The sequence below is a fragment of the Haemaphysalis longicornis genome, unplaced genomic scaffold, assembly GCF_048455015.1.
Source record: "Haemaphysalis longicornis isolate Haplotype H1 unplaced genomic scaffold, Haemaphysalis longicornis Haplotype H1 scaffold_2, whole genome shotgun sequence".
NCBI classification, from domain to species: Eukaryota; Metazoa; Arthropoda; class Arachnida; order Ixodida; family Ixodidae; genus Haemaphysalis; species Haemaphysalis longicornis.
The window spans coordinates 151,644,340-151,846,225 of record NW_027526295.1 but is presented as its reverse complement, the minus strand read 5'-3'; the positions used below and the strand labels follow the sequence as shown (position 1 = coordinate 151,846,225).

Sequence of the window (201,886 nt, the reverse complement as noted above, 5' to 3'; positions counted from 1 at the left end):
AACTTCGCTAACTATTATTATTCAAAATTCTTCTGTAAAATAAAGATTGCTTTTTAAATTAAAACACAATAATTACGTAAAATTTACTTGTGTTTTTGCGGCTTTTCTTTTTAAGACTTACGGCAGCAGCCGCAAGCACTTGAGTACTGCTTCAACGTCCTGCCGACAGACGACAGGCTAGTCAACTTGCCCCGTGCTTGCCCTGGCGCAGGGGGGCAACCGAAGACCGGCTTTCGATACATGGGGCCTATGGGGAGTTTCGCAACTGTCTATATCCAGTAACTCTGTCTTAGGTGACACCAGAGTTTCATAATAAAGTATAAAAGTGTAGTGTTGTGTCAAGTATCTTTGCCAAATGAAGTTGAAGGCGCTATTTAAGTGTACGTACGGGCTGCGTTTCTGGAACTTTGTCATAAAGCGTGGCATTACATGAATGTTTCACATTGGGTATCCTCGATTTAGCAGTCCTGGACGGTCCGCGGGCAGTCCGAGTAGTTTTCATAGGAATACATGGGAAAATCGAGCGCCGGATTCGCGGACAGTCCGCGGACGATCAGGGACTGATAATCGAGGAGGCCATAATTTCGCCACCCTCAACAACAACAACAACAAAAGAAAAACAAGCGAGCGAGCGCAGAAAAAAAGCTGACTGCTGAAGGCAAAATAAGCAGTACTTTTGTTACCGTTCCCCATTTGCGTTTCTGCGCTAGTTTCGGTTTTCGAATTTCGGTTTCGTTTTTCTGACATGATTTGTGACTGAACTGGCAAAGTTCACCATCAACCTTTATCTAAGAATTTTATGTGAACAGTTTTGGCCATGCGGCTCATTTTTGGGAACAACATTGTGTACTGCCATTACTGCTACAATCTGTTATCGGGAGTTTTTTTTAGGAGGCGTTGATCGGGCAAGCTGCTAATGCGCAACTGACGTTTGTAGCGGCTGATAGGCTGACACGGCAGCGAACGTTTGTGTGCATCAAAAATGGCAGACGAAGATGATATTGACAAGGATGGAGAAGCTAACGGGCAAAAGCCAGACAAAATGTTTGTTCTTAAGAAGTGGAACGCTGTGGCCATGTGGAGTTGGGACGTAGAGTGTGATACCTGCGCCATATGTCGTGTTCAAGTGATGGGTAAGCACGCCTACGAGGCGACGCGTTGCTTAAAAGTTGCTCTCCGTGTATCCCGCTTTGTGCACCGTCACTCAGGCGATGCATTACTTTTACCCCGTGTTGCAATACGATGTTTTCTAGACAGTTCGCCTTTATTTCTTTGCTGCAACCCGGTTTTTCTTTGCCACTGCTTGTTTCTCAGCTGTTTTCTTTCATTTTCTAGATGCCTGTTTGCGGTGTCAACACGAAAACAAACAGGACGATTGCGTGGGTAAGCTGAGTTTTGCGCCTGCCCCATTTCAGAATGAATCAACTTGCAGAGTGAGGCGTAGTGTTCCTGCGTTAAAGTAAGTCGGGTCTTACGGCGTCGAAGAAGGTTGTCTGCAGAAAAAGTTGGTAGTTAATTTTAAAGCGCAGCAGGAGACACTTGTGCAATGGGAATATTCTCCGAAAATAGAGTATTTGTACCTTTCCAGCACATGTGCAACCTGCACCCACCCATCCCTTTTTTTTCTTCTCTCCTTCCACCTGCGGCTAAAGGCTGCTCATCGTTCGTTGGCATAAAGCTAGCAAAACTAATATACCCGAAGCGTAGCAATTTTGCACTGGTTATTCAGCACGTTCCAGAACCACCATCACTAGCCCAAATGTGAATTCTGCCGAAGCTTGATAAGTAAGAGGAGCTGGCTGCTACTTTTGTGTTATGGTTGTGAAGATGGACTCTCAATGCAGGGGCGTAGGCGCATGCCACATTATCAGCTGATCTGAAACAGAAAATCCTTGGTAACTTTTCCCTGCTGTCAGAGTCAACAATGTGCAAACCAACGGGAGGTTGTTGACTTGTTTTTGGAGCTGGGTACCACAGTGCTTTCAGTTCACTGACTTCAAAAATGGTAGCCGCGTAGGTAGGGTTGCAGCCAAAAGGGAATAGACCTGGCTATGGTGGAAACTAAAAATATTTCTCATGACCTTAAGTCTGCTTACATGCTTTGAAAGCAGAATCCTGGTGATATGTATCAAATACTTCGTTACTGCTACATTGTGTTTGCATCTCTTTCGCTGCGTCGTCTTTTGCCGCGAATTACTCTGGCAGGCAAACTGGCCACCATTCACTTAGCAACTTTCCTTCAGTCAGAGCTCTCCTTCGTGTGCACCTGTTCTATTCCCGTGCCATCACATTATGATTCACTTATTGCCGTATTCTCAGCCCCTCCTCCTCTCCATTTTCTCCCTCCACTCGGCTGAGGGGTTATGCATGGGGAAATCGATTTCAAGGATCTCCTTCACTGGAAGCTTGAGTGGAGGAAGGATTCAAAATACCAGCATTAGAGTGTGCAGTGGTAACACACCCAGCTCCTGCTCTGGAGACTTGGGATCATACCCTACATGAATGCAGGTGGGCTTTAAAGGGACACTGAAGTGATTAGTAAACATTGGAAGAGTCAGCAAAGTCAATATAGGTACAAAGGAAATAAAATCAACTGAAGCTTTTACAGTACAGCATAAAATTACGGAGCAGGAAGCACTTTTTTGCGCTTGGTGAACAAGCACAGCGGTCAGCAGCACGACCACACATCTGCGAACCGCTTTTCCGTTTAAGAAATTCAATTGCTAGACGTGAGATATTGTAGAAATTTGGGGGACGCTTACTGCACGAGCACTGTACAACAAATAGTCACCTAAGCTGCTTGAAATGCTAAAACTAAATGAGAATGTAAACTGGTTATACATTATATACCTTATATTTCCAACACTGGCAGCGCTGGCCCGTGGCCGAGTGGTCTGGAGCGCTAGGTATGTTGTTTCGCAAGTGACAAGCTTGAATCCCCGAGGGTACATTCTTTTTTCTTCTTCTTCTTTTTTTTTTTTTTGTAAGTTGACTTTTTTGTTTCCACTCGATGTTTTCTATACCGAGTTCACCATTTTTGGGTTGTTCACTGCGCTACAAACTAGTTCACAGAACGCGCGCAGGCTTCACTGACACGCTAGCGAGTTCTCGTTGGCATGCTGTTGCCATAAGCACAGACTGCTTGCGGGCAGTGGGCACAGGCCGGAATCAAGACCCTTGGCCTAGTGCAAACACGCTTTTTACGATACAGGCATGAGTGAGGCAAGCTCCAAATATATGGGGGAAAAGCGCATGGCGTTTGAGCGTCTGCAGTGATGTGGAGGGCGTTTATTCACTGCGTAGGCCTCGGCTAGTGATTGCTACGATTCCAAGCCGTCCTGGGAGGCTTATCTTAGGCATTTTACAGCTGACAATATGGCAGAAGCGCGGTACGATTACTGAGATATCGAGAATGCCCATCCAACGATGCCGTCGTATGTCATGCATGTTGTTTTACAGAACCGAAACCGAAACGTGTTTGAATGCTAATCGTGGGCGTCGTCCAATCAAGGTGCATCTCCTCCCGTCGTCACAGCCTTTAGTTGGTGCGGCCGCCGCAGACCGCGCATGGTGGTTTTTCTTCTTTCGCGCTTTATAAAATAATTACTGATTTGTCAACCGGATAAACGATGAAAAGTGTGTTAATTTGAGCCAGTCTACGCAGTGCAAGCAAAAACAGGAGCTTGACAAATTCGCTTGTCAAGTGGAGATGTTGTAGGCCCTTAACAGTGGAAATGTTGCAGGCCGAGCCTTTTCGTCGATCTGCTGTAGGTCGTGCATCACGCAGGGGCGTGGATCGTATATATAGAGGCGAAACAGCTTTTTGCAGCAAGCACAGGCAAGTGACCAGATAATGTCGTAATGAAAATGAACGTGGACTACAAAGCTTCGTAGCTGCAATGGCAAAGGAGGGGGTGTGACATCTTATAGACTAAATGCTAGTGACCACAATTAATTCCGAGGCTTAGCAGTGAAATGCAGATTGCGGCGGCCGTGCAGTTCGTTCACCCTCGACAGATGCTGCTTGGCTAACCTAAGCCAAGCGCCTGTGATGTTATCTGGCATCCGTAGGATGCGCTGTTTCCCCTCCTGTCTTGTTCGTACTCGATGCGCGGGCGAGTACAAACCTCCGTGAGCAGGTTCCCAGACCCACGGCGGCCTCACAGAAACTGCTTCCCAGAATCACCGATAAGGGGCGCAGTGTTCTCACAGGGGCGGGTTCCTTTCCTTCTCACCAGGGGAGGGAGAAGTTAGGGAGCCTCCCGGCGCTGATGTTTAGCTGCTGATTCCTTTTTGTGAACTCTACAATTCTCGCAGCGATGACGCTGCTGTTATCGGGCCAGCGCCTGTTGACACTTTAGCCGACAGAAGAGTACCACAGCTTCGCTGTTTCAGCAGATTTCACGCTGAGTAGAACTGGGTGTAGTTTCTTTTTTTTTTTTAATTTTCTCTTTACAGTGGTGGCCATTGTAATTCCGGTCGCATTGACGTTAACAATCACTTTTTTTGCATTTGATGAAACTTGATGCTGATGCGTAGACAGAGGCACAATTGAAGGCTGTTGTGAGATAAATGGGTTGGTGCTCTGTTAGCAGCTCCTTTTAGATTATGGGGTTTCAGCACTTGTGCTTCTGCAGGCTTTCTGACGAGCATGAGCTGCACTGATGCAGGCTCCTTTCTTTCTCTCTTCCAGTGGTGTGGGGCGAGTGCAACCACTCCTTCCACAACTGCTGCATGTCCCTGTGGGTGAAGAAAAACAACCGGTGCCCACTGTGCCAGCAGGACTGGATCGTTCAGCGCATCGGCAAATGATCTCGTGCTTTCACCCGGTGCTTGTGTGTGTTTTGTGTGTGCACGAGTGTGGCGTCCGCTTCGAGTTGGAAGTTCTTCCACTACGGCCGGCCTTCCCCGTTGCTACAAGGGCACGGAGAACAGAGGCGGTGTGAAGAAACTTTTTGCGAGACTTCGTTGAAGATCTTTTGTGTGCGTTTTTCAGTGCTGGAAAAATAGAGATGTTTTGACTGTGAAAGGTGCAGTTCATTGTGTCAGTGCTTTACGGCGAGAGCTGTGTGCTTGCTTGTGGCCAAAAATATTAAGACATCAAACTGTGCGCCAATTTTATTACAATGGTGTATTACTTCAAAAACACACCCGCAGTGTCAGGCAGGAAAGCATTTAACTACTAGAAGAAGAAACTGATTCGAACACAATTGCATATTTTTCAGTCACTGCTTGATGAGGCCGAAATTAGTGAATGTATGTTCATTTTTAAAAAAATAAAAGGCAGTCTAAAAAAAATAATTGCTGTTTGCTGCTTTACCATGCACTGCTGCGCTTAAAAATGAGGCTTTCCAGCTACTGGAGGTATGTGAATGTTTATTCTTAATACTTCTGTGGGTGGTTGAACCCCTGCAGACATTTTTTTGTTTATTTGAGTTTGTTTGTCGAAATGGTGCATATTTTTAAAACAGGCAAGAAAATGTTGGGCAAATAGCCGAAGGTAGTGGAGGCCCATATATGAATGTGTTGGCAGCAAAAATATGAATACAATCTATACGCAAGTTTGTATTTTAAGCAAAACAATTAGCAAACAAGGGAACTGTCTAACATTTATGAATCAAAAAGAGCACTTGTGGCATCAAACTACTATTAGCAACATGGTTTCACGCCGTTTAAATGAGCTTTCCGTGCACGTACAGCCAAAGCAACAAGCTTGCGCTGTTTCATGGCACAATGTCTAAAGCTAGCAACGCCGTGTTTAATCCGGGGGCTGCATCCTGCTTTGGAAATGACCAGGAGGTGCTATCTGATGGGGCGCTTGGTAGAGTACGTCCGCACACCATCCCGCATTGCAGCCCTTGCGTGCTTCATGAGGAGGGAGTTGACATCGCCCTTCAGGCCAACACAGAGGTCCCTGAAATCGGGAGAAAAAAACAAATGAAAGGCATTATTCATTGTTTTCAGCTGTTAAAGGGACAGTAAAGGAGAAGAAGAGGTTAGCCTACTTCAGTAGATTGTTGTGTGTAGTTTACAAATAATGAATAAAACGTATACAAAAAGGTGTCGCCATATCCTACCATTTTCCAACTTGTGGTATGACGATATCACATCACGTGAAAGCGAATTCGCATAGCTCGTTGCAAGAAAGCGTCGACATTTAAGTATTCCAGTCATTCAACAATGTACCTGGAAGTCATGGTAAACACTTTCTATGCCTGCCGCTGGAACTGTGTTACCCTTTTTTTTTTTTTTTTGATGCTCAGAGACACTCGACAAAAAATGCTAAGAGGGAAACGAGAGTAGTAGCACCACTTTTGATGAAGGAAAGAAAGTGCTTTTCATTGCTAAACAAATGGCAAGACTCGTACTAGGTCCTGCCTTCACATTTAACTTGTCTATACCATGTCTTTATTAATAACACTACGAGTATGATACAACACAGACGAGGAAAGATGAGGCTACTTGCTCTGATGAGGGCAAGCCCAAGAGAGAGCTACAAGTGAAGATGATGCAACACACAACTTACTCAATGTAGGGCCGGATCTCGTCAAGTGTCCATCGCTCTTTGGTCCTGAATAAGGTCTCAAACCTATGCAACGAAACAAGGATGCATTCACTGTTATACACCCATGTGGCTTGAAGACCACCTAATATGTGATAACATTTCCCATTGACCCCTTACCAAAAAAATTTCAATCCTAAATGATGAACGAGGAAACATTTTGCTGAAAGATATTAATGTCCAAATACTATGCACTGCCATGTAAGGGCAGGTCAAGTTAAAATAAGCAAACAGTGGTGCCATCCTTGTGGGCAATAATCTGCACAGTGTTTGAAGTGCTGAGCACTTTAGGGGCCTGGCTTGTCGTCGTCGCTCGTACGGGGTCACCGTATCTAGCCACCGCAGTCACGTGGCCCGAGTGGAAAAGGCCCTGCAGCGAGCAATGAGGGCGGTCGAGGAGATCCTCGAGGGCATCAGCCTGAGATGCTCACCGAGCAAGTCCGAACTGCTGCTGTACAGACCCAAGGAAGGCCCGTGCGCCGAGAAAAGAAGAGGACGAGAAGAAATCACGGTCTACGCCAAAGACGGCTCGACGATCCTTAGGGTGTCAGACATCCGCTTCCCAGACATGCTCATCAACGAACGCGGAAGCATGGTGGCACAGGTCGTCGGCAAGGCGGCCAACCTCATCAGCCCGATGAAGAGAGTGTCCAACAGAAAGAGGGGGCTACTCAAGGAGAACCTCGCGAGACTCTTACACTCCTTCGTAATGAGCCACATCACGTACGTGACCGCATTCCACAGGTGGAACAGTGGTGAGAAGAATAAGCTGGAGGTGATCATCCAAAAGGCATACAAGGTGGCCATTGGGGTACCCGAGTTTACAGGCACAGGGAGACTGCTCAGCCTAGACATCCACAACACCCTAGAAGAAGCCATTAAAGCTTAGAGAATGGTGCAGTTGGAGCAACAACCAAGGCAGGAAGGAGAATCCTGGAAGTGCTGGGGCCCCAATGCTACGGGCAGTAGGGAGTCAAGACGCCGATACTGGATGACACCAGGGGCAAGATCCCGGTGGACGTGATCCCGCAGAGCGTGCACCCAGAGTACAACGACAGCAGACGAAAAGCAAGGGCCAAGGCGCTGGCAGAACTACACCCCGGAGATGCGGGAGCCTGCTACGCAGATGCAGCCGAGTACGAGAACGGAGGCGGTTTCGCTGTGGCTGTAGTTGACGCTGAAGGCAACACCAAGGCAGCAGCCAGTGCGAAGAGCTACAAATCCGAAGCTGGGGAAGTGGCCATAGCACTGGCCATAGCACAAGACCCAGGGTGCAGCGCTGTGCTCAGCGACTCAAGGCAAGTGGTCAGAAACTTCACACGAAGAAGGGTCTCCCATGCTGCGGAGAAGATCCTGAGAAAAGCGGCAAGAATCTAGGAAAAGGAGAGAGAGAGAAAGAGAGAAAACTTGTATTGCCGCAAGGGCTAATTCGGGAGAGGGTGTTAATCAAGTGGTTCCCGGCACACACAGAAAAGGTGTCGGACGTCAGTGCAAACTACAACGAAACTGCACACGCCCGGGCGTGCGAACTAACAGGCTGTGCGGGGCCGAGTAGCGAATGCCCCTGGCACAGCACGCCAAACAGAACGACCAGCTACAACGGAATCACCGAGGCCTATAGAAGACTCGCATGAATTGCGCTCCCACCGCCCTCCAACAGGCTTAGCAGACAGCCGGCAGCTCCAGACGAGAACGGTCATGAGCCTGTCCCTAATGCACAAAATGTACTCCGGGACGCACCCAGACGACAAGTGCAGTGTGTGTCGTAAAGTCACACAACTCTCAAGAACATCTTCTGGGACTGTCTCAACTTCCCGGAAGAATCCACGATAGGAAGACTGCCGCCCGCCTCAGAGGAGGCGAAGCAGTCCGAGCACCTCCAACTCCAAACCGTCCAGCAGGTCATGAAGGCACTGAACAGGCAGGAGCCCGAGCGACCTAATGACAGGAAGCGGGGCTCTGTCTGGCCTGGGCCTCGCGGCAATGGTGAGGGCGACTCCAGCCAAGTCTGAAGTCTTGGTGTAAGTAAGCCTTAATAAAAGTTAACGCAGGCCCAATAAAAGTTTTTCCAATCCAATCCAGAAATGTGGCTTCGAAAAGATCACCACTTCACCTGCTTGGGACCGAACCTGGGACCCTTGCATAACGAAGCTGATGTCAATCCCACTGCGCCACACAGGCACACATTACTCATATCCAAAGTGTTGAGGGTGATCTTTGCTTTGCACTGCGCCTTTGCTATGCCGTTGCTAGGCCGCAAATAAGTACACAATATAAAATAAGACAAAAATTGTTAACTATTGCATTAATTACCCCAAATTAATTTAAAAATCAATACTGTGTCTCTTTATAGGCCTTTTCAGAGGCTGCGGTGCACTCTCTTGACTACTTTTGGTATCAACGCCAGGCTGATACTGAAACCAGTCAAGAGAGGGCACCACAGTTCCTTTGGCAAATCACTGCTCTGCACTTGACAGCCTCCATGTTGAGTGGAACTGCTTTTGTTTTTCACTTGCAGTTTTTCATTTGTTTTACCCATTCTTTTAGCTACACAATTTACAGTGCACAAGACTGTACTCATTTAATCTGACATTTTGCTTGCTTTTCTTAATGGCTATGCTGGAAAAGGTGTCGATCAACTTAAAAATGTAAGGGAAAGCTTTGGCACCTGAAGAAATTGGGGAGTTGTCAGGGCTATTCCGAAAAAGCTCATCAAGTAGGGGAAAATTACTAGAGATGCAAGAATTTAGGAAATTTTCGAACACCAGACGAATACTGTTTACAATTCGATTTGTTGCATACTTTTACCATGTGATGTATTTGAGTGCCCGCCGCAGTGGCTGAGTGGCTAAGGCCTTGTGTTGCCGAGTGCAAAGATGCTGGTTCAATTTCGGACGTTTCTTTGATGGTGATGAAAACTAAACACCTGTGTGTTGAAATTTCGGTGCATGTTAAAGAATTGCTGGTTGTCTGAATTAGAAAAAAAAGAAAGAAAACAGGTTACTAATTATATTTTGACCAAGAACAGTTTGGTGAAGGCCTTGCTGTGCTGTCACCATGCGTTTTCCTGCTGAGAGTACAAGTGCAGAAAGGCTGTTGGAAAGTACCTAGCACTTGATTTGAGGTTCTAAAACCAGTGGCAGTCCAAAACCTGCAGGTGATTTCAATTTGCCACACCAAGCGAGGTGCAATGCTCAAGGAATCCACCACACACTGACATTGCAACCGCATGTTCACTGCTGTCTTAGCACACACACACTCTCTGTGCTATAAGAGTACTGTCTCGTATAGGTGTTGTGAAAACTAAAGGTGGGGGCCTGCAGTGCCCACTACTCTCTTCATCACCTTTCATTTGCTTCATCGGACAGGTCCCACTTGTCAAACAGGTAGATGCAGTGAGGCGTGGACGTCCTGTCTGTCAGGGCCATCCCCTGCACACATAAGGATTGCAAAGCACAGCGAGGAAGCCTCACTTTAATGAGCTTTAAGTGGCAATAAAAGCGGGTGGGCACAAAATGGAATGAGCGTTTAAAGGAGCACTGACACGAAAATTTTATTTTACACTTTTATTGCTTTTATTGATGCTTAATGGCCTGGCGAACCTGAAACAGCACTCCAAATACTTTAGCGCGCGATAGTTAATTACATTGAACGGCCTGAAAATCGTTTGTTTCAAATTCCCGCGCTTTCATCCCGAACGGCGCATATGACAGATGACGGCGCCTGACCTCACCGCTTTGTGCGGACGTCACCGGCGCCCGCTTGAGAGGGTGTTGCGCCTGCTCGCCGCTCGTGGGGCCGCGCGCATGAAGTGACGTCACGAGCTTTTGACGAGTGCTGCCGCGTCACTTCTTTTGGCTCTCCCTGGATGATGTCACGCTGATGTCCATTTGCTGAGTGCCGCTCCGCGCGTTGCTCCGTCGGCGCGATAAATGAGATCCAATTAAACTATGTTCTTCGCATCTCAGGCCGCTCATATTTCACCCAGGGTATTCTGTTGAGTGAAGGAAGCAAACTGTGCAATAATATCAACGCCGAAAATTGGTGTCAGTGCTCCTTTAAACCGTATTTACAGTCACATTGCATTTATCACTGTCCACAACTTCCACACAGGTGCTCAGTGCTGTGAAAAACAATAGATTTTGCTGAAGGTTGTTGAAACTCCTATTGGAAATATGAATCCCATTCCAAATCTACGATTTTGGTGTAAATACAGCATTAGGTTCAGCTGATGTAGACTCTGTGAATCCTTAAATTTGATGAAGCATTTCAATTTAAAAGTGATGTTGAGATGGCAAAGGGGACAGTGATACTGTCACCAATATGTATAGTACGTTTGTTAGGTTCACATGAAGCTTGTTTGCACTAAATGCAGTGGTGTCCTTGCAAGAAGTGCAACAAAAGTGTGCCCATCCAAACAGAGTGCTTCGATAATTACTCTAGGTAGAATCGGTCTGCACAACCTTTATCTCACATAAATATAAACTGCAAACTGTAACACTGGGGTGACAGCCTTGTTAGAGCTAGTACGTTAAGTTGTGATAAAACATTTTTTATTTCTTTCTGCACAGCAAACTTGTCATCTACAATTGCGACCTAGTCAGGACAGAAGTACCAAGGTTCTCTCAAAGCAAAAGTAGGGGGTAAACAAACAAAGTATCTAGCACAAATATTCAATACAAGTGCGAATGCAATTGCTTCAAGACATTCTGCTGCTGGTTTCACCACCGCTGCTTGCTGTAGTTGGTCCCGGCAGTGTTTCATAATTGAAGAAAATGCTGGTGCCATTATATTTCCTTTGTGCACGTTTACTTTTTTAAACGACGGAGAACAATGGCACAAAACATTGGATTACCCAATCTCTAAATAGTGGGGTCAATCATTACGTACAGTAGAATCTCGATGATACGAATCTCGCGGGACCGCGAAAAATATTCGTATCATCCGAAATTCGTATGAACCAACACACACCAAAAAATTGAGCGCTGAAAAAAGTCTTCGTTTATTTATTTTCTTACTTTAGCATAAACAAATCCGTGATTTTTTCTGCTTTTTTTTAAACCCCCACGTCACAAAGCAGTCCTTTCTGGAGCGCGTAACGCTTCGCCTAGCTTCGCGCTTGTCTCCTCACTCCCGGTGTCCAAGCTCGCTACACGCCGCAACAGTCAAGCGTGAACCGCATGGGGCGTTTTTGCACGCGATTCGCACGCCTCGGCTTTGCGCGCGCTGTATTTTCACGGCCGCATTGACGATTTCGCGCCCGCGGTATCTCCTACCTCGGTCAGAAAAAGACGCTGACGACTTGCGGAACACTCGAGACAGCCCGCCCGCTCCGCCCGAAATGTTTAGGCTTAGCACTCCGGCAGATATTTTATGGGCACTTTCACTAGCGGCGCGGATGGTGTTTTAAAGTACCGTTTTCGCCAACGTTATCAGCTCCTTTACTGCACAAGAAACTTCGTGTCTGCCTTGAGCGGCATTTTAAAGAGCGGCTAGAAGCAGCTCGCTCAAGCGGCCGTGCCACTTCGCGGCCGAAGCCGCCGCCATGATGCCGCCGCCGGCCGTGGCGCGCGCAGCGTGCGAGAGGTTTCGCGGCGCGCATGGGGCGTGCGGGGCGCGTTTTCGCGAGCAGAAAACAACAGCCCGGCCGTTTCTGGAGAAAGAAGAGTCACAAATGGGGAGAGAGAGCCGTCACTTGCTTGTTCGGCAGTCGGAAGCCTCGCCGGCTCGTTCGTATCATCCGCCGGGCCGCGCAGGTCCGTTCGTAACAGCCGAAATTTTTCCCATTGCAAACAATGCAATTTTGCCGGGGCTTTTCAGAAATTCGTATCATCCCGAAATTCGTATCACCCAGAATCGTATCATCGAGATTCTACTGTATATTAAAACAGATTGTTGGGCAAGTTGTGCATACTTGTTTAAAAAACTAACTAGAGCTCGATAAACCCGCCAGAAGAAGCACGACAGGACAACAGTTTGTCCCGTCCTGCTTCTGCGTCGTGTTTATCATGCTCTAGTATTTTTATTATGGACATGCATGCATTACCTCTAGCTGCTTGAGATCCGCTTGCACCCCCAAGGGAACACTGTTTTGCCAGACTTCCAGGAACTCGGCCAGGTTGAACTGCAGGGGAGGGCAGCACTGTAGAGTGCACTGTAGCCACTGCCATTTTGTCAAAGTGTGTCCTGTACCTCATTTATTGCTCTTGCATGTTTCACGAATGACGCTTGACCAACTGGCACGCAGCTGTGTTTGATGTCACATTGCACAAAAGCCATTAATCGAAGCAGGTGCTAACGCACACTAAAACTCTCATCACAAGTGCCTCCTAGTATTTCGAAATGGGGCTCAGAACGACCACATATGAGGGACGTTGAAGGTTTCAGACGTTGAAAACGAAATTTGAAAAGGAAGATGAAGATGGTTTGACCACTTGCGAGCAGAAACGGCTGCATTAAGAAAGCATAAAAGTTGAAATCAAAACATTGCCAAGCGGGAAAAAACATGACGGAACAGTTTGAGAAGGGCCTCAGGGTCAAAGGCCTCAAGATGGAACAGGTCACTTGTACAAATTGACAACATTCATTCCAAACAGCAACTGCAGTAAAAAGAAATGAAATAAAAAATTAAGCTGCATGACAAAAAATGTTCTCCTGAAACCAGGTGCCTTGCCTTACAATAGGACAAAGCTGGCTGCACAATGTCAGATACTTTGCAGGGTGCACGGGACGGAGAGTTTGTTAGCTTGTTTTGAATGCGTGCGCAAAACTGTGTAACAGCTACAGGCGAGAAAGGTGTTCATTCACAAACCTTTTCAACACTCCGGAGAAGCACTTCAGCCGTTGTCTTGGCAATGGCGTCCCCGTTCAGGCTGTAGAACTCGTCGTCTGCAGTTGCGTAACAAAGGAAATGCAGACACCAAAATAGCGCCCACAAGGCAGAGACACAAGATTGAGCTTCTCCAGAGTTGGGGAAAGTGAATCGTGGGGTTCATGCACAGAAGACGCATTGATTCCAGAAGTGCAACGTATGTATCGTGCCTTCCGTTCACGGTGGCAATGGAATGCGTACCCAGCTGCAACTTCTGTCTCGTGTTGCAATATTAAATCTATCATAGTTTTTAAAATCGTGATTTTGCAAGAATGTAACTGCCAGAACAAACAAAAAAAAATAATAAAATTCATCTGGACAAAGGGCTGAGAACAAAACTGCATGCTTGGATTTCTGCCTATTGTATTGCTGCTGGCAGGGGACATCCCCAACTATAAGTGGTGGTTCTAACTACATTAAGTGCCCACTTCACATTTGTTTCTGCATTATTGCTCTATGAAAGAAAATTTCAGGATATCTCTTTGTTGCTCCAACCGCGAGATGCATGGTGTCAAGCAAAAAAAAAGTGCAGTCACCCTATCTAGCTTGGCATATCAAGACTACTCTGGTAGACATCTGTGAGACTGTTAGCATCCAGTTAAAGTTCTCATGTACATTTAACCAACTGGTAAGAGAACTTTTTACATCTGAGTTTACGTGCTGTTAACCTTCATTTGTGCCATCGAAAAAACTTCACCAAGCAACTCTGCTACAGTTTGAAATTAGAATTTGAGTTGTGCAAATATCAAAGCCGGGACTGTGAATCAAATCGAATATTTTGGAATATGAACAGTACTACTGAGTGACTGCAAACCGAATATTTTTCAGTACGAACGTCTTTGTTTTAATGCTTAAAAAGCCTCTAAAACATAGCTGCAAAAAAGAGATAACTTAGGCAGACAGGATTCAACACATCCAAGTGTTCATGTAGTACAAGCCCTTGATGAGGAATGATACTGGAAATTGAAAAATAACTAAGACAAGATGGCGAAGCAACGGAACAAAAATGTGGCATACATTGCTATCAAGAAATGCAGGTTCCTTGACATGCCCTGAATACAGGAAGTATGTTTGACTGGGTGCAGTACTTGCAGGCATTCAAAAGAGGCATGCATAGCATACTATGCTATGGTGATGATGGCCTTAATGCAAGCCAACAAGTAATATCTTTTTATTCCTTACTCATCCAACTATGGTGACAGGAAACTTTTTTCTGGCTCATAAATTTTACACAAGTAGCCTTCCACTTCAGCTAACGCACTCCGGAATCAGCATACACCAGTTACGTGTGAGGCTTAGGTGTGTTTGTAACGCACTTGTAATGCCAACGCCAAATAAAGTTTGATTTCATTTGTTAAGGTTTTTGGCGTCGTGCAAAAAAGTCAACCCTAAGGGCAGGCCATGCAGTGAAGCTTCAAAGTTTGCATGTTGTGCGGCAGAGCCAACTTTTATTGCTTTTTATTCATATGTATTTCGAATATCCAGAAACTTAGAATACACTCGTAATGGTAAAAATGCGCTGCGAATCAAACCGAATAGTAAGCACTCTTCGCGAAGTGTTCGAAGTTTCGAATATTCGCACACCTAATTTAAAATGAATCCCTATGTCCTACCATTGTTGGGGATGGTGCACCTTCGGAAGACTTCCGCAACAATTTCCCTGCAAGAAAAAAGGTTGATGCACAATAAGAATGGAATGGCCTTTCTACGCACAACAAAAATTTTAACTCAAGGTGCTAGCCCCAATCATTTGATGCAAACCTGTTTGACGTAATTTTTGGCAGCAACTATAGTTACAACACATTACTGAAGACTAGCTACCTTTCTTGGTGAGCTGTACCTACAATGCAGTTATTGTATTACACAATAGCCGTGAAGGGTTACACTGTTAGTCAACTTAATTTATATGCAGTGGGCAGTCATAAAAACTGGAAGGAAAGCTTGGAAAGTGATTTCTTCAGAGGACGTGAATGAAACTTGGCGAAATTCGTGCCGAACGCACGATGCACTCTAAATTAAATAGGTCCCTGTAGGGCCAATTCTACCCAATGTAAAGCCCTAGCTTCAACAATCGTCCCTGTCATCAATGGAGTGCCAGCCGTGTGTCAGCCATCTCATACGGATCTGCACAAAGAACAATTAACGTAAATTAATCAACCCAAGACTGCTCTTTAGTACATCTTGCAATTTGTTCACCAAGAGAGAAAAGCTCTCAGACTGAAATTGTCATGTCGGCTAATCTTGAGGCAAAAGTTTTCTGACTAAATTTTAGTACTTTCACGCAACCCCGTAAGAAAAGCTACATAGAGATAGTGCCATATGTAGTGAACCTTGTGTTTGCTTCTAACAGCACCAACCAATCCCACAGGCCAGGAGGTGACGCTCCTCAGAGTAATCATTCAGTAAAGTGCAGAAAATGACTCAAGGTTTTGAACGCCACTTCGGTAACTATTTGTTCTTATCAAATGCAACTTGCATTAAACTTGGCATATTTGTTTTTCTTCCACAGCAATCCTTTAATTGAAGCAAAGTTGCATGCTGTCTTCATGATCCCTTTACTAGAAAATTGTGCACACTATTCCATATTTTTCGTAGTGTCAGCTAATACAAAAAACTCACAACACTTAGAGGCTAGTTTGAAATCGCAGTTGCCACAAAAAGACTGCCACGTTTACCCCATCACAATCTCATTTAACAGGTTTTAGAGACGCTTTTGCACGCGCAAAAAAGGGTGCACCAACCTAGCAGCCATTGTAACTGAAAGACTGCAGCATTTGATTCACTACACTTGCCTCGGTTCCAACTCGGAGACCCTGTCGACCACTTCCCCGGCAGGTATCTTGCCCAGAGGCAGAGACTCGGACTCAATCAAGTTGACGATGAAGTTTTGGACACGGTACAGGTATTCAATGTCCAGCAGCCTGTAGAAACCTGGATTTGGACATTCAGGCAATTAGACAAAAGCTATGCCACAAGATATGGATTCTGCTTAGAACCGTGAGAGAAACAGAGCAAGAACAATCGTACACACCAAAGTGGAGATGGTGAAATTGACAACTGGTTTCACTCTAAACAGGTGAGAACATATATATACACTACAAATAGCATGTAGAAAATGAAGCAGGGTGAGCAGCGTGCTACCGTAATGTGACCTCCAACTAGACAAATGTCTCGTGTTGCCGACTTTAGTAATTTCATTACAATTTAAACAACACTGAACTTTCCTGTGGTCCTTCGTTCACTGTGTTTTATGAATTGAGAGGTGCCAAGGCCCCATGGCTAACTTGCCCAGAGTTGCTCACTAATCGTCTCTGTCAAGTTCATTTATTAAGCCAAAAACTCTTCCGTTACAATACTTATCGTTTGACATGAACACTCACACCACGCACGATTTACCTCTACCCTGACAGCAAAACATCACTTTCACACAGGATATGAGTGGGAAAAAACAACTAATAATATGCTGCACAATGCAAAAAAAAAAAAAAAAAAGAAAAAAAAAACAGAAGGATGCCACACAGGCTTCTATTTGCATTTTACATGATGCCAGTGTTTACAAAACATCTGAACAGCAACTTTTAATGCATTATAAGTACCAATCTAATAACCCGTGATAAAACTTTTCCCCCAGCATCCATGACAATTAAACACAGGGTTCGTACAGGATTCAAATACAAGAATTCAAGGATATTCAAGGACTTTCACGGCCCTGTCAAGGTATTTCTAAGGGTGCAGGGGAGAACATGTACCAAACTGTTCTACTACTGTTCTGCCCACACGCAAAACATTTGCTTCTTTACATTACAAAAAAAAAAAAGGCCTTGAGGAAAATCTCTGTGGAACAACTCCACCCTTTGGAAGTGGTCAAATTTAGTGCCACCCGCAATAATAATCCAAGAGCTTTACAAAAAACAAGCCATTTTGAACCTCCTCGAGCTCTGCAAATTTTCTAAATACACAGCCTCGGATAGGGACGAACATAACTTAATACCTCCTGCCATTGTCATCCCCTAAATGTCTGTTCATCAACAAAAGGAGGGGGGTGGGGGAGGTCTCTGACTTCCCGCCATCATACATGTAAAAATATTCCACCAAAGCTTAGGAGCCAGATGCTCAGTGTTCTCACATTCACATTCAGTCTTGCTTATCTGTGCTCCTTTTTATGTCATTCTGGGGTGTCAGCACTGTTCATTTTCGAAACGTAGTGGGGCACAAGAGATATGCAAAATGAATAGCAGGACGAGGCAATGCAGAAAGCATCGAACATGGGAAGGGGACCTATTTTAATTCCTCCTCGTCCGATGCGGGGATTTCATTCTGTACGAGCCCTTGCATAAAGCAGCTTGCCTGTACTGTCAAGCTGGCTTGAAATTGTAAAAGCATGTTTTTGATGGGGAGTGTGCAGGGCCACAATGATAAGCCATAAAAATCAGGTCACATATCCGGGCCTCTTCGTTATTGCCCAAAGAATTCAAGGGTTTTCGAGGAGAAGGAAAAAATTCAAGGCTTTCAAGGCCCTTGAAAACTGAATTCTCAATTTCAAGGGTTTTCAAGGTTTTCAAGGACCTGTACGAACCCTGAACAGTGCAGTGTACATGCAGACATATTACAAATCCTCCTGCACTATTTTTGAACACCAAGACATATTGGGGAATTAAACATGACACCTACAGCAAGGTGCAAACTGTGTGCGTCACGTTTGATTCTCCTGTTGCATCTTAGCGCTTAAAACATACAGGACAAGGAGATACCTTAGCAAGGCATACAAGCACTCCTTACCATCAATTTCAACCACAGGAAGCTCCTCGATGACCTGCCTCAGTTCAGCTTCGCTTGCCTGCACCCTCTCCATGATGCTTCCTAAAGTGTACTGGGAAAACATTTGCGCGAGAAGTTTTAGCAGGACCAACGGCTGGACCAGTATTAGCTGCGCATAAAGGAGAGTACGGCACCTTCGGAGCGTCTTCGCTGTCACCGTTGTAATGGTCATGCTCTGGGCCCCTGTAGGGGTTTTGACGAAGTAGCTCCAGCAGTTTTCTTAGCCTAGGGGGGCACCGACGGAGTTCCAGATAGCTGTGGAAGGTCTGGCGAACCTGCACAGTGCAGATATGAACTTAAACATAGCATGGAGATGACGAGAATTGGGTAAGAAAGCAGAAGGAAGCAGAGTCAATGGTCGTGCTTTCAAATGTGGAGGTTTTTTTTTAACCAAAAAGAGTCTCAACAAAAGGGTTCTGTACATAAGTGATCAAAAACACATTACATGCAGGAAATTACATTACATTAGGAACAGTTGTCACTCATTTAAGTAAATCCAAGACTTACACTATTCCTTTTTTTTTTTTAGTTTGGGCCATACCTCCTGACCAATATTTTACACTTTGGGGAAAGAAAGAACAGTGCAAATAAAAACAATGAAATATAGGCAGTATTCGTTGAATAGTTTAGCTGTCAATTTCTTCGCTTGGCAACACTGGAAACGGCCACAGACATGGCCGATGCACCATGGACATGGTGCGGCTTGGGCCACTGTGCCCGCACGCCCAAAAACACCGGCGTGCGTCGTCTGCTCCGTTTCAACCCGATTCATAACGGTGGTGTCAACATAGATGTTTTTAATCGTGCTCACATGGACTCGAGGCAATACTTCGTGTTCGTTGAGGTAGAGTTTGTTAACGTGCAACACAGTCATGTGCTTAGCACGGACAAGTACCGCCATCCCGCGGAGCCCGACGTAACGAGTGACGGCACACTCTCACAGCTGCCTGCATGCACACCTCGCCAGTGAATACAAGCAATAGAATTCACCGTTACATTTGCGCTGTAGAATTCTGTAAAGGGTGCTTTACTGCAAGCATATTCTTAATAGGGGAAAGCCAACTTCACGGGGGCAGACGTGGCAGGACTGAATGAAAAACAAAAGCAAGCTCTATAAGAGCGGTTCAAGACAAAACATGGCTGGTGTTGTTCATAAACAAAATGCTCACCGCATTTCAACGCAATACAAAAGCATGTCTCAAGGGCAAAACATCGACACTGATGCACAGGAGCTCAGATGCAAATGAACATGGGATGCAACTCCAGCAACAGAGTAATTGAAAATGTGTAAAGGACAGGTGAGCGAATTATAAAATTCCAGCTCAAATTGAATTTCAGTCGAGCATTGCAAATAGCAGCAAAAAAATTAGTGCATAAAATCAAAGTATTGCTCAACTACTACACACCCACACTGCTAAAGGAAACAAATATAATTTCCTTCACTGAACGGTTGTTTGCACAGGTAAGTTGACTTAGATATAGCACATTAGGCTCATCAGCCTGTGGCCACAATTAAAAATAGCTTTTGCCATTAAAAGAAACTTTGTATATTACAGGTTTCGAATTATTCATAAAATTGAACATTAGAAATTCGACCTTCGAATTGAATTATACGCACAGTCATTCTGTTGAGATTCAGAACTCACATTTAGACATGCCTAGTATCTTTAGAACAAAACCCTCGTCTGTGAGAAGTTTAATAAAGTCAGCTTAAGGAACCAACTAATAACAACCAACACATTAGTATTAGTTGTCGCCTACAACTCTGAAGCACCTAACATGCCAATTTCACTATAAATCTCCTTGTGTTCTTTTTGAATCTTTTTGAAGAGTAACCTCCCGGTTATTCATTTAGGGAAATACCTGTGCCCATGACCTTGTAAAAGCACTCCTTCAAGTGAAAAGTCCATAAACAAATCATGAAGTTTCTCTGTGGTTGCACAGTTTCACTTAATGTCAGTACGTCATGAACAGGCAGTGAGTGCCTTTCTTGTAAAAACCTACTATAGAATTGCACTACAGGAACGGTAAAAAAAATCTGCAATGCAGTGATTTTAAAATGGCTACTAAACTTATTGGCTAATCATATTTAGGGAGACCAGACAGTTTTTCCCATAAATGTCTCATTTTTAGTGGGTAAATAAAATGAATGGTACGTTTGCTTGCTACAGAAGTAATTTCACACGATATGCTCATTATAAACACTTAATTCCTCAAAAAAAAAAAAAAAAAGAAACTAGAATCTGTTTCTGACCTCACTTAATTTAGTTTTAAATTAATGTAGTCTGACTGCGCACCAGAGCACTGAACTATTTATGTGCCCCAGGAATTGACCGCTCCATGCAGTGATATTTTAGATGGAATTTATGTGGTTTACCTCAAAGTCTTACTTTTTGCTTTCTGCGCCTCCTTTTTCCGTCTTTTGAGACGTCCCCCTGAGGAGTCTGGTCGCCTAATGTGTCACATTTAAAAGTTTCCAACACTATGATTAGAAATGTTTTCATTGTTGCACTTTTTTCCAGAGCATTCCTACCAGTTGACCGACGCATCATTTTCACAATGTGTTAGGGAAAAAAGTTGTTACTATGAGGGTGCATGATAAGATACATCATCCCAGATGCCACAACTAGTTTCCATTTTTCAGCGATTCGAAGATTCAGCTTTTGCCATGTAACAAGGCCATATATCTCACTTGAATACTTGCTCACGTAAAATGTTGCTACAAATTTGCCCTTCATCTTACACAAAGCTTCAAGAAGACAAATACAACTTTGTTCAGTATGGCAGAACAAGCCTTCGTTAACTCACTCAGTTCTACTTTAGCCACGAAAGATGTTTTTTTTACCACAAAAATGCAGTAGATATATAGAAAAACTCTCATATCTCGAACCAGAGTGACGCAACGTGAGCAGGAGTGATGTAATTAATATAGGTCAACACTAAAAATCTGCAGAAATCCAGAGAATTGTCTACTAATACGTAGCGTTCTCATGCCATTTGTCTAGAGTGCGAGTTCTTTACGGCCTAAGTTACTGTTCGACCAATCATCTCCATTTACACTATTACAACTAATAAAGGTAAAACTTGCATGAAATTTGCATTTTTGTGAATTGCAGAGCATTATACAGTTCGCCATTTCCGCTATTTTTTTATATTTTTCTTATTTTCTGTTTTTTTTTTTAATTCTGTTCAACCAATTTTCTCTATTTACACTAGTACTATAACAAATAAAGGTGAAACTTCGTTGAAATGTGCATTTTTGTGGAAATGCAGGGCATCATACGGTTCACCGTTCTCGCTATTTTTTTTATATTTTTCTTATTTTTGGTTTTTAAAATTTCTGTTAGACAAATCATCTCCAATTACGCTATTATAATGGTGGAACTTCTGCGAAATCTGCGTTATTGTGAAAATGCAGACTGTGACAGGGTCCTGGCTGTGGGGGTACTCGGCAAAGGATGCCATGCATTACAACATAGTTTGCAGTGTGTTAACTGCCCATTAGCATTCAAGTGATGAGATCAAGCAGGGCTAGAGGCCCCACTACAATCATGTGCCCAGTTATGGGTCTTGGCGTTGGTTTAAAATAGTAGCCGCAAATTGCATAAATAAGTTTCTGTGATTGGCTGGGGAACCACCACTGGTTCATCTGTCGTCCTCAATATCTCTGTTATTTGTTCAAAATTTGCAATAAAATTGATATCGTCATTGTCGCGACAAAGCAGTCTTCGTCAATAAAACAAAGTTGTATTTTGTCTTCATGGCCCTTTTGAGGTATTCCCGCAGTGTCTTGGGTACTCAAAAAGTGGTCTGAGGACATGCCTCACTCGGGCGAATTTCCTGGCGGTCAGCTCCCGCCTCCGAAGAGAGGAGAAGGCCCGGCACAAGGAGCAGCGAGTTGGAGATGTCGGCCTCGCGGACTTCAAACGTGCGGTCGCTTGTGCAGATCACGGCTGGGGCATCTTCATCTCCACGAAAGACGAGCCTGGCCCAGGAGGGTGGGTGAACATTACCTCAGGACGTACATTGGTTAGAAAAGACATTTATGTGATAGAAGACTGACGCACGATTTGAATGCCAGGCATGGCATCGCAAGCAGGAGTGATGATGCCAAAGATACAGTTACTACTTCAGGTGACATCAGCGCCATGCAGTGCTCTGACCTAGTGACAGGCTCAGGGGGTCATGTGGCATTTATTGGTCTCATCAGGGCACAAAGCGATGCGTTTCGGCAGCTGATTTTATTCTCCAGACAACTTTACTTTAGCGGTCCGACTAAAGTCAATTAATGAGTTGACTACACATGAGCACCTAGTAATTTCTTTTTGTCTTCTGAGTGCCACTCAAAGCGTGGATTGTGGAGTTATTAAGTGCCATTGATTTGTGTTTGTTTCCCCCTGGTTTTCTCTTTTTACATTAAAAGAGAGCAGTACTGCAGTAATAGGTGTTTTATGACTGTGCAGGATTCCTCACACCTCAACAGAGAAAACTCACTAAGGCTATATTAGAAGCCAGCGTGTCTTCGAATAATTTAGGCTGTTGGTGGGGAGTTCATCGGAGCCAGGTCTTAGCCAGGTCATTTCCTCTCCAGGATGACCCCTCCAAGGCATCCTGGTTGGGCTAACTGGTCTCTGGGGTTCTCCCTGGGCCAGAGAAATCTCCGAAGATTTTCTCTCCGCAAGAAAACCCACACGCTGGTCAGCGGCATACGTGTAAGTAAAGTAACAAATGATTTGCATCTTGAAAATGACACTGTCAATTTTGGCGTTTTTACTGCCATGCAATAAAACTCTGACAGGATAGATTTTGGTACACCTAGACAGACCTAGCACCAAGTATAACTTTTCTAGAACGAGCCACTACTAGAGTAGCAGCCAGTTCCAGGAACATTTAAGGTCGTTCAACAATAATTTGCGGCCTAAAGGTTTTGTGAGTTATATTTTATCCAAGCTCTGCCTAGGCTAGGCATGCAGTCAAATCAAAGTAGAATCTGAGCGTCGCCGCTACGAATGCCACCTTACAATCTATTCAGCTGGGGAACCAATTGAAACCAGGTTTATGAACACTCATCATCCCATCTGAATAGAACACGACCCACAGCCAGAAAAAGAGATGCACAATAATCTTTTAGGCTTGACACATCAAGGTCCATATATGTGAAATGCCTAAAGCACCTAGTTGAACATGCAAGTGCTTGCACAGACCCAAAAGAGATGGCAATTTTTAGTGTCACTTTCTTTCTGCGCGGGGTATGTACGCTGAGAAGCGGTCTGGCAACCCACCCAGGTTTTGCAACAAGACTGCCTCGCAGTGAGGGACTACCTCTAATTTCCGTTGGCGCGTATCTAGCCTAGCGCTGAAACCAACCCTCAGCAGCCATGGAAGGTGTGGATGGCCTGACGATGGTGAGGTGCAAGAAGTGCGGCTGCCGGAAGGTTTCACATGTGGAGTGTGCACAATGATGAAACAGTCCGGAAAAGTATTTCAAGAAAACCGGCTTCAGGAAAGGGTATCCGAATTGGAGGAGCAGGTACGGCGAGCGGACGCTGAGCAGACCCTGGTAGCCCAGCTTGTTTGCAGGGTGGAGTTGTTAGAGAACAAGCTTGCGGCAAGGGTGACCAATGAGGCGGAGTCACGGAAGCAGCAGAAGCAGGAGACTGAACCTGGTGTGGGAAGCCAAGAGGAGACCAGCAGTCGCATGGTCATTCCTGTGCTGAGTCAGGGGGGACCTCCGCAGGAGCTGATTGAACGGGCAAAAGAGGAGACTCCAATGGAGGCAGATGGAGTGGACGGAACAGGGACACCGCAGAGGAAATCGCGGAAGTGCAAGAGATTTCTTTCCCAGAATGGGAGGCTCAGGATGAGCGGACGAACAAGGGTTCGAAACCCCTGACCAACGAGAAAGTCCAGAAATTGAGAAGAGAGTCAGAGCTGGGAGGACGGACAGTTCCCCCTTCCAAAGGCTGCCGAGTGCAGCAAATGAGACCTCCGGAAAAGATTACGAGAGAAGTCATAAAGGCGGGGGATGGAAATGTGGGCTGTTTTGCCAAGGCACTCATCCAAAGGCTTGGGGATAACAATAGTGCGGAGTATTTGTACCGGAGGGGTGCCACGGTGGACCACATACATCAGTTCATCGGGGTGTACGAGAAGCAAGCCAGAAAGGTGCCCCGCACTTTTGTGGTACACGTTTGCCTGGAGGAAGTTTTGAAGGGAGAGGCAGAAAGGTTGGGAGCGAAACTTGGGGAGGCGTGGGCAGGCAAGGGTTTTGACCTTATCGTCTGCTCGATCCCCGAGATTACTGGTCGAGGAAGGACCTTACTGGCGGATCTGGTGCTAGCGAACGAGCGTCTACAGATACTTTGTGCGACAGTGGGAGCACGTTTCCTTGACCTGGCAAAAGTACTAGGTCCACAGATCTCGCAGCAGATGATGGGCAGTACTCTGGGGACGGGGTGCACCACGTGGCAGGGGCAATAGCCGAAGCCGTAGCCTCTTTTTTAGGATGAGACACCAAAAAGGGATTCCACGAGGGTCAAGGAAGGAAGCAGACAGAGTGCAACCCAGCCTGGAGGCTTTCTGGGAAGCGGTGGAACTGCTTGTGAGGAGCCATTGCCAAGGACGCTTCCAAAGGAAGAACGGAAGGGGCGGGGCTCAAGAGGCCGCAGTCACAAGAAGAGCAGGAAGCACAGGGGCTGTGTAAAGGTGGCCTTCTTGAACATGCAGGGGGGCTGCACCCATCGCAAGTGGGAGGAAATTTTACAAACGATGGACAGAGAGAGACTCACCATGTATGCTGTAGTGGAGACCCACCTCCTGGTCATCACGCCTTTGTTGAGAGGGATGCAACAGGGAGGATGGCGAAAGGAAAGGGGGAGGTGTCGGAGTTCTTTTCCCGCCCAACCAAGGATGGACAAGAGTGAGAGGGTGCTGTAAGGAACATCTGTGGATGACTGGTCCTCTGGTGGGGTGACAGACAGCGGTGGGGATGGTGTACATGTGGACCGGAAGAGTGGCGCAGGAGAGGAACAGAGAGTTGTGGGAGTGCCTTCGGGAGGACATACGTCAGCTACGGAGGGATTACCAAATACTCCTTATCAGAGATTTCAATGCTCGTGTAAAAGGGTTGCACAGGAGCACGGAGGTGCACATGGACGCGAATGGTCGTGAACTGCTGGGGGTAGTGGATACCTTTGGCTTGGTGGTGTGCAACTGGCACAACAAGTGTGACGGCTGCACCACTTGGTCTTCAGGTGGTCGGAGCTCTGCATTGATTACGCAGCTCCTGCATTAATTATGCGGCCATGTCTCCGATGTTGTACGAGCACCTCACGCGAATGCGTATAGATGAGGACGGACGGCACAGTGTGGCGAGTGACCATAAGAGATTGGTGCTAGAATTCGGCGGGCACATCTCACGTCAACGCCTGGTGGGCACACAGAAGAAATTCTTGACAGAACCTGAGATTGACCGGATCAAGGAGCAGCTGGAGGCAAGGCCGGCAATGGAGTATGATGAACTAGTTGAACGGGTGCACAACGAGGTGGAGAAGGGAAAAGGGAAGGTTGGTGGACGTCGGAAGCACTGCCTTAAGAGATGGTGGGATGTGGAGGTCCGGCAAGTGATAGCTGAAAGGAAGGAAGCGTGCCGAGCCCATCGAAGGGCGGTCACGGCGCGCGCCCCAGACGAAGTGCGGAGCCAGCTGTGGGTGACATAGAGAGGCAAGAAGAACACCGCAGCAACAGTGATTCAAAAAAAGATTCGGGAGGTGGACAAACGTTTCCTGGCCAATATGAAGAAAAGTGGCCGTGACGCATCGAGGAAGTTTTGGAGATATGTGCGCAACAGTCACAGACATGCCTCACCCCAGCGACCGTTGTGCGACCTGTTTTCTCAACAGCCTCTCTCCAGCGAGGAGTGCATGAATCATATTGAGGAACGGGTCATGGAGGCATTTAGGCATGATACAGCTGTGGAGGTCTCACGGAGAGCACCTGTGTACCAGGAACAAGAGGTGCAAGATACAGAGGAGTGGCTGGGCTCAGTGGGACCGGCGGAGTTAGACCATATCATTGCACAGATAAAGGCTGGCACGGCGAGCGGTTGGGATGGGTTTCCGGCATCAGTTCTGAAGAATTTGGGCCCTGACCAACGGCGAGAGCTACGTGGTATCCTCAGCAGAGTGCTGGAGACGGGAAGGTTACCCAAGGACTGGTGCTGGGGACGGATGTTGTTCCTATACAAAGGAGCTGGAAAAAGGAGCAACTTCGCCTCATGCCGCCCAATCACGGTGACGCCGGTGCTCTACAGAATGTACGCACAGGTCCTTCGCCAAAGGATCCAGGCGTCGGTGGAGAGAGAAGGCCTGCCTGGAGAACTCCAAAATCGCTTCCGTCGGAGACGCTGCATAGAGGACAATCTCTTCATCCTCACCCAGTGCGTGGAGCTGGCCAGGGCTGAGGGACGGCAGTTGTGGGCAGCCTTCCTAGACCTAGAGAAGGCCTATGACATGGTCCAGCACGCTATGCTCTGGGACGTGCTGCTCACCAAGGGTCCCCCGTGGAGGTTGTTAGACCGCTGCAGGTTTTGTACACCGACACCGAGGTGGTGGTGGAGTGGCAAGGCTCCTACTCTAGACCAGTGCCCATTGGGACAGGACTGAGACAGGGGTGCCCACTGTCCCCCTTGCTCTTCATGCTCTTGTTGGGTGATCTGGAGATGGACTTAGAGGGGAGTGAAAGTGGTTTCGACGTATCGTACATGGAGGATGGACGGACAGTCAACCAGCGCCTCCCAGGCCTGATGTACGCAGACGACATCGTGGTGACAGCGGGCTCTCGGGAGGAGTTGCAAGAGCTCCTGGATCGGTGCACAGGACAGGGCAAATGTTTGGGACTGGGGTTTAGTGCCCATAAATGTGCGGTACTTTGATTGGGGGTAGGACGGAGGAGAGGGAGGGATGGAGCATGTGATGCTACAGGACAAGGCACTACCGTATGCATCCTCATACAAGTACCTTGGAGTTGTTTTCTCGACGGAGGCAGACTATCTGTCAAGATACGAACGGCTGCTACGAGACAAAGCGCGGAGAGGACAGAATGTGTTGAAGGCCAGGGTTCTGTGATCCTTCAACCGTATGGAGGTGATCTGAAGGTTGTGGAAGGCGGCAATGGTTCCGGGCCTGACATACGCCGGCGCGGTTCTGTGCTCCTCTGCGGTCACGAGAAAGAGAGAGTCGGTCACGCCGCCAGAGGGAGGTGGGAAGGCTGGCCCTGGGATCGCACCGCACTACACTGAACGAGGCGGTGCAGGGCGACATGGGGTGGTCATCTTTCGCGGCCCGGGAGGCGACAGCAAATCTCTCATTCGAAATGCGAGCTTGGACCTTGGGGGAGACAAACTGGGTCCACTGAGTGCGTCAATGTCTTCTTTTCACGGCACAGTCCACGCGCTGGACGAAACGAGTGCGCACATTGTCGATAAAGTATGGAGCGCCACTACCAGCCCTGTGTAACCTAAAGGACACAACCATGACAAGGGCCAAGGTACGCGAGCACGTGTCACAGGTGGAAACCCAGCAGTGGGCCGGCAGGGCCGCAGCCAAGCCAGTGCTACATTTCTATGTCGCCCACAAGACAGATACGTTGTGAAGGCTTCTATGACATTGCAAGTGGGAGTGGTCTTCTGTTTGAAGCGCGATCTGGGACGCTGCGAACAAGGCGGTGGAAGGTGTCATGTGGGACGGCGGAGAGCGCCATCTGTGAACTCTGCATTGAAGAAGAGGAGTCGGTAGAACACGTCAAGCTGGAGCACGCAGCTGGAGCCCCAACAGCCCAGTGAGGTGTCACTGGAGCAGGCATTGGGGTCCGGACAGACTGAGCCGTCAGTGCCGGGACGCGGTGGCCACTAGTAATGGACGTGATCGAGAAGCAGTGACGGCCATCATCGACCGGAATAAGTGTAGACTGGAGGTGTGGAGGAGCCGAACAATAGTGTGGGTGGGAAACACTAGGGGTGGGGGGATAGGTGCAGAAGTGTAACCAACCTGCTATATGACACTTACCGGTTTTCTCGGGGAGTGTAAACCCGTTTCAAAGGGGTATAGCTACAGATCCAATCCAATTAGCCAGGTGGGCTTAAACACCGAATGCGTCTGGTAGAGATCAGGGACGCAATGCACCACATAAATTTACTCTCAGCAAATAACGCCAGTGAGGTTGCCGCAATATTCGTTTGCCATGTTTATAACAGTGAAGAGCAAGTTATTGCAGCGGGAAGAAGTACAAACCTGTCACCCTCGCGTATCGTCTTCAGCAGCTCTTTGTCGACCTCAAGCAGCCTGAGTGTCGTCTGGTCTTCTTCTGCAAACCACAGCGACTGGGCAACAGGTTGCAAGTCGCTCCGGTCCAACTTCGCCCGCTCCAAGAACGTTTGCACCTCTTCCTCAGTCCTTGAAGGGAAAATAGATCGTTAATATTTTTTTAAAGTGGTACAAACAACTTTGTAGGCCCAAACGTAAAGACTCCCAACGCCTCCAGTGCACGATCCCAGTGTAGCCCCACATCTTAGCAGACGACTAACTGCACTTTTTACGAAAGAATTGGCTGCAGGGCCTTGTACTCTAAAGTACCTATACATATAGTCAGCTTCTTAATAGCTAAATAAGTAATTAAACGTCACGTTACCTAATCATGGCGAGTGACGCTGGTTTAACATGTAAATATTGCAGTAAAAAGCGCGACAAGTGCAACCAGAGCGACGAATAAAAAGCGCGCGAAATAATTATCATTGCTGCCAGATTTATAACGTGTTCTGCCAACCTTAAACAAAAACTCACAAAAAGTATTCGCGCATTTTAAACCAGAGAGCGTTATACAATTTTTTTATACTGTTAATATTTTTAAGGTGCCTATTAGTTTAGAAATTCCTGCAAAATACAGAAACGAAACTACAGTATTTTGTTTGTGTTTTGCTTCCTTTTGCGGCGCTGTTGCGTTGGCCGGCTCGCGTGCCACGTTGTCCGAGCTGTCAAGAACGTATTTATAACAGGCGAGAAAAGTAAGGACATTTGCAATATTTTAGACTTTCAGTAGCACTTTTACATTGTTTCAAGTATGAACGAAGTGTGTCTGTTTTGAAGTTCTTGCTTGAGTTTGACTGAAACCGGAGGACTATTTTTGGTGTCGCGCAGGAACACAACTCGACAGCGTAGGGAAGATATAAAAGCTCGTTCGGGCACATGCGGCTGTCCTCCGCTGTTGAACGTACGTGAGACTTTGTGTTTCGGCGAGCCGCCCCGCAGCGCAAAATCACAAGCTTTCACTATGGTTCAAAGCCAGAGGATGCGCATGGCCAACGAGAAGGCCAGTAAAAACGTCGTACTACGCGGCAACGTCCCCAAGACTACGGTGAGTGAAACACGCTGTTCTATCCGTGTGCCGAAAGCGTATGAGACGCAAAAGGAATCCCCTCGAGCGATCAAACGTTTGTTGTGTACGCAGGTCGCATAATCACGTAATGAGCGCTGAAAAAACATTTACTTAACTCCTGCCGCATTCCAGCTTACTTTGGCACAGTTTTGTCGCTTTATTTTTACGAGTTCAGCGCTACAGTAAACGGCATGGTTTTCCGTCTGCGATCGGCTAGGCGTCAAACGCGATCGGCGCTGACGTTGCATGCCGATCTCGGCGATACTCGAAAGCTGCACGCGTGTATATTTTAGCTGGCCATCTGTGCGCCGAAACAGTCCCCAGCTGATGCGACCAGGAGGGGAAAAAAATGGCAAGGAAATTTAATCTACCTCATTTCCGCCGTGTATGTCACGGTGCCGGTGAAATTCAATCGCCTCCGACTAGCCCGCCTAGTTTCCGTGTAATCTTGAAGATAACGAGTCGTAGATACGTTCTGCGCTGGCGGTTTTTGCGCTGCACTTTCAGTTTTTCGAGGATGTGCTTGTTTGTTTCGGCCTTTACAGTGGCAGGAACTGGTATCCAGCTCGGTTTAGAGCTGTCAAACGGTTGTCCTTATTTCACAGCTGACGTGTGCGCATCGGCCTTGTTCTTATTATGCGTTTTATTTTCTGCGTGGCAGCAGCTGCCACGGAAACAGCAGGAGCGCTTTCATCGCCCCGTCTGCTTTTTCTCTTCAAAAAAAAATTTTTTTTTTTTCCCTACGAAGTTTAAAAACAAGCACCTGTTTTAAGCCGCCGCGATTGTTCTGGCGCATTTGCGCGCTGTACCCGTTCTCTTTCGTGACTCGCGCGTTGGCTTCATACGTCGTTTATTTTCCCTTCTTTTTTAAATTTCACTGTCCACAGAAACCCCAGGATGAAAAGTACCCGGTCGGACCCTGGCTTCTTGCTTTCTTCATCTTCGTTGTCTGTGGCTCCGGTGAGTGACGCTCGGCCCATATGGCGAACTTGTTGCTGACGTCGCTGCGCTGCTCTTGGCCGATCGTGGCCACGGGTGAAACCGAGTGCAGTCTCTGTAGCGTTTTGTTGCAGAATGACCACGTATCTGCGTGGTTTGTGGGACGACGCGCATTAGCCCTTGGCTGTGCTGTGGGTGAACAACTGTGTAACAGAATGTGTGCTTACGAAACCAAAGAGCTTTCAGTGATGCAACTCAGTCAGTCTGCACTGGGTGGGCTTTGATTATAACTTGTGCACTTCCTATCGTGTAGTGTAAACTTTGAACTCCCTTCTACAAAGCTATGTATTGGAAAGAGAGAGAGAGAGAGAGAAAAAAGGCAACTAAATTTATTTCTACTCAAAAACGAATTTCACGACATATCAGAAGACTACACAAAACCCATTCCAGCATTCAGTTCTTTACATTCAAACACTGAATTTTTGATGGTCATGTGATCTTTTATAGCTATGGCTGTCATAGTGGAGCACCTTTTTCAGCCTGTGTTCGTTGCCAATATACCACCGCGTGCACCACCGAGTACCGGTCTGGCAGGCTAAAAGCGTCACTTTGTTTGTCAGACCGTTACATGGGCTAGAAGTTTGGAGGGTACCAAACCCAGGCCCTTTTTGATAGGACGTAATTTTTTAATAGTTCGTCATTCATGCCTTTACCGCAGCTGGAAACAAGTCCCAAAAATATTCAATATTCGTTCATTTATGCCAACATTCATTAACTGAAGCTAACAAAAAGCTCATGCCCTTGACAACCAATGCGGTATTTCGACACAGACTATTTCTTTTCCCACTAATAAAAATGTTAGGAAGCTTTAATGATGCTAGGTCGCGGAGAACAGTTCACCACAACACCTTAGCATGTAGAGGAAAGCTCGCCTGTACATAGTAGGGATTTAGCAGTTGCGTTTCTTTAGACATCTACTGTGCTCCTACATGAAAATCAAGGGCAACGACAGCGACTGTTTTTTGAAAAGCAGGCAGTTTCTTTTGCTGTGGGCAAGTGGCAACACCGGTAACATCATTAGCATGGATGTGGAAGTCGGCAACCAGAAGCTAGGGATCTGGAATTGCCACTTCAAAGAAAATAGAAAGAAAGCAGCGTGCAGGGCAAAAAATACTAGAAATACCGGAAATGTACAGTGTATACGCACACCATAATACAAGTTATGCAGTTGCAACCTGGGTAGGAGTCATTACCTCCTCGCTCTTCTTTTAAAAGTGGCGTATAATTAGGGTCATTCATTTTCGCGTTTTATACTTTTTAAAAAGGGGGGGGGGGGGGTAAAACTCAGGTTTTTTCGGGTTCGGGTTAAATATTGATACAGTTGAACACGGATATATCAAATTATTGTCTATATCGAACAGTGAAAACATCCCCTTGAAAATCCCATGCAAAAGTATAGGGCTGTTGTGCGCGTGTATTGAACTCCTGATCACGGGCAAATTCGATATATCGAATTCCGTGCCGAAGGCTCCCCTGAAAGTTTGCGTCCTCTGATGGGGTGGAGTTGATGATAATGTCGACTCATCGCAGGCGCTGCCTGGCTTGGTGCGACAGAGGCGGCGTCCGCGGCATTATGTCGCTTCGATGGCCTTCAGCAGCTGTTTTCACGCTAGCACGAGGGGCAGCTCCATGATAGCTAGAACGCGGATAGTGGTTGGGGCGAAAGGACATAAAGAAGCAAAAGAAATTGACTGGAGGCACTCTTTTTCTGTGACTGAGCTGTTTGGTGGCTCGTGCAGGGGGACCGATGTGGCGTTGTATGTTTGTTTTGTACAAGGCATTTATTTCGGAGCAACAAAGGCGGGCATTCGTTGGGTGCAGGCTGCTGAAAAGATGTTGGTTGAAAAGGCGTTCGGAATTCCTCGCAGTAGTTTTGAGGGCGATGCACCTATCAACATTGACGTAAAGGCGAATGCAGCACAACCCGCCCCGGCTATTCCGGAGCGTGTCGGGTGCAAAGCGACTTCGTTGCACGCCTCCAGATGGGGAGGTGTTTGGTTCGGATACTGAAGATAACGGCACGCAGTGCCTGACAACGTTCCCAACCACCTACTGCAGCCGAGAGAGAGAGAAAAACTTTTATTGAGCGACTGGGGTTAGGGAAGCGTGGTGGCCGCCGGTTGGAGGTCGGCGGTGACGATGGCAGCTCGTTCCACCAAGGCGATCTGAACGCCCGGGTCGGAGCTACCCAGCGCACCCTCCCATTGCTCGTCACAGGTGATTAAAGGGAAGGGATTGGATGGACAGGCCCACATAGAGTGGGGAAGTGTGGTGCGCTGGCCACATGCGGGGCAATGAGGTGAGGGGTAGAGGGAAGGGTGGATGTGATGGAGCACCGCCCTGCAGGGAAAGGATTGAACCTGCAGGAGTCGCCAGGTGCGCGCTTGCTCATTGCTGGGCTGGGGATGCGCCGGGGGGTATTTTCGGCGGGCGAGGCGGTAATGTGTATGTCATGATACGCAATTAGGCGGTCTCTGGCGGATCGGGCCCCGTGGTAAGGAACTAGGCTGGCTCCCACTCGGATTGTGAATCCTCGAGCCGCGTCATGGGCCGCCTCGTTCCCCCCGAGTCCAGAGTGCGCCGGGGTCCATAGCAGTTCTACCGGGGAAGTTGGAGGATTTTGAGAGATAATTTTGAGTGCCAGTGGAGAAATGAGACCACGGGCGAAATTTTGAACGGCCGTCTTTGAATCGGAGATTACGATCGTGGGGGTCGGCCTTTGTGACAGGGCGAGTGCAATTGCCGCCTCCTCCGACGTGGCAGGGCAAGGGGTGCGAACTGTAAGGGAGCATAATGGGGGGTCGTCCGGCCGATTCACAATGGCCAGAGCATAAGCATCGCGGTGACGGTATTCTGCCGCGTCAACGTATAAAGTATCTGGTCTTACAGGTAGGCGTCGCTGAAGAGCCTGCGCTCGTTGCATTCTGCGTCCCGCATGATACACAGGGTGCATGTTGCGTGGTAAAGGAAGAACCGAGGTTACGTCAGCATCATTCGCCTCTGTTGTGGCACAGTATACAGCGTTGATTTTCTCATTTATGTGTGTTTGTAATCTTGAAGACAATTTCGCGAACTCTACGACACAGAAGAAAAAACAAGCGAAGCTCAAAGACATTTCAATGATAATTAAAGTGCGGTGGTCATCATTCTGCGGTACGAATTTTCCGTGCTTTGACGGTCAAAGCGGTAAATTACCGTTTACCACGACTTCAGAAAACTCTCAGTGATGTGCGGAGTTGTCAGATAATCTTCAGATAGGCCTATTTTATATATCGAATTATCGATATATCCAATTCTTCAACGATCCCCTTGGAGTTCGATATATCCGTGTTCGACTGTATGCACTATAAGATATAGTCAATTTATTTTAGAAAGTATTATGACCTTCTTAACTAAGTGGTGTTTTTTAGAAGCTGGTAACTAGTCCTCGAAATTTAGTATGGATCAGTCATGATGGCAATAAAAAGCATTCATAACTGTTAAGAAATGAAACATTTTATTGACAAAAAGCTGGTCATCTATTTTATACACATTCTTGTTTACGCACATTATCATCTGCATGCGGAACATGTCAGTCTCCATTCTAGAAGCTGTCCGATCGTGGAACGTACCTCAGCTGGGAGAAAGCCCTCTCGACATCACAGCTTCCCTTTGCTAGGCACAACGATGTCAGTGCAGCACTTGCCAGCCTGGAGTAGCGAGCGGTAGAGTCATGCCAATACTCAACCGAGTTTGAAAGCTGTGTTTGTGGGGCCTGCCTCCAGCAAGTACTGGTTGAGAATAGCTGGCCGTCAGTCCGCAATTGTGCAGATCGCGACTTGGAAAGGTCCATTCGGGTAAAAATCAGGGAAAATCGGGTTTTACCCGAAAACAAACATCCCTACATATAATATAATCCATCTGCTTTTTTTTCCCATTTGTGTGTGTAATCTTAGTTGTGAAGCAAGACTTTCATCTTCCCTCTTTTTGTAACATCAGTGTGCATAATAGCCTAGTTGATCTCGTTCTGATGTAAACAGGTTTTCTGGGCAGCAGCCAAATGGCTAAGTTGAGCATAAGGCAGTGGTTTGATTCCTAAATGGCAGTGGTGTGTACAAGACTTCATTAAGGTACAGATTATTAAGTAGCACTCTGCTCCAGTTTTGACACGTATTACGCAACCAGAGTTTAGCACCAAAAGTATGTTTACGACACGAAGCAACATACAAGCGTTTGCTGCTCTTGTGGAGTGGTTTGAAAAAAAGCACGCAGCATAACAACAAGCAGACGTAGACAATCCAGTCACTGTAGCTCGTGTTATGGCACAGCGGCGAAATTGTAGGCTGTGTGAAAATTTGCGTCATTTTACGCTCGGTGGATGCAGTAGAAATACTGCAAAGATTGATGAAAGGAGCATTCCATGGGCAGTTCCAAAGGCACCCTTCGCAGCAAACTATCAAAGGTTTCCACAACCTACCATGGCGATGCTAGGGAAATAATTTGGAGCCGTCTATCTGTTTTGTGTATAGAATTGGCTGTGAGTTTCGCTGAGGAGTTGTCAGAGCAAGGGGAGTCTTCCTCTGCTGCTCTCCTCCATTTGTAAACTCTCAGTGAGCCATCTGAAGATAATAGTTGCTTTGCTGATTGCCACGCATTCAGTGCACTTGTCCAGCTTCGCTTCGTGAGTGTTTTGGAAATGCCTCCCAGCTGTTTTTCTTTTTCAAGGGCTGCAGACCCTTGGGCTTGTTACTGAAGCGTTGCATCCTGGAATTAACAATTAATGGGCAACTGCCATATTTGCAATGACGGCTATATTGCACTGCTTTAAGTCTAGTTTGGATGTTTGATCTCTGCCACTGTATTGGAAAAGAAGTACATGAGCAGCAGGAGTAGTGGTGGTAGTATAAACTTTTAGTGGCCACAAATGGGTACGGAAGCAGGGGATGGTCTTCTGCGTTGGTCTTGAAGTGATCATCCTGGATGGCTGGCGTTCCTAGTCCGGGATGCCATGACCTGCTGCAGCCCGAACGGCCACGGCCTGGGTCACCAGGCCACTCTGGTTCACTAGGTCCGCGCTGGGCAGCACGAGTTCCCACTGTTCCGGTGATGGTTCCAGGGTCTCCGGGAGTTCCTTAAAATATGGGAATAGAGGTTCACCTCGTTTCTATTGAGTTGACTACTCTCCCATTGTGGCTTGGCTCTATTTGGGTTAACATGTGTCGTAAGATCCACAAGTGACCAGTTGGCATGACATTAAGAATACTTATTTTATTTATATTGATAATTGTGTACATGCACTATTCGTGGCTGGCTGTCATCGCACTTTTCAACCACTGAGGCATGAATCAAGTTTTTTTTTATTGGCTCGTAATGCATAAATATGGCTGGCAGTATTAGCTATAACTATTTTGTCAGCTCATTAACAGAAGTACAGAATTTAGCCAGGCCGTGGCACACAAGTGTTATTGCAGCAGCGGTAGCCCAACTCTGAACATGACGGCTCGGTGGACTACGATTGCGCATCTCACTGTTGCTTTATGATGTTGCCAGGCCAAACACACATACTTCGCTGCTAACTTTAACCTAGGCTGGGGGAAGACTGAACGTCCTGAGTCTGCACTCGTTTATTCCATGAATTTTTTTTGCTCTCGTTTAAGCATTCGGCAGCCCTAACAATCGGGAATCAATGTTTTGCTTTCGTGTATGGCATAGCGTTCCCTTGCTGTTTTGTTATATCACTGTTGGGGGTTGTTGTGCCAGCCAGGTTAATAAGCAGTGGGAATAGTTCATAAACAACTCGGTCCATTGCCATTGTTTACAAATTAAGTGATATCCACTAGTTTGTAACCACTCACTCAAGCGATCACGAGACCTGTAATAGAAACGGTAAGCTGGGACCACTATGAAGTAAATCTGGCATGAGGTAATGGATGCGACTTGGCCATGAAGTGGCAGTCTGTTTCACAGCAGCCATGGATACGGTGCAGACGTAATCTGAAATGTTTTTGCCAGTTCCTATGAGTGCAATTGGTTGCAAGCGTAGAGGGGGGAAACAATGTATACAGTCATAGACAAATTAAATGCAAACAAGAAAATATGATCCAGACCACGCTAACTTGAAAAATACCGCTTGTTCTGGTCAAATAGTGGGGCACTATTGGTATATTTAGAAAGCCACATTTCCCAACCTTTGTTTTTGTAACGTAGCCACGCGTCATTTTGACTTGCATGGAAAGAAATCGCGCTATTTCTGTGTTCTGGTTCATATTTTCGTGTTTGCGTTTCATTTGTCTATGACTGTACAGTAGCGGCATAGCGGCAACTTGCTGCTAGTGTTTTCAGTGGCTCTACAATGTTGCCTGCCACATAATATTGCGGCGCAACTGCTGGCTTGGTGCTTTGCTTGATTATATATTGGAGACAAGAAACAAGGCAACCATCCGACAGTGTGGCATGTTTGTGGTAAGGCAGTGGCTATAATCTGCAGTGCACTGGTTCGGAGCCACTGACAGAACTACGCATTGCTGCTTGTCGGAGCTGTCAAATTTTTTTCGTTAGTGCACTTGGAAGAGAACAGGTGTGGGAACACTTATCTCTTGGAACACATGTTAAGCAACAGTACGCATCAATGGAATAACATTAAGGGGGAGTGCCTTTATTAGGTATGCAATGTTGCTTGCTTTGTTTCTGGAAACCTGCATAAACATGTCTCGCACAAGCTGTGAATAACGGCTTTTTCAGATGACTTAACAATACATTACAAGCGGCACTTTTGTGCTCTCTCTCTCTCTCTTTCTCTCTGTCAACACGTTTGAGGAAGCGCGCTGTGTTGCATTAAGTCTGGACGAATGCTTGAATTAACAGGCACTGCATTTGTTTTTTCTAGTCTTCAGTCTGATTCTGGGCAGTGCCTTGCCGTCAACACAAGGATTTCTATTTCTCCATAATTGTTCGACATGTTTACAGTTACTAATATTTAATTGCAAGCTGCATCATTCTTGTGTTACTACATAACTTGGACCAGTGAAAAGTCTCTTCCAAGCAAGCCACTGGATGACTTAACGTTATTCTTTGCATTTGTCTTCTTTCTACAGCCATTTTCCAGATCATCCAGAGCATCAGGTTTGGCTGAGCAACTCGATTCCATTGACTGCGGACCATGAAGTACCTGCTTCTCGTCCCGGGGCGGCGGGGGGTGGGTGCTTGAAAAAACATCATCGGATGTAACTGATGGAAGGACAAAACTTGAAGCTGTAAAAATTTACCACTCAACCACAAATACCTTTGTTTTACATGGTGTTATTACAAGGTGTGCTGTACAAAACAAGCTGTGCGTGTCCTCTGGTGATGCTTTTTAAGAGATATTTTCTGAAATAAAGCCTTCTTTTTTTTTTAAACTGTATACAAGGAGCAACTCCGGAGTGATTATTTCTTGGTGTGGCACTCCTCTTTCTATTCACAGCAGCGAGTTCCCTTGCACAGCATGACTTGACACAGCGTTTTCGAAGACCATTTGGCACAACTGAGCTACCGGACATTGGGTGGTGCAGGAATTGTAGTAATAGCTGAGCACGGGCCAGCCGACCTGAGACGTGACAGAGGAAAGGAACCAACAATTCATACAATTGTAGTGCAGTACCAGTGGCATAACCCCAGGGAATGCCATCCGCCAGAGTGCACAAGCTAGCGTCATGTTCTGCCTGAATCATTGCTGTGCTTTAGCGAATTCTAAAAATTGGTAAACTACTTGTAAGGTGTCCATTGGGACTCTTGTCTACAAAGTGCCGTGGTCTTCCATAAAGGATTTTGATCGTGAACCCCATTCCACTTTTTGCTGACACAGGGACAACATGGCCTGACACTGTCTCGTATGGGAAATGGATTGTGGAACCACTTGTCACTCCTCGCCAAACATAGAGCGTGTCAGAGGATATATGACGTGCATACGGACATACTTGCTTTGCATCAGGCTTGTGCGACACTGATAAGTGTAGTGCACAATACATAAGCAGTTTAGCTCCGTGTTGTACTTCTGACCCTGCCTCGCATGTATTGTGTGCAATCTTTCTTGCACAAGATCTGTGCTAGCTTTCACCTCCGTGTGGTGTAATGTTGCGAATGTCACACAAGTTTTTCACATATGTGCTCCTGAGTCGCATTCAAATGTCTTTGGTTCAACTTGGATGTGACCATGGAGATTGCCATATAAAGTGAGAGCACTATTTTGGAAGGTGTGAGAACCCTTAACAAAAATCTTCACACTCCATGAATCAAAGCAGTGGTTATCTGGCTTTTGATTTTGCGACCACCACGTGAGTGAAGGTTGTGTGTGTGGAAGGTCCCCTGCAAAATAATTGGGAACCGTGCACGAATACATAATTCATACAGGAGAAAGTGCTCCCGTTTGGGTATGTACTAGACAGGCGTGTGCTATGTAAAACAATGCGGAGCGTGCTTTCACAGCGTGCGCGCTCGGCATATATCAAACAGCGAGAGTTCGATGAAACCGATCTTCTGTCCTGTGCCGGTTGCCGCCGCACCGCGCTCGCTATCGCTGCGTGACTTCAGTTTCGATTCCGGGGGGCAGGGGATCAGGTCCAAGAAACAGGTTCCCTCTGTGCGCCCCGGTTGGGTTGTGTCACCGTGGCGGAGATCGGAGCGATAAAGCCGACGGAAAGAAATAAAATCGGCGCCAGGAGAGCGGACAAACATTTCCAGCATATTTTGGTTTTTATTTTGGTCTGAGATGTAACGGGTGAAAGATACTCTTCCGGCAATATTAAAGTTGTAAGTGCTCAACGCAGTTTTTGTGTGTGTGTGTGTGTGTGTGTGTGTGTGTGTGTGGGGGGGGCTCACGCACAGCGTGTTCGCAAGCAAAAACCCTTGGAGCTTGATACTTTTTTTAGTCAGCGCTGGAGGGGTTTATTTTTGTTTCGATGGACTACAATCTTGAATTTTTATTTACACTGAATGATAAATCGCGGTCTTCCATCTTGCTGACTTCTTCATTGGCACTAAAAGTTATAAAAAACTGGCCCCGCAGCACCGGCGCGAACACATATGCGAGCAGACGATCCAGGAACTTTAGAGCAGACGACAGGCGGAAGCCGCTGGCGACTGGCGCGTCGCTCAGCGGTGGATCGCCGAGAGCGACAACTGGCAAATCGGGCCAGCAGCGTAGGTCGTCGGCAGCTGTGCAGCTGATCGCGAGTGCGATCTCGCTTTCCTTCGCGTGCCATCGAGTTCATAGCCAAACACCCCAAAGCATGACAATGGGAGAAGAATCTCCTGTCTCGTCGCTCGTGCTTCCGGTCCTCATCCGGCCTATATTGGACAAGGTGAGTCGTGACTCCGCGACGCACCGTTGCAAGCTGTCGACCACTTCACCGTCGCCCCGTCGCGACCAACGCTAAGCAAATTTTAAACATTCGTCTAGGTTGTGTTCGGAGTGGCTAAAGTTCTTTGCGAATAAAGCTATAAACACACACACACACACACTGGTTGCCTTATCTAGCCGGGCCGCGGGTATTGTAAATGCCTTAGCACTGGTACCTTCCTACGTTCGCGGTCGTTGTCAGCCGCCCGTTAAGTGGCCCACGAATAGTTTCCGAAGCTTTTGTCTCGTTGACGGTTTGACATGAATCGTTCATGCGTAACCTCCGTTCAGTGTAGTGGTTGCCTTATTTTGGAATGGCAGTGCGCTGGGCCGTTCCCGTCGGAACAGGGAAGTGATCGAAATCGCGCTGCGTTTTTCCTTCCCGCAGATGCAATCTTTCGCTTCCGTACACATCGCTATGTAGGGTGCAGTACTGTTAACTTCGCCCAAGCAGTACGCTGTGTTTTTTAATAATAATCGCTTTTTTCTCCCTTCCTCTTTTTTTTTTTTATTTTTTCACCGTTTAGCTGGAAAGAAAAGACCTAGGTGCGGCGCAGACGTTAAAAGGAGCCGTGTCAAAGGTAAGCGTGTAAATGGTTGTACGGCCTTGAAGCCGCGTACGCCTTGCCGTTGCAACCTCGTTGCATTTTCGCGTGCTGGTGACTTCGGTAGTAATATATACTGGCCGTGCTGCTCGGCTGGCGAAGCATGTTCAGGTTTCCAGTGTATATACCTACACTTCGCAGTTGCATCAAAGGCAGCCACACGAGTGCCGTATTTTAAGTTTCCTATCAGCTGGAACCAAAAGCAGTTTTGTTCGAATTCATCACCTACGCGCAGTAAACCGTTTTTGTAGTGAAAATGAAAATATTTTCAATTAACCGTGAAAGATAAAAGAACACATCTGCGTATGAGCCTGTTTGGCAATGAAACTTTAATGCGGTTTAGCATTAGCAAGTGCCTAAAGGTACAGCAGACGTGCACCATTCTCAGGCCAAAGGTATGTCAGACGTGTCCGGGACAGGGATTCTGTGAAGGTGCGCTTATTGTACTACCTAAATCCCAGAGCAAGGAATAGTAATTGAATAACAGGGACTCGGGCTAGTCAGTCAGTGGAATATGTTCGGTTGCTTGGGTAAAAAACAAGGCAGACTGCTCTCACAGGCAGTTGTGAAGAGGACAGCAAGTGCGGAGGGCCTCTGGACTGCTTGTAATTCGCCAGTGGGTGCTTCCGGTAAGCTGGTACTGGCTAAGTCTGACATATCTTTATACTCCCAGTCCCGAGTACGTCCAACGTCCTCGGTGATCCATGTGCGTCCAACATACCTTTAGCCTCTGGAATCCTGGCTCATTTGACATGCCTTCAGAAACAGTGATACAAACCCAGTCCCATGTATATCCCAGGTACCTTTGGACACCGAAGACTTTCATAGTTTAGTATTAATGGTTGATGTAGTGGACGACAGGGTTGGCACCCAATAAATACTACTGATAATTGATGTGTGGCTCTCAATTTTGTAGCCATTACCATAAAGGTAATACCGATTGGCAGAGACCATAAGGGTAATACAGATTGGCAGGGTTTTGCAACAAAATTAACGGGCCTTTCTGTCCCGGTGAGCACTGAGGCCATGCAGAAGGTATTATGGGTGTCTTGGTTAAAGATAGGACAACATTCTTAATGTGGAGAACAGTGGCATTTAATTTTTGAGCTGCGATCAAAAGCAATAGGGCTCCTGCGATCGAAACAATAGGGCTCCTGTGCTGGAGTTTCGGCGACATGCAGCGCCCCCTCGTGTTGACCCTCGCCACCCTCCACGTGTTTTCAATTACAAGCCAGAGCGAAAGTTGGTTGTACTTAATTTAATCACGTTGTGGTGCATTTATATGAGTGCGTACTGAATAAAATAGCCCTTACAGTGTTTGCGGAGGCTAAACAAAATACTATCCGCAATAGCCCTTAAAGTAGTTGCAGAGGCTAAACAAAATGCTATCCGCCACAACAGCCAATTTATCGGCTTTCCTTTGAGCGAGGTGTTGCAATTGTCGTGAGGTGGGTCAGTATCGCCAGGTCGGGTAAACTTTCTGACGATAAGTATCGTTCTTTTATTCTTGCGTACAGTCGACAGGAAAGTTCACAAGTAGCATAAATAAAGATAGTTGCTCTCCTATAGCCTGACGTAACTGCAAGAGGTTGCAGCAGGAGCAGGAGCACGCCAGCGGACGCGAGAAGTGCAGCCGATTCAGCTGACGCTGCTGGCCTGGCACCACCTTGAAAACGAGTGGAAATTTTGTTATATATTTTTTCGAACAAAGTGATTCTTGCTTAACATTTTACACCACAGATTTACGAACGGCAGTGTACAATTATACTAGCGAGTAGGTGAGGCAATAGCATCAAATAAACAAATAAACACAATTAAAGGATGTGAAACCAGCACCGAATCGCACGTCCACTGCCTGCCGGGATGTGTGCTTCAACACAGCCGCATACGTGGTTTGCGGCCCAAATATTTACATACAATCATCACTGACTGCGTTATCTTCTAGTGCAGGGGTCGGCAACCTACGGCCGTATTCGGCCTGCAGCCCTGTGGGCCGAATGTGGCCCACGGGGCTGTATTATACGGGCTAAAGAACGTCGTCAGAACTCCCACCCCTCCCCGTGTCACCAACAATCTGAAAGCCGATCCGCCAGGTTTGACTTCAAATGGGGCTAGACGGGAAGACAAGAACAGAGAATTGATCGCTTCCGGTTACATTGTCCCCCATCTTCACATTATAGCCAGATTATTGTCAACTGTTGTCAGAAATCATTGGCAATGCACTGAATTGTTTCTCTTTCAGGGTTCGCACAGGTCCTTGAAAACCCTTGAATTTAGAAATGTCAATTTCAAGGCCTGGAAAGTCCTGGAATTTTTAAATGGTCCTTGAAAACCCTTGATTTTTCTGGAGAGAATCAATGACCGTGTCTTTTCACAACAATTTAGTGTTTTTCAAGGATTTTAGGTGTCAACAAATGTAAAGAAACATTGTAACAATCAAGTTTCAGTGTATTGCAAGTTTGGTGGATTTTTATTATTACAAGGCAACATTGGGAGCAGGCACTTGTCAATCCAATCCATGTCACGATACAATCCAGTGAAAGCCAGCTTCTGTTCTCTATCCTGCATCTAGTCTGTGGACGCTTGCTCATTGCATGTTTGCTGTGCCTCATGTGCTCCATCTACGTTTGCTTTTACGTGCAAATGGTGGACATGTACATAGTTCATCCTGCCTTGAAGCAACACTTACTCGATTTAATTTCAGCTGATACTGTTGCTGACAAAGCAGGAAATGCAGGCAACATTAACTAAGTTTAGAAATCGAACAGCCTCAGAAAAACACAAAGAAAAAAGAAAAACCTGTAAATACCAGCCATGAAATAAAAAAACAAAAAAAGCTGGGGGAGCATTTACGAACCCGTTAGCACCTATCTAAATGTGCACTAATGTGCTTAGGTATTGTGCAATAAAAAACTTTTGCATTGTGTTGGAAAAGTTATAAATAATCCCAGATAAAACATTAGATGGGGACCTTGAAAATGTGTTTTCTGGTCCTTGAAAGTCCTTGAAAACCCTTGAATTTTTGCTTTTGAAGCCTGTACAAACCCTGTCTTTGCCTTCAATGCCCCCTCCCACCCGATTTGTTGTCCAGCCTTCCGCCGCGTCGGCTTCATTCAACTCAGCCCGACACCTGAAAGCGTTGCCGTGCCCCATTCTAGTCTATTAGTGCGAACTGAGAGTATATGATGCGAGAGCGTAACTAAATAAAGTGAGCGCAAACAAGGAATCAGAACTGCCACTCAGTTTGCCCGACCATGCACTTTGTTTTACGGCCACTACTTTCAGAATCGCAAAATGGATTTCATGCTTCTGACACTCGCTGCATTTTGTCACTGTGCCATGCAATAAAAAGGCAAGCTAGCGCAGCACCACATATTTGGAAGAGCGGCGCAAACCAGCAGTATTTAATAAAGGTGCATGCATAGGTGTGCAAAAGTGCGGTGTACCATAGTAGATGAGCCTGCAGCCCGCCGGACTCTCTGACTTTTACACAGGATCATCGCCGATTGCGTTACTTTTTTTTTTTTTTTTTTTGTCGACTGTTGTTGAAAAGTCCTTGTCACCAAGTGTATTAGTTTAAACAAGAAGCTTTTACTTTAAATTGCACTTCATACGACCATCGATCGGTGAACCTGGGAGTGGCAGAGCACCTTCACTGTCCCAGCACTTTTGTCAGCGCAAAAATATATTCAGCGCTGCAAAGCTTTTTTCCCTCAGGCCAATCGCCAAAAGAGATCGGACGCGTCGGCGATGGGCTGGAGACCATGTTGCAAAACAATCTGGAGTATCGAGCTCATATTGCTTCTGTCATCACGGGATCCAATGGGACCCCTGCAGCTTTGAGCGCATTTTGGGCAGCACAGGGGCCCTATAGACACCAACAAAATAAAACATAGGTGGTATTAGCATAAAATCTAGCGGGCGATTTCTTTTGGCAGCACTGAAAACCGCCATGACAGTGCCCGCCGTGTCTGCGCATGTGTCCACACAAAAGAAAAAAACAGGCCCTGGCATCTGTCTGCATTGTTATTACCCGATTATTGGTCGTGGTGTCAACAGATATGAATAATCTCAGCGATGTGTGGCGATTCTCGACTTGCCCTTGAGTACGCCACATCAGTGCCAGAGATTGGAGCCGCAGTTGCGAAAGGAAGTGGCATGGCGCACAAAATGCCTGTGCCTGTGCCTGTGCGAAGTTGCCTGCAAACATGGATATCAGACACGGGTGCAACCGCACCTTTCCCACAGCATTGTCATTCGGTACAAAAGACAAGTAATGGTAGTAATATTATTAATACCATTATTACCAGTATTGTTAAATAATGGTTGTATAAATTGTATAAATATCACTAACAAACTTTCGGGGAACCTGCATATAGGAAGCGTAACATCCAAGGCTAACCAAACTCTAGGCTACCTTCATTGAAATTTTTCTCTCACACCAATGTTGTTAAAGTTACTTTTACATGTTACGTATGTTCACCCTAAATTAGAATGTGCTTCTTCTATTTGGGATCCGGCTCACACAACATTAATTCATTCAGTCGAGGTGGTACAAAATCGTGCAGTCCATTTTATTCTGTATAGTCGTAACAGAACAGCCAGCATCACCCAAATGAAAACAACTTTAGGCCTTCCGAACCTCGCGACTCGCCGGAAAAACTCACGAATATCTCTTCTTCACAAAACTCATCACCATAACTCCACATTGCCTAATTCATGGATTTGTCCTGCGCCTTATGTATCAGGTCGCTGAGATCACTCACAGAAAGTGAATGTACCTCATTCTAATACGGTTGCTCATTCCACGTCATTCTTTCCAAAAACGTGCAAGGATTGAAATAACCTACTGAGCTCATTGAGAAGTATTAAAGACCCTAATCATTTTAGGGATGCTTTAATTAACTTGAAATAAATTTCCACTGAGTGCCTGATTTGTATGCGTTATAGTGCTTTGGATGATTGTTCTGTTATTGTTTGATTAAGACCATATTTATTTTAGCCTTACATATTGCAGGGTGAATTTGCCACTGTGTACCTGAATTGTATTTCCTGTATTCATTTAGTATAAGAGTGTTCTATTGTTGTTCATTACAAACAATGCATCGGTAGTGAATTTGTTTATTGTTGTAGCCCCTTCCCTCTGTTATGTATCCTACCGTGAGAGTAAAATAAATGACAAATGACTGCTTCAGAAGAAATTGTGAGCCACGCACACACCAATAGAGATAAAACAGTAGCGTAGCAGCGAGTGCAGTGTTAGCTGGGAGACTAATGACACCTATCGGCAAGTGGACGAGCATATGCCGTCACCTTAGCAACAGGGACACATATGCAGGGTTGTTGGAATGCGTGCGACACCAGTGAACACAACCTATGGGAGATGTGTGCAGTGGCATCAAGAACGAGGTCGTAAAACAACGGACACTAAGCTAATGAAACTTTTATAAACCAAACGAGGTGTGTAGGCTTCACTATGGCAGCCTCATTTGCAATGGAACAAAGAGGGGTTTGTGCTTCCTAAAGTATTTATCAGCTCGTGACCCAAGAATCTGTGCAGCAAGAACTTTTGCCAAGAAGGCCAGTAATGCTTCCAACAAAGGTGCCATGAAAACAAAATACACCTGAATTTGAACAAAGTGGTTTTTGATAACGTATTCCCCATATTGCTTGCTTACGCTGTGGAACACAGCACAGAACATAGCTTCCTGAACATACCTAAATGCCACATTAAGTCCTTCAGTATGGATTGTCATTTCCCATTCTCCCTCCTCCTGAAGTTTAATACTTGTGTGGAAATGCATGACTTCATGTTTGTGTGTGAATTCGTGAAATAATGAGCTTGCAAACAAATAGGTGCTTACAGCACATGATAGCAAAATTATCCTTCTAATTCTCCGTTATCTTTTTTTTTTGTTTGTCGCTGTTTTAGATTGAATTAGCGCATCCTGGCTTCTTGTACGACCTTGTGATGGGGCTCATCAAAGAAACTGACCTGTCAGTAAATGTCACTGAAAGCTTGCTCAAGCTTCAGGGGTCTATTCCTGACAATGAAGGTACGTGGCTGTAGTGGCGGTTTTAGTCGTGGGGTCGCGGACGTAGTGATAGAGGCATTCGACTTCTTGCAGGGGAGTTTTTTTCCGAATCTGGGGAAAAATTTAGGGAAATTTGGGTTGGCATGCTGTGCACTTTACTCAATTTTCCTTAGTTTTTAAAACCAACTTCTATAAGAAGTCGGTTGCAGTGCATAGAGGAGTGAAGATATGCTGTTTTGAATACGTTCATAGAGGTATTTTATGTACTAATATGAAATGAAGTCTCCGCATCAAAAGTGTAGTTGCAAACAACGAAGTGAACGGGGACATGTGTCCGCGTGAAGAAAAATAAAATCTTGGAATATACAAATGTGCCAAATACAGTGAAAGCTCATCTATTCGAACTTCTATAATTTGAATTTATGGATAATTCAAACTGCACTATTTGGTCTTGTCAAGTCTATAAAGTCTTATGTTTAAAAAAAATGCTGGGCCATCTCCACAAACATGAAACCTGGGGAGGGGTGAAGCATGCAGTGTATAAGTGTATTTGTGCCCTGGCATTTTTACCTACAGAGATGAAACCGTTGGAAGGTAGAGGTAGACAGCTTTGCTGTAAAAGCCTCTTGTCTTTGAAGCACGACGCTCTCTAGTGCGAGGCGTAAACAAGTGTCCCGGTGTTTTTTTAGTACGCGTTACGTTCTAGCGCGAGGCATAAGCGAGTTTCCAGGTGTTTTAGTTCCGCAACTACATGAGACGACGATTACGACGATGACAGGGGATGCCAACAGCCCCAGCCCCTAAGGGGCTTCGCCCCTAAAGGCCTGTTAATTCAAACCCGCGTAGGTGTTCCGCCATGGATAATTCGAACTGCGTGCCACTGTTCCGGCTCCTTGGTACCTGCCACACGGCCAAAGAAATGCACCCCTGTGCCTGCACATAAAGGCTGTGTAGAACAGAAAAGGCAAAATTGGGTATAAATAATCTGTCCCACATGACGGACATTTTGGAAGACGCGTTCTTTGCGAACTGCATTGGTGAGGATGCAGTGGTACATGGTGTGCTGACAAATAAGGGCATCATATTTTGGGTCACAAGCATAGAACTTGTGAAGGAAAGTGTGACATCCACCTGAATGCAGTTGTACGGCTACAAAGGAAAGCTATACAGCTTTCTCAGAAACTTCGCAAGGAAAAAAAAAAAAGAATTCCTGTACCAGGACGTAGTTTGTTTAACTGCGAAGTTTCTGAGAAAGCTGTATAGCTTTCCTTTGTAGCTGTACAACTGCATTCAGGTGGATGTCACACTTTCCTTCACAGAAACTTACTCCACCTTGGGGATTTCCCCTAAAATCTGGTCAAACATAGAACTTGTGGCGTCCAATGATGACAAGCAGGACGGTACAAATGATACTGCGTCCATCCAACTGAGAAGTCATGGTCAGATGAAATGCCGCCCATCTCTTCCTCAGTTTTCGAGAAGGTGAAAATGAGGCTTTCTGCCACCTTTGTTTGTTAGAGCAAAAAGGGCGTGCAGGCTGTCGCCTTTGGGGACATAAGGCACGCCGCAATTGCAAGCTTTTTCAAGCATCAAAGTGTTGGCATGCCCTGTGGCTTTCCGATTGCAGTGTCCTGTTGTTACTCTTTGCTTTCATTAGCTTGTACTTTCATTAATTTGAATAGAGATGGCGAGCTTTTACTGCACTGCTTATATGAGCTTGTGTACCAGTGTGTACGCCGTTCTGGTTCCGTGTTTTGACAGTTTATGAAAATTGAGCTTAATTTTTCTTGTTCTTTGATTTTGATAGGTGGGACTAATCTATGGAATTTTGAAAATTAGACGAAAAGATTTTTTTCGGAGTGTTTTTGTTGCAGCATTTTGTTAGGGTTTGAATTACACTGTGTCACCCTCATTGTAGTGGTTTAACTCACTTCTGCATTATTGTCCTCCTTATTCTCTTCTCTTCTATTGTTGAACTATACCTTTTAATTGTTGTAATTGCTTTCACATGATTGCTGTAATTGCTTTCACGTTTGTAATTGCTGTCTCATGAATCACCAGAGTCCAAGCATACTATCTACCGTGCAGTGATTCGCCAACAGATAGTGTTGTAGTTTCAAATATCTTTCACCAGCAAGTCCCCAGTAGGGGTTGGCAAACTGGTATCTAGTAGTATTTCAGCTGTTTGCATTCGGTCTGATAAAATTTGAAAGGTAGGCTTGGTTCATTTAAAACATTTAAAATGCAGTAAAACTAAGCTTGGCAAGTTTTGTTCATGCAGGGCTCATTTAAGTACTTGGCAACCTAAGTATGGAAACTAGCCTAGTACTTTTCCTAGGCAAATGCATCGAGCTCAATGTAGCTGCGGTACATTCTATTCCAACGTATAGCTACTGATGTTTATATAGGCACTCAGTCGCAGCTATGCTCAAATTGCTCACAGCGTGGGAGGCCAGTGTTTTCTTCTGATGCTTGATGTGTTGCTTACCATGCATGAGGGGCCAAGTTTCAATGCTGTGTACCTAATGAAATTTCGACCATGCAGACCTAAAGTGCTCCAGGACAGAAGATGCATTCCAAGAATTCAACCGGCGAGCATCTTACCTTAAGAAGGTTCTCAGTCGCATTCCTGACGAGATAAATGATCGGAAAACATTCCTGGACACAATAAAGTGAGTGGAGCGATCAGGTGACAACTCTATGAAACTGTGAGAGCTTAGGCGCGATGCATTTTTTACCAGCTTGCTAAATCACCTGCCCCCAGCTGAATTTATTTTCTCCATATTGTTCGTATGATTTTGAAGTTCGTAAATGCCTGACAAATCTGTAAATTTAGTGATATACAGTGTCAATTCTTATCTGAATGTTTGATGAGGAGCAGCAAATAATTATAACCCCTTCATCTGACTAAATGACTCCCCGACATGCTGCAAACGAAAATCTGACTAACCTGTGATGTGTTAAATATGGTTCATTTGACCTTATCGCCTAATTGTACCACACTCTGTCAGTGTTTACCACTACCACACTCTGTCAGTGTTTAAAGTGGTATTTATTGATAACAGTGAAAGCGATCTTTGGCATAATTCAAGTTTCAACCAAACCTTTCTTAGTCCTGTCGGGGTCTAATAGCAGAAGTCGGCTCTCACTCTGAGGAACTAAAATTTTGTTTCACGAGCATTGTGCTTAGAGCTGCGTTGTGCATTGTGTCGCTTGAATCTGCCTCTGACTTGCTGCTATGCTAATCAATTGCTCTTTTGCTCCCCCTAGGGAAATTGCCAGTGCTATCAAGAAGCTTCTGGATGCTGTCAACGATGTGTCCACGTATATTCCATCTCCATACAGGAAGCAGGTGCTGTGCCTTTTCTCTCTTGTAGAGCATCATGCGTGCGACGTGTCTGGCTCTGAAACAGTTTTTTGTTGAATAGCATTCTTCGTCGAGTACCCCCATAGTCAGTATCCTGTAATGCCCTGCATTTGCACAAAACTATAGAATTGGTGGAAGTAATGCATTTAATCATTAAAATGGTGTGAAAGGAGGAAATAGCTCAAACAGAATTCTTAAAAGCCAGAAAATAAAAATAATAAAAATTTTACAAGTAAGTGATGAATACAAAAACTGCATCTTATACATTTCCTCCAAAAAATGAAGGCTAAACTAAAAGAAAAACCCTGAAAGGTGCGCTGGAAATACAAACAAAAAAATAGTGAATAGAAGCCAACTGTGTGAAGCCCTGAATTTGCACACAAATGCGTAATTAGCAGGAGTAACAAATTTGATTGTTACAATATCATAAACAGAGATAATTGGCTGAACGAAATTATGAAAAAAAAGAAAACAAAAGAAATAAAAATTTTACAAAAATGAACTGCCAAATCTCGAAAATGGACCAAGCAGCATAAGAATGCTGCGCATTAGTAGACAATTATCTGAATTTCTGCAGACTTTTTTTGTTAACCAGAATACATTGTTTCATTAATGCTTAAACCCTTCTAATTTTTATGGTGCCAGTACAAGTTCTCAGTGGTGTAAAAAACAAAAACGCTGTGTTGCAGGCCTTGGAGCACAGGAAACGGGAGTTTGTCAAGTACTCCAAACGCTTCAGCAACACGTTAAAGGAATTCTTCAAGGAGGGCCAGTGAGTGGGCGTTTCACTATTCCTTGGGCTATTATTTCGGTCCTCTTTTTTTGTCTCTTGCTCATTGTGAAATACATATATTTCTTTGCCTGCATTCTATCTTGTTTTATGGGTCATCTTTGAGAACATACACGGGTACTTGTGTAGGAGCTTGGGCTAGTGACGTAATGGCCACAGCAGCAGATGTTGCAGTCAACATTTGCCAACATGCCAAGCTAGCATCCATAACAGATGAAAAGTGTCGAGGCATGGACTGAGCGACAAAAGAGTTGCTTCTCTCTCTCTTTGTTTGTGTCGTTCTGCCAGTGTTTTTAATTCAGGCTGGTTAATTACAAAGCCAAGCAATGTTTGTAACGCAGTTGTCAGGTCACGCGTTGCCTATCCAATCTCCTTTGTGCTATTGTCAAGCAGCATGCTCTCTTGAGGTGTGTAAGCTTCTATCCCCAGTATTATACTTTTTATACTTCTTACTTACAGTATTATACTTATTATACTTCTAGCCCCAGTATTATATACTTTTATGCCGTGGCATTGGCTTTTATGCTGTGTGATCCCGGAATGAGTAGCTGGCCAAGTATCCAGCGCACTATAAGTTTGTGAGCTGTGTGCGGAACCTCTGTGAACATGGCACGAGTGGAAGCAGAGTGACAGTATTCTTTTTCCTGATGTGCCTTTCTCTCATTCTCCCACAGGGTGCAGGCGGTGTTTGTGAGTGCAGTGTACCTCATCTACCAGACGAACCACATCATGGTCACCGTCAAGAACGAGTGCGATTGAGCACCAGCACACTCCGGTGAGTGGTCCCATTGACCCTTGCAATGAAGCTAGGTAGCTTTCATATGGTTAACGTGAAAGCATCAAATTACCCATTGAGCAAAAAAGCTCGTTTTCAGTGTCTGTAGCAGCAAAACGGCCCCTACACCTTCCAGTGGTTGCGGCGTGTAGTGCATACCTGCAGGGGTGTTTTGACCAATCAATACAAAGCATTAGATGTCTCGTTGAGTAAAACATCTGCTGTCCGGCGTCTGTAGCAGCGAAATGGATCCTAAACATCCCATTGGCTGTGATGCGTCTTATAGCACATTCTGCACAGCAATATGTTCCTGTACCAGTATGGAGTCAAGCATCTACAGCTTCTGTGGCTGCAACCTCGGTAGTAGCAAAAGGCAGCTGTCCATTTCAGTATAACGCAGAATGAGTTGTTTCATTGGTCATTATGGCAAAATAAAATTGAAATGCCCATAGCAGGCTGGACGTCAAGTTTGCCTGTTAGCCCTGAGGTGATGCTCTGTGTCCTTTGGGGTTAATTTACACCGAGAATATTGAAAGAAGTTGCAAACCTCAACTTATCTCAATACTCGAAGAAAGTGGCACACATCAAGTGGAAATGCATTTTCAAAGGACACTGAAGGCAACCAGCAAGTTGGCTTCAAATGAAAGTCTGACCTTCCCATAGCCACTTTAGCGTTGATTTGATGGTGAAAGATGTGTTTATACTGAGAAATTGCTCATCAAACACTGATCAAATGTGACGCGAACGCGACTGCTATTTGCACCACAATAAACCGGAAGAAAGTGAGGCAGCAGTGATGTATAGCAGTATAGAAGCAACTGGATACAATGCTACCACATACCGAGCAGTTTGGTCAGTTTCAGTCAAATCAGTTGTACTTTCTTGAACTCTCACATCCTTTGCAGCTCTGGACAACTAAGAAAAATGTTCCTTCATGGGACCCGTGATTAATATCAATGCTTTGTTGAAGAAATACGTCCTTTTGAGGCCTCTGGCGAATGTTGGTGTCGAACCAACCAGTCGTGCGTAGCTCGCATGCTTCCCCGAAAAGCAGTACGGCCACCATAAATATGAACGAATTGCGCCATATAGCGGCATCCAGGAAAGACGCTGTTCACGTCAGGCGTTTCAACCACTTCCGGTGGAAGTTGAGCGGTACAGCCAGTGGCGGCTGCATGTGTCTTCACGTTTTCACTATTTTCTAGTTTATTTTTAAAAAAAACTGCACATAACAGTAGTATATTCATATTCTCGGTGAGCTAATCTATCCATCTAGAGCAACTTGTACTCTGATTTCAGTGTCGCTTTAACTACAGCAACAGTGGGAGGTGACGTTATCATCAGCTGGCTTGTTTAGTAAGCTTTCCTGCCAGTGCCCCAGCACCTTTTTCCCCCCCTTTTTTTTGTGCTCCATTTTAGTTATGCCAGTAACCCACTCTGGCCGTTCAGTAATGCGGACACTGGAAGGTTGCGAATGTAGATGGCAGCAGAAATGGCAAAAAAGCAAATATTTTTGGGCAGTCATTCAACTCTGTAAAGTCAACGCTGATAAAGATTGCAAAGATTGCGAGCCGAGCACTGCTATCTCAAAAATAGATCATTGTGACGGTGTTGAACCTTACTAAGTCGGGTGCGTGTCCTTACCTTGTGCGCTGCCGAGAAAGAAGACGAAAAAACTCCGTGCATTTTTTCTCCGTTTTTTTTTTTTCCTTTCCAGCATAGGATGTTGTCCACGGTTTGGGCGCCAGTACGAAGTGGCAGCTGCCTGCTTGGCTGTTGGGGAAGTAGTGTGGGACGACGTGCCCGGTGATGAATGGAGTGGGGAAGAGAAGCGACGGAGATCGTCTTCCGTCGGCCGTGTACTAATAATACCTAACGATTGCGTTGCTGTGTTCACTTTTTACAACGGTTGTTATCCTCTCCAACTCTGGCTGTGTAATATAAATGGGTGCTGCATTCTTTTCGGCAAGCTTTGTCGCCCTGTCGTCTTTGTGCCACGCATTTGGCGGATCTCTGGCTCAACTTAATCGAGGCACTCGGAGAGTATGGTTTGAAGGCTGGGCCACTTGACATGGCACTTGGGTTGGATTGACTTGAAACCTGGCCAACTTGTGCGGTTGGTGGATATGGGCCTCAGCAAGGGTTGTACCACTTGACCATATGGGTGTGACTGGCTGGAGCGGGAACTAACACAATAGCATATATAATTGTACTCTTTCTTCCTTTTTTTTTTTTTTTCTTGGTGTAAGGAAGACTTTGAAACTTGGGGTAACCATATCAAGACCTGAGTGATCTATACAACCAGCCTCAGAAAGTGTTTCTATGTGAGGGAAAAAACACCTTTTAGTTGTAGCATTTTGTTTAGCAATATCTTTGAGTTACAAATTCTTTTTGTGAACTTGTCTTCTACATCACCTTGATTTCTCCCAGGCAACAGATCACCCTTTTCAAACAGCTCAGTGCAATGGAGGCGGTGGTGGATGGGGTACTGTCTTTTGATGTGCTTTTTGTTTTGCGGTCTCTTTTATTGATCATTTTGCACTACTCAGAACTGCTCCATAAGAGCTTGTATTTCATTTCCCCGCAAAATTTCTCTCAAGTGCAGTTTTGGACTGCCCGGGAACTGCTCAGGACAGGCAAATGAAAGGAGATCATTGATCACTTGCAGGTGGTGTGGCCTTTAGTCTGGTCGCAGTGCTTCCATGGTTTTAACAAGGGTGCACATTAAAGTTTCTACCTCGGTATGACTGAGATCTGCTGTACTTGAGTTGCTAGAGCAGGACGATTGGTTGGTAGGTCGCAATAACTTGAAAAGTTTTTTTTATCATTGCCTTAGATGTTTTATTTCAGAGTATCAGTCTCGTCTGAAGAAAATATACTATACACTGTTAACCAGAATGCATATTCCAGACCTGCCACAGCGTGGAATCATTTTATAAGCCTGTGCTGGCAGTTTCTCTTGCACTTCTAGCAAGGTGCAATTAGTTTTGAGGGAAGCTATGGTACTGGTAGCAGATACTTTGCCTGGTAGCAAGCAAAGCACGTTGAGACCACATGCCGAGTTACACTACATGCTTTGAAGTTTCCGGCACATGTGCTGCCCTTCCCTGGGCCACAGTCTTGGTCAGGCATTGACTGCGTGTACAGCGCATATGTTGCGTATATCGTCGGCTCTCTTGGCAGCCAAGCTTGCTTGTCAGATGCAACGTTATTAAAAGAAGTTGCACTGTACTATCTGATTTAGTCTTTTGTAGCCTTGTGCTTGTGGTGACGGCTCCCGGAAGGGCACTCCGGGAAAGGTAAACAGAGAGAGTGCTCAGTTGGGAAAAAGGTAGATTGGACATTGCCAACGCCTTTGGAAAACGATGCAGGCAGCAACATTGTATTTACACTGCAGGCCTTTCGAGGAAGGCCGCAATAAAGTGTGAATTCACAATTAGTAGCGGCATGGAGATTCCGTTTGTTCCTGGTTAGTGTGGGTGTGTTTTCTATTTACTGTAGGACCTGTCAAGGCACCGAAAGCAATACTGTGTGGGCCAAAAGAAACTAGGGGTGACACAGTGCCAGTCTAGTGGGTCTGTGGAGGGGCTATGAAACTTGCTGTGCGTCCCCTGTGCGACTGCTTAAGGGGGGCCTTTGAATTTTGTTGGTGTTGCTGTTTCTAGTTGTGGGAAACTTTTAAAAGCTACTAATTTTTCTTTTGCCTGTTAACCCTTGTAGCAGGCCGAAAAAACCTTGTTTAAAAAACCTGCAGTTTAGTTGACATTTCCACTTTGAAAGCAATTGGATGCGTGGATTCGACTTTCGAACTTGCAAGCCCGCAAAAGCGGTTTATTTTCGAGATGTGCGCTAATTGTGTCATGCATATAAGATTGTTGAAGAGAATTGGGTACTGACTAACTTCATCTATATAGGAAAAAAGTGCCCTAGCTCAATGGCAAGGGGCTTTGTGGAACTACTGGCCAACAAAAGTGTAGTTGGTGTCATTGTGCGCTTTCGCAGAGAGTGAACACTGAGTGCAACACAGATGCCAAGTCACGTGAACTAGCTTTATTATAAAGCACAATGTGACTACGCTCGTCGTCAATTTCATTCATTCTATCTGTACACGGGCCACCGACCTTGTCGGGAGAGCCCTCTGCGTGGCGTGGCAATCTTTTCCCACGGCAGAACTAAAAGGAAGCAAATGTACAAAACAGACAGCTCGAAAAGGGAAAAAGAAAGGCTAAGTGTGGATGGCACTGCTGCCCCCCATGGTACCACACCCGCTTCGTTTTTTTTTTTTTTTTCGTGCTCATTTTGTTTTTGAAATGCAAAAAACGAGCAGCACAGTCTGTACACGTCATTCTTTTGGGCACGCAAAAAGTCTGCGGCACCACCACCACCGCGTTCACTAGAGAGCGATACCAGTCGCAGCGTTTTTTTGCCATTTGTCTTTCTGTTTTGCTTTCTTGCTTCTGAAGGTTCGCACCGGGTGCATTTGGAGGGGTGCTGGCGCACACGGAAACAACGCGCACGTGCACTGGGGAGAAGCGAGTCTCTCTCTCTCTCTCTCTCTCTTGCGAAGTCTTTTGGGCATGCTCAGTTGAAGACAAACTTGTAGGTGAAGCCACCACCCGAGCCACTGCCGAAAGGGTTGAATCCCTGGAAGGGGTTGAAGCCCTGGCCTTGCTGGGATTCTGGGTCGAGTGGGTCTTCGCCATTGTCGAAACGTTTCCGCTTCTCTGCAAGTGTCATACAGGTGCAAAAAGAGAATACCGTCACAAAAGTGGCAACTACAAGCATAATTCGAACCACTGCCTTCTTAGTGTTTGTACAAGCAGCTCAGGCAAGACCAAGTAATCGGAAGAAGTAGGTATGGTCGGAAAAGGGGAATGAGGCACGAATTTCACAGGTACTCCATAAGTGGAAACAAATCCACACCTTCATATGCCGATTTACATTTAGTTTGGTGGTACTCTGGCTTTGTGCCTTTGTCGGGGTACATCACACATAAAACACAAACCAGCAGCGAACAGCCTTCAGGACCTGTGATACTGCTATTCAGTGGCAAAATAAAGCACAAAGGACTTGGCAACATTCTTTAACTAGCGTGCGCGAGCAACGACTTTCCTGTGCGGGAGCACTGTATGATGGGGCCAAGTTGCGAAGGGGTTGAGGCTGAGCGCATGCTCAGAATGCGGGCTCAGCTGGGCTCATCATCTGCTAGGCTGTTCCTTCTTAAAAACGTCGCCCCATACAAGCGCACTGCAAGCGAACAGGCAGCACGAGTAGGAGAAATATTTTGCTTGTATTTTATGTTCTGAAGATCAATGTTGCAGCACATAAGGTTGAAAGTTGACTTTCTACAGATGACAAAGGCATTTACGCCAGGAAGCGAATTAATAATATATGTTTTTTGGCTTGCTTCACAATTTTTTTTTTTTTTTGCGTATCTTGAGATTTCGTTTGCTCGATTTGTTGCGGCAGCGTTGGTCTTCGGAACATAAAATACGAGCACAATAATTCGCTTATTCAGGCTGCCTGTTCGCTCGCAGCACACTTGTATGGGGTGACATTCTTAAGAAGGAACAGTCTAGCAGACAATGAGCCCAGCTGAGCCCGCATTCTGAACATGCGCTTAGCCTCAACTCCTTCGCAACTTGGCCCCGTCATATGGTGCTCCCGCGCAGAAAAGTCGTCGTTCGCGCATGCTAGTTAAAGATTTGGGCGACTGTACCCACCAAATGAACAAGCAAAACAGCCAACCAAAATGTGCCAGCCTTTGCAGTCAAAATTAAAGCAAGAAAATAGAGGCTCATTTTATCCCGAGATGTGATCCTGCTTCTCGCAGTTGTGAGTAGTAGTACGAAAAGATAAGTACTACTCTTCGTGAGGTGTATACAGTAAACTTCTGACCCAGGGGGGCCGTCTCCAAAGGGGAGGAGGAGGAGCACGAGACTCACCGGGGTCCGTGAGCACCTCCTTGGCGGCAGCGATGTCGATGAACTTCTTCTCGGCGTCCTTCTTGGAGTCGCCCTGGTAGTTGTCCGGGTGCCACTTCTGGGCCAGCTTGCGGTACGCCTTGAGGATGTCCCGCTTGGCCGCCGAGCGCGACACGCCCAGGATCTTGTAGTAGTCCCGCTTCTGCGACTGCTTCTCAAGCCGCTGCGCCCGCTTGAGGCCCTCGGGCCCACACGAGCTCTCGTCCATGTTCGCTGCCTGCTGGAAGTCGTGGGACGCTGCGAGATGGGAAAAGGAAGGGAAGCCAGAGGTCATCCCATCTCCACAGATTGTGGCAACCAGCGTAGCAAAGGAGGGGTATAGAGGCTTTGCAGGAGAAACTGGTATTTAAGGCAAGAAATCAAAGCCGTTCCACTCAATGTGAAAGCTGTCGGAAGTGCAGAGCAGCGATTCGCCATAATGGGCTGTAGTGCCATTATCCGCTCACTCCAACCATACAATGCAATTCAAATTTCCCGCCTTCGCAGTGCTCCCCCCCCCAGCCTGAAACTGCGCCAGCGAGAGTTCTGTTCTTTTTGTGCTTGCTTTTCCTCCCCCACACGCTGCCAGTGCACTGCCACTTTTTTTTTTTTTTTTTTTTTCGCCCACTATCGTAAAAACCAACCCAACGAGCGTTCAAAACTAAATGAACGCAGGTGCTGCCGAATAATTGCATATATTTTGTCTCAAATGTACCTGCAGTTTTCTTTCAATAAACAACGGGGAGATGTATGAAAAGCGTCAGCGGTTCACAAGTTTCAAACAATTATGACTATATAAACCGCTTGGTTTTCAAGCCTCTGTGGGACGCCCCGACGATGGTATGTCGGGCTCTACTTGGGTCCGTTATCTCGCTGCGCTGCCCGATTCTGGCAGCCGCTTGACGTTGCACCATTACAGCGAGCTACGAAGACAAGGCAAGCCCTGAAAGTGCTCTGCACTTAAAAGCGGAGCAGCGACAGAACATTTGAGGGAGAAGAAGGGTGAAAAGGTGAACCAGCATGTCATAGCAGACGAACTGCTCCTTCCAGAACATGCCTGCCTGGAAGGGGGACGATGAAAGGGAGGGAAGGAAACGAGGGAGGGTCGTACCGCGGTCGTACTGCCCGTCATTGAGGTAGGCCTCCGCGCGGTCGCAGAGGGCGCGCACGTCGTCAGGGGCCAGCTTGAGGGCCTCGGTACAGGCCTCAACGGCCTCCGCCAGGCGTCCCGCCTTGCTGTGGCAGTGGCAGAGGCGGCCCTTGACGTGCTGCACCACCTGGGCCACCTGGGGCTCTGTGCGCAGGGCCGCCTTGCCCTTCTCCACGCAGTCGTCGTAGCTGCCCTGCCCGATGAGCTCCTGGATGCTGCGCAGCTGCGCCGCCAGCTTCTTCACCTTCTTGTAGTGCGCAAAGCAGTCCTTGTGGTCGGGGTCCAGCTTCAGGCACTCGCGGATCACGCTGCGAACAGGGGGGGGCCAGGGCATTAACTACAGGAGGTAGGTGCAAGCACGTGCACCCTTGGGGCAGCAAGCCAATGCTTAAGAATGGGCTAGCAGCGTCTGTACGTATCAGAGATGAGCAAGAGACCCACCGAAAGCTAGTAGGCAAGGCTTTTGACACATGCACATTCTTGCCATTATCTTGCACAATGCTCCATGAGCCACTGAGAGCATGAATGAACTTGCCTAATCTGAGACCTCGGAAAGCGAAGAGTGATATAACATATCAGGGGTGTACACGGAAAGAAGCAACAGTTACAGGAAACGTTTAACAACTTGAGGGGCAGCGTAATAGACGAATACATGAGAACAAGCAGACAACAGCGTTGTCCCATCGTCTTCTTGTTCTAGAGTATTCGTCTACTATGCTGCCTTTGAAGATGGTACACAAATACCAACCTGCCCAAATGTTGATTCTTTGCAGGAAATGTGCAATGTTGAGTACTGAACCCTTATACTTCAGTAGCTGATGCTATTCACTAAACCAGCTAACCTGGGTTGCATTATGTAGTCGGGACCTAAACTCCAGCAGGGCAACTATGACAATGATTAAACTCAATTATCGATAAAAGACGGCAAGGCTCACTTCAGGGAGTGTGCAATTCAACAGCTTCCTAAAGCTGCCAATTTCTGGCAAGGCTCAACTAGCAAGAAGCAACACCTACCCACGATTTATCATGCTGTGACCAAAGGCCACTACCAAGCGAAATTAACCAATTTTTTAAATGCAGACGGCACTACTGAAAGCTTCCACGCAACGTTTAGATGAAATTGTTTGGACGAAGTTCAACGAAAAGGCATGAAAGGAGAGAAAAAAAAGAGTGCACAACTGGGCCTTACTTGAGAGACTCATCAGCATCTCCCATCTTGTAGTAGAGCTTGCTAAGTTTTAAGTAGCCCCCAGTGTTGTCAGGTACCATCTTTGTAGTGGGCCGGAGGTCCGTGATGGCATTCATGATGTCCCCAAGGTTCTCATAGCACGATGCCCGCATCTCGCGGAGAGTCACATCCCAGGGGCACTCCTGCAAGGAGAAGCATGGTGCCTTCGTTGCCCAAGAAGTATTCAGGGCAGATGCGAGTGTGTGCTATAATTTCTTGAAAGTTCAAGGTGTACAGGCAGCCAGGACCGCTCCTCCAACAGATACAGGCACTGGTTCACCAAAGAATCGCTCGGAAATGATAAATTCTACCTATTTCACCTCCTTCTTAAGTTGTGCCTGAAGTCTCCAAATTTTCTGACAGCCGTCAGACTCGCTATTAGTGAATTTTAAAGAAAACAGCAGACCAAAATTCTGATAACCTGTATCTTACGAGCGAACAATGCAGGTATACGAAAACATAAAGCAACACTGACGAGTTAGGAGAGAGAGAGAGAGCTGGACTCAAATTGTGTTAGCAACTGTACACTAATAAAACAAATGTGGCCACACTCACCGAAATCACCCTGGTGAGCACGTCAATGGCCCCCACGTAGTTGCGGTCGTCGATCATCTCCTTGGCCATGTTTATGTCCTGCTTGAGGGGCTCAATTAACGTGTACGCCCGGTGCGCTTCACCATTGTTCGGGTCTAGCCGCAACTGCAAGAGTCACGCACCACCCCAATACATCAGACCACAGCTGCGATCGCAATTGCCAGACTGATCCGCCATACAGGATTGCTGACAATGCGGAAGAAGAGGTTTGTTGGTGTTTCATCTTGGGAAAGTAAAGCATGCATCTGTGTTTGTGTTTTGCAGTGCAAGGGCAGCAAAGGCCAAGGAGCACCATTTCGATGATGATAGGTCAAACCAACGGATGCTTACCTATGTGGATAAAAAATATTGGGATGGGTGTGATGCAATTATAAGTGACTTGTGGGTGCATAAGGCCCCTAATTAAAATAGTGAGGGTGGTAATGGCGGATGATAATTATAAAAGTGCAAGCAGAAAAACAATTACAGGACGGATGTGGTGTAATTTAAAGTAATTCGTGTGTGTATAGGGCTCCTAATAAAAAGTGAAAGTAATCATAGCACTGCCAAAGGGGACATAAGCGCAAGGGTTGAAAATGACACGTAGCGCACAAGCGCTTTGTACTCCACGTGTCATTTTTAACATCCATTCTTGTGTTCCCTTTGACGGCGCTTCATTTTCCCAAGACAGAATCACTGTTTCTCGCAACTTTTGCTGTTCGGAAGGTGCTACAAAAGCATTCCAAGGGTTCGGCGATGTGTCTGATGTTTTGACGCATTGTGCCGAGGACAAAAGGTGATTTGTCACAGATGGAGTACTGCGCCACTGCTGACAACTCTGTGTTGTTGCAGACATTGTCCAATGCTTCAATCAAAAGCACAGGCTTTGCCTGAATAAGCACGCGTTTCATTATGGCACAAAACAGGCCACAACTTCCCCATGGGCGTGAGCAAAAATGGTTTGTGTAAGGTTGTCCAAGCACACAGCTGCGAGTGACAATCGTTGCACAATAACAACAAAGGCATAAAACCGGCACATGGTAACCGAAAGTTTGTGCACTCAAACAGATCGAGAGACTGGCCCCAACAAGGGAGGGAGAGAGAGAGAAAGACTGGAAGTGTGAGCTTTCCTTGCCACCCATTTTGAGAAAAGATGTCTGTAGAAATAGGTATGTATGTGCACTGCAAACAAGCCTCTCAATACATGCTAGTTTTAAAGTCAACTTTAGCTTAGCCTGTGCCTAACACTTTGTGAAAATGAAGGATTGCACAAAACTTCACCTGATTTCTGAGAAAACCGTCAGCTCAAGTTGCCTCAATAATTGCGTCATTCATAAAAGAATCTTTCTCTTACCATCAACTGATTCCTAAGCTAATGAGGCATTGCCACCCGTGCTGGTTGCCCTGAGGACACAATTTTTAGGTTGAATACTTTGCCTGGATGACACTGTGTGAGCAAGTGTTGTGCATGTGTTAATTTGGGGAACGTAATGTATAATGCATGCAAGGAGGTGCAACGGCATCAAGAGAGAAGGAAAGAGAGATTTGCATAATTGGAAAAAAGGTGGCTAGAACAAAACTTACCACCCACTCAAAGTCGATGTGTGCTTCATCTAAATTCCCCTGCTTGAGGTGCACCGTGCCCCTTTGATGCCTGGCCTGGAGGGGAGAAAAAAATAAAGAAAAACCACTGTAAGGTATCCAATATCACGCAGCTTTGTCTTGTCGCTGTGGGCCACTAAGCTTGAATCATTTTTCCTTGTCCCAGTGCGATAGTAATGTGGGCGACTTACAGCGAGAAAGTCTGGCTTCAGGGCAATGACCTCGTTGAGGTCCTCCAGTGCTGCCTTGGACTTGCCCAGCCCCAGGTAGACAGTAGCACGCTTGTAATAAGTTAGGTAGTTTTCAGGATCCGCATCTGCAATTGACAGAGATGCAAGGCGATCAGTTGTAACACAAGCAGGTGTTTAGAAAAACTGTGCGGCCGCATAGGTGTACGCTGCTCAGATACAGCTGGCCAGAAATCTGCGATTGTCCTACAAAAAAATGGCAGTAATATCAGCGCCAAACGCCGTATAAGCTACATGCCTGTAACAAACAATAACACAGTCTTGTATAGAAGTCGGATCTGTCGTAGCGCTGTTTGGTTAATGTGACATTTAGCCTACTGTTGCAATGACACATCATCACTAACACGACGTTTAACTGTAAATACATATAATTACATGGTACCACCAGGCGACTGTCCGTGCAGTACATGTAATTGCAAAGGAATGACGATGAATCTAAAATTTTACACAATGTCAGAAAATAAACTACGATGATATATATGCTGACGAAATTAACGTGCCACTAGTGTTTATAACGTCAGATTTTGAATAAAATGACATGTCAAGATTGCCGGAAAACATTTATTCATTTCTTTTTCGTAGAAGAGAGCTGAAACACGTAAAGTGTTTGGTCCATAACAAATATAGCGTGTTTTTTTTTTCTTTCTCGGGCAAGATTGTAATTTAACAGTTAGTTTTCCTGCTTCTGACTCTGCATTTTGCCCATGACGCAACATCGCCTTTTTTTTTCGGACCATCAAGCAAGAGATAAGAAGCCTGTGCGCAACGCGTTTTTTTCCAGATGCACACTTGTAAACAGGCGCAGTGGGTGCGCCCACGTCAGTGCAACGTTGCAGTGGCCGTCCTTATAAAAGGTTGACACAAAATCGAGCGAAATGCGCTCGGGTGCTGCAACTTACCTATGGCAGCGTGGTAGTGGGACAGCGCGTCAGCGTACTGGCCCTTGGACATAAGTTGTCGCCCCATCTCGAGATGACCCTCAATCTCTGCTTGGCTGATGCCCGCAACACCTGAGCGATGCAGAAAGCGTGCTATCAGGTGAAGCCAACGGCGCTATGTGGTGAACCATCCAGTTTCGCTATCGACGGCTGTTAAGAGGCTTTAACACACGCGCACACCTTGCTCCAAGGCGATCGGGTCCGGCGGAATCCGCCGGACGTCCTAATTTGCAGCGCGCGGTGATGCAACCCCGCAGTCTTTTTGTCACGTACTCCTAAACTGCCGAATAGACTGGGCCGTACGGACCACCGCTTCGCAAAAATAGCGGACCGTCCACAGGCGATCGAATACAACAAACGTCTCTGCTGTTAAGGCAACTGCGGCAAAAATGAAAAATAAAACTTTTCCAGGCGAAAGTAAAGCTTTCCTGGATGGCACACGCCGGCAGCCCAAAAAGCACGGGATGCCATCGAAGTTGAGTGCAAAATTACTCACCGATCAGCCGCCTCGTCGTCCATGCGAGGACGTAGAGGTAGGAAACGAGTTGGTACGCTGACGGGTAGCTTGTCATGATGGCAGTAAGGCCCGCAAACAATTTTTTAAATAAATACTAGACCATAATTTCTAACCCGCTGCCCGAGCGCGAAGAGCGCAAATACAGCTCATCGTCGACTTGATGTCGACTGCTCGCACACAAAAATATCGTGTGCTTAGCTGATTGGTCACTGGACCGATCATCGTACAACCCACCATTAATAGGATATACATAAGGTGTATTAAGAACTATTTAAAACTTAGTCTCCGTGTTTGCTAGCCTTATCGAAACAGTACGTGGGAAGGTTTGTTTACTTTCAATTTTTTTGAATTTTGAGCAAAACAAAACAAGTGTGGTAGGGCGCGCACCCAAGCGGTCACCGCCAGCGTAAACGTATCGAATTTGCAGCCTGCGGAACTTTCGCCTTCAGCTGTTGTTGATCGTCTGCTGTTGAAGTGCAAATTAATCAGGCAGCCGAAGAACATTTCGCTCGCCCGCACGCTCGTTCAAAGGCCCATGAATTAGCTCTGTGTGTCCACGATCGCCGGATTCTTCCTGATCGGCGCAGGAAGGTAAGATACAGCGCATACCGCAACGCGCGTGCAGTGTACGTATGACAAAAGCCCTCACCCGCAGCAATTCTGGCGACTAAAATAGCGCGCCAAATATCTGTTTATAGATGATGCAGGCAGCAGCAGCAGCGGCGGTATGTGGCGGATCTCCAGTGCTGCCTTCGAGTACGGTCGACCCTGCCACAAATGACGCACCGCTCGAGTTTGCGGCGCGCATCAAGACTACAGTGGCTCCCGAGGGACTCGGTGAGATAGATGCATACGCACCTGTCACGCAGGGCGTACCGGCAAATGCGTTCGTCGTTCGCTCGGGGCAGCTGCCAAATGTCAGTATGAATCCGACGGGCGCGCGATTCTTGGAGTCGCCTTGTAAATCACGTACGATTTAACGCTTTGCGCCGGTTAGCCGAAACGGCCGGAGGCACGGGAGCTTCGATCGTTTCGCCGCAGCCGTACGTGTTGCAGCCACCGCCGTTTCGTGCCGCACGGCTCTTGTTTACATCGTCTCCAGGTGATACATATCCGTTCGCGTTTTCGTTTTGCTTCGTTTAGATTCAGCTTGTTTGGATTTTTTATTGCTGGGCGAGTTTTTAGTTTTAAATCGATATCGTACCGCTGCGCGCTTTTCCCATGTATCTCCCTTCTGTATAAATTTAGTATCGGCGCGCACAGATATGTTTTGTCGCGTATTTTGTTGGAAAATCAAAGCGCATTCACTCTACCGGAACCAGAGTACGCATGTGTGTGTAGATTAATTGCTTGAGATTATCTGGCGTACCTCGAAGGAATGTAGTAGGTGTGGAATAATTAAGTGGGAGAAGGCGATATACACCTTAAATTTAACCTAACTGCTAATAAAAAATAGTAGATAAGGTAACCTAAGCTTTAAGGATTAAAAAAACAGCCTTTTATTTTAATTTCACCCAATAAACATGTCAAGCTCTATATGCAGCACCGTATATTCCATACGTATTGAAAAGGCTTCATCTCATTTTTTCACGTAACGGAGTTATGGTACATTTGCTGATTATTTATTTCAGTTCACAACTTGAAATTTTGCCCACATTTTGGTTCTCTTTAGACAAAAATATAGTTGCGACGAATATGTGTTAGCCGCTTGCAACTCATCTGTGATTTAGAAGTTTCGATGACGCGTTATTTCCTGCTACCCAGCCAGAAAGATTTCATTCACTGATAGCTGAAACCGCTCTCCATTCAAAATTTCAAGGACCATTAATGGCATCCAATTAAGTTTCTGCCGGCTTTTGCAAGGCTAGCTCCAGCCGTCATTATGACAACGACTTGGTTAACACCGCATAGTATCAATTGCTTCACACTTCATATTAGAATGGTGCAATCAAAATATTGAAATTATGGATTTAAGTAAAAAAAGAGACAATAAAGAATCCTTTTTTTTCTTCGAGCTTAGCACTGTTAGACATAATTGTGGAGAACGTGAAACAAGTAGCCTAAATGTAACACAAGGCCCTGTTTGGTCTAGAAGGCATAGCAGTATGGCCCTTAGAAGTTTTGGCCAATCTTGTAGAGACCCGAGTAGTGATAGCAAATTTTGGAAATGGAAGCATATAGTGCTGCTTGCTCGACTGGCCTGAACTCAGGTGTGGATGCCTTTGACCGCTTCAACGGAGTTTCGTAAACTCTATAAAGTTCCAGTTCTTGAAAATTATATAAACCTCACTGAATTATTCTTCTGCCTTCCAGGCCTAATAATTAAATCAAACTTGAAGGTTTGTTAGTAGGTATTTGACGTTTAGAAATGAGACAGAAATAATTATATATATACAAGGTTTCATGCCCTGAAGATACACTTGGGGGGCGGGGGGCTCCGTGAGGTGTATTGTAGGGAGAGTTATGCCTGAATTGAGACCGCATCAGGAACTTCAGGGTGGGCTTTGAGCTTTAACCTTCACTTTCTTCTCTTTTTGTTTTTTTTCAATTGCAGTTCAGTTTTGAAGCCGTGGCAGTGTATCTAACAGCTAATCACCTTAGTCACTACACCTCAAAGTCGTCTGTGTGGGAGAAGCGGATAAGCATAATTTGTAACATTAGGCAAGTTACTTTAGTAGCAGACATACGCATTAAAATCTCCAGTAGCTGCTGAAAGTGCGTTACTTAAATGACATTGTGTAGCACCTGTAATGCTTAAAGTTGGCTATTCACTGATTTCAAAACAAAGAAAAAAGCCATAACATGCAACAGGATGCCACCTGGCAGCTAGCATTACTCCATCAGTAGCGTGCAGAAGTGCATATTCTTTTTTGGTGGGGCTTATAAACTGGGGTTGTACAACACGCCAGGCAGCTGGCTGACAGGCAGCATAGATAGACTCTCAAGGCCTCAGGATTGCTCGACTTGGCTCTGGTCTGCTGCTGCTTTACAAGTATGAATAAGAAGGAGGAAAACATTGCATTTGAACCAAATGAGTGTAAAGCAGTAGCATTGGTGAAGACATATAGGCCAACCAGTAAAACAAATGTTGCAGGAAAAATGTATTAAAGCAGTGCTTGTGTGTGCAGTGGTGAAAGTGACTTACAAGGGGTGCTACATATAGGATAACCTGCAGATTTACGCTTCTAAGTCGGCTTCACTAGTGCACTCACATGCACTGCTGGAAGGCATTTTTCTGGGTGCTGCATAAGCAAGCCTGATACCATAGTGGGAAAGTGCTAAGTGTGCTATATACTGGGCACCTTTAAAGTGGGCTTCACTACAGTTCAAAAATGCTTTGCTATGAAGGTGCTCAGAGGCAATATAAGAGATTTTTTTCTATGAAAATATGCAGCCCTAGGGGCCCATATTAAATCGCTCCCTAAAGCCTCGTGTATTCCTATAAAGTGCTATGTAACAAGTCCCTTTAAAGATAGCTTCACTACTACTCACAAATGTATTGCTGGGAAGGTGTTTTTTCAGGGGCATTAAAAAATATCTGATGTCAAAGTATGAATAACCTAGCGCCTTTCATTAATCATTATTTTTTTTATGTGGTGTGACAGACACACCTGGTGTGACAGACAGACAGGCAGGCTTTCCTTATTGAGTCCAGTTAGAAATGCTGAACTATTCAAACAACGGATATTGTGAGAATGAAGTGGATTAAAGCTGCAGGGGAGCACCCATAAAGAAAGAGCACCCCCACTGTTTGTCTCTGGGTGCGATCTCTTCACGAGTCCCCGTTGTGCCCCCCTCTCGCAGGGCGGCCCGTGGGGGCGTCCTTTGGGAGCTTTGCTGCTGGTCTGGCAGAAAGTGCGGCCGGCCTACCCTCCCTGGCCGGCCTGATGGGGAGCCCCACCCCCTGGGGAGTGCCCCCCTTCATCGGCCTGCCCGGAGACCCCGCACTCATGGGGGTCGTCTCCAGCTACGGACAGGTTCGTGCACAGGCGCCTTCACTCTGAGCAGAGGCGTTTCTTGCGTTCCAAGCAGGAGCGCTGGTAATTGTTTGCTGGGGGTGACCACCTTGTCTTACGACATGCAGCAGTACTGCGTTGAGAGTCGTAGCATGTGCCATAAGAGTGAAAAAATAAATAAGTGAAAGAGTGTCACTTGTCCCAACTTCATAACTGTCTAAGATTAGGTGCATTCGAAACTTCGCATGTACAACCACAGGGGCTGCTCTTCGAGGCATCGAACGTGGTACCGCCCAATTTGGCTGTATCCTGCTTGGATATTTTGAATGATTGCTTGTATCAAACGGTCATGGGTAGCCCCTTAATATTTGGTGTATTCATTGTTTATTTTCGGTTATGTGGGATTCTCCCCCCCTCCACTCCCCCCTTCACGTTGTCACAATCTGGCAGCACAGTTTTAAACGCCAGCCTAATCTGCAAATAATAGCTTTTGATATGATTGATTAAACAAGGACAGTTTGTGCAAACTGCCTAGTGAGAATTGTCAAATGATTGCTTAAGGCGCTCTGCTACACAACAGTCCCCTCGAAAGTTGGCTTAACAGCTACACACATGCTTTGCTGGGGAAGCATGTTTCCAGGCGCCATAATAGCTATACTCGGTGACAACTTAAGAACGGCACCGGAAGTTGCCGCTGTGCCTTATCACCGTAACCAGATGTTTCTCCACGCGGCGCAAGTAGGGCGTTACTGGGAATATTTTGAACATGACGTGAGCCGTTCTCGTGATTTTTTGGACTTACTATGCTTATAAACGACTACAGTGACGACAAACAAACTGCGTGAGACAAGGCAGACGGTATCACGCATTCATAGCAAACCCCTTTCAAAATGCGCGCGCACTGACGTCACGGGTCCGGCGCTTTGGCGGAGTGATACACTACATGAGGTGGTGCCTATCTTGAGTTGTAATCGAGTATAGTGTGATACCAATGTAGGACCTTAGGACCTTACCTTAGGACCTTACTAAAGGCCTTAGGACCTTTCATTAACTAGCTCCTCAAGGCCCCATGTATTCCTGTAATGTGCTTTGTATTGAGCCCTTATTAAGTTGACTCCATTGCTATACATAAATGTATTTTTGGGAAGACATCTTTAGGGACCATTATCAGAGGTTTCGCATGAAAATATGGAGGCCCTATGGCATGAAAATTTTCATAAAAACCAATGTATCCAAGTGCTTTACACTGAACTCCTTTCAAGTTGGCTTTTCTACTATGCACATGTGCATTGCTAGGAAGATGTTTATGACAAAATAACCGCATTTTGGAGAAAAAAAGGAAAAGTCACGCGCCTACATTATTGCACATCAAAATATGTAACTCGTATTTCAAATGGACTTTGGTGCAAAGAAGTCCGCAATTGGACGTTGATGCATCTTTCTGACGCGAGCGATGGCTCGAACTGCTTTGTGCAGGATGTAACGGCTTTTATCAGCCGCCTTGTGGTCTTGCATTCTTTCACTTTTGCTTCCTGCCTGGCCTATTCATGCGGCTCAAATCATGTGCGCAGCACAATAAAAAATAAAAATAAAGTACAAAAAAAACCCATGCGCACAACTTCAACAATGCGACTCCCGCAGTGGCAAATGAGGACAGTTGCAGGCGTGCGCACCTTGGCCTCGCGTGCCGCGGGCAGTGGCTGTGTGCCATGTGCAGCGCGAGGAAGGTAGGAGTCATGGCTCGGCACCCAGCTTGGCGCGCGTTGCTGGAGGATGCATGGCTGAAGGTTTGAACTGCTAAATACGGCGTTCGCGTTGCACATTGTCCCAAATTCACTTTGCGCACTGTCGTGAAATCGGTTCAAAATTTTATTTTCTAACAAAATTTGTTCGTTATATCCTGTAACGGACAAATTTTAGCTCACTGAAATGAGGTTTTAAATACACTGGTTTCTATGGGGACTTTCAGGGGGGATCACGGTTTGCTCGTTATATCCATTATTTCGTTATAGCCTATCTCGTTCTAGCGAGGATTAACTGTATTTAGTATGTAGCGTGCTAACGTTATTCTACATTTTTTTTCAGAAAAGTTACACTGTGTAGTCACATTTTCACCATGTGATTGCCAAAAGTACTAAGCAATGGCAAAAACACGCAAAAAAAGTTATAAAAATAAATATTAAGAACTCAGCCAAGTGGCACATGCTTGACCGTACTGTTTACACAGATGAATTGCACAGACTTGTCAAGGAAGTGCATATCGGCTGCTCACTTCTTCATCCTGTTGACATTTGCAGTGTTTTCAAGGGTTGCTTAAAATGATGCTCCAAACTGTTGTGCATCTGCGTCCTACAAAAAAAAAATGCACATGTGTGCAATGTGCGTCCTCTTTACAGTGCCCACAGTTCAGCTTTCTGGGTCCACCCCCCGAAATTGGTCCAGGAATGCTGCCGGCCAGTGTGATCAACGCAAACGCACCCATGAAGGAGCTTCTGCGGTTCCCAAACTGCGTCCTCTACCCGCCAAAGCCAAGTGAGTGCGGTTTTTGCTGCAACACCTCGCAAGTAAATTTTTGTCTGTTTTGCACTCTTTGCATTACGCAGAAGCTACTGCGTAAATGATGCTGATATCTTGATAAGTGAGGTGCGTGAGCTTGCCAAGATTGGTGCACTAGTACAAACCGTTCAAGCTAGGCACAGATAAGTGCGAGAAATGAGACTGATTAGCTGCCATCAGTCTTATGGGTTGGGTGTTGGTTTCGTCTGTTGTTATTGTTTAAAACTATATAGTGTATCATAATTCCTTGAGTGCGAATTTGAATGAGGACGAAAAAAGGTGGGGATTACACCAGGCAGTGCTTTCGCTAACAGAGTGATACATTATTAATATGCATCTCTGATAAGATTGGCGTAGAAATGAGCTGCAAGGGGGAACTAACTGTGACGTGGGTGGTGCTTGCAGGCATAAGTAGCAATTGCATAGGCAGCCATTTTTTCAGCCATATCCTACTGCTTTTGCGGTCAGCATTAAAAAAAACAACCCTGCCACAAGAAAAAAAATGCATGCTGTACCAAAACAAAAACTTTAATCCTATACACATTTTATTCTAAATGGTGGACGTGTCCAAGAGAACCTCAGGAGCTGTTAAGTGAGCCCCTGAAACTACCGAGAGCGGCGATCGAATTTGGAATGAGCATGGTACTGGAAGAGCTGCTTTTAAGAAAAAGTGGCAAACACTAGACATGATTAAAACAGAAACAGCCCCCTGCATTCCCGCACTTTCCACTCCTTCTGCAGCACTTTTCTGCCTTTAGATGATGCACTTGTGAGTGGTCCAACTCGTGCCTTGCCCTGCTTTCCGCCTGCGTAGACATGCCGCCGCCAGCGACGCGCGAGCGCCCCCCAGGCTGTCGCACGGTGTTTGTGGGTGGTCTTCCCGAGAGCGCCACCGAGGAGCTGGTGCGCGAGGTGTTCCAGCACTGTGGCACCATCACCACCGTGCGCATGAGCAAGAAGAACTTCTGCCACATCCGCTTCGAGAACGAAGAGCAGGTGGACCGGGCCATTGCCCTCTCTGGTGAGCTGCTCCATCGCCTCACACTTCACCTGCTCCTGAAAGGACGTTGTTGGTCAGCCGTCTTCACTTCATCATCAGCAGTGGGGCTCCTCGATTTAGTCTTGGACCCACCGCAGATAGCCTCCGAATATTCTGTGGATTCATACAGTTATTCTGTGGATCCATAGACCATAGAATGGATCCGTAGAATGGATCCATGTGGATCCATTCATTCTGTGGATCCATAAACATACAGTTAAAAGTGAACGCCAGACTGCTTCTCGGAGAAACTGATAATCGAGGAGTTCCTGTGTACGCCTGTCGATGTCCACCACAGAGTGAGGCCTCTTCCCGCAAACCTTCAACCTCTTTTGTCCTGCCTCAACCAGTACCGATTGCTTGCCGCCACTGCCTGAATCTTCTTGTTTTATGCCTCTACCGAGGAGTTTTGTTTGCCAGTGCTCAGCCCACCCATCAGTATCAGCCTTGCAGTATTTTCTTATTATGCAGTACCTGACCAAGGTATGCAGTTAAGAATAAATATACCAACTGTTTCAAAATCAGTTTACTGACGTGTAATTTTTTGTTTCTTTTTTTTTTTTCGCTGCTAAGGGTGTGTAGTGGCCAAGTAATTGCAGAGTGGCACATGAGATGGTCGATCGCAGCATGAATAATTACTTACAGCCATGTTTATTCATGTCAGTTTTGGTTTCGGTGATTAGAACACCGAGGCGGCCGCCGCGGCAAAAGGATGCTCATGATATCACTGTTCTCTTCACGCGCGCGGGCAGCATGACATCAGTCCTAAAACTGCAACATACAGCACAAGGCAGAGCAATGCGCGCCAACAGCAGCCAGCACCTTGGCTGTGTCATGGCCCAGCGTCAGCAGGGTGGGGCAGAGCACTCGACGTGTCATGCTGATGCCAATGTCGATAGGGTATCTGTTCTGAGCTTTCTCGTGCGTGCAAATATTAATGCCCCTGCTACACTGGCATCAGAATGTCATTTGAATCAAATGTCATTTGAACCAAATGTCATTTGATTCAAATGCAAAAATGTGCTACTACACTGGGCTTTGGAATGCCACTTGGCTCAAATGACATTGGAGCCGAATGAACACCCATTGGGGCTCTCGAATGCCATTTCTAGCGTTCTCGCACGCAGCATTCCAAGTCGGCATAAACAAATACATTACTGGTGTACTTAGAACAAACAAAATATTCTTAATTGTTGAACTTTGCTTACTTCTCATTCACTGAAATCATGACATGAAGATGTAATAATTCCATACTCTCAGCACCAGTGCGAGAAAGCGACAAACCAGTGTTGCCAGACAGCACACGACAGCGTGAAAAACCTTGATTGCGATTTAGAAATAATAAAAACTGTGTCAAAGCTTGCGTTATTTATCATTTGATGTCATTTTACTGCCAAAGACTGCTGCTAAATTTTATTGTTGCATTATTGTATAAAAACAGAACTTGACAGCAGCAGCGCCACACAGCCTGGTGAGCAATTTTTAAAGCTTTCAAATGCCATCAAAATTGTAGTGTAGCATGGCAGATTCTGAATGGCATTCGAAGCCCCTCATTTGAGTTAAATGACATTCGGTTCGAATGACATTAGAATGCAGTGTAGCAAAAGTGAAAAATTGATTGGAAATATGTTATATCGGCTGGTTATGGTTGAAACTTCCTGGGAGTTGTCTCCGCATACAAAGGAAGCCTTTATATAGTCATCTGAGCTGTGAAATTTTGTCAGTACTCCTTGAAAAACCGTAGTGGTTGGTGCGGAATTTGACTTGATTCCAAAGTCCTCCGTTTGTGCCCCTGCATCAGAGGTCGGAGGCACCACTGGTGTGATGGGGTTGCTGCACCTCCCACTGCAGGGTACCGGCTCAAGATCCGGGATCAGGAGGAGGCAGTGAGCCAGCAGCAGGCGGTGGGTCGTCTGCACGTGGACTTTGCGCAGGCACGGGACGACCAGTACGAGTGGGAGTGCCGGCAGCGGGCACTGCAGCGGGAGCTGCGCCACCGGGAGCGGCTGGACCGCGAGCGGCTCCGGCCCCCGTCCCCACCTCCCATCGTCCACTACTCGGACCACGAGGCCCAGCAGCTCACCGAGCGACTCAAGGGTAGGGTGGGTGGTTTGTTAACAGGGGAGCTGCCGTAGGTCGAGTCTTTTTGCAAGTTTGCTGAATGTCCTGCATCACCCAGGGGTAAGAGCAGGGTTCTCGGACCCTCGAGTGGTCTCGCAGAAACCGCTTCCCTGACCCACCAGTAGAGGGCGCAGTGGTCTCACAGGGGTGGGTGCCATAGGGGTCATACTAATAATACTAAAGGAAAATCTGGTGCTGCAATCGCAGGCCGTCCTGGGCGCTGCCATTGCAGCTAGCGACGTTCCTCGCCTACTTGGCTTGGCAAGCCATATGGCTTTCTTTTGTCTTGAAGCCAAAATCTACAAAAAAGAGTAACACTTCTTTCTTGTTTACCTAGCATGAAGCTCTAAATAATCACTGACAACTAAATCTTTTTGTAGCTTCCATTTTATAATAACAAAACAAATTTGAACAATATTCTACGGTAATATTGTTGCTTTTTTGCAGCCAGAGGCAACTTTCCAGCCTGTTCATGAGCCATGCCAAGGACTAGTGGAACGTGCCTGCCAGGAACATCACGGTGCACTCGCTGAAGCGCGGCTCCCCTAGACAGTGGTGCCAGATTTCTTTCTAGTGTATATTAGTGTGAATCTCTGTGGTGGGTTACTCTTCCTTCCACTCGGAGGGAGAGCCTCCCACCACTGACGTTTAGCTGCCAATTCAGTTGCTCGAACCGTAGAACTTGCGGGGCAACGGCGCTGCCGTTGTCGGGCGGGCACCCGTTAACTTTCGAGCCGACGCAAGAGAACCACACCTCCGCTGTTTCAGCAGATTTCACACTGGGTGGAACTGGGTTTAATTTGTTTTTTCGAAAGAAAGCGACAGTGCAACAAACTGGATGGAACAAAAAGTAGACAAACACTTGCACTTACTAGCAACCGAATGATTTTACCAGATTGGGGCGCCAGCTTTATACAGGCGGGTTGAACCCCCATACAAGAAGGCAACAGGGAGGGGGAGAAAAAACTGCAAAAATTAATTTCTATAATGCACACCAAGGGGAAATGGGACACGTGTCAATTTGACAGATAAAGAATCTCTTTTTTATGAAGCAACACACTTGGAACACAATCTTCACTGCACTGTACAATGCAAGGCGCCTCGAAAATTTCAAATGCCCTTTGCTGCCGATGGCGGCTTATGATATTGCACTTGTTGTTGCATAAAGCTGGCACCCCGATCTGAACAAACACTTTCTAGTAAGTGGAAGCGTTTCTTCGTTCTGTCCTGTGTGTTGCACTGCTGCTTTCTTTCGATGCTATGTACCAACCGGCCCAAGTTCCAGCTCCTTTGCAGTGATTTATTGTGTCTTGTCCTGTGGAGTTCTGGCAGGGGGGTGTGCTGAGCGCCCTCCTTCCCCTCCTTTGTCCCTTGCACAGGGGATGAGTCATTCCAGAAGGCGGTGCAGACACTGACGGTGTGGCTGGACCGAGGGGAGTGCAGCAAGCGCAACGCGGGCCACTTCTACTCGATGCTGCAGACGGCAAACGGCCACATCCGCCGCCTCCTGCAGGAGAAGAAGGACCACCAGGAGGCCCTCGACCGAGCACGCCTGCTCTTCGCACAGCGGCTGCAGGGGATACTCGTGCAGTGTGAGTGTCTCTGCTCCTCTCCTCCTCCTCCTCTCAGTCGCAGTACTGTATAGATAGTATTCACTGCAACGTTTAGCTGCCAATTTCCTCACTCGGCAACACTGGAAATATCCTCGGACGTGGGCGAAGTGACACGGACATGGCACGGCTTCTGCCACTGCACCCACACGCTGCAGAAAAAAACACCGGCATGCGTCGTCTGTTCTGTTTCAACCTGATTCTCAACGGTGGTGTCAACAAAGATGTTATTAATTGCACTCGCATTGTATTTAAGGTATTACTTTGTGTTCGGTGGGGTACGGTTTGGAACGCCCCACTCACATCATGTGCTTAGCATGGACAGGTACCACCATCCCGCAAAGCCCGACGTAACCAGTGACGGCACACTCACATGGTTGCCTGCATGCGTGCCTCGCCAGTGAGTACAACCCATACATTCATGCAAGGGTTGGCTACCTGTGCTCCACACTGGGGTGCTCCGAGAGCATCCGCTGTACAGAAAAAAAAGGGCCCTGATTTGAGCGCAGAACTGGTGCAAGACAAATTGGGGACATAAGGGCTTGCTGTGCCAAGCTGAAGCACTGTCGGGGAAGTGCTCCACCAAGATGTTCGCAGGCAAGGGCACCAAATGGGCTCTAAAAGGCACAAAAAGGCACAAAAAAAAGCAGGCAGTATTGCGCGGCCAGACGTGGAATTTTTAGTTTGTCTGTTTTAAAAATGTCTATTTTGCGTCCGTTTTGGTCATGACAAAGGTGCACTTGCGAGACCTTTGACCAATGACAGGTGCAAAAACTGACACCTCGCCTTGCTTCTGCAGCGTCGCGCCTGAACATCTGCTTTTGGCCAATCAGGGATTGCTCGAAACAGACACCTTATGACGGACATGAAATAGACAAAACTGAGGATTCTGCCCCTGTGTAACAGGAGTGGAGGAGTCAATAGTCTGCTATTTTTGGCACCCAGAAGCAGTGCAGGACTTTATTTTTCCCATTGTAAGAGCAAATGTTGCCTGCGAGCTTGTGTCCAAGCTTGTAAAAACCTAGCTCGTGAGCTGTCCTGCCTGTGTTCGCCCCCACTGTGCGTTACTCGTGTGTTGAATGGCCATAGAACTGGGTAGCGTGGTCTAGTAGCCCCTGTCCAGGCTCTTCCTCAAGGTAAGTGCAAGAAAGCGTGCACTGTTTCTGTGATGTCCTAAAATTGTGCCAGTTAAAACCATTTCTGCCTATGTTTTGAATTTCTTATCTTGTTTTTTCTTGGAGCAAATTTTCTTTCCATGAGGTCAGTCGTCCACTGCAATAATTTGGGATGTATGTATACTACAAGACATATTTGCACAATTTTTTCTGCATTTGAAAGCTTATGCAATAAAACCAGAAAAAACGTATCATTTATTCTTGTGCATGCATTTCCTGCTATTTATTCTACTAAAATATTAATATATTGTGCCCTGATAATTTTTTGGTTATGGATTTTGCAGTAACAAAGTTAAAATTATACTGCTATGGTAAAGTTCCGCAGTTCCTAGTCCTCCTAGAGCACAAAAGAATGTGAAGTATTCCAGTATTCAGTTGTCAGACTACAAAAAAACCTTACCACAAATGATGGCACAATGTGTAGCGCAAGTTTGAACTTCATTAAAAGCCGCATAATCAAGAACTGACTGTTTTTTGTGCTTATGGTGGTAAGATACACTTCATATGAAAATAGTCAAGTTATAAAAGAACAATTTTCTCATGAACAGCGGTCCCGCGTTGGACTTACCTTATTATGTGAGGAGCACTTTATCTTGCTGTGGGTCAAATTAATTTATAGAATGTAAGACACCCAATGTAATGGGAGTTGTGCCTGGAATATGGCAGTGCAGACGCCAAGGGCAGAAAGCAAACGTACAGTGCATGAGGAATTGTCATGGCTCTCGATTAGTACACACGAGATTGAAAATGTGATGTCGCGGAGACGGGGTGGAGCTAGCGCTGGGCAGCAGGCAAGGAAATTGACGTTTCTATAGATGGAATGCATGTGTAATGCAGCGAAACCCGGTTATAACGAACAGTGTAATTCAACGCAGTTTGTTTGCTATACAAAGTAATTCGATATAACCGAACCCACTTACAACGAACTTCAGTATCAAATTCGTTATAAAAAATGTCAACAGTTGACGGAAAACACGATAACGAAAGAAACACTGTGCCTCTCACCATGAATAGTAATCTACCCCAAAAGAAATTTATTGCAGAGAAATGTGCATCTATTTGCAGTAGGCAGTGATTTCTGCCTGAACACTGCGTTTAGCACCATCAATGAGAATTGCATTCTCGACACGCGCCGTAATTTAGACGAACTCTAGTCCACCTACTTGCATTTCGGAGCAGTATTGTCGCAGCACATCGGCAGCAGAGAGGGCTTCTTGCAATGTCGGGCACGGGCGATCGTCTTCCGGCAACGGCTTGTTGGCATCGCCGGCATGACTGCACTGCCATGCATGTAGGGCGAACCGTTGACCCCCCCAGCAATGCAGAAAAATGATCCTGGCCTGCCCACCATTTTTTTTTTTTTTTTCGTTCGCTGTGTTTGCGTTGTTCACACTTTGTGGGCTTTCTTCTGAAACATAGGTGTGGTGGCTAGCGCTGATGTCACTAAATAAAGGCTTATTGATGGCTCTAGCTGGCGCTAAGCTGCTGAATTTGGCTTTAGCCGTGAAGCTAGCAATCATAAATCGAGTCGAACGCAGTGAAAAGTTGGACGTCCCCGCGGCACACGAGATTTTCAAGAGCACCTTCAGAACAATTGCAGGGAGCCTAGATTAACCTTCTCGAAGTAAGTTCTGGGCAGATGTTATTTTAAAAAACTGCACAAAATTGCTTCACATCTGCTGCTTGTGCGTGCCAGTGGTGAAATAGAAAATCCCAAGGAGTGCAGTGAAGCCACCAGCGATGTTGCCAAAGTGTGGAGTGAGCTGTCGTGTTTTCCAAACGCTGTTGCTGGATCAACAGCCGGCGAGTTTGTGCATGTGGATGATGGTGTCGCGACCACGGGAGACTTTGTAAGACTACATTGTTGTCATCGTATCGAGCGCAAGTGAAAGCGTGCAACAAGGAAGGCAATGGCTCACAACCTCCGAGGTGATTGGTGCACTCGCACTAGCCGGCGCTTCTTCGCAAATGTGAAAGATTGCGGCCTGAGCTGCTTTGTCTCTTTAGACAATGTGGAGAAGTGCATACTGTCTCAGGCAGCAAGGCTGTCCGAGCAGAAAAAGATACAGGACTATTTCGTGCGAAAGTAAGAAGGCAGTTTCATCAATAAACTGTTTTTAACCATTTCACTGTCGGCTGTTTCTGGCCGTGACACACCCCCAGCACCGGCTTGGTTATCGAAATACAAGGAAAGGAACATAGTGATTTATTTGACTACGATAGCATCCAGAACGTGACGCGTCAAAAAGAAAAAGGGGGGGTGAGAAATCACCTTTCTTCCACATATTTCCAGTTTGTCGTGCACGCCTCCGGCTCTGGGACGACAACCCCACCGTTTCAACATCCAAAAGTAACTTTCCAAAAGCACTTTTAGCAGCCCGCACAACGCACAGAAATGAACGAGTGAAAGCCGTGATTGAGTTATGTTTCGGTCTGTTGGAGAGGCAACGGCGCGCTGGGCTAACCTGGCACGCCATTGCAGATGTGGGAACAGAATAAAAAAAAAAGCCTAGAAACCAACTGAGGATAGCACAAACACCCTTGCACCCGTAATCACAAGCATGCCGCATGGTCAGCGACCAAGCCCCCATCAACTAAAGGTGGGCGCGGTCGCTCCGTACTCTTCACTATACTTGTGAGAAAGCTAGCGAGTGAAAATATGAGCTAGTAGAAAGATTTGACAGATGGCGCGAACAGTCCAGGCATAATCGCACGCATGCTGCATGGTCACTCAACCCGACCAGAGTACAGCGTGCGGAGCGACCAAGTTCCCCCAGCAACAAAGGGGGGGCACGGTTGCTTCATACTCTTCAATATGCCGTCAAAAAAGAGCTAGCGAGTGAAAATATGAACTACTAGAAGGATTCGACAGATGATGCGAACAGTCTAGGCATGCCTGCTTTGTGCTATGTGCGAATTTTTGAACGCACAATGGAGAACGTACCGGTACGTCAGTGACAGTGAAAGGGTTAAATATGGTATGTGCTTCCTAAGCATGTTTATATCAATTTACCCCCTATATGGAGCAGATGTTTTTTTTTTTTTTGATTCAATCGATATAATCGGGTTTTATGTGTGTCCTGCGTCCTAGCTTGGTACCCGGGTATACGTCATCCTCTTACACTTGGTCTCTCTCTCTCTCTTCCCCCTCTCCTCTCTACTCTGCTTAATCTGTTACCCGTGCTCAACCCACCACCCCTCGTATTACCTTCCTGCCCCCCTTCCCTCTCTCTCACCACCTTCTGTTGTCGGTCATCCCTGCCACCATTAGTGGGCCAGATTGAGAAGGTATTTGCGGTGGCCAGCCACCAGAAGGTCTGGGACCATTTCACCAAGGCCCAGCGCAAGAACATTGATGCCTGGCGCAAGCAGTCTGAGGTGAGCACTGTTCACGACGGCATGCGTTCTTGTTGCATTCGAACATACTTGCAGGTCTCTCTCTCCCTCGCAGGCCGGCAGAATCCTCCACCATGCTCTGCATTCCAAGAGCAAAACTACCAAAAATCGGCTCTTGTTTTGCCGTTTCAAATCAGTGCTTTCGCAATCTCTGCTTAGCCACTGTTTTATTATAGCCAACATCAAGTAGTGGTTGAGGCTATGTGAAGTTATGTGAGTTGGTCCTACAATTTATTGGGCATATTTGCCAGAATTAAAAAAATAGTAGGTGGCGAGTTCGTAGCCTGGTACAGTGAGGGGTTTTAAGTGCAGAGCGATGGGACGAGGGAGGAATTGGTCGAACGGGGCTGGTGCTGTGTTGTGTTCTTTCCTTTGTTTTGTTTTTTCATGCTGTCTAGCCTTCATCATGCAAGGTGTGACAAGATGGGCACAATGTGCACTTTGTGCCCAATCTTTACTCGTGCAGTGTGTGTGAATCTTATGTGTGTGTTTCGGAGTACGACGCTGCACATAAATGTAAACCAAGTTGTTTGACCACTCGCGGGAAAAGTGCATTTGTTTCGAGGCTGCCATTTGCCACAGCAGCTTCACATTCCTGCTGAGTGAAGTAAAAGCAGCAGTCGTGGCACGTGTACAGCTAGGCCTCTCAGCGCTATAATCGTGTTCTCACACGTTTCCGCAGCCACATTTGGGCCAACTGTTAGCTTTTCAACAATTTTTGCTCTATCAGCTTGGCTTCTAACAACTAAAGACACCAATAAAAGTGCAACAGGTGACAACTTGGTGATTGAATTGTAGATAGAGGTAACCACATACACGTGATTTTGCATTTCCTTTTTTTGTGAGGACATCTTTTAATAGGTAAGAGAGTAGTGAGTTACCAATGGCTAGTTATTTCTAAGCAACCAAAGTTGTATGTTGTCTTCGTGGTTCCTTTGATGAAATGTAGACTGAAAGGAACGCACGATGTGCAGCTGTTTTCAAGGGAGACTGCAGGCTGTGAATGTTTGTGGTGTACCCTTTGCAGGAGATCAAGTCTGCACACTTGGCGGATGTGCTAGACAAGCGACAGGAAGACGAGATGGATCTCAGCGATGAGGACGAACCTCCACCCTCAAAGATGGCCAAGACTTCGGAGAATGGCTCAGGTGAGGCTGCACTCTCAGGGGAATTTCTGTTGCCAATTGGTTGTGTTGTGCAGAAAAACAGGAGTCAGGAGGATGCAGATATATAAAAGTGGAGAAAGGCATCAGTGTAAAATATCATTTTTCTACTCTGGAGCGAATGCCGTTGTACCGCCCTGAAATGGGATGAGAGAAATGCGTGTGACCAGATTATTTGGAACTTGCCACTCAGTCTCGTCAAACTTGTGTGGATCCTCAGTTGTAGAGGAGCTGTGATGGTAGACATTTTGCTCACTGACTGTTCTCGTATACGTAGCGCTACCAAATAAACTATTCTTTAGAATGGCAATACTTAGCTACGTGGCTGAGCAGTTATGGCTGTTTTGGAGCCTAGGATCGTGCCGCAAACTTTGCGCAAGGTCGTCTAAAATTATGAAATGATGACTAACTGCAAAGCAGTGTGTGTAACAGCACACCACTCTCAAGGCACTAAATGCGCTAGCCACCCCACTCTCATGGCACCAAAGGCAAACAGGTGCTAGCCCATCTTTGTGATTTACTCATATGAAAGGCTACTCTACGAGCAGTTCGCGGCAATGGGAGGCTTTTAAATTGGTGGCAAGGGAAGAGAAGAATTTACAGCTCCTTGAAAGCGACTCGTGACACAGTAACACAGCTCTTTACACTGTCTTCTTTGGCAGCAAAAGCCGAGGAGGTTGGTCATGTGAGGTAAAAAAATTGTCAGGGCCTTGCTTTTCTATGAGCAATTTGTCCATGCTGTGGAGGAAACACAGTAATGAGCCAAGTGGGTGAGCCAGTAGCATGGCTGCTGGACAGGGACAAGAAGCTAGCAAGCAAGACAGCAAGGGTTCATAGAAGAGTGCGCGCACAATTCCGTAAAAAGTATTTCATGTCTGATAGCAAAGCAGACGGGCAGTTTAACCGTGTTTCGTTTATGGCTGTTTTCTTTGTGCCACCGACACAGATGGCGATGGCGGCGGGTGTGGCAGCGGCGCGGAGGATGAGGCTGGCACGTCTGCGCGGCTGGCCCTGCAGGAGGAGTGCGACTCCCTGCGGTGCCAGCTGGAGGCGTACCGCAACGAGGCCCAGCTGCTGAAGGCTGAGCAGGAGCAGCGAGACCAGCAGCTGCGCCTGCTGCAGCAGGCCCTGCAGGGCTTGCAGCAGCAGAGGGCCAGGGACTTCCACGAGATGGACCGGGTGAGGGATGGGGAAGAAAGAGTGCGTGCTTGCGAAAGTGTGTGTGTGCGTGCTAGAGTGTCAAAATTTTAGATCAGGGGCAGAATTCTGAGTTTTTCCATTAAAAAACATCTGCTTCGCATCCATTTAAATTGTAACGTAGTAGCACTTGCGAGGCCTCTGACCAGTGATGTGCTGCACAGAAACCAACCGCCTTGCAGAAACCACCTTGTTTCTGCTGCATTGCACCTCATCGTGTGCTTGCAGCCAATCAGGGTTCCCTCGAAACGGGCACTTGAAGCGGAGATGAAATAAACAAAACTGAGAATTCTGTCCCAGAGCACGGTTGCCCTGTGGAGCAAGGGACCACTGGGCTTGGTTCCTTGCTATGCAAAGCAACGCGAGACGGTTGTACTGATATGACATCACAATCACACAACATTGTACAGTCGCGCTAGTACATATCACAACTAGAGGTCTCTGTTGGGGGTATAGGGACACAGCCATGCTTTGCTGATACAATATAATACAGTTAGCTATGGCCGTTTGATGATACACTTGTGTCAGTGTCATTCATGGCTGTTGGAATACAGACTTCATGTGCATGGCGTGGCTATGTGTGCCTAGAGGAAGCATCACGATACAGTGGTGCTAATACAATACAATAATACCATCTTGTCCGTGCCATAATGCAACCTGGCATGCCCGTATGATGTCTATAGGGCCATGTCAATACACACCATGAAGTATCAGAATGCGGACTTGGTGCAGTCATGTGACGTATGACTTGGAAAGGCAAAGCATGATACAGTCAGGCTGATAAGACATGAGGTGGTCATTAGCAGCATGACCAAACGATGCTGGGAAAAGTGCTATAAAAATGACCGATTTCAATACGGGCACATTGTTGTAGCTAGAAAATAATTGCTTGAAAGTCAGTCATTTAATTTTTAATGGAAGCGTAATTTTAGCCCAGATGACAATCTAGTGGTTTTGGAAAAAATATGCTTGTTACTCAGGCCACATACACTGACGTCAAATGAATTCAGGTGTTCCAATTTGTTTTCAGCACTTCCTGCGGGCGTGCGATGTGAGCTAGAGTATTGGCGCGCGTACCTGAGGAATTTCGTTTATAGTATTTCAAATCGGGGCACTTTTCGAAACACTTAAATGTGTTCTGCCCGCAAACAATTATGTTTTTATTTCACAGTTTGACCACTGAAGCCTGTAATCTAAATCGTAATTATTTAGTTTATTTCAGAAATGTGCAAATACCGAATTACAGTAATTTGTCAGTCGCTCATGAAATCGGAGCAAAAAAACATTTGCTGCAGAAAATGCCTTGAGGTCGACTCTTTGTTTAGTTACCAATATTACTTTGCAGCTGCGGTCATCCCAAAGCAACTCTGCGCCCAGTCCTGAGAGGGAGCAGTGTTCTGCATCCTCTGGATCCCGCAATGAGGTGTCCTCCTCCACACAAGTGGCGGGTATCAGGATCACGGAAAAAGACGCAAAGCTTATTGGTGAGCCACCAGCCAATGTCACTCATTGTCATAGCACATCTTGAAAGTTCCCTAAGCATCATGGACACGTGTGCATGGACTGTTGTTGAGGCATTTTTCTGCTGTGCACAGGGGTGAGGGAGAAGCTGTGTTGAAGCACTTGCCTTTAAAATTGCAGCACAGCGCTTGAGCATATCAGTAAGCCTTCAGCATTATTGATTACATGGCACATGCGCACATGGGATTTTTTATGCCAGTAACTTTGTTCCTTTTTTTTTTCCCCCATAAACAGAGTTGTTCTTGTGAAGACTTTAAGTGCTAGTCAATTTGACTTAACAGATAAGGCTTGTAAGCCTGCAGTCAGTGTTTAAAGGAGGACTAATCTTGTTTGAGCGTCCGAAGTTCTGAATGATTCGGAATTCAAATATATTAGCAATTTGAACTTCAAGTAGAACTATTCATGCAGCCATTATTCAATTCAAATCAGAAGCCTGAATATTCGTGCATTTCTAACAGCTAACCGTAGTTACAAATACACCAGCAATTAACACTAGTGCCATTATTAGTTCTGCACTTGGTGTTTCACTACTGTGCACTGAGCTGTTCTGCAATCGTGCAGACTATAGAAAGCAAACGACTAAGTTAAGATTGCAGTGGTTGTCGTGTCCACCATTCTTGTTTTTGTCCCCCCGTGTAGTGTGCGCAAAATTTACCGCTACGAAATAGTCCTTTTTACAACCGAAGAAGCATTCGTATCTCCCGCCCTTTTTGTCCTCGTTCCAGGCCTGGTGTCGATGTTCCTGCACCTGCACCCAGACGGGGCCAGCCTGGACTACCTGTGGTCATACGTGCACACCCGGGAGCCCACGCTGCAGCCGTGCGACGTCGAGGTGCTCCTCTCCAAGTTCCCCGCCCTCTTCCCCCTCGAGGTCACCGGCGTCGGGGCCACCCTCGAGAGGCGCTGGAAATTCGGCGGCTTCGCTCCCTCCCTCTGATGATGACGTCGTCTCTCTCTCCTCCTTGTCTTTCTTGCTGCTGATGCCGCCCGTCCGTTTGCCTCTCCTTGACCTTTCAAGGCGCACTTAATTTTCTCTTTCGAGCCATATGACTCCAGTACCGCCGTTACACGTATGCTTTTTTTTTTTTTTTGAAACGTGATTGAGGTTTATGTGTGTCCTCTTGTGGCCAATACTCTCTCCGTGTACTGTTTTGCATCACTGGGGCTCTCCAATTTAGTCCCGGATTCACCACGGATAGTCCACTGGTAGTCCGAGGATTGCCGACGCCACGAAAATATGCGTTCGAAACAAATGCCGGAGTGCTTCTCGGGGAGTCTGCGGTGAATTCAAGTGTGTAAATCAAAGAGCCCCACTGTAGACACATCATTTTAGAAGTGCTTGCGCGAGAGTCGGGGCAGTTTTCACGTAACGCAGTCATGATTGTCCGCAGAATTTTTCCTAATTTAACAGGGCTGGATGCGTATGCGTGTGTTTGTGAAGAAAATGCGTAACGATCGTGCTGTGTGCAGTGTCAACAGTTACACAAAGCATGCAGATACGCTTCTACCTTTATTACGCGAATAACTTCATTATTGGATGAATAACTCCGCTGTATAGAGAACAGCTTGTTCATTTGGGGCATCGGCAATGTTTTCTGATCTCCTGTAGGGTGTTTATACGTATTTATTTCATCCACCATGATATACGGGATCATATGTTTCTCTATACTACGTATCAATGTGCGCGTGGTCTTTTGGCAATGCTTTTTGTAAATAGTGTGCGCCAGCCAATAGAAGCACTTGCTTTATATTTGTAATTTCAGTGTCCGCTGTCCTCCTTCGCATGATCTTCTAAAGTTGGGCTGCATAGCCCAGTAATTAGTAGCTAGCACAGTCCTTGCGGTCTTAGGATGTATGGCCAGTCAAAGCACGTGCAGGAGCAATTGTTCAATCACCTTTTTCTTTTTTTATATGAAACTAAAAACTTCCCCAGGGGCTTCATAATTGTAGTTCTAAGCTTTCCCTTTGTTGAAAACAAAAAGGAAAAAAAAAAAAAGATTCATTACATGAAAAAGAGGAGGCACTCAGAACTGAGTATGCATATATAAGCACCTGTTGTGACATTTGTCACCGAAGTCATGTTGCCCAATACGTACTACCATTATCTGTGCAATTATGTTTTTGAGATGCAAGCGTTGTTTATGTGTCTGTATGTAAGCTAAGCATCCATTCTAGTGTTGCATTGTTTTGTTTATTTTTTTTTTTTTTTTGTCAGAAACATTTTCGATGCCGTCTATTATGTTCTGCTTCGGCTGTAGGTTTTGATTATGGCATTGGCTCAAATAACTGTGAAGCTCTTACTCCAAAAAACTAGTCATGCGTGCTGGAGACGTTTATCTAAAGATCCCTCGCTGGGGTGTTTTTCTGCAGCCCTGCTCACTATTTTTGCCGTAACTTCATCTCCGCTGAACAGATGTATGCAGGTCGTAACAAAAATAAAACATCATTTTGATGTAATGGCAAGAGTCATGATAATTTAATTTTTAATTTAATTTTTCACTCGATTGGCCTGAGAAATGAAACTTCATATATTAAACTCCACAGGAAGTTTACCCCCACTCACATTTAATGCAACATCTTTCCAACTTAACGTACCACCATCTCATCCGGTTTTTTTTTCTTGCTTTGATGCATTTGCAAATTCCTCAGTTTCTCCTTTCCTGCTAATGACCACAGTTTCAGAAAAATTCTCAAGAATCATCAAACCTGCATACAGTATTTAACGTGTAGTCTTTTGTGATTCTGTACTTTTGTGACTTTTTAAGTTATTTTAGGTGTGCAAGACAAGGAAGACATCAAGCCAAGAGGTGATAACTAAAAATTCTTGATGTCCAGGCCCGCTGGAGACCAGAGCCTTTGGCTGTGATAGGGCCACTTTGAGTCGTAGGCACTTTGAGTCGTAGCACCATACTATCAGCACCAAGGGGCAGGCCGCTTTCTCAGCTTTGTTATCATCAAATATTCCCTCTCATACCGCCATCACAGCGCCGTTCCTCCTCTACTCACTATGAGGACAGGTACCAACTTGAGCTTGGTAATGACTTGTCTTTCTCTTTAACTTCACGTTTACAAGGAAGTCGAGTAAAACATCAGTGATGGCGTACGTCCATAATAAGCGTTGAGTGAAATTCTGCTTTTGTGAAGGTCTCACAGCCTTGCCAAGTTCGTAGCTAGGATATTACCGTGTTAGTCTGCCTTGGCTTTTTTTTGTGTGTTTGTTTGGCTCCTGTAAACGGTGACATTACCCGGATGAGTTCAACTTGAACATACGAGTTGGTTGGTTCAGTGTCTGTGGAACCAGGTTGCTCTCCTCTTGCTTCTTGGTTGATTACTGACTAAACACCTAACTATTTAAGCACACATATGCGTATAAAACTCCACAGTTTTTACGGTTCAGCAGGCTTGTAACCTACTGACTGTGGTTATTGCCAAATGTTTTAGCTGCCGAGGCCCTAGGTTGGAAGTCATTACTACAGCCTAGCCTCAGCTGTTGTGGCATAGGTTGGAGTGCCAGATCATTTTCAAAGCCAGATACACTTTATAACTTTGCTGGCCTAGCAGGGACACACACAACCTCTCAAGTTAACCAGCTTCTCATTGCGGTAGTGCTGCTAGTCTGAACACTCCTTGTACTAGTCTTGACTTCTTGCGCGAATCCTAGCCTGTCGTCCGAGTCAGTGGAATCTCTCTAGTGATGCGCATCTGTAGTGTTATGAAAACCATCTTCAGCGTCAAAAAATACACGTATACCTCTAGCACAGCGTTTTGTTTTTTTCCCCAACCCTGAGCACTTCCAGAGATACGGGAGTGGCTGTGCATCATACCTACAATACTCATCATGCTAAAGCCAAAGGCGCAGTTCGACTGCAAGCTCACGTGTACAGCATCTTTCAATTTTGATAGCCCAGAGTGACTTCGCCCAGTGTCACGCTTTGAGTGTTTATAATAAAGTGTTGGAGCTTGATGTGGTTGTGATGGCCTCACAGAGGCGAGGAAATGTGGCAGAACTATGCGGCGAAGCTGCCTAAGCGTTGGAGAGACGGAACGGGTAAAGAGTCTGTGAAGCCGCCAGTTGTGTCGTGTAAATAACGCATCTGTTGTCGTGCTTTCGACAGCTTTGAAACATGTGATGGAAACTTGAATGTGTGTTACCATTTGGCTGTGGCTAACATAGTGAAATGCAAACTGTACAAGTCGTCTGGCTGTTACGTCCTCTCCGGCAGCATTGAAAGAAATGTTGTTTCATCGTTGCAAGAGATCTCTGCAGGCAGTTCAGTGCCTGTCTTGCTTTAGTGCTGTAGTGTTCAGTGTCTATTGAATCACATATGTAATTATCACTTTTGCAAGCATCAGCTCAAATTGTCGCTTGCAGAAAATTCTTGTCTTACCGTTCTGCTGGTGGCATGCTCATGCAAAAAAAAAGGGATATTCTGTTATTGGCTCTGATGGTTCAGCTTGAACCATCAGTATGCTTTAAGCTTTAACGTATGCTCTCTTTGGTTTTTCGGTTATAGGGTCATATACAGGTCAGATTTCCTCTGTGTTCATTTTTATACTTGTGGTGGTTGAATTAAATACACCACAAGTACTTTTGTTGTGCAATTCAAATTGACAGGAATTTTTGTGGGTATTTTGAACTAAGTACATTTTTTTGTGCGTGTGTTTGTTGTGTCTATATGCGTGGAATCACTTTCTCCAAAATTGTTCAAGTGTGATTGGAGCTGCTGAAACGGTGTTACCTGCACGCCTGTGGAAGCTGCTTGCCTCTGCTGACACCAGTAAATAAATGTTTAGCTCTGTCGTAAAGGAATTGACAAAAGCGTACCAGCAGGATACAAAAAAAGTTTGCTGTTCTTAGTGTAAATATTTTTGTTTGTTTACTTATTTGTTTCACTGAAACCATACCTTGCGAGTACCATTGCAAGGCTGCTTGCCTCTGCTGACACCAGTAAATAAATGTTTAGCTCTGTCGTAAAGGAATTAACAAAAGCGTACCAGCAGGATTTGTTTCACTGAAACCATACCTTGCGAGTACCATTTGGGGTGATTAAGCTCTGAACACAACTGTGGTTAACTAATGTACTCATTAGAAAGCTCAGTGTTGCAAGTGTTAATCGTAGCTGTTAATACGTGTAGTGCCAAGCAGTTAACTGATGCTACTACTAGAAGTAGTACAGCATATACCTTGCATCCTGTAATTCACCAGGTGTTCGAAAAAAAAAATTTAAAGGCATAGGAAAGCAAGAGGCAAGAAAAGCATGCAAAAATTTGAAATGACAGGCCCCTTTTAAAGGAGCCATGAAGACAAAACACAAGTTTGGTTCATTCAAAAGACGGCCTCGTTAGAATCATACTGACACCAGTTTTAACGTAAAATTCGCTCAAATAAGCTATATAATTATGAAAAAAGGGAATGGCCATGCGACCTACTCGCTCATTTTCCGCAACAGAACCTATGATGTCATACCAGACTTCTCTGCGATTGGCGGAGGCCGGCAAAAGCAAACACAAATTAGGCTGAGCTTATAAGCTTGCAGAACGAGCTATTTGTGTTAAATTTAGGGCACATTCTTTTTAAAGCAATAAGAACGGTGGAACAAACAGTGGAAGTTACGAAAGGACATGTAAACATAGAAGTAGTGATGCATACTGCTGCACAGCATTGCACAGCTGCACTGTCTTACGTGACCATATTTGTCGAGCGAGCACTATGTTTCACGAAACGATGATTTTCTCCCACAACAAAAACAAGCAAGGTTTAAATACGGCTTGCCACGGTATGGTGGCGCCATCTAGGTTCAGTAACGTAAACAAACGTGCGCCGCCATACAGGGTGGAGACACCCTTTGAATGGTCCTGTGTCGCTGCAATTGGGTCAACGTGCTCAACGGTTTGTTCTTTTTGTTTCCCTTGAGACCCAGCAACGCGAAACAGACAAGATTATTCAAACTTCGCCAGTAAACCACATTGCGGCAATAATTTTAGTGCAGTTTTGATACAATGACTTGCTTCGGCGGCGAGCGGGTGACCCAAAATGGCAGCGTCAGCGTATACGTTTCTCTACCCTGTACGGTGAACGCGTGACTCAGTGAATTTCTCAGTGAATAAAGCATCGTTTGTATCCGGACAAGCGCTGGGGGCACTATAAAACACAAAATCTTTCGAATAAAACAAACTTGTATTTTGTCTTCATGACTCCTTTAAGAAATGGTAGGCTTCTGTGCTACTTGTGTGTAAAATTGTTGGTGGGCATTGAAATACGTGCACATCAGCTGTACAAAGGACTTCTTGGTGCATCAGTGTTTGTATACCTGAAAGGTGATGCCAACTGCTGCTAGGCGGAAATTGTAAGAATGAACGGACTAGCCCAAATGTGCTGTCGAACCTTGCTCAACGTTTTTCAGGGATCGGCAACATAAGCAAAAATATCATAAAAAAGAGTGAACTTAAATGTCACAGCAGGACAGTACTTTCACTGTGTAACCACAAAAATACTTGCCTATGAGCAACGAATATCTAGGGTTACATTGTACTACCATGCCATATTGATATCACCTGAGCAATCGCATTTAGTGCACTCTTATGGCATGGTGTGTTTTAGAATATATTTTAAAATTCTGAGAGTCATCGAAGGGATGTTGGCATACTTCTATGTGTGTCATAGACGCATAACATCGATGCATCATAAGAGCTGCTTTGGTTGTTATTGCTGTCGCACATCATTGAAATACATGTGGCCTATGGACGATTAGACTCCTGCAAAAAATAAATGCTGTTTCTCTCTATTTAATATCTTTGCATTAGGTATCACACATCCCGTGAATTGGACATGGTTCCTCTGCAATGAATGAAGCGCCCCGCTGAATGCACTGACGCGTTGTGGTTGAGTGTTTTTTAAGTGAAACTGAATGATGATGATGATGATGATGATACACCTTCTTTCACACATAAGTTGCATTCGGAGCAAGCACGTATTAATAAATTGGCTCTTCATCTGTTACTGTTGGGATGCTGTTTTGCCATGCATTCTGCTGTACACCCATAATGGCACTGCTGTTGCACTGGTATTTTGCAGGAGGTCACTGCTCTTTCACAGCTCTTTTGCATGTCTAGCCGTATGCCACACTTACACGATGCCGTGTCAGCAATTTTAGCTATCTAGATGTATGACGTTCAGCAAGGAAGCAAACAAACCTGTTTGCTATTTCAGGCAAATTATTGGCAGCTGCTGTTCCCGCAACAGCTGAGAAAGGCTGTGATAACTGTAGCAGAGTAAGGTTGTTTGAAACAATGAGAATTATGGAAGCGTGTTCACTTGCTAAGCATACAGAATGCTGCTGCTGGCACCACCGCGGATGGCAAGCCCATAAACTGCTCACGCCACCTGGCTGGATCGGGTGCGTTTGGAGATAAAGCTGCATAATTTTATCAACTTGTGTGTGTATGCTATCCATATCGTAGTGCTCTGCTCCAACCCTTATTTGTGTTTTACGAGTGTAGCCTTGCTATCTCCTTTTACTTGCTTGAGCTGGATGGTTCCTTTGTGTCCGTATTTTTACGGACAACAGTGATGCTTGTGATCTCTGGATGTGAACAAGGCTACTGCTGCTACGAAATGTTACGCAGGGTTGTGATTGTGCTGTGCTGAACGCTGTCGGTTCCGTTTGCATTGTGGTGCATTGTATGTCGTATGCATTGCAGTTTTCCGAGGGGTTGACCTGCTGCGAGTGTGGCTGAAATGGTTACTCAGCCGGCATTACCTTCGCATTACTTCTCACTATGCCTTCAAAGGAAGGGAAAACTTCTTTGTTGCATTTGCAGTTGCTCAACAGACCGAACTGATACTTGATACTTGCAAGATGGAGTCTGACCCTTCTGTTTCCGCTACGTGCTATACTGCGTACGTGCTGTAGGTTTAGCATTCGGCACTCCTTCCCAATGATTGCCACCCCCTTTGTCTGGTGCTGTGTGCAGCATTTGAAGTGTACAGCCTATCGCTAAGCATCTGCAAAAGCAAGGATGCTGCTGATACTGCCACAAGAGTGCAACGAGCCCGTGTGTTAAGATCCAATAAGTGTGCTTCTGTGTAACGGGGTCAAGACAGCTGAATCGACTTGGCTGGTCCCCATGCCCAACATGTTAAGCTCAGGTTTTTGAATGCAAGCGTGCAGCAGTGTACAATGCACCGCAAATAAAGGAACATTAACAATGCTTTGCCTACGGCCTGTCCAGGAAATGCTTGCCAAGTGTCAGCACGGTGCACAAATGCAGGAGACACCTGCTCCTATGCAACCACATTTTCAGTGTTGCAGACTGGCAAATAACACGAGAGCTTCTGCCTGGTCTGCCTACAAGGGAGGAACAAGCCACACCTTGTCATTTGCTGAATGCCAGTTATGACATAGAAAAAAAAAATACTGGTTTGGTTACAGTTTGGGTGTGAATTCATTTTGTTCCGGTTCGACCAGATCTTGTACTGAACCGGTTCGCAAACCGGTTTTCAAGCTTTGAACCAGTCCGATGAGTTAAATTACTAGTGAAGTGCGAAAAAATGTCTGGCAGTGTAAAGCCACAATAAAAACAAAACACAATTCTAGTTCATTCAAAATACTGCTTGTTTCCAATAAAAATTGTGCAGTTTTATAAACAACTGTAAGGAATTTGGCTACGTGTTAAGGAAAATAGATGAGGCAGTGACTATTTACCAGCTACTTTCCCACCCAGCTTGTAGGTTGTCCTAGGGACTGCAAAGAGACAGGACTAAGGGACATATTTTCTACCATTTCCTTTTTGTTTTTAGATTGCATGCAATTCTCTCGATGGATTTACCCACCTCATGCTGACTGGTAAACCCCTACAGTTAGGCCTTCAACCAGCGCATTACCTACGTACATTAGCAGGGGACAGCAGTGTACCTTTTTTTATCAGTTGCAGCACAAGAAAAAAGAATTAACAGCAGTTGTGTAAATGCTACCTACGAATTTGATTGTTTGGTCGCCTAGGATAATTTGCTATCAGTCACCTTCTGACGGGTGCAAGCCAAAATTTTTTTTAATGCAAGCTTTAGTTAGTGCTCAGTCAGTGCATTATTACTCTGATCACTAAAATGCATTTTGAGGTAGCCATCACAGATGTGTGCATCGCTATGAGTACTCGTGCATTCTGCCCGAGCCCCACCATCGCCCCTCTGGTAACATTGTGGAATCTTGTAACATTATGTGATTACAGACTGAAAGGTAAAATCAATGTTAGGGTAACATTGGGAAAGGTAAAATCAACGTTAGGGTAACCACCTGACATTGTGCAAGGGCCAGGCAGTTCAACGTATGATAACGAAAGATGATATGGTAAGCAACAGCAGCTTCAAATTGAAACCTTCGGTTGCCACCGTAATGTTGCAAACTTACGGCAGCAATAATTCAGGGTTCATGCACAATGCTTTGAAGTTACAGCCACAACCCTTTAAAAGTTACAAACAAAAAAACTTACTCTTGCGAGTTTTACGCGCAAAACCTGCGTCCGAGCTACAAGAAACCTTAAATGGAAAACTACAGAATAATTTAAACCACCTGGGGAACCGTACCCTGCACAAATATTTTGACAAATGTTCGCCAAAGCCCGAATAGGACCTGCCATCTTGTGCTCAGCACAGGCTAAAAACAGTTTTGCTTCTAAGCAAGAGCTAAACAAATAAGAAAAAGACTTGAACATCACTCCTCCAAATATAACTGGCAGACTATCGTCAGTCTAGATCACCCAAAGCTGCAACTTCCAGCAAAAGATAAGAAACCCCCTTTGACTGTGAACACAACTGGAATATTTGCCAACGATGACAAGGCATTTCATAGCACAGCAGATGGTCGCTGCTCAATAGCCCTTCATAATTTGTTGCAGCGAGCCACTCCATCTTTCATCTTAAGTTCTTCACTTGAAATGTGTTCACTGGTGGCAAACTCATTGCGTTAGCAATAATAGTCCGGGCATGCCGGCAAATTAATTGACGCTAATCCCCGTTACTCTGTCAGAGTGAGCGATAGAGGAGCACAGAACTATGGAGTGCAGAGAGCTCGTGTAGACAGTTGCCTTCCCAATTCTGGCAGCACTGTCAATAAGACAAGTCGGAGCGCATCTCATCGGCTGCCTCTGCCTTTCCAAGTCCCATAGCTTCCGCCACCACTTGTACAAATTTAGAATAACTGTGCAGCCAGTGCTGGCGGCAAAAGAGAAAGGCATGGTAATGACAGCAACCAAATGCTCATGCATTTTTTAAGGGTCTCTGAATGGATCTGCAATCAATTTTTTCGTTTATCAGTCTGCAGTTTCTTTGCGCCTGGCCAGAGGTATTATATTGTTAATTGTCACTAGGTTGCCTTCACCTTTGAGCAGGAACACAGCAGTTCATCAAATCAACTACACTTAGACAAGCATTGAGATGCTGTGCAGTGCACCATGGCCTTTTTCACCATGGCCTTTGTCCCGTCTAGTTTGCGCCACGTTTTTTAACTTTGTTTGAACTATGTACCAACTAGCTCAGCAACAAGTTTTGTTAAGTCGTATTCTAAAAAATAACTGTCCAAGCAGATGGCTTTCACTTGACGTTGCTAGGCCACACCAACAGCCAGTCTCCTGCTTTTTCTTTGCGCTGTTAGAGAAATCACAATGTAAGCACGATGTAATACTCATTTCAGTGGCCACTTATATTGCGCTTCCCTACAGCTATCTGCTGGCATCATGGTCCTGTTCATTGCTGCCTCGGCTCAGTTGGCTGACGCGCTTGACTCACTGACTCCGATGCGAGATTAATAGTTCCAAGGGACCACAGCTGATTGAACCCCTCCCTCTGCCTCCTATTTGTGGAACTACAAAAAACTTTCTCACAGAAAGCTCCTCACTGCAAAATGAAAACCAGTTCACCAAAGTTCAAACACAACGATAAACATGCCAGGAATGCAGCATGTGTGGAAGTGAACATTTGAAATTTGATTCAGAAATCCACAAACCAGGACCTGTTCAGGATGTTATATTTCATTGTATCAAGTTTGCTGAATCAATACGCAAGAATGAGTTGAAATCAACACATTTATTAGTCTTAAATAGCAGCGCTTGACCAACAGTACAGAGCAGTTTACCCGTGAGCTATTCAGGGTCTTCCCACAAATTAACCAGAACAAGTACACTACACTACAGTGACCCCACTTTTCTGTGAGCACTATTTGCATGATATTGTAAGCTTTCCTTGGAAGAGAATGCGCGTGAACAGACGCCGCAGGTGAACGGCTTTTCCCCGGTATGCCGGCGCGTGTGTCGCACTATGTCGTACTTCCGAGTGAAGAAACGCGAGCAGTACTCACACTTGTATGGTGTTTTACCCGTGTGAGTAAACATGTGTTTGGTTAAATCAGCCTTCCAGAAAAACGATGCCGCACAAACGGTGCACTTGAATGACTCATTCCCGTGGTGCACGTCACTGTTCCAGTCACTGTCTATGCCTGTTTCCGGGATTCCTGTGTCTTGATTGCTCGAACATCCACTCTGGGTGCCAGATTTGTGACGAAGGTCAGCATCCGGCGCTCCTTGTAGGGTGCCACTTGCAGCTTCCAAATGTAAAACTGCGATCGTAAGGAAGTGCAGTAAGTATCAAAACAAAAACAAGAATGCTGACAGGACAAAACATGCTGGGCCACATTTGGTTGTCCTGATTTAAGCTTTCATGAACACGTGACGGAGGCCTCATCTTTCTTGGGTGTTCCAAAACTCCCAAAATTAAATGTACACCCAAGAGCAAAAGATTACGGACCACAAAAGCAGCAGTTTTGGGTTATTTCTCAGCCGCACAGCAGCCCGGGATACAATGTGCCATATTTTGCATTACTTCAGTAACTATATGACATCTCACATGCGACAGTTTGTCAGGCTGCTACCGGAAGAGAAATAACCTAAAATTGCCATTTTCCTGGTCCGTAAACTTTTGATCATGGGTGTGCGTAAAAAAATGTTTAACTCGACGATAAAGCAAACTAAACAAATCCAAGCCACACTGTTTGTCATATTTACATAGGTCACTACTTTTTACAAATAAATGCTTGTTATTGAAAAAATTCAACTTTTTATCAGTACAAAGTGCAATTTTGCATACTCAGGAATGCAAGGAACCAATTACAGCATCTGCGACAGAGTGGGGCTATAAATCTATGAGGCCTGATCCCGCCAGCCCTGCCATAGGCATCGTCGGTACTTGCTCAGATTGAAAGCATGCAATTGGTGTTCTTCATACTAGAGCAGCTTGTAAGCTGCCCTGCTTGCAAAAAATATGTATCCATCCTTCCAGTACACCTGAACAAAAGGACAAGAAGTTCACTGCTACACTGAGAATACAAGACGTCTTCATGTAAGTGGCGGGCTGGGCTGCTGACCCCCATTTTCTATTTTTGTAGGCTTCACATGAAATAGGAGAAGCTCAGTAGAATGTTGCACACAAATGAAGTAGGAAATCTGGGATGCAATGAAGCCACTGAGCTATGCCCAGAAGCCGTTCTGTGAATGTTTTCTTTTCTAGGCATGCTCATTTCTTATAGCAATCAATCTCAAAAAATTTACATCCAGCCATATGACAGGCATAACTTACTAAGCTGATACAACTAACAAAACTACAGAATGAAAGCTGGTTGAAGAAAAGGAACTTCAAATGTACAGTAAGACCGCCAAGCAAATCTACCACAGAGGACGTCTCTTTTCCATATGCTACACAAATAAAATGTTGCCCAACATCAAAACCCAAGTCAGAGATCAGTGCAAGGCCTTTAGCAAGGAAGGACTTCCACATACTGCAACAGACGGGGGTTTCACGTCACAAAGCACCCCTGGGGATATAGCCGTACTGTAGCAGAGGGCTGTGAATTCAATTGCACCCTTTAGAGACCCATGTTCAACAAATTTTTTTTTCAACAAAATATCTTTTGGTGTTTTTTCAATGAGAAAGCTCTCCATGTCAGAAAATAAATGTGAAATTTTGCACTCGGCAGCAAAAGAGCTTAGCTTACGGAGCCTACCATAGCACATCCTGTATTACCGCACACATCCGCATTGACTTGACATGCAACACTGTCTGCAAGGCTGATGGTGGTAAGGGAGGAGCTATAAAAAACTTCTGCATGCAACAGTCAAATCCCACAGCCACAAATTCCAACTCGTAGAAAGTTCTGCTACAGTGAGAGATTTTCGATTCTTCTCATTTGCACATACAAGGTAACGAATAAAGTTCCTGTGTCAATAATTTTCTCTGGACAATTTCGCTTAGTTTGAGTTTTGGTGAACATAAGGTTACAACATGGTACAACTCTCAACACTGCAAATTGTGCACGAGTGCAGTGTCATTGTTTTAATAGTGTCACCTTTTTTTCCCGCAGACTTCCCGATCCTACACCACGACAAGTCCCTGCAACTGCTGTAGAGGAATTATGGTGACGGTTAGGCGACTGTCCCTTCAGAACAAGGGGGACCTTACCGGTTGCTCCTTTAAAAGTCAACATTTAAAGGAGCTCACTTGTTATCCAACTACAGCCAAGCCTTATCGAGACAAAAGTGCATCTCAGTTCGCAATGCCTCGTAGACCCTTTTTCCCTCCATGTTCGTAGCAATGACTCCCATGCACGATGCTATCCAGAAAAATAGGTAAAGCCGCATTTTCCCGAGATTTTGTGAAATCATTCTTATTATTGCCTGCGTGAAATTATTACCTTCCAGCAGACGTAGGCATACTATCCGCAGTTCGCAGAGGACAAATAAAGCCTGCCTGAGGGCCTCCGTGAGACTATACAAATGCTGTTTGTGCCTTTCGAAACACAAAAAATTAATGCAGGTAGCAGGTTCCCCCGGTTATTCAAGCCTTTATTAGTAGGGTCTCTTTAGTAGCACCATTACCATTAGCAAAACCAAGCCTAATCGGACTAGACAAATGCAAAAATGTGGTTAGTGCTAGAGAACTACAACTGCTTATTGTATGCAATTCATATCAACACCTCATTCATTCAGCGTTCTTCACTACTGCGCACACAATAGGCAGCTTGTTAGCCTAAATTTTTGTATTTATACAATGAATACAGCAGGGAATAGTCGCAAGAGAAAAAGCATTAAAATGGGGCAAGCAACCATAGTTTCTAGGAAATACTGATGCCAAAACATTTGCGTCAGGAACGAGTAAATGAGTAGATATTTCACATCTTTGCTAAGCTTCTCTTTGCGTTTAAGTTGCCGCATGAAGCCACGGGGCAGATAACTCTCATCTGGTCCTTTGCAGGCCAAATTCGTTGAAAATGCCGACATCAACCTCCTGAAATAAAAGTTGCATATTTAGTTCAGCATACATGCTCCTTAAACACATGCACCAACAACTTCCCACACAATGGCATTAGGCATGATTATAACACTCGGGAATTCTGTGGGCAAATTTAGCATTGTAACGCACGCACAGCACAAGCAAAAACACTGCAAGTGGCCGGCACAAAAAAGAGCAGGAGTGCTATAACACACACTATTGAAATGCATTTGGTAACACCAAATACGACATGAAAACAAAAATTGTTACAGGCATAATAACAATAAAAATTGTTAAAAAAAACTACTATGCACAAGTACCGTATTTACTCGATTCTAAGCACCTCCCCCCCCCCCCCCCCCCTTCTTTTTTCCACGATCACGACACCCAAAGTGAGGGCTCCTCACTTTGGGTGGGTATCGCGATCGTGGAAAAAAGAAAGAGGGGGGGAAGGGGGGGGGGGGTGCTTAGAGTCGAAAAACTTAAATTACACCCCCCCACCCCCGCCTTTTTCTTTTTTGTCAGCCGTATCTCGACGAGATGTGTGCAAGGAATAATGTCTTATTTGAGAAATATTCAAAATTCGAGTACGTTGTGCTGCTTGGGCCGCCCCTCTCAGTATCCCCCATCAGGTCGTCTTCTGTTTCGTAGAAGTGGTTTGTAATTGAAAACTTCCTAAATTACTTGGCCACAACATCAACCTGGGTTCACTTCCACGCGTCTGAAATCCACCTTGCGATGGTTTCTTAGAATGCTTAGATCCGCATGCAAACTTTTTTCCCAATTTTTTTACCAAAAGTAGGAGAGGGTGCTTAGAATCACAAAAATACGGTACTTTCAGCCAAAATTCACCACTGACGTACTACTTATACATTCCTGATACAACCCCACAGTCGAAATTTCCAACGTGGTTTTTGTGTGCACGTAAAGTTCATCGTGCGGTGCACCCTGCATACGTAATGCAAAAACACCTTCGCACCTTTTTAATACCTAAAACTGAGCAAGTTAGCGTGTTCTAATAGCTAAACAAGGTAATTAAAAAGGTCATCACTGTCAAAACAGATTAATGTCGAAAGGATAGGCACCGGCAGGCTGGAAACAAAAATGGCGCACACTCTGTTCACAAGATCCCAGATGTAATAATAGCATAGAGCTCAGCAACCCAACGGTGATACCTAAAACCACCACTAGTGGATGATAAATGGACACACAAAGCCTCTCACTCACATCCGCAGCTTCAACTGGGTGCTAAGATGGATCCATCAGGGATCTATTGCTAACACAGGAACCTGAAGAAGCTAGCACTAAATGCTCAGACAAAAAAAAAAAAAAGCAAACTAATCTACAAACTAAACGACATGCTTTTCAGTGAAACTCAGTACAAGCACTTCAGCAATTCTTTTTAAAAATGGTTGGCTTCTGTAACGACTGCTGTCTTTAGGACAAAGAAGCTTATTTTGTTGAAGTAGAAAAGAATTTACACTTTGAAAAAAAAAGAAGCGAACAAGGTCAGCAACACAAGACAGCAGCGCAACTAACAAGTAATTTATTCAGAAAGCCTATCACAAAGTATAAGTGCTTTTCCACTTCAGGTATGCAGCATCAACTAGCCCCCATTGATGCCCAATAAAGCTTTTTGCCCGTAATGCTTTTGCACATCTATTATTGTGATACACAGTGCGAGGACTGACCAGCTCCTTCTAAGACAGTATTCACATGTACATACCAGGTGGAATGTTTCAAACAAAAAACCGCACAGGTAGTGTAGGTGGCAACGTGCACCTAAACTACGACTATATCGGCTCAAAGGGTGCAGGTTTGAAACTGTTTTTTTTGCACTCAACCTAGGATTTCTAAGCTGCTTTGGACAAAACAAAGAACAAAGCACCTATCAAAGTCAGTTCTGTATCAACATGCATTTAAAATTCTTTTAGGACAGAAAATCACATCTGACACTGTGGCTACAAATGACTGTTTGCTGCCCTTACACCACCCCTAACGTAACATTCCCACTGAGGGTCTCTAAGGAAAGTAAGTGAAATGAAATTGAGGCTGTGACCCCACCACTTTTCCGCTCCCTGTGCATTTACTGTATGGCACAACTGCCGCACACCACTAAACCGTCGTCCGGTAGAACTAAGAGATTACCATGCTCCTTCACACAAGCAGATATGGTGTTTTTCACCTGGTGTTTTTCGTTATGCTGAACCATGTGTGGTTACACTAGGTTAGGAACTAATGTTTTGGTTTAAGTTACGTTATTAACGGTTCAATTACCACAGACTGCTTTAGTCCGCATGGTTACGTCTGTGTTTAGGCTAATTGAAACACGGAATCGATAGACTTTTCACTTCATGCTGTGGCAATAGATAGGTTAGCAGTTGCACATTTATGAAGGGCTCCTGCTTAGGTTGACCATGTAGCAGCGGTCATCCCTAAAAACAACTTTTATACCAACATCCTAACATACACATTCAAAAGCTAACACCACATCACATTTGAATGCAAGGCTGATTCTACAATCTCATTGATTACCATAAGAACTTAGTTATAGCAGTTTAAAAATGCGAGTTATGCCGTGTCTGCAGCCGTTCAGCGGCCATCGATGTTGAGGAAAACATCTGTACAAGATGTAAAGCAGTTACGGTTTAAACACTGCATCATATGCAGGCTCTGACATGAAACAGTATTACTTACAGCCAGCTTCTATGGCAAATATTCACTCAAAGGTACCTTAAAGCGCAGCTTGAAAAAATCCGGAATTCAGCATTGACCAGTTCTGGCTAAGCTGTCTCACTGTGCACCTAGGCCAATATGTTCAGTGGTAAACAAAGATCTGTATGGCTGGGAATCCCGTACAGATGGGAAGGTAGAAAGAGGGTTGCTGTCAAAGGGAGTGCATGTCCAATGCACACCGAATTCTTTCTACAAGCTAATAGCCTAGCACATTTGAGTGGCTTCAGGCACGCTGAAAAGCAATGCTTCCTAGTTTTTAAGACACAGCTTCCAAATTTCATCCAGGGCTTGATTGCTCATTTGAAACACAGCGCCTTTCAAGAATGGGTTAAGCTAGCTAGATAAGTAGAAACCATGTCAGAAAACAGTAAAGCAACGCCGCAGATCGTAGAGTATTGACTTTCCGCGATATAAGCGGCCGACGAAGTTACACACCTATAATTAAAGGGGAGTGTCTCCGATTTGCTGTTTGAACAGCATTTCACTCGTTCAGGCCAGTTTGCACGGCTGATACGTGCTGTGCTTTTTATGGCTCTTCGCCCTGCTTATCAGGTGGGTAAATGCAGAATGGCCACCGTATTCACGTCTTTTTATTGGTGGATGCACGTTCGCCGGCAAGCGAGCCCCTTGCGCGCCTTTTATCTACTATATATTCGGGAGCAAAGCGCGCAGCAAGGTGATTGCAGCTTGCACAATGCCCTTCAACCCCCGAACTGTTCAGCGTCGACAGAGCGCATACAGGCGCCTCAAAATAAATTACCGGTGACGCTAGCTTGTTGGTAAAGCACTTCCCAACAGTAGGCCGCACTCTAAAACGATTGGAAGAACTCAGCCAGACGGTGCAGCATAAGTCGGAGGCTGTGCGCTTCGTTGTTCGAATTTCTTTTAACCCCTCTGTACGCCTCGTTGCCATGCGCAAGTTGAAAATAGCTATTTTCATTTTCAGATTATAAGTTTCGGAAGAGGAATAAGGATACGGCAGTGCTGAGCGCGGTGAGGTCGTCCAGCGGACAACAGGGAAAGTTGAGGCGAGCCCTTGAGTTTCTGAGGGGAAGGTGTGGTTTTAGACGCTGAGGAAGTTGTCCTTTCACCGTTTCAAAAGCTTAGCGGGCCACAAAACAAGAAAAATAAGCCCAGAACCACCGCGTAGACGGCGTAGTTTCGCGCACTGACTTTTCTGCATGTAAACAAATGGCGCGGGGAAAGCAGAGGCGGAAAATGACGTCATATCCGCCAAGAGCTCACCCTTGCCCGCCGAAATCGACAAAAGTCGCGTCGACAAAATTTAATCGTGCGGCAAAGCCAGCTTAGCATGGAGGAAAGAAAATTTTGCAGCTTAGGGTACAAGTTAAGAACAGCAAAGCTCATGTAGTGTATCACTCCGCTGAAGCGACGAACCCGCCGCATCACCTGCATGTCAACGCGCGCGCGTTTTGAAACGAGATTGCGCTTAATGCGTAGCATCGTCTTCTTTTGCACACCTAGTCTTTTTTCAGTCGCTGCAAGAATTTGAAAGAAGATTAAGTGCGAGAAATCACAAAAACTTCTCGTGTCACGTTCAAAATACTCGCAGTAAGGCACTTTTTGCGCCGCGCGGAGTAACAGCCGGTTGCGGTGATGAGGCGCAGGGGCAAAGCCGGGCAAAGACGCTACCACTGCTACCACCGACGTAGTGTCTATCCAGCAAGGCGAATTACCTAGAGTGAAGGAATATAAATATTTGGGAGTGTGGATAAACGAAGGGCATAACTACTTAAGTACTCACGAGGAGCAACTTAAGGTTAAGGGAAAGCGAAACGCAGCCATAATGAAGCATAGAGCTCTGTGGGGGTATAACAAATATGAAGTAGTAAGAGGAATGTGGAAATGAGTAATGGTTCCGGGTCTCACGTTTGCGAATGCTGTACTCTGCTTAAAATCAGACGTTCTATCAGGCTTCAAGGCCTGATAGAACGTCTGATAGAAACCAGAGAACGGTAGGACGTTTGGCCTTAGGCGCGCATGGAAAAACAACTAACGAAGCAGTTCAGGGAGATATGGGCTGGGCGTCGTTTGAAGTTAGAGAAGCTCAGAGTAAAATATGCTTTGAGATGAGGTTGAGGGCAATGGATCAACGAAGGTGGGCAGCTAAGGTGTTTAGGTACCTGTACTTGAAAAGCGTGGACACGTTCTTCTTTGAAGTTTGGGTTCAGGACTTGTCTCGCGTTTTCTGTTCTGGGCTTCAAAACTGCACCTAAAGGCCCAACCACATGCAGCGTATTTTCGGCGTCGCGCGAGCGTCAGCGTCGTTCGGCGTCAACGTGCGCGCCCGCAGGAGAGGGCGAGTAACCGAATGGGACCGGCGAAATCACGCGCCGGCGTGCGCGCTCGACGCTGCGTCTGTGTGTGTTGCCAGACTTGCTTGCCTAGCTCTGTGCCAACATAAACAAGTTGTGCAGAGTTTTTTGTAATTAGGCTTTAAAGTAAACGTTTATTTTTGTTTATAAATGCACTGAAGTGACTTTAACGTTGCTCGTAGTGGGGCCAGGTGATTACCGGCATATCCTCCGCGCTTGCGCCGCTTCTTTCGGCGTCCAGCATGAGGTTGAAGAGACGCCGGTACTTGTCGCGCAGCGACTTCCATTTTTTCTGCACCGTTTCTGTGGCACAAACACACGAAAACAATGACGACTTTTTGCAATAACTATGCGCACAGGCTGCAGCGCAGGTGACAAGTGCCTTACCTCCGTCCGCAACACCAGGCGCCACGGCTGCTGCCACTTCGTCCCACAACGCCTGTTTGCGGTGTTTGTTTTTGTTGTCTCTATGTTTAGCCTGCCATAGAGCGGGGCGGGCAGCGACTGCACTTATTAGTGCCTCAGCGTTGATTTTCGGCATGTCGGCCGCCATTAAAACTGCGAGACGGACTGGCACAACCGGAAACTGGCACCAGCGCCGCTTCCGGCGCTCGCGCCGAGATCTGCCGAGCGTAGATATCGGCGTCGCCGGAGCGTCAGCCCGCGTCGCCATGCATTTTGGCGCGCGCGCTGACGCTCGTCGACGCCGAACGACGCTGACGCTGGCGCGACGCCGAAAATACGCTGCATGTGGTTGGGCCTTAAGGCTTTCGCAAAAGAAAAAAAAGCTCCCCGTCGGGGAATCGAACCCCGGTCTCCCGCGTGACAGGCGGGGATACTGACCACTATACTAACGAGGAGGGCCAGGACTCAGGCACTAATATACTCTAGCGCTGATAAAGGAAAATATTAAGTACAAACAGTCGAACTGCGGTGCGCAGTGAAGAAATCATACGTGTTTTTAAAGCAAACCTTTAGTAACCTAGTCGAGCCGAGCTTCGACGTCACCTGCACCTTTACCTTCATTTGACCGCAGCTGGGTTACCGCCCGACCACGTGACTCGCAGCGCGCCTGGCTGAGGTGTGCCGCGCTCAGTGCGAGCTTGGCCATGGATGAGAGCGAGACCGGGCCAACTTTGACCGGTGCGCGGAGCTTTGAGCCGTCGTCGGCAAGCGGCGTCTGACCACACCGCGAATACTGCCCGGCGAGCTGCTTCACTCGCTTTGCATATCCAGGGGCCCGCAGCCATTTATTTGCTTAAGTATACGCCTCGAGCGCGGCCTGTAGGGGCGCCACTGAAATCCCCCTAGCGGCCCGTTTCGAAAGCAGCGGCGGGAGTCCGCGTCCCGCTCCCCACTGTCGCCGCTGCTTTTGCGGCACGTTCACGACCGAGATTTACCGTTTTCGGGCGTTTGAAATTCCATGTTTATGTGGAGCAGTCACTCTGTTCGCAAATGGGGTGTGTTTACGAGAGTGTAAATGTTTCTGACGCGATCTTAGTGTAGTATATTCAATCTGTATAAGCGCCATGTGTGTGTCACAGGCCAGCGTCGCGGAACCGGGTAGGATGGAGCCGATTGTTGTTACACTGCTCTGAATTTACTAGCAGTGTCTCCGTAAGCACCGGTTCCTCAGATGTTCATGCTACGGCTATACACTACGATGTAAATCAGTTTTGTGTGCTTGCATAATCAGTGGAGCACTCATACCTGACAGCACGCCAGTTACGTTTGCCAATTAATATTATACCTCTGATATTGATCACCACCATTTACAAGCCAGTCTGTGTTAATTCCGGGAATATTCAACAAAAGTACGATGGGCCATACATAATTATACTCGCGAGGATCAGCACACGACAGAGTGGTCTTGTCTTGAGGTGAGCGCCTGCGAACATTCATCCGCTACGTATATACTCTGCGAGCAGCGCGGAGACGGGTTTAAAATATAATCCGCGTCCGCGACTAAATGCTTCTTCGAAATATCATCGTATGGCACAGGGAGCCTGTAGAATAAAGCGGAAACGGAAATCAGAGGGCCTTATCACATGCCACACTCTTCCAACGACCCCTTTCATCGCTTGTTGAACAACCCACCCTGTATACTTGCAAAAATGCATCCGCCGTACGATCAGCTGTTTGTTGAAGTCGAAAAACAAAAGGACAGTGAACACGAGATTTGTGTGTGTGATTACTAAAACGTTCATTGCTTGATTCCGTCCGCATTTGCACACAGCGCCCCCTCCCCTATGTTTCGCGAAATAGTAGTGCATTTCGCGTAAAGTTTATCTGGTGAACCCTACCTGGCTTAAGTTTCGACGAACGTCTTTACCATGTCAGAAGCTGCACTGTTTTTTTTTTATTTCCGTTAGAGCTATTATGTTTCTTCCGCACTTGCACAGCATTTATTTTTCCGTGGTTTCATTAACTTGCCTTGGTTCAAGGCGTGTGTGAGCAAATATTTAACGACACACAGGCTTGGAATATACTTAACATTTTCGCATGGTTTATAATCTTACAAAAGGCATAAGTTATTGTCCGGGATTGGGTAATCATCTCCCCGAAACATATTTTTCTGCCACGTATATATTCGAAACGAAGCCGCATTCGTTGTCCACGCTGCAAAATGAAGCCAACCTCTCACTGCGACAGCATCAGGTCGAAAGTAGAATTCTACGAGGCGACAGTAGAATTCATTTGTGCTTGACGTATTTGGAGGTGACAGTGATATGCTGCTACCGCCGCCGACGCCTGGAAGAGCGGCGACGAAGTGCGCAGAACCGCGTCCCCGGGTAGCTCTTGCAGGCGATCGCGTACTCTACGGAGAAGCAGCTGCTTTTTAAGTGACCTAAACGTACTCTTTGCTTATAGACGTCACCATAACAAGTTTTTTGAGGGCGCGGGAAGGCGAAAAGAAGCAGAACGGAACCAAAACACTGCGTGAGCCCCTATCAGCCACGCAGCGCAAATCCCGTCAACGCCGCGGAGAAGCGGCGGCAGGCGGCGCAGCGATCGCGAAGCTCGAGGCGTATATTAACGAATCCGGTTTCCTGTCCTGAGGGATGCGGTGTAGCAGCTTGCGACTTGGCAGCCAATGCTGCAACAAATTAACATACCCATTGAAGATTCCCAGGTCGACATTAACCCGCCTTCCACTACGTCGCGGCTCGTAGCCGTGGTGTAGCTCCGGCGCATTAAACCGCACAAATCAATCAATCAATGCAACAACATACCACAATTATAAAAAGAGGAGCGGTAAGGGGCAGAAAAAAAAAATGGATTCCTCATGTAAGGCTGGGATACTGACCACTATAATTAGTGCTGCTAAATACGAATACTAAAGATAAGCAAGTAAAAGGACGTTGTATGATTAATTCATTTTGGCAGAAGTTCGTGTGGTTTGACATAGACTTGGCAGCCAGTACTGTGATGACAAAGGCTGGGAGGGCCGGTTGTAACTGTATGTAATGTTGCGCATCACAATCTGACAAATAATGATCAATTCAAAGGGCATGGAGGACAGGGAGAGAAAAAAAAATGCCACGGTGACGGCCAGTTGTGTATCTCTGGAAACGCCATCATAAGAGGGCCCCGCCCCAAATCTTTGCAATTTTGCACAAGCAATATTTTTTAGTTCCTCTTGGTACAAGCTCAGCACCTCCTCCAACCAGGCGAGCCGTGCCAAGGTGTGGCTGTGGACCCCGGAGTAAAGCAAAGCAAGGTGTGGCTGTGTGGACACCGGTGTGGACCCCGGAGTAAAGCAAGGTGTGGCTGTGGACCTTGGCATCCCGTTGTGCTGGTCTGCATGGCAGAATTTTTGCAATCCTGCGTTTTAAATACATTTTTTCTTGGGCATCCCAAAGCACCTCCATTATGTCCATGGCTGCGAGGGAGAGTGTATACAGGAATGTAGAGAGGGAAAGGGGAGGGTGATGAAAATAGATAGGAAGGGAAAGTCTGTAGTGGGAAGGGGACGGGGAGGGAGGACTTGTAAGGGAGCGATTAGTGGAAAAGGAAGAGTGAATGAATAAACGTTTATTGAAAAACAGGACTTTTGGTGTCGCTGATGGGTGTGGTACAGGAGGGCAGGGGAGGAGGGCATGTGCTCACCGAAGGAAGCCACACCACTGGCCACGTTCAGGGTGGTGGTACGCGCATCCCATGCTTCACAGCTGACCTTGAAATACGAAACCTGTTGGCATCGTTGGGATGGCAGCTACACTGTACAGTGAAACACTGAACTATGTTTGTACTTTTCACGAAGTTCAGTTATTGTAAGGGCCAAAGTAACTGTGCCGTTCCTTACTGGCCAAGAATGGTAATGGTGAGAAAAATGGCAAAGCCTTACTAATTGACCAACAATAAAAAGGTTTTCCCAGTACTGAATCATTCATCAGGCCATTTCTGTCCACTGCGGGACAAAGGCCTCTCCGGAACGGAGGGTTTCAGCCAATTACTACCCCAGGGTGGCCAAGTCCTGTTCTGGAGATGATAATGTGGTGAGGAACATTTGTGGCAAAGGCCTCTCTTGATATGGAAGGGCTCAGCTGAATACTCACCGAACTGCCCAAATTAAGTTTTTGTGCTGGTACTTACAAGTATACTTCATTTTATAAAATACCTTACCAGCGTGGACCTACTTCACGTATGTAAAAAAAAAAAAAAAAAAAAAAAGAAAGAAAGGAAACTGGAGGTATTTGCAACGGGGATGTCTACAGTTATGGATGCACCACAACTGAATGTGTCATCTGCTATCGTAAGGCACACAGCGTCACTTCTACTGTCTTTATTCTTGTTATGGTGCTGACATTTCATTTTTGTTGCTCAACTGCAGTTGCTATCAACACAGAGCTACCATCTTTTTATGGTGTTCCACTGTGAAATAGTAGGTCCCTTTTTGAAAAAACCATTTACCCCAGGCACAGGGCCGCATAAAGGAATTGTTCTTTCTCACTTTAAAGCGAAAACTTTAGAATGCACCATACAAAATGTGGCCAGAAGTGCACATGGGGACGCAGAAAGATCGCATGCACCTCCCCCCACCCCCTCCTCGGCTTCTCGATAGGTGCTCAAAATTTGATTATTTCTTTTAAACAATACAATAGTTTTTATCATGTCACTTACAGCCCCAAGCTCTACATTTCCTGCCAACAAGACTGCAGCAGAGCGTTCTCTGATCTGTGAGGGGGATGAGATGTTTTGCTTCTCAGAATTGCCCCCCGCTCATGCGAGAATGCCTATAGAAATATAGTCCACAGAGAATCACAATCGAACGGCCATACATCAGCAGCAGTCTCTGTAAATCGTATTACCATGGGTGATAGTCTGAAATTTATTTCACCTCACTACACACCCCACACTCACACCACAACGCCCATACAGCAGGTGTAAAACATTACATAAAGCATTTATTAACAAATAGCAGCTGTCGTCGTTCTGGGCTTGCACATGAGACAGCCCAGATGGCACAAGTGTAGGCCCTTGGACCAGCTCCGCTGTAGTGGCAGGCATGGGGGCTGATGCTACCATGACCAAAGAAAGAAAGGCAGGCAAAGAAAAAATAAGTGCAACAACAACAACAACAACAGCAACAACAACAACAACAACAACAACAACAACAACAAATTACAGCCCAGCTCAGATCAAGGTCTAAGAAGAGGCGGAAAATGTGGCCCAGGACTGCATGAACTCTAATTTCGACAACTTTGTTTAGCTTTTTGAAAGATGAAACGAAGCATGGTGCATGTTCTAGAACAGCGCAAAAGAGACGCGGACATAACGTAAATGGGCGCGTTGTTCCAGAATGATAATGAATGCCTCAAAGCTTATATAGAGGTACGTGTAGTTGACATCAATGTAAAAAACAGCTTATCAGCGCCCCTCTTTTAACAGCGGAGCTGTTGTACAAGGCGTAAGTTTGGTGTTGCAGAAAAAAATACCAAGAAAATGCAGAGCGCTCGTGAGCACGTGCATTGCGGCGACCACTGAGCCCCCGGCACCAACAACAAAGTCACCGCTGTTGTCAAGCGCTACTGCACAGGCAATGCTTGGCATGAGGAACACGACGATATCGATGCATGTGACGAGGACTATACCACTAGCACAGAGCAAAGCAATGACGGAGCATGTAAATAAACAATTTGAAACTTGTACAAATATGTGCTGATGTGTCCTTCAGTGCTCACATAGAAAAAAATCATGCGGCTTCGTTATGGTTTAAGCCTTGCGCGACTTAGTGCAAGCTTCGCCAGCTGAGATGGTGGAAGTCTGCAATGCTGAGGATGACTTTGTATCTAGCACTCGCCGCGAAGACGACGACGACCTCTTCGATGCATATGACGACGATTACTAGCACTGCATCCGGCAATACTCACCTACAACAGCTTCGCCATTCAAGTCTTGCGCGTGAGTGCAAGGTTCCCCGAATTTCCTCTTCAAGTTCAGAGTTTATCCACACTTCCTTCATGAACTGTCAACTGTTTATTTGCCATTTATATAGCAGTTATTTTTGCAGAAAGTTTGCTCTCTCTCCCTCTCACGTGCACACACAAAAACTATGCAAGCTATGCTGTGCACAAAAGCAAGCTATTATTGTTCAGCAACAATCACAGTTTTAGGGGTCACGGAGGGTTACAGATGAATACAGACCACCTGAACGTGTTGTATGCGCACATGGGGATGGCTGTGTGACCATATATATGTCACAGTTTGGAAAGCACGGAATTGGCTCTGTTCGTACACTCTTAGCCAAAAAAGGCACATTGGGACTAAGTACAGCTTTTAGTCTTTGTGAAAGAACACCAGTTTGTAAGTGTAGTAACCATGGAGGTGTGTGTGCCATGTGCATAATTAGAGTTTTAGTGCAGCGTTTTCAGCCCTACGAAAAATGTCACTGTACGCTATTCCGTTGTGCCGGTCGCACTGCGCGTGTGCAGTACACAAAGTTGGTTTTTCATTTAGAAGCCGTAAAACGAATTCACGCCATTTCAGCAAAGTAGCGTGCGCACACTGCCACCTTTGCATGTCCCTGTGCTTACAACATGGAAACAGGTTGAGCGGAGCACCTCAACGCTTTCGTTCCTCTGTGAGCAGTAATTTGCATCTTATAGGACAAGTTTTTTGCTCCTGTCTTCTTAAATAGGTCCCGTGGTTCGCATGTTGCTCTCGTGGTGAGCAACACTAACATGGCATCGCTGACTGCCCAAACAAAGCTCCTGCAGGCCGGCGTCAGATGCTGTGTATATGTGCTGTTGACGCGCTCATCTCCCGGTGGAAGGCGACAACTCAACCTAGTGGGTGTGGTTAAAAGCCTTCTTGGCTTGTGCCAGGGTGAAGTGACTTGCTGTTCGACCCCGCAAATCGCCTGAAGTTAGTGCGATGTTCACGACGAGCTGGAGGCAAAAGATCGCATTTTTTTAAGTGCAGAGCACTTTAGGTGCTCGCCTTGTCGTCGTAGCTCACTCGCTGGACCCAAGCAGAACCACACGGCATTCTGTCGTAGCGGCTGTCGTTGCGGCATAACACAGAAGCTCCAAAACCCAAGTGGTTTACATAGTCATAAGCGTTTGAAACTTGTAAACCGCTAACGCTTGTCATACATCTCCCCGTTGTTTAGCGCAAAGAAAACTGCAGGCATATTTGAGGCAAAATATACGTCATTAACCGGCAGCACCCGCGTTCATTTAAATAGGAACGCTTGTTGGGTCGGTTTTTTCGATAGTAAGCGAAAAAAAAGCGGCAGTGCAATGCCGGCACGTGCGGGAGGAAAAGCAAGCACAAAAAGAACGGACCTCTCGCTGGCGCAGTTTCAGGCAGCGGGTGCACGAGCCCTGCGAGGGCGGGAAATTTGAATTGCATTGGATGGTAGCAATGAGCGGATAACAGCGCTATAGCCCATAATGGTAAATCACTTCTCTGCACTTCCGACAGCTTTCACATTGAGTGGAACGGCTTTAATTTTTTTGGAGCTTCCGCCTCGGAAAGCAAGCAGTTACGTTGTTACGTCACGTTTATTCGAAACAGAATTCTGGATTGTTTTTGAGTTGAAAAAAATGAATACGGGAAATCTGGTTCTTTGGTTCTTTCTGCTCGAGTGCGATTGCCAAAGCAACTAACCTTGGGACTCTAATGCTTCTGCTATATAGTATGCTTACGTAGGAGAATCGTGTCGTGCACGCTTTGAATTCAATACTAACGGGAAAGTGTTTGGTTCCGCTGGTTGGGTAATCGTGCAAAATTACAGGTGCTCGTTCGGCCAGATGAGCACCACTTTGCATTTATTTCAACAGATGGCGCCATAAGTGTTATCGTGCCGCAAAGCAAAACCAACAAAACGTTTTACTAAAACTCTCTGCACAGTGCCGGCATGTGTGGTGCAAAAAATTCAACGTTTAGCGCACACTAAGGCAGCAAACGCTATATCAAAACTCTTTATTAGTGGGGTAAATGTCACCCTAAAGCTAGCGACCAAATGGAAGCTGAAGCACCACATTTAATCTCTCCTGTTGCCCCCGGTGTAACAGCGTCGACACCGCTCTTTGATTTCGCACATGTCCTTAGTTTCCATTCACAAGCACATGGATGGCGTCTAATATAGTAGCTCCATACAAGTAGAACTTAAATTTACAGCCCCCCCCAAGCACTTTGTATGAGTTATGGATGCGAAAATATGTGCAAGTGCTGAATGAATATGCTAGTATTATGAGTTCTGCTGTGCACCGCACAGAGCTCCCTGGCTCACTGGTGACTGCTGCGGTGCTGGGTGAGGCAGCAGCAGTAGTACAGAGCTCATAATGATAACGATCATCATCATTTTTCCTTTGCATATTTCTCTTTTTCTCTTCATTGCTATACCCAACAGTCTTTGTAAATCTCCCTTGTTAGGCTTACATTTATGCTTAATTACCAAATTTTGCAAGTGACAATACAGGTTAATGGGAGATTTTGTGCTTGTCATATAACTAGGCACATGTGAGTGAAAATAGTGAACTTTTAGCACACAAGTAGTATGCAGCAGCAGCACTGCTGCTGACAGCGTCAAACTAAAAATGCACACTATACATAAGCAACCCGCTGTCACTTTTCACTCCCAGAACATAAATTTTGTGCGCACAAAAGCTGTGGCAATGCACCAACAGCCATAAGGGACAGCCGCATTTTCCAGTGCCAACTGCCTCCTAATGTCAACTTGAAGAAGCCAGGCTAAGCAGTTCGGTGCCATGCATGTTTTCTTTCTTTCTACCACAACTCCTGGCTACAACAGTTAGCTTCTGGGGGGTATGAAAATGGACCGACTGTTCATCTGCTCAGGACTAATGGGTGGGAGACTAACCATGGGTTCCCTCCCCCTATATGTCTTTACGTCGTCGTTCGCTAAAAGTGTACCATTCTTTACCCCCCTACCTTACGTTAACATTTGAGTCTACGTCATGTTGGCTGTTTTCACTTGTCAAGTTACTTTGCTAGAAAAGATCTGGACAATCTTTTAGGCTTATTTAGTGACTGTTATTACTGTCACATACTAGAATCTCCATAACAGTTATTGAGTACATAAAACAGCATGGCATTTTGTACCGCCAGAACAGCCCGGCATCCTGTGTTCTGTGTTCTGAGTCCTGTGTTCTCCCTAAGGGTGATTAATATAAGTACTGTACCTTGACGACCAACACTTCTACACATGCAAAACCGAAGACTAATGGTATAAAAACTAATGAATTAAAAAAAAACCGGGTGTTGTAGATGCGATGAGCTCGACAGGATATCATGCTCAAACAAGCACTATGCCGACCGGCAATAAAAGATTACATGAATGTGGGTGCTTGGTGACTTTAGGAGGTCATAGTATGTGTTCTGTTTGTATCAGAAATCTTCTCTTTTTGTTCTTGCAGGGTCAAGTCCAGAAAAAAAGTAAGCATGCCTGTTCACACACCCAAAAGGCCATGGTATTACTCAGCGGGACTTTTTCTGTCTTTATGACTTCCCGTGACACCATCGGTAGCCAGGAAGTGCACATTTCATAGTGGCCAGGCTGATGACTCCTTCATTCCCTCCAGGCACCCCCGTTAACATGCAGCACATGATTTCATCTGATCCGAAATCTTGAAGTAAGCAGAGTACACACCCATGAGGTCAGGAGAGTGCCTTGGCACCAAGGCGCTTTTTCTTGAAGTACTGAGGAGCAATGTCGGGCAGCCAGTCAGGGTCCACCAGAGTCAGGTTCCTGCAATGACGCCAAGGATCGAGGCATTCTTCACCACATGCTGCTCCCGAGGCACATTCAAGACTTGAGTCGGGTATACTGAGCATGCTCAGTATGAGTGAATCCCTTTCCCACAACTTCTACACCACTTCTGGTGAATTTGTTTTTGTAAATATCGTATTTACTCGATTCTAAGCGCCTCAATGAACGAAAAGACCCTGGCACCGTGTAGACAATCTAAGGCATCGTCGATTCTGAGAAGAGGGAAGATGTCCTTCTTGGTTACTCAATTCAGGTGGCGGTAGTCTACACAGAATGGCCAAGTGCAGCAACCTAGTATTGCCCGCCTGTACAGTGAGCAGAATTGCGAAACCTGCCCAATAAACACAGCACCACCCACCCATCAAGTGCTTTGCAGTAAGAGCCTAATAATCGCAAGGAGCAATGGAGCTGGCACTCACATAATGAAACAGTTTGTGGCTTCTTGTGCTTCACTGATGGAAACCGTTACGTGGTGAGTGGGATTGTCACCTGTTCTAGGCTGCCTACGTCTAGATTCGCCTTGCCATGGACAAGAGAATAGGCACGAGTCCCCAGAGGGCTCTCACCTCATGTAGCACTTGGTGGTCTCAACCATCTCTGTGAAGACAACGCAGGCTGGCGACGACTGGAAGAGGCACGATGAGGGGTGAATGTAGACTTTCTTGCGCGCGTCCAGCTGGAAACGAGAGTGAGGGAGGAGGGAAGGGAAAAAAAAAAAGTGCTCAGAGTTTGTCACACTCTGTGAGCGTTCTACCCCCAATGGGCTAGGTAAGTTCGAGGCAACACTGTTCAGCATTAACCAGCAAACTCTTAGCCCTCCGTTTTATTCTGTTGGATAATACCGATTGGGATTTTCACTTTTGTGCACCTACAAAGACTTCAACTACAGATTATTCATTGTAAATGCTTTACGTATGCAACTATCCCCAAGAAGTTTGTGCATTTGTTGTTGCTTCACTGGCATCTGCATGGTGGCCATCTCAGCAACACTTGAGTTCGTAGGTTTTGAGAAACTGCGAATGACTTAATGGTGACTTTAATGTCCAATATACTTCACAAAAGAGCAAATCCATCATTAGTAACGTTTCTTGGGTGAGTTAGCCAATCTTTGCAAAAAGGAGAAGGTTGGTATAAATTATAGATGCCAAAAAGTAGATGGCACAGGGTATGTGTCTACTTTACTATGTTTTATAGGTTCCTTTAGTACTCTTTTTCAATTGTCATTTTTGCAGCACTTTAAAAGCTGCCATTTAAACCAGGTGGTCTCCCTCACTTTATCACAGTGCTCTTGAAAAGCATCTGGGTGTGAGAAGTTTGTGGCCTTTTGGGCTTTGCAATTTCCATGGTCACCATATGCCATCTTCACATCCGACAGGGCCCCCAGCGACAGGAAAGAATGACAGATCCTCACAAGATAGCGGTTTCTCAATCCGTCAAGGGTAGCAGTTCTTTTTACAGAAGGAAGCTATGTATAACAGTTATCCTTAAACAATGTACCCAGAAACAAGGAAAGGCAGAATTATGTCTTAAAGGGACACTGAAGTGATATGTAAACATTGCGGGATTACTAGCGCAAATTGTAGTCCGGAGTCCCCAGGCCATGTTTCGACCACCCTGGGCGCGTTTACGCGATTTTATTTAGTAGAAAAACTAATTCGAAAACGCTGTCCTCCTCTCTTTACGCTCGCCCATTTTCTGTGGCGTTTTCGTGTGACGTCAGGAGGGGATGAGCTGGCAATTGGCTGCGCCACGGCTGCGCTACTGCACGGCTCCCCGGCCGACAGAGTCAGTCGGCCCAGCGTTTCGTCCGCCGGCCGCCGGCGGGTCGTCGCAATCAAGGAGGTTAAAAAAAAATTGCTTGGTCGCAATTCGTTCGCTTAGTTGAAACGAAGCCAGGACACGTTTGTGAATGGAAGAATGTGCCTTTCTTTACTTGGTTTGTTTGTACACTGTATCTAGCTCCAAGTCAAGGTCGCTTCACACAAGCGCTGCACATGCGACGCTTCGCTGACTGGTACGCCGGTAGGAAAATATAAGGCCTCTTGAAGGCGGGAGAAGAGTCAGCGAAGTCAATATAGGTACTAAGCAAATAAAATCAACTGATATTTTTACCGTACAGCGTAAAACTAGGGCGCGGGAAGCACTTTTTTGCGCTGGACGAACAAGCACAGCGGTCAGCAGCACGACTACGCATCTGCGAACGCTTTTCCGTCTACGAAATGCAATTGCTAGACGTGAGCTACTGTGGAAACTCGGGCGACGCTTACTGCACGATCGCAGTACAACAAATAGTCACCTAAGCGGCTTGAAATGCCAAAACTAAATAAAAGTGTAAACCGGTTGTACAATATATACCCTATATTAGCAAGGTTTTCGCGTCCCGCTCCGTAGCCTAGCAGTCTGGGGCGGTAGGAATTCACCGTAAATGTTTTGCGAGTCACGAGTTCGAATCCCCGCGGGTACGTGTTTTTTTTTTTTTTTTTGTAAGTTAACTTTTTTGTTTTCCGCCGATGTTTTCTATATTGAGTTCACCTTTTTTGGGGCCGCAACGTTCATGGCTACACGAACTAGTTCACAAAACGCGCGCAGGCTGGCACTGGCGCGCTAGCGAGTTCTCGTTGGCGTGCTGTTGCCATAAGCACCGACTGCTTGCAGGCAGTGGGCACAGGCTAGAATGAACAGACCCTTGGCCTGGTGCGAACACGCTTTTTACGATACAGGCATGAGGGAGGCAAGCTCCAAATATGGGAGAAAAGCGCATGACATTTGGGCGTCTGCGGGTACGCGGAGGGCGTTCATGCACTGCGTAGGTCTCGGCTAGTGAATGCTACGACTACAAGCCGTCCTGGGAGGCTTATCTTGTGCATTTTACAGCCGACAACATGGCAGAAGCGCGGTACGATGATTACTGAGATATTGAGAATGCCCATCCAACAAAGCCATTGGTTATGTTTTACAGAACCGAAACCGAAACCGAAACTTGTGTGATTGCTAACCTTGGGCATCGTCCAATCACGGCGCCCCTCCTCTCAACGTCACAGCCTTAGTTGGTGCGGCCGCCGCAAACCGCGCATGGTAGTTTTTCTTCTTTCGCGCTTTGTAAAATAATTACCGATTTGTCAACCGGATAAACGATGAAAAGTGTGCTAATTTGAGCCAGTCTAAGCAGTGCAAGCAAAAACGGGAGCTTGACAAATTCACTTCAGTGTCCCTTTAAACTGCAGCATGTAAAAAAGAAACTGCCATTCGTTTTAACGCAGCATTTCCATGTTGATTTCTTTTTGACATGAGACTTAACATTGCTGGAGTAGTTGAAGCCACAGTAGTTGAAGTAGTTGAAACCAGTAGTTGAAGACTGTAGGCGAAATATCAACTACTCAAGCCAGCTACTATGCTGTCAGAGGACCCACCAGTAAACAAGTGATTGTGCTTATTGTTGCATTGATCTTTCTTTTTGTCGTTTGCAGTAACCTTGCATTCATTATGAGCAAGGGGAAATGCTGTGAGTGCAGTCTTAGTTCAGCTCCGAGATATTTGCAAACGAGCCCTAAAGCCCCTCAAAATGAACAAACTGAAGTCCAGTTGATAATGAAATTGGCACTCTTTTTCCCCAATCTAGGTTTTGCAAGAAGGGTCGATGTGTATCACGGACAACTCGTACAAATGTAGATACAGGGCATATTCTTGGCAGCAAAGCAAATGCATTGCTGTGCAGTGTGGACATGTACTCACTGTTAAATAGTCCCCATTTTTCTGCAGTTCCGCAACATTCGTGAACAGGCCAGCAGCTAGGCACTTTCTGCAAAAAATGAGAGAAAAAAGAAATGGCGCACTAAGCAAACAGAGAACACAATTACACATTTTTTGCTACATGGCTGTACTAAGATGAAAACCGAGGGCTTTGTAGGCCGTTTGAAGCCCCCTGCAGCGATGAAGCAGTGTACCATTCTGTAAACTATGCAGAGAGGCGCCTTACCTGAATGCAGTGCTGTCCTGCCCACAAGACCTGAGTGGAATGCCAGCCTTCGTGCACAGCTCGGTCAGTTGTGTCCGGATCTCCACGACTTTCAGCATATTCTTCTTGTTCACAAAGTTCTCTTTGCACCATGCCTGCACATAGAAGGGGCAAGCTCTACTTGAATAATGCTTCCAGGCACAAGGCACTGGGCGGATGAGGACTCACAAGAGTGACAAAAATGTCATAACAGGTAGCAAAAGAATCTCAAAGGCTACACAAGTGTTAGTAGCATGGAAAGTTTCAAAGGAAGTTTCTACGATGGCGGGCAAAGTCGACGGGAGTCGTTTGAAAATCGCAAGCAAGCTTTTCTGTTTTTCCCTCAACAGCCCAGCTAGCCATGCAATGACAGCACAGACTCATGCGTTTGTTTAATTAAACTAAACAGAGGCATCACAGAGATTGTACGCGTACCAGCCACCTTCACTTCATGAAATGAGCAATGTCAATTGTAGGTGCAGGGGTATAAGAACTTGTTTGTTTACTTAAAATGCCAGCCGTCATACTTTCAAGTGGATCTGCTCAGCAGCCCAAGCTTAAAACTTTCCAGCCCCCATTAACTTCGCACACATTTACTCTTGACATAAAAAAAACTGGAAGCATTAAGGAAGTCGGGCTTTGGAAAAAGGAAGGGCAGGGGAGCAGAGAAAACAAGGACACAAAACCTGGGTGGTGCCAAAACAAACTATGAACAAGCTGCTTTCACAGGAGGATAATCCCGCTGGATGTTCGCTGTACGTGAAAACTGGACCAAACTGCACAGGCTATTGAAATTCCTGATGCCTGTCAAAGTAATGGAACACACAAGTTTTCCCGACAAACAAAACCACGCATTTTTCCACAAGAAGAAGCGGGAACAGCTGTGATAAAGGCTCTTCAGCTCCTGAAAAACAGCCTCTTATACTTGGGTACCAAGGCGGTGAGTAAAGCATGGTGGTGTCAGTGCTCACGGGTGCATCTCGCATTAAAACAAGGCATTCGACTACCTGAGTCACTCTCACCTTGTTCCCCTTGGCGCTCTTGTATGCCTTGTAGACATTGAGCAGCATCACGTGGTCCCCTTCATTTGACTGGAACTTCTTCCACACCTCATTGGCACGCTCCCTCTGCAAGTTGGCAAAAGCATCGTAAAAGTCTGTTAGGCCCTAAAGGGAAAGGACCTATCAGAAATGTAAGGCACAAATTTCAGCTCCAGGAAGCCATATGTAGAAGCATATAATCCACGAGTGTGCAAAGAAGTTTCGTTCACAAAATAAAAGCCATGACACTTTATAAACTTCCTGTAGTGCACACTACCTGTGAGACGTGCATGAAAAAAGCGAGTTTAATACAGCCCCATTCTAATTAAAGCTGCAGAAAATTTGAGATTTTTAGTTCCAAAACACACTTTGCACCATCTATATAGAGGGTTGAAACCTCAATGGCCTTGCATACTCACATTCTTCTCGGCAAAGTACAGCACGGAATCGCCAGACAAGATGGATATGATGGTCAGAATCTCCTCCCTGTAAGGGGTTGAAAAAGTAGGCAGAAAGTACCAGTCACAACCTGACCCACTGCAGTAAATTTCTACAGAACTTGATGGGCCAATGAGATTAGTAACATCTTTCTAACCAAACCAGGGGCAATATTCTCATAACTGTCCCTTTTGAAAACGTCCCTTTTGCGTCTTTTTCATCGTGACGTACTTCCGGTTAAGCAGTAGGCCTTTGATTCAAATACCGTAACTGTTCTTGCAAACTCATTTTAAAGAACTAAAACCGTATCACAGTATTTTTTATGTGTTTATTTGAACATATTTTGAAAAACTAAATGCAATGAATTTTTTTTTGTTACGACGTTGAAAGTTTTCACCGCAAGGGGAGGAACGTCCAAAGATGGCAGCTGCAGTAAGCTGTTTCCTTGTGACAGTGAAGTGTAAACAATGCTACGGCTACTCAAGGTCTCCTCGGTTTGGCTGCACTTTGTGCACTAGTTCACAAAAGTCATGGAAGTGCAGCGCCAGTTCTTTTAGTGCGAGTGCAGCCATGCACTAGCGCTTTACGTGCAGCGGCCGAATCGAGGGCAAAAGTGCTCAAACATCGTCTGCTGTGGTCCGTGTTTGTGTGCTCGCAATGTTTTTTTTTTTCCGAAATGGCGTCGCCCTGCACTCCCCTTGTGTGTTGCGTATGCAAATGCACTATCGTGTTGCACGTGACGACCATTCTCGTCTAAAACGGGAAACACTGTCGTGTCTACTTCGTTTACTGACACAAGTATCATGCTGGAGCCGTCTGCTACGATACGCACCAAAACACGCGCCAAAGCACGCTGCACTTGCACGAGACGAGACTTCGCGCAGAGGCAAGTGCAGAAGTGTAGAAGAACTCGTGCAGCACAGCGTCAAATCGAGAGACGAAGTGCAGGTGGCGCTAGCTGCACTGGCAAATCGAGTGCGAGAGTGCTGCACCGCCTCAACTGGTGCAGAAAGTGTAGCCAAATTGAGGAGACCATCAGTTTTTCGCGGTTGGACTCCGTTTTGAAGTCGGTGACAATGCCCGTGCATCAAGATAACCGTCCAGTTACGTATTTTGGCATCGACACACTTGTGGCATGCCGACGCGGGCTTTCTAAAGGACCTAGAATGGTGCTTTATGTGGCTGGCACCTCAGGCATTGTGAACCCCCACCCCCCGACTGTTCATTCCGTGCAGTGCGCTTCGCAGCTATTGCGCTCGCGAGACCGGCTGCCGCCGTCGCGACCGTCTGCCTTGTGGTCTTCAGGCCGTGATATGCGTCGTCATATATGTGCCGTACTCGTGAAGCTCGGCAACAACGTCAGGCGTCGCGAAATTTCCTTACTCGCTCGCCAACGCACCCCGACAGTGTACGCATCGACCGGGTGCTGGCGGAGTTGAGCAGGAAGAAAACTAGGCAAGAGATGAGGACGCAGGAGGTGTAAACAGATGAGAATTTAGAAAGTGCAGGGGCAAGAAAATAGTACGCAAGGGCAGGAAACGGTCAGAGAGTTCGGGCTGCGCGCCAGCGAGCGAGTACGCCAATTTCACGATGCCCAACGTTGTTGCCGAGCTTCACGAGTACGGCACGCATATGATGACACCTATCTTAGAGTTCACGTAGAGTTCATAGGGGCATAGAATTCACATACGTGGAAATTGAAGGTGAAATGCGCGCATGTGGTCTCGCAGAGAACTAACATAGTCTCGGGGTGGGGGGGGGGGGGGGGATTTCACAACGCCTACGAGGCGCCTGCCCTTTACGTCGCTGACATTTTTGTGGTGCTCTACAAGTGAAAAACTGTGTAAGATGGGAGGATTTTCGTTTCTTAACGATGTACCTGTTGCGCGAGAAGTCTACGAATGTTAAGCTGGTATGTGTATGTGTAAAGTACAAATAAAAGGTTATAAATGTCGTGCGGAGAGCTCGTGTAATTTTGGTCGTCTGCTCGACAGCTATCAAGCTCGCAGACGATCGTTTACTCCAGTGATTCTCAGCTATGACTACCCCGAGGACCCCTTTTGGCCTTGCGACAGTGGTGGTGGACCCCACGATGGAGCATATGTTGAGCGGTGTCATAACATCAAATAATTTGCACTGGAGCGTACGTCGCCCACACACTTATCCCATGCCCGCCTTTTCTGCTTGCCATTAATGATTATGCGCGTCATAATGTTAAACAATTTGCTGTTGAATCTAAAAGCCTCCTAACACCCATATACCGCCTTTCCTGTGTCTGTTTTTCTCCCTTCTCATACCTGGCACGTTACGCAGAAGCAGATGTTAAAATATGTACAACGCGAAGCAACTAAACGCACGTGTAATGCGGCGAAGCCACCTTTCTCGATTGCAAAAAATACGGCAAAATCGAGAAAATAATGGTGGCGGGAAAAGTTTTTAGGGAGGCTTCGCGGACCCCCTGGGGTCCGCGGACCCCCATTTGAGAAACACTGGTTTACTCCATTGCACCTGCTGACCGTTAGCTAGCTCGCAGACAATCCTTTATTTCACTGTGTAGTGGTGGCGTATGATGCACAGGCTCATGGAGGGCTGCGACAGCGATGTCGTTTCTTCATTACCGGCCGCTGACTGAAAACCACCGGTAGCGAAGAAACGAAGGGCGCATAACACTTAGTCCTCGACTGAGCCCGCGCGTCTGCTGACCAAGTTCGTCCCGGAGCTCGTCGCAGTCACCGCACGGTCCTCTTTGAGAGGCGGAAATGCTGGCGGAATGCTTCTTGGGGCATATCGAACGCGTTTAAATTGCTTCTCGACCGCTTGTTCCACCGGCAAGCCAACAAGGCGATAATCGGTGCATTCATGACTGCTTCCAAAAACCGTCTGTTTGAAATTCAAATTGCCTGTTCAAAGAAGCCGCAGTCAAACGCAGTAGGTCCGCCGCGCTTGCGTTACGTCACATCCGGTTGTTTGCTTTTAGCCAATCAGGGCTCGCTCAAAAGGGACACTTTTGAAAGGGACACAAAAGGGACAAAACACGAGAATACCGCCCCAGAAGAAACAAAGGCTGGCATCAGTGTTATGTGAAATTCTCGCACAGAATAATGCCACATGCTATAGATTTCAGTTGCACTTGTAGTGTGTGAGCGCCGGGGAACCACATCTGGGGCGTAGCACAGAAACTCATACCGTATTTTCGCGCGTATAACCCACCCCTGCATATAACCCGCACCCCACTCTCTGTTGACGAATAAAAAAAAAAGAACATCCTCGCGTATTGCCCACATATTTTATACATAAAAGGATGGACCAAAGCAGCTAATACTCAAGCAACATTACACATTTGTTTATGCAAAAGAACTTACCTAGCTGATTACGTAACTAGATGACTTGCCTCACATTTTTCGAGGTTGGTATATCGTTGAGCTATGTGTGCAAAATAAGCACTGTCAATGGGATAACAGTGGCTTAGTCGCTATTACTGCTGTAGGGGCATCATGGCCCAACGCGCATTGCGGTGAAGCTGCACCAAAGGAAATACCTCGCATATAATCTGCACCTCTACTTCACCCCTGAAATTTTTGCATTTTTGGTGCGGGTTATACGCGCGAAAATACAGTAACCGATCTCCCCCAGCAGATGACGCTGTCAAGTTGCAAATAGTCCAGAAACAGTTTCTCCAGAGTGTGATTTCCTAACACTGCATGGTACAGTGGCATTTCATGTCATCAGTGCTAACGTGAACTTTGTTACTACTGCGCTCAAATGTAACAGCCGCTGTCGTAGCAAAACAAGCACAATGCGTTGACCTGACACCAACTCTTTGCGTCCAGCTCTGACAGTGATAGAAGAGTCTAGCTAGACTGTTTAGAGGTGACTGGAGGGAGCCAGAAGCCACTTACGTGCACCCAAGCTCCTTGGAGCACAAGATGATCTTGGCAAAGCGGGGCTCCAGAGGGAAGGCTGCCATTTTCTGTCCCAAGCTTGTCAGCTGCAAGAGGAGGAATAAACTTTTATTAAACAGCAAGGTGCTAGTGTCAGGGGCACCCGCCCGGTGAGAGGAGTCCTCAGTCCAGGACCCCTTGGAGTCTACTGGCGTTCTTCGCTCTCTCGACCAACGTTTGCTGGTCGGAGAGGTCAGAACTGGTCAGCATCTCCACTACCTCACATTAGTGGGTTGGGAAGTAGCTACGCCCAACAGGCCACAAGTAGACAAATGTGAAACAACCTCACATATGTCCTCTCCTACTGAACTGACAAAATTAAGGCGGTTGTCCAGCATTCCATTGAACGTGCCTGTGATATAGTATTATGCATCAAGCTTTGAAAATGGGGCAAAGCACTACAAGCAAACGAAACATACAGCACATTGTTAGCGGTCATGGCATTAAAAATCCAGTACAGCCTTCACCACACTCAGTGCAATGCATGCTTCACTTTAGCATAAAAAGATTGTCTTTCCATATGTAACCAAATATTCAACCTCACTCCTAGCTTAAAATGGCTTATCCCAGGCAATCCTGTAAATTGGAGTTATGAGCAAGAGAACATTTTTCGAATGTTTGCAATCTGAAATGCACGTGACTAAGACAGGACCTGCGCACCAGTTGAGTAATCTGGCAGTTGAGATTATGCGAGAGTGAATTATCGAGATTCTGCTGCATCCATGCATATACGTGTGAAAAAGCCACCAGTCAAGGACACCAAGGGAGGCATAGGGGAGGTAGCTGGTCTTTAATCAATATTCCAGAATGTTAAAAAAGAAAGAAAACAAAATTTGTACACTGACTTAGTAGGATCCCAACCCGCATTCTCAAATGAGCCTCATATTCCCAATTTATGATAAGCTATGTGCATAGTGAGGGTCTCGGTTCTGGCAGCCTAGGTTCCGCAGGTCTCAAAAGAGGGTGCTAGGCTAGTCAACTGCTCCTGACCGGCTGTAGACAGCCAAGTCATGGCTTTGGGGGAGCGTTGCAAAAAGGTTCCTGGACAGCATATGACCACCGAATGTCACAGAAAACATCTTACACGTGGACATATTTTCTGTACCCCACAGCTTTACAGAACTTAAGGGAGCACCACTGGTCTTAGAGCTATTTTTTTTTCTAACCAATTTTAATGAAACTTCGCAGCATTATTGAATTTTTAGTGCTGATTTCAAATCTGCAATTGACTTTTTTGCAAGTTTATTATTTTTCTAGATAATTAATGATTAATTGCCATTATTTTTGGTCACAATTACAAAATAACCACACCATACAGAATGGTGATTACCCCGTGGCTAGGCAGACAAATGACTAAAGAATACAATGTTAGAAGAATTTTTTTGATTTAGCTATCTATGGTCATTTTACAACACACTGAACTTCACTCCTCCCATACTCTGCCAGGAACGGCTCAGAAGTGGTGTCAATTGAACACAAAAATAATTTTCCAAAGCCTCCACTTCAAACATTTGTTTCCAACATTGTATTCACACATTTAGGTATCAGAAACAAAACAAATTACAGTTGTACCTGCTTTTGGTGCCAAGATATTCGAGGGCGAAATGCTCACTTAGCGTTGAAAGAAAAGTGCCGTTTCACTATGAAATTCTGCGTGAACTGAGTTGTAGAGTGCACTTTAAAATGCTATTTACAATGAAGTATGGTGCTTATGATGAGGAAATTTGCAGACTGATAGAAAAATGGCCATGGATGTCGCAAATGCCTTTGCGGCATCAGGGTGTCTCGCAAATTGCCTAATTCAATTTCCCTGACTTTTCCATGTTTTCCATGACCATTTTAAACGAAATTCCCTGACCTATACAACAGGCGCCATTCTGTGGAAATGGTCCGTGAAGCATATAAAAAGCGTAGAGAAAACACATTATATCCCAGGGAAACAACAATTGTTGCAAGTACCCTAACTCTCAAAATGCACTTTGATTCACTGCAGTTTGTTCAGCTTGAGGTTTCCTTGCCTTCAGTTACGGCTTCAGAGAGTTTATTTCATCTTGCGGAATGGAAGCTTCAAGTTGCGCTTCAGCGAGCACCTTTCGCTATTTTTCTTGATTGTCCTGGCTCGACATGCAACGTGAACAGCATGGTGCGTTTTTGCACGCGATTTGGCCGTGTCGGCGTTACGCGTGCGATTTTTGGACGCCCATGTCGACGATTCGCGCGTGCGGTAGCTTCTGCCTCGCTCAAAAAATGACGCGCGTCGCGCGCGGCAGTGGGAGGAGCCTGACGACTTGCGCCAATGGGGAGCCGCGCGCCTTACGGCGGCAGTTTTGAAGCTCTCGAGACAGCCGGCTGGCTCCGCCGGAGATGTTTAGCCTTACCACCCCGGCAGGTGTTGCATGGCGCTTTCACTATAGTGGCGCGGATGATGTTTTATAGTACCATTTTCGCCCAAATTATAAGCTCCTTTACCTCACAAGCAACTTCGTGCGTGCCTTATACGGCATTTTAGAGAGCGCTTAGTAGCGGTCGCTCGAGCTCCCGTCACCACTCCGGGGTCGAAGCCGCCACCATGTTGCTGCCGCCGGCGGCACCGCGCGCAGCAAGCGGGAGGTTCCGCGGCAGCGTCAGCGCACCTGTGACGTGCGCGGTGCGTTTTCGCGAGCAGAAAACGCCCCATGTGGTTCACGCTAAACCATGTCGTGTTCCTTTTTGATTATGTATTTCTGGCTCCTGATGTCATAAGAAAGAAGTTCTTTCAAGATTGGCTCCAAAAAAGCGGTCTTTTAAAATTCGCTGAAAAAAAAAAAAAAAAAAAATGCGTTCTGCGTGAGATTTTGGAACCACCTAGGTACATCGTCCCTCTGCGCAAGTGCACCCAGCAACCTAAGCGAGCTGCGTAAACCGCACGGCAAGTTTCGGCACGCGATTTGTGCGCGGTATTTTCACGGCCGCGTCGACGATTTCGTGCCTGCCGTGGCTCCTTTCCTACACATGCAAGTGCGTTTGTGCCTTATTAAATGCCTTGTTATTAAATTATGACTTTTCTTCGTGCGGTTAGAAGCGGTCGTTGGAGCTACCCATGGAGGAAGATGGAGCTACTGCACTACACCGCGGCCGGTGCTGCCGTGATGTTGACAGCGCCTGCCGCTCGGCACGCACCGTGCGGGTGGTTTCCGCGGCGGCGTCAGCGCGCCTCAGGCGTGCGCGGCGCGTTTTCGCTTGCAGAAAAAGCAGAAAACGTTTCATGCGGTTCACGCTTTCGTCGCGCACGAACGTGTTGCGTTCGGTAGCTTCTTGAGGGCCTCCAACACAGGTTTCCCCTATTCTAAAACTGTGTGGACAGGCCCCGAAGTGATTTTCCCTGACTGGTACTACTTGATTGAAAAATTTCCTGACCATTTCCTGACTTTTCCCAGTGGCCGAAAATTCCCTGACTTTTCCCGGTTTTCCCGGTCGCTAGACACCCTGGGCATCCATGGCCATTTTAGATTTATCATGATTTTAGATTTATCATGATTTTTTGACTGTCTTTCGGCCCCAAAGACCCATCTGCCCTTAATTAAGAGACACAAGATCCCCATGACTTAATTCAGTATTTACATTCGCCTTGGACTGGCTATACATACAGACTAGTACTCTAGTCATATGTCCCTCACTTACAACATGACCCCTTGTAAACAGCCCCTAAATCTCTCGCAATTTGTTATGCGGCAGCTTACCTGAAGCTCTTCTTTCTTCTCCACAGCCCCAAGCTGGTGTAGCCTGATTAAGGCCTCCATCAAATGCTGCAGTAGTGAGGAAAAAGAAATGATAACTGCAGTTAGCGGGGCACCTTGCCACTACTATCACTCTTTCACACTGGCTAGGAACTTATAAAATTCACAATGCAAGTTTGTGGCAGTGTTGTATTTCTTAGTGCAACTGCCACGCTCCTGATTAGCAACAAAACCAAAACCTCTAAAAGGAAGCCAAATGTGAGACCGATGCCAAAATAAAAAACATACTACAGTTCAAAATTTGGCTGACCACACTATTCCAATAAAGCCAACAGTTTCAGTGACTGCCGATCCCAGCTTCAAACAACAAAAGCAATAACAAGCCCATTTACAATGTACTCATCATATTTAGTTTCAGCTTCAACAGCCCTTTTATCTGGGTGCCAAACAGTGCACGTAGTAGTGAGAACAATGTCCACTCTGAAAATATCTGAGAGCGTGGGGAGCGAGAGGGGACTACCTTTTCCGAGGGCTTGTCCATGAAGTCAAAGGCGAAGACATCCTTGATGCCCAGGGCAAGCATCTGGAGGACCACACCTGCAAGGCTGCACCTAAGGAGCAACAGAAGGTTTGTAATCGTTTACCCAAATGCAGACAAGGAAACCATTCACAATTTTAAACTTACGCCCGCTCCGAACTTCTTGCGGCTGTGGAAAGTAGAACAAGAAATCCCAAACAGGGTTTGTGCTACCTTGCATGATGTGTGATGGCTAAAGCAGAGGAAACGTGTTCACAAACGTGTCATGCGGGCATTTTCCCTTTCCCAGGCCGAACCATAAAACTCGGATACACAACAAGGGAGTTCTTGTTAAAGGGAAGCTGAAGCGCTTTCCAAAAAAATTGAGTTAGATTAACAGTTATATAGTTCCTTGCGCACTTATTCCGAATATCACATTAAAATTTATCGTACATGAGTCCAAGTGGCATTTATCTTGCAAAAAGCGCGGCCCCGTTTGAAAGACGCGCGCTTTTCGTCTTTTGACGCCCCTGATTGGTTGCGCCCGTCATGACGTCAAAGGAGGACACCCTTCGGCCGCGCGGGTTGTCGGAAGCATTGCGAACGATCGCACGGTTGCCTTTGCGGCAATTTAGCTTGCAGTTTAATTTTCGCACATGACTAGAAGTTTGTTTTATAATTTCCCGGGCTGTTGGTTCAATTATCTTGGAGCTTAAATTTGCTTTACACGACAGAGAACCCCAAAGCAGTGACTGTGACGTCGACTAGTGGGTTCCATCAAAATATTTTTGAATTAGGCAACCAGCATAGGGGGATTTTATACCTTATGTTAATATTAGGTACTGCCTTAACTGTTTCTTATTGTACACAAAACCATTTATGCCGAAGATTAATGGGCGTTTTATAAACAATCTACCAGCGAAAAGCACGTACGTGCACTGCGCGAAAAAATAGCGTTCATGCGCTGTAAACGTATACGCGAGACACATCTTGCCGGTACACGCATAAACCAACAAGCAGACTCTGCTTCCGCATTTCCTTTGTTCGTTGTCGCCCACCCCAGCCCCGTTACTCATCCCCGTACAAAGACCCACACGCGCGCACAATTTCGGCAGCGGCGCTACGGTGCCTCCGCGATTGCTAGCTGCACTTCGATCAGTGGCGTCTTACTGCTTCACATGCATTTATTCTGAAAACACTGCAGCATACTAGTGCCTGCTCAGCATTATTGGCTGTAGTAGGGCTTGCTTTTCGCTTGTGCGTTGCGCATTCTGCTACAATATTACGGCCACCTCGTTATAATTAACAGACCAGTCGGACAAGGCAGTTACGTTGTAGTTACGTTACTTTAGGTAACAATCACCAAACGTTTGTGATAATGAGTCCTTGGCCTGTTTCAGCATTTCTAGATTTCTAAATTTAGGCCCCCGCAGTCAACAGAAATTATGGCACGGTGGTGGTTCGGAGTGCTGTTTTTTTTTTTTAATTCCAGACAAACATCACCTTATCGTGACATGTATGCTTGCAAAATAAGCAATCTGGTTGTCTTGGTTCTTTTACTTTGTAGGAATACTGTTTACCTCTTAGCCTGGAGAGAACTTCTATCAGGATTGGCCCCTTGTTTTAGTTTCGCCAAAAAATTGTTTTTTTTAACACTGTCCTGAGCCCATAGGGAAAGAAAACCGACACGTTTAACGAAACAAGTATTTCCTGAACAAATGTGACTTGGTTTCTGGAATGGAACGAAACATCCCCGGTCAAAGTACAGCAGTATTCCCCATCCTTCCTAAATCTAGAATCTAATGTGAACATTCACGTCCGTCGCATCAAAAAAAGAAAAAAAACCGCATTGGAGCGGTTTACAAAGTATTTAACGTAGTGTAGTATATTCTCTGTCATCAAGCACAGCCACCTCGGCTGTCGCTTCCGTATGTTATCAAGCATCCCGGCGTGGCATTATTCTGCTTAGGAATACGGCATGATAACATGCCTCGTTTGGCGTTCGTGCATACTTTTTGAACACGAAAATTGTACAAATGAGTGCTATCAACCGCAACAACAACAATTATCATTCACAAGGAAACACGGCGAAAAGAGCATGGCCGAGGCGGCCGAATCGGCCGGAAGTCCAGGTATGACGTTTTCCAGCCGGTTTTCGCTCGCGCTCTTCGGTCTTCCGGCATCGCGCGGCGAGATGGGGGCGGGGCATCGGGCCACTTTTGTTTGCTCATTGCACCGCTTCTATGGCATGTATTGCGAAAATATTTCGTACACATGAACTATTCAATGTGTACTTGCTGCTAGTCAACTTTTCTTTTAATTCTAAAACCGCTTCACCTTCCCTTTAAGACACCACAGGCCCTGATTTGCAGTTACTGAGGAAGACTGAGATGCATGTCACACCAAGCATAGTAGGCACTTTGGGATCGCTGGCTTGACAAAGGCTGTATTGCTGCATGAAGTGGAGAGTGAGTAATTTCCCCGGCAATCTCAGAGATTTTAGGACAGGGATGGAGGCTCGACCTGTTTGGGGCATTCCCGAGAGCAGCTATTGCCTCTTCCTGAGAGCCATGACACACAAGTGCAATGGCTGCACGCGACTGGTTGCACCAACCCTGTATTTTGCAGCATAGGCAAAAAGCCCCTGAGCAGGTGGATAACAGGATAACTGACATGGTGACAATCGGCACACAAGCAGCAAATGTGCCTTTATGCAAGTACAGTTGGAAGACTACAAAGAACGGCATATACGTGACCTGTATGAAGCCTTCATAAGGCACAAAACAAGATTAGGGTGTTAATTTAATGCAGAAGGAGATTCTGCATTAGTAGGTAGATTTATCAGTTTACAACAGGAGGGAAATCTGTTAGGCAGTTATCTGAACTGAGGCCATCAGGAATTTCCATATGCTTTTACGCCTTTTACTTCTGTCTTAACACCTGCTTTTGTGTATACGGTATCACGACAATATATTAGATGGTCAGTCAGCACCCATGTATGCCTTTTCTGCCTTCTGTAGTGAATTTTATTTTTTGTTGTTGTTGCACTGTTTTGAAGCAAATGTTTGTAGGGTGGCGCTGTTGAACACAACCAGTTCTCAATGGCTTCCTGTTTTGAAAGCTTGTTTTTCTTTTTGCTTTGAAGTAATAATTTACCAATCAATATTCAACAATCAATAATCCATCAATACATACCGTAATTACCCGATTTTAACGCGCACCTTTTCTCCGGAAAAATAGGTCGAAAAATCGCATGCGCGTTAGAATCGGATACGAAACCGAAACTGCCGAAACAACGGAAATTTCGTCTCGCCCATCGCCATATCAAGATGGCGCCAAAGCTTTTAGCAACAATTTTTCGGACGCAGGAAGCATAGGCGCCCAGGCTTTTCTGTGGGCGTTCACACAAATCGTCAAATTGTTCCACTTGCGCACTTTATAACAGCAATGGCAGCAGCGGCTCTCGCGCGTTCAAAACGAGTGGTCGGCTGAAGCGTGTGCCTCTGAAGAAGTTCGCAGGATGAACGTGCGAGGTGTCACACTTCATAACGTTCGTTATGAAGTGTGGCATTGCGAACGCGCTTGACGGCACCAAGGACGAGATGTTGTGGTCAGCGGAGAGCGACGAGGAGGGAGATGGGTGAGATTACTTCGAGAAATAAATCGCCCGTTTATCTCGCATTCGTTTTTCTTGCTCACAAAGTTCCGTGCGCGTTACAATCAGAAGTGCAAGTTTTTTCGGTTTTTTTGCCAGGAAAATAGGGTGCGCGTTAGAATCGGGGGCGCGTTAGGATCGGGTAATTACGGTAAATAGATTGATTGATTGATTGATTGTGGGGTTTAACGCGCCGATGCAACGCAGACGATGAGGCGCGCCATAGTGGAGGGCTCCGGATTAATTTTGACCACCTGCAGGAATCTTTAACGTGCGCCGAAATCTCAACACACAGGCACTTTCGCTTTTCGCCTTCTTTAGAAGAAAAGCAACCACCATGGACGGAAGATCCCAGTAACATTTTTTTTTTTCAACACAGAACGATACTCTGTTTGTTCAACAATAAATTTCTCCATTTCTGTCTCCAGTTTCGTCTGATCTTTTTCGTGACAAAAAGAACGCGTCACAAAGACTGCTGACTAGCTCCAAACAAATGACGAACAGCCCCTTGCAACACAAGGGAGCTTGTGGGTTGCTGCCATCTAAGAGAAGTTATGGGAAACACACATGCAGTTGGTGGGGATCATTCATGTAATCAGGTGGCCAACTTCAAAGCTTGGTCAACTGCGCAAATAATATCACGACTTTAGCTGCAGGCAGTTGCATATGTGCATGTTGACACAAGAAAAGGCAATAGCACTCGCATAAAACATTTGGCTGCGCTTATATGCAAACACAAAGCATTTGATTGAAATGGGAATTGAACCAAAGCTTGACAATGGCAGTAAGGCAGCTTGTTTGATTATGTTTAATACCCGTTTTCACGGTTTTCAGAATTTTCTGCGCAGTTACTCAACTGCAGCAGTGAACAGCACATTTGTGTTTTATCAATACAAGAATCTACCAATGCAAGTCAACTTGTTATTCCACTTTTGAGCCTTTTTAACTAGTTCAGGCATACGTGACACAAGACAAGATTGCCCTATACTAGCCCCGAAATTGCCAAGAACAGTGTCCAGTTGGAAAACAAAAACCAATGTGCACAACCGAGGTGTCTTTCTCAGACATTATCCTCATCCAAGAAGTCAATACTTCGTAAGCATCATGCTACATTCCAAAGAATTCAGCAATGCACTACATTTGTTTCAGGTTCTACATATAAGCTGATAAGCGTTGTCTGCAGCCCATAACTGTCAATGTGAAACTGAGCCTTGTTGAGACCGGGCGGGGGCAGCCGATCCGATCTCCGTGGCCTCGGACATACGAGTGGTAGCGTGTATGATGCGAGCGGCCAGCCGCTGTTGCAGCCGTGAAGAAGTCCAGAAGCCGTAGGCTAACGTAACTGTTTACTTCATAGCGAGAGGTGAGCCGAAGCCAAAGAACAATGTCCCGACGGGCGAGATTACAATACAGGACTCGAGCAGAGTGACAGCATCGATTCGCTGCTCAAACAGGAATGGTTTACAACGCTTGCGGGGGTCTATTTATACCCAAAAGCGGTAACGGTCAAAACGCAACAAGCGGCAACACGCCACGAACGTCACAGACACACACAACGCTCTTTCCAGAGTTCGTAAGCCGTTCATAGCCTCGGCGCACGTTGAGTCCGGGAGAAGGGAGAGAGGAGGACTCCGCTGAGTTCGCGGGGCCTCTGTGTCTTTGAAAAGCGTGGAGACGAGCCTCGCCGGCAGCCGCCGAAGTTTTGAAATGCGCCGAAAGCAACGCGTCTGACGTGGCTTGTCGCAACTTGTCACCGACATGGTGGCGCCTGACGGCAGAAAGGCGCACGAGGTGGCTTCGCACAGCCGTGGAGTGCTGCGGGAAAGTACGGCGGCACTGGCCGATTCGTAACAGCTTCTCCGCCGGGGGTCCGAGATCCCGATGGATAAGGGTCTTCAACCGTTGTCCGGAGGGATGCTGTCGAAGTGAAGTGTTCGGCAGACGCTCGACTGCAGGCCTGGGCTGTACGACACCGTGCTGGAGCTTCACCGGCCGGGTCACTGGACGAGTAGTGGCTCCCCAAGAACGTCTCTGGCTTGGTCAGGCAAGCAACAGAACAACACAGGAAGACACAACCGCATCGCTGGCAAGTGCGAAGACAAATCCACACTGAAGCTCTACCAGGCTTTTAGTTGCGAAAAAATACGCTAATAACTAACTACACTAGTTATATTTTAGCCCAGCAGTACTTTAGACAAGTGCACAAACTTGAAAGGTGACATTTCGCGTGATTGAAAATGTCCCACACAAAAAGAAATGTAATCGTAAAGGGCGAAACCTGCGTCAGGAAAAACAATGAACTTGAGAAAGTCGGGCGTCTACAGGCCATTTCTTGCCTTAAGGACTCCGACTTAAGCCATCAGCATTGCCATTCAGTTTCCCCTTTTTGTACCGCACTTTAGGTGCACCCGTTCTCTGAAAGAGACTGCGACCGCGTGAGAGGACACCGGCCGTTCCCCTTCGAGAACAGTTGAGCGCGCGGAGGAGCAAGCGGGATTTTCCACCGTTCATACGAGAGGCGCGCACTCCTTTGAGGCGGCGTTCCCTTGGCGCGATGCGAGCTCACGGCTTTGCCCCTCGGCGTGCCCGCACTGAAACACGCGCCGCAAGTACCCGCGGAAGTTTTTGCTATCTCCTTGTTGCTCGCCTTTTTACGAAAGCGTTCGGCAAGCAAACGACGGAACGCGTTTTCGTTCTCTCCTCTAGGCTGGTCGGTTCCCGACTTCGGCTCTGCCACAGGCGACACCGGAACCTCAACTAGCTCAGCCGATGTTGGCCTATCATCGGGAGCATCAGCTGGGAGTGAAACGGGCACGACGAGCTCTTTAGACACCTTGTAGTTCCCAACAGCCACTACCTCGTCGTCCCTCGCGCTTTCAGCGACAGCCTCAGCACGCGAAGACCGAAGCGTGTTCCCGTTCTCCTTCCTCACTGCCAGAACTACACTACAACCAGGCTGGCCCTGTCTCGAAAGACGGCTCAGCCGCCCCAGCCACCTGAATCTCTACGAGCTTGGCTGGCCGTTGCTCGAGGTCAGTTACCTGAGGTGGTGGCAGGACGGCATCGGCTTGCCCAGTGGCGAGATCGTCATGACTCCCAACTGAACCGTGCAAACTGTTCGCTGCCTCGGCTGCAGGCTTTCCCACCACGTCGCTCGTTTCTGCACTACCGTCCGAAGGAACAACCTCCGTTTCAGCGGACTCGTGCGGCCTCTCGGTAACCTCATCGTTTACGCATTCCTGCGAAACGTCACTATCTCGCGAAATGTTCACGTTCAAGTCGGTAGCCGTTCCCAAGGCCTCCCGCGAATTTGAACCGTCCGAACACTCTGCCGAGATCTCCAAAACAAACGCCAACGCATTATTGCACTCGGTGGACATGCACTGCCCTCTGCCGCCTCTGCCGACAGTCTGAGCTAATGCGCCGTCGTTATCTCTCTCGGCAACCTTGCTGCGCTGCTGGGCCGCAACCGTCGCCTCCGACTCGCGCTCCCGAGCGTCTGCTACTGGCAGCGCTCGCACGGTGCTTTCCTCGACAACGAGGTCTTTTTGGAGCAACAATTCTAACTCGGGCTTCACTTCTTCCTGCTCGAGTTGAATTTCATGCTCTAGGTCTAGAGCTTGTTCTCCCGTTGGAGTCTCTCTCTTTCGAGCTTCTTTCTTTCCCTTCGGATTCGCTCGATATTGAGGGAGTACCATCGCATCTTTTCCTTGTGTTTGAGTTCCAGATCGCGTATTCTTTTCTTGCGTTCCTGTTCTTGTTTCTGCCACTCGAGCTCTTGTACTTGCTTTCTTTCCTTGCGTTCCTGTTCTTATTTCTGCCTTTCGAGCTCTCGTTCTCACTTTTTCTCCTCGCGTTCTGCCTCTGCAGCTGCAGCCTGACGTTTAGCGGCCTCCCTGTCATTGATAAGCTCAATGCACTCCGACAGCTCATCATCGTCAGCCCCAACAGCGAGTATAGCCTGTATCAGCTCTGGCTTTCTCAGCGCGTCCGTAACATCCAAGCGCAACTCTTTTGCAAGCTCCAACAACTGCAGTTTTTTTCAACGCCTTCAAATTCATGGCCGGTCTAGAGTACTGCTTTCCCACTGCTCCAAAAATGTTTTGCGCGAATAACCCACGCGACAAAAACACACGCCCTACCAGCTATCCTCAGAAGCCTGGTAAAACTCAGTGAAGAAAAGTCCCGCACTCACCCTTGACCGCCGTGAATTCTGCGAAGTCCGAAGCCGCCTTGACGTCCGTGATGTTGGGTCTCGCACCGCTGGCTTCAGGTGTTATGAAGTTGCCATCCAACCGCTGCCAACCAGTTGTTGCGACCGTGAAGGCCGACTGCAGCCGGGAAGAGGTCCAGAGCTGATAGGCCAACGTAACTGTTTACTTCATAGCGAGAGGTGAGCCGAAGCCAAAGAACAATGCCCCGACGGGCGAGGTTACAATACAGGACTCGAGCAGAGCGACAGCATCGATTCGCTGCTCAAACAGGAATGGTTTACAACGCTTGCGGGGGTCTATTTATACCCAAAAGCGGTAACGGTCAAAACGCAACAAGCTGCAACACGCCACGAACGTCACAGACACACACAACGCTCTTTCCAGAGTTCGTTAGTCGTTCATAGCCTCGGCGCACGTTGAGTCCGGGAGAGGGGAGAGAGGAGGACTCCGTTGAGTTCGCGGGGCCTCTGTGTCCTTGAAGAGCGCGGAGACGAGCCTCGCCGGCAGCCGCCGAAGTTTTGAAATGCGCCGAAAGCGAAGCATCTGACGCGGCTTGTCGCAACTTGTCACCAACATGGTGGCAACTTGTCACTGACATGGTGTGCCTTTCTTGCTGACGGCAGAAAGGCGCACGAGGTGGCTTCGCCGCACAGCCGCGGAGTGCTGCGGGAAAGTACGGAGGCGCTGGCCGATTCGTACCAGCCTGTACATGAGTAATGGCACTTTAATGCCATGGTATACACGAGAGACACGTCCAACAAGAGAACAGAACAACCTAAAAGTCACATTTATAAGAAAGACGGTGGAACTGAGAGCAAGGAGGATGTCATATTCATACCTCTGGATTTCGGGAACCCCGTGCTCTCGCATGGCCTCGTACTGCACCTTGGTGTAGAGCCTGTAGCACACGCCACTAAGGAGAAAAGAAAAATACCTCGCATGATTACAAGTGCAAGACTTAATTAGGCTGCAATACGTCTGTTTAAAAGAGCATAGAGCACTAAGTTCTTCTTCCCAAAAGAATAAGAGCTGATTAGCTGCACAGGTTCTATAGCCATGCAAGAACTACGCTCTCAAACTCTGATGTTGAAACTGTCTATGTCCTTTTTTTTTTTTGCTACTTACTTGCTTGACGGCCAGAAGGCATACTTTGCCACAGCAACCACAAATAATGACTAAGATTAAGTGTCTAAAGGAAGAGCCAGTAAGTACCAACAAGGCAAAAGCAAGGTGAACTCTTTCAGAAAAAAGCACCTTATATAGATCAAAGTATCTTCTGAGGTGCATTGCTATGGAAGGCTTTGAACAGGCTCTGAAAATCTTAGGCTTTCTTATCTCAGGTGACGTACTGTTTACCTTCCCCCCCCCCCCCCAAAAAAAAAAACCTGTCTTTAAGTGATACCACATCACAACTTCTTTTTGGTTTTGTTTAACCCTCACAAGAATCAATCACAACCTACCAAATTTTAAATCTAGTTCAATATATCCAATAACTCATTACACCGGTGTTCCTTTAATAAAATTTACCTGTACATGGCCGACAAGTTTGTTATGTGGTAAAGTGCTGCGCAATATACAGAGCAACCGGAATAAACACAAGAAGCAAACATCCAGTTGCTTGCATTAGCCCAATGTTCACTTCACATTACGTGCTGTTTATCATTGTACCTGAGCACACCTAAAGGGTGCTCTGTTACATAATGTTAAATTTCACTGGATATGTTGAACTAGATTTAAAATTCGGTAGGTTGTGATCAATTTGTGCCAGTTTCTTGCACTCCCTTGGATTACGCTACGCATCACATACTGCTTGAATTTAAACCTAAATAATCCCACAGGACACTCAAGGCCAGTCTCTCAATTTCATCTAAATTGCACCACATACTGCCCACAGTTTAGACCCATGAGGAGCCAAAGGATGATTGATGAGTGTGGGTGGCTCATCTTACCTGCACTCTCGACCTGCTCTGCCGGCTCTCTGCGACGCTTGTGCCTTTGATATCTTCCTCACCTTGAGCACCTCGAGCCCCGTCTCTGGTTGGTATGTCCTGGAAGCAAGGTTGGTACGGTCAGCGTATGCTCACAGTGCATTAGGTTTACTCTAAAAGAGGTGAAGAGACAAGAAGCGCTGCACTTTAAAATGGGAAGCAATTAGAAGAGAAATGAATTTAGATGACAGTCTGGCACAAACTAAGACAAGAAGTCGAGTGGGGAAGGGTGGGCAATGCAAGAGGCTGGAAACTGGTGGTTTTTTGTTTTTACATTCATATAAAGCAAAAACAAAACAAAAATTCACATTTAGTACACGCAATGCATTACTTTGGCTGTCCCATGATGTTGCCCTACATTGTCTCTAACAATGAAGGTGTACTATCTTCTAGGTCCTCACTGCCATCAGGTGAATCAGTACAACTCTCAAACACCTTGTAATCATTGCATCAATATGCTCAAACAAAGATGTTATTTTGATGACCGTCAAGGCCTTGCACTATTTTTGGTAGAAGGCCTTGACAGTTACCGAAATAACAGCTTTGCTTGAGCATATTGATGCAATGATTACAAGGTGTTCGAGATGTTGACGGATATTTTTGAGTATCTGTTAGACAGACAGAGTTTAAAATAAGTTAACTATCTTCCAAGTGGAAATTAAGTAAGGCTTGCACAGTCCGTATTGAAACTCTACTTTGCCCATTCAGAAGTTTCAAAGCAATTCCTAATTGATTTTGAGGTTTAACACGCCGATGCTACACTGGCGATGAGGCGCGCCGTAGTGGAGGGCTTTGGATTCATTTTGACCACCCGAGGATCTTTAACGTGCACCGAAATCTTGAATACACAGGCGTTTTTGCTTTTTTCACCTTCATCAGAAAAGCGGCTGCCCCAGCAAAGAAATCAAACTCTTGCCATGCAGCAAAGAAAAATGCCACGAGCACCCACTATATCTTATATATTATATCAATCAAAATTTCAACCACCTAAATCTAGTCTTCGCAAGCCGTGCTAGGAAAGTGATGTATCTGTAGATGCCCTCTCCCTTTTAGCAACAAGAGGCAGGCTTGTCTAAAGACATGCCAAGCCGCCAGGGATATTTGCAGGGCTTGTCAATTAAGATAGGCAGCTGTTCAGAGCATTACCTCTCCTTGACCACTCCAGTGTCGACCACATATTTGATGCCAGGAATGGTGATGGACGTCTCGGCTATGTTCGTTGAAAAGATCACCTTCCTCCAGCCCTGTTCCAGAAGAGAGAGGCCACACAGGGTGGCCAACAACAGCCCCGTTACCACACCATACAGCAAGCAACACAAAAACCAACACACACACACACACACGCACACGCACACGCACACGCACACACACACACACACACACACACACACACACACACACACACACATGCAAACATGCACAGAAGCTCTTTTTTTTTTCCAACCAAGCTTGATGGCAGCCTGATGGCTTGATGGCAGTCGTTAGGCAGCCTAAAGAAAGCATTTTCTTCGGCACACCTAGGCAACTGTTACTGTGTGCCTCCTAGCCGATTTTTTTGCCCCAGCAGACGGTAGCTAAAGAAAACTTCAACTTGCCTACACCCCTAATTCCAAATAAACCTTTTTGCAAACTAGCTTGCCAACTGGGTACGCACCTTTGGCGTTGGCTCAAACACCTTTAGCTGGAGGCTTGAAGGGAGGGCAGCATACAGGGGTAGGGCCAGGATGTTCTGCTCATCTGTGAAACGAGACATGACAAAGAAAAACAGCATTAACATTGCCAAGTTTCTTTGGAGGTCCAGCTGACCCGGTAGCCCATGTGCGGGAAGAAAAAGATGGCTAAGGCAATAAAGGCAAGTGTGAATGTGCCTTGTAATGCTAGAGGCACAACACGCATTAGCCTCACATACGAACCATTGAAACTTGGTCATTTTCATAAGACCAGCATGGACAGCAAGGGTCTACAAGGTCAGAAGAGTGAGAGAGAAAATAAAAGAAAAAAACAAAAGGAAGAAAAAAAAGAAAGAAAGTGCTGTTTCTAAGCTGTAATGTTACACATGTTTAATACCTGTGCTACACAAGCATTTTGAAGGCCTTTGAATTGAATGTCATTTGACTCAAATGACACCTTTTAACTGCAACACAATGTTTTTCAAAGCCATTTGGTTGAAATGCCATTTGAGTCAAAGCAGCACCACCAACGACCTCACAAGTTCTCAAAGGCCTCTGAAACGCGAACGCTCGAACTCTTGGGGCGCAGTTTCCGCATGCCGCAATTACGAAGACAGTTATTTACAAGTAAAACTTGGTGTTGAAAGTGCACTAATACCTCAATCATTTTAATTAGTTTTTATTTTATATCCATTGAAATACGAAACAACAAGGTAACTGGTACTCTCAACACCGGCAAAGCAAAGCAAAAAAAAAAAAAAAAAACCTTTTTTGTGCATGTTTTGTTATAGGTTATCAATTTTATCGCTAACAATTGCGTTTCTTGGCCTTGTTTAAATCTAACAAAATTTTTTTTGTCAAGCTATGAGAACGAAACCGGGCAGCAGTGGCGACATAAAGACATGGTGGGCAAACACAAAAATTTTCAACTGCCTTGGAGAATCGTCGCGTAGACCGGCGGAACTCCGGTCAGTTCGAATGGCATTTGAAATTTCGAAGGCCATTCGACTCAACCTTGCTGTGTACAACCTTGTGTACAACCTTGCTGTATGTCATACAGTAAAATAAGGTCTGCAGTAGAACAAGATAGTTACGGTAACCCAAAAATAAAAGAAATTAGAAGAAAATCAGTCCTTCTGACATATAGCAGACTATAAGCCCTCAAGAGCCCCAGACATCCGGTGTAACTCAAGGGTCCGTATTAGGTCCTCCACTGTTTTTCGATTTGTATTGATTATATTACCGATGGAGTTCTTTCTCTCGTGAGTCTGTTTGCGGAAGACTGTACAGTAGAAACGAGCAGCAGCAGCAGTGGTGGTCGTGGTGGTGGCAGAAACGTACCTGGTTCAAGCTGGAGCCTCGTTTCCCTGGCATGTCGGACCACAGACTCAATTTCTTCCTGGCCAGTGCAAAAGACAAGGATGTCCCTGCACAGAGACCAAAAAAAGAATGTACTTGGGGACTCTCAACTGTCACTGTCTCACACAGATGGCTATGCAAACTATGAGAATGCATGTGACCACTTCCCCAAGGCGAAGTGAACTTACCCACCCGCTTTTCCCAATTCCCTCTGCAATTGCAACTTGCAATCTATGCAGTTTGTCGGGCATGCAAATAGCCAAGGCTAAAGTGAGCAGGTTTCGCTGCAGCGCGCAGTAGAGAAAGCCCCACAGAAAAATTTGTGCAATATTGCGGGCTCAAATCTTATCTGGGTCACAAATTTTTCTCTATTTTCTGTCATGCAATTTAAGAGGTCCCTATTTTCATGCACGCAAGAAAGAGACGGACGACTTCCTGTATGCCTTCATTGTCACTCTTGATCGCTGGATTTTCTATGTTCAGTCGACACTCTTAATTTTAATAGGCTGTACGCGTACACATATGCTTACACACACACATGCATTTAAGTGACGTGCTGCTTTGCATTACTGTGTCACTAGTAGCATGACTAAATCTAGACTACTTAAAAACCCCTTTTACAGCCATCTAAGGTTCACTACACCCCTGTTTCCCAACTGTGATGGGTAGCTGCAAAGAGACCATGACATGACAAAAACTGATCCTTACCCTGGTCCCTGGTTTCGATGTATCTGGAACACAGTGACTAGTGCTGCGAAGACGTAGTCTTCCTGAGGCTTCACTGCATGCATCATCTGCAGGGAACCAAAAAAATAACAAAGATCACACAAGACTTTTTTTCCGATATCCAAAGGGGCACCTCAACCCATGTAGCATTGTTGAACATTGCTCACATTGTTAAATGCCCAAAATTCAGATTATTGGAGTTTAATACGCCGAAGCTACACCTGGACCATGAGGCACACCATAGTGGAGGGCTCCGGATTAATTCTGAGCACCTGGGGATCTTTAACGTGCACCAAAATCTTGCAACACTGGCAAAAGCAGCCACTGAGGCTGGAATCGAACCCACGTCCTTGGGCTCAGTAGCACGACGCCTTAGCCGCTAACATTGTTAAATGTAATGAAGCTGCTCGATCATGCTGCACTCGCTGCAGGTCCCCTCACTGCAGCTTTGCCCTGTTCTGGGCAACGCTTCACGTGGCAAACAATTCAAGCTATTTCTCTAGCAGTAAAGGTACACACATGCCGTGGCTGCAATTTGACTCTCACGCCGGCACAACTACCAGTCTCCCGAAAAAAAAAGTGGGCACGGTTGTGTTGTAAACAAAAGCACAATGCCACCTAATTCTGTTCTCATGTTCCCACTCTGCACTTTGATGCACTCACGCAAATGTATTTGCGCATACGTGCGTGTCACAAGCACTGAAATTTTTGATTGACACTAAAAACTAAGAACTGAACCATGCCGAACATTCAGACCCGGGATGTTTTTTGCCATCTAATTGAATTGACCTCCAGAGGCGTGACTGTGGCAGCCAAGTTAAATTGAAATGATACATTAGTTCACAGCAATTCCTTACCATCTGCAAAGTGCAGAGAAATTGCTTTACTGCCGGCATTGGTAGATAGCCAATCAAAAATTACAAAGCGCGGTTTCCCTGTTACTCTACAGTACAGCAGCTCAATCTGTCTTTGCAGTAAATGAGATTGTGCAGCTCCAGTTAGTTGCTACATGAAAATACGGAGACCAAATGACCTTGGTGAAGTCACCAGCCGTGCTAAACATTTTTCCAAGGAGTTTCAGGGCAACACTGTTTTATTAAATAATGGAAGATGCATCCGAGTGACTGAAATACATTTAACCTATTCGAGCTCACAGTTGGCACAATATCCCCACCACTGCAGTTAATGCAGCTCTGTGCTGGTGTCGCCAGCACAGCCATACAATGGCGTCAAGTGAAGTAAGCTACAAGTGCCACCAACAAAGTACTCCTTTGATCATGGGTCGTTGTGTCACACTTACCTTACTGTGTCCACACATAAACTTTTGAAGACTTTGAAGGCTTCCCCTGGCAGTACTCACTGGAAACTTTTTACTGCTAGACTGTGTCAGCACCTCTTTCTTCTCCTTTATTTCTTCATCTTTTGGCGTGAGTTACTTCGACAGGCAGACTGGCGACACTTCATGCCCCAGCTCCTCCAGAATCAGAGTGTTGGGGATGTCGTCAAGTTTGCCTGTCGCGCACTATGATGTCAGCAGTGCACTCTAGGCTAACTTTTGTTCCGCCACTGGTGATGTGCTCAGGCAGCGTGGCGAGACTAATGCACTTGGCTCCTGCTGCGGAGACCTGGCTTTGATTCATGTACGAACTCTTATGCGCTCACCTTTCTTGTCAAACGAACTGATTCACTTTGCCAAAATTGTGCCACATACGCACTTTGGTTAAGAATTATGACAGTGTCGCAAGTGCTGCAGTGGCATCAGTAAAATATGCTGTTGGGCTAGTTGGTGGGTAATGCTTCAAGAAAAAGAGCTTTAGCTAAAAACCACGGCAGAAAAAACGAAAAACGACAAGACAGATGCACTTCTGTCTCGACGTTCTTCGTTTTTTTATGCTGTGGTTTCTAGCGCTTTGTCTCGGAGCAGCAGTGGCAGCCGTTTTCTGCACCATGGGACACTCGAGACTTTTGCCTTAAAGAGTACATATTTTGCATTGTGGCCGATTGCTTAGTTAAGGGTAATAGCGCTGGCAGGTGAGGGGGCTGCTGATTGATTGATTATGAGGTTGAATGCACCGACATACACAGGCGATGAGGAACGCCGTAGTGGAGGGCTCCGGATTAATTTTGACCACCTGGGGATCGTTAGCGTGCACCGAAATCTCGAACAAAAGGGAGTTTTTGCTTTTTGCCTCCATCAGAAAAGTGGCCACCGCGTCCGGGAATTGAACCCCAACCTTGGGCTCAGCTGCACAACACCATAGCCACTGAGCCACCGCGGCGGGGAGGGGGTGCTCACCGCAATGGGGTGCTGCCGTCCTTCAAGGGTGTGCACGGGGGCGTCGTTGAAGTAGTGAGAAAAGTGGTCCACGTCCATGGTGGCTGACATCACCACAATCTGGGCACATGAGAAAGAGCGGGTGAAGGCCCGGGATATAGAAACAGTAGCGGCAGAAGCACATGAGAGGCAACAACAAAAGGTTTCTGTGCTCCCAAAGATTAAAGGCGGCAACATTAACCCTCAGCGTTTTACAACATTTGACAGAACTGCCACACCTGCACCCTATAGTTAAAAACGTGAGACGGAAAAACGAGTGTAAAGTCGTGTGTTTTATGAAAACGTTCCTCACAAGCCAATCTGCTGGCAACTGTAATGTATAAACTGTAGTAAGGGTGTCTCATCTGTTCAGCTGCTTCCTTTCACTCTTGTGGTATCGAGCAGAGTAGGGGGGACAGTCAGAACAAACTCTTGTAGTTCACATCGTTATCAGCTGCAACGCGGAGGCGGATCCACTGACTTCCTGGGAGGCACTATGGAGGCCACCAAAAATGAGGGAGAAAAAAAAAGACCAAAGGAAGAGGGAGGTAGGGGCCATACCTTGAGTGGTGTTTTGCCCAGACGCCTCCTCTCCTCTTGGGCAGACTTCACAATGCCGAAGAGGATGTCAGTGTTTATGGTCCTTTCGTGAGCCTCGTCTAGTACTATGACCGAGTACCTGTGCAATGAATGGAGGAAAAAGGGCAAGCACAGGTGAACAAAGTCAGCTCAGTAAAATCAACAAGATCGCTTACAGTTGCAAAGGCAACCTAGCAGTGTAGTTCTGCAGAATTTGTAGAAAAGTTGTCCTTTTTCTTTTCTTTCCATTTCAAGGGCTTTAGGAAGGTAGTGTTTACTTGGGACAATTTCACGTTGTTAAAGAAAGGGGCCCTTGCAGAGCCTTTCCCCTGGTTACATTCACAATTTTCCATCCAGGAAGAGTAAAATCCTCAGTGCGGAAAATACAGGCCAGGTTGCTCACCTCTGTAACAGGGGGTCAAGCAAAGCCTCTCGTAACAACATGCCATCAGTCAGGTACTGCAAAAAACAACCTCGGTTTTAAAACGTTGACAAAGTATTAGAAGAAAGTGATGCACGCAAGGCAGACCTAAACACGTCCGTGCTGCGAAAAACTGGCGAAGTGGAAGGAAAAAAAAAAAAAGAGCAAAAACGGCTGTTTGCCAATGATCTACCCAAGCTAGAAATTTCCACCATGCAACTGCGTCCACCACCGATACAAAGTACAGCGAGAGACAGCGGCCAATCAGAGTCTGCTCCTTCCTTTTGGCTCTTTGCACATGTACGCTTTCTTTATTCTGGCATGCGCCACTTTTCTGTTGTATGGATGTGGATGACAATGGAACATAGGAGACGCACCACTTTTAGCACCGCTCAAGAATTTCACCATCAAAAGTTTGCTGCCGGGACGCCAGCCTGTTGGCTTTATATTGGAAAAAAAAAAAAGTGCATATTCAGTAGCACTGGACAGCTGCTGATACATTTAGCCCACGTGGGACAATTCATTGATAGCCAATATATCGGGAACATTGCATTCTTGTTTTCCTCGTTAAGAAAACAACAAAAATATCACCATTGCGAAAGGGAAATGAATCCGTGTTACTCTACTGAACAAAAGAAGCCTTCGGAGAAACGCCACACAAGCTAGAACCGATTGAGGCCCACAAGGAGTACCCAACTCACTGGTGTGGAAAGGGGTGTAACCTGAGGAAGCTACGCAACACGAATCAAGCCTATCAATGAGAATAAGTGAGGAGGATGGGCACCTTGATCCTGGTAGCGTTGCTTGTGGTGTCATCAAAACGGACTGAGTATCCCACCTGCAAAGAAAAGTCCCAGTGATCACAACTGTCCTGAAGGAAAGAAAAAAAGCAAAACAGCTGCACAATGAGAACATTTACGCACCAGGTCACCAAGGTTGACACCCATCTCCATGGCGACCCTGTCGGCAACTGTGACAGCTGCCACTCTTCTCGGCTGTAACAAAGGGTCAATGAGGTTAGAGTTAGGCTGGATAGCTGTTGCTCAGGGCAGTAAGGAAGTACATGGTCTTGTTTTTATTTTAACTAAAAGAGGCTACTTTAAAGACATTACTTCCTTCAGTTAAACCAGACAAATACTAGCCAAGCCATGCGTTCGTTTTTTCAGCTGTATAAGAGCTTTGCCTGAGCCCGCTGTTTTCTCAGCAGAACCTGACCTTTCCTTTGACTTTCCACACAAAGGAGAAGCTTGTTCTTATAGGTTTCGACTAATAACAGCTGCATCAAACTTCCACAACTGTTTTAATTACGACAAGGTTCAAATCATGCCTTGTAGAGGGCAGAATAAGCTCAGTGCTGCTTGAGTGCTTGGGAAGAAAGCACACACACACACAAAAAAAAGCACTGCCACATTTTAAAACCCACCTGCGTGATGCCGATGATCCCTCGTTTTGTGAAACCGGTTGCATGAAGGTACTGAAACAGTGAAATTGCAAGTAAAAAAAAAAAAAAGTCAGCCGGACATACGACAAACTGTATTTGCTTACATGCAGTATTAGAGACTCAAAAACTGTTCCTCAGGTAAAGCTGGTCAATATTTTAACATCATCAGAGTGTCAAGTGACACGCTTTTTTTTTTTTTTGGCACCGTACTACGACAAGCTGCAGGAACTGTAAAAAAGAATTGGATGAAGAGAAGCAGAGAAAGAAGGTTGTCAAGGAGGTTGTGGGAATTGGGCCTGCATCTTTCCAGAAGCGGGGGTGGGGTGGGGGGGGGGGGGGGGGGGGGGGGGAGGAGGAGGAAGAAGAAAAAAGAGGCTTAAGCAGAAGAATGAAAGTAGCAGCAGCCTCTTGGGACCATTGGCAGCCTCCTGTCTCTCTTATCGCTGCCAGACCCTCTCCTACAGGAAGAATACATGCGAATGCAAGCCCGTGACACAAGCATTGACTGCTAGGCTCATCCATTCACTTGCACCAGATTGTGCTTTGGGCACACGCCAGGGAATTTTGCCCATATTACTGCACCGCTCTGCGATACTGTGCTGCCCCCCCAGTTGACACTCCCACGACATAAACCAAACTACACTTGATTTACATGATTTGAAGAGAAAGAAGCAAATGTGTGGAATTCTGATTGGTTGCCACATTACGTGGTTCCACTTATGCAATTCTTTATTTTACTAATTAGCAAAAGCTCAGGGTATTACTTCATCTCTAAACTTTGGAAAGAGATAAAGCACCAGGCACCCCTCATGGCCGTCTCGCGAATTACTGCAGTCCCATCAGGCCAGTTTGCAATGCAGACTTCCTGGCCTGATGCAATGCAAACTTTTACGTTACCTCAGTCGTACTTTTGATGCTGGCATATTTCAAGGTTAACATCTACTCTGCCTTATCAAAAGTGTTGTTTTGTCTATTTGTTGGTTTGTGCATTTGCTGTTTTGCACTGCCTCATTAAAGGGACCCTGCAACACTTGCCATCGACTACTAGTACTGTATTTTGGGATAAAGTCTATTGTCCCAGAAATCTTCTCCCGCAAGAATTATGAAAATCCGTTCACAATTAACGAAACTACGCGCGATGAGAAATCGCGCATAATCGTTCCCTCTCAACTCGAACGTGGACAAGGCGCCGAAAGCTGCGCGCTCTCTCCCCGGAGAGGGGGGCGGCTCGCGGCGTTCTCTTCGGTGGCCTTCCGGTAGTTTTCTCCTTTTCTCCGCAACGCGGAGGGGCCTATTTCCGGTCTGGTGCCACAAAAAAGCAGGCATGGGTGCCTCCTCGCAAGTGCGCGCTCGGGCTGGTAGGGCATTTTTGAAGCAATAAACGTTTGTAGTCGAGTGGTCCCGTTGAAAGGGAAGCATTGAGCTCATCACTCAAACTCCGCGCGCACTCAAAACACAAAATAAACGGCAAAACTGTGCCTACAGGTTCAGGCATAGAAGAGGTTCGTACACAGCGATGACGACGACGGAAATGGGAGAATCTAGCCGCGAAGTTGACCAGTGACAGCCGATCGGGCAGCCATGGCCTATGTGACGTCCCTTAGGCTATGCATAATGAGGACAACTGAAGAGAGAGCGGTTTGTTTTTTCGCGACTTTCACATCGATTTGCGCGCTCACCGCTTCACGTGCACGTGTAATATTTGGTTCAGGTATTCCTGGCAGTGTAATCTAAACGTTGCGCAGGTTTACTTGCACTGCTCAAAGAGTGTTGCAGGGTCCCTTTAAGATATTCATTCATTTTGGCACAATTCGATAAATGCTCCCACAATTTTTTAAATGCCAGACACTACAGACTTACTAGTGCATCACCATTGCCAAAGTACTCAAATTGACGAGGGTAATAGGGCGTTGAAAATAGACTTCTCAAGCTCAGTCTTTTTTTTTTTTTTTTTACAAACAGGCATAAATTAGCAAAACTAGTGACTAGACAGTGTTTACACCTTCCACCTATCCATTAAGGCTTACTCACTGCCACGCTGAAGTTAGGCCATGTTAAAACAATACTTCCGACGTGCCGCGCCATTCATACAGGAGTCACTCAAACGAATGTGGCTTATAAGGTTAGACAACAGCCGGGGCAGATTTTTTTCCCCATTTGGGGGTCCTGTTTTCTGCCTTGATAGGGCAGCGACGCCTTGCTAGTACATCACAACTGCATGATGTTTGAAGGACACAAGAAAGTGCAAACTTTTGATGAATTCCCACTCTGACACAGCACCAGCAACGAGTCTGTTCACCCAAGCAAGCAGAGCAATGGCGCCCACAAGCAGTCCATTGAATTAATGCTTACAGCGCAAACAATTAGATGGACACAAGAGAGTGGCTACACGGACATGTGCTGACTTCCAACAGATTATTTATTTATGTGTACAATGAGTGTCGGATCATTTTTAGGAGCAACAATAAATTAACAAGAGATATAGTAGAAGCTGCCAAAATGGCACGTCTTGGCGATGCATGCATCAGTATGCCGTCCCTCAGTCTTTCAGAGAAGGAACTGGGTTACCTGTTCTCCGCGGTGGTGCTCCCCACGCGCTAATTCACGCCTTTTTGTTTGCTGTTTTTGTATTGATATCTTTGTTATGCGCGGTGCCTGTCCGGTTCCGATGTTTTTCGCGCAACCCGGATAATGTGTGAATAATTACATATTTGTGTTTTCTGAAATAAATCGTCAGTTGGAAGTCAGCGCTTGTCCGTGTAGCTACTCCCTTTCGTCCTTAGTCTAACTGTTTGTGCTGGAAGCATTAATTCAATATAGTACCAGCTCACCAAAACTCTCAAGTTAATTAGTCACAAATAGTTAAATTAAAGCAAAAAGAAAGCAACATCTGGGCAGGAAGATTAGTTAAGATTATAAAAATCCTCCACTGAAGAGTAAATGGATGTACAGGACCACGGAGAAGTAAACGAAGCATGGGAGCGATGGCCAAACTGCATCGTTGCGCCGGTAGGAATCGACGGCCGAAGTTCTGACGGTGTGTTCACACTGACCTTGCTCCCCTATCATCCTTACTCAGCAGCGACGTCACTGGGCGCAACAATTTGCAAAGGGCAGCGCTAGGCTACAGAGTGGCGCTCGTTGTGTTGCTGCTCGCAGCCATCTGCGGTGACCAAATCAATCGCCGTTGAGCTGGAAGAAACTATGTGCGTGCAAACACATTTGTTGATGTGCACTACAAAGTGCAACATTGTCACAGTCCTGTCCATGGATGGCACAGCACTGCCTGCCTACTTTTAGCCACGCAAGTTGATCCTCACCTTACCACCAACATAATTGAGCCAGAGGCATGAATTGATATCTAACCCTTTGTTAATTAACTAATACGAGGTGCTTGTTAGTAACAATTTAATTGGTTTTATTTCAATGATAAAACACGCGGCCTAGGAGGCTCGCTGTAATAGAGAACAAGTTTATTTCCCCCACGGCCTTCTTTAACACGAAGCAAATTTTCTCAGCATGGGCATTTTTGTATTTTTCTTTCGTCAGAGCAGACCTTGACAGAATGACAGTAAGCACTTGGGGGTGAACGAAAAATAAAAACGTTACAAAAGGGTTTCTTTTTCGTGTCAACAAAATTTCCCAAGCGATTCATCCTCTTAATGTGCTTTTTATATTGTCCAGGGCTTTTTGTCATCTTATAAAGTATTATGTTGTGAAAGCCTGCCATGGGAAACTGGATAGGCAGGCAATACTATGCTGCCTGTGAACAGGACTTTGACAACGTTGCACTTTATAGCGCGCAACAGGGGATGGGTATGCGAGCGCATCACTTCTTTCAGCTCAACAGCGACGGATTCCGTTGCTGCTGCGACACCCTTGAAAACTGTTACGCCTAGTCTATCGCGCCAGTCGAACAACAAACATATCACAGGGGAGCGTGGGCAGTGCGCATCGCCAGGACATAGTTTCATACTAATATATACTAGAGGGAAATCTGCCGCTGCAGTCACGGGCCGCCGTGAGCGGCGCCATTGCCGCTAGCGACGTTCCTCACCTACTTGGCTTGGTTACCCACATGGCTTGTTTTTTGTCTCGAAGCCAAAATCAACAAAAAAGGGCAACATTTTTTAAACGCAGAGCATTGCAGTAACTCACGATGTCACCCGCGTTGACGTCCGTAGTCCGCACCGCACCCCTCCCTACTATATAAAAAAAAATACTATCCAGCGCCCGTTTCGATCCTTCGACCCTGCGGGCCGAACGCAATGTACATGGTGCTCTACCCACTGCGCCACAAAGCCGACACAGAATGGGAGGCTACGAACGCGCCTTATATCCTTGACTCATTCAAATTACTGCTGACGAGCGCTCTCTCGTCAGCAGTTGCCACAAGTGCAACAACATTAACGTAACGCAAACTACTTAACGTTGTGCGCCCCCGGAAATGCTCTGCATTTGATCGTGCCCCTCGCGAGGGGGATGTTTCACTGCGTCTTCTCTCGGTCGCGGGACCCGTGGCGCCATCTGGCGGAGGCGCGGCACAACTCGTAGCACTTTCTTTGAAAAAGCGCCTCGAAAGCGCAGCAAATATGAAATAGGGATGACGCGCTTTCGAGGCAATCCGCCGACGCGGCTGCTTTGTGTACAGACTCGGCGGCGAGTGTCCCAGGATTTTGCTATCAATTACCTGCTAATCATGACCTCTCATAGTTCTTTCCTAAACACGAAAAACACGTTCGCACTTAGCAAACTGCTAAGCAGAAAAAAAATTACAAAATTTGATAGAGGACGGTCTTTCTCAGAAATCCGCGGGATTTTCAAAATCTTGAGGAATCTTCCTGGGCAACCCCCTCCTTCGGTGGGGGAATACTAACGTGTTCTACAGGAGTTTGAAGCAGGGATCCCGGCAATTCTAAACCCCCGTGCAAGGGCGAGCTTTTTTCATCTTTGAGCAGCGTTTTCCTTGTTCATTGCACATGAAGCTTCCAAATATTTACTGACAAATTAATCTTTTTGGATGTTCAATTTTATAATGACAAAACAAATTTGCTTAACGTTGTACAGTAATACTGTTGCTTTCTCACTGCCAGAGCCAACTTTCCAGCCTGTTCATGAGCCATGCCAAGGACAAGTGGAACGTGCCTGCCCGGTACATGGTGGAACGCTCGCTGAAGCGCGGCTCCCCTAGACAGTGGTGCCAGATTTCCCTCTAGTATAGATTAGTACGAAACTCTATGCGCCAGAACAGCACCCGTTGGTTCTGGGCAACCCACCTAGGCGGTGCAGCGATGCATCTCAGCCACCGCTGCTCCGTTTACTTCTGCGCGAACCTGTACACCTAGCAGTGTAGCAAAATAACCCAGCAGCAAAACGGAGAGCTTCACGCATCCCACAGCAGATGTATGCGGCGAAGAATACCTGTGGGAGTTGAGTAGTCTTCCCGCAGGCAGTTTCACCAATGAGGATGACACAGTCCCTCTGCTTCACGACCCGCACCAGTTCGTGCCTGACAGCGAAAATGGGCAGCGCTTTGCGCTGCTTTTGCAGATGGATCTTGATTCTGCGCAGCTCCGCACTTTCTTCGTCCGCCGGTGGGGCACAGGCGTTCGAGGCACAGTTCACAGGCACCACGGCACGGTTCGCGCACTCCTCCATCGACGTAGCAAGTTTTGAGCTTGTCTCGGCGACACACTCGCCGACCATGTTGTTCTTAACACTGCACAAGGCACTGGGGCCGGCGGGGCTCGCCGCAATGTCAATGCCGAGCTTCGGCTTTTTGCCAGGGCTGCCGCCGCATTCGCCGCCCGGTCCCTCCGCAGGCGCTGCTGACTTTCGCTTGCGGCTGCGTCGCCTCTTTTTCTTCTCCGGAGACTGGCTGATAGTCATTTCGGGAGGCTGCGCGGTCGACGCGAGTACCTTGCCGACTACAGTGATGGGACGATTCTTTTGGCGCTTCTTTTTCTTGGAGCTACCACGTGCTTTTCCAGCCTGGTGGGAGTTGTCAGACATTATCTCCTGTCACTTGCGCCATGGTGCTCGGGCCTGGCTTTGCCTGCAAAGATGGATCGCACGCAATTTCAGGAGGCAGTGTGTAGAGCAAAATCTACGGTTAACGGGAGCTACGCCTTGTCCCGAAAGAAAAATTCGGGTTAAAACGGGTGACTGCGTTTTTGCCCCATGATAAGCAAGTACGTGAAATAAACTAGATGAGTGTGACCTACTTCCGCTGCATTAATTTTTATACATTTTATCAGACTGAATTCATATTAGACACCATCTAGGCAACAGAAGTAGTCCTACATCCACGAACGCAATCATCTGCCAGGCCACGCTAACGAATATAAAACGCTTGTGCCCCACGCTTACAAAGTGGCCTTCCGCAACCCCAGATTATTTTTCGAAGGCGGTGCAAGTTCGGAAATTTTTCCCCTATTGCGAGTTGGTACGACTTGGACGTGATCGGAGCATATGGTCTGAAACGTGCACGGCAAAAAACGTGCCACTGTTTGAGGGCATGGCAACGCAGCAGCAGACACGTGTAAGCTCGCGTAGCAGGTCTCTTGGCTCAGTTGATGACTGGTCCATACTAACTGCTATTAAACAGCGTAAAGGAGAGCGAAAATCGAGAGCAGCTGTTTGTTTGGCAGCAATTTCCTTTCGTGACTTAGGCAACTGGAGTGCGTCTGAGGAAACGCCAACTGCGACCGCTGTGACTGCAGGGGATTTTTCGTCAAACTGCGCCGAGGCGTTTCACCAGTGTAACGTGTGATTGGCCAGACCACCGAGATCAAAAAACGCTGGCTAAAAACGGTTGCTTACGTTTTGCTCTTGCGACAGCGTCGATAGACATAACTCGACACAGCTCGTCTGCTGCCCCGTTTTCAAGTCTCCTGCAGGCTGACATGTTTTGTGCCACGTGACCTTTACGTTTCGCCGCCGGTGTCGCTGCGAGCGCATGACGCGTGATTTTTTTCTTCCTCCATGGATTTTGCCAACCTCGTCGGTCGCCAGATGCCGCTCCGATAGGTTTATTTGCCCGCAAAGCGCAAAGTGCGTCGTCTTTCTGCTTTTTCGTGCCGGTACTTCTCTACATAAAAGCGGCGCCGGTCGCGAAAGCGTGTCGTAAGAGGTGTGACGGCGGATGCGTGACACGTTTTCGGAGCACCGTAGAGATGTCGCACATTTCCCGGGACTCAACGACCAATGGGTTCGTATCGCACCGTACTCTGCTTACACCGCGACACTTCATTAATTAAGAATCAAAGGACATGGCTCTGAGGTCAAGTGGCTTATTTCCGCGTTTTTTCTTCAGGATTCGTCGCGCAATGTCATCAGGAAACGACACGGCCGGCATCATTATCATAGGCGATGAGATTCTACGCGGTGACATTCGTGAAACGAACGTGTACCACATTTGCTCGCGCCTGCGTTCAGTGGGCATCCGCGTAGAGCGGGTGTCCATCATCCCCGACGTCGTGCCCACGATCGCAGAAGAGGTTCGAAAATTCTCCGCCTCCTACAGCTACGTGATCACTTCGGGAGGCGTGGGACCGACGCACGACGACGTCACCTACGAGAGCGTCGCCAGTGCTTTCGACGAGGATGTCTGCGTAAACCCGGAGGTGCTCGCCGCTTTCCAAACTCTGTACGGGCCCAAGTCAAGTTCCGAAGCCGCCATCAGCAAGTTCGCGACAATTCCGCGATCTTCGAGAATACTCTTTGGCGACATACAACGGCCCGGTCGGGTCCTACGGCTACCGCTGGTGTGCGCCAGAAACGTCTACATGCTACCGGGTGTTCCTCTGGCACTGGAAGCGCTCTTTCCCCTCTTCCTCAAAGACTGTGAAGACAAAGGTCATACGAGTACGTACCTCACTGAGCTCTTCCTAAAGTCCGACGAACTAAGCATAACGGCGCCGCTGAATAAGGCAGTAGAACAGTTTAAGGACAAGGTAAAATTCGGCTCTTACCCGACTCTGGATAACAACTACTACCGCGTGCGGCTGTCTCTTGAAGCCGAGAGGGAGGAAGATGTAGTGGACGCCAAGAAGTTTCTCCTGGAAAATCTGCCGGTCGGTTCGGTGACCAACTTCGACCGCGATCCCTTGACGGACACCTGGCAGAAGTTAAGTGCCGTGGCAGAACGGAAGCCTCATGTGGCGGCGGCTATCAAGGTGATCGAGGACGCCATCGACAAGTACACCGTGGAGGGTCTCAGCTTGGGTTTCAGCGGAGGCAAGGATTGCACTGTCATCCTTCACATGTTCTACGCCGTGCTTCAGAACCGTCTCAAGTCTGCCCCGACGACGGTTCCGCCACCCAAGATTCAGTGTCTTTTCATGCGCAGCAAGAGCTTGTGGCCAGACACCGTTTCGTTCATCCAGAGCAGCGCCGAACTCTATGACTGTGACTTGACCGCTGTCACCGAAGGGAACTACAAAGCCAGCGTGGAGCGGTATCTGGCTTTAAAGCCCAATGTCAAGGCGTTCCTGCTGGGAAACCGCTCCACAGACCCTGGCGGGGACAAGCTCAAACACTTCACGCCCACTGATGAGGGATGGCCCCAGGTGATGCGTGTGTTCCCTGTGCTCGACTGGTCGTACAAGGACGTCTGGGACTTCATCCGGGACCTCAGCCTGCCGTACTGCTCGCTGTACGACCAGGGATACTCGTCCATCGGGGAGAACGAGGCCCCCAACGAAGTGCTGATGTACATTGACAGCCGTGGCGCAAAGCGTTTCAAGCCGGCGTACATGCTACAGGATGCTAAGCTGGAACGGTGCGGCAGGAAGTGATGCTTGGTGTGTATGAAAAGCTGTCGCGATTCACTGAGATTTTTATTTGTGAAGTTAGGCCACAGGTGCCTTATTGGTATTGCACTAATCAGTTCCTTCGCCTGTGTGTTTCTTTCAGGCCCTTAACGTGCAATTTTTTTTTTGGCTTTCAACTTGTGTATTTCTGTCAGGCTCCACCCAAGCTTTTATCTGTAATTTTTTCGGTTTTAGTAAAGAAAGGGTGGAAGGAATTGCATATTTTCACGTTGGCAAAATCATGTTGTTGCACTTTTTTTCTGGAAGATCATGACTTACAAGTCAGATATGACTAGTAAATTTTATTTTTGAACCGGCGACTTTTTATTTTAGTACTAACAGATAGATGTAATTTTTGCTCAATGTGGATGCACTTACTTTTATTGATATACTTCTGCAATGTGTAGTTTAATTCAGGTATTGCGGTTTATAATCATTCCAGTCCGTGCAATCTGTTACCTCTTCAAAGTATTTTATAAAATGTTTTTTTTTTCTTTTTTTTTTTGCATTTGGCATAGTAAAATAATATCAAGTGAACGAATTTTATTGGTTAGTTTTATTTGTTTTTGCCTTAGTGATGGAAAAGCAATTTTTATGACGGGGGAATTAAAAGGTGAATGGCAAGTTTTTGCACCTGCTGGTGAGTGAAATCTGTGTCATAAGATGAGGTGGTGGTTGTGTCGAGAAACACGTTGCTGAATTGTCAATTGCATTCTCATTGTCACGAATTGTCAGTAATGAATTAAGGCCATATGTTGGGCAAGTTAGTACTTTTATTGAAACATCTTTTGCCTGCTCATTTGGGAACTTTTCTAAGCTCACTTGTTTTCAGGTGAGTGTGTTCATGTGAACACAGCCTTGTTCATTTCAAGACTTGTAGCGTTCATGGATAACATTTTCCACCAGGGGCCAGCAATTAGTATGGGCAGCCGTTGTGTTGCTTCTGTACCTTGGATAGATCTTCCCTTGGGAGGTGTAGCGCCTGTAACGATACCATCGAAGTGGGAGTAGAACAGGAAAATTCTGCTTGGCCCAGAGGTGAAAAGTTCACGGGTGAAATCAGGCTGCAATTTGTTTTTACTCCCATGGATGAATTGGTCAGTTTTTGCGAAAGCGTATTACATTTATAGAGAAACTTTTGTCAATAATTAAAGAAGAATGTGAACAAAACTAAGTTTTTTTTTGGGGGGCATCAGAAGTAATCATTTTAAAGTATGTGTGGGAGATGGCTCTGAAGTCTGTGCTTCAAGACAAGTCTGGGACATCTGCCATGCTGAAGTGTGCATATCTTGAGCTTGTTTTCTGTACAAGAACTGCGACTGAAGGTGTAAAGAAAATGGGCTGCAGACAGAAGACTCGCTACATGTGGAGACCAACCAGAAAGAAAGCACCTCCATAGGAGGAGATCTGTGAAACTTCAGTCTAAATCTGTCGGGCATCACAAGGTATAGGCGGGCATCAATGATTTAATAAACTCTGTTCTTTCATTTTGAAAGTTCGCATTCTCTTTTATTCGTGCACTCCATCCATACCACAATGCAGGTGACAAAAGCATGTAACATGTAATCTGTGCTGGGGTGTATGCGATCATTTTTAAGTGCGAATGCACTTTATAAGCGACCCTGAATTCCGGTGACCTCCGTCCGTCCACATAGCAACAGCTGCGGGTGCACGCGCTCCTCGTCTTCCTTGGCAACGGGGGGAAATGGGCGCGCGCTGCCTGGCCGCTGACATGGCACATACCCACGTGGGGGATTGGCCAGGAATCTCCTCGTCTTCCTTGGCAACGGGGGAGATGGGCGCGCGCTGCCTGGCCGCTGACATGGCACATACCCACGTGGGGGATTAGCCAGGAATCGGGCGTGAGAAGGGCTAATGCACCCGCTTAAAGGAGTACTGACACGAAATTTCAAAGCTGAGATCCGCTCTAGCAATCAAGTACAACGACAACACAAATAGGTGTCTGTGAATAAATGCATCTTTCTTTCTTTCTTTCTTTGTAGTTGTGTGTGTGTGTGTGTGATCTCTCTTTCGCGAACATTACCGAACCGCGCAAATTCAACTCGTGCATTCGCACTTTCACATTCTTCCCCTCGGGGAAATGCGGGGAAATTTTTAATGCGTAGCATTCTTTGCAGAGTACCCCCACAGCCAGGACCGTGTAACGCCCTGCATTTCCACAAAAATGCTGATATCGTGGAAGTTCCACCTGTAATCGTATAAATGGAGATAACTGGTTGCATGAAATTTTGAAAAACTAAAAAATAACAGAAATATTAAAAAATAGTTACGGAAAATGGTGAAACGTGTAATGCCCTGCATTTCCACAGTAATGCAGATTTCGGAAAAGTTCCAAATGTAATCGTTGTAATAATGTAAATAGAGATAATTGGTCTGACAGAATTTTTCAAAGACTAAAAGATACAAAAAATATAAAATAATTACGGAAAATGGCAAAACGCATACTGCATGGCATTTCCACAATAATGCAGATTTCACAAACGTTCCACCTGTAATCGTTGTAATTGCGTTGTAATAGCATAAATGGACATAACTGATCCAACGAAATTTTGAAAAACTAAATAAATAAAAATATAAAATGATTACCTAAAATGGCGAGCCATATGGTGAACCCTGCATTTCCACAATAATGAAGATTTCGCAAAAGTTTCACCTGCAATTGTTATAATAGCATAATTGGAGATAACTGGTTCGACGGGATTTAGAAGAAAAAAAAATTGGATGGAGAGAACTCGCACTCAAGACAGGTGGCATAAGGATGCTACGCATTAGTAGATAATTCTCTGAATTTCGGCAGAATTTTTGTTCGTTCTGTTTCTTTCATTATATATGTGTGCATTATGGGATACCCCGAAGGTGAATGAATGAATGAAACTTTATTAACGATACGGGGGGCTTGGTAGCTAGTTGGGAAAGAGGGAAGAAGGGAGTGGGATGGCCGTCAGAGTCGTCCGGTCAGGTCTGCCGCTCGCACGAACTCCCACACGGAAAGTATCGTGCTCGCGGCGTCCAAGTGAGGGGGCGGGGTTGTCCATTCCTCCAATGAGGTAACGCCGACGCCCTTGTGCCTGTTCCTCAGCGGTGAAAGGCCGGGGCAGTCCCACAGTAGGTGCCTTAACGTTGGATAGCAGGGCCGTAGCCAGAAATATTTTTCAAGGGGGAGGGGGGAGAGGAGGTATGGATTTTGGGAAGGGGGTAGTTTTGCTGAAAGCAACAGTAAGTATTGCTTACATGCTGCCTGGAAAAGATTTCGGGAGGGGTTCCAACCCCCAAACCACCCCTCTGGGTACGGCCCTGTTGGAGAGGCACCGGTATTGCACGTTGTTGCGACCGGGCGGGGGCACCCGATCCTTTCTCCGTGGCCTCCAACATACGATGGGTAGCGTGTAGGAAGCGAGCGGCCAGCCCGTGTTGCAGCCGTGAAGAAGTCCAGAGCAGTAGGTTAACGTAACTGTTTACTTTATAGCGAGAGGTGAGCCGAAGCCAAAAAAAAACATACAATGCCCTGACGGGCGAGGTTACAATACAGGACTAGAGCAGAGCGACCGCATGGATTCGCTGCTCCGACAGGAATGAATATCAGCGTTTGTGCTGCTTCTTTTATACCCAAAAAAACGCCCCCAAGAGTAACACGCCACGAAATCACAGACACACACACACTCTGTCCATAGTTCGTGAGTCACCCATGGCTTCGTCCCACATGGCGTCCGAGAGGGGGGGGGGAGAGAGTGTCCTTGAAAGGTGCCGGGGTCCCTCTATCAACTGCTGATCGTGCCGATAGCGAAACGTCTGAGCCGGGGAGGTCAAGGCGACGCGCAGGTGCCTGAAGGGTGTGGCGAACGTCGTGGCTTTGCACGTGGAAGCTGACAGCCGCCGGAGGTGTGTTGCAAAGCGAGGTGACTGACCCGACATGTCGAGACACGCGAAAGTACGATTCACCAACACGCGGGCGCACATGGTCGATTACCACGTGGTCGCTGATGCAGTGGCTGCTGCAGCTGGTCGCCCTCGTCGTCCTGATCGGTGATGTCCGCCTGTGGGTCACCGCCACGAGTTCTTTTGGATGTAGCGTGTGCTCGCCACTTTGCAAGAACATCTTCCGTAAGGGCAGCACCTGTCCTAGCCTTGTAGATTAGCACTTCCGCACCGCGCGGAAGCCCTTTGGGAAGTGGGTGGGGATTGTGCGGCACCTTCGCCCTCTGTTCTCGTTTGGCTTGCACCTTTATCCGCTCGCGTTCCTCGTCCGGTCCAAAGAGCAGCAGAGCCTGAGGGACTACGTCAAGGCCCCCGGGGACGAGCGGAAACGTACCAGCTCGCTCGGCGCGTCATGGGCGGCGCCGTTTCCGGTGCTGCACGCATGCCCGGGACCCAGTCCACCAGCACCGTCATGCCATAGAGCTCGTGAAGGGTTGCGCAAGCGACTTTCACGTTGTGCGCCAAAGTGCCGGCTCTAGGTGTCTTCGTCAGATTTTTAAGGGCGTCCAATGAGTCGGTAAAAACGGTGAAGGTTTGTCCTCGCACAGAAAGTGGGCTGGTCCTTGCACATTCAGTCAAGTTCTCTAGTGCATAAAGGATGGCCTGCAGTTCAAGTGACCTCACAGGTTGCTCTTGGCAGTATTGAAACGCCTGCAGGCGTTTCAATACTGCCAAGAGCAACCTGTGAGATCCCGCTGCTGTCTTCGGACGGCAGCGACCGCTTCCCGGAAGGTATCTGGATCCCAGGCAGCATACGTAAAGATGGCGTTGTCCTGGAAGTCAGCCCTCTCAGCAAGGGCGGTTCGTTGGGCCGTGTGATCCCCTTTCGTGCGTCGGCGCGTGACTGGCTTCGTGACACGAACCTGGACGTCGTCCCAGGGAGCGATCGCGCGGAGCACTTCTATCTGTTCACCCAGCTATTTCCCGTCCAGCTCTAGGAGCGACTGGCCCGCTCGCGTGTAGAGACGGCGGCGATCATGTCCTGCCTTGCGTTCTGCGATGATATCTCTGAGCGGCGGGATGCGAGAGTAGCGGCATAGGCGTGCGCACAGGGGGGGCAAGGGGGGCGGCCGCCCCCCCTAATCATCTGAAGGGGGGCGCCAAATTGACCCATATTTTGCCAATGTAACACATTAAAGTAAAAATTTCTGCTCAGATATATTTTGTATGTGTTGCAATTCCATCGCATTGAAATAAAAATTTTATAACCATCCCTCTTTGCACTGCGTTCGGACCGCTAGACATACTGTGAGAAGAGGTCGGGAGTTGCTGTAAGGGGGGGGGGGGCGCAGCGGTAAGACTTTGCCCCCCCCCTAATCGAGAACTCTGCGCACGCCTATGAGTAGCGGTGCAGCTCCCAGACCCGGGTATGGTGGGGCAGGCCCGTTATCACCCGAAGACATTCCCGGTGTAGTCTTTCCAGCTTGTATTGCGATTTTGTCAGGTCAAAACACAGCTCCGTAGCAAGCTTTTGACGTTAGTATTGCCATTGTGAGGGCACGAGCTGTGCGTGTGCTGGCTCCTCCGGATTTGACAAGATGCAGAAGCTGTTTCCATTTAGGCTCTAGCTGCCGCAGCCACGTTGCCTAACCTCCGCTTTCATGTATCGGGATGCCAAGAATTTTGATGTGCCGGTCTGGAGCTCTCTAGAGTGTCTGGCCGGCGAGACAGAGCTTGACCTTTTCCTTTTCAGCCGTGGAGCCGCCCAGGAGAATGTATTTTGTTTTTTTCTGGAAACAATTTCATTCCCGTACTCTTCAGGTAGTCGGCTAAAGTATTGAAGGCGTCTTGCATAGCGTTGGCTGCGTCTTCTGTTGTTCTGAGAGGGTCACCGGGCTCCGTCCACAGCGTCATATCGTCGGCGTACATGGTGAGGCGCACACCATGAATTCGTCGCAGACGTATAGCCAGCCCTTACATCACCAGATTAAATAGCGTGGGCGACAGTACGGCCCCCTGGGGAACGCCAATGCTGCTGCTGGAAATCTTAGGGTTCCTATTGTAACTCCGAATCTCAAAGGTGCGTCCCTCCAGGAATGACCTGATGATCGATGTTGAGGATGCGGGCTCCTGGCTTCGTGTCTTCGAGTGCGGAGATTACTGCATCGTGCGTTACGGTATCGAACGCCTTCCGCAGGTCGACGGCTACCAGTATGCCACGAATCCTTTTTCCTCCTCTCCGCTTTCGAAGAAAACGACGGAGCAAGAAAAGGCTGTCCTGTGCAGAGGCCTGGTCGGAATCCTGTCTGGCCCGGGTCGAAGTAGGGGTTTTTTTCTGTGCGTCTTCAAGGTGGTAGTTAAGCCGGGTGAGAACCATCCGCTCCAAGAGCTTGCTGAGTGTTGAGGCAAGCGAGATGGGCCTCAAGCTACTGATGCTGATGGCTGGCTTCCCTGGTTTGGGAATGGGGCTCACCACGGAGTGCTTCCATTCAGCAGGAATTTCGCCTGATAGCCACACCTTGTTAATTTCTTCAAGTAGCTGCATTTTCCTGTGTTCGTTAAGGTTGCGCAGCATCTGCCAGGTGATGCCATCCTTTCCTGGTGCGTGGTGCGCTCTTGGCGTTGATGGATTCGAGAGACATCACTAATTCTTGCATTGTGAAAGGCGACTCAATATCTTTGTCGGAAGTAGGTTCTGTGCGTTAATAAATTCTGGGATCTGGTGCACTGCTGGCTGTGAGAAGAGCGTTTCTGCTGCCTTTTTTTTTTTTTTTAAGTCGGACGCCGAGTCGCCGGTCGCCAGCCTGACGTTTTTGACGGTGTTCCCCGTCTTACGGTAGCCTGGCATGGCCTTGTAGGTCTGCCAGAACTTCCGCCCGCCAGTCCGTTCATTGAACGAGGCGCAGTGGTTGTGCCATCGTTCCCAAGAGAGCATTTTGGCGTAAAGGCGCGCTTGTGCGGTCTTACTGCGCACCTTGACAAGGTCGACATGCCGTTTCCCCCAATTGAGGTAAACTCGATGCAGCTGGCTACGGGTGTCCCAAAAGTTGAGAAGGTGCTTGTCGGGTGTAGGAGGATGTTCATCCACCTCAATCTCTCTAGTGGCTTCCTGGGCAGCTCTGCAAAGCTTCTGAAGAAACGGGACGTTTTCGTCGTAAGCGTCAAAGCCGGATCTAAACCTGTCCCAGTCAACAGCTGCGGTCATCCGTTTTTTCCGCCCTGTGGCTCGTACTTCAAGTTCAATCCAGATCGGATAATGGTCGCTACCCATTCCGTCGGGACAGTGCCTCCAGCCCTTTACAAGCCTGGACGTTGTCCAAGTCAGTTTGTTTTCTCGTAAGGTGCGTAGTTCCGGAGAAAAAAATGTTTGATTGTGCCACGAGCGCAACCGATGGTTTCGACAACCGCAGATTTTTTCAAGCTGTGTCTTTGTGTATGTCAAGGAGTAACAGTGGTGTCTGTAAAATGTTTTAAGCCAGAAAATATACCAGTGTGATAATCAATGTAAAGCAAATATGGCGTCCAGAGGCGAACAAGCAAATTAAAAAAAATATCGTGAAATCGGCTCAGGCGATAGATTGTTGCTGTTTTTGACGCCCTTTAGCTAAATATCTTCTATTCTGACAAACTTGTAAGGGATAGGCATTGCTGGCCGGGCGCTTCTAAACACATCAGCAAGATATGGTGCTTCCAGAAAAAAAAATCACGTGAAAGATTGAATAATTCTGGCGCTTTTATCAGAAATTGCATAAATTCAGAAATCGATATCAAAAATCCTGGTGTCGATTTTCTTCAAGGTTGTGGAAACGAGACACCTTTACTTGGACAACAAAACTGGTGAAAAACATATCGCATTAGTTTGTTCTCCAGAGCAAACTTGTGCCTCGCGTGGCGCGTATCGGCGCGTCGCGGTAAGCTTCTGCTGCTGTTGTCGGACCCTGCGCACTAAAAACGAGCGTTTAGTTCACAGTACACTGTCACATCTCGGAACGGTGAACATTTTTCCGATATTCTCAAAAGAAAGCCACGCTTCTGGAGCTCTTTTTACTTAGTGTGCGCTATCCCAACTACGTCTGACGTACACCAGCTGAAAAGCGCTCCACTGCGGGCGCCACTTTTCTTATAGACGGTATTCATTGAAGAGTTTAGCTGTCAGTTTCTTCGCTTGGCAACACTGGAAACGGCCACGGACATGGCCACTGCGTCACGGACATGGCGCGGCTTGCGCCACTGCGCCCGCACGCCTAATAAAAAATAAAAAAAACACCGGCGTGCGACGTCTGCCCAGTTTCAACCCGATTCTCAACGCTGGTGTCAACAGAGATGTTATTAATCGCATTCACATTGGACACGAGGCATTACTATGCGTTCGCTGGGGTATAGTTTGGAACATCCAACACAAATCACGTGCTTAGCAAGTATTAAATCTATGGCTTAGCATGGACAAGTACCGCCATCCCGCGGAGCCCGCCGTAACCAGTGACGGCGCACTCACATGGTTGCCTGCATGCGTGCCTCGCGAGTGAATACGAGCTATAGGGAAAAGGAAGAGGGATTGGAAACCTCAAATATCCAGAGCCATCTCCACAAACGTGAAACCTGGGGAGGGGCGAAGCATGCAGTGTACAAGTGTATTCTTGGCGCCTTGGCATTCTTTCCAACGGAGATGAAACCGTTGGGAGGTAGAAGTATACAGCTTTGCTGTAAAAGTCTCTTGTCTTTGAAGCACGAAGCTCTATAACGCGAGGCGTAAACGAGTTTCCGGTGTTTTTAAAGCAAAGCTTTGCTACTTTCGTTTAGTGGTTTCGTGGAGGATGCGCAAGTTAATCTTCTGACCGGAGACACACCCCGGCGACGCACCCCTCGAAGCGCGTCGCGTGGTTCGCCGGGCCCGCTTTCGGCGCTGCGCACAAGGCCTCGTTTTCAGTCGTTCTGCTCATATGGGCGACGGCCACCGCTGCGGTTGCGACCGATCAGCTGATCGGCAGCCGACCACCCCCGCAGCCTTCCATGCATGCGCCGCGGGATCGTCTCGGGCTACGTGACTCGTTTCGCCCCGACGAAGAGGAACGGCGCGCTCGCCGTGAATGAACGCCGCGTTCACCACGGCGAACGCCGCGTTCGCTGGCCTCCTTCCGTGAGCGTTGTATGGGACCGAACGGCTTTGAGCCGAGGTCGGCAATACAGCTACATCAAAGGTTAACCAAGCGAAACCAAGACTCAACCAGACTAAGCCAAGCTTTCGCTTTGCATATCCAAGGGTAGCTGAGCTAAGCCGCAGCCATTTTTAGTACGCATTACGAAGCGCTCCAGCGCGAGGCGTAAACGAGTGTCCCGGTGTTTTAGTACCGTGATATCATGAGATGACGATTACGACAACGACGACAGGAGACGCCACCAGCCCCAGCCCCTAAGGGGCTTTGCCCCTAAAAGGAAACGTTTCTCTGATGGTAGGATCGCGGTAGGAGGTGTAGGAAGGCTCGAAATTTTCTATTATTATGAAGCTTCGGTCACAGCACGAGTAAAGTACTGAAGAGATCTCAGCTTTTCTTCACGAGGTTATTTATTCAGGTAAAACAACACTGGAGGTTGTAAATTTGCTGGGTGACTACCATGATTAATTATTTAGTCAGGAACGCGGCAGAGAACGCAAGTATGGGAACAGAACTCAAGTAAAATGTTTGTAATATCTACATCACAGCTTCCCTCGGGCGTGGGCTCAAAAAGCAGTGGGCTAACTTTCAGCCGTTCTGGCGACGGCTAGGCGCTGTTCGTTCGGGTATTTCTTCGTGACAGTCCACACGTGCCAGGACTGGATGCCTTGGAGGCATGGCAGACGCCTCTACTCTTCGCGCTTTTCCAGGCGAAACTCTTCGATGGCTGAATTAGATGCGTGAATCAACCGCACCTTCTTCAACTTGCCTTGCAGTTCAGCAATAATTTCAGATGCTGACCGCATGAAGTTGGTGATGCCTGCCCTCAAGTTGTGTAGCGAAGCGGGATGTTTTACAATACCACCCACTCCATCACACGAGTTTTTAGGGGCGAAGCCACTTAGGGGCTAGGGCTGTCGGCGTCTCCTGTCGTCGTCGTCGTAATAGTCGTCTCATGTAGTCACGGTACTAAAACACCGGGAAATTCGTTTAAGCCAACCGCTAGAACGTAACGAGTACTTAAAAAACACCGGGACACTCGTATACGCCTCGCGCTGGTGCGCTTCGTAACTCGTGCTAAAAAAACACCGGGATTCTCGTTTACGTACGCCTCGCGCTGGAGCGCTTCGTAACGCGTACTAAAAAAAACAAAAAAACACCGGGACATTACGCCTCGCGCTAGAGAGCTCCGTGCTTCAAAGACAAGAGGCTTTTACAGCAAATTTTCTGTACTCTTCTACCTCCCAATGGTTTCATCTCCGTTGTCAAAACCGCCAAGGCTCCAAGAATACACTTGCACTGCATGCTTCGCCCCTTCCCAGGTTTCACGTTTATGGAGGTGGCCCGGAATTTGTTCCGCGTCCAGTAGTATAGAAAACAGCCACTTTGCAGACGTGCAGTTTGCTCTGGAAAGTTAGTACAGCTGGAATTTGTTTTTTAAATGGCTGGCTGCACCTAGCTTCACTAACGTAAACAGCGTGGCTCTAGACAGGGGTACTTTCTTAATTCCAGGCGTTCGTGCACCTTGTTCAGCGCATAGCATGCATGTGCGGTATCGTGTTGCACGTCATCGCTGATTACTGCGAAGAACTGATTTCCTTGTAATAGCAACGAACGTAAACAGTGAAACCTGCTTTTCGTGCTAGTGGTACGAATGAACTTCATTTGGCAGAAGAACTGTCCAATTTTCATTGAGGTCGAAGTGCAGAAAATGCTTGCTCGCCGTTCGCATCTTTTCGCTTCATTTTTGGCAATGGCCTAATATAGTCACAGGAAATCCACTTGATAACCCATTTGCCTAGCTCCTTCACGTATGCAGCTGGCGGTATGGTCTTTTTTTATTACAGAACCATTTTCTCACACAACTTACGTGACCTTTTCTTCGTCCGTAACGCTCAAAGCGGGCGTGGTGCGGTTATCGGTCGTTGGGTATTGCCCGCAGTCGCCCAAGAAACACTGCATGGATGGGGTTTAATGTGTTTGTTCTTCGTTCAAACCCTAAAGCGTTTTGCAGGGCCAAAGAAGAGAAATCGGCATTTGCACAATAAACGCAAACGCACCCTTCGTGCTGGGGTGAGTGCAAGACCCATTTAAGGCGCCAAGAATAAAACTTCGACAAACCCATCATGACATCGGGATGAGCTTCTTTGTAGACATTGTAATTTTCCCGTATCGAACGCGTCATGAAGCGCTTTGACACGTATTCCCGGGTACGTTTAGGACTACGGAAACATGTTTCCTGTTTGAGCTCTGCCGCGAGCACCCGTGTTCGTCTTTTGTGTAGTACTCTAGCGCCGCCTGCACATCGGATGGACTGAGCCTTGACATTACAGGTCTGCCGTTGACCACACGCCATTCATACCGCGCAACTTTTGAGGCTTTCTGATCATGTGCTTTTTAGCATTTCGAAGGATAACCTGAATTTCCTTGGGCGGTACTTCAGCAGGAAGCAGAGTCAGCAGGCGCAAGCGTTCTTGATAAGATGTCGACGCTTCCAGAGTTTCATTAGGTTTCGCGGCCAACTGGCGCACATGTGGCAGTCATATTTAGGAAGTGCGGAATTGCTGGGGCTCCCGTAGGGGTGCTTAAACTTGAACGTAGTTCTTTAATGACGACATTTTCAATTTCGGTGTGTTTTCTTTTTGCGTATGATTTTTCTGCTGTGTAGTGCAGAAGGCGGTTTCAATGGTGAAACTTCGGAAAGTTGAACATACCTGTTCACTTGGTGGACTGATTCACCTTGTTGGAGAAATTTTTCGTCGGTTTCGTCAGACGTATACCACCAAGAGAACACAGGAGTTCGGTCAAGCGATGAAAGCAGTGGTGGCAAATTTCATCACATGTAATCGAAGTCGCCGCGCAGACGTTTAGGCAAAGATTCAATGTCTAGATCTTTAACGTTGAGGAAATTTCTTTGTCCAGGCATCTTTCTCTTGTGGACGTCTAGGAAATCCGTACAAAATGTTCTTTCGGAGCTGCATGACTCGTGCATTTCTTGCGAGTACGTGGCTGCAGCCATAACCAATCAACTTGCTCAGTTCAGTTTTGGACGGGGAATGAACGGTGGGTGGGCGAACGCGTCGCAGTTTGCCTTTGGAACAACATCTGCTAGGTGTCCGCTAGGGGACGTCAAAAACAGTAACAATCTATCGGCTGAGCCGATTTCGCGATTTTTTAAGATTGTTTGTTGTGGGGATCCTGACGCCCAAGCCATTGCGCGATCACTGGGTTTGTGTCATTACGCGGCGCCTTTCCCCTCTCTCCCCGAAAATTCCGGCTCGTCTTGGCGCCACTGCGTAGAGCCGAGCCGTCTCTCAAACTCTTGCGTGAGGTGAAGCCTGCAGAGACCGTTGCGGCGATAAAACACTGTCATGCAGCGGGCGCTCCGCCCTGGTAGCGGAGCTAACCTCACCTCATTGGTCCGTTTGAACGAGGCCCGAACCCGACTCTCGCCGGGAGGCGAACGCGCGCCCTGCGCGGGGGTCCGTTCGGGGAGACGCTTCCAGGACGCCGAAGGCGTTGGCCGAAGGTATGTGACGCTTTCTTTACCAGCCGGCTGCCACTCTGTGGCGCCGGCGAAAGCCCACCAGCCCTTCCGGCTGCGGCCCGTGCCGAAGGCTGCTCCTGTTGTCCCTACGCTTGCATATAGTAAGGCCGTACCTACCACTCGACGAACACGCCGTGCGGTACGCGCCTGTGAGCGAATGGGCCCCGTCTCCCTCGCTGCTGCGAGCCGATCCGGCCAGCACGGCGATGCGCGCGCGCACAACGTGCGAGCACCCCGGAATTTGCCCTGACAGAAGAGCCCACTGGCTCTGCGCCGACGAAACGTGCGCACTTGCGCGTGGCGCCCCATCGCCCCTTTCACCTAACGGGAAGTACGTACCTGTACTGTAAATTGTGTAATTGGGACTGTAAAATATGTGACTAGAATGTTAGTATAAAATAAACGTCTTCCCTCCGTACCCTGGGCATATTCCTTTGTCGCCCCTTTCTCCACCTGCCCAACAGAGGCGGTGTTGATTTGGCGCGACGGTGTCTCAGTATCGTGAGCGTGCTCAACTAGCTCGAACCCACGGTGGTTCCTCGCGGTGTGCATGAATGCCTGCCTTGTGCAAAGCTAGCGTTATGCATATTTCGAGGTAGAGAGACCACATTGTTCACCGCTGAACGCCAAATTTGCTTTACACTGATTACCATTCTGGTCCAGTATCTGGTTCAAAACATTTCACAGACACCACTATTACTCCTTGACGTGCACAATGACTCAAACTTTAAAAAAATCTGCAGTTGCCGCAACCAGCGCTGTGCTCGCGACATATTCAAACTTTTTTATAGGAGAAAACAAACTTAAAGGGACCCAGAAAAGCCTTTTGCAAAAGTTACAAAAGGACTGTATTGTCGCTTAGCACCAATATAGCGATGCAATGCCGTTGGAATTATTGATCTACATTCAGTATTAGCTGCGCTAGAAGCAATTAAGTGCACCTCTCCCCCCTTGCCGATCGATTCCTCCGCCCTCTCTGCTTCTTTCAAAGCAGCTGTAAACACTGGGAATAGCCATATGACAGCGCGACGCTCGACTTCCGTTCTGCGCTAGCTACATTCCTGCGCCTAGGCACGCGTCAATCGCTGCGGGCCCGCCTTTGCCTCGGGATCGCGCAGGAAGGAGGAAGAGCAGCCGGAAGCCAATGGTAGTGACGTTGCCGGCAGACGACCTCACCGGTATTTGGGCGAATCAGGGGGGCGGCTCGCCGTTGCGTCAGCAGCGATCGGCTCGCGGCGGCGTCGCGCTCATCGTCTGAGAAAGGCTATCTTCAAAAATTGTTTAAAAATTATCCGTACAACGTATGGGGCTCACACTTGGCTCGAAAATCCCCCGTTATGTGTTCTAACACCTGAATGCATTTGATTGCCACCTTCACAAAGCTTTCCTGGGTCCCCTTAATCTTCGGGCTGTTCCATAATGCGCACATATATCATAAAAATTAGACGGAACAAAAAATGGTCGTGCACACGCATGTTCGTTCTCTCGTGGCATCAGTCCCTGGGACCATCAACAATGGCTGTCACGTAGAATTAGGATTTTACGTCTATGTATTTTGTGGCAGCATGGTTTAATTCTAAAAAATAGATGATCTTGTTAATGCGGCTGTCCTTCCATCAAATGGTAACAACACAATCAAGAAGTGCTAGTGACTACAGCTGTTTGATCCGGGTGGGCATTTCCTTTTTTGCGACCATGTCGGCATCTTTATTACACGCACTCTCATTATGTCTAGGCATTAATGTAGCATGACAGTACCTTATCTTGATGAACACGAACAGCACTTACAAATTTTTCAGTGCATGTAGCCAAAGCGGGATATACTATCATTACTTACCTTATCACTTACCCTTTTTGAATTGCTCTATTATGAATTTTTTGTCCTTGAGAGCAGAACATATTTTTGTAATTGAGGTCGCAATTAAAGATGTTTATACTCTCTCTCTCTCTCTCTCTCTCTCTCTCTCTCTCTCTCTGGTTCTTGCTCATCTAATACTCGTTTGAGACGGTTAGCTTTTGTTTATTGCCACATTGTACATTTATTGCGCATTCAGTTTCCGCACAGCTGGAGTGAAAGAAACAACACAAACACTTGTCCTTTGTTATGCGAGTTGTAGTGTTTAGAATGACAATGTAACTGGTCAAAGGACCTACTGTTCAGCCTAATTGGGTCTACTTATTAAGATTTCACGAGTTGAAATCTGCAAGAATTCGAAGTGTCAAACGCTGTTCGACAGCGGGACTGTGTCGAATTTCAGTCGGGCGGGATCCTGTACTTGCAGTTCTGGAAGGGAACAGATAGAAGCATAAACGATTGATCTTGTTGCAGGATGTTCATCCATGATATTTATCATTGGAACCCAAATAATGCGTGCCTAAGCCGGCTATTTTAATAGGACCAGGTCATTTGTGACACCCGTATGCCGACATTAAATATACAGTAGAGTCCGGTTAAGACGAACTTGGTAAAGATAAACTCCATGGTTTAAGACGAACAACTTTGTTCTCTTGTAACGTCCACAATACAAAAAATCTCCGCTAAAGACGAATTTCTGATAATACGAACACATTTTCACAGTCCCTTCGAGTCCGTCTCGCGGGAGTGTACTGTGTTTCATTCCTGGAGTCGTTACACAGCATCAAAGAAATGCAATGTGGTGAGCTGGGGAAGATGGGTGATACGTCATACCAATGCACACAGTTAATTATTACACAAAACAATTACAGCCGAAGGAGGCTCAAACGAGTCTTTTCTGTGCCGAAACAAGGGCGCTACCACTGCACCATTGGGGAATTTCACAAGATTGATGAAGCAGCTTATATCGGTAGCTGCAGCACCCATGGCTGTGAGATGGCATGGGTCCTAATAAGGGTCTGGCCGCGAAGATTGCCATCATTCCCGGGGCCCTATTCTTGGCTTCGTCAAACAATTGATGACGTATGCACACACCAGGCTATGTGATATTAGACGCAAATGATATAAAAGCACTTGGTACGTATCTTCAAAAAACAAAGAGGCATGTTAGCGCAAACTAACGAAACTCATGCTTTCAGTTGGAAGCGCAAACACCACGAAGTGGTCGATAGTAATGTTGATTCAAATGTGACTGAATGGTGCGTGTTGAACTGAAAAATATTGTGTCATCATTTTTTATATGTATATATTTCTTTTCGTTGCTTCTAGAATCACAATGAAGATCTCTGTTTTAACGTTAGCTCGCAAGCTGTATTCGCGTTATCATATTCACAGCCTTCACGGTCTCCACGCTGTCGTCTGCAGCTGTGACACACGCAGCTTATGCCGTAATGACAAAGAACGATACACAAAGAAATAAGGCTGTGACTACCGATTCTGCAATGTGGTGATGTCAGCGAAATGTTTTGAACGACGGGAGGGTAGCGCAAACAATGGCGTCACTGCAAGAGGCGCTTGTGCGATGTCAGCTTTTTGTGATGATTTGTTGTCTGGTTCATTCGAGCTTGCCCGCACTGATGTTTCTATGTATTCGGTTGAAGTTTGATGCTTGCCCTTGCTATAACGGACAAAAGTCTTTCTACGGCTACCAAACACGGAAATTGCATCTCTGCCAGTCTCCCGTCTCTCTGTCCGCCTGTCTGTAACTCGAATCAGCCAGAAACGTCACTGGTGAGCCTACTCACTAGTGGGTTACTGGAGGGTTGGCTATGTGTTGGTGAGGATAAGAAGAGTGCAGAGGGGGAAGTGGGATAGAGCGAGGGCACAAAAGAGGAGAAAAAAGAGAGGGGAAAAGTGTAGTGGGAGGAAAATTGGGAGCATTGGGAAGGGAACGGTGAAGTGTACGGAGACAAGGGCGCTTGGAGTGGGGGATATGAGAAGGAAGGGAAGGAAAATTGGCGGCGGTGGCTGGATTAGAGGAGGGGAGTGGGGATGGATAGTGTGTCAGGAGAGACGAGGAAAAATGGTAAGCTTCGCGGAGTGCGTCGAGCACCCCTTGATGGGAGATGGTGTCAAAGCCTTACGAAGGTCTACAGCCGCCAAGATATGGGGCCGTTTACGTTTATACCGTGTGCTTCAGAAGGGAAAAGGTTTGGGCGTGTTGGTTCATAGTCACACAGAAAACAAGCGCTGTAAAAAAAAATACAAAGGACGAGGCGTGGACAGGACAAGCGCTAACTTTCAACAAAGAAAAAACTGCGCAGGAGGCCGCCTGGTTCTTGCCGCGGCAGGAAACTAAACATCCCCCTCGCGAGGGGCACGATCAAATGCAGAGCATTTCCGGGGGCGCACGACGTTAAGTAGTTTGCGTTACGTTAATGTTGTTGCACTTGTTGCTGTTGGTTGTTGTATTGTAATTAAATGAGGAGACGTAATTACGTGGTCACGTGACATCATTTATTAGCAGGTGGGTATGATTATTGTGGCGCAGTGGGAAGAGCACCATGTACCTCGCGTTCCGCCCACAGGTAGTGAATGCGTTGTATCAGCAGCTTCTTGACGTAGTTTGAATGAGTCAAGGATATAAGGCGTGTTCGTAGCCCTCCATTCTGTGTCGGCTTTGACGCCGTTCCGAGCGGCTGTGTTTCTCTATGCTCTCAGCTGGAAACAGCGCATCGGCCACTGGCCGAGGTACTACTTCGTCCAGAACTAACATGGATACGTGCAAGATCATCCTTCCCCGTCTGCCAACCGGTAATGTTGTCTTGAACACTGTCTTCCTGCATGCGGACTTGAAAAGGCCGGCCATACCGTGCTCCCGATTTTAGGGATGCTCTGGCTCGCGTGATCAACCTCCGCGACGTCTTGTGTATAGGGCAATACCAAATGAGCCACGTGTGGATGGTTACTTGCGTCTCGAGCGCCGTCAAGCAGAAGTTAGTCCAGCTCGAGAAGTTCATCGGCAAATGATTGCAGTGTATGGTGTTTGACCCGGATACAAAGAATGTTAAGATGAAGCTACTTTGGGTGCCGCGTCACATGGAAAACCGCAGAGTAACAGAAGCGCTCGAACCATTTGGAACCACCAAATCCATTACCAGAGAAATGTGGCGGTGTCCGGGAATGGACCATATGGAGACTGGAGCTCGCGAGGTGTCCCTTACACTAAAGGATGGAGTATCGGTCTCTGATGTGCCGCATATGATGGACATTTATGGGAGCCAGTGTCTTGTACTGATTCCTGGAAGGCTACCTCTTTGTTTGCGGTGCAGCAGGATTGGGCACGTGCGACGGCAGTGCCGAACACCCCGGTGCAACGAGTGTCGCCGGTATGGTCATACCGCAGAAAGGTGCGCCATGACATACGCAGACAAGCTTCGGCATGGCCAGGAATCAACTACTGAAGATGACGTCTCCGCTCATGTCATGGATGTGACGGAGGTCGTTGACGCATCAGGTGAAGTTGGCCAGTCGGTGCTATCGGAAAATCCGGAGGCTGGGCCTCAAGATTCTTCGGCGGTGGATTGCAGGGAACTGGAGCCCTACCCTGTGCCACCTGATCGCGAGCGGCAGGATGATTCCCAGTCTAGTAAGCAGAACCGGGAAGAGGAAATGGACACGCATTCGACAGCTTCGAATGACGCTTCAGGGGAGGTTCATGCTGCGGTACCTTTACCTGCCAGCGATGATGACAGCAGTGATGTCTCGTGCGGAGAAGGTGGAGATGACAGTTCCGTTACCTTGCCGTCCGCATCCTGGGCGGATGCTGTGGCTCTACCAGAGGATGTTCCGGGTGGTAACAGCGGATCGGTGAAGAGGCCAGCTCCTGCCGACGGCGAGGACAAGTCATCGAGCGCTGGCAAAAAGCAAGCGTCCAATGCTCAAGATTCTTCCGACATGGCTGTGGTGACTAGTGGTCTTGTGACGCGGGCTGGCTCCAAAAAGTCAGGAAAATCACTGTCATCCAAGACCACCCGCAAGGGTGGCACATCTGGAGGTGAAAAGGTCGCTTAAGAAGTTCCAAAAAAATGGCAAGTGTCACATCATTTCACGCTGCCACACTTAACGTGAGAGGTCTAAGAAACAGGAGAAGGCAATACCAGCTTTTACGCCTCCTTAAACGGATGGGCGTGGACATTGCGGCCATCCAGGAGACAAAGCTCTGCAGTGATGAGGACACGGCGGCTGCATTAGAACCATTTTTAGAACATTACAGCGTATGTGTTAGTCCCTCTCCAGGCTTGTCTGGTGGATGTTTTTTGGTTATTAGCAAGAAAGTTGAGTTTTCCAGTCTCTCCTGTAGTATAGATGATGCTGGGCGTTTTATTTGCTGTGACCTTGTTATGATGGGAGTTGAATGGCGTATCATATGCATTTATGCTCCAGTGAATTGTCGGGAACGTAACTCCTTTTTTATGCCACTAGGGAATTTTCTACGCACACAACGGAAAATCCTCCTCATGGGGGATTTTAATTGCGTCTGCTGTGAGCAAGACCGATCTAGACCACGTTCACAATACGACCAAAGTGCAGCCACCCTGTCTGATTTAGTGCATGATAATGGTCTTGTTGATGTTGGTCAGGTAAAAGGGAGTACCATGCATTTTACTCACTTTCAGAGCAATTCGAATGCCCGTCTTGACCGCATATACATTTCAGCAGAAGAGATGCCTAGCATTTCTGACTATTTTGTACGCCCGATCTTCTTCACAGACCACTGCATGGTATCTGTTTGCTTAGGACGATCAAGACCGCGTAGCGTGCTGCCTCAATGGGATCTGTGGAAGCTTAATACCTCTTTATTGGCCGATGGAATATTTTGTAAACGTATATCCGAATCCGATTGCTTGACTAGTATTCTTGAAACACACAGTCTTTCTTTATATCAGAAATGGGATTTATTCAAACAGGAGGTAAGGGATTGCGCAATAGAAGAGTCCGCACGCCTTTCGTTTTTAAAACATTTTTATGTACGGGAACTAACTCGTACATTGGTAGGGCTTCATGAACTCGAAGCGGTCAGTCCGGGATCGGGTGTAGAGGAAATTGGCATTGTTAAGGCACAGCTTCAGCAATATGTTACCGAAAAATACCATGGTGCTCTAATTCGGTCGAGAACTGAAAAATTATTTGATAGTTACCCCACTCGTCGTTCACTAAATGATGAGCGGGAGTCAGCACTTGCAAAGGAAGTAATCAAAATTCAACATAACGGTATTAAGTACACTGAAGCAGCTGAAATTGCTAGTGCTTTCCATGACCACTACAGCACGCTATTTGCGGGGTCAAGTCTATTAACTCGGGGGCAAGAATTTAGTTCCCTCATTGATTTACTGCCAAAGCTGACAGACGATGAGTGCGCTCTGGTTTCTGGGCCTATTACGCTCGAAGAAGTTAAGGCTGCCATCTCTGACCTCAAGACAAACAAGACCCCGGGGCCCGATGGTTTGAGCTGAGAGTTTTATCAAAAGTTCTCTGCTATCCTTGCTCCCGTTCTGTTAGACATATTCACAGCAGCATACGACCATGATGTTTTGCCGCCAACCTTTTATTTAGGACACACAGTTTTTATTCCGAAAACGCAAGATGAACAAAAGCTGAAATCGGTTGACGGCGATCGGCCAATATCTCTCTGCAATGTAGATTATAAAATTTTCGCGAAAATTTTATCTAGGCGCCTTCAACTTGTCATCACTAGTTTAGTAGGACCTCACCAAACTTGCGGTATTAGAGGTAGGAGCATTCAAACAAACATACATGTGGCCCGTTCAATATTGGAGTGTGTGTCTGATTCGGCAGAGCAGGTGGCCCTTATCCAAATTGACCTTTCAAAGGCATTTGATCGCGTTTCTCATTATTTTCTATTCGCACTATTGGCAGCGGTAAATTTAGGGGATGTGTTGTTAAAAGGCATTCAGCTTTGTTACAAACAGTGCACCACACAACTGGTCGTCAACCGCGTTCTGTCTCCAGTTTCGATTAAGTCGTCTGTTAGACAGGGCTGCCCCCTTTCACCCTTGTTGTTTGCCTTATACCTCGAACCTCTGTGCCTTAGTATTCAGCAGAGTGAAAGAGTACGGGGCTTTTCATCGCTATCCTGTGAGGTTAAGGTCCTTGCTTACGCGGATGACATTGCCTATTTTTGTGCTGATAAAAAAAGCGTTGAAGAAGCCCTTAATCTCACCAGGCAGTTTTGTGGCGCGTCTGGAGCAGCTGTGAATATGGAAAAAACAAAGGGATTTTGGTTTGGTGAATGGGGTGCGAAACCGTCCTTATTTGGTGGCATTACTTGGGATAAGGACGCACTTCAATACCTAGGTGTACCTTTGCACCAAATACGAAACACCGGACCTCATTGGTCATTGGCACTCCAAAAAGTCAAGCGAGCTTCTCAGGCATGGATGGGGCGAGAACTTTCTGTGTTTGCGCGTGCGCACGTTTGTAATGTCTTCCTTGTCGCAAAGCTTGTTTATGTGCTGCAAGTACTCCACTGTGCGCGTTCTAAAGTACAAGCTCTACATAGAGTTTTTGCAACATTTGTGTGGGGGTCCCAATGGGAACCTATGCGCGTAGGGACAATTTGTTTCTTCCATTAGTGTCTGGGGGTGCTTGGCTGATACATTTGTTTGTACACCAGCTTGTATCTCGGTTTTTCTTCTATAAGGTGACGCATCATCCACTTCTGCTCAACGTTATTCAACAGCGCATAAGTTTTCATTTACCGTTTTTGCTTGTCTCCACTGGTGAAGTCAGTACGAAGCCGCCATGGGGGTTTTTAAAGGAGGTGGTCGACACCTTCAATTTCCTTACTGCGAGGTTTTCCCTGCAATATCTGTTTACCATTTCCAGGAAGGCTTTGACGAACACTTTATTAGAGTCTGTTCCCAGTGCCGGTTTATCGCCAGCCTTACATTGGCCACCATAAGGACAGTGTTTTGAAGCGGGTCACACGTATGTGTCTTCCTCCAAATGCAAAAACGTTTTTCTTTAAGCTGCATACATCAACACTCCCAGTGAAAACATGGTTGCGCGAGAAAGGAATGTCTATTCCTTGGTCTGACAATTGCCGTTTATGCAATCAATCTGAAACCATTGATCATTGTTTTGTTTTGTGCCGGGATGCGGTGTTTTTCTGGGATGTGTTGCAACGAACTCTTAAAAAGGACATGGACATTACCCCTTATACAATTCGGTTCTTGCCTTTTAGAGATGTTACTGGAGTGCCCTATGATATATTTGTTGTGATCGGATTGTATAGCTTGTGGAAGTGCCGCATGACAGACAGGCACGTGGAACCCCCTCGCCCAACGAAGTCCATTTTTCGGGAGCAAACTGCGTTGGTGCGGAGAATTTATGCGGCGCAAAGTGACCCACCAGAATGGCTGCATCTGTAGGACGCGTGCGTCTGCTTGCCAGAGTTTTAACGGACGGCTTATTTTAGCTGCAGTGATGTGCATCTTCTTGGATGACTCATAACTTTTGTAGGCTGTATTAAGGGCAGTTTTCCATGCAGTAAAGAAAAAAAAAGAAAAAAAAAGTCGGCTTTGTGGCGCAGTGGGTAGAGCACCATGTACCTTGAGTTCCGCCCGCAGGGTCGTGGGATCGAAACCAGGCGCCGGTAAGTATTATTTTTTTATATAGTGTAGGGGGAGGGGTGCGGACTACTACGGACAACTAGAACGGGTGACATCGTGAGTTAAAGAAATGCTCTGCATTTAAAAGTTTACGTCACAGTTTTTCTTGTTTCGCCCATCGTTTCGATATTTCCCTTTCTTTCCTCCTCTCTTCATGCTAGCCAGACGTGTTTATAAGCGTTGGTTCTGCAATGATTTTTTTTGAAAGTTTAGTGCTTGTCCTGTCCCCGCCTCGTCCTGTGTTTTTTTTTTTACAGCGCTTGCTTTCTGTGTGGATACCGTGTGCGGCGGATTATCTGCTGGAGAGGGTGGATGCTGCCGTGTGTGGCGAGACTGGCTCCAAATTCAGTCTGAGCAGGGCGAAAAAATTACGCCCACCTCCCCTCGCGGGAACCCTGGTGTGATGCGACGCTGAGGGGGGTTCAAGCGCAAGCGGAGAGCAACCGTCAACCGAAAGGCCGCCGGAGAGCGGCACACCGGTTATATGCGCAGCGCGCCCGAAGGAGAGGAGACCGCGGAGAGAGAGAGTACTGCACATGCGCAGCACCGCGCGCAGCGCCGCCCACCGACGGAGTGAGAGCGTGCTGGGCCGCACACCCGCAGATGTTGAGAGAGAGTGTTCGCTCTTACCTGGGCACGCGCCGGCGCCAGTGCGTCTGGCGCGGCTATGACGCAACACAATCCAACACAATCCACTTTAATCCAGTCCAATCCAAGCCAAGCCAAGCCAATCCAATCGAATCTAATCCAATGCCCCTCGCGAGAGAGTGTTCGCTATCGGAGAGGAGAGGGGGAGAGTGGAGGATAGACGCAGCCTTGCGGACAACAACAACGGACGCACGCAGGAAGGACAGGGCCGCCGACAAGAGATGCTTTCAGTGTCGCATCTAAAAAAAAGTTTATTTCTCCAGGTAATGCGTTAGCGACCATCCTCTCAAGTAATTTGTACAAAGTCAATGTGAGGGAGATGGGTCGCAGATTAGACGGCGTGGTTGAGTCCTTCTCATGGTTTGGAGTGGGTGTGACCGCCACTTGCTTAAACACGGCAGGAAGCTGGTCCGATACCCAAATGGCATTCAATTCTTCTAGAGCTTGTCCGTCGTGGGGTCTACGTTGCGTAGCTTGGACCACACCATTCCATATTTGCTGAGGGCACTGCTCACATCCACTTCTTCCAGTGCAGCCAAGAATTCGGCAAGCGTGAATGGTGCTTCGACTTGGTGTACTGCGTGTACCGGCTCCGTGTTGTAGACATTCCGAGGAAGCATAGAGGATGGCTGCGGGCAGGATGGGAGGAGGAAGAAAGAAGTGTAGCGGAAGGCCGTCGAGGAGGAAAATGAAATGGTGGAGTGGGAGTGGATAAATGGAATTATGATGGGGAGGTAGAGAGTGGAGGAAGAAGAATGGGTGGTGGTGAAAGAAACTGGAAGAGGGAAATGATACGATAAGAGGGGGAAGGAGAGATGTGGGAGTACGAAGGGGGAGGAAGGAAATAGAATGGGGTGAAGGGAATGGCAGGGGGAGGGGGAGAGGAGCGAAGCACGAGGGGAAATTGAAGTGGAGGGGAAGGGAAGGACATAAGAGGGAGAGCAGGTTATGGAGGTAGAGGATCGGAGCCCGATGTCTTTCGAGCCTATGTTTTTAAACGTTACTAAACCTCAAAATTACAAATGCAAACGCAGCCATTTTGTGAGCCGGAAGTACGTGACACCACCAGAGCCTATAAGAAGGCGCTTCCGGCCAGAATGTCGAATTCACGAAGTCGAGAATGGAGAGGCCCTGACACCCTGCGTAACTTTTTGTGAAGTCGCTCCCGCCATGTAAGGATGTCCACGGAGCCCACTACCTTTTGCCATTCTCCTTTGCAGCGCCTCGTCTTCTCCGTTGCTACTTCTGTTCAAATAGCAGCTGACCGAGCACGCCGATGCACACGAACGCCGAAGAAACCGGTGGACACCGCGAAATCTATCGAAACTCGGCGTACTCGCCTCTTCCGCCTCCAGTGTCGTTCAAAAATGTAGCTGTCTATCGTATTTACGCCGACGCCGAAGGAACCGGTGGACGTCGCGAAATTAGCAAGTCAGCCGTGGCAACGAAGTAACATTGACGGTGCGTGGACATCCTTGGGGAAGGGCACGGAGAACTCCCGCACTTTCTGCAAGGAATTGCATGGGAGTGCACTCTAGGATGGGCCTCTCCATCTTCTGGCCATCAGAACGATGATGATGATGGTGACAATGATAAGCGATCCCCGATCGCATGGTTAACCTATCGGCATCAACCATGAGGTTGTTTGTGGCCAAGCGTGCTAGGAATGGGTAATTTCATGCGCGGTTGGTAGACGTGTCCTTTCTAACAGTGTCCATCGCCTTGTCTTCGGTGCCTGCTTTCGCCGTGAGAAGCACTGCCTGCTACGCCAAGCCGGAAAACAGAAGCGGAGATTAACCGGCTTTGTGCGTGTAGCGCGAATTTTCCGCGTGTGTTAGCTTTGCCGCAAAGTCATTCGTTGCGTCAACATATAGTTTTTGTGTGCGTGGTTATGTCTGGATTCTTGGCGGCAAAAGCACATATTCAGCTGTGGCTCACAATTATTTCTCGAAACAAATATGTTTTTGCAGCGGCACTATACTGTTATAGAAGCCCCCAGTTTAGGTGGCGACGGTCGGATAACTTTTTGTGATCATGTGGTACGTTCTAGACCAGGGGTCGGCAACTTTTTGAGGCGGAGGGCCGAGTTGCATGAAGTCGACAAGGCGAAGGCCGGGGCGCAATTCGAGGAGGGGTGTAAGGGGGCTCTGCGGACAGAGAAAAAAAATCGCGAATTGACAATAAGGGTCAAAACTGCAATAGAAATCACGTTCTTTTAGTTTTCTTATGAAGCTTTTTTTTGAAGTTTGATCCCATTTGCGGGACCTGTGCAAAGAAAGGAAGCAAAGACGGTATCTGGCTACGTGTGAGGATAGGGACAATGCCCACTGGAAGCGATCTTTCTTTGTTCCTATCTAACTCAAGTGCAGACTGCCGGGGGGGTGTTCTGACGTGGTGCCTGGGGTTACATAATACTGCCACACGAACCGCGGGTGACCGACCACTGTTCTAGACACTTTAGTATACCACGCATGCCTCCAACGGTGCAGTGAATACAACGATACTGTTACACGGTGAAGTATTCGTAGTTTCAAGAACTTTTTCGATATACCTGCAGCATCTTGTCCACGTCCCTGGCGTCGTACATGACGTTCTCGTTGACGCGGTCTGAGAAGCACTGCATCAAGAAGTGGTGCTTGTGTTCCTGGGCGCGAGATTCAAACATTCGTGTGTTACACTTCGCACGAAGATGAAGCGTACTAAGCCATATTAGTTGCGCCGCCTGCATTACGGCCTATGGTGGCCACAAAAGAGATGGAAGAAGCCGGCAGTACCGATCGGAGGACAGCAAGACAACGTGGCAAAAGTTTGTTGGCCGTTCACTTTGTGCCATACGTTACACCGTGTTCCGGAATACCAATGCGCGGTGTACCTTCCGCTATGTCCTCGTGTGAAGCATATCGGGCCTGGAAGAGCAAAGATGTGCTCTCCTCTGCCCACCTATTGCACTAGCAATCAGGAGGGACCAACAATTTTCCGGATATGTCCGCACGTCTTTGCTCCTCCAGGACCGATAAATAGGACGTCCTTCACGCGCATTTTCGGGCACAAGTTGGCCTCGGAATACCGGGCTAACCGTATGCTCTGTGGTCGTGCCAACGTTATTGTTCCGACAGAGCAGTTGAACAGACAACCGCTGGTGGAAAACAAAAAATTCCGGGACGTCACCACTAACGTGAAACCTGGGGAGGGGCGAAGCATACAGTGTATAAGTGTATTCTTCGCGCTTCGGCGTTTTTTCCACGGAGATGAAACCGTTGGGGGTAGAGGTATACAGCTTTGCTGTGTCTCGTGTCTTTGAAGCATGAAGTGTATTAGCGCAAGGCGTTGGAAAACGAGTGTCCCGGTGTGTCCTTTTTCCAACGCCTTTTCCAACGCCCCTAACAGTGGGAGAACAGCGCGGAGGGGGGGGGGGGGGGCAAAATGTTTTTGAGCAAAAATAAGAAAAACGGTTGTTTGAGAACAAAGATTAGGAATATTGTTGTTGTCTTGGTGCAGCAGTCAACCAATATTTGTATTGCTATATAATTGTTATTATTATCCTGCGGGCATTACCAATTTAATTGGCATCTTGGTGACGTTATTCTTTAGTGTTCCTCTGGACCCTTATGCTTGTAACGGAATTTATTTCTGCGCATCTGCGCTCAGTACGTTCCAAGTGCCTTTTTATGCTCTGCACTCACGTTTTATATGCGTGCACCTGCCACTCGCAGCTTTGGAGAGAAAACCGCGAGCGCCTGTTGCTGTTCGCCTCGCCAGCATCAAGCACGGCTCTTTGCAGCTGTTTTAGACGAAGTCCAAGGAAAGAAAAGAAACGAAGTGAAACACGTACGCGGCGTGTGTACAGTAGTCTGAATCTGGCAAATGTACAACGTCGGCGACGGCGTCCGTTCGCTGACAAGTGCCATCCTTCAGCCATCTTTACGGCACGCGAGATGTTGCCCCAGCTTCCTTTCTTTGTGCTTGTCTCATGCGCTGCTTTTTCCCAGAGCAACCCTCCGCACACCTTTGTTTCTCTCGGGAGTCGTACGACCGGGAGAAGTAGACTATTTCATGGTTTTCTGCATTTCTCTCTTATGGTGCCACGCGGGCACTTCAATGGCGTGTCTGGTTCGTGAACACAGCAACTCGTAAACGAATGTAACTCAGTATAGCTCAATATTCTGTTTAATTGGAGTCGCGGCTTTACTGTCAGGTGGGAACGGTTATTGTGAGTATGGAATCATACGCGCGCGGATGTGACACTATTGTCGTGGACTAGAGTCCTTTTCTGGATGCCGGAGTCCAGCAAACCACGCCCATGGGGCGCGTTATAAGCCTTTGGGCGAAGGTGCCTAAAATGCATAGACACTTAGAGCTCCTCGCACGTGTTACAGGAAACAACCGTATATGTTTATTTCACGCCAAGAGTTCGTCCGTATACGAATGGGCTATGGTTTTCTAACGGCATCTGTCATCGTCAGTAGTTAATTCCCTCGTGTCGGTATGGGAAAATTGTGGGCGGGTCGACGACTCCGCAGCTTATGGCAGTGGATTGCGCATCTGCAGCGGGATGGGAATTGGGGTTGAGTATGTTGACGTTTCAGGCAATGGGACCGTTGGCACGCCGTTGACGCGACGCTGGATTTTCCCATGCAGGACGGGCCATGTGATGCTTTAATGACCACCTGACTATGAACGGAACAGGCTTGTTGTCGCAACGAGCCAGTTACCTCAACTACGAGGCCACAGTGCATGCTTACCTCTTTGTCTCCGCAAAAGAATCTGAAGGCCTCGTCCCAACCCTTAGTGTTCACACTGCCGAAGCAGTAGTTGGCGTCATTTTCCAGCTGTTCCAAAAAAAAAAAAAAAAAAGGTTGAGAGTTATCATGAGGCGTAAGTCCAGAAGCGGCAACATCTCGTCGGCGAAGCGAAAGCGTCACACGCAGAACCATCATGCACATGGATACGCCGGACAGTGTACAGTGGATGCTGATATCATCTTGCGGACTATAGCTAAAGGACCAGCGGTTGTCACCTAAAAGGGGGGAGCAGGTAATGTTTTGCATTGCATCAAAAGGCAACAATTAAAATCCGCCTGAACTCTAAAGCCGCCTACATCCTCGTTCACCCTCACTGGAGTCGTATTTGGGAATAGAATTGAAACTAGCCTTCGTTGTATAGCCGAGGTTTTTTTTTTTTTCATCTGACAGATAGATAGATAGATACTTTCTATGTCACCGTTTAAAGTGGCTATGGAGACAAAATACAAGTTTGGTTTATTAGAGCACTGCGTTGTCCCGATAACAGTGATACTTGTTTTATCGCAAACTTTAAACAAACAGTGCAGATATAAAGAAAACATGTGCAGTGGTGGCGACCCCCTAGCCACTTTCCGGTAACTTTTCTGACATCACAGAATCTTGCTTGTGCGATTGGAGGCCGCCAATTTAACCATGAGTGGATGATTGTATATGGGGACTCCAGTTCCGTTTGATCGCATCACGTGAATGGCGATGTGCAATTAACACACTGAAAATATGTTTTTCCTGCTGGTTCATATGACGTCATCCTGCCCATTACACGTCACTGGAGCGCGAAATTTGAAAGTTTTTCATACTTGCATTCCTTCGGATAAAAAGCATCTTTCTTGGCTGGAATGAAGATGAGTGGGGTACTGAAGCATAATGCTTCCAAATTAAATGCAATTGGAGATCTCCAATCAGGTCCGCATTGTTATACTTTCTATGTCACCCTACAAAGAGCAAGTATATAATTGACCGCAAGTGTCAAGGCGCTTTAAGCGAAAATGGAAAAAAATAAAGAAGTTGACATGTTGGGTTTCTCTTTTCAGTTCAAGAACGCGGAAAAAAATCGTCCCTGGTCTGTCGCACTGTACTTTTTAACATGAAGTTCACAAGTTGCCAGAATATCTGAATAGTTTTTTTACATTCTTGGTAGGCCGCCTGTGTGCGTCAAAACAATTGCGAACCTTTGAGTGGAATTGTCAACTGGCGCCTCGTTGCCTTCGGGAAGGACAGCTAAACGCCACGCGATCACTCGAGACAACACCTAGGCGTGCGGGTATGTGAGCGGGTAGACGGTTTATTATAGAAAGCCGGCCTCTAAAACGCAGTCGCTACGGTGGCCGCTGAAATACTGGAGGAAGTGTTGGAATCATATAGTATAAAATTTTTATTCGTGTGGCACTGGATGCTGCTGCCCTTGTGCTTTATTTGTCACACTAAGTTGCAGCGCGACTTCGTCTCAACGCTCGGGCCTCCTTAGAAACAGCTGGGTTTCCGTTTAGCACTGATTGTCACAGTTCACCGATGACGTTCACACGACATTTATGGCACATCATTAACGGTGTCACGCTGCCCGCGTTCCGTTTGCGACCTTTTCCTTCTTTTGACCTTTTTGTCGAGCGCGATGGAGTTCGCTGCTGCTACTATAAACATGATTCCTGGCATCGCGAGGTGTCTGATATTGCTACGTTCTTCCGGGTAGAGGAGTATTTGATATAGCCGTGCACGTTTTAATGAATATTTCCAAGAAAAACTGACGGCATGTTCATTACCCGCGACAAGGCGTTGAAAAGCTTGGCTTCTGCTTAGTCACACGTACGTGTGACTAAGGTTCTTACGCATAATTTCGAAGTGCACGACTGCACTACTCTTTAAGTAACTTTACGGCAACGTCTTAGTACTTATCATCATCGTTACCATCGTCCTTTGCTTATTTTGTTTCTGCCACGCGATTTCGTCCAGAAAACTAAGCCTTTTGCCCGTCTAGCCTTGCCAGCAACAAAGAACGTTGTCTTTTGTTACAGGTGGGAAGGCTTTTCCGGCGATAACGGTTTAGGATTACTCCATGCATACATTGCTGAGCACTAGTCTTACGTAGACATCCTGCTGCCTCAGAATGATTAGATATGCATATGAAAGTACCTCTGCGCGTGCGAGGTCCGATCCAAGGTTCCAGCCCAAAGGACAACATTCAGCGTCCCCGTGGAGCCGGTTTTCAACAACAGCAGTGCGCATCTTGCCCTTATTTTCGACTGCATCGCCTCCGATCATCAGTGCGCAGCCGCAACTTTATCGCTGATGCCTGCGGCGAGTTCCTTAAAGCTTGGCACGGCGCACACCCTGAACAGCGGGCATGGAAGCGCTACCATGATGAGACGCTTACACGCATTCTTCTTCGTAATCCAGGTTAGTTGCCCTTACCAACTGAAATGCACTTGTTTTAAGTCTGACGATGTCTTTGTAGTCGTGCTTCCATGCCCCGAAGCCTTGTTAGAACTGTTTTGTTCTCTGTTCTTGTCTTTGTGTGGGGATGTTGAGAGTAACCCCGGTCCCGATGATACACTTCACGAGGTCCTAAAAACCGTTGAAATTATGAATGAGCGTTATATCAGAATGGAAAGCGTCCAAAGCACAATGGCGGATTCTATTGCAGAACTATAAAAGAACAACAACGTGCGGTTTTCGAGGCGATATCTGATATCAAAATAAGACTAGAGAATGTGCAAGCTCAGACTATGCTAGAAAAGTGGCAATCCGAACTTGTGAAGTTCGCGAAAGTGTCAGCCGTATCGAAAAAGACACCCACAGCCTCCGGACACGGCTAGATGACGCAGAAGACCGCTCTCGCCGTGACAACCTCATTTTTCATGGTCTGCCGGATGTCGCCACGGAATCCGCTGAACAATCAGAAAGAAAAAAATCTTATCACTATTTAAAAACACCCTAAAACTAAACATACGAGAAGACAGAATATCACGCGCCCACAGAATCGGTCAATTCACACCAGAAAAACGTCGACCAATCATTGTAAAATTTTCCACTTCAAGGACAAAGGAACTTGTTCTGTCTTAGCGTGCACTTCTTAAGGACAGTCAGGTGGCCATGAACGAAGATTTTTGCTTGGCAACCCGAAACGCGAGAAAAAAAATTCACTGAATTTGGCAAAGGGCAAAATGTCTCATTTAAACTTCGGCATAATTTGATTGATTGATTGTGGGGTTTAACGCGCCGACGCAACGCAGGCGATGAGGCGCGCCGTAGTAGAGGGCTCCTGATTAATTTTGACCACCTGGGGATCTTTATCGTGCGCCGAAATCTCGTACACACGTGCGTTTTTGCTTTTCGCCTCCATCAGAAAAGCGGCCGCCGCGGCCGGGAATCGAACCCGCGACCTCGTGCTCAGCAGCGCAACGCCTCAGCCACTGAACCACCGCGGCGGGTTCGAAATTGTTTTGACGCACACAGGCGGCCTACCAAGAATGTAAAAAAACAGTTCAGGTATTCTGGCAACTGGGTCAACTTCGGCATTCTGGGTCAACTTCGGTATAATAAACTTCTCATGAACGGTAAACAATACGGGTACAGTCCAGATAATGACTGTTTATGAAATAGGCCCTGCTGGTCCAACATTAAGTGCGGAAGTAACCAATCCCCGAACCCTTCGCTCTGGCCGCGCACTCGAGGCAAATGACTAGAGAAACGAATGGAGTGATGCTTGCGCCTTCAAACAACAGTTTCTTTCAATCCTTTATACTAACATTCGGAGGTTATTCCGCAAAAGAGACGACCTCAGTGCAATAATTAATGAATGTAGCGCCGATATGATCGCTTTAACGGAGACTTGGTTGACAAGTAAAATATTTAATGCAGAGTTATTTTAGCTGTAAGGATAAGTATTTGATTTATCGCAGTGATCGAGGCGATAGAACTGGTGGTGGTGTGTTGCTAGCTGTTAAAGAATGTTATGATTGTTTCTGTATTCCCATCTCTTCTGAACTCGAAGCAATATGGTGTTGTGTGAAAGTAAATTTTAAGAAAATGATTATAGGTGTTATTTATCGCTCACCTTCAACTGATTCATCATTTAATAATGCTTTACATGACTTATTAAACATTATCGCGGTTCGGTATACCCCGGGATGGGAATTGTTTTGATGGGTGACTTTAACTTTCCTAACATTGTCTGGTCCGCACCATGTCCGTGTTCTGATCCTTTTTCATCCGGGTCTAGCAATTTCATCACTGTTTGTTCGGACTTCGGCTTGTCACAGCTTGTTATCAACCCTACACGTGTTACACAGGATTCGTCTTCCCTTCTAGACCTAATACTTCTGTCATCACCTGATATCATTTCAACCACAACGCACTTGCCTGGTTTAAGTGACCACGGTGTACTGCAATTTTCGCTTACTTTCCCTCCGTTCGCGGTATCACAAAAAAGGTTTCAAAAAGACGAGAGATTATAGCAAAGCTAACTATTCAGCCAAAAACAGTGATCCGGCCGGTTTTCTTGACGTTTTCTTGCCTGATCACCTCGAACGTTCAATTGAAGTTGACTGGAGCAGGTTTAAAAACAAAGCAAACGAGCTAATTAATCGGCACGTTCCTCTCAGACGCGTATTTAATAACAAAAAGGCACCCTGGTTAAACCGAAAATTTCCGCTCAATTTTAAGCTGTGCAAGATAACTTTATGGAACACTCAAGAACTCCTGTGCAAAATCCATGCACCCTTCCGTCTAACGACGACGGTGGGCGAACGCGAAGCTTTCTCGTGATGGATTCGTTGGTTGGCCAATCCCGCACTGCGAGTATGTACGACTGTGGAGGTACGCGCCACTTTTCTCGAATACCCTCAGCAACTCTCGGGTGTTCACATCGTAGGTCGCTTTGGGGTGTACGGCGCGAATCGGTACCTACTGCTTGGCATTCGCTTCGACCATGTCGGAATGGAGCAGTCGGATAGACGACGGTTTCGCAATGCGAGGGACCTAGGTTCGATTCCGCCCACGGGAAGCGCTTTTTGCTTTCACTTTGCACGCGATTCATAATCATCGTCAGAGAAAGTTTGCTTCCCTGCAGGGCGTATTGGCGTACAACGGCATCAGTGAGGACACTAAAGCTTCGCTTTAAAAGGCGGCATGCTATGCTGAAAAGGCTCGGGCTAACAGCACACCTTGATTATTATAGCGCTTTCTTGTGACCAAGAACTCTAGTACACAGTGCGCTTGCCGACCACGAGGGGGTATCCCATAGAAACCAGTAGTGCTGAAAATAATGAGGATAATTCTCGGCACGCAGAAAGCAGTTATTCGGTGGGGCTCCTTCTCGTCGCCAAAGGGAACATCTCCAGTTACATTTTGAGTTTTAGTTCATGTACGTGCAATCATAGAGTTTCACACTAATATCTACTAAAGGGAATCTGACGGCACTCTCTAGGCGAGCCGTGCTTCAGCAAGTGTTCCGTCATGTCGGGCAGGCACGTTCCACTTGTCCTTGGCATATGGCTCATGAACAGGCTGGAAAGTTGCGTCTGGCTACAAAAAAGCAACAATATTACTGCAGAAGATTAATCAAATTGGTTTTGTTATTACACTGTTTAAGCTCCCAAGATATTTATTTGTTAGGGATAATTTAGAAGCTTCATACAAAATGAACAAGAAAAAGATTATACCCTTTTTTGTTAATTCTGGCCTCGAGACAAAAAAGAAGCCTTGTGGCTAGCCGAGCCAAGTAGGCGAGGAACGTCGCTAGCTGCAATGGCGGTGCCCACGACGGCCCGCGATTGCAGCATCAGATTGCCCTTTAGTATATATTAGTATGAAACTCTACGCTTGCAGTTCTCCTTCAAACGCCAGCGAAATGCACGCCTTAAAGGAGTACTGACACGAAATTTTTATGTTACGTTTTTTTCGCTGCTATGCGTGCCTACCAGCCCACTAATCATAGAATTACAGATTAGACGGTCGAGCGCAGCGTAAACATTCATTTACGGCGTCGTTTATTCGTGCCAGTTTTGGTTTCGACAAAAAAAACGCCGAGCGGCCGCCATGACAGCATGTATGACATGGCGTCACCATTCTTGCCGTATCGCTGCCTCTCTGGAAGCGCGTGCGAGCGAGCGCACGCGCGCGCCCAGACCGGCCGAGGTCTTCGCCGTCCCCACAGGCCCGGGCAGCATGACGTCAGTCCCAAAACCATGACGTGTACACACGCCCGAGCAGCGCGCGCCAACCACAGCCAGCGCGTCGGCTTCGTCACGGGAGCCCCGACGTCGGCAGTTTGGGGCACGTAGCAGATGATGTCACGTCGGCCCGCTCTGGGCTTTCTCGTGCGGGCGAAGATTAAAATGAATTTTAAATATGTTTCGCTGAACGGTTGCTGTTGAAACTTGCTGGGAGATATCTCCTGATGAAAAGGAAGCGTTTTACATAGTTATCTCAGCTTTGAAATTTCGTGTCAGTACTCCTTTAAGTTTCTGCGTGGCCGCACATTTCGCCGTCCTTTCAGCGGTACTGCAAATCACATATACGTACCCCGTATTCCATGAGGTACTCCACGCAGGCCAGGTACCAGATCCTCCTTGTGAGGTTCTGCGTTGCAGCTGCAGACGACAAGTCAGACGGTGAGAGAAAGCAATTGGCTGCGTGTCTGCTTGTTTCGCTGCACACGACGTTGAAATACGATACCATTTCTGCTCCAGATGGCTCCACTATTCCTCAAACGGACTCTGAAGTGTATTAGTAGAAGCCTTAATTGAGCCTGTATTGTGCAATTAAGGGCATTTAATCCATTATTTGGCCATATACAGCAAGTCCAAAGCCTTAGTTTATCTGCAGTCAGCGGCAGTAGGTAAAACCCCATGCACCGTTCACGGACGTCACACCAGTTGAAAACACGCTTTCATGCTACCTGAGCTTTCAAAGTTGTAATTTTTACCAGTTTATCGGTTAATATTGACTTTTTGTTGTTCGCGCACAGGCGTTTACAGATTTATCATGCTAGGAATCCGCTTAATTTAGCCCTACGCACTCGCACGTGTGTCCTCATAGTTGACGTCATCAATTCAGCGGGGACGATGGTGCGAGGAAAACGGAATTTTTGAACGCGACTTTTTCATGGAAGGATATGATTGTACATCTTCTAAAAAAACTTTACCACCCCTTCCTGAAAGTATAGAGAAGCGCGAAATCTTTCTGTCATCGAAACTGCATCAAAATGGTGCGAGGAAAACGGAATTTTTGAACGCGACGTTGTCATAGAAGGGTGCTTGTAAATCTTTCTAAAAACTTTACCATCCCTTCCTGAAAGACTTAATACTTCTAAACCTAGTCATCACGGGCCCGCGTGCACAGGCGCAGTCGGGTCCCGATCAACACGGTAAGCACGGAACGGACGGAGCATACGGAGTGCTAAAACTATAATGGCGAGATTGAACGACCAAGTGCCGCCGTCGAAGCAAGCGTGGTACCGCAGCGGTGAGGCTCCGATCGAGTGTATAGTTGCAATGCCTCTCTGGAGCGGATCACGGGCGTGACGTCACATCTGCCACACTTGCGCTCCGACGGCCCAATGTTCTTGCGACCCTATGAAAGCCATTGCTAGTCATGGGGTAGTAGAGTTTTCGCTCCAAAACTTTAATGCAGTAACGTAATTAGACTAGTGCACAACTCTCACAAGTGGCCATTAAGTGCAGCTGTGGAAAAGGGAGGAGGAATACCTTCAAAGATGTGGAGAAGTCAGCCTGGCAGCGAGCCTGGCTTGCTACTCCATATGAACATGTGAGGGGCGAAAGGGAGTGAAGGAAGCGAAGATCACAAAGACTCATACAAACACTAACAAAGGCAGATAAACATACAGATACTGACGGACGCAGGAACAGGCACCCAGCACAATCACGAAAGTAGAGTTAATGTAAACGTTCATTGAGTTTCGTTCAAGCCGGAGTCACGGAGAAATGACACCAATGCCCTTGTATTCCGTGTTGCCACGGCAGTTGAGTGCCATGGTCCTATGACGTCGCAAAGTTTCGGTGGTGCATTAACACGCCGTCCCAAAGTTGTCTTCATGGTTTCCCGTGGAGTGTCAAAACGGGCACACACGCACAGTATACATGTTCTAGGTCCTCACGAACACTGCAAGCGTGAAAGTGAGGGGAGGCAACTCGGCGTGTCTTGTGTAAGTAGTGGTTGGTAAAAGCCACGTTGAGGCGAATGCGGTGAACAATTACTTCGTCGCGCTTACCCACGCCGCACGGCATTCGGAAGGTGCAGGCGGGGTCAATTCTAAACAAAGGCTGATACGTTTCAGATCTGTCATTCATTACTGATTGTTGTTTTCGTCAGCCACAGCATTCCCAATCACCCCACAATACCCAGGTAGACACTAGCACTACATCGTGCAGCAAGCTGGAAGGCTGTGTATGCAGAGCGTGTATTTCGGGTGCCATTTGTTCCTGCGAGAATGAGGCCAGTTGTTGAAGCGCCGCTCGTGAATCGGGTAAAATCAACCACACAGTAGCTTGTTGCCCAGAATGTACTGCAAAGCAGAGCGCAAAGCAGCAAGTTCTGAGGTCGTCGACGTTGTTTTATGGCTTAACCTGGCCACAATTGTGGCCCTCGTTGATGGAATCCAGATTCTGACCGTAGATGAGGTGGCCGTCACCGATTCATCGGTTTAACTATGTTCTAGGCTAGGGTAGCAGTTCCAAATGTGCTTTAGAGTAAAGTACTTTAGGGCTGGAGTCGGAAATTTGGATTTACTGCTGATGCCCGGTATTGTGGTGACAATTCGTCAGGGGGTGTAGATCCAGGGCGGGAGATGAATCGGCGCAGGGCACTTCTGACACAGAGTGTCTTGTACCCTTAAGGTGGAGCTAGAGCTTAGCAAATGTCCAGGAGCCCTAGTCGCCAGCCGCAGACGTGTGTGAAGCTGCTCCTCTGTGATCAGTACACTGGGTGAGAAACGCCTAGACTTTCGGAGAGTCATCAGAGTAGAAGTTGTCTTCGGAAGGCCAAGACAAAACCACAGGGCTCGGGCCTGCACACTCTAGCAGCTTTTTGTTGACCTTGGAAAGGGGACCGTGCGCTGGGAGGCTGTATCGGCCCTTCGCAGAGTGCTGAGTAGAGACGTAGGAAGGGCCTAACTAGACTAGCCTCCTGAGCCGCTGGTCAGCATGCGTAACACCTGAGCAAAGGAGCCCAGCTTGTCTTTTAGGAGACGAACGTGTGGGGACCACGTCATCGACCTGTAAACTGTTACGCCTAGGATTCGGTGTGAGTACACAAAGGGTATGGGGATTCTTGGCGGTGAAATATGAAAGCGGGAGACATCGCGCCTGGTGAAGGGTACTGCCGCACATTTTTTAGCCGGAATCTCGAGGCTGCATCTTGACAAAAAGTCTGCTTTAGATTTGATCGCTTTTTGAAGGTGTGCTCGTAGAACACACCTATTGCCGTCAGAGCTACAGGTGCAGATGTCATCAGCATAGAGCGATATATTAACAGTATGTGGCACGCCCTTCTCAACGCCAATGAGGCTGATATTAAATAGAGTTGGGCTAAAATAGCACCCTGTGGCGCGCCGCGCGCGACACTGCGGACATAAAGACGGATCCTTTGTGGACATAACGACGGATGTGTCGGAGAGGTAATCGGATATCTGTGTGTATATGAGACCTCCGATGCCTACCGATTCTATTGCAGATCTTATCGCCTCCTGTGCCACACAGTCAAAGGCTGCTATAACGTCAATGAATACTGCTAGAGTGATGCGACGCTGGGCTTTCGCACTCTTTATGTCATTGACAAGGGACTGTCTTAATCCAGTCATCCGTGGGGCATACAGATTCCGATTTGTCAAGTCCCAGTCTAGGCGAACCAGGACCATTTTCTCCAACAGCTTCCCCACGCAGCTGAGGAGTGCAATGGGACGATAAGACTTAATTTCCGTAGGGAGTTTGCCGGGTTTGAGTACAGGAACAAGGCGACCGCGCTTCCAGCTCGGTTCGAGGCGGCCTGTTTCCCAGCTGTGGTTGTATGTGCCGAGAAGGAAGCAGCTTTGTCTCCAAGGTACGACAGTGCTGCATAGCTGATGCCATCTGGACCAGGTGCAGAAGACTTGTTTACGGAAGACAAGGCAGCAAGTAGTTCTGCCATTGTGAATAGCTTGTCTACGACGGTCACATTTGCAGAGGACAAAGAGACAGCTAGCAGGGTTGCACGTAAGATTGGAGCCGACAATCCGGTGACTTTGGCGCAGAAACATTCAGCGACGTCTAGATCATGGTGGTTCTGCCACAGAGCAATAGAGTAAAATGAGTTCAGCGAACTAGGCGGCACCCGTAGGCTACGCACTAAGCTCCCAATCCTCGAGAGAGGTTTGCGCGGGTCTAATTTTGAGCAGAACAAGCGCCATTCCCGCTCAGCCAATATCTTCATGTGTCGCTGTACGTGCCTCTGTGCCCGTCTAGCGACTCGTATGCCTTCGGATGTTCGCGTTTTACGAGCACGCCTTTCAGCTCTGCGACGCACCGCACGGAGCCTTCGGTACTACGAATCGGCCACAGCTTGTCCTGTTCACTTCACTTCACTTGTTCCTGTTCGCTTGTCCTGTTCACTTCTTTCTTATTTGTGTCCCGTTAGTTCGCGCTGTTCCCCAAGATGATAGTTGGAAAACCTTCCTACAGGAATCTCTCACCCGTGTCATGGCGTCTATTAGATCGTTGTACGGTTCAAAATTCACATCGAGCTCCTCAATAAGAGCGAAGTAGTGTGTCCTTTCCAGGCAACGAATTTCTCGGTTCAATGGCCCTCCACATAGGCCATCCAGAAAGACATATGTAGGAAGGTGATCGCTTCCTTGTGACTCGATGTCGACATACCAGTGGGCTCTATGTGACAGTCCGAGGGAGACCATGGTGACATGGAGTGTGCTGGACACTGCGCCTTGGTTAAACGTGGGCTCACCGGTATTAATGACTGTCAAGCCGCTACAGCAAGCCACGTCGAAGAGTCGCCTGCATGTATAGTGCTGCCCCAGTGCTGCCTAGGTCCTAGCTGCTGCCCCAGGAGGGATGGTGCGCGTTAAAATCTTCCTGGAGGCGATCCACGTTAAATGCAGCATCAGGTGGAATGTGTGCGGCGATAAGGGACTGCGAAAACTGCTGCGCAAAACTTTTGACAGTCACTGCGACATACTCATTTGGTTCGTCTGGAGGCGTTGTATGCTCCATGTAGGTCAGGTCGTTCCTAATAGCGAGCACTCTTGAAAGAGCCGCGCCTGTTGTAGACTGTAGAACAGTGTATCCAGAGAGACGGATGTTCACGCGTTACCGCGAATCTGATATGGCGATGATCGAAAAGTGGTGCTGCTGAATAAACCGTCGGAAATCCGGAAGACGGCTCCAATACCGCAAGCTTTCCATTGAAACACAGTGGCCTTGTTCCGTATTTTCAAAAATTTTGGTGCCGAGGAAGTTCTCGCTATCGTCATTGCGTGAGGAGAGGCAATACAGGGTCAATAACTGTGGCAATACCCTTGGCCACCGGAGATGAGAGCGAGGCTAGGAAAACTCGAATGGCCTCCACTGCCTAAGTGATAAGCGTACAAATGTACCCAGAGTTTTGGTGAACACGGCGCTTGGGCCTGTTCAGGCTTAAGCCTGCCGACCGGGAGACCCCGTAGGCGCTGTCACTCTCGATGAAGCAGCTTCAGGCGCTGTCACACTTGATCACGCAGCTGCAGGTGCTGTCACACTTTTTGACACAGCTGCAGGCGCTGTCACACTTGACGCAGCTACGGGTGCAGGAAGTGACACCGGCGTCGCAGTGGATGTCGACTAAGTTGACGGCACGGGTGCTGTTGTGGAGGTTGCCGCAGATTTCATGGTTCCGCAAGCGGGTAGGGGCAGGAAGTCTTCGTCTAAGCTTGCATGTAAAGTGTTGGAAGCCGTAGCTTGCCTTTTGGCGACCTGCTGGACTTAGAAGGCGACTTTTTCCAGGCATCACCTTTCCCCCGTTGCTCCTGCCAGGTTAGTCAATTTTTTTGTCACCCTTGAGTTTGTGTACGGCCTTCCCTTTCAGAGGAGCCGGACAGCGCGCAAACGTTGGCTCGTCACTGTTCCCACAGTTGGGGCACCGAAGATTACCATCGTTGCACGCAAAACGTTCGTGACTGCCACCGCACCGAGCACAACGACTCGGAAGTCTACACATGGTTGCCACGGGGCCCAAACACTGGCACTTGGCGCTTTCTTTGCGTGTCTGAACAAAGGCATATACGCGGTAACGCGTGTAGCCTAGGAAATGGTGCTCAGGCACTGTTTCAGTGGAAAAGGCAATCCGAACACTCTTGAATAATTTGCCTATAGGCAAATTATCCAAGGGTTTGCGAATTGTCTATAGACGACGCACAGATTTGACTGGTGTCTTCTGGCGCAAAGCTATACGAGTATTTCAAGGTCAGGCAGATCGACTGAACGTCCCTGATCTTTCCCGCTCCGCAGTCGCTTGGGCGAGGCTCGTACTCCTTTGACAGGAATGTCCTGAACGTTTTTTTTATTTTCAGGAGACGTGCAGTAGCGTCAGCGTTGCGCGTGTTCACTGCTAGGAGGTTCAGTCGATAGTTTGGCCTTATTTGAAGAACTATACATCTGGAGCCATAGACTCAGGGCCATTTTTTCAGAACAAGCGGGTTAAACGCGTAATGACGCCATACAACTTTGTGGGTTTGAGAATTACGACACGCCCGTGCTGCTGTCATTTTCGTATGTCACAGTCGACTCACAAATTCAGACTTTGAAATTCAGACATGAAGTCCAACTTTTTTATGGTCGCGGCATCACATCCAGCACTGGTGCGCGTGACGCGCCACGGCACAACACAACTATTTGTCTTTCTCTGAAAGCCTGTTAGTGATCTGCCGTGCGTGGCTGACTGAAATAAACAACAACAAAAAGCAGGTACCCTGTGTCAGTCAATCGTTAGTACTCCCATTTTTCATGCATTAATAGTGGGTACGCTCCCCAGCAGTGACTGAGCCCAAATTTCTTTTCTGGCTGTTATAAATTTGCGGAAATTCCGAGAATTGTCTACTGTTATGAGCATAATTCATATGCTGATTGTCTTCATTTTGAACTTCATCTTAGGCCCAATAACCTCTATCGGCGCTACTATAACGATTATACCTTTTCCAATTCCGCACTTTTGTGTGTGTGTGCAGGAGGTTACATGGTTGGTGTTTTTTCACGTTTTTTTATTGTTTCAGAGTATGTTTCTAGGGTTTTATTTTTGTTTTCGTGTGGTTAGTTTTGATAAGATACACGTTTTTAATTTGTTGCCTCATTGTTACTACTTTTTAGCTTTTCATTTTTTATATCTCGTCCTTTTTAATTTCTTTCGACGTATTATTTTTATTTGCACTATTATAACGATTACATTTGTTAACCTCGCCAATGATTCATTTTTATGCAAATGTAGGGCGTTATACGACTGGTGCTTTTTCCCGACTTTTATTTTAGCGTTTCGGTTTTTTATTTTTGTCTTTATCTTGTGAGGGTGGTGTATCAGGTACACAATGTTTGATTTTGTTAGTTCATTTTTACTGCATTGCTAGTCTTTTATTATCCTTTCCGAAATTTTCGTTGACCAATTATCTGTATTGCGCTATTGTAACGTCACATGTGTCAGCTTTGCCTATTATGCATTTTTGTGCAAATGCCGGGCTTACATTACACGGTTGGGACGGAGGGCGGGGGGTGTAGTTAGCAGAGAATTCTTAATTATCTTTTTCCATGTGATTTGGGGAATTAACGACTGGATAGAGAGGCCGTGGCTGAATTTAAATGTTTACGTAGCCGAGGAAGGCTACCGTTTTTAAGAAATGCGAGCCCCATGAGTCACTGGGGATTGTAGACCGCGCTAAGCGACACCCAGCTGGCATTTTTTTCAAACGCACAAACTTCTGCTGACGTATTGAATGCTTGCTTATGTTTGAGTTCCAGATAGATTTCCTTCGTCAGTATGTTTCAGCATTCTTTGTATGCATTAAAACAGCGAGCGTGAGAAATTGAGTGAGTGCACTTCCCGGTGAGGCAAAACCTGTGATACTGTGTAAAGTTATTAATTGTGTGATGACAGCTAGGCATGCGCATAAGCAGACTGGGACGTACAGAAATTTCAAAAGCGGGCAGCCACGCAGTTTCCCTTTCAGCATTTCTGGAGCCTTGTTTTCGTAGGTATACCCGCTTTTGTTCCGTAAGGGGGGGGGGGGGGGGGGGGGGCTTGCAATATGAGCGAAAATATATATAGACCTGTTTATATTTGATGTATAGCCGGGGAACTTCATGACAAGTCTAGAGGACGCCTGCAGCTGCAGCGCATGTTAGTGAATGACCGGTAATCCATCTTTTACAGTGACGATTTGTATGGTTGGGGTTTCGTGACGATGGTACAACCGAAAAAAAAGTTCTGATGGTACAATTCCTCTACAAGTCCTTATGGTAAAAGTCCCGATAATGCAACCAAAAACGAAATTGACTTTATTTTCAGTCACAACCCGGGTATCGTGCAAGACTTAAAGGTGCTAAGTAAGATTCGGAGCAGCGATCGTAGGATGGTTAGATGCAAGGCTGAATCTCAGAAGAGAAAGGACGAAACTAGTGAAAATTAATATACCCCGCATGGAGTCGGTCAGAGCCAGATCGCACGAGATTAAAGCAACTCTTCAAAACAAATTCGCGCTTCTGAACGAGCCGAACGAGGTCGGTGTAGACAGGCGAAATGGCGACCTAACATCGGCACAAGCTCAGTGAATCAGCAGCAGCTGTGGGAGAAGCAACATGTAGGGAACAAACTGGAAAACTAAAAAAAACAACAACAACAAAGTAACTAAATGCCAAATGTAATAGCATGAAATCGTCAACTGCGGAGGATGGAATTCAATTACCCGTGCTTTAGAAACTGGTTAACAGAAGAAAAACAAACGACATACATGCATATAACATGGCAGTGATCGAGGAAGCGTTCAAATACGGGGAAGTTTGAAAGCATCTCAGAGAAAGCTAGCCATCGGCAAAGACAGGATGTACGCACTTAGAGATGAGCAGGATAACATTACGCACAACTTGGACGAGATAATAAAGGTAGCGGAACGATTCTACACCAGACTGTATACGCCAGCGACGTTATAGGCCATGGACTACTGAGAGTACAAACTCAAAATATTGCGATGCCCCATTAGTAACTAAAGACACGTTGGAAAGGCTCTGAAAGACATGAAAACAGGAAAAGCTGCAGGAGACGATGGCATAACCGTAGATCTTTTGAAGAAGGGAGGAGGTAGTGTAGTGGAAAAGCTTGATGTACTATTTTAGGAATGCTTGAAGACTCAAAAAGTGTCCATATCCCATGGAAAAACGCCAATATTATTCTGATTCATAAGAAGGGAGATCCCAAGGACCTCAACAATTACAGACTCATCAGGCTACTCTCAGTTGTTAAGAAGCTGTTTACCAAAGTTATAGTTAGTCGCATAGGTGACAGCCTGGATTCCCAACAACCTACAAAGTGGGCTGGGTTTAGGAAAGGGTACTCAACCATGGATCACATCCATGTTTTCAATCAAGTGAGAGAAAAATCGGTATAGTATATTAAACCCCAGGCATTGATAGAATACGAGAAAGCGTTTGATTCTGTGCTCGTCGCAGCCGTTTTAGAAGCCCTAAAAGACCAGGGAATAGACGAAATCGACATAATAGTTCTAGAAGACACATAAAGGATGCACGGGCAGGGTAACCCTCCACAGGCAAAGCGATAAATTCCGGATCTGAAAGGGAGTAAGAAAGAGAGATACCATCTCGCCAAAACTATTCACAGCATGCCTGGAGGGGGTATTTGGAAAGCTTGACTGGGAAAACATAGGATTAATGATAAACGGGAATACTTGAGCCATTTGAGGTTTGCGGACGACATAGTCTTGCTGAGTGCGATTGCAGAACACATGCAAAGAATGCTTGAGGAACTTCAACCTGAAAGCACGGCCACGGGGATCAAAACCAATATGAATAGATCTAAAGTAATGAGGAATAAGGATATGAAACGCTAGAAGAAGTAAGAGAATACATCTACCTCGGACACATGGTTAGTGCTGACCCTAACCATGAGAAATAAATCGGGCGCAGAATAGGCATGGGTTGGGGAGTACTCGGAAAGCACTCTTAAATAATGAAAAGTAAGCTACCTCTGTCCCTCAAATAAACATCTACAACCAGTGCATACTGCCGGTGATGACATACGGAGAGAGAGAATGCATTTAATGGTAAAAGCGAGGTTGATTGTGGGGTTTAACGCGCCGACGCAACGAAGGCGATGAGGCGCGCCGTAGTGGAGGGCTCCGGATTAATTTTGACCACCTGGGGATCTTCAACGTGCGCCGAAATCTCGTACACACGGGCGTTTTTGCTTGTCGCCTCCATCAGAAAAGCGGCCGACGCGGCCGGGAATCGAACCCGCGACCTCGTGCTCAGCAGCGCAACGCCTTAGCCACTGAGCCACCGTGGCGGGTGCAAAAGCGAGGTTAACCGAGCCATATCGCTTAGCATGCTACGCCATATGAAGGAACGAAAACATGAGGGTCTGTGAACTAAAATAAATAAATAAATAAATAAATAAATAAATAAATAAATAAATAAATAAATAAATAAATAAATAAATAAATAAATAAATAAATAAACAAACAAATAAATAAATAAATAAATAAATAAATAAATAAATAAACAAATAAATAAATAAATAAATAAATAAATAAATAAATAAATAAATAAATAAATAAATAAATAATGAAAGAACGAGCACAATTATTCCAAGCCAGTACTACGCAAGAACATCAACAGAGCTTTGGTAGCCCGTACGGCCTGGCGCGGGTCCGACCAAGGGCCCAAAACTGCCCTAAGTTCAAGGCCTGCGTGGTGTGCCATACACAAAGATGTTAGGAGAGTCTGCCTTGGCACTGTGAAGTTTGGACAGGTACAGATGACATGTTTGATGTCTTTTGTTACATGGCATGTTGGACAGAGTGATGAAGTTTTCTGGTGAATTTTGCAGAGGAAATGCCGTGTGTACGCCACGTTGAGACGTAGGTGGTGCAATACCGCTTTCTCATAGTTTCTGAGCCCAGGAGGCATCTTGAAGCCGCATTTAGGGCCAATGCTATGCAGAGGCGTGTAGAGACGATTCTTGCCTGTCCAAATACACCGCTGTGTTCTCCAGGCAAACGAATGTGCGAGGGTTACCGCATCCTTTCTTGTAAAAGGACCGGGTAGCAGTGGAACAGAGAGGCTGTGGGCCGATGAGGCTGCAGTATCAGCTGCAACATTTCCCGCGACTCCGCAGTGAGCAGGAAGCCATTGCAGTTCGACGCTGTGCCGCTGTTGTGTTGCTTGGTGGTGCAGATGATGTATCTACCATGTCATCTGATCTTTCGATAGTCACACTAAACTTTTTTACACCCTTTTATCCAAAAACGGTGTAGCATAAGCGGAAAAAGGGTGTTGGGAGGCCTTTACACCCTTTTTCTTGAGTCTCAACACCCTTTTCCTAGCTCTACGCCATTTTTGTTTGAAAAAAAGGGTGTTGATCAACTTCAACACCCTTGGTTTTTCTTAGGGTGTTGAAAGGGTGTGGAAAAGTGTTCAGCTGTTCATTGAATAAGGCCATGTTCGGATGCATAATAGCACTGTAAAGAAGAAGACCTCCCCTCATATACTCCTCTACTCGCAAGAAATTTCCAAACGCAAAAAAAAAAATTGCTCTTATGCAATGATCGCTCATTTCCTTATACGGTGCACCACATGCCCCAAGTTTAGCTTTGACACGTGAAACACCAATTTGAACCTTCAAAATTAAGAAGGCTGTAGTCGTGTGGCGAAAAGGATGTTTACCAGCTGCAACACGCTTGGCTTTCTGTGGGTTGTTGAAACGGTGTGAAATAGGTGTTCAGTTGCAAAAAAAGAACAGCGGAGCTGGGGGTCGACCTAGTTTCTTCCGGTGTTGCTAAGTTTTGTTATGTTTGCTCAGCTTTACAATGTTCTTGCTAAGCCAGGATGACCGCTCAGGGATGAGGCCAAATTTAACCGGATTTTACAAGGCTGTTCAAGTGTGCCCCCCTTCCCCCCCCTCCCCATTTCCAGGAGATCCAAGAGGGAAACAAGGTAGGTCGGCCCCAAGCGTTGCTGTTTCTCCAGCCTTGCACCACTATTGCAAGCTGCGCGCATTTTTTTACCTTTTAGAATCCAAAAAAGACTAGTACCTTTGAAATGGTACAGTAAGAGGTGCGGATACGCATACGCCCCTTGTGCTCACACTCTAACCAGCTCGAAAACCGACTTCACTGTTATAATACCCTATCTGCGGTGGTGCACCCTTTACAGGTGCCCCAGTTCTTTTTCTTTGTATTTTTTTGCTAATGCCACCGAAACTACCTCCTGAAGCTTAAAGAGCTTCACTGGTAATAAATTATGCCAATTCATATTGCTGTAAACATTGTGAGGTACAACTCCCCCCCCCCCCAAAAAAAACCACCCGCTTGTAGAGAATGTTCAGTCTACCCGTGTAAACAGGTACAAAATGCCTCCAAAATGGGAGGTCTCTCCACCTTTTTTCTTCGTTGGCGGTCTTTTCTTACACCCTTTTTTTCTTTACGCCCTATTTCTTAGTTTCGAACACCCTAATTTGTAGCTTTACACCCTTCTGGGAAAAAGGGTGTTGAAATAATGAACACCCTTTTTGAAGGGTGTTGAGGTGGCAGAAAAGATTTGTATGGTATTTAATAAAATTCTACAAGTTACGAATCAGAAAAACTACCGCGTAATTAAAAAAAGTTTTTGCAAATCCGCGTGTTGATTTGTATATTCTCGTAGTAAAATCCATACTTCCAAAATTAGCACTAAAATATCAGTTTTTTGCGACAAGTCCACCGACTCCATCTGGGGGCTTTCCTCTGCTGGGTATAAAAGCAAGAACAGCACATGTATTACTAAGTAAGTAGGCACTCCCTGTACCGCTTGCATCCCGTGTCCCAACTGTAACTTGTACGTATTGGCTGTCTGTGTTGAATGCTGCGCGCTCCGCCGTTTGACATTGCCTCTGCGCATGCCATCACCTCAAAAAAAAGTGAGACTCAACACCCTTGTTTAGGGTGTTGAACATCCTCAACACCCTTTTTTAAAGGTGTTGAGTTCAACACCCTTTTTTCATTCATACACCTTTTTTTGCCAAAACACCTTTTAAGGATTTTAGCCATGGGACAAGATTTTTACACCCTTTTCGGCCAAAAAGGGTGTAAAAAAGTTTAGTGTGTATACTAGAGCGGACCGGGAATCAGTGAAAAAAGCCCATGTAGTGGGTGGCTGCTTTAGATGCAGTAAAAAGCAGCCCGCAGCCCAGCGAGCTCGGTAGCCATCGTTGACGTCTTGTGGCTAAGTGGGACGCAAATGGTCGTTCGTGACGAGCGAATCCAAATTCCAATCGCCGAAGAGGTACCCGTCACTGATCCATCCGCGTACACATACGTATGGGCTCTATAGTAAGTATTAATGAGCTCCGAGGCAAAGAATTTCAAAGCTGGGGCCGGCATGGGTGCTTTTCGCTTGAAGCCAGCAACAGTGGTTGTGATTTTCATGGGAGGGAACATCCACATACGGAGCTGAAACTTGTCGCCCTATTAAAAAACTAGAAAGCAAACTTAGGTCAGTTCAACGGGCCACGGAACTAATAATATTAGTAATAACACACAGGGACAGGAAACGACCTGGATCAGGGAACAAACTAAAGTTGACGATACCATAGTTCAAATAAAGAAAAAAGAAATGATCTTGGGCTGGACATGCAGTGAGACGAAAAGACAACCGGTGGGCAATTAGGGTAACAGAGTGGAAACCAAGAGATGACTCTAGGAGAAGGAGAAGCCCAATAACACGATGGAGAGATGAAATACGGGACTTCGGGGGTAAACTGTGGACTCGAGCAGCGCAGGGCAGGAGCGGTTGGAGGTCAGTGGGAGAGAGAGAGAGAAAGGCCTTCGTCCTGCAGTGGACCTGAGTAGGCTGCTGCTGCGGCTGCTGCGGCTGCTGCTGCGGATGATGATGATGATGCTTCGTGCTATTTTGTTCTGCATCAACAGTTTTGCCTCAACAAAAAAAAAACTGCCCTTTGTTTGTCCTCGCTCTAGTCATGTGAGTCGTTGGCTCATATTAGCAGT

At 46.7% G+C, this 201,886-nt stretch overlaps 10 protein-coding genes and 1 non-coding gene across 17 annotated transcripts in view; 5 read left to right on the top strand and 6 right to left on the bottom strand.

Moving 5' to 3' along the window:
* The first annotated feature begins 954 nt into the window (after positions 1-954).
* Roc2 (Regulator of cullins 2) lies at positions 955-5,029 on the top strand. Its single transcript, XM_077698416.1, has 3 exons — positions 955-1,133; positions 1,336-1,383; positions 4,694-5,029. The coding sequence occupies exons 1-3, from the start codon at positions 983-985 to the stop codon at positions 4,810-4,812; spliced, it is 318 nt and encodes a 105-aa protein (XP_077554542.1). The 5' UTR covers positions 955-982; the 3' UTR covers positions 4,813-5,029.
* A 327-nt stretch (positions 5,030-5,356) lies between these two features.
* LOC144169324 (sister chromatid cohesion protein DCC1) lies at positions 5,357-29,064 on the bottom strand. Its single transcript, XM_077698415.1, has 12 exons — positions 28,938-29,064; positions 28,541-28,702; positions 22,074-22,236; positions 18,386-18,526; positions 18,213-18,303; positions 16,226-16,364; positions 15,047-15,093; positions 13,374-13,450; positions 12,609-12,686; positions 9,908-9,993; positions 6,527-6,589; positions 5,357-5,914 (listed from the first exon to the last, which is right to left on the bottom strand). The coding sequence occupies exons 1-12, from the start codon at positions 29,039-29,041 to the stop codon at positions 5,803-5,805; spliced, it is 1,263 nt and encodes a 420-aa protein (XP_077554541.1). The 5' UTR covers positions 29,042-29,064; the 3' UTR covers positions 5,357-5,802.
* Positions 29,065-29,486: 422 nt separating this feature from the next.
* LOC144169323 (stress-associated endoplasmic reticulum protein 2) lies at positions 29,487-38,073 on the top strand. The gene is made up of 3 exons (XM_077698414.1): positions 29,487-29,660; positions 30,569-30,641; positions 37,754-38,073. The coding sequence occupies exons 1-3, from the start codon at positions 29,577-29,579 to the stop codon at positions 37,789-37,791; spliced, it is 195 nt and encodes a 64-aa protein (XP_077554540.1). The 5' UTR covers positions 29,487-29,576; the 3' UTR covers positions 37,792-38,073.
* A 1,719-nt stretch (positions 38,074-39,792) lies between these two features.
* Positions 39,793-53,576, top strand: Ccm3 (programmed cell death protein 10 Ccm3). The gene is made up of 8 exons (XM_077698413.1): positions 39,793-39,997; positions 40,563-40,616; positions 46,573-46,696; positions 49,221-49,347; positions 49,946-50,027; positions 50,732-50,814; positions 51,507-51,607; positions 53,325-53,576. The coding sequence occupies exons 1-7, from the start codon at positions 39,926-39,928 to the stop codon at positions 51,589-51,591; spliced, it is 627 nt and encodes a 208-aa protein (XP_077554539.1). The 5' UTR covers positions 39,793-39,925; the 3' UTR covers positions 51,592-51,607; positions 53,325-53,576.
* A 2,059-nt stretch (positions 53,577-55,635) lies between these two features.
* P58ipk (dnaJ homolog subfamily C member P58IPK) lies at positions 55,636-64,015 on the bottom strand. Its single transcript, XM_077698412.1, has 9 exons — positions 63,806-64,015; positions 63,271-63,381; positions 62,315-62,439; positions 62,106-62,180; positions 60,504-60,647; positions 59,910-60,091; positions 58,682-59,028; positions 57,553-57,828; positions 55,636-56,331 (listed from the first exon to the last, which is right to left on the bottom strand). Exons 1-9 carry the CDS (start codon positions 63,879-63,881, stop codon positions 56,189-56,191), a joined length of 1,479 nt encoding a protein of 492 aa, XP_077554538.1. The 5' UTR covers positions 63,882-64,015; the 3' UTR covers positions 55,636-56,188.
* Positions 64,016-64,191: 176 nt separating this feature from the next.
* Positions 64,192-91,771, top strand: LOC144169319 (ecto-NOX disulfide-thiol exchanger 2). The gene is made up of 12 exons (XM_077698411.1): positions 64,192-64,417; positions 64,525-64,663; positions 67,631-67,803; positions 70,179-70,314; positions 71,153-71,359; positions 73,229-73,474; positions 74,878-75,090; positions 79,555-79,661; positions 80,707-80,827; positions 81,789-82,021; positions 83,385-83,523; positions 84,286-91,771. Exons 2-12 carry the CDS (start codon positions 64,525-64,527, stop codon positions 84,495-84,497), a joined length of 1,926 nt encoding a protein of 641 aa, XP_077554537.1. The 5' UTR covers positions 64,192-64,417; the 3' UTR covers positions 84,498-91,771.
* A 2,861-nt stretch (positions 91,772-94,632) lies between these two features.
* LOC144169318 (uncharacterized) lies at positions 94,633-103,640 on the bottom strand. 3 transcript variants are annotated; one of them, XM_077698410.1, is made up of 4 exons: positions 103,334-103,640; positions 103,146-103,249; positions 96,952-97,004; positions 94,638-95,169 (listed from the first exon to the last, which is right to left on the bottom strand). In XM_077698410.1, exons 1-3 carry the CDS (start codon positions 103,617-103,619, stop codon positions 96,978-96,980), a joined length of 417 nt encoding a protein of 138 aa, XP_077554536.1. In that variant the 5' UTR covers positions 103,620-103,640; the 3' UTR covers positions 94,638-95,169; positions 96,952-96,977. The 3 variants fall into 3 exon arrangements, with proteins under 3 accessions (XP_077554535.1, XP_077554536.1, XP_077554534.1); XM_077698409.1 differs by having other exon boundaries at positions 94,633-97,004; XM_077698408.1 differs by lacking the exon at positions 96,952-97,004 and having other exon boundaries at positions 94,639-95,169; positions 103,334-103,637.
* A 94-nt stretch (positions 103,641-103,734) lies between these two features.
* On the bottom strand, positions 103,735-103,806 carry Trnad-guc (transfer RNA aspartic acid (anticodon GUC)). Its single transcript has one exon. It is a non-coding gene; the product is annotated as a tRNA-Asp (tRNA).
* Positions 103,807-108,334: 4,528 nt separating this feature from the next.
* Positions 108,335-152,156, bottom strand: LOC144169316 (ATP-dependent RNA helicase DHX33-like). Its single transcript, XM_077698406.1, has 24 exons — positions 152,022-152,156; positions 150,621-151,254; positions 145,182-145,232; positions 144,682-144,753; positions 144,543-144,596; positions 143,741-143,796; positions 143,320-143,437; positions 142,741-142,839; positions 140,427-140,512; positions 139,701-139,786; positions 138,344-138,426; positions 137,836-137,933; positions 136,651-136,749; positions 135,540-135,614; positions 126,836-126,926; positions 126,319-126,384; positions 122,558-122,646; positions 118,640-118,706; positions 118,203-118,307; positions 117,163-117,296; positions 116,919-116,985; positions 113,753-113,862; positions 113,067-113,165; positions 108,335-108,468 (listed from the first exon to the last, which is right to left on the bottom strand). The coding sequence occupies exons 2-23, from the start codon at positions 151,209-151,211 to the stop codon at positions 113,075-113,077; spliced, it is 2,388 nt and encodes a 795-aa protein (XP_077554532.1). The 5' UTR covers positions 151,212-151,254; positions 152,022-152,156; the 3' UTR covers positions 108,335-108,468; positions 113,067-113,074.
* A 76-nt stretch (positions 152,157-152,232) lies between these two features.
* On the top strand, positions 152,233-155,507 carry LOC144169317 (FAD synthase-like). Its single transcript, XM_077698407.1, has 2 exons — positions 152,233-152,409; positions 152,515-155,507. Exons 1-2 carry the CDS (start codon positions 152,375-152,377, stop codon positions 153,995-153,997), a joined length of 1,518 nt encoding a protein of 505 aa, XP_077554533.1. The 5' UTR covers positions 152,233-152,374; the 3' UTR covers positions 153,998-155,507.
* Positions 155,508-168,658: 13,151 nt separating this feature from the next.
* LOC144167450 (uncharacterized) overlaps positions 168,659-201,886 on the bottom strand; it is a 37,234-nt gene continuing 4,006 nt past the window's right edge. The window contains exons 2-6 of one of the 5 annotated variants that reach the window (XM_077696712.1): positions 188,167-188,234; positions 181,588-181,674; positions 179,397-179,489; positions 174,748-174,776; positions 168,659-168,932 (exon numbers count right to left, since the gene is read on the bottom strand). In XM_077696712.1, coding sequence (XP_077552838.1) covers position 168,932; positions 174,748-174,776; positions 179,397-179,489; positions 181,588-181,674; positions 188,167-188,234 — 278 coding nt within the window. In that variant the 3' untranslated portion in view covers positions 168,659-168,931. Of the gene's footprint in view, positions 168,933-174,747; positions 174,777-176,566; positions 177,475-177,551; positions 177,621-179,396; positions 179,490-181,587; positions 181,675-188,166; positions 188,235-201,886 lie in introns of those variants that run through there. The other 4 variants (XM_077696711.1, XM_077696709.1, XM_077696708.1 and 1 more) reach the window with 4 other exon arrangements.

Bases quoted from the DNA above. Each gene is read 5' to 3' on its own strand.
- LOC144169323 (XM_077698414.1), top strand. From the start codon at position 29,577: ATGGTTCAAAGCCAGAGGATGCGCATGGCCAACGAGAAGGCCAGTAAA. The intron at 29,661-30,568 runs GTGAGTGAAACA...CACTGTCCACAG, and splicing joins GCAACGTCCCCAAGACTACG to AAACCCCAGGATGAAAAGTA. The intron at 30,642-37,753 runs GTGAGTGACGCT...TTCTTTCTACAG, and splicing joins CTTCGTTGTCTGTGGCTCCG to CCATTTTCCAGATCATCCAG.
- LOC144169318 (XM_077698408.1), bottom strand. From the start codon at position 103,619: ATGGCGACGCGGGCTGACGCTCCGGCGACGCCGATATCTACGCTCGGC. The intron at 103,250-103,333 runs GTAAGGCACTTG...TTTGTGCCACAG, and splicing joins GCCTGGTGTTGCGGACGGAG to AAACGGTGCAGAAAAAATGG. The intron at 95,170-103,145 runs GTAATCACCTGG...TTACGATCGCAG, and splicing joins CAAGCGCGGAGGATATGCCG to TTTTACATTTGGAAGCTGCA.
- Ccm3 (XM_077698413.1), top strand. From the start codon at position 39,926: ATGACAATGGGAGAAGAATCTCCTGTCTCGTCGCTCGTGCTTCCGGTC. The intron at 50,028-50,731 runs GTGCTGTGCCTT...GCTGTGTTGCAG, and splicing joins CATCTCCATACAGGAAGCAG to GCCTTGGAGCACAGGAAACG. The intron at 50,815-51,506 runs GTGAGTGGGCGT...ATTCTCCCACAG, and splicing joins GAATTCTTCAAGGAGGGCCA to GGTGCAGGCGGTGTTTGTGA.
- LOC144169324 (XM_077698415.1), bottom strand. From the start codon at position 29,041: ATGATAATTATTTCGCGCGCTTTTTATTCGTCGCTCTGGTTGCACTTG. The intron at 22,237-28,540 runs GTTTGTACTTCT...CTCCTGGGCCAG, and splicing joins ACGATACGCGAGGGTGACAG to GCTCGTCTTTCGTGGAGATG. The intron at 18,527-22,073 runs GCATGTCCTCAG...TGCACTGTGCAG, and splicing joins AGGAAATTCGCCCGAGTGAG to GTTCGCCAGACCTTCCACAG.
- Roc2 (XM_077698416.1), top strand. From the start codon at position 983: ATGGCAGACGAAGATGATATTGACAAGGATGGAGAAGCTAACGGGCAA. The intron at 1,134-1,335 runs GTAAGCACGCCT...TTCATTTTCTAG, and splicing joins ATGTCGTGTTCAAGTGATGG to ATGCCTGTTTGCGGTGTCAA. The intron at 1,384-4,693 runs GTAAGCTGAGTT...TCTCTCTTCCAG, and splicing joins CAAACAGGACGATTGCGTGG to TGGTGTGGGGCGAGTGCAAC.
- LOC144169317 (XM_077698407.1), top strand. From the start codon at position 152,375: ATGTCGCACATTTCCCGGGACTCAACGACCAATGG. The intron at 152,410-152,514 runs GTTCGTATCGCA...TTTTTTCTTCAG, and splicing joins CGGGACTCAACGACCAATGG to GATTCGTCGCGCAATGTCAT.
- LOC144169316 (XM_077698406.1), bottom strand. From the start codon at position 151,211: ATGTCTGACAACTCCCACCAGGCTGGAAAAGCACGTGGTAGCTCCAAG. The intron at 144,754-145,181 runs GTGGGTTTTAAA...CCTTTGTTACAG, and splicing joins GGATCATCGGCATCACGCAG to CCGAGAAGAGTGGCAGCTGT. The intron at 142,840-143,319 runs GTATGGCCCCTA...TCATGTGCCCAG, and splicing joins TGGGCAAAACACCACTCAAG to ATTGTGGTGATGTCAGCCAC.
- LOC144169319 (XM_077698411.1), top strand. From the start codon at position 64,525: ATGATGCAGGCAGCAGCAGCAGCGGCGGTATGTGGCGGATCTCCAGTG. The intron at 75,091-79,554 runs GTGAGTGTCTCT...TGCCACCATTAG, and splicing joins GCAGGGGATACTCGTGCAGT to TGGGCCAGATTGAGAAGGTA. The intron at 83,524-84,285 runs GTGAGCCACCAG...TCCTCGTTCCAG, and splicing joins AAAAGACGCAAAGCTTATTG to GCCTGGTGTCGATGTTCCTG.
- P58ipk (XM_077698412.1), bottom strand. From the start codon at position 63,881: ATGACAAGCTACCCGTCAGCGTACCAACTCGTTTCCTACCTCTACGTC. The intron at 63,382-63,805 runs GTGAGTAATTTT...TGCATCGCTCAG, and splicing joins GACGACGAGGCGGCTGATCG to GTGTTGCGGGCATCAGCCAA. The intron at 59,029-59,909 runs GTAAGGCCCAGT...CCCTGTTCGCAG, and splicing joins GATGCTGATGAGTCTCTCAA to CGTGATCCGCGAGTGCCTGA.